The sequence below is a fragment of the Silene latifolia genome, chromosome 6, assembly GCF_048544455.1.
Source record: "Silene latifolia isolate original U9 population chromosome 6, ASM4854445v1, whole genome shotgun sequence".
Lineage (NCBI taxonomy): Eukaryota > Viridiplantae > Streptophyta > Magnoliopsida > Caryophyllales > Caryophyllaceae > Silene > Silene latifolia.
In genome coordinates, this window is record NC_133531.1 from 139,442,546 (window position 1) to 139,730,903 (window position 288,358).

Here is a 288,358-nt window from a genome sequence, read left to right on the forward strand (position 1 = left end):
GCAAATTTTGCATGCATTGGGCTTAAAATACTCCCCCCCTCCAACCGGTTTTAATGAGAGAGGCCAAGGGGTTTTTCCTCCATATTATTCACCTACATCATCTAATATTTTCTAGTGAAAGAAAATAATACTCTCTACTATTTGTGAAAATCCTAGAGAAATAAAAACTCATTAATCTCTCCTCTCTTGGCCGAAATATACAAGAGTACAAAATATTATTTTGTGTCAAATTTTAGTAAGACTTATATTATTACCAGATCATAATAATATTAGTTATTAAGAGTTTTCCTTGGGTATATGCTTTTGGGAGAGGTTCTAATTTGAACCTTGTTCATCCATTGTTGGAAAGCTCAAGAACTAACAAGAAGGAGATCTTGTTGGTGCCCAAATGGCCGAAAATAAGATGGTGAGAAATTGATTTTTCCATCTCCTTTTATTAAGTTTGCATGCATAAGATCTTGTTTTTATTTTATGACCAAATAAATTATTTCATATATGAATATGTAAATTAATGAGATTAATGAATCCAACAAGCGGTATCATGAGCATTAGGTTGTTTGCATGCAAATCGGTTTATAGTTTTTCCGAGTTATAAGATTTACATACAAAACTAATTAATTTGGATTTATGAAGATAAACCTATAAATAACTTTTCATGTTAAAAGTTTCTGGTCCTAAGTGATTTTTAGGACATTTTGGTTTATTTATGGATTTTATTGTTCATTTTATATATTATTGGCATTAAAATGTGATTTTTATGATAAAAATGTCATTTTTGGACGAAAAATAGCTAAACTTCGAATTTTTCTGTGGATTTTGGATATGTTTTCACATATATTATCTACTGATGGCCTGTAAATTTTCATGTTAAAATAAGTTGTTTTGCTCGAAATATGAATTTTATAAGTTAAAATCGTATTTAAATGGGTAAATAGGTTAATATGAGTTATATTTCGAATCTGGTCATGAAAATTTAGTATGTTGTCAAATGCAATTTTACAAGATGTTTGTAAAATATTTGGCTATAATGAAGTCTTTATGCATGATTTATGAATTTTTGATTAAAAATCACATAAATAGTGACTATAATTAGTAATAATGCTAAAACATACTTCATGACTAAAGGAAAAACGTCACATGTTGCATTTTATCATATATTTCAGATCTAAAAGTGATAAGTTGATGAAAATAATTTTTCTCATATTTTTATGGTCATATTTGTTAAAACCGATAAACCGCAACATTGTTTTTCTCGATAAATTTTCGAAATTTTTAACCTAAGTTTTGAACATTATGAGTGTCATGGTATTTTTTTTCCAGAATGTTCATGAGTTTAAATTTCAAATTTCGAAATTATTTGAAATTTTTTATAATTTAATTTGAAGTTTATAGCACAATTTTGTATTTTTGGGTCCATTTATGAACAATATTAAGAAATCAAGTTTAATTATTGTCAAAATGTTAGTGGAGTCTAATTTTTGAGTCCTAATATGGTTAGGGTAATTAACTTGTACATAAATATGAATTTATGTAATTATTGTGATTTTAATAAGTTAAATCATGCAAATCCGTAAAAACCGATTAATATACGATATTGGCTCTTTAAAGGCGATTTAGCATAAAATTGAGCATGTTCATACATATTATAATGCTGCATTTTATTTATGATTGTCATATTTTAATTTTATGTAATTTTGAATTATGTAATTTTACTTAGTATGGCCTTAGTTTTTTATTGGTATTACCCGAAATGTATGGGAATATCAATTTGGTTGTAATTATTTGATCTTGTATCACCGTTTTGTAATTTAATAGATTTCTTTTTAATTACAAATGTATAATAGGAAATTATGTAATTCATTTTGTAATTTAATTATTCCGGAGTTCCTTGAAGACGGTGTCATTCGAGAAGGCGGTCCATCAAAGAAAGTGTTGCCTTGAAGTGCGTGCCAAGACGGAAGTTCAAGGGACCAAAGGAGTTGGTTTCCGAATTTGTAATAGTTTATTAGATTTACTATTTTAGGAAGGCCATACTAGGATTTTATTTTTATGCTTTGCATTTTATCTATATGTTGCATGCATCGCTTAATCGCCATAACTAAACATGCATTTTAAATCGAGTTTATCGACCGTGTCAATTACAATTATCGTAGTTCACCGCTTTAGTTCACTTAAAACGTGATAGATAATAAATTGACATGACCTCTCGCTAAAATAAACAATTGAGACTTAGCCTTACCAAAAAGTAGAAACCATGAAAACCTATTTCATGAGGGAGTGCGCTACCATGGGGTACAAACCTTGTTACGTAGGGGAAGTGGGTGATAAATGTCTATCCACCGAATTCATGTTGATAAGGGATGAATCGGCCCTACCGTGCCCAAGTGATGTGGATTTGGATCATGGACACATTTATTCGAAATTTGGGTTGAACTCAACAAAAGTATTCTCGACCATAGCCGGATGTGTTTTGGGCTAAAGATAAATATTAATGTAATTTTATCGACCAAGAGTTCTAAAAGTAGAATCGATTAAAGAGTTAATCCACCGAGTTATGTTGATAGGGGATGAATCGGCCCTACCGTGCCCAAGTTAATATGAATTTGGATCTTGGAATCATTTATCATAGTTGGGTAGAGGTCACTATGTAAATGCTTTACTTGTTGAATTATTTACAAGTATTATTATAACGACAAATGTTCTGTTTTCATTATTCCGTTGTCATATTATTCTATTTCTTTACCTCAATTTATACTATATCATTTCGATTTTAGTTCAAATCTCCATTAAAATAATGTAACTAAAGACAAATTAGAATTTTCTTCTAAAAACCTCGAATTATCCATTGCAAGGATCTCTTGTGAAGAGTATAGATAAAAGTTATTCGTGATCAAAAGGGTTTTTGATTCTTGACTAACATATGTACTTACAATGAATTGTTTCTCATATGCTTAATTGAGTTAAGTACTTTGAAACGTTAAATCATTTTGGTAACTAGATTTGTTGGAAATCAAAATTGACCAAAATACCGCAACCACTTCATTGAAAGTTTTAAGACTAAACGACCGAATGAAGAGTAGTCTTCATAAAATTCAACTTTGCTTCTCTAAAGCAAAGATTCATTTAAATGAGTGGGAGCATTCTCTTAACCGTTAAGAAAAGGACGAGGTTCAAAAAAGTAAAATTACAATGGAATTGATACAAGGTAATGTTAAAAGTAAAGTTATTGAGAATAACGATACTAAACCTATCAATCCCGACCGATAAAGTTTCCATTGTCTTAATTGTTGGACCCTAGAAAGGAAACTACCCCAAATTATTGAAGGATCTTAGTTGTGGGACATCTAATAGGACCTTCTTCTTTAAATGATTATTTGATTGGCATAAATTTTGCTAATACTATTTCGTCAATATTGGAAACCGGTGGTGGTTTTCATCATTGTATTTGATACATAGGATGATTAGAATATGACGACTAGCAACAATGATGTTGAGAGATAGAGTCATTGTGTACTCAATCTAGTTTTGGGTTTATATTTATACCTTAATTATGACTATTAAGTGACTAAACTCTAGATAAGAATATAATTTTGTTAAGATACAAAAGAGGTTTCACTTTTGTGACCCTATACACCACGATTTGATGTATGGCTAGCCCATTATCAAGGTGATTATATTCTAAACCAAACTAGAATGATATATCATGTCGATGATGCAAGACTCAAATTGGTAACCCAAGATTAAACCTTAAATTCTGGAATGATGAACGCAAAGAGTTATCGAGTACTCTTGGAACCATTAGATTGTTAATCTTACGGTATATGCGTATCTTGTATTCAAAGCAAGATGTCTCGTGCTTTTTTGGTTGAAAAGGAGATCGAGGTTGTAAATCATTGATCCAGAATAGGTTGATCATTTTATTTTACCAACGATTTAAGTTGACACTAATGTGTTCACTTAATAAGGTAAATAGAGAAATCTTTGAAGAAGTTCAAAGAGTTCCATGAATTACGATCTAGTCATGATGGGATTATCAAAGTGAAGACTTTGATATAAGCCAAAGGAAATGTGATATAGTATCACAAGTTAATCTCTCTTAGCATACATTATGGGATAATGTGTGGTTGGATAAAGAATTCAAACGCTATTCGATATGGTTTGGACTTCAATCAAGTTACCTTGAGTTACTTGATCCTTTTGGGGAATTTATCATTTTGTCTAAATTATTTTTCCACTAAATCTAAAACGATTCATATGAGATATGAAATGGTAGGGTACCATGCTTGTAAGTTTTCACAAGAAACAAATGCTCATTTTTCCTTCCTATAATCACGAGTACAACGAGTTTGTGGCTCGTGAAGCTGTCTTTCTAGAATACAAATTTATCTCTAGAAGACAGAGTGGGAGAAAATTTTCAAGAGCCACAAATAATGTTATGTCGCAAGAAACTGGTCTTTCTTGGCTACATGAGACGTTTTGTGTAAGACGTTGTTTATTCAAAACCTAGGAGGTTAAAGTCATCACTTGTTGAAGATGATGAATTAGTGTTACTTTTAGAAAGTAAAGAGCTTGCAACTTACAAATAAATTGTTTGATTCAACTTAATTACTTTTGGAAAGTAATGAACATATGACTTACATGAGAGTGTTTAAGTCACAACTCAATACAAGGCTTAGAGCCATGAAAATCCGAAATAACTTCCAAGTGGAATTATTGGATATCAAAGAGAGATATCAAAGCTTGATTGGTTGCAAAGGATTTTGCACTTGTTGAAATGCTGAAGTCTATTTGGATCTTCTTAGGGATTTTGTTTCATTATGTGATATATAACGAGTGAATCTAAAACCCACTTCTTCAATTAGAAGGAATGTATTCAATACATGTCATGAGTTTTGTAGATTCTTGCAATCCTAAGATAATGTGAAACTTAAGAGAGGGTTTTAAGTAGGACATCAATGAGTTGGAATCAATGTTTTGATCATGTTATAAAACCTTTCTCGATAAGTCGAGAAGTTGGGTTTATACATGGAGTTTAGTGGGAGTTACGAAAATTTTAACTAGTCTAATATGTGGATGACATATTGATCATTGGGAATGATTTAAGACTTGGAGAAATTTAATACATCTATAATATCTAGATTTATGGAGATAAATCCACATGATATCAGCGCCAAATAAGAAGTCTTATGTTGATAAGATTCATGATTAGTTCAATCGAGTTGAACATATTTGATTGATTCCATTTGCTTCCGTTGCCGGATCAACTAAATGAGTAATGATGTATAACACTTCATATACTTTGAGTATGATGAATTGTTTTAAAATCGAATTTAAGTAATAGTTACCAAGTAGCCATATAGATTATTCTTAAGTACTTGAAGAAGCATTAAAGATGCAAAGTTCAGTGTTTTTGATACAATTCACAAAATTTGTGTAAGGGCTTACACTAATTACTGTTGAGATTGTATAAGGTTTCTGTCAAGAACCGTATTCAAAACACCTAAAGATGGTTAAAGAACCATTGTGGCTATGTTATTTAAGAAATGGATTTGTTAGAATCGTTCTAGGCAATAAAGAACAATGAGAGATGCTTACAACAGAAATTGAGTACACTTGCAATCATGAGATGTGCAAGAGGGATAGGTCCCGCACACTGTGAAAACAGTGGGAGCTATTCTATGACTAGAGAGCTTATGTCTGGATTGGATCTAGACACGTACTCATAAAGTTTTGTAATGCAAATGTATACATTACAAAGGAAAACGAGTATGTAGTAAGGTTGAGCAAGGTACAAGAAGTTGATAAAACATACTAACTGTTTTAGCAGGATTTTCCTGAACGGATCCGGCCTGATTAGAGAGTAATTTGGGTATCTAGTTCTATATATTTGGTAGAGATTAAGGAGTAAATAGTACCTCAGAAGGCTGCTGCTGAGCCTGAACCCACAGATGTCCAGGAGGAAGAGGTGATGGAAATTGATCCTCCTGCTCGTGCTGTGGCTTTTAAGTACCAGGATTCTGTTTTCACTGCCCTTCAATCTTTGGATCCTTACTTTCCTGAAGAGAACTTGTTGAAAACAAATTATGACAAGGTATTAAGGGAGAAGAAAATAATTCCTGAGTCGACTGAGGTATAGATTCCTGAGTCTTGTCCAGTCAGAGCTAACTGGGTGTCACCTGGTTGGTTCTGTATTTTTGAATGGGCGTTCAAAGCAGGCTGTAAGTTACCTTTTACTCCCTTAATGATTGACACCATTCGTGCCATGGAAGTATCACCTTTCCAGATTATGCCAATGGTTTGGAAACTCATTCATTCCATTGAAAACTTATGTACTAAACACAACCTTGTAATCACTATTAATGATATTAAGGCAATATATCACATGAAAAATCCTGTTGACGGTCATTTTAATTTGAGAATTAAGTCAAAGATGTCTCCATTAATTACTAACCTGGACTCTGTAGATGACAAGAGTTGGGCAAAGACTTTCCTGTTTATCCGGACTGAGACTCTGGGATCAGGCTTTGATTATCTGAGATATCCTCCCTTGGAGAGTGGTAGGTTTCATGTACTCTTAGTTTGCAGTTTATATTGAATGAAAGTAGGATATATAAGTCTTACCTATATATTTTGTTTTTATAATGTTTGTAGCTCCTGATTGGAACCATGATCCTCTTGACGAGGAGGCTATTGCAAGGATAGACGCTTTCCTCTCTATTCCCGAGGAAGAGAGGGCCTGGCCAGCTAGTTTGGGCAGGGAATTGTTGCCCCGGTATATGAAGACCAAACTGACTTGGGTCAAAGTACCCAAAGGCAAGCCTAGCTCTACTGCTCTTTCCTGTATGTCTTCTATATGTCTTTATGTTAATTGTTATCTTCCTATCGCTTCTCATCTGATACTTATGTATATTCTTTATGTATTCAGTATTCAGGTCTTCTGCTAGGTTGGCCAGGTTTTCTGCGAAAGATTTAAAAGCTGGGGTGGCTAGGATTGCTGAACAGTCCAAGAGCCAAGAGGCTAGTGGGAGTGACAAGACGCTTGATATTCTGGTTTCTGATGTCCAGCCTCCTCAAGATCCACCCAGGCTAGTGTCACCGGAGGTTGTCCAGGCTTCAAAAAGGAGGAGAGAAGACGCTATCCCTGAATAGGAGGAGAGAGAGGAAGAGCCTATTCAGGCTCAACCGATCAGGAGTATCAGGCAGGTGTCTGCTAGGGTTGATGATATGGATGCTACCCGGGCACGGATAAATGAATTTTCTGCTAAGATGGGTAGCCAACTTTTATCTGCTAATACCCTTGAATCTTCTACCAAGGTGGTTTCTATCCTTACTTCTCTTGTGACAAAGGCTGCCGAACTCGCTTCTCAAGCTAAGGAGGTTGGTTGTAAGGGGGTGTTTTTAATTGTTTATGTGCTTTTTGTTTTGCTTTGTATCTGGTTGATTGATTTCATTTTTTATAGGGATTGGATGTTGGGTTGGCTACTGCTTGCCAGCTCAAGGATGCCCAGGCCAGGGTTTCTAGCTTGGAAGAAAAATTGGATAAGGTTAACCGTGACCTGCACACATTCAGGAGTAATGAAGTGGTGCTGCAATCTCACCTGGGAACAGCTAGAGAGGCATCCGGGTGCTATAGTTTTTGTGAGGTGGTGCAAAGAATCTTTGAGAAGGTTGTCGAGGCAAGAGTTGGAGGCCGAGAAGCAGGCAATGCAGGATCAGTTGAGGAAAAATGAAGAGCTTGCTGCTGAAAAGGAATTAGTGGAGGTGCGGCTGGCTGATGCCGCTCAGTACTTCTTTGGGAAAGGCCGGGTTGATGCTATGAGGGATCCGGAATCTGACCGGGTCAATTGGGATCCGTATCAGGATGAGACAGCACTGGACGCTCAGTATCCTGACTTGGCCAATATGGGTCAAGAAGAAGAAGTGGATTCTCCTCCTTCCAAGGCAAAATCTGATGACCAGGAAATGGTGGATGGTTGTGAGTCGGTTACTGGCTCAAAAATAACTTAGATTTATGTTTTTCTTCTTGGTTTTGGCCTATCCAGGAGGGATATCCCTGGAATGAATGTTTAGGTATTTTTTTGGCACATCCAGGGGGGATGTCCCTGGAATGGATAATTATTAGGTGTGTGGTAAGGCCAATTATTTTGGATGAATAAATATTTGGTCTTTATCTATTTCTTTTTGTGTTTTGACAGGGTATTTTTGTAGTGTTGGATGTGTACTGGATCTGACCAGTTATTTGACTGGATCGGGCGTTTTTTATCTTGGATCGGCCGATTTTTATGTTATGAGTGGGGTTGTTGCCTGTCTGGAGGGCTTACGTCCCCTGCCTGTCTGGAGGGCTTATAACCCATCTATGTTATACAAGTCAGGAAGAAATTTTCCAGATTTGTATGTTAAGTGGAGCTCAATATTTTAAGGCATGTTTTGCAACTGAAATTTGGATATCAGTTGGATATTGGTGGGGGTGGCCCCCAATCTTTAAGATTTGTTTTAAATCAAATGCAGTATGTAAAACAAGTATTGAAGATTCTACTTGGTAAAAGTAAATATGAGAACATAGATAAGTACTTGGGCACATAATTTGAAGAAATCATATATGGCATTTATTCATATAATGGCAAGTATCATACATTTAGTTTCACATCAGGTCAGGTAAAAAATGTGAACATGAAAATTATACCTGGGCTGAGAGATATATTCTATATGTGAAATAATTTTAGGTGTGCAATATTCCAAGCTCTTGGGATCATTTCGCCGTCCAGGGTTTGTAATTTATAAGCTCCTTGGCCGACTATTGAGTCAATCAGGTAGGGACCTTCCCAGGTTGGGGCCAATTTTCCAGCATTCTTTTATTTTGTGTTTTGGAAGACTTTCCTGAGGACAAGGTCTCCTACCCTTAATACCCTGGCTTTGACAGATTTGTTGTAGCTTTTTGCAACTCTTTGCTGATATGCTGCCAATCTAATGCTGGTTGCATCTCTTAGCTCTTCTGTTAAGTCCAGGCTGTCCTCCATTAGGGGTATATTGCTTGTTATTGTGTTTAGGCTGCATCTGGCTGATGGGATGTCTACCTCAGCTGGGATTACTGCTTCACATCCATAGACCAAGGAGTAGGGGGTTTGGCCTGTGGATGTTTTAGGCGTGGTTCTGTCAGCCCAGAGGACCAGGGGGAGCTCTTCAGCCCATCTGCCTTTCCTTCTTTCCAGCTTCTTCTTTATGCAGCTGATTACTACTTTATTACTGGATTCTACCTGACCGTTAGCTTTTGGATATCCTGGTGTGGATGTTACCAGATTGATGTTCCATTGAGCACAGAAGGCTGCTGTTCTTTTTTCCACGAATTGCGTGCCATTGTCGCATACTATTTCAGAGGGGATGTCATATCTACATATGATGTTGTGTTTGATGAATGTTATGAAATCCTTTTCCTTGACTTGTCTGTATGAATCAGCTTCTATCCACTTGGAGAAGTAATCAGTCATTGCTAGCATGAAAACTTTTTGTCCGGGTGCTTGAGGTAGTTTCCCTACTATGTCCATGCCCCACTTCATGAATGGCCAGGGTGCGGATATGGAATGTAGTTCTTCAGATGGCTGATGTATATATGGTCCGTGAATCTGACAAGCTTTACATTTAGAGCTAAATTCCAGGCAATCGGCCCTCAAGGTGGGCCAATAATAACCTGTTCTGAGTACTTTGCTTGCCAGGCTTCTTCCACCTTTATGATTTCCACAGTATCCTTCATGGATTTCTGATAATGTCTGCTCAGCTTTTTGTTGCTCCAGGCATCTGAGGTATGGCCCAGCCTGCGATTTCTTAAAAAGCACGTTGTTAATAATAGTATATGAAGCAGCTTTTATTTTTAGTGCTCTGGCATCTTGCTTATTTAGGGAAGGATTCCCTGTTGTAGCCAGTCATAGTAAGGTTTTGTCTAAGAATTGGCAACATAGATTGGGAAACTTTCATCTTGCTTATTTATTGCAGGTTCTAATAAATGTACGATGGGTATTTTGTCGAAGTCAAGGGCACTAAAGTTGGATCCTAGGCCGGCTAAGGCATCGGCCTGGGTATTCAGGTCCCTGGGGATTTGGTCAATATTGAAATTGCGGAATTTTGATTTTAAAATCTGAACAACTTCCAAATAAAGCATCATTTTTGAGTCTTTTGCAGTATATATTCCGTTTACTTGGTTGGAAATAAGAAGGGAATCAGTACGTACCTTTAGGTTTTGCACACCAAGGTCAATACATACCTTTAATCCGGCTATTAGGGCTTCATATTCTTCTTCATTTTTGGTAGCCTCAAATGCACAGCTTATAGCCTGTACTATCTTATCCCCCTGTGGCGATTTTAGTACTACCCCCAGGCCTGTGCTCCTCATGTTGGCTACACCATCGACAAATAGGGTCCATTCTAGGTCTGTTTGGTCGCTGGTCAGTTTATTCACTTCTTTTATTAGGTCGGGTTCTAGGGTTGGACTAAAATCAGCCACAAAGTCTTCTAGTGCTTGTGACTTAATTGTTGTCCTTGGTTCAAATGTTATATTGTATGTGCTTAGCTGGACTGACCATTTGCACATTCGTCCGGACATTTCTGGCTTCCTTAGTACAGACTTGATAGGAAGATTGGTTCTGACTATTATAGGGTGGCTTTCAATGTATGGTCTTAATTTTGTGCAACTCATAATTAAAGCTAAAACATATTTTTCAAGCAGGCCATACCTGATCTCTGCATCTAGTAGACTCTTACTTACATAATAGATGGGTGTCTTTGTTGTCCGTCCGCTTCTTTGACCAAGAATGCACCGACAAAGAAGTTGTGGATCGACATGTTCTTGTCGGGGGTTCATCTTTGACTGGTTTTGCCAGCAAGGGAGGAGAGGATAGATATATTTTTAGGTCTTCAAAGGCGGCCTGATGATCAGGGGTCCATTGAAAGTCCTTGTTCTTCCTTAGCAGGTTATAGAATGATTTGCACCTCTCTGATGATCTTGAAATGAACCTGTTCAGGGCCGCTATTCTTCCAGTCGCTTTTGTATGTCTTTGACCGTCTTTGGTGGTTCTAGCTCCAGGATAGCTTTGATCTGTTCAGGGCCGGCTTCTATTCCTCTTTTTGTCACCATATAGCCCAGGAATTTGCCTGCTGAGACTCCGAAGTGGCATTTTTGTGGGTTGAGCTTCATATTGAATTTCTCCAGTCTTTGACGTGGTCTTCTGCCTTTTTTTACTTGACTACCATGTCATCTATGTAGACTTCCATGGTGTCTCCTATCTGGTCTTTGAACATCATGTTGACTAGCCTTTGGTAGGTTGCACCTGCATTCTTTAATCCAAAGGGCATAGCAGTATAACAATATATACCTCTTTCAGTAATGAAAGCTGTGCTTTCCTAATCTGCAGGGTGCATCTTTATCTGATTGAATCCGCTGGAGGCATACATGAATGTTAACATTTCGTGGCCTGCAGTGGCATCTACCATTGCATCGATGTGTGGCAGCGGAAATGGATCTTTTGGGCAGGCTTTGTTTAGGTCGGTGTAGTCTACACAGACTCTCCATTTGCCATTTTTCTTTTGGACGACTACTACGTTTGCAAGCCAGCCAGGGTACATTACTTCCCTGATCATTCCCATGTCCAGTAGCTTATCAACTTCTTGGTTGATGATTTCATGCCTCTCTGCAGCAAATTTTCTTCTCTTTTCTGTACAGGCTTAAAGGATTTGTCAATATTCAACTTATGAGTAACAACACCAGCATCTATACCAGTCATATCAAAATGTGACCAAGCAAAACAAGACATTTTAGTTTTGAGAAAGCTGACCAGATTGGGTCTGATTGAGTCTGGTACATCTAACCCTACAAGTACTTTCCTGTCAGGGAATTCTGGGTCCAATATGACCTCTCCTGTTTCCATCTGTGATTGTGCTACATATTCTTCCCTGACAGGTGACTTTAACTGCTATGCAAGGGACTTACCTGACTTTGAGGGTTTCAAAGCCCGAGTGTAACATTCTGAGCTGTCCTCTGTTCTCCCTCGATGGTGGTTATTCCCCATTCTGTTGGAATTTTCACACATTGATGGTATGTTGATGGGATTGCTTTGACATTGTGGATCCATGGTCTGCCCAGGATTACATTATATGAGGATAGGCAATCCATTACTCCAAATATTTCGTATGAAGCCACGCCTTCCACATAGGTTGGCAGGCTGATTTTTCCCAGGGTGTTCTTTGTTTCTCCGCTGAATCCAACCAGGACGCTGGATTTTTTGATGATCTTTCCTTCGTCTATCATCATAGCTTTGAGGACGTCAAGCATTACCAGATTGATTGAACTGCCTCCGTCTATCAGGATTCTTGATACCTTAGCTGTGCCAATTTGCATGGTGATTACCAAGCTGTCATGGTGTAGATCTGATATTCCCTGCAGGTCCGAGTCATCAAAATTAATAGCAGGCAATGACTTGGACCTGGAAGGAGGTTGAAGTCTGGATTCCCTGGATATTCTTTTGGCAGCTGAGCTAGTCAGACCACATATTTCTGATCCTCCATTTATGAACTTGACTTCATAGATGGGGGGAGGAGGAGGAGGATCTCTGCCGTTCCCTGAATCTCTCTTGTTTTGTCCTTCATCTTTGTTCTTTGGCTGCTGGATTAAGTCTTTCAAGTAGCCTTTCTTTAGAAGATATGCCACCTGTTTCCTGAGTTGGATGCATTCTTCTGTGGTGTGCCCGATGTCCTGATGGAAGTCACACCATCTCGTTGGATCTTTCCTGGGGTTGTCGGATTTCTTGGGCCATCTGACCGTATCTCCCAGGCTTTCCAGGCGTTTGATTAATCCTGCAGTATTAATAGAGAAGTTATATTCAGGAATAGTTGGAAGGCTAGAAAGGTTACCTTTATGTTCTTGTGCCATGTTGACTTGGATCGTTCGGGCCTGGAATAGGGTCCGATCCGAGGTTGCCTCCTTCTCGGTAGGAGCTTTTTTCGTTAGTGTGTCCATAGCCTTGCTTTCCTCCGGATGAGTTCGTCCTGAAGTTGAGATCTTCTTCCAATCTGACATGTTCTAAGGCGATGGATTGAACAGTGGCAAAGGTTGGGCAAGCTTTCTTGGTTAAGTCTGCATAGATGTCGCTGTCAAGCAGGACTCCTTGCCTGAAGGCTTCTACTGCTTTTTCTTCGTCACACCTGGGAATGGCCACCTTCTCTTTGACAAATCTGGCCAGAAATTCTTTGAGAGATTCTTCAGGAAGTTGCTTTATCCTGAACAGGTTACTGGGTCTCTTAGCCATATCTCTGCTGCTTGCGAATTGTTGATTGAAGGCATTGATTAATTCTGCAAAATTCTTGATACCTCCATTTGGGAGATTAATGAACCACTGTAATGTTGCTCCAGTCAGGGTTGTGCCAAAGCCCTTACACATGCAGACCTATCTGAGTTCACTGGGTATCGAGGCAGCCAACATTTTCTGTTTGAATATGGCAACGTGATTTTGTGAATCAGAGGTTCCATCATAAGTTCTCATGGATGGAACAGTAAATTTCTTGGGGAGATCAATCTTTGCGATTTCATCTGCAAAGGGTGAATCTGTAAAGCTGTCAACTTCTACTTCAGCCACAGGGTCTGGCACTCCAGGTATGTTTTCTATTTTGTTGTGGAGTTTTTGAATTTCCTGAAGCATGGCCATCATTATTGCTACTTCAGTCTTGTTTGTTTCGTCATTGGGAATGGTTGGGGTACCGGATAATGTATCCTTCTCCGGGGTTCCAAAATTGGAGAAGTCAATGTTTTTGATAATGGATGAGAATGCGGTTCCTGGTTCGAATCTGGTCTTGGAGCCCGAAGCCTGATTTTCCAATTTTTTCCTCAGGCTAGACTCAGATTCCTTCAGCCTATTGATTTCTGCTTCTGCTTGGGCTGCCTTCTCTTGGATTGTCTCCAATTCTTTGATCTTGGCCAGGGCAGCCGCTAATTGTTGTTCTGAGGTGAGTTCCACCATTTTAGTATGTGAATATTAAGTGGAAGATGGTAAAAGGAATTTTTTTTTTGATTAAAGAACTAGATGCCCCACGGTGGGCGCCAATTGTTTTAGCAGGATTTTCCTGAACGGATCCGGCCTGATTAGAGAGTAATTTGGGTATCTAGTTCTATATATTTGGCAGAGATTAAGGAGTAAATAATAATAAAAAGACTTAAGTATAGAGAATATTATTTATATTATATGGAGGAACTGAGTACAAATTAGTATATAAGATCGAATATTTTGGGAGTAATGAAAGATAGAAAAATATATAATAATTTAAGAGTAAGTGATCCCCGATTATCTATTTACAAAAGTTATTTATAGTTCTCTTCTATATTAACGTTACAATCATCAACGTTACAATGATCAACCTCCTTCCCAAATGTAGGAGCTGTTGCCGGATTAATAGGGCATGCTCCCTATTAATCCGCTTGACTTATTCTACTTTTAACGAATCCTCAGCTCTTTCTCTCCTTTCCGTCTTGATTCATAGATGATATGGTCTTATGGTTGGACTTGGTCTTCCTTGAGTATAGGACACGATTATTTATTCCCAACAACTGCATTTCTTGTTTATCTTTCTCAATCCAGCCTGTTTTAATGCTCTGCCAGGTTATTCTCTACTTACCATTAGGCTTCTCTTCCAGGATTTAGTAGCCTTCTTGCTATAATATTCTTCAATAGCTGAATAGTAGTTAGACTTGTCCGGTCTCTGGTTACCTTAATCAGACTAATAAGGTCAGGCCAGGTTAGAGTCAGACCAGGCTAAACTGTGCCTAACACTAACCAAAGCCTTCTCATAGGCCTAACATGATGAGTCATGTCATATGTTATTTCAATTGGATTGAGATGAACAACTACATATATGATGAAAATGGATTATAAAAACATGAAGTAGTAATCAGGTATTGACTATTCATATGTGATAATCACATTTGTCGTTCGAGTTTTTAAATCTAAAAAAAACTCCTTTTATACTTTGTTACATCCAAACGGGTTGTAGAGACAATATTGAACCCCGTTAAAGTGAACTCGGATTAACATGGTATTTGCCCATAGTCACTTGTATGAGGTGACGTCTCGAAGTGACTAGAGTGTTATGCGATTGATGGCAAGTTCAAGTGCCATAGAGTCATGTGAGATGACTAGTCGATCACATAGGCAGACTGTTAGGAACACTTTGTCGGGCCTTATGACCGCTTATAGAGTTCTGGCAAATTTATACAGCCTGGTCGTGGCGAGAGCTACTATAGTATTCTAATGAGTCGATTCTTTTGACTAAAGACTGTTCGCCTAAGGTGGCACAGTTTCAGATTAACTTTGATTTATGTTACTACGACCTTCGTAAATGGGGTCAAATGGGCATATTTTGGGTTATGATGGCTGTGGCTAGTCGAAGGGAATAGTGCGATAGGAATTGTCCACCCCCTTGTCAGGGTTAGAACAATATCTCAGGGCCACTCGAGGAGTAATGAACTGGAAATGCGTGGCCACGCTCGGAAGGTATCTATGGTAGATAATTCCGGTCAATCAGTTATTCTCCAGATCGAGGAAACCACTCTCGATATGATCACTTGCAAGTACGACCTGAAAGACACCTTGCATTGAGTGGGAGATAGTAATAGGACAAGAGAATTGGTGACGCACACTTGTCGAGGACAAGTGGGAGATTGTTGGAATAAGTGTCCTCCGACAATAATGCGATCACAACGGTTGATCATAATGATCACATGTTTAAATCTCATTTTAAGAATACATGTGGGATGTAATATTTTATCAACAATGGTCCACACATATCGGTAATGATTGGCTGACTAGAGTTTGACATTACTGTCGTACGACGGTGGTGATCAGTTGATCCCCTTAGGTCATACCTATAGGGAAATACTCTTAATTGATTATTTAGTTAATCGTATGCCGATACGAGTTAATTAAATTGCTTAAAATTGACGGATGATTTTGTGAGTAAAGTTAACGTGTCTTATTGTAATTCGATTAAATTAGATACGGTCTAAGTAATCGAATTGTTTTATTACTTGGATAAAATTATTGTTTACGAAACAATTGAAATTGAAATTGAAATTGTATGAATAATTTATTATAAATACAAGACGTTGTAATTTATAATTTGATAAACCGTTTTGGTACAAGTAATTACGAATTACTGGTCGATTTTGTATATGACATATTTTATGAGTATGTTGATTTTTAATATGTTAAAAATACATTACAATTTCACATGTCAAGTAACATGTCACATATGTCACAATTGACAAATGACAAAATAAAATAGACCTCTCATTTTATGTTATATTAATTTTGCATGCATGCATAAGATCTTGTTTTTATTTTATGACCAAATAAATTGTTTCATATATGAATATGTAAATTAATGAGATTAATGAATCCAACATCCACAAGAGTCATTCTAGACATAGAATGCTAAGGGTAACGAGTTCTTAGTGTCTATGTCATTACTTTGTGTCTTGACATGACGCGAAGTATTCGAACGGTTTCCAATTTTCCACAATAAATTGGTGGCGACTCCACAAATTCAAACGCTTGTTTTCCCAAGCGCCCCGGTGGGCCCCTCGTGTCCACAGTTTGGCGACTCCGCTGGGGAGTAATACACTTACGTGTTGCCAAGGGTGAAGCTTGAACAAGGTTAGGGAATAGTTTATATAAGACAGTTGTCGGTTTTCATGACTCGATCTTCTTAGATCGTTTTATTCGGCCTTCCTAGGCCCAACCCAACCCATTCGACCAATCGTCCCGTTTGGACAGTCCAAATTCTTATCTGGGCCTAAGAATGGATAGCGATTGACGTCAACCATACCATGATGCTTATCTCTGTTTGTATCAAGGGCTTTCACTACTCGAGGGAATGGACTAGGAACCGGCCTTACTCCTGTTTGGCGCGGACCTCTCCACATACCTGGGTTTGATTGCTCGGTATGGCAACCCACCCTTTAAACCAAAACCCTTTAAATGCACTCAGCATACCGTTATAATGCTTGTATGAATGCTTGTATCATATGTGATCACCATTTTCTAAACAAAAGCATGATGAATTTTGTAAAATCAAAAACCTTTTCAAAATGTAAATATTTTTGAAAAATGCCTAAACTAGCGCAAAATGAGTCGAAGCTCTGTCCAAATATCGAGTCAAAATTCAGGCTTTAAACCCATTTCGAAACCTCACTTCGAGTCAACACTCCTACAACTACACTACAGTTGACTAGGACAAACATTTCAAAACTTTGTCATTTTCAAACCTCACTTGACACAAGTGGCTCACTCCCACTTCAGGAGTCGAGTCTTTTCTTTGAGTAAGTGTGCTAGAATGGTCGATCGTGTTTTGATTCGTCGTCGATCTCTTGTCCAGTTTCCAAGATGCCTGAAACTAGTACCACAAGCAACAGTCAACCCCAAAATGGTAATGATCAAATCCTAGCTGTGCTCGCTCGTCTCCAAACAAGCCAAGACCAAGTGTATGATCGCCTCAACACAATCGAGGGCCGAATTGTTGCTGTAGAAACTAGGCTACCTCCTGCAGAAGAAGAAGTTCCTAGCGAATTTGTGAATGATAACCTTCTACCCTATGTTGGACAACAAGAAATCAACTCTCCAGTAGGTCTTACTGAAGCTGAGAAGCGACTCCAATACTTGGAGGAGCAATTAATGTACCTCAAAGGAGATGATATCTATAGGGAAAACAATCGCAAGTATGAGGCCGTGAGCGCCAAATTGCCAGCCAAATTCAACATGACTGATATCCCGAAGTTCAAGGGACATGAAAACCCTTTGAACCATATTCCTGCTTTTAAAGACTACATGTCTATCAAAGGCATCAAACCCGAGATGTTCTTATGAATCTTTCCTTCATCTCTCGACACCATTCCTAAACAATGGTTCTATTCCCTAGAGCACAAGAAAATCGCCACCTGGGATGACGCTGCGATCGAGTTCGCTAAACAGTACGCGGATAATGCTGAGATCCAAGTCAATATGCGCACTCTAGAGGTTCTTACCCAAAATGAGAAAGAAGGTTTCACCGACTTCCTAAGTAGGTGGAGGAAGACTAGTACCCAATTTGTCGAGCGTCCAGATGAAGCTAACCTCGTGGACAACTTAAGGCCCATTTATGCCAATCACTTGAGTTACCAAAACATTAAGACCTTCAAGGATCTAACTGTACTAGGGACAAGAAATAAAGATGACATCCGTAAAGGACTCTTGTCCAAAACGGTAGGTCGTGGATATCAAGGCTCGACAAGTCATTCTTACGGCTCTACTAGTAAGACTGATGAGGTTAACCTTCTCGAATCATCAAATAAGAATAACCCACAAAGGAAGTTCACAAACATTGGCGATACATACTCCAATGCTTTGAAGAGGCTGATGAAACAGGATAAGCTCCAACCCATAGGGCCTACACCTGATCCAGAAAAGAAGTCCAAATTCTGGGACGAAAATTCATACTGCGAATATCATAGAGGTAAGGGACACGACTCAGAGAAATGTTACAAGTTAAAGCATGTCCTTCAGGACATGATTGAAGACGGTCGCCTACCCATACCACCCGGAGGTAAGCCTAACAATACTCAGAATCCTCTTGAAGTTTTGATGATTACAATTGACGAATCTACCTTAGATTGTTCACACCTCAGTTCTCCAGTCGAAGATGAGATCCATGCATTAGAAGAGGAAGGGAGATATTCTACCATTTCCCCTACCATCACCAACTTTATTGCATGGGCGAGGAGTGTGAATAGACAAGTCTTAGAACTAGAAAACGTAGTGGCATCCCTCCGTAATCTAAGTACAACACCTAAGGAACGTGCGCCGCTGAATCTCTCTCGAAACTTTACAATGCAAGAAGTAGTGGCCGTGGTTGATGACCTAATCGACCAAATCATCCACTTGGAAGCTGAAATCATAAGGTTGAGAGAGCTTGCTACTGTCAATGGAGTATGGGCCGATGATGATGAAGATGAATACCTCACCGAGCACTACCTAGTCAAGATTAGTGAGGAAATAGTCAAAAATAGTGAAGACCAAGATATAGACCACCTTACTCGTTCAGGGCGTCCATATCAAAACACTTCTCAAAATGGTCCCATAGCTAATGGCCCAGTTACCAACACCAACGTCATCACACCAAATGATGGCGATGATACATTTACTGACCACTTACTAAAGCAACTAAGAAGACAAAGGCTGATCTTTCAGTCTGGCAACTAGTTTCAAGCTCATTCCCTCATCGCCAAGCTTTACTGCAAGCCTTGGCTAAGTTAAATGTGGCACATAACTCTACACCTGATGACGTAGTCAACTTGGTCTTCCAAGATTCAACTGAGCTAAGTAACCCTGTTAGTTTCTCAGATGAGGATTTGCCACCTTTTGGCGCTAGTCACAACCTGGCTCTATACATTACTGTCATTTGTTTAAAGAAGAATGTGCCAATGACTTTGGTGGATGATGGTTCTGCGGTCAACGTCATACCATTGAAGACATCATATAAGTTAGGCATGAAAGAGTCATATTGGACCCCTACCAATCAAGGTGTTCGCGCATATGATGGTACACGACGAAAAGTGGTAGGACTAGTCAACCTCGCCATAGCCACGGGGCTGATTGAGTGAAAGGTTAACTTTCAGATAGTGGACATCGAAGCATCCTTCAACATACTTCTAGGAAGGCCTTGGATTCACGCTTCCAAAGCGGTAACATCCACCCTCCACCAGAAAATCAAAATTCCACTAGATGGCAAAGTGGTGACAATCACCTCATCACCTATCAAGGCAGTGATAGAAAAGATGTAAAGCAACCAAGTAGTTACAGATCCAGTGTACAAGCTTGGGGGCTTCCATTGCATAAACCTTGTAGAAAGCAAACTAGCACCCTTGTACTTCAATCCCTACTCCAATTTAGTGGTCAACCACATACTCAAGTCTCAGGGATACTTCCCGGGAATGCCATTGAATCTTGTCCGAAGAAATACCTTTGCACCGTATAAAGAAGGAAACTCTCAAAGGATATAATTAGGATTGGGATACAAACCCACGAAAGAAGAGGCTCTAGAGATGCTCACACAGTTCCAAAACCGTAAGAACGTGGGAATCCAAATGCGGCCCTACCTCCCTACCCTAAATGAATACTTCGTTAGAGAAGGGAGTCAAGAATACTTTCATGGGTTCCCCGAACCTTGGCACTACAAAGGAAGGCAACTAGCTGGAATCGAGATCTTTCACGATTGCTACTTCATTCCTTCAGAAACGGTTCCTACCGTCAAAACTAGTCAAGCACCTTTCTTGGACGAACAGGCTGTTAGCTTACTGTTTGGAGAAGATCGATTTGTTAGAGCCGCGCAGGACGAGATCATTACTATGATACTTCAGGACGACCATTTCAACCATGTCGCGTTGATCACAGAAACCAGTTCGAATCAGCAGAAAGGATGGAGAAAATTGATAAAATGGACAAACAACAAGGGAAGACTCTTCAAGCTCACCACTGGAGAAGGAGAGATGTTCAAAGGAGAACCAAAAGACAACGAATTCGAGTCGGAGTCGGAGTCGGAATCAGAGTCGGAGTCTAGAGAAGTCCCTAGAAAGTCTCCTCATATCGTCACTCCCAATCCCCTTGTTTCTCCTAGCATAGTATCGAGTAGTAACAGTAGTTTGGGAAATGTCCCAACAACTGTCCCTTTGCTGCCACTGACTACTAACCATATGGCTTCTTTGTTTCAACTCTTTTCAAAATTTAATATGAATAAATCAGATTCTGCTTACTCTTTGTGTTATTCTGAATACAATTCTATTTACGATGATAATGAGGATGACCCAGGCCCAGACTCAATCGATTTAGCTTCCTACATAGCCAGAGAAATATTACAAGAGGGGGAAGGGGCACCAGTTATAGAGAACATTGAACCTATCAATGTAGGAACCGAACTAGAACCCCAAGAATTTAGGATAGGGACAACTTTGAGCCCCGCTGAAAGGGCCAGTTTTATAGACCTCCTACACGAGTTCAAAGATATTTTCGCTTGGTCTTGCAAAGACATGCCAGGGATCGACAGGGACATTGCAGAGCACATAATTCCAATCAAACCAGGTTTCAAGTCTATTAAACAGAAGCTTCGTCGGATGAGGACAGAATGGGCTCTTAAGATCAAAGAAGAAGTCGATAAACAATTCAAAGTCGGGTTCATCAAAGTTTCCGAGTATTCAGACTTGGTAGCCAACATAGTACTCGTACCCAAAAAGCATGGGAGAATCCGTGTTTGTGTTGATTTCAGAGACTTGAAAGAAGAAAGTCCCAAGGACGACTTCCCTATACCGCATATCGATATATTAGTAGACAATACAGCAGATCACGCGTTGTTATCCTTCATGGACCGGTACGCGGGGTATAATCAGATCAAGATGGCCATAGAAGACATGCATAAGACCGCCTTCGTCACTCAATGGGGCACCTATTGCTATACTGTTATGCCATTCGTATTAATCAATGCTGGAGCTACATATCAACGCACTACAACTACGCTACTACATAACATGATGCATAAAGAAGTATAGGTGTATGTAGACGATATGATTGTCAAGTCCAAGGATAGAGAGGGGCACATTAATAACCTTCGCAAATTCTTCCTCATGCTACGAAAGCACAACATGAGGCTCAATCCTCAGAAATGTGCATTTGGGGTCACATCAGGCAAGCTTTTGGGATACGTCGTTAGTCAACGAGGGATAGAAATCGACCCTTCCAAAATCAAAGCTCTAATTTAAATGCCACAACCTCAAACAGAGAAGGAAGTTCGAGGATTCTTAGGCAAGGTGCAATATATAAGTCGATTCATATCGAAACTTACCATGATCTGTGAACCCATCTTCAAAAAGCTAAAGAAAATAGATCACACCATATGGGATGACGACTGTCAAAAAGCATTCGACAAAATCAAGGAAATACTATCCAAACCACCAGTGCTCATGCCTCCCCAACGAGATTAACCTCTTGGTTTATATCTCACGGTGACCGAAACAGCTATGGGGGCTATGCTAGCCCAAACTGTCGGAAAAGAAGAGAGAGATATCTACTACCTTAGTAAGAAGTTCTTAGAGTATGAATGCAAGTACACACCACTTGAAAAGACATGCCTCGCTCTTGTGTGGGCAACGAAGAAGCTATGCCATTACATGCTTAGCTATTCCGTCAAGTTGTACTCTAAAATGGATCATGTCAAATACCTCTTCGAAAAACCCATTCTCAACGGACGCTTGGCAAGATGGACCTTGATGCTCTCAGAGTTCGATCTCAAATACGTACCTCTGAAAGTCATAAAAGGGCGTGTCGTCACCGAGTTCTTCGCAGAAATCCCATCAACGATACCCAAGCAATAGACACATGGTCATTTCCGGATGAGGATATACTACAAACCAATGTAGACTCCTGGGACCTTTATTTTGATGGAGCATCAAACCTAAGAGGGTTCGGAATAGGAGTATTGCTCATTTCTCCTGAAGGAGAGCATACACCACTCTCTATCAAACTCGACTTCGAGGTGACAAATAACGCAGCAGAATACGAAGCTTGCCTCATTGGACTACAAGCGGCAGTAGGCTTAGGCATCAAGAATCTTCGAGTGCATGGAGATTCATCCTTGATCATCAACCAAATTACGGGATCTTGGAAAATTCGAAGTGAAAGTCTAACACCCTATCAGGCCAGGATAGACCAAGTTGCCCAATTCTTCGATCAAGTGACTTATCTACACCTACCTCGAGAAGAAAATCAGTTTGCAGACGCTCTTACAAAACTTGCATCTCTGATTAACATGCCAGACGATATGGTAGAAATGCCTTTATGCATCGAATGACGGTCAGAACCAACTTATGTGCACCAAATCACAGATGAAGAAGAAAACAAAGAGGAGCCTTGGTTTTAGGCGATTCTAAACTTCAAACTCAGTAGCACCTATCTGCCGAATATGGACAAAAGAGGACAGCGTGCTATACGCCTACTCGCCTCTCAGTACATTCTTATGCAAGGAGAATTGTATAAAAGAACACCTCTTGGTGTAATCTTGCGTTGCCTTGATCATTCACAGACACAGAAAGTGATGGAAGAAGTCCATGATGGAGAATGTGGCCCCTACATGAGTGGACCAATGATGGCAAAGAAAATCACGCGTTTGGGATATTACTTGACCACAATGGAATCCGATTGTATGAAATATGTCAGACACTGTCACAACTGCCAAATCTTCGGGAATGTGCAACACGTCCCTCCTTCCCTACTCTACACCATGACATCTCCTTGGCCATTTTCTGCTTGGGAAAACGACATCATCAGGAAGATCACCCCAACCGGTACAGGAGGTCACTGTTTCATTTTGGTGGCTATCGAGTATTTCACCAAATGGGTCGAAGCAACATCTTACACTAGTCTTACAGCCAAGAACGTGGCAAACTTCATACAAAGCAATATCATCTGTCGATACGGTTGCCCACATGAGATCATCAATGACAATGGGTCACATTTCCAGGCTGAGACTGAACAATGACTAGCCAAGTACAAAATCAATCACCACCATTCCTCGCCACACAGACCACAAACTAATGGTGTGATAGAGCCAGCCAACAAAAATGTTGTCACCATCCTCAAGAAAATGATCGACAATTATCGAGATTGGCCAATTAAGATACCATTTCCCTTATGGGGATATTGCACATCCGTTAGGACGCCCACTAGGGCTACTCCTTTCTATTTGACTTACGACATGGAAGTTGTTCAACCAGTTGAACTAGAAATCCCGTCCTTACGTATTCTACTCGAAAGTCAAATTCCAGAAGCTGATTGGAAGAGAGATAGATATGAAGAACTCATCCTCTTGGATGAACGAAGATTGCGCGCGTTACATAACGTGCAAACATATCAGGCACGTACCAACCGAGCCTTCAACAAAAGGGTCAAGCCTAGAAACATCAAAAAAGGAGATTTGGTTCTCAAATCGGTCAGAGCCCTTCTACCTGTCGATCCACGAGGAAAGTTCAAACCCAACTGGGCCGGACCATTCCTGGTCAAGTCCATACTCCCGGGGGTGCGGTTAGAATCACAGACCTAGATGGGAACGAATTTGCCAACCCAACTGACCTCGACCAACTGAAACGATATTATGCCTAGAATAGCACAGAAACGCGCCACGCATAACACCCACGTGCCGCTCATGCGACACGATATAAAAACGGCCCCTGGCCCGCTGAAATAAAGCTCATGTCACTTTGCTCTTGCATTTTGACAGTTCGTCATCCTCATATCATCAAATAAATTGAATAGTGTCTTAGGAGTAAGTAAAGCTCATGCTCATTTTCTGGATCTCTACAAGCTCTTGCTCAGAACAAATATTCTTTTACATTTACTTGAACTACGCGCAAGGGTTTAATTTCATTTTTAAAATGAATACATAGGCAATCTTTCACAGGATACAACCCATTATTCTAAATGTAAATAGAAAGACATTTGCTTTCGCATTTGGAATTCGACAAGAATAATAAAAGAAAAGGAAATCACAATAGTTTCATAACTAATTAATCTTTTATTCATTTTCTTTCATAAATAATAATAGTACACCACATAATATAAAATGCTAAAATAAATAGGCTAGGATTCTAAAAACCCCACCAGTTATTACAAATAATAATAATAGTAAATAATACTACGACTTAGGCTATTCTTCCATCTTTCCCTTGCCTTTGTCATTTGTGTCATACTTCTTATCTCGACCACGAGCAGGCCGCTCCTGTGCTATCTCGGACCTAATCACCAACGGTCTCTCTCGCGGTCTAGCCTTACCATTTCGATCAACCACCATCTCTACGGCGGGAGAAGTTTTCGGTTTCTTTGACGGATGAACGACTCGGAATCCGGCTTCTTCCTCCCCCTCAGTCAAGTACTTATGGTTCTCCTTTGCTACCTCGCAAATCTTGTAATCAACGGGCTCGCGTTTCCTCAACTTCTCATGCCCCTCGGGAGTATTAGCCTTCCTCCACTGCAAATAGGAATCTGATACCCACAATGAACTGACAGAATAATGTAGGAACCACGTGTTTCTCTGAGCTCATTTGAGAGCACACTCTCTACGACTCTCGGCGGTATGTGCCACTGCAATCTGGGGAATAGTGTCAAGCTTAGGACTCTTCTGTTTAAGACCCACATGCTTCATCAGTCTCTCCGAGAAGATACATACCATGAATTCCAAACCAGGAATGCGCACCGATCGAGTAGGATCCAAAGACGACACTCCAGTAACTGACTTGAGATGCCACCACGGCACCTTGTTGGGGCTGGTGTCCTCTACAGTTAGTGCAATGACATATAAATCTCTAAAAGGATCAAAGGGTATACTTTTGTATTATTATCAGTTGGTCCACGTTTATCAATAACGGTTGGCTTGCTAGATAAGTTTGACGTTATTGTCATACAGATGGCGGTGATCAACTGGTCCCTAAAAGTCACACCTATAGGATACGTTTGAGAGATGTGACGGTATGAAAATACAGTCATGTTGATGCCTAATTTGACTAAACAGTTAGTCGGAGTTATTGACTAGTAATTAGTCAAACGCGATCTTGAGATATTTATTTAATACGGATTAAATAATAATGGCTAATGTGAATTAAGCAGTTAATTCACAAATTGAATATAAACGATTATATTTGATTAATGTATATTGAATTAATTATACAATATTGTCTTTGTCGGACATGTATTAATATGTCGACTAATCCATGTTTATAGTCGATATTTTAATAACCGATAACCGATGACGATTTGTAATAAAATCCCGTCATATACATTTTAGCATTACGAGTCCGATCACAAGTTAAATGAGGAGAAAGTGGAAAGCCCACTCCCTCCTCTTGAGACCCGCGGACCGAGGCAAACAAAAGGAGAGGCTCCCTCTCCTTTTGACCTAAGCATTCATTTTGCAAGAAAAATTAGGGTTTTGAGGAGTATTTTCTCTGAAAAACCTAGATCTCACATCTAGCAAAACTCACACAAAACTCTCTCAATATTGCAAGGCAATTAGAGAGTAATTTCTAGCACAAGGGGCATAGTCTCAGACGGTCTTGGGTGCAATGATTAGGAGGAAATCTACATTGATTTCTGTTCACTACGCCGAATTGCATAGGACCCGAGGTTGATTCTTTACCTTTATCGTTTCTATTGTATTTTTGTTTTATGACGATAATCACATGCTAAATCTACGTTATAGTCCTAAAATTAAAGGGAATTTTACGGATATTTCCCTACAAGTGGTATCAGAGCGAGGCCACGTAAATTTTTCATGTTGATTTTCATAAAACGATTTTGAAACGATTTTTATTGCCTTGAAAACCGTGCTGCCGTTTGCTATACACGGCTGCTTCAAATTTTTTTTAGCTTTGAATACCGTGTCTTGCATGCTCTCGGCTAATCAGTCTCAATCGACTGATTTTGTTTTCGTTTTGTTGATGCATATTGTTATTTTAAACGATAATCATAGCAATATGTTAAAGTTTTATCAATCGTAGATTTAATTGTTTATGAATTAGATCTATATTGCAATTGGTTTTGTTTAACCATATGTTTTCACGAGGGTTTTAATTTTCAGAAACTTTTGATCTCGATCGAGTGTATTTCTACTCGATCGAGTGCCTTTTCTGTGTGTTTTTTTTTCTCGATCGAGCACCAACCGTACTCGATCGACCGTTTTTAAAACCCTGACTGCTCGATCGAGTAGTTCTCTTACTCGATCGAACAGTTTTGCTATTTAAAGTCCTCGATCGACCTCGAGTTCAGTCGATCGAGCACTTTCTGAGGCAAAACCTCTCGATCGACTAGCAGTTTCAGTCGATCGAGCCTTTTATGTTTTGCCAGCGCTGAAAATTTATTATTTGTTGTTTAAATTTTCTTTTGGTCATAAAATGTACTTTATAAGGATTTAGTACACTCGCTTGATTGTGAAACGGTTCACACACGTACCATTTAGTTATTTTAAAGCGATTTAAAGTAACGGATTATCATGGATTAAAATTAAGTTGATTAAAGCGGTTTTATCACATAATTTTAATCATTAAAAGGTGGTTTGGATAAATTTAACATAATTACGGAATTATGTCACGAATAAATTTGTTATAGTTGATGCATTTCTTTTATCGTTATTTTGAATGCCTTGAATGTTTTTATTACGTATTTAATTTTTACAAACGGTTGTAACTTAGTGTGGCCTTAGTAGAACGTGTTACCGTAATGATGGAACACGCTCTTGGTTGTATTTTGAGATCTTGTATCTCCGTTTTGGTTTTTCCTTGTAATTACAGTTTTTTATTTAGAATGTAAATAGGTTTATATTTTGTAAATTTTAAATTGTAATTTTGAGAAGACCAAAGATGTAGAATCAGATGCTCACTCCCGCTACATGGATCAAGATGGAACATCAAGACAAGCTTCTCGGGTCCAACGGTGGATTCCAAAGTTGTATTATGTTCTTTTGCTAGGATAGGCCACACTAGGAATTTTATTTACGTATTGCATTCTTTTATTTATTTTATCGTAACGATAATTTGCATCATATTCCGCCTAAAGCCAAACCACCTAATATTTGCATGAAAACTGACTCATATAGAGGTCACGCGTTAGTTTTCTATGACATTCATATGTCACACGTTTTTAAGCCATCACCTAAATTAATTCATTCATGTAATGCTAGTTATTCGTTCACTTAAAATGAATTAAAACTAAGTTGATGGGATCTTCCTCGTATAAACAAAAATTGAGAATGGTCTTTATAGGTCAAACTCCAATGAATCCCTTCTTCGTCGGTAGGCATAATATGACCCCTTCTACGTCGGGTAAGTTGGAACGGATTGACATATTTTATCTCAACACTATGGTCACTCGTACGATCCTGTGATTATGGTGGACTATAGATAGGATTTACGGAAATCTATCGACCAAGAGTTCTAACGTTAGAACTAGCCAAACAGTGGGCTTATCAATTTACGGAAATTGAGTCTTGGGATCACTTGTATCATTCTTGAGGGAGATCAATTATGCAAGTGCAATGAGTCTACACGTTAAAATGAATTTTAAATAGACTTAAATCACCTCGATGAGTTGCTTATTTCGTTTTTGTTTTTCTTTCTTTTTCAGTGTAGAACACGATCATTTAAGCTGCTAATAACAAAATGGCTGGTCTTATTGACGACCCAATGCCAAGTGCCACATTGGACCGTGAGTCCTGGCTTCGGATCTTCATGAATCAGATGAATCAGTATACTCGACTGAAGAATGATGGATCAAACTTCGCGGACTGGGAGGCGGCATTACGGAATGCTGCCACTGCTGACGGGAAGCTCAAATATCTGACAGAGCCCATCCCGCCAGCCCCAGGCCCCACGGCTAGAGCTAACAAGATCGCCAAGTATAGCGATTTCGCAATGGAAGCGGGCGCGATAAAGAACGTACTCATTTTTGCAATGGAATCCAATTTGCAGAAACGCTTCATAGCCCAGGGTGCAAACAAGATTTTCACCACGCTCACTAAGGAATTCTCGAAAGCACCGAGAATCATGACCTATGAGCATACCACTCGCTTCTTTGATGCGAAACTCCAGAAGGGCCAACCGGTTAGCCCACACATTCTCAGCATGATTGAGAATGTCGAGAAACTGGAGACGCTTGATTGTAAAATCAGCGAGAACATCGGATTGACCGCATGCTTCATTCACTCCATGATGGTTTTGCGCTCTTTAGAGCCAATTACTATATGAATGATTTGAAGAAAACTCCTCATGAACTACACTCCCTTCTCGTACAGACCGAGAAGGACATGAAGTTCAGTGGGAGCATGAAACAGGATGTTCTCGTTGTGTCAAACAAGGGCAAGGGTAAGGGCAAAGCTCAAGCGGACACTGGCAAAGTAGGTGTCAAGTTTAAGAAGTCGGGATCAGGTAAGAGTGGGCCTGGTGAGTCGAGCACCTCATCAGGCGCGACAAAGAGCAAGAATGGTAACATGGAATGCCATCATTGCCATAAGACTGGGCATTGGAGGCGTACATGTCCTGTTTACCATGAGGACATAAAAGCAGGTCGCGTTACTCCTGTTGGTATGTCTTCCACTTCTTCTTTTATTCATATGATTGAGATTAACCACGCAAGTTACGGAACTTGGGTACTAGATACTGGTTGTGGTTCTCATCTGTGTAATCATGTGCAGGGGCTCCGAAACATCGAACCCCTCGTAAAGGGTGAGGTGGACCTGCGTGTCGGGAATGAAGCACGAGTGGCTGCCGTCTCGAGGGGAACATACGTGATCCAGCTTCCTAGCGGATTTGAGCTATTTTTATATAACTGCTATTATGTACCCAGTCTTTCGAAAAACATTATTCGGCTTTTTACTTGACAAACTTGGTTTTTCATTTGTAATAGAGAATAACAGTTGCATTTTCTCATTACACGATATGATTTATGGCAAGGCAGTCTCCATGAATGGAATTTATGTTTTAGATCAGACCAACGAAATATTGCACATAATGAATAAGAAGTTAAAGGTTGGTGACAAAGATCAAACGTATCTATGGCACTGCCGTATGGGACACATTAATGAGAAACGCGTTAAACAGCTCATACAGAATGGAGCTATCTCGGCCTTTGATTTTCAATCATTTGGCACGTGTGAATCATGTCTCATCGGTAAGATGACTCGTATTTCCTTCAAAGGTTTTGGAATGCGCGCTGCTGACCTATTAGGACTCATACATACGGATGTGTGTGGACCTATGTCAATCACCGCACGAGAAGGCTATAGGTATTTCATCACTTTCACGGGCTATTTAAGTAGATATGGCTATGTCTACTTAATGAAGCATAAAAGTGAGTCCTTTGAGAAATTCAAAGAATACCAGAATCGGGTACAGAACCAACTGGGTAGAAAGATTAAAACACTACGTTCAGATCGTGGTGACGAGTATCTTTCACACGAGTTTGATCAACACCTTAAGGACTGTGGGATTGCCTTACAGTTAACTCCACCTGGAACACCTCAGTTGAATGGTGTGTCCGAACGAAGAAATCGAACACTACTAGATATGGTTTGATCCATGATGAGTCACACTGTATTGCCTGACTCATTGTGGGGTTATGCTCTTCTATCAGCTGCTCTAATACTTAACCGAAGTCCGTCTAAAGCTGTTGACAAGACTCCATATGAACTATGGAAGGGAACGGTCCCTAACTTGTCCTTTATACGGATTTGGGGCTGCGAGGCTTATGTCAAGTGCAGACACGAGGATAAGCTCGGCCCGCGATCGGTCAAGACATACTTTATAGGTTACCCGAAAGGAACATTTGGCCATTACTTCTATTCGCCAACCGAACAACGTGTTTTTGTTGCGGCTAGTGCGACATTCTTAGAGAAGGAATTTCTTGAGAATGCAAAGAGTGATAGAACCTTCGAGCTGTCGGAGATTTCAGAACCAAATACCGAGCAACCATTGGAGGAACCAGTTCCTTCAATCCCGGCTGCGGTTAACATTCCTGAGGAACCTAGGAGGTCGGGAAGAGTCTCTATTCCTCCGGACAGATACATTGGTATGGTCGAGGAACATGACATAGATGACATTCTGCTCTTAACGAGTAGTGAGCCCGCAACCTATAAAGGTGCCATGACTAGTTCCGACTCAAAGCTATGGCTTGAGGCCATGCAATCCGAGATGGACTCCATGTATGAGAACAACGTATGGGATCTTGTTGACTTACCTGCTAAGGTTCGTCCCCTTCAATGCAAATGGCTTTACAAGATAAAGCATTCTGTGGAAGGTCAACAAGATATCTATAAAGCACGACTAGTTGCTAAAGGTTTCACCCAAGTGCCAGGTTTGCACTACGATGAAATTTTTGCACCCGTAGTCATGTTGCGTTCCATTCGGATTATCTTAGCGATTGCCGCTTTTCATGACTATGAAATTTGGCAGATGGATGTGAAAACGGCCTTCTTAAACGGTTATTTGGAGGAAGAGTTGTACATGGTACAACCCGAAGGTTTCATCGATCCAGAACATCCTAAGAAAGTGTGCAAGCTTAAGCGTTCCATTTATGGACTTAAGCAAGCTTCTCGGAGTTGGAATCATCGATTCGACCAGGTGATAAAAGAGAATGGATTTACTCGATCGGTCGAGGAACCATGTCTATATATCAAGTCGAGTGGGAGCAAGATTGTCTTCCTAATATTGTATGTTGATGACATACTCCTGATTGGGAATGACATACCTCTCTTAACTTCGGTAAAAGTATGGTTGAAAAACCATTTCCAGATGAAAGATCTGGGAGAGGCACAAAGAATTTTGGGCATCCGTATCTATCGAGATAGATCACGTCGGATGTTATCTCTCAGTCAGGAGTCTTACATAGACAAGATCCTAGAGAGATTCAGCATGACTAACTCCAAGAAGGGGTTTCTTCCTATGGCTCCAGGGGTGTATTTGAGCAAGTCTCAGGCACCAGAGACACCGGAAGAGAAAGAGCGCATGACACGGATTCCTTATGCCTCGGCTATAGGGTCAATCATTTATGCCATGATATGCACACGCCCGGACATGGCATATACATTGAGTATGACAAGTCGATTCCAACAGCATCCAGGTGAATCACATTGGATGGCTGTCAAGAACATTCTTAAGTACCTACGGAGGACTAAAGATTGGACATTGACTTATGGAGGCGAACAAAAGCTATGCGCAACCGGTTACGCAGATGCTAGCTTCCAAACGGATCGGGATGACTCGAAATCTCAGTCTGGATTCGTTTTTACTCTTAATGGCGTTGCAGTCAGCTTGAAGAGTTCCAAACAAAGTGTTACAGTAGATTCTACGACTGAGTCCGAGTACTATGCCGCGTCTGAAGCTGCAAAGGAAGCGATATGGATGCGTTAATTCTTACAAGGACTATCCGTAGTGCCTAGTTCGAATGACCCAATCACCATCTATTGCGACAATAGAGGTGCCATCTTCCAAGCTAAAGAGCCTAAGTCTAGCAACAAGTCTAGACATGTACAACGGAATGCTCATCTAATCCGAGATTACGTGGAGCAAAAGGAAGTAGTGATAGAAAAGATTGCTACAGATGATAATATAGCAGATCCTCTCACTAAACCATTACGACAAGATAAGCATGAAGGGCATGTTAATTCCATGGGAATTAAACGTGTTCCTGAGTTGTAGTACTCTTTTATGGATTAGATTCATTTTCTTGTGTACTCTATACGACATCATCGTTTTGATATATATATTTTTTGTTTTTCATGTGGAATTGTACGACAATTTTGAACACCACAAAGTGAACTGAACAAACTTTATATTTTTGGTCCTTAATTGCCCACATGAGCTGATAACTCTGGCAATTATTTTGTGACGTTGGTTGATGGTGGGTTCAACGAGCCATAAGTCAACCGGTTGACTGACCAATCACAGAGGCGAGTTATACGGATATCTCGTAGGACACAATTGTGACATCGACGTGGAGTCCTAAATGTTTTATAACATTCGGTGCCAGGTCGTGGATAGGACCTCCATGGTGATCCTAAGAGTCGATTCTTTTGACTATCGACTGTCTCTTGAGACTAAGGCAGATTTTGGGTGACTTTGGTTTCTTTCTCACGGTCATCCGTAACAGGGGGCCAAGTAGATTTTTTCTGGGTCATTTCATGCTGTGCTTACATCGGCAGGAGTCGAGTTGAAGGAAATATTCAGCCTTTATCAGGTACTCGATATTTCTCAGGGCCACTCGAGGAGTCAGGCGAAATGCATGGCCATGCTCGGATACGGATTCGTTTTATCAGTTAAGTTACTCTCTAGTCGGGGAAACCACTCTTGATACAGATCGATTGTAAAATACGACATTTGCGGATCCGGATCTGCAAATTGTTTTACATTGAGTGGGAGAATTTTTTAAATGGATATGAGAATCGGTTATCGCACATACACTTGTACGGACAAGTGGGAGTTTGTTGGAGCCAGTGTCCTCCAGTTAGTGCGGCTAACGTTATTGCACATACACTTGTACGGACAAGTGGGAGCTTGTTGGGGCTGGTGTCCTCTACAGTTAGTGCAATGACATATAAATCTCTAAAAGGATCAAAGGGTATACTTTTGTATTATTATCAGTTGGTCCACGTTTATCAATAACGGTTGGCTTGCTAGATAAGTTTGACATTATTGTCATACAGATGGCGGTGATCAACTGGTCCCTAAAAGTCACACCTATAGGATACGTTTGAGAGATGTGACGGTATGAAAATACAGTCATGTTGATGCCTAATTTGACTAAACAGTTAGTCGGAGTTATTGACTAGTAATTAGTCAAACGCGATGTTGAGATATTTATTTAATACGGATTAAATAATAATGGCTAATGTGAATTAAGCAGTTAATTCACAAATTGAATATAAACGATTATATTTGATTAATGTATATTGAATTAATTATACAATATTGTCTTTGTCGGACATGTATTAATATGTCGACTAATCCATGTTTATAGTCGATATTTTAATAACCGATAACCGATGACGATTTGTAATAAAATCCCGTCATATACATTTTAGCATTTCGAGTCAGATCACAAGTTAAATGAGGAGAAAGTGGAAAGCCCACTCCCTCCTCTTGAGACCCGCGGACCGAGGCAAACAAAAGGAGAGGCTCCCTCTCCTTTTGACCTAAGCATTCATTTTGCAAGAAATATTAGGGTTTTGAGGAGTATTTTCTCTGAAAAACCTAGATCTCACATCTAGCAAAACTCACACAAAACTCTCTCAATATTGCAAGGCAATTAGAGAGTACTTTCTAGCACAAGGGGCATAGTCTCAGACGGTCTTGGGTGCAACGATTAGGAGGAAATCTACATTGATTTCTGTTCACTACGCCGAATTGCATAGGACCCGAGGTTGATTCTTTACCTTTATCGTTTCTATTGTATTTTTGTTTTATGACGATAATCACATGCTAAATCTACGTTATAGTCCTAAATTAAAGGGAATTTTACGGATATTTCCCTACACAACCCATCTGATCAAGGGACCACCCTCATTCTAGAGCTTCTTCTCCCAATAATTGCAAACCCGAGTGAAGTCTACCATATAGAGTCTAGTCCTCATCGCAATCGACCGAGCAGGGTACATAGGTGCATTAGCTGGGGGCTCGATCAACTGCAGACGCTCCATGAGCCAAACCTACCAAGACAGGAAATAATGTCCAACCAAAAAAAACAAAACAAAAAAAAAAAAAAAAAAAAAACAAAAAAAAAAAAACGAAAACAAAAAAAAAGATGATGAAAAAAAAGAAAAAAAAAAGGTTGCATTCTTACCTGCAGAATGATAGGACTTCCTAAATAAGGAAGCTCGCGGTTGCCTTTCCTGTTATCCAATCCCAATATGATCTCTCCTAGACACAGACAAGTTGGGCTCCTGCGCAGCTCCATTTGCTCAATCAAGCTCAAGTAACGAGGATCACCTCTCATCTCCTTATCGACATGCCCTTGGAGGACATAGCCATGCAATAGGCAAAACCCGAATGCCCTACGCCTCGCAACATAGGAGATAGAAGGGTCTTCCCTGTTTATAAATCGATCAATGAAATCAAGCATACAGACTCCTTTTGAGGTCACAAGACGGTCAACCTTAACTTTAGTCAGTCCAAGCAGATCCCTAAAACTTGTTTTTATACCCTTGAGAGCTAGAAGGAATAGCAGGCATATGTTCTAGATCCCATCCACCAACTGCGGCAATCTCCTCAGGAAAAGGACAGATATCACCTCCAGGGAAGGCAAACACGTGGAAATTAGGGTCCCAATATTCGAGACAAGCATCCAAGAATGGTTTTACAACCTTCACCAGTTTCAAGCTCAAAATCGACCCCAAATTGAAAGCACCCATGTCATGCTTCTCGACATTTGTAAATTCGTTTGTCCATTCTTTGAGATGATTTTTCAAAGCACCCTTGATGTATAAATTTTCTATATAATTGGAGAGTTTTTATGTAATAGATGGAAGAAAGACGGAAGAATTGTGTGAATAAAAGCTCCCTCGACGTCTATATTTATACTAAAAGTTGTTTCCTAAAATCCGTCAGAACAGGCAAGCTGAGGAAATGGCGCAGCACTTGCTGCGCCTCTTTGAAAGATCGCAGCTCGTGCTGCGCCTCTTCCTCAGAGGACTTCTGTGATTTTTCCGCGTTGTATCTTTCCTAATTCTTTTGGGCATAATTTCCTATTCGTATAGGTTATTATTTTTTGGTAATTCCGTCGAATTACCATATTTTTGTGTTTCCTAATCTCACGGGCACGCTTTTCAAGGCGAAATCGACATTTTCGTCAAACGAGCACACTTACCCATCTCATTTTATTTTTCGTTTTTGGGGAATCATTTCACTCCCGTTTCACATTTTATTTCAAACTTACCCATTTCATTTTATTTTCTTTTTTTGGGGAATCATTTCACTCCCATTTCATTTCAAACTTATGCATTTCTTTTTTTGGTTTTTTTAGGGGGAGCCCTTCATACCGTCCGGTCATTTTCTGAAATTTTTTCGCTAATTTATGGGCAAATTTTTCGCATTTTTATGTCTTTTCTTTGTTTTGCGCTAATTTAAGCCATAGGTACAAATATGTGTTTTATGTGCAATTTCAATGTAAATTTCGGCAGCATGACGGCGTAAACCGTCATCTACCAAACATGTTCAAAGCTAACCTGCAGGAACAAACAAGACAACCCAGCAGCAAAGGCACTCGGGCCGTCATATATACAATCAAAAGGTTATATGTACATCAAACTGGGGACTCTTGCCCAAAACAAGTTCAAAGTCCAAAATGAAGTCCTAAAATGTACAAAATGTGTGCACTACAGCCAACGACAACAACAGAAGCAACAAAAAACAAAAAAAACTACTACTGGTCACCACCTCGCTCAGTAACTCTCGCCTCCAGAGCAGCGATCTCGGCGTCTCGGACCTCCAACTCCCTCAGCAGGCGAGCCGTCTCCTCCTGGGACTGCGCTAGCTCACGCTCCAGGTCGCGCTCCCTCTGCAAATGACAAAGAAATGCCTCATGTCAATCATTTCAAATGCAAAGAAAATTAGAAAGTTCAAAATGAAGTAAATGAAAGGTTCATACCTGACGTCCTCGACCGCTCGCAAGTGCCTTGATGGCAGTAGCCCGTAGCCGGTTGGCTACCCTCCACAACGCCACATGCCGAGACGGTGCCACCTGCATTTCAATAAACAAAGGTTCTCAATAAAATGAGCAAATGCATTCTTATACAACAGCAAAAGCTGACTGAGTCGGGACTTACCCTCCGAACCAAATGCTGCCACTTATCTAAGTCAGCATCTCTCACTGCCTCGGCAAAGTCGCGAAGCTCGGAGATCGTCGTCATTCTCGCCGCGTCGGTGTACTCGAGGGTCTTGGAGTACGCTGAGGGCTCGACGCCCGCCTCCTCAACCTCCAGCAAAATCCAAATGATTTTCTTTATTCGATGATCATTCATCATTTTTCATCAAGTTAACTCAAAAAGGGGAAAACGAAGCACTTACCACGACCGGCCAGTACGCTAGCCTCCGGTAAGTGAATGCAGAATAATCCTCGCCATGAAGAAGGAGAGCGTCGCCACCGACGTCTGCCAGGTCAGCCTCCCTCTTAGCATCGGAAGGCTCCCTAAACATCATCCGAGGAGGATCGATGGGAACCGTGAAAGCATCACGAGAGCACTGACGAGTCAAGCGCTCGCCCAGATACCACACTAGACCAATCGATATCCTCGGCAGCAACCGACTCGAGCTCCTAGGTCGAAGGACCTCAGCCACGAAAGGAGGGGCGTCAGCGTAGTCCACCCAAGGCCTGGGCACCCACTAAGATAAGCAAATAAGAGGTCACTCTTATGATCGTTTCTAAAGACTAGTGAAAAGGCAAATGAAAAGGAAAGTGATTTAAAAGGTACTTACGTCACTCAGCTTCAGGGAATTCACGCCCCGTTGACAGACATCGTAAGAAGAGCACTGGCTCTTCCTACGACACATCACTCAATCCCTCACAACGGGATAAGCTCGCGGCCCAGGCTCCGTCCTCTTGGGCGCAAAACCTGGAAAGTAGGAGTACACCCACGCCTGCAAAACAAGACAATCAATGACGATCTTTCATGATTCGATAAGGAGAAGAAATGATCTTTCATGGTATGAAATGAAGGTTCATACCTCCAACAGCAGTCCAGGGCCAACAGTAGCAGGAGAAGTCGCCTTCTTCAGCAGCTCGGGACGAACCATGTCCCTCATGTAGCGAGTGAGGACCGCAAAGCCAGGAGTGACCCAGTCCCAACGACCTAGGTCACTCATGTCAGAAAGGAAGGGAAAAAGCTTCGTCGATAGCCTCTTCCCCTTGTCTCTAAGGTAGAGTTAAGACAAGAACCACCAGAGCCACAGACGAGCTCTCTGCTCCGCAGTGCAAGGAGGAGGAGCCTCCTCCCTCCCATCTACCGTCACCACCGTCGGGATCTGGCCAGCAAAGTAATCCATAACGTAGGATCTCGGCACTAACCCGGGAACCGCAGCAGCCTTCACCGCTAGGTTCCAGCCGATCAGCCTCCTGGCCTCGGCCGAGTCCACCCTCATGACCGTCGACGGCCACACCACAGCCTCCTCTCCAAGCGGCAGACCAGAAATCATGTCGTAGTCCTCCAACGTGACCCCGACCTCGCCAAAAGGCATGTGAAAGGTCGAGGTCGTATCCCAGAACCGATCAAGAAAAGCTCGAATCAGGCAAAGGTTAGCCCGAACTTTCCTCTCCTTGATCTCCCTCCACGCTCGCACCAGGGCTTCGAAAGCTCCAAGCTCGATGATGGCCTTCTCCTCCTTCGACAGTGTCCCATCAGCCTCCATCATCTTCGTGTAGCCATAAAAGGACCTCATGTTCCCGGCCTCCTATATTGATTCGACGCACAGCTATCTTTAACTCGAAGTAAAAGAGAAATGAAATCACAAATGAATGATAAAAGAAAGATGATGAGAGAAGGATGAGTTTGAGATTTACCAAGCTCTTCACCATCCTATAAGACAAGTGACTCTCCGTTGCCCAGATGAGATGTCGGCTATCCCATCTCTCAGCCAACTCGGGTGTTCCTCTTAGCTGACGACCACCTCGTCCGACGTTGGCCCGCCTCGGGGCCTCCTCCTCAGCAACCTCCTCCTCGGCAACCATCGCAGCGAAAGCCTCCTCTAACACCTTCTCAAACGTGAGAGAAGGGTCGAAACCAGCATCCACGTCCATGGGAGCCCTCCCTGACGTAGAAGCCTCGTCACCTGCAAAATTAGAGTGAATTAGGCCGCGTCAAGTGACGGCGGACCTCAGTTAAGGCATTTTCAAGCTTTCAAGCTCCAAAAATAGCTCTTTTCTCGCCATCTTTGGCCATTTCTCTCAAAACCCGACCACTCATGTAGTGAGATGGGTCAAGTCAAGTCTAAGTAAGAGCCTAGTCATGGGTTTAAGTCAAAATTTCGACAGCATTTCGTTATAACGGCGCTTATGCCCTAGAAAAGTGTCCTGAAAAGCCGTCGCAAATACAAAATCCGAGATGGTAGGAAGTTTACCCATCACACAAGGATTCCAAATATCAAGTTTTGTCACAAATAAGCAATCCTAAGGCTATTTTCGAAGCAATTTATGACACAACTGTGAAACCGTCACAATTCTATTCAAATGCTCAATACTCGATGAAAATTCGAAAAGAACACATGGTTATGTTCTTTACACTACCAATTATCCATTCCTAAGGTCAATTTCACAAGGAAAATTCATTTGAGGGAAAAGCCCCAAATTTTCGACATATTAGGGTTGAAAACCCTAATTTTGTCGACTCAAATCAAGCAAAATATAGATGTTAATGCAAGAATAAGACACATACCTCGATTAGTCATGGCAAATGCAAGAATTTGATCAAATTTTGACGGAAAACGATTGGAATTTGAGAGAGTTTTGAAGAAATTTGTGTTTTATTATTATGAATAAACACGGATTTCTGTCGAGTTTTACTCAGACAGGGACGAACCCAGGAAAAGACGCAGCAGGTGTTGCGCCTCTTCTAAGAGTCGCAGCTCTTGCTGCGTCTCTTCCTCAGTTTCCTTCCACTTCGATTTTCAAAAAATTCGTTACGAGTTCGTTATTTGTGGGGCCATCTTCGGTGCGCCTCTTCTTCAAACACCATATGTCGTATATTTGGTCCGTATGATATTTACTCTCGTCCGGACCCGTATTTCCGAGTAGACTGTGAATTGTCGCAGTACTTTATCAAGACTTCGCTTGCAACAACGAGCGGATTCTCTCTGACGGTGTTTCGACACGTCTCAATTATTTCCCCAGCGAGAGTTCATGACAGCCGATTGTTCTTCTCGAGACATGGAGTTCGCTTGAGACCGACACAAGCATATTCAACCTCAAGTTCTGCCGAAGTTCGCTTGAGATCGACGCAAGCAGATTTCTCCCAGCAGTTTCTACCGACGTCCTGCTACCCTTCAATATTACGTTTTGTTTCCCCTCAAAGAAAGAAGACTAAGGTATGATCTCTTCTTATGGCTGGCGAGCCTCCTTACGTAGTCTAATGGACTTTACACAACCCTCCCCGATAGTCGACAGACTCTAAAATGTTCCCGACGATAGGTCCTTGGCTCAGACCCCTTGAGCCGCCTCACGTCGCCATAGTTGTCAGGTTGTAATCTTCGATAGACCTGACGGCTATACTTTGACTTTCGCCTTATCCAAGCCTCAGTCAAAGTGGGGGCTCTGTAGATACCTCATTTATGCACCTCTCGCAAACCACCCGGTGATGATTGGGCCGCATGTTTGGTACACGGATCGATTTATGACAATTCGTAAGTTTATCGTCAAGTGATAGCTCAAATACTTGTGTCTACCCCTTGGTCGTCATATACGCGCCGTTATGTTCGTTTTGACAGTAATTAGAGTTCATTTGGAGTCTGGGTCAAAAACCGTCTTCATTTTCTAATAACCGTTTAAAAATGTCGAGTCGGAATGTTCTGGAATGTTCCGGATATTTCTATCCCATATTTTAATCTTTTAATTTTTTGGCAAAATATATTCCGAAATTATATTTTAAATAATAAGGAAGTTGAGATCTACCGCAATTCCATAACAGAAATGCGGAAAATCTTTCTTCCGCAGGAGGAAACTCCTGGGGAAAGGACGCAGCACCTGCTGCGCCTCTTCCAAGAGCCGCAGTGGTTGTTTCACCTCTTCCCCGGCTCCTTTATGCGTATTTTAAGATCTTTCCGAGATTTATTTCCAAAGTTTTACCGAAACCCTAATTCCTCCGTGTGATTAGTATAAATAGGGACCTTCGTTCCTCATATTCTTCACGCGCGTGTCCGCCCTTCTCTTCTCCCTTTGCATTCTAAGACCGTGCTCTTTGCTTATTGGCGTCTACGTGCTTGAACTTTCGACCACGTAAGCTCGGATCCTACTGAGTACTAGCCTCGTTTTGCATGACCGATCAATTTGACCAACTCCACTCAATCAACTTAATGAACTTAGTTTATTTCCTCTTACGAGGGTTATTTTGTCGTACGTTCGAGTCGAGCAATCACTAATCGTTAACTTAGTCAATCTCGTTTCGTCAACCATGTAAGTCTGAGGGTGTAAATCCTATGTTTTATTATTGTATTTTCTTTTGGTATAAATTATTGTAAGATTTACGTCGAAAGCACGTTTAAAACCGCTTTATAAAACCTCTTATTAAACCCTTTTTCCGGATTAACAGATATCAGACGTCGAGAAGAAACGCAGCAACTGATGCGCCTCTTTGAAGAGTCGCGGCATCTGTTGTGCCTCTTCCTGAGGTTGCCGCTATTTCTGCTTTTCTTCTTCTTCCTTTGTTCTTCGTTGATTCGTCTCTTTTGTTCCATTTTCTTTTATTTTCTTCATCATTCATTCGTATAACAATTTTAACACATAATTCATATTTATTTATCATCTTTTAACTTTCGACTTAAATCCCAAGTAATTAATATATGCGAGTTTTCGTCACTAAAATCAAATCCAGGTTTTAGAGATTAGATTTGTTCATAACAAGTCTCTGGAATTCGCCTTTTGTATATTTTTCATCTGTTTATCGTCGTCGTCATCAATAGTTTGACATTAATGAACCTAATTAATTTGTGATAATAAACTTAATTTGTAATTAATTCGTAATTAGTCTTTAATTCGTTCTAATTAATTTAAGTCCTTTTTATCGCTTTTATAATCACTTTCATCCGTAAATAATCTGTTAAATCACTTCTACTTGAGTCGAATATCAATAATCGAGCATTAAATCACCAACGAATATTAACGGTATGCAGTTCCGGCTTCACAGCCAGAACTCACCTCAGGAACAGACGCAGTGACCACTGCGCCTCTTCCAAGGGACGCAGCTCTGCTGCGCCTGTTCCGAGTTGAGTTCTGCCTCTGAACTTCCGTTGTTGCTTTGACCTGGTTTATTAGTTTACATATTAATCGGCTATTACCCGTATTATCACTACTAATCTGTTCGTTTTTCTACCCTTAATTTATTTTTCCTTTTCTTTTCCCAAATTATCTGTTTTAAATGTATTTTCGACGTAAATCAATCAAACCAATGTAATTATTGTAATTTTAATTATTGTATTTTATTGTATTCTTTATTATCGTTTGTTTGTATGTTTTCACATGTAATCAACCTTAAATCTCTACTTCGACCTAATGAGTGCTAATTACGTGTTTCACCGACTTAGTTAATTCTCACATGCTAGGATTAAAACGTTGGATGTTGCATTGCATGCATATAATCGACAACACATCAAATATAGATGATTTTCCCAAATCATTAGTAGAGGCCGCTATCGAGGCGGGCGGGATTAGGTGTTCGATCAAAAGAGCTTCCTAATACGTACCGTCACCCCTTACTCCAGATCTCTGTGAACATTCGTGCTCATTGGCATCCACAAAAGTCATTCTAGACATAGAATGCTAAGGGTAACGAGTTCTTAGTGTCTATGTCATTACTTTGTGTCTTGACATGACGCGAAGTATTCGAACGGTTTCCACTTTCCACAATAAATTGGTGGCGACTCCACACATGCAAACGCTTGTTTTCCCAAGCACCCCCGTGGGCCCCCGTGTCCACACATAGCAATTCCTATTATACATTTGATATAATAAAAATAAACTATTAATAATTACAAATTGGCGATACGAGATCGCAATTAAATTACAAACGAACCTTTATTCCCTTTCATTACGGGTAATAACGATTAAAATAAACTAGCTCATACTAGGTACAAGTTGTATAAATAATTAAATAAATGACATTCATTCATTCAAAAATAAAATTATAAATAAAATGATGTAAAATTCATGCCAAAATCGCCCTTTAGCACAATCATAAGTATCTAGCTCGGTTTTGTAAAAGTTATCGATTTTTAACCATTAAAAAATCAATAATCAACACTTAAATCACATTTAAGCTCAAACTATGTGTCTAAACTGTTTTAGAACTCAAAACTTAGTTTCCACTATTTTTTTGATAATTAATTAGTTTGAATTGATATTATATGCTAATTATATCTATTTTATCATAACCTTTTATGAAATAATTAAACATAATTATAACTATTACAAAAAATTTGAAATAATTTGTTTTATATTCTGGAATATATACAAGGAATCAAAAAATAAAAAAATTTCCCCAAAAAATTTCGAATAAATTTAGAGAATAAAAACATCCATACTTATCGGTCTATGTCTTTATTAAAAACGATAAACATCAAAAAGAGGTGAAATCTATTTTCAAATTTCACTTTTAACTTCTAAAACACATTGAATAAACAAAAAATTTTCATACCCATAAAATTCTGTTCCATATTTTTGAACATAATAATCCCATTTTATCGACTTTTTAACCATTAAAAATCAATAAACATGCAAAACTCAATAAGAAATTACAAAATTTTACATACTCTATTTAAAACATTCATGTGGGATTATATAAAATTTTCATGTCTAGAATCGACATGAAACTATTTTTAGTTAACCTTTTAACCAAAATATGGCATTATTGACTCGGTTTTGTATAAAAAATTATAATAATTAGAAAAATAACTCACAAATCACCAAATTTGACCACAACCATTTTAAGGTCAGTGGGTATTCATGAAATAAAAATTTCATGCCACCCAAAACTTTTTCTAATTTAATTTATTAGTTATCACATATCTTGATAAAAATGCCCAAAATAGACATGCATAATACAAGCTAGCTCTAATACCAGATAAAAGTCCATAGACCTTAATTAAACTCTTCTAATTATATTATTTAAACTAATTAATTTAGTATTTTATGGATCTATATAACATGCATACAAATATAAAGGCAATAATTGAACCTGTTGGCGCCATTACTGAAGCAGGTGGAGGTAGTAATGATCCAACATTGGGAAATCCCCATGTTGGTAGCATTAGTGATTGGTTATTCCTAGATTTATGTGCAAGGGAATGAAGAAGCTTATATAAACATCATCAATATGAAACATTTTGGACAGTTAGAACTTAACAAAGACTGGATATCTTATCAAAGTCACCATTTTCGCAAATAAAGTAAGAAGCAAGGAGAGAAAGCAATCAAGAAGGCGTCACTGAAGCATTTTGTTTAGTCTGTATTCGGTTTTGATGTAGAACTTTGAAACTCTATTGAACTATTTAGTCTTTGGCACTAAGGATATTAACTTCAGACAATTAGCTTCACTAAACAAAACTCGTTAACATTGTTGTACAAACACAGCCTCAGCACTACAAAAGCTAGTGGCATTGTATTTGACCAACAACATTGATAAGCAATCAACTACCCTCAACATTAGAGATCATTGGGTAGATAAAAAAAGATGAAACATAAATAATATCACCACCAATCATATCATCACCAGTCCATAAAAAAAACAAAAAAAAAACAATGTAAAAAAATAAAGTAAAGGAACAAGAAATCAACCTCGTAACGATTCGTCTTCGTCTGTAAGACCAAAACCAGGCCAATACTTAGAAAGCTCCCCCATAAACCATCTTGTAATAACTGGATTTTTTCGTATGGCTACCGGATCTAATTCATCATCTGAATTATAAACAACATTAGAATTACATGAACCATCAACTCTTTTCCCCCTTGCACTCTCATCATTCCCATACTCCAATAAAACCCCAAACTCAGGCCATGATCTACATATAACTTCCATAAACCTTCTTCTATTCTCTAGATATTGACGCTTGGCTAACCATCTCTTAGTGTTTGGGCCAAAATTACACTATTTGGCCTGGGCTCCGTGACATGAGACGAGTGGGTAATTAATAAGCAAGTGGACCCATGACATACATGGGGGAGTCGGGCCCATGGACTGAAGGAAGAGGAATACGGGTAATTACGTGCATAGAGCTCGAAGATAGTTGGATTTGGAGAGCTGCCAAATCCTAGCTTGGAAAAGAAGACAATTGAGGCATAAATCCTATAAGGCAAAATACTATAAATGCAAGGAAGCGGGAAAGAGAAGGGATCCATTATTCATTCAAGAACAAACACTACAAAACTGGCGTTGTCATCAACTCATTTATGATGGAGGAAAAGGAAGTAGGCAAGAAGGAGCATCTTGGCACCATTATGACGTGCAATTGTCTTCCACCATCATCATGCAATCATTACTACATTAATTGCTTCACCATAGCTAATCTAATTTCCCTACTGCAAACCTACGTATAAACCCCCAAAACTACCACTGTTATTCATTCATGCACCTAGTTACGGTCCGGTATTAAAGGGAATCAGATCCGTAATATACTGGATCGTTGTATATTGTACCATAATTGTTGCATAGTGGACTATTGGCGGGATTCCGTCTCCCCCCGCGGTTATTTCCCACATCGTGTTTTCCGCGTCACCAAAATCTCTTTTGTCATTATTTCCTTATTTTGTCCCTTACTTTATTTACATCGTTACTCCGTCTTAATTATGTACATATTCCGTCACAAATCATATATAATTTAACCCCATGATACGAGGCTAAAAAGAGTCGGTCACTTTAACCCTAATTGGTAGAAATATACCAAAACAGTTTGGCGCCCATCGTGGGGCATGGTGATCGATCTCTATAGCTAAGTTATCATCAAGTCAATCTTCGGTGCCATGTCTGCTAGCGAGCAAGATCTCATCACTATTCATTAAACTAGGACCAGATCTGCTTTCCGGGATCCTCCAGAAGTCAGCAGTAGATCTGCTCCGCGGAAGTTACCCGAAAGCAAGTAGCAGGTCTGCTTCTTGGGATCCTCAGAAGTCAGCAGTAGATCTGCTCCCCGAAAGTTATCCGGAAGCTAGCAGCAGATCTGCTTCCAGAGTTCCTCCAGAAGTCCCGCATCAGATATGCTCTTTGAAGTCCCACCAGAGACATGCAGTAAATCTGGTCCTAGAGTTCCTTCAGAGTCCGGCAGCAGATCTAGTCCCCGAAATTCCTTCAGATACCTGCGTCTGACAGCAGATCTGGTCCCCAAAACTCTTTCAGATGCCTGCAGCAAACCTGCTCCCAATAATTCCTCCAGAATCCAGCAGTAGGTTTGCTCTCCGTAGCCATAGATCTGCTCCCCAAAGCCGAAGAACTGGTCCCTGGATTTCCCCTGAGTCCTACAGCAGATTTGGATGCCAGAGTCCCTCCAGCCTCTAGCTACCAGAGCATGAATGGTCGGTGCACCAGAAACCGCCAGCAGCGTACCGGCAAGATGAGTACCAGCAGGAGGCGAACCAGCAGATATGCTCAGTACAGGCACACAGATTCAGAGGTACCATGCTGGAGGCAGAAGTTGCAGAGAGACAATCTGGAGCCTGCAGTAAGCAGAGGACACCAAGCTATACCCTGGATGCCTAGCATCCTGCTGCTCTCCCATGTTGACCAGAATGGAGGCAACATCAGGTAACACCTTATCTTCTAGTTCTGCTGGAGCTAAATTCCTCTCTATTGCAGGAACTTTCAGCCGGCAGGAACCAGAATGACAAACTGAACCAGTGTCACTACAACTTCACTAGCCAGCGACCCTGGGGGCAGACCTCTACAGGAGTGTTGTTAGGTTGTAATATATTTGGTGCTATTTCGCCTGTCTTTAACCCTCTTGCAAGATCAGAAAGCCTGGTGGAGCGACAACTCCAACGGCTAAGAGACATAATCAGTGTCACCATGCGCCAGTCAATTGAATCCAGCTAGTTTATTCCCCAAAAACATGGTGACAACTTGGACCGCCTGTTATCACGTGGGGCAGCTCCAGTAAAATAAGCTCCACGAGTCAGGTTCTACCCTTTACACCCCTATTTGTTCTAGAGTAATTAATGTGACAACAGGTGGATCAAAACTCTACCGCCTAAAATACTCAAAGGTGAAAAAGGCATGCCACAGAAACAAAAGGAGATCGTCTAGACTCAGAAACACCACCACGATGCTCTTATCATAACATCGTACATAGAAACTAAAATGTAAGAAAAATCTTGGTGGACAAAATAAGTTCATTCAACATGGGTAAGATGGACCCAGAGCGAATAGTGAAAGAATGCTTAACCCTCTAATTAAACTCATTTAATTATAGATCTAAATTACTCATTGATTTAGATAAGGATCTAGTGCATGCATAACATAAAATAAAGAGAAGAGCAAGAACAATGTTCCTTACATTGTAGAGATCGGAATTAGGGCACAACTGAGGCCTCCTTCCTCCACTTATTCTTGAGCTACAAGGTTATGGATGATCTTCCAAAAATCCCAAAGTAGATATTCTCCTCTTGATTGCACCAAAACTATCCCGTAAATCTAATAATATATTGACTATATATGATTATTAGAAACCTTAAAATTAATCTAATATTATTTCTTATTACTGCTTTAGTAATCTAAATAAATATTATATCTTTGAACAAATGTATGTCTAAAACTAATTTTAGAGAGAAGATAGAATGTGAGAGGAGGTGTGTCTAAACAAAAGGTAAGAATGAATAATAAGAATAAGAACAATTCTTATTCTTATTTGGGGGTGGAGAAACCGGTGGGAGGGAGTAGGCAAAGGAGCCAATGCATGTCCTTCTACTTTTACAATTGTTCTTATCAAAATGAGTTAGGGTGTGGTCTAGGCTTAAATGGTAATCATTGTGTTTCTTAACAATTAAAAAACAATTAACAATTAAACCCTAAACACCCATAAAACCGGTGCCCCATGTAATATGGAATCCATTTTATTTTTGTCAATTGTCATTTTGTCATACAATGGGTAACATGTAGCATGTTATTAATCATATTAATGCATATTTAACAATTAAATATCATTATATATATATATATATATATATATATATATATATATATATATATATATATATATATATATATATATATATATATATATATATATATATATAGAGAGAGAGAGAGAGAGAGAAAGAGTCAAGATCCGGTGAGAACTCCTAAATATTTGAGGATTGAGGATTAGTGAATACAATATCACAGGTTCTTCAATAAAATATCACGAAAAATCAGACCTTTGTCCAAAAAAAAAATTTGAAAAATTTTTTTTTTGTTTTGCACAGGTGTTTTTTTGTGTGATATTTTATCGAATAGCCTGTGATATTGTATTGAAGAACCTCTGATATTGTAACGCAATCCTCAATCCTCAAAAAGATAGTGTATCCTCACATGATCTCATTCTATATATATATATATATATATATATATATATATATATATATATAGAGAGAGAGAGAGAGAGAGAGTCAAGATCCGGTGAGAACTCCTAAATATTTGAGGATTGAGGATTAGTGAATACAATATCACAGGTTCTTCAATAAAATATCACGAAAAATCAGACCTTTGTCAAAAAAAAAAAAATTTGAAATTTTTTTTTTTTTTTTGCACAGGTGTTTTTTTGTGTGATATTTTATCGAATAACCTGTGATATTGTATTGAATAACCTCTGATATTGTAACGCAATCCTCAATCCTCAAAAAGATAGTGTATCCTCACATGATCTCATTCATATATATATATATATATATATATATATATATATATATATATATATATATATATATATATATATATATGTATTTAATTACATATAACAATTGGCTAGTAATTCATAATCACAAGTGTATAAAATGGGTCATGTTAATATAATCCACAACATATTTTAATTATAATTAACCGAATTACAATAAGATATATATTCTTACTCACATATGTAAATTGTTCAATTTTAAGGAATTAATTAATCTGTCTCAATATACAATTAATTAATTTATCTATTAAGGGAATCGTCCTTTAGGTGTGACCTTAAGAGATCAACTGATCACCACCGTCACACGACAGTAATGTCAAACTCTAGTCAACCAATAATTACCGATTAATGTTGATCAGTTGACATATATAAATGAATCATCCATTTACGTATTCTTATCATGAGTTTCAATAATGTGATCGCACTATTGTTGAGGACAAATACTCCAACAAATAGTGCTGTCAGGTTCAGGTTCAGGGTATACAGGTAACCTTCGTCAACAATTGATTGAATTTCTTAAAACTAACATGGTTTGTTTGGCTTAGTCCCACGATTATACGACGGAAACCAGACAAAGTCTGGCAAACAGATCATGGAGAGTCTGCCAAGAAACATCTGAAATATAAGAACCGCTACACAACAATAACAATCAGCATACAGTCTGCCAGGCACCAGAATGTTGACTACAGCAAACTGTCACCCTCGTAGGGTTGGCAGCCCGTAGGGGAACCTCTATGACGGTTCTCCTAGCCAGGCTAGAACTCGGGAAACATCACGAAACAAAACAGAAAGGGACAAGCCCGGAAACTGACAAACAAAAGTCCGAACAAGCTAAGGAAGAGAACTATCTAACATGATCTTTTCCTCAGCAGCTGTAACACCAGCTCCACCATCCAGCTCTGCTTGATCTCTTCTTGCAGGAACTAGCGCTGGCTTAGGGACATTAGGAGCCTCACCAGCAGTATTTTCGAGTATCAGACCTGACCAGCAGTATTTTTGGGTAGCTGACCTGACCAGCAACATTTTCGGGGAGCTGGTCTCATGAGCACCCAGAACCAGGTCCCCAACACTCTGAGATCTAGTAGAATAAGAAAGTCTCGAACAGCTGTCTCCTCTTAACCTCCAGGTTCCGGAGGAAGCAGGAGGAACCATAAACGGAAATCCAAGAAGTAGGAAGCAGGAGGAAACAGAGTCGAAAATTGAGGAAGCGGAAAGTAGGAAGCAGGATGCAGGAGGAAGCAGAGTCGAAAATTGAGGAGGCAGAAAGCAGAAAACAGTCAAGAGACACCAGAACGACAAACAAGATTAGTGTCGCAGCAACCCTTTCGCCAGCAACCCAGGCAGTTAGAATGTAGCAGTAGACCAGATGGAAGGCAGCACCCAGATTGAACCAAACTTCTGCATAGCCAATTTGCAGGAGCCATCAGCCAAAGGGAGCAGAACCAGGGAACCCTAGTACTACCTCTGTTGTCTGAACCAGAACCAGGGGAACCCTGGAACCACCACTGTCGTCCCGCCCGGAACAAGAACCCTGGTTACTGTACCTAGTCCCAGTACTTGATCATGCACCTGGACCCCATACTTGATCCATGTATCTGGTCCCCGCGCTTGGTCCCAGCACCTGGTCCCCATACTTGTCGGTAACCAAGGCATCAGTTAGCATCATACTGATACCCAGAATATTATCTCAATAAGTCTCTGCATCCTACAGAGACTAGGTACACGTCACTTGAAAAATTGTTTCTAGTACTTGTTATAGTTTTCTGTAAATTGCTTTCTTATTTTTAGTCTCATCATATCCATGTGATAACTAACTACCCCTGAAAGCCTATATGAGAAAACTAGAGCTATTAGGAGAAATGGTCAATGACCAATTGAACCATACGTCTAAGTGCTCACAACCTAAAGTTCGAACCTCGAATGACCATTAAGTCACAAACCATGGTAGACTTTGCACCTGACTTTAGTCCAGCACCCCAGACCCAGGTGGATGAAAACATCAGGGACCTACAAAGAAAATAAGAAACAGAGTTATACATGGCACACTAGGGGAATTTTCAATAAGAGGGACGTACCCAGGTCCCCACGAAGGGACCAGGAGGGAACCTGATCGTCCAAGCTTGAAGCGACCCTGGGAGTCAGGCACCTGAAAATATCTGAAACCAGGTAGGTCCCCAGTTGGGGGCCAGAACCTGGAGGCAGACGTCTTCACAACCTGGGTGCGGCATTCAAGTTAGGTATCTTATCACTTGTGCTTATCATTCATGTGCTAAAACCATCGGTAAACAAAGAACAGAAAGATTCAAGGTAGTTCGTAACTTCGTAATCTTATTACCCTATTTATATTTTGAATAATTACTGCCTTGGGCGTCGGAGGGTCATTGGCTATGCCAAATGCTGGCCCTATCAGAATAACTTCTTGCAGGGCTATCATGAGATCTCCCTGCCAGCAGGAGTGGTTACTCAGGTTCTAGAACCTGTCACTCCTTCCCCGGATCAAATCGCTCCTCCTGCAGCATGTGATGCAGAATGCAGAACGTAGAACACAGAACGCAAAATGCAGAGAGCAGAACGCTCCCTGCAGCAAACTTTCGACCTGCGAAAACAGCCTTCCCGTTGCAAACCAGGCCACCGAGCAAGCAGGACAGGTAGCTCCGCCAGCAGCTTGCAGGACATGAATCAATGGCTTGGGGGAAATTTAATCAATGTACCGCTGAAAGCTCCTAGCACCCTGAATATATAGGAGACGGGCAGCAGCCAGAATGTTGCAGAACACATCCTTACATCAGCTTCCCAAAACGAAAAATCACAGCAACACATGCTGCCACCAACCTGGTTCCCTGGGGACCAGAACATAAAATAACAAATGACAAGCAGAAATGACATTACCCTCAGCAAAAAGTAAAAAGCAAGCATAGGTCCCATACTATTTTGCATGCCATCCACATCAAAGCCGTGAAAGTCATGTAGGGGGCAGAGACTACCTCCCCAACGTGGCAGCCAGAACCCAAGAGTCCATCGAGCAAGCTTGGTCAAACAACAAACCCATTGCTGAGAACTTGAAATGATAGCAAAAAGAAAGAGCCACAATAGATGAACTAAGAAAAAGTGCTTACATATGCATGACATCGTACAAGCAATCAGTAGCAAGGATATATGGTAAAAACGTCAAAATCAGGACCCTCACAGTAAGAGACCTAGCGCTACGAAGGGTATTTGGAAGTACCAAAAATCACAAGGCTGAAAAAGCGAGACTTAGAAGTGGAAAAGACAATGACAGGTCGAAAGCGCCAGGTAATAGGGTGTACAGATTGATGGCCATGCAAGGTCAAATCCTGTATAATCCCTGACAGTACTTTATGTGACATAGTGTTGAGACTTAGTACGCAGAGGACATTTCGACAGTCCATGAAGAAAAAAATGTTTTACTAATAGCTTTTGTTTTATCGAGTCCTTTTGGAGTTTCAAAATTTGTTTTTATGTTTTTTATTTATTCCTCTTTATTTAAAACAATGTATTTTCTAAAAACTCAAGTGGTACGCGTTGTGGCTTCCTGGATCCAGATGTTGCCCTGGAACACCATGAGATAGCACCAGGTTATTTGTACTATTTGGTTATTTTTTATGTTTCATGGAAGAAAAGCTTTGTGTTCTGATATTAGTGTCCATATTGAGGGTTCAATCCTTACCATGTGAGCTAGCCAGACGTTGCAAAGTCAGCCACATGAAAGGCGTACGGTCTGGAGGTGACAGGGCACAGCGATACTAAGACCACCTGCATCTCAATGTTAATCCCAGATAAAAGCGTAGCTACGTTGTGGGTACTAGAATCCCGGGGCCATATACATAGGTGCATGCACGCAATACAAATGCTGGAACCACAGGGGACGCAACAACCCCTGTTAGCCAGAAGAGGACAAACGAAACAATAGAGACAGAGCATGTAGTCATGGTTAACATTGCATTCACGACATATGATAGTCTACAGCATATCTAATCATCATGTGGTCTGCATCATAAATTAGAGGGTCCATGCATGCACATGTATTGCATTACTAACATTTTACAGGTATCATCTACATAACAAGTGCACAACAAACTTGTGCCGAATGCTCCAACCACCAGATTCACCCTTGGCGACCAGATAACAGAACGATAAGGACAGGTGGGAAGTGCTCTCAACGCCAGTAGTCTGATTCCCCAAAGTCAGTCGCCTGGTCCCCAGCATCAGCCGCCTGGTTCCCAACGCCAGTCGTCTGGTTCCCAGAGTCAGCCGCGTGGTTCACCAGAGTCAGCCGCCTGGTTCACCAGAGTCAGCCGTCTGGTTCCCAGAGTCAGCCGCCTGGTTTCTAGAGTCACCCGTCTGGTTCCCAACACCAGCCTTCAGGACCGCAACGTCAGCTATCGGGTTCCTAGCGTCCACCAGTTGTTCCAAGCATCCTCCAGCAGAAATCTGCCTGGAAGTCCGCTTATTGAAAAGTCTGCTAACAGGAATCCACATGCCTAAATCATTAAGACACCAGCTTACATCTACTTCCCGATCAGCAGAACCAAGGAGAGCTAGAAATCAGTCTGCAAGGACAACAGAGTATGATTTAGCAGAATCGAGCAGATCAGGGTACCAGAATTCTGGGTAAAAAGTAGGGATGCAGAATTATCTCAAATATATCTAGTAGTAGTCAAATCTAGCAAGCAGTCAACAGCTTGCTCCAACAAAGTTCCAGCAGTCTGCCCCATCAGAGCTTCGGCAGTCTGTTCCGGCAGAGTTTCAGCGGTCTGCCACAGTAGGTTGGCTGCAACTCCTTCCAGCAGAATAGCAGCATAATCAAGAAGGATAGCAATAGTTTACCGGTAGCAGAACAACGGCAATATGCAGAACTTAAAGAGTTAATTTCCCTCCCAGGCGAAGCTGAGAAGCGAAATTGGGGGCAAACTGTTTGGGCCAAAATTACACTATTTGGCCTGGGCTACGTGGCATGAAACGAGTGTGTAATTAATAAGCAAGTGGACCCATGACATACATGGGGGAATCGGGCCCATGGACCGAAGGAAGAGGAATACGGGTAATTACATGCATATAGCCCGAAGATAGTTGGATTCGGAGAGCTGCCAAACCCTAGCTTGGAAAAGAAGACAATTGGGGCATAAACCCTAGAAGGCAAAATACTATAAATACAAGGAAGAAGGGAAGAGAAGGGGTCCATTATTCATTCAAGAAAAAACACTACAAAACTAGCGCCGTCATCAACTCATGTATGATGGAGGAAAAGTTAGTAGGCAAGAAGGAGCATCTTGGCACCATTATGACGTGCAATTGTCTTCCACCATCATCATGCAATCATTACTACATTAATTGCTTCACCATAGCTAACCTAATTTCCCTACTGCAAACCTACGTATAAACCCCCAAAACTACCACTGTTATTCATTCATGCACCTAGTTACGGTCCGGTATTAAAGGGAATCGGATCCGTAATATACTGGATCGTTGTATATTATACCATAATTGTTTCATAGTGGACTATTTGCGGGATTCCGACTCCCCCCGCGGTTGTTTTCCACATCAGGTTTTCCGCGTCACCAAAATCTTTTGTGTCATTATTTCCTTATGTCGTCCCTTACTTTATTTACATCGTTACTCCGTCTTAATTACGTACATATTCCGTCACAAATCACATATAATTTAAGCCCCTAATACGAGGCTAAAAAGAGTCGGTCACTTTAACCCTAATTGGTAGAAATATACCAAAACACTTAGCCTTCCTCTCAGTATCTTTTTTCTTTGAATTAACCATCATTCTCCTCTCCCTATCCTCATCCACGATTGTTAGAGGAGCAATATTTGAGCAACATGCAACAACATCAGACGGTCCATCATCAACTTCATCATCTTTCATCTCCATCTCACCTTCACCACCCAGATCAAATCTTCATATCTCCTCCATAGCACGAAGATCAATATTAGAAGAAAAAGTAGAAGGTCTTGAGCTTATTAAAATAGGATGATCCTCCAATAACCAAACTTCCAAAGTAAAAAGAACTATATAAAAAGAACACATGATGATTACCTTGATAAATTAGGATTAAGGATTTTGTTGACGGTAAAAAACCGATGAAAGAAAACCGATGATGATGGAGGTGATAACCGCAGCCGCACGAGTCCTCTTCCTCTTCCTTCTCTATTCAGGTTTATATTCTTTACAAAGTGAGGGGATAGGGTTTATTAGATATAAAGGATTACGCATCGAATGTACCTCATACCCTTTTAGTTTTTGAGTTTATTTAAAAAAAATTGAGCATTTAAAATTTATAAGGTCTATAATAATTTTTTGATGGCAAACTCAACATTAATTTAATTTATAAGTATAGTTTTTGAGCAATGTTGTATTTTTTTCGCTTAATGTTTAAATGAATGAGGTCAAAAACTTTATACTAAAAACTCATTTTTTTTAAATAAAACTCAAAAAATTTATCATAAAACTCAACTAATTAACCTCGGCCGGTAATTAATCAATTAGATTGATAAACAAATAATAGGCGATAGTCGATCTAAGCAGCTAATAAATTAACCCCAATTAATATTCATCGATCCCCTTCAACCCTATATGGAGAATTAGCTACGAATAACAATGGAAAGAACGATAAATATAATTAAAGAAAGCATAAAAATAGAGATTAGAAATACCGAACAATGATTAATTGGAAGAATAAAGGTATGAACGATCTTGCAAACAATAATATAAAGGAGTTTTTAAGAGGAAACCTAAACTAAAATAGGATTTTAGAGTAGTGAAAAGCATAACCTAATTATTGGGTAGGAGTTTCTTATTTATACTATTACATAATAATTAATAATTAATTAAACCGATTTAAGGAAAGTTCCGTAAAAAGTATGTCAGACTAGGATACTCGATCGAGTATTGACACACTCGATCGTATCTTCAGCAACTTCAGCTTCGTGTCTTCTTCTCTTCTTGTTTTCGTCTTGCCGACTTCGCGATGCTCCATTTTACTCTTTTGCTCCACAAATGCATCCAATCTGCATTAAAACACCAAAAGGCGGACGTATCGACATTTCTAGCATAAACGGCATATAATTAACATATTATAACACAAAATCGTCTCAAAAGCAACTAAAGGGAGGCATAAATGTGTATATAATTATGACTCATCAAACTCCCCCAAACCATCTCTTTGCTTGTCCCCAAGCAAAACACTAACACGATACAAAAGACAAACATACAAATGGTGAATGAATAACTCATAGCTAATGTTGATGCACATACAAATCCCAAGCTATCCATATCTGTAAAAAAGTAGCGACCAAAATTGTGCTAATAAAACAAATTCAAAGGCACGGGTAATAGAAAAACGCAACTCGTCTCAAGATGTAACATGATACCGTAATTCAGCCAAATACCTCTCAATCTTGCAAGACAAATTAGTCGGATTCTCGCGGATTCACTCATGCACTCATAAAGGGTGAGTTATATGTAAGATAGAAAGAATTAAGACACTCACTCAACTTATGAAATATGCATGCATTCTAATGTGATAGAAATTTCTCCAACTAATACGCATCCAGAATAAAAACAAAAGTATATGTATCAAGGACAATAAGGTGGCAAATAGGGTAAATGGTATAGAACTGGTTTGTGCCAAAGCACGTATGGATATGTGAGGCTAAGACAGTAGTCCCAGCGCTAAAACCAAGACCAATTCTATGATAATAAGCATTTACTAACCCAACTAGAGATATTATCTCAACTTTGATAACACATGAGAGACTATGAATCACTCTCCAAAAATGCATTAGACTCTAGCACACCCCCTTATAATCTCTTAACAAACCAAATTAAGCAATTTTTTTTCTTTTCTTTTTTCTCGAAGTCTCTTTTTTTTTCTTTTTTTTTTCGGTCTCTTTTTTTTTCTTTACTTCTTTTGCTTCATAATTTTCTTTTTTTCCATCATAAGAGATTAACACAATTGCTACAAAAATTTAAGCTACATTGACAATAAAAGTCTGGATTGTAGCTATTAGATGGGATATAAAACGGCACGAAATTAATGGGTTTGGGTAGGCAAATTCTGGATTGTAGCTATTAGATGGGATATAAAACGGCTACAAGAGTTCAAACTAGAGCTGGCAAATAAAAGTCTCATTCTGATCCAAAGTAGCTAAAATAGACACGATACTCAAGCAAGTACGACTGTCCCGATAAGGTAGGCAAATTCTGGATTGTAGCTATTAGATGGGATATAAAACGGCTACAAGAGTTTAAACTAGAGCTGGCAAATAATGAAACCACACGAAAACACGACACGAACCCGACACGAAATTAATGGGTTTGGGTTGAGGCTTAATGACCCATTTATGTAAGTGGGTTGACACGAACACGACACGATATTTAATTGGGTTGGGTTTGGATTGAGCTCTCTAAACACGAACCCGCACGAATGACATGTTTACCAAATTAATCCTAATTTTTCTTGATCCTTCGTCACATAAATATACTTAAACTTTCTAAATATGGACATGACACGAAAACACGACACGAACCCGACACGAAATTAACGGGTTAGGGTTGAGACTTGATGACCCAATTATGTAAGTGGGTCGACACGAACACGACACGATATTTAATTGGGTCGGGTTTGGGTTCGAGGGTTTGTGACCCGTTTATATGTGACACGAATACAAACCCGATACGACCCGATCTGTTTGCCAGGTCTAGTTCAAACGGGCTAAACAAAATGTAATGTAAGGCTTATTTGAACGATAAGAACCGCCTTTCCTCATGTACTTAGTCATATGAATGCGCAAAAATTAAGAAACTAATGTCACACTTATGCGGTTTGATATTACATATTCCACAAGAAGAACCACACTTAAGCCTAATTGACAAATAAGACCTTTGTTCCTGGCCTAGAAAGCTCCATTGACCTCAGAAATTTAAGTGGTTTACCAACATAATTTTGTCAAATTTACTTAGCATAAGGCATATTATTACGGTCAAGACTTGAATTATGAGCTTTGTTTTCAAAAATAGCGGGTCAAACAATGTACATGGTTAACTGTATTGGGATTCAAATGCAAAAATAATGCAAATTAACATCATTGCAACTCAATTCACCAAGACTCGGCCTAAAATAAAGAAAACAAGTTTTTGTATTTTGAAATTTTAATTTTTTTTTTAAGATTTTTTTTTTAACACACAACAGAAATATACTCCCCCAAACCTAAATGTCACAGTGTCCTCATTGTGACGCCCACAGCATAACAATCACAGAAATCCAACAACAGCACCGTATAGGACCCTACTAATAACAAAAGGAAAGGGAAAATAAATAATTAACCTATGTTACTCGGACTCGCCACTTACCCCGGCATACCCGTGTCCATACGACCCGACACAGATACGAACACGAAATTCGTGTCCGGTCGACAACATGAAAAATGGACACTCAAGCACAAAAATCAAGGGAGATGAAGGTAGAAGATGAAGATTCATGTTCTGTTTTTTAGATAGTGCGAATGGAGAAACACCGGTTGGTGTACTTTTATGGGGAAGGAGAAAGGAGAATCATTTTTTATTTGAGGAAAATGAAATGGTTTTATGGGGAAGAGGGGGAAATTGTTTTTTATTTGGTGGGAAACCACAACTCACAAGGCATTTAATACTAGAGAGTCAAGTAGGTAGGTAGAAATTTTTTATTGTATACTTCTTATTATTTTAAGAAAGGAAAGACAACAGAATTTAAAGTGAGTGTTTGGGAGATTTTGATTAAAAGAGTCGTCCAAATATAAAATTGAATATATCATATATGTTGACCGTGTCCAAATATGAAAATCGAGTACATTGACCGTGTCCAAAAGTTGTCGTATCCGTTAATTAGCCGTGTCCTCGTATCCGTTATTTTAGGACTTTAAGTGTCCGACACAAGGATTCGTACCCGTATCCGTACGTCGTACCCGAGTCCAAGTACCATAGTAATTAACAAAGAGAATACAATAAAAGTAGATACAAAGAAGGATAGTACCGGTCCGTATATAATAGCTCCCCAAAACTAGCTGCAAAATAGGGGATGTAGTGGCCAACTGTCACCACTACTAGGTGTCACTACTGTGCAGCCGCAGCCACATCACCATCTCACCGGTCTCTCGGAAAGTATCAAATGAGCAACATAGTCCATAATAAACACGAGAAATGCAACAAGATCTCCGAATAGCGGTATTGTGAGAACGGGGTAACCATGCCCAATTGCCTAAATATCAAAGAGTAGGCATCCCGGTGAGCGTACTAATTGCAAATTCGAGACATGATCAAGCCACATTTACGTACACTAATTCAGCTCCATACATCAATAGCAGAGCCATAAAAACTTTCAAATGCACACAAATGTTATCAACGGCCCAGTAAAGTCCAACAAATTCAATTAAGATAAACTACATGAATGTCCAAGCAAGAGCAGCAAAATTGGACAAGCTGATCAATAATTGTTTGAAATGGCAGAAATCCAGGCATATGCAACAAAACACCAAAATTATCACATCAAATTGTCGAAGAACGACTCCATAAAATCGAAAACAGAGCCAAGCGAACCACAGTAACTCAGAAATTGAGATAGAACGAATGTACCCACTGTATACAAAAGCCAAATCCCAAGTACTAGTAATAGTCGCAGCAAATAAGAATCAACCTCGGGCCCTCAAATAAGCAGTGGAATAGAGTTCAAGCTCGCCCATAAATTTCCGCAAGAATGTGCATCTCAATTTGTAAAGTAAGTTAACCGGAAATGCGCACCTTAAATTAGCAGCTAATCCAGCCCAGGTAAGCCAGAAAGACACCTAAAACCCATCCCAAATCAGCATCATAATTGACTCGTAAAATGCCTAAAATTTTCGACTGCAATCTTCTTCAAATCACACCCTAACTTGATCTTATCAAAACCCAGAATCCCGACTTCACATCGTTATTGAGCTAGCTGGTCAATTGGCTTTGTAAACGGACTGTCCAAAAACAAATGACTACCCAATATGGTGAAAGATCTCAGAAGGAATGTCAGCTGCATATATGAGTCACGAAATAGCAGAAATATGGACTACCCAATAAGAACTCGAAATAGCAGAAATAGGAGTCACGCAAAAATTCGTCCCCGAATCTAGTAGCAGTACCTCATTGTTGCCCAGAAATTCCAACCCAATTCCAAGCTTGAGAAACTCAGAAAATTACATCTCCAATTTGCAGAAAAATTGGAAAAAAACGAACCCACAAATTAGCATCTACCTCATACCCATATGCACCCATGAATCGTTTCAATGTCAAGCAAAATAGCAAACCTTAATTGCAGCATCCATCACCCCAATAGCTTCACACAATAAATAACATTGATTTGGGGGTTAAGGTTTCAAAGGTACCTGAGAAAGACGCCGCAACAGTGAGCGAATAAGAAGCGCGATGGTGGATTGCGTCGCAGCAGAGGACGATTAGAGAGGAGAGGAGATGAGGTGGCCGACTGTTCACAGTGGTGAGCAAGGAGAGCCTGAAACGATGGTGCAGTCTTCAAAGGTCGCCGGTTCTGGGTCGTAATTGGGCGAGTATGGTGAATTGGAGTGATGGAATGATACCATAGATGATTAATGAGGTGAATGTGGGCGGATGAATAAGAGAGTGAGGAAGGAGAGTCGAGTTTGATTGAAGATCTGGCAATAAGGAGTCGAAGGAGTTGAAGAAGAGGGGGATACTTGTTGCTCAATGAGAGTCGAGTTTGATTGAAGATCTAGCAATAGACTCTTATATTAAAGCTCTTAGCGTAAACTGGGATACTTGTTGCTCTCGTAAGAAGGAAGGAGGCGCTAAACTTTGGAATACAGCGTTGTTAAGGTAAATATACTTGGTGGTTAGCTCTAAAAAAGATCATTTATGGGTCCGGTGGATCAATTATGTTTATATGAAAGATGGAGACTGGCAAAACTATAAAGCTCCCAATGATAGTAGCTGGTCATGGAAGAAGATTGTTCCGGTCAAGGACACCCTTAGGCAAGCTTATAATGGTGACCTATGGCTTAATGGTAACACTAACTGTTGATGATTTAAGAGTAATTACCGGTTCATTTAGCGTAATTAAGATTGGTTCGTTGATGGGTAATTTCTAAATAATATAATGTGAGTTCGGGAAGTACGGAGTGTACACTTGCATAATTATTTACAGAATTACGGTACAGTTTTCGGTTCGAATAACTATGACAGAGGTTGGAAGTAATTAAATTACTCGGGTTTTAATTAGTTGAAACCGGAATTTCTGAAGAGTTGTAACTTTTCATAAATGCATATCCCAATCCCCTGCTTTCTAGTTTCTTTGTCATTATAAATAGACAAAGGGAAAAGAAGAAAAAGTGAATAGAAAAACAAAAATCTTCTTTTGCATCATAAAGAACGAACGACATAACATCCTACAACAAAATACTTCTACATTACGTCTCTGTTTTTTGTGCCAAAAATCAGAGGGCACCGTCTTATCTCAGTAGAAAGTTTGATTATACCCAGACACTGTTAAGGGTCGAATTATTCTATTAGGAAAGCGGAGTCGATTCGGTGCGGTGTTATTATTGTCAATCATTATTCGTGCACATACAATTTTCTAACAATCTAATAGAATAATCGAAATCTTTCAAGATGACGAATGCTATGAAAATGACAATGAAGGTTAAAAAAAACGATGAAGTTTGAGGGTTTTGATTTCGGAAAATGGAATCACGTAGTTTGCATTGTAAATTGATTTTGAGAATTACAAGAATAGGCGTCAGATTCTGGTTTATGAGAACGAATATGGATCAAAGCGGTTGGTACCCGATTATTACGGCAATATGACTGGAATGCAAAGAAATTTGACGTCGTGGGTCAGAGAATTGGATTTTATTTTTGGAAAATGAAGTCCCTGACATGAAACGTATGCTTCTTATTGATGTTGACATATTGGGTTTTATGCCTTCAAAAGTTGATTTCTGAAATGACAATAAGATAAGTGAAATTCTTTTTAGTGTTCGATGGTTTAATAAAAATTCCCATGAATATGAATTGATGCACTTGTTTATGCAATAATTGGAATTGGTTAGAATTGTTGCATCCTTAATTTTGTTCTAATCGTGTGCTTAGTTTTTATTAATGTGACATGATGATTAATTCTATGCATGCCGTTAATATATAGGATTAATAAGACCAATAAGGCAATAATAATGACTTTGATACATGTATGATGGATTGATGGTCATGTTTCATGTTTAAGTGATTTGATTATTGTTTTTCGAGTTATTCATTTGCATTAAAACCGCTTATATGATCAATAGTATATATCATCAAAGACCTCTATTGGATGCATATATGTCTGCATGCAGAAATTTTATGTTGGTTAACTATGATTATCTATGAGCATGGAGTTTGCTTAGATGAAATTTATTTTGAAAATGAGAAATGCCATGTAATAATTGACCATGGAATAACCTTGTCCTGTTGTTGCTTAGGATGGAATTTTCGGTAGCCTATGGGTTATGACCAATATCTTAGTTTGGTTTTATATCATATGTTCTTAATGCACTTGGAAATCTTATACGGTGAAGATCAAGTGGCATGGGCTTGTTTATGGCCGATGATCCACAATAATTTGGTAATTAATTATTTGATTGAATTTACCAAGTGTATGAAATAAATCTATATCTTGATATTTGATGTTTTATTTCTAATGATTGGGGCATGCTTAACGATGGAGTAAAATCTTAATATGTGAGTTTTAAGTGATTGTACATATATAATGATGGGGTCTAGGGATAACCCGTTGATTGACTCTGCCATTATCTTTATACGCATCAATGGAATATTGCGGCATAAATTTTGTATGCATAATAACTCTGCTATGTCTTGTATGACATTATGGACCTTCATAAGGGCTTGAGTTCTATTCACTCACACGATGCTTATGATACACATATCGTGAGATGACAAGTACTTTGTATTAGCATGGAAGTTATCGATCATGCTGCTATACATGTACTTTGTGGGTTTGGATTTTAATATCCATATATTTTATGAAGTAGGTAAGTATATCATTAGTGACCCCTCCTTTATGATATACGAGAATGTGGGAATGAGCGGTTATCATACGAGTGTTTGTATGACTCAATAGCATAGTGTAATGATTTTGGATAGTGTCAAGTTCCGGTTCTATGTTGACTTGAGACACTCTTGTTTGGTTTAAGGTGGAGATCAAGACTCATCCATGTAAAGAAACATTATTTTATGTCTATTTTTGTTCTCATTGTTATTTGAATTTGTGTTATATTTGGGGCAAGTTAACATTGATAAAAAGTTGTTTGTTGATATTTTTCTAGTGTATTCCTTTTTTAATACGTTTGTTAACATATGTGTTAATTGATCAATTGTTTTAATGATGAATTATGCCTTTGTGATGCGGCTATTGTGCATTGTTTCATGACATGATTACATTTAGTATAATCACTAAAACTTAGGAGAGACGGTCTCTCACTAAGTTATTGAGAGACCAATCTTTCGTACCCTTTTATTTGTATTTCGTACCCTTTTTATTATTGATCGTGTCATGTAATTTCGTACCTATTTACATAGTAAATGTACCCATTTTATTATTAATCATGATTTGTACCTATTTTATTACCTTTAGTACCACTTTTTCTTAAAATTGTACAATGGTCTCTCAACAAAGCTTATTAAGAGACCGTCTCTCAGGAGACCTACTCTAGTATAATACTCTCTTGGATTTAATACACGGAATATGAGTAAGCAATTATATATGGATTCATATATATAGATTAAAACATGGTGTATTGAGGTAGGGCGGTACTAAGAGCCAATATATGGTATCTTGGGTAAATAGGCTAGTTTATTCAAGGAGGAATTTCAAAGTCACCCATGTATAGCTATAAATTTTCAAATTGTGTTATCTCTTACATTGAATATTATGTGAGATGAACATTGTCTAGAAGAATGTTTATGGAGATTAGTGTTTTGATCAATGGATATTTGATTGGTTATTTAATAATGTTTTTAGTGTGCTAACTGTTTTGTATGATTGTTTAACCTGTCAATGTCATATGTAAAGCATTTTGAGTTTGCTGATGTAATTGATTTTACCATATAATCTCGAGAATGATGGTTTGCTATAACCATGGTGAGATTATGGAGTTATGTGGTTTAACCATGTAAGAGGTACATCAGTAAATATTGAATGTACAGTTTTTGACGAGCCCGGTAATGGAGTAGTCATTTGTTGTAGGATTTTTGACAAGTTGATCTTTGGCATAGACCATAGCAAAGATGATTTACCTTGTAAAATGTGGTTCTATCATCGTTTTCTTCTATGAAGGACATGGGGGAGGTAATATGATCCTTGGATCAAGGGTGAGAGAGAATGATTATTATATACCAGTTAATACTCTCAAAGGGTGAGTATGACATTTTATTCAATAATAAAAGTGGAGTTATTACTCAGGTTTTTCACAAGCGCTTAATTATTGCGGCTTGACAAGTTGAATAAGTATACTAGTTTAGCTAGTACTCATATTTGACGAGCGATTAGACAAGTGTGAAAATGTATAAAGTAAACCATGTATTATTGTTTGTTCTATGTGGTTTTTCCTTCGGTTACAGAGGGAAAATGTTATGCCAATTGATTTACCAATGTAGATGGTCATTTCTACAAGTGGTAGAGTGTTTTTGCTTATGGGAGGCACCATTAGCTTATGGTTTCCAAGAAGCGGATTTGCCTTAAAAATTTGACATTGGAGTTGGTATGCATAGTGTTAGCATATAGCCGGTTAAAAGGCTAAGTAGCTGAAGAAAATAATCTACGATGCTCCTTAAAGTATTTGACCAATTTCATTCATATAATTTTTTGATAGTGAATAACGGTGCGCACCGGGGTGTTTGTTATAACACAGTTTATGGACTATCATAAATGGGAATTGATGTTGGTTGTTTTGTGAGATCTCAATTTTTAGTTGATCACTTTGCATAAAGTGATAAGTCGGTTGACGGGATGAGACTAAAACTCGTATAAGATCCTTGGCGATAGGATACCCAATTCCCCTCTAATACAATGTTAGAGGTTGAATTCAATGTGGAAGGTCTATTGTTAAGAAATTGAAGCACACAATAATTTATATCCCGAGGAGTGTGCTTAGACTTGCATGTTGTATGGTTGATCTTTTGAAAAAGTGTGTTTGCAAGGACACGATGAAAAGAATCAACCTATATGAACATGAAGTACAGCCGCTTCAAGGGAGTATGGGTTTGACTCCTGATATGTTCATGAATAGTATGGGACACTAGGCTTGTAATTAAGTGTCGGTTTAAGTAATTTTTAGAAGTAAATTAGTTTATGTGTGAGTTATCTTCAGGTATTCAAAATGGGTAGAAAGGGTTCAATGCTTAGTCACACCCCGATACTCGAATATTTGGAATGTGTAATTTCACTATGTGAAAATTCAATCTTCGTGACATTTTCATTTATGCATAAATTGGTATGTTTGTTAGGTTATTTAAATTCTTGAATTACGCTTAAATGGGGGAGGAATGTTGGTGATTTAAGAGTAATTACCGGTTCATTTAGCGTAATTAAGATTGGTTCGTTGATGGGTAATTTCTAAATAATATAATGTGAGTTCGGGAAGTACGGAGTGTACACTTGCATAATTATTTACGGAATTACGGTATAGTTTTCGGTTCGAATAACTATGACAGAGGTTGGAAGTAATTAAATTACTCGGGTTTTAATTAGTTGAAACCGGAATTTCTGAAGAGTTGTATTTCTTCATAAATGCATCTCCCAATCCCCTGCTTTCTAGTTTCTTTGTCATTATAAATAGACAAAGGGAAAAGAAGAAAAAGTGAATAGAAAAATCTTCTTTTGCATCATAAAGAACGAACGACATAACATCCTACAACAAAATACTTCTACATTACGTCTCTGTTTTTTGTGCCAAAAATCAGAGGGCACCGTCTTATCTCAGTAGAAAGTTCGATTATACCCAGACACTGTTATGGGTCGAATTATTCTATTAGGAAAGCGGAGTCGATTCGGTGCGGTGTTATTATTGTCAATCCTTATTCTGGGCTTGTGTTTAAGGGAAACTCCTTACTAGAGATAGGCTCCTCAGAATGGGGTTTGGACAAGGGGATGATTGTTACCTGTGTGGTGGTTGTGCTGAGTCACATGGCCATCTCTTTTATCAGTGCCCTTATAGTAATCAGTGCATGAGGATTTTGCAGCAACTGTTACATTGCTCTTTCCCAGTACAGAGGATGGTCCAATAGTACTCATCTGGCAGAGGGAGGAGCAAACTCCAACGCAAATGGATTGCAGCTTGTTTTGTGGCTTGACGTATGCTATATGGAGAGAAAGGAATCTAGCTTGGCAGCAGCAGCAGGTTAGAGTACCTAAGTTGGTTATGATACAGACTATGCAGGAAGTTAAAGCACGGTGGAAGAAACTGAATTCATCTACACTTAAGCAGAAAGATAGAGTTTGGATTGAGATCTTATTAGCTAATGTTAGTATATGCTGATCAGGTCTTGTTATACATGGTATACGGACACACTCTGATGTGATATTGAGTTTTTTTATTAATATAATACTTACCCTTCACCAAAAAAAAAAAAAGAGAGGGATAAAGGGGGTTTCGAGTTTGGAAATCTGGGCAGCAGGAAGTCGATTAGAGGAGAATTGATTAAATAGGAGAGAATGGTTGTAAGACGACGATCGAGCATCAAGTTACTTGATCGAGGAACCACATTCCGTCATACCCAACTCTCGACATTGTACGCTATAATTCATTTATTATGATACTTGATCGAGTGGTGCTATTACTCGATCAGGACCAAATTTATTGCTCGATCGAGTGGTGCTATTACTCGATCAGGACCAAATTTATTGCTCTTCGTCTTCCAACTCGTTAATGTATGCAATAAACTCGTGTTACCTGCATAAAATCTCACAAAAGTCGTCAAATTCACCCCCTCACAGCGCTCAAGACATGAACATGACCCTTATTTAAAACAAATTTAACTAAACTAACTAACTAATGACGTTATTAAATGCAATTAATTTAAAATTTATAAATTAAATACAATAAAAGTTCGGGTTGTCTCCCGGTACCGCTGGTTTCAGATAGGTCCCGCACAACCCCTTTTTAGCTTTATATATCAATTACCTGCAATTGGGCACACTCAAAACAGCTCAAAGCTTTTAATAGTCGATAATAAATCTGCGCATGTGCTACACAAAATCATAAGTAGCGCCAAGATATAACATGAGCACATAAAATCAATGTTAGAGATAGTCTCATCATAACAAATTTTTTATGACAATTATAATAAAACCGCATCAGCTTTTTCGTTCAACCAAGAGAGGGTGGAGCATCAAAACACAAAGTAGAAGTCATAAGAGGTGGTTTACTACCCGCCACACGAGTAATTCTCATGAAATTATCGTCAACAATTACCTCAGATTGGTCGGGAGGTCTACCACTCCTAATGTCAGAATATGTGGCAAAAGAATATATTACCTCTACCGTGCTAGAAGTATTCAGTGACTCATATACCTTCTCGTTTCCCTCCTTTATGGGTTCTGTCCCATATATTACAGCCTCTAAAGCATCCAGCTCGGCTTTCCAAATGGGAGATTCACCTGTATACGACTCAAAACATGTTAAATCCTCTGGAGGATCCTTAGTGAAAGACTCATCTGCAAAATATTCAACAATATCATTTGCAGCATCAGAAACGTCAATATACGTATCATGCACATTAGTCATTCAGTTATAAGTCACAATAGAATCAGTTTGAACAACTGGAGGGGGAATATCCAATGAAAGAGGTAGCACATCATAATCATCGTCTTCAAAAAGGTGTATATCCTCTCTAGTAGATGTAACAGAATCGCACTCGGGATCTGGGAGTGGGGAATAAACTTTAGGATTAAACTCGCGTGAAAAATATTCTACCGTTCGAGTTTGTATATCTAAAAGTTGTTGCATCATGGCCTTCATGTCATTAATGTCAGCTCTCATACGCTTCTACGACTCTGCACTATCTTGGGCTAAGTATTTAAGAAGATATCATAGCTCCTCATAAGGCAAGTCATTAAACTGTCATCCACAATTTTGCTCAATTCTAGCCAGTGTTACGCCATCAACACCATCGTATATGATATGACACATCTTGATACGAATTTAAAAGCGGGAGTAAAGAACAAAGGATATATTTGACAAGCTAGATGATACGTGCATTTTATATAGTCTTTTTAGCCTATTTTATGCACGTATTTCTATGCTTTTATCGTGGTTTACGCTACGAAATGCCCCGAATATGCTACTTTGGTGTATTTTGTCTTATTTGCAGGAATAAACCAGGAAGTAGCGAAATCAAGTCATTTACCGTCCATTTTGCATGCATTTGGAGGAAGAGATGATTTGGAGCGGGAAATATTGCTGTCTTGGGATGCGTGAAGGTGTTCCGGGAGCTAAAAGGACAAGTCAAAGTCAAATTAACGAGAATTGTAGCTGCTGAAGTCAAAACCCACCTGATCGAGTAGTTTTCCACTCGATCGAGTGGTTTTAGAAGAATGAATAGTCGATCGAATGGTTTCCCTAGTCGATCGACCAGTCCCTTATGTGTAATCAGTCGATCGAGTGGTTAGTTTACTCGATCGACCAGTTCTTTTTATGCATTTGCTCGATCGAGGACACTATTAGTCGATCGAGTGATTCATGTGGTCGATCGAGTGGACTATGCCACGGGTTGGGCTTTTTAGTCTAAATTCCGTCATTAGGTTTAACCTTTACTCCTAATTTCTTATAAATAGGAGTAAGGGTTGTCTTTTGTAATCATCCAAAAATCCGGGAAGGATCACGATACTCCTTTTCCTTTCTATATACAATGTTACTTTTCTTCATTTTAGGATCCCTTAATCTAGTAATTTCTTCTTCCTTTATTCGCTTTTAATGTTTATTTCCTCCTTTATTATTGTTCTTGCTTATTTTATTATGAGTAGCTAATTTCCCCTGGTATGTTAGGATTAGGGAAGCCGTGGTAGCAATGCTTTAATTGTATTAAATAGATTAGACCTGCGATAAGAATTGTATTAGGCAATTTAATTGTTATCCGGTCGAATGAATGCATGCAGAGAGACCATAATTCTAGTTAACCCCGACCTAGATCGAAAGATTGGAAGGGAAGGCTTGCTTAATTACAATAGGGTATTGCGGTGAGGGCGAAAGTTAAGTTGTTTTTACACTCTAGGGGCGGTTTAAGGACCAAAAGGTGACGACAATAGCTCTTCTTATCAATAGTCTAATCGCCTTAATATTCCCGATATAATAGATCGATAGCCGCCACGGTGGACCGACTCTTAGCATACTTCTTTCTCTTCTTGTTAATTCTTTTCCTTGCCTTAATCTCTAGTTTAGTTAAATCGATCAAACCCCTAGCATTGTGACATTAAACAGATAGATAGACAAATAGATAGTACACCGCCTCCCTGTGGAGATCGACCCTACTTGCCGCCGACTTACATTAGCGTAATCTAGGTATTTTATTTTTGGTGTAGAAACGACCGCATCAAATTTTGGCGCCGTTGCTGGGGAGGCAATCTATTTATTTATTTGTTTAATTTTATCTGTTTTTAGCCTCGGGGAATTTTTCCCTTGAGGCCATTTTAATCTTTTTCCTTGAGTCTTTGTTTTGATAGGCCTTACAGGTACTACCTAGACAGTTCTAGGTGAAAGACGATCAAAGGAAGGCTTGAGTACCTTTGACCCATCACCGATGTCCCATTATATGGAACACGGTGATCGCTACGGGAGATGTGGTTCTGCTGGGCACAATGCAGCTGTAGTTGTGCCGCCACATCCACCCTATCAATGGCCGCCGCAACAAGATCCTCCTGATATACAAGAAGAAGAGATTGCGGAGCTGAAATCTTTATTGCAGACACTTGCATCTCAATTGCAAGATCGTGACCGAGAGAGGCAAGATCATGATAGACGCACTTCTTCGCGACTTGAAAAGCTCGAAACTGACATTGCTCAGTTAGCGGTGAGATACAAGAAGAAGAGGTTCTTTGAACTGAGGTCTTTAATGGAGATACTTGCATCTCAAGTGCAGAATTATGATCGAGTGAGGCAAGAGAGTGATAGACGTGCGGATGCTCAAATCCTTGAGCTCGAGTCTGTAGTTGCTCAATTAGCAGCTGAGATGCAAGAAGAAGAGGTATACCCTGTTGAGAGCGGTTTCTTCCCTGAGAAAACCGTGTTACCCAATGTTGAGGATGACTTCTATGACTCGGACGACGAGTTCCTTTCACATTTCACTGCCCCACACGAGGATTTCAGCGCTGTACAGGAGGAATCACTCGATCGAGTGACAATTACTAGTCGATCGAGTGATTTTCCAGGAGAAACAGCTCGATCGAGTGAACTTGCTGTTCGATCGAGTGGAATTCAGGAGGAAGTTGGTCGATCGAGTGATTATTCTGCTCGATCGACTGAGTTGGCCATTGGGAGTTTTGGTTCGTCATTTTGGTTTGATTTGGATGACGAGTCTGACGATGATGAAGGTTACGGTGAACCTCCCTATTTCACGGTAAGTCGGATACACTTGAAGCTGCGATCTACGGGATGGATTCCACTGAGGAGGTTGATGAAGAAGCAGCTGAGTCAGAATTTGCTCCTAGCACAGATGAGGTATTACATTCCTTTGTCAGTGATTCCTTCGCTGAGAGCAACCAACCCGAGGTAGTAAACGGTAATTTTATTATTGTTTGTATATTACCTCGTCTGATTCATGCATGTCCTTTTAATGCTTTACCCCCTCCCATGTGGACATATAATTTAACTGATCTTCACCATACAAGTCATCTCAAAATCGCTAATTTGAATTTAAACCATAATGTATTGACGATCGCTCCCGCGCTCCTTTATTTTGTGGATAAGTTTAGGAGCGCTCATAGGAAATTTGTTAGACTCAAACGGTTGTTTAGTTTCTTTTCCTATTTCCGCATTCCACTTTGGTGCTACTTATGCTGTTGTGTAGCACATGCGCAGCTATTTGACAGGTTGCTGCGCGCTTTGAGCTGTTTTGATTGTGTTTAATTTGAGTGGCTCGAAGAAAAGAAGGTCGAGCTGGGACCTGACTGAAGCTAGCGCTACCCGGGAGGCAACCCGGCGATTTATTTCTGCATTTATATTTACTTTCAGTTGTAATAAATGGTTTTTATACCATAGACTATCTCAGTAAGCTTGCTTTTGTTAGTTTGCGGGCTGTTTTAATTTCATTTTGCAGGAATTCATCGTGGACCACTCGATCGAGTAAAAATCTGCTCGATCGAGTACCTTTGCTGACGAATCCACTCGATCGAGTGAAGATGCTACTCGATCGACCACCTGCAGAACTGGAACCACTCGATCGACCTAGTTACCTTTCGATCGAGCAGTTTTGAGCGCCCATGCTACTCGATCAGTTACTGTTCGACTGCTATCGAGTGTATTTGACTTGGATTAGCTTTCTGAGACGATTTTCTGGGCCTTAGCAACCTCCCATTTCATGGTCGGTTTGGGGAGGCCTCTTTATTCGCGCATCTTGTGAGTTTTTTCGCATTTACTCCCTTTCTCCTTCAGTTTGCATTTCCTTTCCATGTTTTGGTACAATGAGGGCATTGTACGGTTTGGTTTGGGGAGGTTATGCATCCATATCTGTGTCTGCATTTTGTTTTTATTGCATTTCTGTAATCACGTTTAATTTAAGCTTGCATTGTTGTTTATTTTCGTTAAAATTCAAAAAATTCAATAAAAAATTTGAAAAATTGTTAAAAATTCAAAAAATTTCACGTTTAATTTAGCATATAGGTTGAGTCGGAACGGTAGATCTCTATGATGAAATTGCACTGCAACTGTCTTTTTGCCTAAGCCTTGCATTGAACTGTTATCTTTTAGCATTGTCTTATTGCATAATCTACGAGTTAATGTTTAATTTAGCTGAACGAATAGACTTGACCTGAAATTTTGGCAACCTACTTATAATTTCTAAGATTTAGAGCCTTATAAACTGGTGTCATTTATGACCAGTTTCATGTAGGATTGTGAGTAGTTACTCCTTGCATAACATGTTCATCAATTTGCACATATATGAAATTCAATTGCTCTTTGCCTTCATACATTCGGGTTAGTGGTTGGTGTCACATGCAAGGAGGTGCTTACATTTCCCTTTTCTTTCATTTTTACCCATAAACTCCACATTAGCCAAATTTGCCTGTTGACCCTTAGCTACATCCAAATTCAGCCTGCCTTGTCAAGCTAGTTTATTGTTGTTTTGCGGTATATATTTTATTGTGCCAAGTTTGGTTCGTATTCTGTTGATTCGGAGTTGGTAATGTAAGAAGAAAAGGAGGATGATGAAAAAAGAATTGATGATGAAAAAATGACGTGAAAAATGAAAAAAAAAAAAAAAATGTGAAGAAAAAAACAAGAAACCGAGAAAAAGAAATAGAAAGAAAAAAAAAGAAGAAAAATTCGAAAAAATGGTTGACGGTTTCTGCTCCTATGCTTTATCATTATCATTTGAGGAGTATGTTTGGTTCGGTTTGGTGAGTTTTATGCCAAATGAAGGGCATTGTGCTTATTTCATAATTGAGTTGGAAATGGATGTTGTCATATGGTTTTGTTTAGGTACTAGCTTGATCACCTATACCTCCACATTCCCATAAATGTTTTGCCTTTTCTTACCCATTGCCTCACTTTACCATATTTTTGTAAGCCCTCGGCTGTGACAGGATCTCGTTTGGTTGGAATGTATGTATGGTAGTTAGAATTGTCTATCATATTAGTTGCATGCATGTTTATGTGGGTCGTAGTCTAGGTGAGCGACTATTCCTCTTCCTCCCTTTTACATATATATGTTCACCCTTTGCTTCATGAGAGAAGAGTGGCCCGTGAGAGTCCATTGTTAAAGGTCTTGCAAGGTCGACGGTTCAGCTACTTTTATAAGCATCTTATAACTCGTTTGCATTTGACTGTTTAGCTATAAGTGTTAGTTTGTCTGCATTAAATTGGCTTAAGTGGGCATTTGTAGCTAGCTCTGAGTTATTTTTCCGTTCCATTAGCATATAGTTTTGAGTTTACTCGGGGACGAGTAAAGGTTTGGTTTGGGGAGATTTGATACGTGCATTTTATATAGTCTTTTTAGCCTATTTTATGCACGTATTTCTATGCTTTTATCGTGGTTTACGCTACGAAATGCCCCGAATATGCTACTTTGGTGTATTTTGTCTTATTTGCAGGAATAAACCAGGAAGTAGCGAAATCAAGTCATTTACCGTCCATTTTGCATGCATTTGGAGGAAGAGATGATTTGGAGCGGGAAATATTGCTGTCTTGGGATGCGTGAAGGTGTTCCGGGAGCTAAAAGGACAAGTCAAAGTCAAATTAACGAGAATTGTAGCTGCTGAAGTCAAAACCCACTTGATCGAGTAGTTTTCCACTCGATCGAGTGGTTTTAGGAGAATGAATAGTCGATCGAATGGTTTCCCTAGTCGATCGACCAGTCCCTTATGTGTAATCAGTCGATCGAGTGGTTAGTTTACTCGATCGACCAGTTCTTTTTATGCATTTGCTCGATCGAGGACACTATTAGTCGATCGAGTGATTCATGTGGTCGATCGAGTGGACTATGCCACGGGTTGGGCTTTTTAGTCTAAATTCCGTCATTAGGTTTAACCTTTACTCCTAATTTCTTATAAATAGGAGTAAGGGTTGTCTTTTGTAATCATCCAAAAATCCGGGAAGGATCACGTTACTCCTTTTCCCTTTCTATATACACTGTTACTTTTCTTCATTTCCGGATCCCTTAATCTAGTAATTTCTTCTTCCTTTATTCGCTTTTAATGTTTATTTCCTCCTTTATTATTGTTCTTGCTTATTTTATTATGAGTAGCTAATTTCCCCTGGTATGTTAGGATTAGGGAAGCCGTGGTAGCAATGCTTTAATTGTATTAAATAGATTAGACCTGCGATAAGAATTGTATTAGGCAATTTAATTGTTATCCGGTCGAATGAATGCATGCAGGAGACCATAATTCTAGTTAACCCCGACCTAGATCGAAAGATTGGAAGGGAAGGCTTGCTTAATTACAATAGGGTATTGCAGTGAGGGCGAAAGTTAAGTCTGTTTTACACTCTAGGCGGTTTAAGGACCGAAAGGTGACGACCATAGCTCTTCTTATCAATAGTCTAATCGCCTTAATATTCCTGATATAATAGATCTGATAGCTGCCACGGTGGACCGACTCTTAGCATACTTCTTTCTCTTACTGTTAATTCTTTTCCCTTGCCTTAATCTCTAGTTTAGTTAAATCGATCAAACCCCTAGCATTGTGACATTAAACAGATAGATAGACAAATAGATAGTACACCGCCTCCCTGTGGAGATCGACCCTACTTGCCGCTGACTTCTGTTAGCAGTAATCTAGGTATTTTATTTTTGGTGTAGAAACGACCGCATCACTAGACCTCTAGCTCGACAAATTACGAGCACAAGTCAAGATCTATTGACTCGAACTCAAGTAACTATGCTAAAAGCGCGTCTAGACAATAGTTCAAACTCGGAATTGTGCTCGACAATTGCAAAGTAATTTGATATTTTTGTGAAAACAACTTGATGATTTTATTCCAACAAACTGGCTTAAATAGCCTAAAAGAGACAAATGAAAGGTCTCTTATAATCCTAAAATTAACTAGCTAATTTAAGTACATTAACTAGCCAATTAGTCTACTAATTACAACCATTAAGGAGTAACATAAATAAAGTTATTAACCTTTTTTTTTTTAGGAAAACACCCCGTGGGGTATTAAGCTATTAACCTTATTACCTAAAATGCAGAGGAAATAAACATAAAGCAAATGACACATTGACGTTGTCATGCGGACTCGATCAATGCTACCATACAAACACAACTAGCCATCGAACCCGAATGAGCGTCTCCTCTAATATTCATGCTAGGCGATGGGCTAACGTCATCGATGACCGCATCATCTCCTCCCCCTTTAAAAGAGAATTGCCCCTAATTCTCGTAACTTTGAACCACCAGGATCAAAAACGGAGATGAGCAAGCATGCGACTTGTACAACGAACACCCATAACAAACGCGAAGATAGAAATGAACCATCTTGGACGCCAGGCTGCAACACATTCGTCCATCTTAACTTCGAGAGCCCCTTATGCCATGGCTGCTTGTGCTTACCTCCCCTCCACCCTCCGTGCACAAACATAGACAACTTACCACGAGTTTCTTTATTAAAAAAACGATGAAAACACGACAATTCCTCCAAAGTTGCAGCATCTGTTTGTACCTGAAAATCAATCAAATAAACACCGGAGTGCAACTGGACTCTACAAGGTCTGGGTGCAATCTCGGTGGTCTTAGCAAATACTCCGAACTCATGGACAGAATCGAATGAATAACACGGTCCCTTGGCACTTGCTTCACACGATTCATCATCTTCATATTTGTCAAAAATAGGTGGGCGATCGAAATCAGTTGCGGAATCCATGTTGTTGTACTCTAATTCCTCCTTCTCCAATTCAGATTCAAACCCCTCATCCTTAACTATCATTGCGAGACTCGACCTCTTTTTATGACCAGAATGCATAGTTCGGACAGCTTGTGAAGACATGGGTTTTAGCACAATCTTCTTCCCCTTATCTCGAAATTCATACTCGTTACTCCGCCCCCGATGTACCACGTCCCTATCGAACTGCCAAGGATGACCCAAAAGAACGTGGCAAGCGTCCATTGGAATTACATCACACAATACCTCGTCACGATAGGAACCCATAGCCAACCCGACAAGCACCTGTTTTGACACCTTCAATTTATTACCGTCATCGAGCCAGTGTAATGAATAAGGTTTGGGATGAGCTGTGGTGGTTAACCCGAGCTTGGACACCATTTCGCTTGACGCCACATTAGTGCAACTACCGCCGACGATTATTACACTGCACCATTTATCCCCAACTCGGCATTTAGTGTGAAAAAATTGGTCTCGTTGTTCCGTAATTTTCGGGACTGGTTGAGTTTGTATAGTACGTAGTACCAAGGCCGTGTCATAATTCGGAGCAACGTAATCCTCTACTTCCCCTTCCTCACTGCCTCTGTCATCAAAATTAAATATGTGCCCCAACCTATCCCTTTCTTCCTCGTCTAACAACTCGTCGCGGATGGCCACAGCTTCTCTCAAGGTCACTACTCGCTTGTTGGGACACGAATTTTGGTAGTGTCCGAAACCTTGGCATTTAAAACACCTTAATCGCGACAAACTAGTTTCCTTATGGGAATCATAAGGCTTAAAAGAAGCCTTGGGTGTACTGTATGAAATAGGGGAATGTCCTGTTTTGGGGTCTGATAGGGTACTGCTACTTGATGGGTTTTGTTTTGATGATGAATCGTTTTCATGGCCACTACCCGACTTATTATAATCCCCACCCGAGTTCCCGTACTTCGACCTTCCGTGGGATTCGAGTTTTAAGCACAGCCCACACAATGTATCAAAGTCCGAATAGAGGTAGAGTTATACGACATTAGCAATATTATAATTTAAACTAAACGGATGTGCACATTAATGGACTTGGGTTTATCATCGATGGAGATGAGCGGGGCTTAGGTGTGAACGGCTGCGGTCCCCCACTGGCGGTGTGGAGTACCTGTTGCGATGGGTACTCTGGCAGGACTACACACTTTAGTGTGTAGTCAGTTATGAGGAGATTGATTTTGGAGTTGGGGGTTTGATGTGATGGTTGAGCTGTTTGGTGTTTGTCTTATTGTGATTTATGTTGTGTAGTTAGTACTGACCCCGTTGTTTGTTTTGTAAAACTGTGGTGATCCATTCGGGGATGGTGAGCAGTTGTTGAGCAGGTTTGATATGAGGCAATTGGGCTGGCTGGGATGAGTCACCACGAGCAGTTTAGAGTCTTCCGCTGTCGTACTTTAGTTATTTGATACATTTGGTTTTGAGAACTTGTAACGCATTTTTATCAGTTTCTGGTTTTGGATATGCAATCACTTTAAACCTTATTGCTATTTAAATTGTGTTTCTTTATTGTCATTTGATTATCATTGCCTCAAGAAACCGAGATGGTGACGTTCCTATACCTGAGTGGTCCTGGTAAGGCACTTGGAGTATGGGGGTGTCACAACCACTTAGGCATGGGAATGCTACCATCTCGGTTACCTGAGGCAATGATAATCAAATCGACAATAACGAAACGTACTTTAATAATAATAATAAAGTTTAAAGCGATACAACCAAAACCGAAACTAATAAAAGAAAATACAAAGGTTCTCAAAACTATCAAATACTAAACAAATAAAAGTGTTCGACACAGCGGAAGACTTCTAAAATAGCAACGTGGTGACTCTTCCCAGCTATCCCATGCGCATCGTCTCGTACCTGCTCAATAACTGTTAACTACCCCCGAATGGATCACCACAGTTTTTAAAACATTTGAACGGGGTCAGTACTAATTACATAAAAACAACAGCTGCAATAAAACCATATTATAAACAACTCAAACAGCACATCTCAATCTCCACAACTCCACTCTATCTCCACATATCTGACTACAAACCGAAATGTGTAGCCCTGCCAGAGTACCCATCGCAACAGATACTCCTCGCCGCCAGTGGGGGACCGCAGCCGTTCCCACCTAAGCCCCGCTCATCTCCATCGAGCGATAAACCCGTGTTCATTAATGTGTGCATCCCTTCTGTGGCGGGTTCCACAAAAGGCGAATCAAGGGCATGAAGCCGGCCACCCCGCAAGTGACTCCACTCAGCCAAGGACGCACCCCAAAGATCAGAGACAGTTATTCAACGATAATCACATTACACTACCAACAATCACCAAATCAGAATCTAATGCCAATACGATATACAACAACAACAACAACAACAACAACAACAACAACAATTACCAACAACACTTATGTAACCAATACTAAGTAGGGAAACCCTACCTAGAATAAGCCATCACAAGACCGTCACAAGTAGCTAATCAAAATGCTCTTCTACGAAATCTCCTCTTATAATCACATATACAATCATGCAATTACTACTAAGTCAATCAAACACCCAAAACCCCCAAATCTACCCAATTAGGGTTTAACAAAAATTGACGAAACAACATACAAACTATACAAGGATCTTACCCTCGACACGACGAACTCAACGGCGTAAAGCACACGACGATCCGACCACCTTAGCCTTTGGGATTTGTTAATAACGTGACGAATGCGAACTACGTAATTCTTTTCTCTTCTCTTGAAAGGTTTTAAGAAATAAAATGATTAAGAATAATGACGGAAGCTTTTTATATTAATCTCGCGTTATTAACAAAATCCGGCTAAAACAACCCGTAATACGCACTTACTCGATCAAGTAAGTCACTTACTTGATCGAGTGACCCTTACTCGATCGAGTGCCACACTTACTCGATCGGGTACCCATCAGACAGAACACTATTTTGTAAACAACTTACTTACTCGACAGAGTAAGCCCCACTCGATAGAGTACCCAAAGACATAGAAAACCGTAGTATTACAAAAAGAACCTACCTTAGGAGGTGGGAGAAGGGGCGAGGGGAAAAGGAACACCTCGTAGGTAAGGTTCCAAACCAAGACACTCGATAAACGATAGCGAAAGCGATGGCGAGGAGAGCCCGTCGACAAGGAGACGATTTGAAACCAACACATGCGGGAGCATCTCGCAAAAGAATGGGATGAAGAAGGGAATCCGGAGAAAACCACAATGAAAGGAATGCAAAGGAAACCATTTTGAGATCTCAACCCGGAAGGCAAAGGGACATAAGTTGGAAGAAACAAGGCGTTCATCGAGTATAGCATGAAGATTCGTCGGAGATGGGCCTAAGCACAGCCACATCTCCAGCGACCGGGAGTGAAGTAAGGGGAGTGAAATGGGTGGTAGTAGGGGTGAAACCAGAGAGTAGCAAGGGGTGTTGGCTGCTACCCCAAACCCGGAAAAAACCAGAAAAATAAGGGGAGAAGATGAAGTTTTGCAACCCCTGTCTTTATACAGTTATAAGAATAATATGGACTGTGATACTACCATCATCATGTAGTTGCTCTAGTGGTTAAGTTGACTTGTGATTTTATGGGCTTCCTCTTAAACTACTTGTAGTCAATCCCCAATAGGAGCATTTTCTCCTCTCTTTTTTCCACATCTTACTTAGAGACGTTTGCATTCTGTAATGTTGCAATTGCTTTCTTATTTTCCTAATTTTATATTGTTTTAATACCAACTTGTTCAATAATTTACATTATGAAAAAAAAAAAGGTAACTACTAAGTACTTAGTTCTATCTATTATATACAAATATATTATTTCACAAATTATTACTTGATACTCCATTCGTTTCAATCATTTATTTACGTATTTATTCTTGTGAATGATATTTTAGTCACTCACAAACAATTGGGACAAATGATATATAATTTTTTTGTTATTACAAGTTGTGTCACATTTTGTTATTATGAATTGTTCACCGTTCACATATATAAACGGTCACTAGTCACGCTAAACTCCTTGAACCTTACGGCCCAGGCGCAATAAAAAAAAACTGAGAGTAATAAGGGTGAAAACAATTCGTCTTCTCAGATTGAAAAATGTGAATATTATAAGAAGAAAATGTACATTCATTGTGTATATTCTAAGAGATCGAAGAAATGTTACAAAAATTTCGCTACCCCATATATTAAATTCCGTGTTCGCTCCTCTGTGAGAGGCAGATACGATGGTACACAGAAAAGAGTTTTTTAGATTTGGGGACTTTTTTGTTTTAGAGAGTTTTCTCTCTCCAATTTTTAGAGAGAGAAGTTTTTTATTTGCTAAGCCAATTCTTTGTAGCTAAAATAATTAATCGGTGCTAAATGAAAATTCGCAAGTATGAACCATGTCAATAGTGAGATTCTATTTACTTTGTGAAACTTTGATATTATGATACGGAAACGCTAGCGGAAACTGACGCCCCTGCTAGCCCCCTCGCTCCATCATTGATTGAGGGCACAAATTGCAATTGTACCTATATTTAGAGGTGATAAACGGGTCAATCAGAACAGTTTCGGTTCGGGTTCTTTCGGTTCGGGTTATTTCGGTTTATCTTTTTTTTCGATTTCAGTTCGGTTCAATTCAGGTTGGATTCAGTTTTCACTTTTAATCGGTTGTAGATATTTCGGGTTGGTTCAGGTTCGAGTTGGGTCAATATCGGTGCAAATAAGGTTCGAGTCAGGTCATAATCGGATCGGGTGTCAAGAGATTAGGTCTTTATTCAAAAGATTGGATATAATACGAATAATTTTTTTCAAAAAAGTAATAAATAATGTTTTTTTGCATAACTACGATATAATATTAATTCATTGACGTCAAAAGGGTGACAATCATGTACAAACAGACACCCTAAATGTGGCGCTTAGGTACATTCGGGTCATTACGGGTTTCAATGTTGAGTTTCTGTCATAGTACGGGTTGAAATCGGTTCAGGTATATATCGGTTCGGATTAAAACAATTCAGGTTGAAACAGTTCAGGTTCATTCGATCTTGGGTCTATTTCGGATATTACAAATTCGGTTCGATTTCGAATCAATTCAGGTCGATTCAGGTTTCGGGATGAAGTTCAGTTATACCTTTCGGGTGTACGGTCAGGTGTCAATTCGGGTATTTTCGATCGGTTTTTCGGGTTCGGTATAATTTTGCCAGGTCTACCTATATTCACATTTACCATTTTATGCGTTTTGCAATTTCAATAATTACGTACATTTATTTGCCTACCTATGCTTATAAGACCTCTCCCAAATAAGTCATAATAAGCTCTTGGACAATTGGAGTGTCATTAACTATTGAACAAGTCTCTAGGAGACGCTCTTACAATACCTTACTATGAGACGTATTACAAATTATAAAGGGGAAAAATGGTACCAGAAGTAATCATATAGGTGAGTCATGGTTAAAATAAAATGCTTACTTTTTTGTAAATAGACATTAAAGGCTTGGGCCATGATTAACAATATAGTGTGATTTTCGTAAATAGGCATCAAAGGCTTTACCCGGATGTGTTAGATAATGTAGTTTCATCCAACTTTATGTGAAGTTCACATAACGAATAACTAATAAACCATATTTTCTTAAAAGGTTAAAACCCAATAAAATGGTCGCAAAAACCCCATAAAAGGTACGAAAGTTATTCATCAATAACTTGATGAAAGAGATCATCTTTACCAGGTTTGTCTGAACTGTTTACTAAAATGGATGCAACTATCTTATGGCACATAATGTCCACATAATATGTCCACATTTTGGACTAAAGAAAGTAACGCTCATTCTTCTAGACAACAATTATCCAATGTTTAAGCGTGCATGGCTCTAATTTGAATCATCTTCATTTATTTCTCTATTTTCTCTCTAATACAAACATATTTTAATATACACTCTCTGCATTAAAACTTTATATTTATAAAACGATTAAATAGATTGAATCATCACATGATTTGATCCAGAACGATAATAGGAAATAGAGATCCATTTCTCTTGAGGAAATGGAGAGTTCAAACCGCAGGGCTCCTGAGGAGAACACACTTCACATCCTCCGGAATTGTCTAGTAGCTAAGAGGATTTGGATTGAGATCCATAGTGCTTACCTAAACAACCTCTCGATCTTTCCACTACCTCTGCATAAATGGATTATCTCTAACCTACGTTTGCATCCACCATTTGGCAGATTAGGAGATGGAGCAACAACCGCGAGTTCTAGTCAGATCAGGAGAGCTCGGTTATTGATTACCCACTTCTTATTCAACGATTTCAAAACAATCAATTTCAAAACAGCAAGCTGTGTACAGGGGTGAGTGCCTTTTTGGTCTCAAGGCTAAAAAAAAAAAAAAATTGTATGCCTAAACAAAAGATCTGTGTCGGATTTGGATTCCCAAATGGGCCATAAAAGATAAATCAAATCCATATTGGAATGTGTAGGAGAAAAATAGAAAATGGACAAAAATAAGCAAGGAAAGAAATAAAAAGGAGCCCAAGGGGGTGTTCTAGAGCTATTGGAATGGATTCAATACATTCTAGTGTTTGGTTGGAGGGTTTTGGAATGGAGTTAGATACCAAATGAATTCTAACTCCATTCCAACCCCTTGGAATCCCATGCCCGTGTATACACCCAAGTTCTAAATCCATTCCACCCTATTACTGTATACTCGATCCATTCCAAGATCGAAGCAAACACTTCTGAGCAAGTATGGGGTTCTAACTTCATACCTCTATGGTATCACGATCCATTCCAATCCATTCCGATACTTTGAACCAAACGACTCCTAAATACTTGCACGATTTAAGAGAAAGAAAGTCGGATAATCTAGGAACAAGTACGGAGTAGATTACTCAACAGCTTGTAGTCTCATAACTCCCAATCCCATCACACAACACACAATATACACAGAAATCCAGAGTTACTAGTTAGAGGATATCAACTACAAAGTCTTAGAAAGGTGATTGAAAAAGTCCGATCACTACATAAGATAAGACAAGCATAGTACATCTTTCCTCCTTCAGCTATTGCATGAACTGCAAGTAAAAAAAAAAATTAGTTAGAAACAGAAGCACAAATCTATGAAACAAAAACAAAAGGGTTACTCAACCAGATTATATCTTGCCCAAGTATACTGTCAGCTAAGCTAAAATTAAATCTTGTCTCCTCTGTTTCTTTGCTAATGTAGTTTTCCAGGTACTAGACTACTAGGTTGAGGAGAACTTCACAACTAGCACACAATAGCTATTAATGCTCTTGTTGTGGCTAGCCACTTTCCTAGAAATGAAGACCTCGCACAATACACTTGTAGTGGGCTAGTGGCTACATAACAGTTGCAACACAACATGACGCAACACAAACACAACATGACGCAACATATTACATCCAAGAAATGAAGTTAACTTCAAAGATACATAATTACATATATCAATCAATTATGTTACTATGTTATAGTAGCATGTTCCCTACTCTTCGAATGGAACCAATGACTCGCTATCACATGTTCACATGGTTCAAAATTATGATTGTACCCATTATTACGTGATTACGTCCACAAAAACAAAAAAACATTAAAATAACGAAAAAATGACTAAAATAACACAAATATTTCTTCATATCATAGGAAATGTGATGGGACTTATGAGACTCGCGTGTAGGCAACAAATATTTGTGTTAGGAAGTTTTAGACCCATTTGAAAAATATGAAACAGATCTTGAACTTGTAGCCTAATAAAACTACTACTATTTTAATGATGGATTCATGTTAAAGTGTAAGCATATACGGAGTACCATTCATCTTAAAAAAAATGATAATTTGTACAACTAGGTGTACTAGTTCAACTATAGGTGATAAATATTTTGGATAAACAGTCACCCTTTCATGTGTCTAGTTAAACTCTTTGGTTAAAGAGTCACCTACAATTTCAATGGTTAGATTTATCAACATTACTGCGCAATGTTTTGACCCATGATGAAAATAGTGTTAAAAACTAAATCTCCTAAATGCTGCATACATCATAATATCATATGAAGCACGAACAATTGAGCAAGTAATTCTAATTTATTCACCAAATTATGAGGTCAGACAAATTGGATCTGGAAGTAGATGGATTTATCATTGGGCTTAAATATCACCCACAAAAAACAAACAATTTAAGATTGACAAAATAATTTTGAAGATAAAAGTATGGCTCGTCTTTTCAGCAAGAAAAATTTTGAATAACAGAAACAAAGTCTGAATCCCGAATGATTTGGGGTCGACTAACACGAATCAACCTAATAAATCATCTTGGGAAGACCAATGAATAGAGTAAAATTCAGTTTTGAGCCCTCAAAAATTTGAGCCTCGATTCCTGTTATACGGGCCTAAACATAAGTTGTCGATACCTCCATGAAGGGTCATCTTTTCCACATTAACACAAGCATAACCGAAAAAGAACAAAATTGGATTTGCAGTGATGTTCCATTTGCATTACTGATACAAAAGGCACTCATCATCTGTTTAAGTGTCTTTACAATACAAGAAAGTAGTTGAATAAAACACAGAACACACCTGAGACTTCATTCAGAGATGTCCGACAGGTAATCCTCTACATCCTGTGAAAACATGCATGTCCAGTAACCGAAAAACACAGGTAATTTAAAAGAAAGAAAAGAGTTCAGGAAAGGTAACCTCAAATTTTAAGCTCCTAGAATTACTGTATATCGCTTTTTCCTGTAAGGGGAATCTCGTTCAGCAGTCGTTACAAGGAACCAATAATTCAACATAAAATATAGTATTCCAAAATAAACCAACTTCATAGTTCCTTGTTGTGTGTGTGTGTGTGCGCGCGCACGGTGGTGATTGGGGGTGGGGATAGAGGGTAATGACAGCATAAATTTTCCTCAACTACAGAAAAGGTTCCTGCACATAATCTGCATTCAGCAAACAAAAAAAAGACCAAGTACCCTTCTACCATGGTACTCCCTCTTTTCATTGAGGTTCACTACAAACGGATAAGGGGATGGGAATTTACTTCACAGAGCCTTTTTGTACACCTCATCACCTCAGGCTCAAATGGCACTACGGTGTGTTCCTAGTTGCTAGGCATGCCTTTTGAAATTAAGGAGGGCAATTTCGAATAACTTAGTAAACCTCAACGAGGGAGTGATATATATTTATTGCCCTTCTGATTTCAAGTCATTGAATGATATCAACAGACATGTACCATATACTAATATACGCGGATAATGCCGCTTACGAAAGCAATGATCGTAACCTTAGTTTAAAAAAGCGCGCCTAGGTGCAAGGCGCAGTGAGGCGCCAGCCAGATCGCATCACATCAGACACTGTGAGGCGCATGGGATACAAAAGGCGCATGAGGCATGCCCAAGGCGCAACTAGTGAGGCGCACCAAGGCGCATTAGTGTGCAATTCCGTATTTTTTTTCCAAATTCTTTTATTTTACCCTTGTTTTCTTCCCCTTATCCTTCATTTTCACTTTTAAAGTACATGTTAGCCCTCTTTAAAACAAAAAAGGGATTATTTTCACACAAAATTTGATTGTAAAATATGGATGTTCTTCTGAAAAATCAGTGTGCCTTATGTGCAAAAGGCGCTCGCCTTCGCCTCGCGCCTTGAGCCTCAGCCCCTTGGGACCCCATCGCCTCAGTGTGCTTTGCGCCTTCTCAAACTAAGATCGCAACTTCTAGAATCTTAACCAAACAGCATAAATTTTCATCAACTATAGAAGTTCCAAATAGAGTACAAAATAAGTAAAGAGGTTCATGACTACAGTGTACACATAATCTGTGCATTCAGCAAACAAATAAAATTTGGATAGAAAGGCAAACAAAAAAATACAAGACCACACAATTTGCATAAAATTTAAAACACTACATCTCCTTCCACCATGGTACTCCCTCTATTCATTGAGGTTCACTACATACAGATTAGGGGAAGGGAACTTACTTCACCGAGCCTTTGTATACCTCATTACGGTGTATTCTTAGTTGTTAGGCGCCCTTTTAAAACTATAGAGGGGAACTTTGAATAATCTAGTAAAGCTTAACAAGGGGTTATTATATATTGATTTCCCTTTTGATTTCAAGTCATTGAATGATATCTTCAGGGATGTACCATATACGTGGATGATACCGCTTAAGAAAGCGATGATTGTAACTTCTAGAATTTTAACAATATAGTCTAAGATAAGGGGGTACAACCCACTCATTTACCATATCGCCATTTCGGTTCCAAAATTGGAACAGATCACATGATATCACATGGAAAAAATTCCGCCAACACAACTCATTATATGAGCATCACATGAAGTCATCTCAAACGCACAATTAAAAAAAGTACTCCGTAACATATTTATAGAAACTACTACAGATGTGTTACTGCGTCTAAATAAAATCAATTCTATCAATGTGATACTCATTATCAAATTACTTTATATTTATAATTGGGACTATAGATTCATTCTAAAAGGAATCGAATTTACTTTTGCTAAAAAGCAATTGATTTAGTTTCATGCAAATATGAGAGAAATTTGAATGATAAAAAAGGCACTTAAGCGTGATGTTATTAGCAAGAAGTTTGGAAAAAGTTGACTGGTCAAGCTCATGATCAAATAATATAGATCCTTTTGAAAATGATACAGGAAACTAAAACAGTTTTGGAGAATTAGATTGATTGGTAGACAACTATGTCATGTTATGTTGTGCCATGGGCATCTAAAAAACTTTATCATGCATAACTTATCATGCATAACAAGTTGGTAGGTAGAAATATATTCTCAACCGAATCAAAGAGATAACAAAACCTTGTCCATATAACAAGCCCTTAGGGTTAAGGGAAGAAGGCTTACTTGAGCTGTCATGGCCCTCCATGATTTTAAAGCAACGTTGGAAACCTGATACACATTAATAGCTCAGTGTACAAGACCACAAATAAGTAAATTTAATCGGAATGAGAACTTAAAATGCTACTGACATCGCGATATCTCATATTGGCCAACTCTGGAAGCTTCCTTATGTCCTTCCTGTAAGGTTTAACACCAATAAAATTGTTTAAAGTATAGCTGTCATAAAAAAAAATTAAAAAGCCAAAAAATGGATTGAGAAAACGTACATGAATCGAATGAAAGCGCCCTTTCGGATGGAAAGCGGTTTAGCCACCTTTTCTTCAGCATTCTGAATCATTGAGCTTGACCCTACACATTAAATGACATGGTAAGGGAAAACAAACATGTTCAGGAAACACTAAGATAGGGAAAAAGAAAGGTAGGCAAGGATATAAGGAGAGCATGTGGAAAGGTATACATTCACCACATGCACACGTCTTCACAATCTTAACAGTTTTAAGCCAATTCGTAGAGTGAGAAAGAGACAACATTAGAGCTTTAATCCCAAAATGATTTAGGGTCGCCGGATATAAAATATCCTTAAGAACCGCCACGGAGTGATCGCAAATAGCAAAATGCAAAAGAAAAAAAAAAGTAAAAAGCGAATGGGAAGGGAAAAATAATATAAAACTCAACCTAAACCTGTAGATATAAAAACAAACTCAGTTCTCTTTTATAAAAACATAGATATAAATACAAATTAGTAACAATAATTTTTGAAAAAAGAAGTAAAAAGTAATGTGGAAAATCTTAAAAAGTAAACAAAGAATGATATAATGAGCTTTAAGCAAAATGTTTGACAAATATCAAAAGTAACCAAATAATATTTCAAAAGAACAAAGTAGTTTAACAAACGGGAAATACTAAAAAGGAAAAAAAAAAATCAATCATCTGCACATATAATTTCCCTACACAGTACTTTCTCCGTCACCATACGCTCCTCCATCCAAGGAATCTCGTCTCACTTTCAATCACCTCAGTTTTTGAGCCTCATAACTGATGCATTAATAGGTTATACAAAACTCAGTTACTAAATCCATATGAAGGAGTAATTGACCATGATCAAGTTGATGAACGTGTATAAGTTAAAACAAAGGATAGGAAACACAAACTAATTCTCAAGAGTAACAATGCTTAAAGTCTGTATAAAATACAATCAATGATTTCACTAGCAGCACATTCAGTTTCAGTTCAATCCAGCAATAAAAACATACCAGGTGATTGACAACGCTTAGGGCGCTCTCGGAAGATTAGGACTTCGAACTTGTGGCCAACCATTCTCCAGACCTTAGCCTGATAGAACTTAGGGCGTTTATGGGTTTGACTATGAGCCCTAAGAGTGATGTAGTACATAAAACCACCAACCATCTGACCATTTGCTTTGACGATAGCATCAAACACTAGATCCGTTTCCTGGTGAAGGACGTAAAGCCGCGGCAGTGTCAGTGTCAGAACTCAGAACGTACTAAGTGCAATTAATTAAATTAAGGGAAGAAAATAGACCTCAGTTTTATTATTATAGTCAACAGCATACTTAGCAGCCTCAATGGCTTCTTCATAGACTAGTGTTTCACTTTTGTGCATCTCTACTATCCCTCCACACAGAGCCCCTCGCACAGGTGTCACATCAAATCCCTTTATATCATTCATTCATCATAATAAATTATAAATTAATCACAAATTTTACGGAATTAAGAAGAAAAGTAAGAAAGTTGAAGCGGTAAAAGAAATAATACATCGCTCTCCCTAGCCACTTTCATGTAACGCTCGTACGCAGTATACCCATCATTTGGGGGTTTGTATGAGCTGCGGCGGCCACGGAATAGTCTCACCATTGGATCCTGTAACAAATCAACACAAATATAACAATATAATCACTCAAAAATCAAATAATTCAACAATCAGGAGATGCAATAGAGTAATTAATCAAACGGATTACTCTCGACTTTTTCCCGATTGCTAATGAATTACTTAGGGTTAGGGTTCTTGCTTATCTACTCTTTCTTTTTCCCTCTTTTTTCTTCTCTCTTTCTATATATATATACCCCCAAATACATTGTTTCATCCGTACTAATTGCGGATTCTCCAGATGTCGAAACTACGTTGGATGAATATGCGAGGGACGATCCACAAATTATTAGGAAGGACGGTCTTACGATCTTACCATATAAGACCAGACCAGACCAGACCAGACCAGACCAACCATTGTTCACAAGCCCAATTCTTAATACTTCTCCTGGTTAAAAAATCATCATCATTATTATATTATATATATAAAAGAATCTTGTAAAACTGCTGAGGTGGCACATTCTCCTTTGAGAATTAAGGTAATGCAGCCCTCACATTCAACCTCACAAAATCAGTTTTGTTTAAGCCAATCACGTTTTTACAATATGGCAACATCAGCAAAAAAAAAAAAAATCAAAGTCCAATTAAATCAAGTAAATCTAACGTTGAATTACCCTAACCCTTCGTCATTCTCTATACTACTTGAGAATGACAATGAACAATTACCTATAAACAAATTCAATTTCCAAAACAAACTCTCACCTACCAACACAGTAACCCATGCTTCCTTCATCTCCTCAAAACAATAACCCTATATTCTACCCTCTTACTCTGATTCATAATACATATCTCATCATCAATATCAACATTTCTACGCCTCCCTGTGAAGCAATTATAATATTATTACAATTTACAATGTTATTCTCCCGTCACCGTTATTCTTAACCCTAAAATTGTGCTTCCAATTTCTCCACTATCAAATCGAGCAGTCTCACCAAGTCACTATGCATTCAAACACAGTATGACGATCCTAATCTCAAGGTAAATTTCTCTCTCCCTTTCTATACTCAGATTTTTATCATCCAAACTTATTTGGATGATCATTTCAATTTTAGGGTTCTTTTTTTTGTTATTTAATGCTTTATAATTGAATTTATGCAATAGGTTGTTTAATTACATTTTTCGTGTTAGATTGTTGGAACTATGATACGACTTTAATCAAGCCATGATTTGTTCTTATTTTTTATTTCACACATACTATTTTTATTGGCTTAATCAAGCCAGAGGAGCAATGGTTGGAACATATGGAAGCCGCTAAAGCAAGCCGTCCCTATTTGTTTGGTAATTTCATGACGCCCTTCTCTACACTCTAATTATGATTTTGGTTATTCAGTGTTCCTAAATAATGCTTTGTGTTTTACATCATGTGTTAAAGCTATGTGGTGATACATTAAGATAGACGTGTAATTATGACCCTCTAATGAAATCGATTTTGTATCGAGTAAAATCGTATATGCGAAAATCAGCACCCTAAATATATATTTATATTCATGATTTAGTTTGATGGGTCTAAATTTGGATCTAAAATTGTTGGGGATAAGTTTTTCAGAATGTGATCCAACTAAGATTTGTCTAAATCATACCGAGATTTAAATTGATTTCATGGAGTTTCCACTCCTTTATCGTCTTGGATATTCCAACTTTTTTCTTTGTGCACTGTTGTGTTTTGTGTTTTGGGTCTTTCTTTATAAAGACTGTTAATTTTGTTTTTCTTTTTTAGCATAATGTCGCTCACATGCCAATTCCAGTAGTTTGAACATTTAGCTTCACTTATTAAAATACGGAATACGAAAAGTTGCTCATTGTTACAATTTCAAAGTTTTATTGAGTCATTGAGTGCTTGGTTAATTTGACAGCAGTTGTGGCCTTTTTAGTTTAATTTTTCTAATCAAAATTTACAATGTATTGATATAGTTATAATCATATCACTTATATTCACAATTTGATTTTAGAACTAAAACATGAATGAAAACGGATGTGGATCGGAGACATAGTATGTTTAACCTCCAGGTTTCATGACCATTCAAGTTTATAATTTATGGCATGGATGAATTGTTTTTGTTGCAGCTAATGTTAGGACTCATGAGTACTAGTGGGATGAATGCAGAGTCAAAAATAATGCTTAAAATGTGGCTCAGGTAAAAAATTAGGACCATTTGTTATCACCTCCTTTTAATGTTAAAATCACGCGGAAAAATATTTTCATAAAATATACATTTCACCGTATTTACACGTATATTTTGAGAGATATTGAAAAGAGAAGACAAAATATGAGAATGACTTAATTTTGAAATGGTGGGAGGACAAGCTCTTAAGTAAAGGCATTATGTAGCTGACTTTAGATGGATGCTACATTGCTTAATAATTCACATCCTTCTATTATTTGCCGTCCTGAGGTACCTGTTGTACTACACAATTACATGACTTAATGTTGAAATACATGGTAGCTGGCTGCTTGCCCTCTTTATTCTGTAGGTATAGGTCACTTTTAAGGTTGTTAGTATCTATACTTGCCATGATATTGAATGTCGATTTAATTTGTGGTTAGTGAATTTGTCATTGTGGCCTCATGTTAGTCATTACATTTATGTGGCGCTGATACCACCTCAAAATACGACCATTACGTTTTTTAAATCCTCTACGAAGAGGTCGTAATGCAGTGTCACGGCCCAAATTTAGTAACATGTTTAGAGCTAACAGATCATAGATTAGCTGACCCTTTGCTTTATTTTTGATCTTTAATGCTTTAGTGGATTCCATTGTTTAGTGTCAAAGCTATGCGTTGTATGAGATTAAAAAATTAGAGAGCTTGATTGCTGATATTGGCCGCGTTCTGCATGTCATTAATAATGGAGTAAGAAGAATATAGTTTCTTATTGTCAGAATAACTAAAATACAAGAAATTGCCTTTTTAGAATGAACTTTTCATTATCATTGTTACTAACTAACACGGCGGATTTTCTGACATTTATTGTCAGAGACGGTGCTCATGGGATTAATAATTATGTGTGGAATAAGATAAATGTGTAGGAATCACGAATCGGAAATTGAACTGTTGAGGAATGTTACATTTCTGTTATTGACATTATTTGTATTGGAAACATGGACTAAAGTTAAAGAGATTAATACTTTGCATGCATGAACTTCTGGTTTAGATGATTCTGGATAAAAACAGTTTTGTTTATGTAAGATGGTTACATTCCGATTTTCAGTGAAGTGAAAGACTTTTTGTTTCGACTCAAACTTATGATAAAATACAAACAATATGACTTACTAAACTTGATGCGCTTCTTTTTATTGTGAAATAGAGGCCATTTAATTTAAATTCCCGAATCCTGATGCATAGTTCAATATTTTGGTTGATTGAGTTATGTTCAGTAAGCTTCCATTTCAGAATGTCCTCCCACCCAAAAGAAAAATCAACAATGCACTATGAAAACTTGAATTAATCGCAGGTTTGATCGAATCTTTTTCCTCTGTAATTTTTATCTTGATCCCTCAGATTTCATATTAGTTTATGTGCTAATATTTGGACTTCTTCTTACATTGAAGTTAAAAGGAGCTTGAGTTGTTGTCTTTGAAAGGACGAAAACGAGGTTCGGACTTTGGAGATCAGCCTAAGCAATCTCGAAGTTGCAAAAAGTTTCAAATGGTCATCGAGGATGTGAGGGAGAGAATACTTGTGAGTGATTGGCTGCTTGCTCCCTCTTATTCATTTAGACATAAACTCATATGAGGTCGATGTATACATACAATTGACATTATTTCACGTCATTTACCTCTTTTAATAAATGAGCTAATGACTTGATTGTACGCATACAACACTATGTCAAAGAAAGCAACCATTGCTTAATGTTCATAACAAAATCATTACATTCTATCTCCTATAGGAGTGAAGTGTGATTAAGAAGCCTATGAATAGGATCTTGCCTATTACACAATCAGTAGAGGATCCGCTAAAACATCCGTTTTTTATTTGCGTATTTTCCAATTTGGTGCTGAATTTTTTTAAACTAGTATAATTCTTATGTAATAAGGATTTGCAAATTTTCAAAAAGATGAGATAAACTACTTTTTACGGGTCTCTCACCACTTAGAATGTCATTTCTTTGGATTTAAATGTTTGAATTATTATGGTATGATTGATTTCTGTATGGATCAGATATTTGAAGATCAATATGATACTGCAGGGTGGGAGTCAAGGCTGTGAAGGCGTTGCTGAAATTGAAGCATCATATGTAAGAACACAACTTCCAGTATCTCTCTTTATTTCAGTTTTTAGTGGGTTAATGGGTATATAGTTGTCCTTTAACTAACGTGCTGGGGTCATTCAATATTTGATATGAGAGTCTCCTGCTCATTTTTGTAGTTCACAGTGACTGATCAAGCTGAAGTACTCAATCAATGTGCAAGTTTTTGATCTTTGTCGAAACTCAAGAGCTTTGGCTGATCTTTTCCGTAGAGGCAGGGTGCCACCTCAACCCGACAGCCTTCAACTTAAGTTGAGAGCGCGTAAGCAATCCCCTGAAGACTGACATTCTTCATAGATTGTAGGAAAAACCAGGCAAAGCCCTCTGGAGGAAGCTATAGGGCATTGTATAGACTGTTCATGTAAAGAAAAATCAAAATCCAAGTACATAAATATATATAGTCACATACTCACATGACATTATATATTACTCCGTAAATGAATATTCTTCTTCCCCCCGTCAACAAAATGATAACATACTCTTCTTGGTCATCAATTATTTGTGTGAATACGGGTGCCTTTCCGAAATCACAAATTCTATAGAAAGAACATCTTTTGACTCTAGACTATTTCATTGAGATTGAAGATAGCTTGCAACTGTTATGCACCATGTGTTTTACTAATAGAGCTCTTTCGATAACCTTCAGACTTTACATTAGACTTTACATTAATGGTTGCAAAATTGTTCAAAATGAGATTTTCGTAATAATCTAAGTAATTTAAAATTTATATTCGTCAGATTTTATTCCGCATGTGATTTATGAGAAGAATGAATGGAATTTGGGTTATTTTGGTAAATTTGCCTAATAAAACAATTAAATAAGTTTGACATTCGGCAACAACATTATCCCAATGCCTCAACGTCTCCCGCAAATTATCGTCCAACATTTATTTTACAAGTTTATTAGAGAGCTTTTATTTAAATTTTTTAAAATAATCCCGTGAATTTTCACGGGTGTTACACTAGTTAGTTTTTGTAATACCTAAATCAATTTCTGTAAAATTTTAAAAAATCTCCAATTGAAAACCACTCTTTAATGTGACGTAATAAGTTGAGGTAACTGCCATCTCCCCTAAAAGAAAGCAACGACTACCCAGTTACCCTACTCATTCAACTACTAATCTCCCAAATATCCAAATCGTCTTCTTCTCAGGCAGTAATCATCAGTTTCAATTATTTTTTTGTGGTTTTTTCATGTTTGCGATTTCATTGTCTCTCTATCTATCACAACAATGGCGACAAAGGAGAAATTCATCAATCAAGGTTAGTTTTATATACATTTTTTCTTCTATTTTCAATATGCATGAGCTTCATTTGGTGCGATTTGTTTGTTATGCTTGATATTTACCCCCAATTACACTTCAATTTTAATTTTTTACAATAATTTCAGTTTATTCCCAATTATACTAGGACGTATTCTCATTTTGTTGCTCTACTATTAATTGCTTATGTCGTAATGACTAGCAAAACAACACCGGCAGTGCAAACTATTAATAATATGTCTACAAATTTCCTTTTTTTTTTTCGTTTCTAAACGATCAGTTACCAGATTGGTTTTGGGATGAAATTGTAGGAATATGTGATTTTCTTATTTTAAGGAAACGGGTTATGTCTGATGTTTCATTGTTGTAGTGTATTGATTCATCCATAAGTGATCTTTGTAACTTATTTATTTTGATTTCTTAGGTGTACAAAATATTGCAAAGTCAAATTCAGTTATTAACACACCCACTGACGAAAAACTTGAAGAATGCTCGACAAAGGATGTCAATGAAACGATCAATTGTAAAGGTTCTACCCATGTAATTCGCAATAGGATAAAGCAACAATATTGTCTTATACCGTCATCAACATCAACAGATGTAGTGTAAGTTCCTTCATTCACTAAACTCATTTATTTAGGTTTTTTTTTTTTTCTGTATATGACCATTTACGTAAGTGTGCGTGGTAAAATCTCTAGTTTTCAAAGTAAATGAGCTGATAGGCTATCGCATACCTATGCAAAGATAATATTTATACCCTAGCAAAACAAATGAATGTAGTACGTAGGGGTCGAACCACAGAGAGACGGGAGTTGTTAATTAGTTGTTATGGAGTGAATTTTACCTTGAGGTCGGTTATCGTTTGTTGATTGGTTGGTTGGATTATGGAAGAAAACAATAATGATAAAGAAATAATCTAGGGAGGTCGGGTCACACATGCAAATTATGTAAATGCTCAAATTAAACATAGGAGTTGATAAATCGTTAATTGTTTAGGCTTAGAGACACTCACCTTACGATATTAGTGCCAACCATAGACCGGGTCCTAGAGAAACTCTCGTCCATGACTAGATCGTCCTACTACACATGCTTAGTCTAATTCAATTCCGTGCCTCTCGACTTTAGAACGAATGAACAAACTTAATCAATGAATAAGGCCTTTAAACAAAGATTAAACATTAAGGTGCAAACATGTGATAGAAACAATTAGACAATATTATATCAACCTAATTTAACATTTTACAAATACTTTTTATGCATGGCTCCTTCATTCCCTAGACAAAAGAAACTACTCTAACATGGTGAAAATGTAAATTAAACTAATGATAAATGAAAACATAATGAAAATATGAATAAGAAATTACCTTGCAATTGGAAATGGAAATGAAAATGAAAGAACAATCTATATCTATATATCTATATAAAAGAGAGTTTTTTCGAGCGATTCTAGAGCGTCACATCATCAAAAATTAGTTTATGAAAGTTTCATAGATAATATTTTACATATAAAAAATAAAGTGGAGAATCTTTTAATTATTACTATAATAAATATTTCTTATTTTATATTCAAGTGATGTTTCTAATTTTTATACAAGAACTTTTACATTTCATTTGGCAAAAAATGTCGTTACAAAAATTATGAAAATAATATAATTAGATTCGTGCTAAAAAATGCTATCATTAGAGTATAAATTTCATATAATTTGCACATATTAAAGATGATGTATTTCTTAGTATGTTATATGTTCCACATTGAAAAATAATATAGGTGTGTTGAATATACTACATATAAATAATAGAATTATCCCACATCGAAAGATTAACATAAGATGGGTGATCCTATGATTATAAATAAGAGGCATCGCTGGAACTTAGGTATCAACCCAAAATCTTTGGAGTCTCTAAGTATTGTCTTAGAGAGCTCTTAAGAGCTTATATCATACTGTATGATATAAAAAATAAAATGGAATTTTTTTTAATTATTATTATAATATATATTTCCTATATTATATTTAAGTTATGTTTATAATTTTATATAAAACCTTTTACATTTTATTTGACAAAAAAGTATCATACAAAAATTATGAAATTATATAACTAGATTCGTGGTAAAATAAATGATATCATTAAAGTATAGATTTCATATCATTTGCACATATTTTAATTATGATACAAAATAAAAACGTACTAATATCAAATAATTACTATGTCCCTCACTATAATAATAATAATAATAATAATATGCCATAATCTACTCATCAAGCAAACTTTAACGACGAGTTATAGGAATAGAATTTTTAATAGAATTTTTGCAACTTTTAAGACTACTAGTTGGTTGCCCCGCGCGCGTTGCGCGCGGTACCCCAAGATATTAACATCGTGTTTGTTTTACGTTGCTTAATGTAATATTGTAATTATTTTTGATATGATGTAATTAAGTTTTGACCTGTTTACACTATTGAAATGTTTAAGTTAGTTTCGTTGAGTTTAATTGTTCAACATTGGTCGTTGGCTAAGGTTGTACTTGAAAGCGCGAGTTACATTAAAATGTAGCGATTACATTTGGTTATAATATTATTGATTCAGATTTCCCTAAACTCCGACAACTTGTTGTGGCTGCTTGTAGAATTGATTTTGTAGTGCCCCTCCGATTTCAGAGGTACATTTGAACAAACGCTCCGACAATGTTGGCATATGCACTGATTTCTTCGCCATTAGCTTCCAAATTCTGGTCGTAATATTTTTTTGTTGTTGTTCGAATCGATTGCAAACAAGATTACATCCGTAAATATTTCGTATCTAACTTTGTTGGGAACCTGAATATACGATCTGGTTCGATTGTCTGTATACGCTGAGTGTTGATCGCAATGAAACTCTTGTTATATTATTTTGAAGGTTGAATCAATTGCAAACAAAATTATAATCATTCGTAAATAATTTGTATTTAACTTTCTATTATATTGTACTTTGAGAAGTAACGTAAACATCATATCTCCTCCTCCCCATACTAATCGCTCTTTTCCACTTAGCCCTCCTTAATCATCCTCTTCCTTCTCCTTTTCCTCATCCTTCCTAACCCAGTACTTCGTCATACTCTTTATCTCCCTCTTTTCTCTTCAACGCAGTCACATCCTAAACCACCATTTCTTCTTCAACCTCGTAGTCCTCTTTCCCTTTTCCATTTCTCCTTCCATATGTCCTTCTTCCTATATCTACTATGTTCTTTTATCCTTCTCTTATATATCCTCCATTTTCCCTCCTCTTCCTCCTGCTTCTCTCGTATTACTCCTCTCCTTTTTACTCCTCCACGCACATCTTTCCCTTTCTCCTCCCCCTTTCTGTCTCTTTCCCTCTCCTTTTACCATTCACATCCTTCGATTTCCGTCTCTCTACCCCATATTCTTTCCCCTTACTCTTTATGGACACCATCTCTTTCCCTTTCCCCTCATCCGCATTATCCTCCTTCCTCCTACTATTTGTCCTCCTACCCTGTCCTCCCTCTTTTATTATTGTGGCTCCATGCCTTCTCTTGTGTCTCCTCCGTCAATTTTCCTATGCTTCTTCCAAGAAAATGACATTTTGATTAAGATTGTCTCAACTAACTGATACATTAGTGAAAAGAAAACTTGATAGGTTTAATACATTTTTTATATATATTTTAATATCTTCATTTTAATCATTTATCTTCGTATTACTACTCCTACTCCTCTTCATCTTTCCCCTCATTCTACTCGCTCTTCCCTCCCTACCCCTCTCTCTCTCTCTCTCTCTCTCTCTCTCTCTCTCTCTCTCTCTCTCTCTCTCTCTCTCTCTCTCTCTCTCTCTCTCTCTCTCTCTCTCTCTCTCTCTCTCAGTTTATCCTTTTTTTCTTCAACGTTTTTTAGCCTTCAAATACCTTATCTCCTCCTAACGTTTCTACTTATACTATTCGGCATTCTCCTCTTACCCTTCCTATTTCTCCTTCGCCTCTTTCCCCGCGTTCATCTCCCTCGCCATCCTCCTCATCCTTCTATTTCTCTCTCCCTTTTCTCTCCAACATCGTTGCATACTCGCATCCTTAAAGCTCCACCTTTTCATCCTCGGAGTCCTTATCCGTAACTTCCTCCTTCCTTCTCCCATATACCTTCCATGTCCTCATATCTTCTTATATATCCTCCATTTACCCTCTTCACCCACTTGTTCTCATATTGTTATCCCTCCCATTTTTCCTCATACCACACCTCCATATATTCTTGTTTCTCCTCCCTTCCTCTTTTTCTTTCATTTTATTGTTCAAATCCCTCTGTTTCCCTCTCTTTACCTCCTATTTTCCCCTTTTTTTCTCTTTCTTAACCTGCATCCCTTTCCCCATCAGTATTCTCCTCCTTTATCTTATTCTTATACTATTTTTCCTACCCTCCTTAACCTTTCCCCTTTCTCTTTCCCCCATTCCCCACCCAATTCCCCCTATTCTCTTCTTTCCCCCTTTATTTTCCCTTTAACGTTATCGCCTCCTTATCCTATCCTCTTCCCTTTTCTCATCCTCCCTGACTAATGAACACGAAATTCGAAACGCTTGATAAATTTAATTTTTTAAAATAGAGTCCTGTTATAATTTAAAAATTTCTCATTATAATCACTTCTCTTTGTAATACTATTACTCCACCTCTTTTCTCCTCTTACTACAGGCCATTTGCCTCTTAACCCCTCTTCTACCCTTCTTTATCTACCTTTCATTATCCCTCTTTCCTGTCCTCCTCTTTCTCTTTCCATTTTGTCTATGACGTCCTTGCGAGCTTAACCAACTCCTTCTCCCCCTCTCCCTCCTTCATTTTCTCTCATAACACCCCTCCACTTTGTCCTCGAAATATTCATGCTTATCTTTCCCTCCACATCCCTCTTTTCCTTTCCTCTTATAGTTCACATCTGTTGGTTAGCTTAAAATAATGTATGTCTATATAGGCTTTATTATAAAGGGTTACAACACTTAGATCCTCTAATAGCATCAAATTTATTATAAAGGGTTACAATACTTAGATCCTCTAATAGCATCAAATTTATATATTGTGTAACATACACATCATCATTCAACGCTTGAAAGTGTGAATATTGGATCATTTTTTGGTGGTTGGCCTGAAATTGAACAAGAGAAAGTTACAGAAACATACTGGAGAACTGTACAACTCATTTCCAATTTTAGTACCGAAATCAGTGCCATAAGAACAATCATTCAATTGCTTAACTATGAGTCGTATAAACTCACTGAGCTAGACATACAACACCTTTTTAAAGAACCATATGCACCGTATGCAATGCTGTATCGTTCTACACACCTCACAATTTCGCGATAATTAAGCTAAACTTATGATGTTGTAGTTCGCATACATTCACAAAAAGGTATTAGGAAAAAAGAAATCACAATCGAGAGTTAGTAGTAAGTCAGTATGTCACCATATTGTTCATGTACTTCGACTGTTTGCTGTAAAATTGAAAAGGATCAACTCTTCTACCTCAAAGGCCAAGACATCCTATCTGAACAAGAACATGGACAAACCCGCCAGTATTAATACATACACAACATATGACAACATTGGCATATTCTCTCGTGAATTTAGATTCGCTACGATCTTGCTAAAAATGTTTCTTACCTTGCTTTTTTGCTTCTTTACGATCTTGATTGAAAAGAAAGGAAGCACTTTCACATAAATTTTTTACCAAGTATTTTTTTCATCAACGAAAGTAAATAATTCATAGCTGTATCATTCATAGTTGCAATCTCGTGAAATTGCAGTACCAAGATATATAATAACTTTCACCTCTAGCTAAAAAAATTAAACCTACAATCATACAATTATAAAGTATTGACATTACTTATTATCCACCTTCAAGCTCATTAGTCCCCTTACAAATGGTTAAAACATTTAAGACGACTAATTTTATCTACACATCCCATTAATAGCATCAAGCTACACTTATATTCCCTACATGTCGTCTTCTTTCATCATGTCATGCACCTCCTTCCTGTTCCCTAAACCCACTGTCTGAGCTCCCCTCACACCCTCTTTTCCTCTTCCTCGATCCTTCATTCACCTTCTTCTTTGATTAATATGACATCCTCTATTTCCTCCGTTCACTTGTCATTCATTGAGCTCTCCCTTCTAACCATCCCTATTCTCCCCTTCTCCCTCCTCATTTCCTCATCTCATTGGTAGCCCACTGGTTATACACTAACCTCCCCTCACACCTTTCCATCCTCTCCCTCCCTTTTCTTTTGTCAAATGTCATCCTCTCTTTCTTGAGCTCACCTGTTATTCATTGAGCTAGCTTCTCCTTGTAACTCCTCTCCCTTCTCACTTCATCTCCCTCTCCCTTCCTTCTCACTCTCCATCCTCCTTCAACAACATGACATGTCCACCTTCGTCTTCCCTTAGCCCAGTGGTAACGGTTATACACACACTTAGCTAAGTCTTTTTGTTCTCACGCCAAACTCCTCCTTCTCTTTCCCGTCTTTCCCATTTTCGTACTTCACATGTCCCTCTCGCTCCCTCGTCCTCCTCCTCATCCTCTGGCCCCCCCTATATCTCCTTCCCTCCCTACCTCCCCTTATCCCTCCTCCTTCAACAACGTGTCATGCCCCCTCCCCCCTTTAATGAACGCTCGATTAAACGTAAGCTTCTATTATACGGAAGTATTTTACAGGAAATAAAATTGCATTGTCAAAGTAGCAGGTTGTCTCTACATCTCTATATCACTATCTATATATTAGTGCAAGCATGAGGTAAGTTTGGTCCATCACCACCCTGAATAAAGTTAATGAGTAAGTACCTACAAAAATAGCTTAACAATTAATAGTAAACTAAGGGCCAATTTAGACTATAAGAGGATACAACCCAAATAACTAATTAATCGTTCAGATATTCTTGGTACTACTTCAATAGCCCGATGAAATCTCGGAACAACACTACCATGATAAAGCGATAAGCGTAAACTGAAATGATATTGATTAGAAGTAAGTCGAGTAACATTGAGATTCTTAAGTGCCTTCACAATATACCAACTTTTCTTAAGAACATATCAAAAAGATTTTAAAAGTCAATTTATACGAACCATTAAGTTCTACTATTCCATACTGCACGTCAGGGGTATTTTGATTATTATTGACGACCAAGTATAAGGGATGTAGGAAATGCAAACTAAACCTATTGTACCATTGGATCACAAATGAATTTCCGCTACCTATGATAAACGTATTCAGGGATTAAAAAGTTTCACCAATGTAACCATGTTGGTATTTGGTCTTACAGTAACACATAATTTTATGCTTCTGAATTCTGACATTGTCAAAATAAGCATAAAGCCTGAATTCTGACATTGTCAAAATAAGCATAAAGCCATTTAGACAGTTACGATGATGAATAAACATGGCTCTTTACACTTTTTGGGGGGTAAAGCGGCCCTACTAAAGCATAACAATTTGTATGAAAGTGATTCAGATTTTTGCCTGAACATTACACAGTTTTGTCTACAATGAACTCTCGTTATTTGATGAAACAAATCAATTTGCAAGCCCACTTCATCACCATCTCAGATATCGATATGATTGTTTTTTGCAAATCCTGTGCTTCTTTCCTCTTATCATTGCTTCACAAACTCCATACCCAAAACCTCCAATAAAACCGACAAAAACTACCTCTGCAAATGGCTTCCTTCAACTAAGGTTCATTTACTTCTCACTTCTTCAACTGGTCTAAAAACCCCTCACACCCCATTTTACTCCCAAACCTCCTATTCCTAACCTGGTCTATCTCCCAAACCCCTATTTTTCGTTCCTCTATTCTCCTCAACTCTCTAGAAACAACCAATCCACATACGACGCAAGTGTATTTTAGAAAGTAGCCTAAAATAAATATTTACCCTATAGCACAATCTATAAATGAAAAATGAAGAAAATAAATGCAGAGACAAAACTATAAAGTAACAACCTCTAATTTCCTCAAGATCATATTGCATAATCATTTTATTAGCTCCAATCATCTTATAAACTTCTTTGCCAAAATCATAAACCTAATAAAAAAAGTCCCACTATACATCAATGTATCCAATGTTCTCAATAATTCCCTTGGCTTACACCACATTTTTCGGATCCCTTGACAACTTCACCTCCTCCACTTCCTACCATTTCTTCTACACTATCACCAACACTATGATTTTCCTTTCACTACTTTCCTAACAATCTTCTGGAGTTCACTTCCCTTATCTCTCCTTCCTCTTCCAATTCTGCTATCCCTACCCAGTGGTGAAACCCGTCACCGCTATGTTCCATAAGTAAGTAGGTTTTATACTAACCTGGAAATTAAATTTCTCAACTAAATTCAGTAATTGATAAGATGGCCAGTCAATTCAATCACCTAAAAACACATTTCCTCAATCTCCTCATCAGCCTTTTCAAAAAATAACAAAATGCGTGAAACACATGAAAGTTGAGCAGCAAAATATTATCATACCTGAAATATCTGAACCTGAAATTAGAATTACTTAGAAATTGTTGTTAAAAGGCAGTAGGGTTTACAGCAGTACCATCTGGATCAACTCTTAGGTCATCAATTTGTGACGAACTGCAACAACAACAACCCCGCATTTCAATAAATAATAAACTCCTTGCATACCAATATTACAATAAATAAGCGATAAATTCCTACAATAATCTTTATATCCAGGGCCTTTCGTGAGACCCCCGTAAAACTGATCAGGTTCACAAGCTGGACCTCCCTCAATTCAGCCTGTAGTGTCAAACTTCGTTGGGTTTCCACGGTTTGTGGAGCCCAGACAGCATCAAGATTAATGACAAAGGGGAAGTAGATCAAAAAGAGAGAATGGGAACCCAAAACCTAACCTCATAACCAATTTTGACATAATCACGAACTTAATTTTCAAACCAAATATAAGAAATGAAATTCTTTACCACATTGTATTGTAAAACTGTAAATAATACCCAAGTTACATAAACAATTTTAAATGTTAATTTTTTCTTCAGGTTTTAATTTAATTTCGTTCATTTTGGTGTGATTATATAAATTGTAACCAAGTCCCGAGTCACCATTTTCTTTCTCTTCTCAAGGTTTCTCTTTAAGGGTGTCTTCCATCTGAATCTCTCTTTTCCGTTTGATCCGAGATACCTCAGTGTTAATCCGCCATGGATGAAGAGTATTACTAAATAAATTTGACAAAGGGACATGTGGTAAGGCAGTAAAGAGAGTTCCTGGAAGTGACACACATATTGTAACACCCGCAAATTTCCCATTTTGACATTTAAAATTTATTAAACCATTTGAATTACTTTATTAAATATTTTTGAATTATTCAATTTAATTAATTTTATGTCAAACACGATTTTTATAAAAGTAATATATAAAAGCTCATTTATATAAAAATACGTATTATTAAATTATATTTTTGAGGCATAATTTATATAATAATATTTGTATACGTATTTTTGGTCGGATAATAATAGTGACAGCAATAATAATAATCTTCGTCTTAATTTCCGTCTAACATTAGACTGTCACATTTCATTTTGTGCCTACCTTAATCCGGACCAACCAAAAACCAACAACACATTCACCTACCTACACTCTACCTTTAAATATATTTATATATTATTATTATTATTATTATTATTATTATTATTATTATTATTATTATTATTTTTATTATTATTTATATATATTATTGTTAGTAGATATTTGGTGGATGTTGTTGTCTTTACCCGAAAGTCCTCAACCCCACACCCTGCTTCTTCTTTTCGCCTACTTCTTCTTTATTTCATAACAAGCAGCAACCTCAAAGAATAGAAGAACACCATACTTAAACCCATTTCCGTCTACTTAAAATCCGAATCTCTCCTCCGTTTCTCAACCAAACCCCATGATTTTTATACCATTAGCTTCCCCTCCTCATTCTCCTTCTTTCTATGTAAAAAAGAGCCAAACTTTCGTCTGTTTCATTTCGTCCGTCTTTCAAGGGATGCGGTTTTTGAGCATTTCTGTGCCATTTTTGGGTTTGAGATCATCCTAGGGCGATTCCTTGGACTTTAAGAGATCAAAAACAGGTAACGGTGATAGGTTACTCGACAAATGTCGAAATCTCTTGTTTTATGTCGTTTTGTATGCTAAGCTCGTATGTTTAAACTTCAGTTACGGTAAAGTCTCATGCTTTTCGAGGTTTAGCTTCTTTTGTCTGAAAATGGCGTCTTAGCCGGGTAATAGTTCAACTCATTTGTATTATGTCTGTCGTCTTAAAACAACTCGTCTTTGGGACTGCTTTAGACGTGAAAAAATAGAGGGATTGGGTGACTGTTTGAACTGGAATTTTGGCGGGGTGTGAATAGTGGTTGCGGGTGGTCTGTTATGGTCTGGGTTGAGTCCATTGTAATGGTTTTAGCTGCGTATTTCTGTCTCAAATGGCGGGTTAGACGGCGGGTTTTCCTGTATTTTCGAGCAACCTTTGTTAGAACGGGTATGGTGAGGTGATTCATGTTTAGTCGTGCTTATTCTCGTTTCAACTTTGTTTTAATCCCGTCTTATGGTCTACCTATCTCGTGGTTTGGGCAAGTGTCGGTGCGGATGGTTGGACTGTTTCATAGGTGTTGGGCTCGGTGGTGGACTGGTCGTGGACTGGTGGTTTGTGGGGGTGGTCACGGGTCAGTGGATTTAGCTACACCCTTTGGTTCCCTCCTCCCTTTGTGTATGTTTAGTGTGTTTTGGTTGTTGGGCCTGCACACATATCTTGGGTCAATTGGGCCACAATTATATTATGGGAACTTTTGGGTGCCAACTTTGCTTCGTTTGAATAATTAAATAACCGTCTCGTATTTCATATAACGTAAATCATTAATATTGCTCCTTCACATATTCTTTTGTTGGATCCCTTATAATTCAATTATGGGTTTGCTATGTTCTATTTGTTGGGTTTAATATGCCTTGTATGATGGACTAATTTATTGGGCTTCTTATAGGTTATTTGTCGGACCCATAAACGAGTCACTTGATTTGGTCACATTCTATAACGTAAATTATTCATTATCGCTTATTATATTTTATTTAACCGGCATGTTAAATTATAAAATGGAATATTCATTAATATAATACGAGTATGAGATATTTATTATAAGTACTTGTAAGAGTCACATTCTTGATAATGCCTTGTATTGTTCTGTTGTGAGAGCCTTGGTCCTATCGGATACTAGGGGTGAGCTATAAGCCCTCTAGTTGCGATATGATCGTCGGGATTGATGTTCCCATCCGTACTCATGGTGAGATGCAAGCCATGAGTATGAATGTGACATTAAAGATCCCGTGTCATATGATGTTTGCATGATCATTCTTACTCTTATTGTGACTCAAGTGTGACGTTTACATTGTGTGACGACTTGACTTTCCTTTTTACCCCTTTCAGACCTTTGGTTACGAGTGTGTGCCATGTTTCCGGATTGGGTTATCTTTCCTCTTTCGGACCTTTGGTTACGAGTGTGTGCCATGTTTCCGGATTAGGATATCCTTCCGCCTTTCTTTGGACCTTTGGTTACGAGTGTGTGCCATGTTTCCGATTAGAGGTTACTCGACCTTTGGTTACGAGTGTGTGCCATGTTTCGAGTCTTGGATACGATTGGTATATCGTATGTCGAATCGGGTGACGTCCATCCCGAGAGTGCGGATCCGGTTTAGACTAGGACCGTATTATGATCGTCGTCCTACCAGGAGGTTGGAGTCTAGGATGTAGTCTTGTGTGTGGTATCTCGGACATGCTTTAAAGGTAGCCTCTGAGTCGGATACTCCGTCTACACTTTGTGTCGGTCTTACACTTGTTGAGTCGGTCAATATGAGTTGGTTGACTTGGTTGCTCCATGCCCTTGATTGCATATTTATTCTAATATCTCATGCCTATTTCATTAAGAAAGTATTATGCCTATCTCATCATGATTATCAATTGTATCCCTTGTTCTTTATTGTTCACACACATTGCATGATCAATATGTTTAATTAAGTGCATGTTTACTTGCATTTCGACATATTGTGGCTGGGAGAACCTTGAGTTACTCCCCACTGACTGTGGCGTTCATGTTTACATGAATGACAGGTTGTGAAGATGCTTACGTGGGGGAAGACGTGTGGGCTAGCGAGAACTAAACCCTTGGACCTTAGTTGCTAGTTTAGAAACCCTTCTTTTCTTTATTCGTGGGATATCTTTTCCCCGCTTTCTAGACTTGGGTTGTAATAACCTATTTTGGTCTATTTTAGCATTTGTTTCATTTAGTTTTTGGCACCCGCGTATTAATCCTTAACTTATAACAAAAAGTTTTTAAAAATCTCACAATTTCCGCTTTAATTTATTAGTTATATTTTCCGTTTTATCGCGGGGTGTCACAGTTGGTATCAGAGCCTATGTTGCTCCCGACGCACACACGTGTACCCCAAATTTAAACTTAAATTTGACCTCGAATAATGAATGAGAGATGGGTAGACTTAAGGACCTAAGGTGGTAGTCTGTAGTGTGTTTGCTCTTTATTAGGTTCTAACATGTTTGTTGATTGTCATCTAATAATTGTTGTGCCCTTGGATCAATGACCATGAGCTTTCCCGTGTTGCGATCAAGACTTGGTGCCTAGAGTCGAAAATTGAAGATTTGTTCAACCTTGAAGAATGCTTATACTTCCTCGAGATGTGTCTCATTCTTTGTGTACCTTGCCTTATTCTTTATCTCTTGGTGCTTATTCTTCTTCTAAACTATCTTTTCTCTTTCCTTGAAAGTTACTCTTGTACGCTTCTAACTTGTCCTTTGTTCCTTACTTATCCTCCCTTAACGCCTTTTGATAGTACTCTTTCTTTTGAGAAATGTTTACCTTGGTTGGAAAGTTTGACTTTTGTGGAGTTTGTTTGTGGTTGACCCTTAAACCTGGTTTTGAGAGGATTTGATGTTGGAAAGACTTAGGTAGTGTGATGAGACATACTCGATGGTTCATATACCTAGATCCTTGATAAAGTGAGTATATTTGATTGGTGGATGAAACTGAATAGTGGATTTAAGGATGTAGGATTCACTAAGTAAGTCGAGTTTGTGATTGACTTTTGTAGTTACTTTGGATATGAGGGTTTAATGTATATGTCACCATGTGATAAATGCTAATTGCGGGATTGTAAGTTAGTCCAAGTGTGTGATCTTGATTACTATTTGAGGTACGTTATGAGAGTGAGACTAAACTACATTGTTGGAAAGTCCTAGCGCTTGTTTTAGCAACTAGAAAGGATAATGGTATGGTTGACACTAGTTGGATATGAGTATAGCTTTGTTGGGAACTTTGACTTGAATCTTGTGGAAGTTGTTTGTGGATATTTGAGGATTTAGAGTGATGAGATTACACTTATAGTGGAGTACTTTGTCTTGAGGGAATAGATTAGGATGAAGTAACGTAAGCGTTTTGAGGAAATCCTTGGGATGTTTTGGTCATAAGTTTTGTTGTTGGGAAGTTTTCGGAACCGTTTAGGCTGATGTTGTTATTTGGGATTCGAGTACTTGGCGTTTCCTTCTTGTCTAAACCCCTTCTTCCTTGACCATAAGCGTTACCGTTCATACCTCTCTTCCTCGCTTCATCTTGCTCCTCCTTTAATTTTGATGTTGGTAACCTATAAAACCCTATCTTTTACATCCTTGTAAATGTAACTACAATTCTTACTCTATGAAATTCATCGTAGCTCTTTGATTAGTTAAGTTTGAGTCCTTTTAGCATACTTGTATCTATGATATCTAAGTTACTTTTCTTTTGTTCAATTTCTAAACTTTCAAGCTACCAGTTTCGATTCGTTGTTAAAAGTTTATGTTACTTTTGAAAAACCTTACCTATTTTAATGATTTGAAAATGAAAATTTGATTTAATTCCATATTTGTTGCTTGAGTATGGACTTATTTATCAGAATTTTAATTGCTAAACCCGATATTTCTTTAAGTTTTAGCCGATTCCTGTTAACTTTGATCTATTTACGATTTCTTTGTTAAAGTTTAATATTACCTTTCAGAAATCTGACTCCCTTTTGGGTTTAAAAGTGAAACCTTTATTTCTATTTGGACTTTTGCAAAAGAAATTTGAGTAGATTATCTTTTTCTTTTGATTTAAACGTTGATCGGATGTTAGAACTCGTTATTGAAGACGTTTGATAACCTGTTCTACGCTTGTCGGCGAATGATTTTTGTTTTGAATCTGTCTTTGACTTGGAAAGTTAGCGTTCTTGTGTGCACGACAAGAGCAATTTCGTTCCATGAATGAAACTTACACTTTTGGAAACTCTCCGTTAATGTTTTTGAAAGTGTTTTGATTTTGATTTATACAAATGATTTGCCTTTCGACTTGGTTCTGTCGGAAAATTTTTGTCGAAACTTTTGAAAGAATTTTATTTCTTACGATGAGTAACATTTTAAATGTTTTGGTTACCGATTCCAAATTCCAGTTTTTTTTTTTTATATAACCTTTCATTTCTACTTTCAAGTTTCGAGGACGAAACTTTTTAAAAGATGGGGTGATTGTAACACCCGCAAATTTCCCATTTTGACATTTAAAATTTATTAAACCATTTGAATTACTTTATTAAATATTTTTGAATTATTCAATTTAATTAATTTTATGTCAAACACGATTTTTATAAAAGTAATATATAAAAGCTCATTTATATAAAAATACGTATCATTAAATTATATTTTTGAGGCATAATTTATATAATAATATTTGTATACGTATTTTTGGTCGGATAATAATAGTGACAGCAATAATAATAATCTTCGTCTTAATTTCCGTCTAACATTAGACTGTCACATTTCATTTTGTGCCTACCTTAATCCGGACCAACCAAAAACCAACAACACATTCACCTACCTACACTCTACCTTTAAATATATTTATATATTATTATTATTATTATTATTATTATTATTATTATTATTATTATTATTATTATTATTATTATTATTATTATTATTATTATTATTATTATTATTATTATTATTATTATTATTATTATTATTATTATTATTATTATTATTATATATTATTGTTAGTAGATATTTGGTGGATGTTGTTGTCTTTACCCGAAAGTCCCCAACCCCACACCCTGCTTCTTCTTTTCGCCTACTTCTTCTTTATTTCATAACAAGCAGCAACCTCAAAGAATAGAAGAACACCATACTCAAACCCATTTCCGTCAACTTAAAATCCGAATCTCTCCTCCGTTTCTCAACCAAACCCCATGATTTTTATACCATTAGCTTCCCCTCCTCATTCTCCTTCTTTCTATGTAAAAAAGAGCCAAACTTTCGTCTGTTTCATTTCGTCCGTCTTTCAAGGGATGCGGTTTTTGAGCATTTCTGTGCCATTTTTGGGTTTGAGATCATCCTAGGGCGATTCCTTGGACTTTAAGAGATCAAAAACAGGTAACGGTGATAGGTTACTCGACAAATGTCGAAATCTCTTGTTTTATGTCGTTTTGTATGCTAAGCTCGTATGTTTAAACTTCAGTTACGGTAAAGTCTCATGCTTTTCGAGGTTTAGCTTCTTTTGTCTGAAAATGGCGTCTTAGCCGGGTAATAGTTCAACTCATTTGTATTATGTCTGTCGTCTTAAAACAACTCGTCTTTGGGACTGCTTTAGACGTGAAAAAATAGAGGGACTGGGTGACTGTTTGAACTGGAATTTTGGCGGGGTGTGAATAGTGGTTGCGGGTGGTATGTTATGGTCTGGGTTGAGTCCATTGTAATGGTTTTAGCTGCGTATTTCTGTCTCAAATGGCGGGTTAGACGGCGGGTTTTCCTGTATTTTCGAGCACTGTTAGAACGGGTATGGTGAGGTGATTCATGTTTAGTCGTGCTTATTCTCGTTTCAACTTTGTTTTAATCCCGTCTTATGGTCTACCTATACTGTGGTTTGGGCAAGTGTCAGCTGCGGATGGTTGGACCTGTTTCATAGGTGTTGGGCTCGGTGGTGGACTGGTCGTGGACTGGTGGTTTGTGGGGGTGGTCACGGGTCAGGGGATTTAGCTACACCCTTTAGTTCCCTCCTCCCTTTTGTGTATGTTTAGTGTGTTTTGGTTGTTGGGCCTGCACACATATCTTGGGTCAATTGGGCCACAATTATATTATGGGAACTTTTGGGTGCCAACTTTGCTTCGTTTGAATAATTAAATAACCGTCTCGTATTTCATATAACGTAAATCATTAATATTGCTCCTTCACATATTCTTTTGTTGGATCCCTTATAATTCAATTATGGGCTTGCTATGTTCTATTTGTTGGGTTTAATATGCCTTGTATGATGGACTAATTTATTGGGCTTCTTATAGGTTATTTGTCGGACCCATAAACGAGTCACTTGATTTGGTCACATTCTATAACGTAAATTATTCATTATCGCTTATTATATTTTATTTAACCGGCATGTTAAATTATAAAATGGAATATTCATTAATATAATACGAGTATGAGATATTTATTATAAGTACTTGTAAGAGTCACATTCTTGATAATGCCTTGTATTGTTCTGTTGTGAGAGTCTTGGTCCTATCGGATACTAGGGGTGAGCTATAAGCCCTATAGTTGCGATATGATCGTCGGGATTGATGTTCCCATCCGTACTCATGGTGAGATGCAAGCTATGAGTATGAATGTGACATTAAAGATCCCGTGTCATATGATGTTTGCATGATCATTCTTACTCTTATTGTGACTCAAGTGTGACGTTTACATTGTGTGACGACTTGACTTTCCTTTTTACCCCTTTCGGACCTTTGGTTACGAGTGTGTGCCATGTTTCCGGATTGGGTTATCTTTCCTCTTTCGGACCTTTGGTTACGAGTGTGTGCCATGTTTCCGGATTAGGATATCCTTCCGCCTTTCTTCGGACCTTTGGTTACGAGTGTGTGCCATGTTTCCGATTAGAGGTTACTCGACCTTTGGTTACGAGTGTGTGCCATGTTTCGAGTCTTGGATACGATTGGTATATCGTATGTTGAATCGGGTGACGTCCATCCCAAGAGTCTGGATCCAGGTTTAGACTAGGACCGTATTATGATCGTCGTCCTACCAGGAGGTTGGAGTCTAGGATGTAGTCTTGTGTGTGGTATCTCGGACATGCTTTAAAGGTAGCCTTTGAGTCGGATACTCCGTCTACACTTTGTGTCGGTCTTACACTTGTTGAGTCGGTCAATATGAGTTGGTTGACTTGGTTGCTCCATGCCCTTGATTGCATATTTATTCTAATATCTCATGCCTATTTCATTAAGAAAGTATTATGCCTATCTCATCATGATTATCAATTGTATCCCTTGTTCTTTATTGTTCACACACATTGCATGATCAATATGTTTAATTAAGTGCATGTTTACTTGCATTTCGACATATTGTGACTGGGAGAACCTTGAGTTACTCCCCACTGACTGTGGCGTTCATGTTTACATGAATGACAGGTTGTGAAGATGCTTACGTGGGGGAAGACGTGTGGGCTAGCGAGAACTAAACCCTTGGACCTTAGTTGCTAGTTTAGAAACCCTTCTTTTCTTTATTCGTGGGATATCTTTTCCCCGCTTTCTAGACTTGGGTTGTAATAACCTATTTTGGTCTATTTTAGCATTTGTTTCATTTAGTTTTTGGCACCCGCGTATTAATCCTTAACTTATAACAAAAAGTTTTTAAAAATCTCACAATTTCCGCTTTAATTTATTAGTTATATTTTCCGCTTTATCGCGGGGTGTCACACATATAGAAACATATCTTCTGAATAAATATGGATCTTTTAGAGCTCAACATGTTACTGATCGATAAATTTATTTTGATTCACAAGGTAATTGCTGGATAACTTAAAACTAACTTACTGAAAATCAAATCATTGTACTTGAATCAACTTTGACTCTACCGCCATTGTTGTGGTTTGAATATAACACGGGGGATCATGTGTAATCACGACAGAACACGATCACGCCAAGTATCAAAACAGCTGAGGGTTTCCTTGTCTCTTTCAATATAATCCCTGCTGATCAAATCTTCATTCTCTTCTTTATTGCCTTGAAGTTGATCAGGCTGCCAATGACAAACAAAGAGAGTATTATTGCGATGTTACCAAAACAAGAAAAAAACCTATGTTAACTAAGGTGCTTCCAAGTTCTAACACCATCAAAGATCATTATTATATCAGGTGTAACTCCAAAAGTATCAAACTCATCACTTATACCCTTTGGATCAACTCTCAGGTCCTCATTTTGTGACGAACTGCAACAACCACATTACAATCAATAATAAACTCTTTACATACCACATTACAGAAAAATAAGAGATAAATTCCTACAATAATCTCTATATCCAGGGCAATAATCACCTAGAGAGCGGGGCAGAACTCGAAACCATCATTATCAAATAGCCATCAACAGCGCCTAAAGAACTAAGCTTCTCATGATTCCTCATCTCCTTCCAATTATACAACAATTGTTGCTGCTACCTGTAAAGAGCGGAAGAAATAAAACAACATTATTGCACTACTACAAATCCAGGCAACCACAACGCCCGTTTAACAACGCTTATTCATGAAAATCACAATAGACGTTGTAGAATGTAGGCGCGAATTTTACTAAAACTAATTACAACGGGTATGGTTATAAAAACCGTTGTTATTAGTTTTAACAACGGGTAACACATTCATAACCGTTGTTAATAATATGGCGCAAAAATGACGCAGACTTAGTGAAAAGTAATCACAACGGTTGCTTTTGGAACCCGTTGTTAAAACTTATTTGACAACGGTTGTTCTTTAATAACCGTTGTTAATACCTTCCATACTATAAACCACACAAACACAAGTCTCCTACAGCCACAAAACACAAACCTTAATACACAAACCCAGCAGACAAACACAAACACAAACACAAAACACACTTTATCATCGTCTCTTTCTCTCTTTCTCATCGTCTCTTTATCTTCTCGCCGTCACTGTTGATTTCATCGTCTCTTACGTTCGGTAATTATCAGGTAAATCTCGCCGTTATTATTTTCTTTTTCTAATTATTTCATTTGCATGTATGTGTTTTTATCGACCATTATGTTATTTCTTTAAGTATATATTGTTCGCATAATAAAGAAGAAGCAAGATGAAGAAGCAAGATGAAGAAGCAAGATAAACATAATTAATATATATATAATATATTTATAAATACATAAATTAAAAAAAAAAAATTACATTAATAAAAATGCAATTCTTATATTTTCATAGAGGATCTTATTCTCCTCTATCATATCCGTCCTCTCCTCCTTGGCTATTTGGAGGTTCCGTTCAGCATCTGCTATATCGTCATATAGCCGCAATCGCTCTTTGCTCCGTCAAGCCATCTTCTTTGGCGTCCTTCAGTACGGATCGAGCATCCGCAAGATAGCTCCTGAAACTTTCCTCAATATGGAGCAACCGGCGGATGAAACTGTTGTTGTTCTCGATCATAGTACGAGTCTTAAGGATGATATCATTCATTTTGTTAGAGTTTGTAGTTTGTTTTGAAAGATTAAGTAGGGTTAATTTATTTGGAGTTTATTTGTTTTAGCAGTTAGGGTTTGGAGGATGTTTATATTGAGATAATTGAAATGTTAGTTGAGATAATGCAATGTATATATACTTAGCAATGTGTGGGTTGAGTTGTTTTTTAATTAATATATATGTTAGGAAGTTGTGCCATAATCATCATCATTTCTCTCAATAATGCTGCTTCAAATCTTATTACTAACCATTCTCATTCCATATTGTCCGTTTTCATATATATGCACAGTAATGCCAGTAATAATGCATGCATCGGAATTATAACGGGCCGTAATTATGCATGCATCTAGTAATATTTAATTTAATTTTTTTTATTGTTTAAGAACAAACAACAACGGTTATTTATTAAAAAACCGTTGTCTTTAGTTATAACAACGGTTTTGTATATTACAACCGTTGTTATAACTTTCCCTCCAAAATTGAGTCACACTTTCCACAACGGGTTTTTATACGTAAAACCGTTGTTAATAGTTTTAACAACGGGTTCCTTAAGAAAACCAACCGTTGTTAAAACCTTTTACAACGACCGCTTTAACAACGTCCGCTTTTTTATATAACAACGGTTTTTAACCGTTGTTATAGCCTGTATCTGTAGTAGTGTTGGTTTAATTTGATATAAGCAGTGCGCTCTCAAACTCAGCTAGCATTACACACTTGTCTGGCCACGACCCAAATTCCACTCGAAAAAACCCGACCTGAAACCTGAATTGACCCATTATGAAGACTACCTATCCTGTAATTTGTTGCACACAGTACTTAAAAAAAATGTATATCAAACAAGAATCATCTACGGATATACCATATATGCGAATGTAATCCGAACAAAACCAAACACAAACTATCTCATTCCCTCTCCCACTCCCACTCTCTCCCTCACCTTAACCTCCCCTCCTCTCAATCTCAACAAAAAGAACCAGAATAAGTCTCCCTCCCTCTATCCTTCCCCTATCTCTTTGAAAGTCTCACTTAGCAAAACCAAGTAGAACCTATCTGTCCTTCCCTCACTCTCCCCTTTCCTTTGTGATTCTATGACATGGATGAAGATAGCCCTATATAAAAAAGAATCCTCGAGTAAGATGAAAACTCAAAACATCAAAGTATTAATACGACGTGGTGCAGTAGCGATACCAACTTCACCCAAATTTAAAACACAAACACCACAACAGTTCTACAACCTTCAAACAGATGCAATTGGCAAGTGATAGAATACATTTAACCCACCAAATATGGAACATGACACAATCGATAGCCAAATTGAACGCTAGTGACAGCCAATAGTTTGTACACTCAAACAACAACTTACTACTGTAAACATACTGCCAAAAAAAGGAGATTTCCTCTACTTTTGGACACTTGAGAAAAGTGTGACTCAGATTCATAGCTGTACAAACACAACCAAAACGTACAAACAATGAAAATCACGACAAATAATGGAAAACCAAAGAAAAGGTGAGACCTTGATTCAAGAGACGGCTGCATATGGGAAGAAGTTGCAGAAACAGCCCCAATTTCTGATGTTCAGCTAACAACTCCGTCAAGTACTAACTGTCATCAACACATACACAAAAAAAACATACACCCATGTAAGTCCATATTTTATCATCATTATACTCAACATTACTTAGTGCCTCGAGGTCTCCCATAAATCATGTGCTAAATTGTCGGGTGTACACAGCCTTACACTACCGTTATCAACTGAGACAAGTGGTCTATAATGAGTCATTTTCCTTTATCGCAATAGTAATACTACACTAACAACATTACCCAACAATTAGAATAAAAAATGACAACATCTAAACGGGCAAATAGTTTAGGCACCTCGTCCACTATGCGGTCAATTAAGCGTTCCTATTCGTCTTGGCCAGACACGGCACACCTAAGATATCCCCTTAAATAGTGAATGTATGAAGATAAACTCAAACTACCGAGATGACTTACCAAAATCCACGATCATTAGACATTGCCAGGATAGCGCCAAAAGTTGAATCTTGCGCCACTTCCTCCATATTTATGAGAGTCGGAACGCGACCTGAAATTACAAAGATTTATTCAATGTATATTTATACAAGATTAAAAGAGGAAGTCTAGTTCTATCGTTTACATCTAATGTCAGACGATCATCAGATATATCAAATCCCAAATCAGCAGAGTGGGTATAAAAAAATATTGAATGCTCGATAACAGATCAGTGCAAATCGTCTCCACAAACAAACTAATGTCTTTCCTAACTTGAAAACCAATAAAACCAGAGGGATTATAAAAACTGACCACAAAGACAACCCAAAAAATATCCGCTTACCATAATCATCCTCTTCGTTGACGATGCCCATCAAACAAGACAAATAAAACCAAAAGATCAAACAACAGACCCATAAATCACACTTTCGATTGGATTGACATCTTTCTTTGACGGAGGGGAGAAGTTGAGAAGGCAGAAGTGAGACGGCGAGAAAAAGGAGCATGAAACAGAAAAAGGTGGAAGTGAGATGGAGATGAAAATGAATGGAGGAAAATGATCAGACTCGCTGTAAGAAGATGTGGGTAAGAATAAAAGAGGAATGGAGGGCATGGATTGCATTAGGGGAGAATTAACGGTTGAGATGGGAGGAAGAGGAGCTGCATTGTTCATTAGGAGTTGAACTGTTCATTAGTGAACAGTAACATGTGGGATAGACATTTAGTATAAGGTGAAAGATACTTAGCACCAAAAATTAGGAATATCGTATGTTTTTTATAAGTGATCTATCATGCACACACCGGACTATTATATACATGAATCATGATGCCTGATAAGCTAGATATATAGCATATAGGACGAAACTCCAACTATGAAAAATCGATAGTAAGGAAAAATTAGGATGATATTTAAACAAAGAGATCTAATTAGAAATTAGATAGTTAGATTAACAAGTACAATGGCAACATTAATAAAGAACAAAAACAAATAATTAGCGTGGGTGTTTATTTACAAATGCAATATTCCCAATAAATAAATTACGTGGGTGTATATACAAATGCAATATTGCCAATAAATACGGTATATGGTGTTTGTGTTCTTATTTAGATGTTGTATGTCTTAGTATCTTATTTATTCCACATTGAAAAATAATATAGGTGTGGTGAATATACTAAGTACTCAGTATAAATAGCAGAATTGTCCCGCATCATAAAATTACCATAAGGTAAGATGATCCTATGATTATAAATAAGAGACATTCTTGAAACTTAGGTATCAATTCAAAATCTTTTGAGAGTCTCAAGTATTGTCTTAAAGAACTCTTATAATAAGAGTTTGTATTAACGGCACACCTCAGTTACAATAAAACTAACATACAAAAATTAATTACGTAAATATTTATAAATGCGATTACATATTAGTGATATTATAATATTTTTTCTTCAGGATAATCGATAGTATAATAACTTTATTAAACAAAATAACAATTTAAAATAAAATGGTGCTACCTAAATTGGTTATTAATCTATCATAGATAATTAGAATCTTTACAGTAAAATAGAAAATAGAAAATTTATAAATTATAATAAAATCAGGTGTTATATAAAAAAATAACATACGAAATCGTAATTTTAACCGTTAATCAAAATCGCACCCGGAAAAAAAACGCGTTACATTTATTTATACATTTTATTGCTACCTCCATTTCATATTAAAAGTCGTGTTAAGAAAATAAAATAAAAATATGTAATTTAAACAGTTAGATTGGTGAAAATACTTATTTTATATTTTCATAGATCAATAATTGCATATACCTGATAAGACTAACATTTTTTTTAATTTATGTGCAACATCCTAAAACGATTAATAAAATGAGACGGAGAGATATAAATTTAATTTAATTTTTTCTATAAAACGATAAATAGTTATAAGCTCAAACAAATTATGCTTTTGAATTTGGTGGTTTTACATAAAAGAATTGCTTGGTTATCAATTTAACCAAAAAGTATAATGCAAAACATTTCGAAAGTTAAATATTATGTTTCGTAACGAAAAATGCTTTCATTTGAGTATAAATTTTGTATTATTTACTATTTCCTCTATTCCAATGAATTGTTTACATTCATTTTTTGCACAAATACTAAGAAAGTGGGGTATCTCTACTTTTCATATGTTTATTTACACAACTACTCTAATGTAAGCCCCTCAAATTTTGGCACTCACCCACCAAAAGATATAAAGTAGACAAGGGTATGTGAGTCATTTAATTGAATAAAAATATCCATATATATAAAAACGTAGACAATCAAGCAGAACAGACTAAGATAGAAAATGTAAACAATTCAATGGTATGAAGAATGTATTATTATTTACTCATATTTTAATAATTAAAAAAGATGGTGTACTTCTTAATATGTTATTTGTCCCACATTGAAAAATTATGTAGGTGTGGTAAATATATTATGTATAAATAGTATAATTGTCCCACATCGGAAGATTACCATTAAGTGGGTGATCCGATGATCAAGATAAAATCTTTTGAGCCTCTTAGGCATTGTTTTATAGAGTTCACAAGAGTTTGTATTAATAAAAATTATTTTAGGAAAGTATTCTAAATAATTTTTTTGATATAAAAAATATAGTGGATAATCTTTTAATTATTATTATTACTATAATATAATAAATATTTCCTATATTATATTCAAGTGCTATTTGTAATTTTATATAAGAACTTTTACATTTCATTTGACAAATATTTTAATCATATCTAAACAAATTATTAGCCATATGATGTAACATTAAACCCTTATAACTTTTTTTAAAATATAATTATAACTAAGTTAATTAACCCGTTGCAACGCACGGGCTATCAAACTATATTTGTAATATAAATAACTTGAAATGAAACTTGGAATATAACTTGAATGGAAATTGTATTGAAATGTTTATAACATAAAGTAAATCTAAACTAAGCTAAGCTAATAACTAAACTAATCTAACTACTAAACTTAGAGAGAATTATGAGAAATTGTGTATGTGAATGGTGTGTAAAGGTGTGTAATTAGCACCCCTTATATAGGAAATAAGAGAGAAAAAATTGTAGAGGAATCCAAAATGGCATCCTAAGCACACTCTTAATTTTCTCTTCAATTCTTGGTTTAATGCTCAAGGAATCATAAGTAAAGCCTTAATACTCCTTTAATCACCCGGTTGAATGCAATGTTTGACATCTTAGAAAGGATCTCTATGTGACTTTAGCATCCTAGGCATTTGTTGACTTGTGAATTATGGGCTTGACTTTGCATTTGTAATTTTTCAAATTAATCCATCATTTTATCCATGCAAGTCCATGAACATCTTCCATGTTAGTCCATCATCTCTTCTCTAGCTTAACCCATGCTTCTAGTATTTGTACTTGAGTAGAATTGGGCTCATTTTAGCTCATTTTCCTACAAAACATGAGAAAACATATAAATGGAACTAGAAAGCAAATATTAGCTCAATATCACTAAGGTTAGTGCATAATGACATGTAAATTGGAGCTAAAATATGGGGATAAAATGTATATAAATTGGACTTATCAAACTCCCCCAAGCTAAGCCCTTGCTTGTCCTCAAGCAAGAAACCATATCCCATCAAATGCAATACCCTAAAACAAGCTAAGCATAATGATTGAAAACCCGAGACAACATGGGCATAAGGAATAATGCAAAAACATGGATGAGATTTACATGACGGCGTAGCACGAAAGACTTTGAATGAACCTTTAAGCTCTTGCATGATCTTTTGACTAATGGACTCTCACGATGCACTCAAACTCATTTGTATGTGAAAGGACATTTTTGTGTGAAAGCACTCACTTATCCTCGACTCATGAGAATGTGCCCGCAATCTAATATGGTAATAATTTCAAAACTACAAGCCAAAATATTCAAATGCAAGCATGATAAAGAAGCCAAATGGGTAAGAAAAAGGATAAAAGACATGGGTAGAAAGGGGAACAAATGAATTATGGAAATGTGGAGCTTAAGTTAAGCTATCAACTATCCAAAATGTAAGGATGCTCAATCCCGAAACTAACCCAATATTGTAATGCGAACCATAAGAAAATTCTCCAAAAGATGATAATAAAATATGAGAATTTCTTACATCAACTTCTTCTTCTTTTTTCCAATTCAAATCGTACTTCTTTTTTTCATCTTGATACGTGCCTAATGTATAGTCTTTTTAGCCTATTTCAGCACGTATTTCCATGCATTTTTATACTGTTTTTATAGTATTTTGCCCCGAATTGGCTACTTTGGTGTATTTTGTCCTTTTTGTAGGAATGATCGCGGAAGTAGCGGAACCATGCTCTTTTCTGTCCTTTTTGCATGCATTTAGAGGAGACGGGATTATTCCAGAGTGAGGTGTTGCACTTAGAAGTGTCGTTGCACGCTCTACGAGGCATTTTGATGAAGACGTAAGCTGAATTGAAGATCCAAGTGGTCTATCGAGCTGTTTGGAGGACGATCGAAGGGTTCCAAGGCTCCTTAAGGCTCGATCGAGAGGCTCATTCCTCGATCGAGTAGTCTGCACCTGACCAAGACCTCGATCGAGTGACCAGTTGTTCGATCGAGGAGGTTCTGCTGGGCTGATAGTCGATCGAGTAGTCTAATCTACTCGATCGAGAGGCTTTTTGACGCTGTGGGCTTTAATTAGCCGTGTTTGGTTTATTTTGCAATAACACTTAGACTTTTCCTATTTAACCAAGTATTACTAGGTTAATTAGGCATCACTTTTTACTCTGAGACTATCTCTTTTTACTATCATTCATATTAGAAAACCTACTGTTACTTTTACGTTGCTTTTCACCTTGGGATTACTGTACTCGGATTTCGTCGTTCTTTACGCCGGATTGCTCAGATTGTAATCTCCTCTTCTCTTAATAATAATTAACCTTCTTGTTGCCTTAAATTCTTGTTTATGTTATTGTTATTTCTTGCCCTAGTTCTGTTATTGCGCTTTATAATTATTATTTCGTTATGTCTTCTGCTGGAATTTTATGTGCTGTTAGATTAGATATGAATATGAGTAGCTAAACCTCTTCATGTTGGGATTAGGGGATCTGCGGTAGAATAATGACGACGTAGTAAATGAATTAGACGAACCGATTTAAGAGACTCTGTCACTATAGCAATATAACTGTAATCACCGACCTAGTTGAGTGCACGCTTCTATGTCACCTATTAAACTGGCTACAATTAACCCTGGATCGAAAGATTGGATTAAATAGGCCTGCTATAAACAGTAGACTACCCTAATGAGGACGAAAGTTAAGTTAGCGGTATTTTAGGGTGGGAAGTGGACCGAAAGGACCTTCTAATATCCGTCTCACAATTAGTTCGTCTGAGTCATTTACTGCTAAGTTGTTAAACTACCGTAGTGAACCGAGTTTCCGACATGTCTCCCTCTTATTGATAGTTAATTCATTTTCCGCTTATCCGCTCTTCCTTATTTCTCTTCTTTTTACTCCGTAGTTAGAAACCAAAAATTAATCAAACCCAATTGTTACCCTAGGATTAGAAATAGATAGCTGTAGTTGCATTCCTCCCTGTGGATTCGATACTGATTGCCCTGCTACATAATTAGTTGAGACCGTTAGGTTTTATTTTTTGACAGTACGCGACGGACGTGTCAAATTTTGCGCGTTGTTCGGGGAGGCAATTGTTCCAATTACTATTTGTTTTATTTTTAATTCTCCTTTTTTAGTTTAAGGAACTTCGTTCCTTAGACTATTCTCATATCTTGTCTGTAGTTTCGTCTTTATGCGCAGTCGCAAGGTGGTCCACTTTGCTACCTTTTGATCCCGAGATTGAGAGATCTGTCGTGCAAAGAGGAGACTATTTCGAGAGCAACAGGAAGAGCCCAGTTCTCGCGGCAATTTTTACGAGAACGAGCTTTTCGAAGACAACCCACCGTCTTCTCCAGTTTCCGACTGTTCACTTGAGTCTAACACTTTCCCAGAATTTCCCGAAATGGCTGAGGAAGCATCCATCGCTAGTCACTCCGAGCCCACTGCTGACAACCTTTATAAGGGGTTCGAACCGTTGCTGGAGATGCCAGGAAGTTCGAACCTAAGCCGTCTTACATCAGCATGGTAGAGAAAAATCAGTTCGGGGGAGCCGCTAAGGAAGATGCGGCTCAAAGATATGGAGACCTTCATCGACTCTGCCGCTCCATACCTCCTCCCACTCGGGCGTGGCGTGACGGTGACCGAGATCAAAGAAACGATGTTCATTTTCTCACTCCGCGATCTTTGCGGGGAGTGGTACAGGATTTGGACAAAGTCATTTCACGGCATAACAGATTGGAATTCGCTAGCACTCGGCATTTTATAAGAAGTATTTCTCGCTTCGAGAACCATAGCCATCGAGCTCGGATAACCGATTTCAAGCAAGGGCCCGACGAGAATTTCCATGAGGCGTGGCTTCGTTTTAAGAAACTAGTGCGGACCATACCGCATCACGGTTTCGAAAAGTGGAGCCTTTGTAACCATTTTTACAATGGTTTATATGATGATCAGAGAGCTATATTAGATGCAAACGACCAACGGTCGGTTTCGACAACTTGGGGCCGACGAAAGGATGGAAAATCATAGATGATTTAGCCACTCACCGGGCTGAATACGGGAATTCAAGGGGCAACCAAAGGAGAGCCGCCGAGTCCTCTTGATGGCTGCGTTAGAGGCCCTTCTTTGCTAGGTTCGACAAGTACGAACTAGGGGAGCTTTCAAGCCGGGGATGTACCAGGTTAATGCTATGATGAGACGGTCCCTTCGTGCATGCGAGGTGCGGGGTAGATGGACATGTCTCGATTTTTGTCCCAGTCCTTATGAGCAATGTCTTTGCCTTCCAACATTACAGGCAAAACAACGCTCAATACGAGCCGAATATCCACCCCAATTTGAGGTGGAGTAATCAGAACAATGTGCTTAACCCCACCGCTCCTCCGAACCAAACAGCATGACCTTATATTCCGCCACATCGAAGCAACAAGGCTATCGAAGCCTCCGTCCTTCAACCCACCTAGCCACGGCTCATCTTCAAGTGGAGTGAGTGAAATGGGCGAGTTGAAATCTATGATGCAAGCTATTACAAAGCGACTTCATGCGAGTGATCAACAAAGAAGCACAAGTGATCAACAGCGAGACGCGACCATAAAGGCACTTGAGACTCAAGTTGCCCAACTCGCCGCGAACCAATCCTCGAGAAAGCCAGGTCATTTACCGACTCAAAATGAGAAGAACCCAAACGAGACGGTACATTTGATAGAGTTGAGAAGCGGACTCTCTTATGAGGGACCAGAATTGAAGAAATCAGACCTGGGAGTAGCGGCAACTGATGATGAACAGTGTTCTGGTAAGAAAAAGGGACTCACGACACAAGAGTTACTCGATCGACTGAAGTCTGGTGCTGAAACAGTTCGATCGAGTGGAATTGGTGAGGAAAGCCCTCGATCGAGTAGTCACTCGCCGATCGATCGAGTGATATGGAAGCTGAAGAAGGTCGATCGAGGGGACTGTTGCTCGATCGATCGGAGTTCTTGAAGAAACACTCGATCGAGTGAACACTTCGCTCGATCGAGTGATATGAATGACGGGAAGCTTATTCGAGAGCCTGCTAGTGCTCGTTTAGCGATGAATTACGGAAAGGCCTCGTTCGAGAGGTAAGAAGCGCCCAAAGGACACCGAACTTGCGCCGGAGGACACTTTGGAGGCGAGAAACAAGGGACTCGAGATTCCAATTACGGTTCCCTTCCCGAGGCGGTTGCAGAATACCAAGATTAATCAACAGTTCAGCAAATTTGTTGAGCTCTTGAAGAGTTTGGAAGTTTCCGTGCCGTTCACTGAATTGCTTATGAAGGTACCCTCTTATTTACGATTTATGAAAGATATTTTAGCACGTAAGAGGACCATTAGTGATAATGAGACTGTCGCTTTGACTGAGATGGGGTCAGCCCTGTCTCAAAATAAGCTACCTCTAAAGCAATCAGACCCGGGTAGTTTCTCAATCCCCTGTCACATAGGTATGAGTTTGATTGATAATGCGCTATGCGATTTAGGCGCTAGCGTAAGTGTACTACCTTTGTCTCTAGCTAAGAGACTTGGTGTGACAAAGCTGAGTTGCACCAATATGACTGTCCAGATGGCCGACCGTAGTCTATCACGGCCACTAGGTGTAGCGGAAGACGTACCTGTTAGGATCGGGAAGTTCTTTATTCCCGTTGACTTTGTCGTCCTAGATATCCCCGAAGATGTGCATACCCCTATCATTTTAGGGAGACCATTTTTGTCCACTGCCCGTGCAGTGATAGATGTCGGGGGGAAGACTTTGACCTTCCAGGTAGGGGATGAGGAGTTGACTTTTCGTCAGTCCCAATTCCGGAGGGCTCCCATGCAAGCTCAGCCTTGCAATGCCCTCTCTTCTGTTGACCCTATTATTGACTCTCCAGATGAAAGTCTGGAGAATATTGCTATTATTGTTGACCCTCCGCCTCAAACTGAGAGCAACAAGGAGGAAAATTCGTCTGTTGTCCTTACTGCAGGTACAGATGAAGGCAAGAAAGGAGCAGTCAAAGGACAGGGTGGAACCATTGTCATTCAAACTGGAGCCAAGGAAGCCAAGGAAGCTGACAGAGCGACGAGAACAAAGACAGTTCGAACCTACATAGATTCGAACTATGTTCCTCCTCCTCTTAGAAATTCAAGTTCATGGAAGTAAAAAAGGACAGTCAGTATCGCAGAAGTGACGTCCTCGATCAAGCCCACGAAGGGGCTCGACGGTGATGGGAATTAAACGGGGAAATGCCCCGTGTAACAAAGTGTAATAGACAAGTTTTGAATTTCCTTTGAATTGGTTTATTTACGTTTTTAATTAGGACAATTAGCTTAGACATTCTTTTTAGCGTAAAATAAGACTATAGACTTTTTGCTGCGTATTTGGTATTTGGGATATGTTTGGATTTGTTTTACGCAGGTTTGGGGAAATGCACGCATTTCAAGGGAGTAAAGACGGAAACTCAAAGAAATATACACGAGGAAGTCCTCGATCGAGTACTTTTGTACTCGATCGAATGGAAATTGGGTCGATCGAGCTTGCTGGCTACTCGATCGAGGAAGACCAAAAGGAACCGGGTTGATCGAGGGGTCCTTTACTCGATCGAGCAATGGGAACAGCAAAGACCTCGATCGAGTGACTTAAAATCACTCGATCGAGTGAATTGAACAGGGACACGGGAGTTTTCTTTACTTAACTCCTTATTTCCATTTCATTTTCTAATTTGCCCCTAATTTCTCCTAACACTCCCCTAATTGCGATTCCTTTTTCCCCCAATCCCCAATTTCTTGCCCAAATTTATCAAATCAAACACCTACATTCTCTTGCTAGCTAATTAATCTTCCATAACCCCTTAATTTCCCCCTCTTTTGTGCTCGTTTTTACGGTTTTCAAAGGGGATTAGGGTTTGCGGTTTTCCAATTGAAAATCCGCCATTGTTGCGTGTTTTTTGGAGTTTAATTGCTAATTTGTAGGTCAATCATCATCCAGTAAGTATTCATTCAACCTCTTTGCATTTTTTCTTCAATTATTTCGAATTTTTATGAGGTGATTTAAGTTAGGGCTCGAAAATTCCATGTATAGTCGACTTGTTTCGATTTTATTGTGTTTATTTGCCCTTGATTAGCTTAATTGATGATGTTTTAGCAATTCCCCACTGTTTTCGCATGTTAATTTCGAATCTTGCGCGATTTTTGCGATTAGGGTTCCTGTGAGTCGGAAATTTCGACTGTCAGACGGTTGCTTTGCTTTGTAATTGCGGTTATCGCCTTCGTGTTATTCTTGATATTAACCGCGTTAATCGCCTTCCGTCCCCTATCGCCATTACATGCTATGAATTATTAGGAAATCTCTGTTGTGAGCGATTATTCTCACGCCCATAGTCATACATGCCCCATTTCGGTTTTCATCTTTGTTTTAGCTCTTTTGCGATCATTTGCCTTATCATTTTATCATCGCTCACATCTTTGTTTTTCGAAAATTATTGAGGAATTGTTGGTTTTGTATCTTTGGAAGTCGGTTTTCCCGACTAATAGGGCTTTTCTTTTCTTTGTCACATTTGGTTAACGCTTCATTTAACCACGGTTAGCAGCTACCTCACCTTATTCATGCCCTTTGATAATATGCAGGATGGACGCGAGCTCTCCTTCTTCTACTAGTACGTCCTCCGGCTCTTCGCGAGCGAGCAAGTGGCCCTCTGCCGCCACTAGCTCTCGCCTTGGTTACCACCGCAAAGATCTGTTTTGCTTGTCTCGCAGTGCGGGGACAGTTTCTGGCGCACCCAGCTCACTGGGAGCTCGGCTCGAGCCTCACCGGCCATCACCACTACAGGCCTTTCTCTTTATCGGACCGTGGACGGACGCCCGTTTCCAGCTGACCCGGTATATCGCCACCGAGACTTCACGGCGAGGCTAGTCGGCTAGCCCTCACTTCCGCCCGTCGAGGCCGTTGTTACGGGAGAGGGCGCTATCGCACTTTTTGCATCGAAGATGCCCACGGTACGTTTCACTTCAGAGGCTCACCGGACACGGTTAGTTTCTTTACTTCGTTGCCCCCTCTCCTCTACCCGTTTCCTTGCGCGAACTGACCTAGAGACCTTAGGCATTTACGAGGAGGTCTGTAGTTTGTTGAACGGGACGGGTATGTCGGGTTTGATTACCATGCAGGAGGCTACCATTCGTACCCTTACGTACGAGTTCTTTAGCTCCTATTCCTTTGACACCGACTCTTACGCCGCTGACCACTCCAGCTCCTGCATTCACTTTCGACTCCGCAATGAGTCGCACAGCTGGTCTTTGGCCAAGTTTGGCCAGGTTTTAGGCCTAGTCAGTGACGGTCTCACTGCCCCACCTCGAGACCTCCTTCAGCCACTTTGGGCTGCGCTTACTCACACTCCCTTCCACTCACGGAAGGTAGCTCACATTCACTTACCTGCGCCCGTTACTACTTCTCGTTAGGAGAGACCATCTTTGGGCGCCCTGAGTCCAACAACGTAACCAACACTGAGCTAGCGATTCTCGCGGGGTACCTCAACATTGACTATGGTACCCCGTTTGTTCTAAACATTGCCTATCTGGTAGCTCAGCATTGGAACGGGATTGGGACTCGGGTCAAGACCGCTATTGTCTGCGGCGGGCTGGTGACTAGGATCGCCCGCGACCTTTACCCCACTGACTCTTCACTCACTGCACCTGCTGAGGTGGATCAGCTTGACCTGGAGGCCATGGGTGTCTTGACCTGGTTCCCGAGGGCGAAGGGGAGTGCGAGGACGTGGAAGATCTGTGGTTCCACGTCTGTTACCTTGCCGTGCTCTACCCTTCCGCCACTCTCACCGCTCCCTACCGCCGCCGAGGGAGCGAGGCCACCTCCACCTACCTACCACCCGACCTTCACCCTCCCTCTTCTTCCTCTAAGAAGAGGAAGCGGGAGGCCGGAGCGTCTTCTAGCTCCCGTGCCCCGACTCGTGCCCAGCCGGGACCGACATCCACTCCTCCCTACACCTTCACTCACTCCACCCCACTTGACCCTCCTTCCTCGGTTCGGCTTTTAGGCCAATTTTGTCCGCCCCTCCCGCTTTAGAGGCGCCCGAGGATATGTGCGGTACCTTTATCGAGATGAGGCGGGATATGGCTTTAGCTGTATTCCCGCTTTACGAGTTCCATATCCGAGCCCGGCGACCGATTCCAGAAGGGTGGCCGCATCCTTCCTTCTACCGATACCCAGCGGACGGGTACCCTCCGTTTTCTTCTGACTCAGAGGAGGAGCCGGAGGAGACAGCGGTAGCACGAGCGGTGCGGCTACGGGCTGAGCAGGCGGCACAGAGAGATGCCAGAGAGGAGGCGGCTGACCCTCCGTTCGTACCTGGTCCGAATGACCAGCCTGGTGACGACGACTGAGTCTCCCCCTTGTTTGTTGCTGGTTTGGGGAGACTGTTTTGTTGAGTCGGAGTACCTGAGAGACGGCGGTGCCGACGACGAGTAGCTACTGGTCTACTCACTTCCCGATTTTAAATTTGGTTTGGGGAAGTTCGTGTTTTGTATGTTTTCTTACTCTTTTATTTTCGTCTCCTTTATTTTTATTTTATCGGTTGTATACCCCCATTCCCCTTTTTTCTGCTGGTGTATGCTGGAGGACAACGAGGGCGTTGTCCGTTTTGGTTTGGGGAGGGTATTGCATCCTTTCGAGTCTGCATCTGCATTTGTTTTGCATTCACGTTTCATTTTTCAGTTTGCATTTGTTATTTATTATCAAAAATCCAAAAAATTAGAAAATTTCAAAAATTCAAAAAATTTCATGTTTATTTTTGCATCTAGGTTGAGTCGGAACGGTAGATTCCCGTGATGAAATTGCACTTAACTTGTCAATTCACTTGAGCCTTGCACTTTATTGATGGTTTTTAGCTTTGTCATACGCATAGTCTACGAATTTCTGTTCAAATAATAGCTGACTGTTTAGACTTGACCTGATAAACTGGCAAACTACTAAAAAATTCTGAGTTTTAGAGCCCATAACTGGTGACATTCATGACCAGTTCATTAGGAATCTTGAGAGTAGTACTCCTTGCATAGCATGTTTGTCTCATTTGCACATTTATGACATTCAATTTCTCGTCAAATGCACATATTCGGGTTTGTGGTTGGTGTCACATGCAGGGAGGGTCTTGCAATTCCCCTTCTTTATATATCTTCACCCATTTAGCTCCACTTTAGCCAAAACTTGCCTTTTTGACCCATTAGCTACACTCCAAACTGAGCCTGCCTAGTCAAGCTAGTTAGTTTGTCCTTTTGTGGTACGTTGTTCCATTGCAGTTTGGCCTGTCTCTCTCGTTGGAGTTGGTGTTGTATTAAGGAAGGAGGAAAAGAAGAAAAAAAAAAAAAGTATTGAAAAAAAAAAAAGAGAGAAAAAACGTGAAGTAAGGAAAAAAAAGAAAAAAAAAGAAAAGACATTGAAAAAATTGAGATTCACGTGAACAAAAGAAAGAAACAGAGATTGTGAAAAAATGATTGTCCCCTCTTGTCAGAGTTGAGAAGATGTTTGAAGATGTACATTCGACAAGAGGGTTGGTTGTTTCAGTTAGTTGTTTCAGACGATATGTTTAAAAAAGGGAACTTTGTGACCGTCTGACTCCTCTATTCTTATTTTATCATTTTTTTGAGGAGATTGTGTTTGAGTCTAGTGAGTTTTGTGCCATGAAGGGCACCTGTGTTAGTCTTTCAGTCAGTTTGAGATCCGGATGGTTTATTATGGTCCTGTTAGGAACTAGCTTGACGCTTTTACCTCCACATTTCCATAACTTGTATTGCCTTTTCTCACCTGAACCTCACTATTCCCATATTATTTGCAAACCCTCTATTTGTGACGGACATTGTTGGTTGGAATTTGTGCATTAGTACTTGAATTGTCTTTCATTTTTGTTGCATGCATGCTATGTAGGTCGCGATTGATTAGGTGAGTGACTGTCTTTCTTCTCTCTTTTACATATAACATTTGCCCTTTGCTTCATGAGAGAAGAGTGACCACGTGAGAGTCCGGTTTTGTTGGTCTTGCAAGGTCGATAGGTCAGCTTTATTTCTGAACAGCTTATAATTCGTTTGCGTATTGACTGCCTAGCTTTAACTGTTGATTTCTGTTGCATTAAATTGGTTCAAGTAGACAAGTTAAGCTAGCTCTGAGTTATCATTTCCGTTCCATTAGTTAGTTTTGAGTTTACTCGAGGGCGAGTAAAGGTTTGGTTTGGGGAGATTTGATACGTGCCTAATGTATAGTCTTTTTAGCCTATTTCAGCACGTATTTCCATGCATTTTTATACTGTTTTTATAGTATTTTGCCCCGAATTGGCTACTTTGGTGTATTTTGTCCTTTTTGTAGGAATGATCGCGGAAGTAGCGGAACCATGCTCTTTTCTGTCCTTTTTGCATGCATTTAGAGGAGACGGGATTATTCCAGAGTGAGGTGTTGCACTTAGAAGTGTCGTTGCACGCTCTACGAGGCATTTTGATGAAGACGTAAGCTGAATTGAAGATCCAAGTGGTCTATCGAGCTGTTTGGAGGACGATCGAAGGGTTCCAAGGCTCCTTAAGGCTCGATCGAGAGGCTCATTCCTCGATCGAGTAGTCTGCACCTGACCAAGACCTCGATCGAGTGACCAGTTGTTCGATCGAGGAGGTTCTGCTGGGCTGATAGTCGATCGAGTAGTCTAATCTACTCGATCGAGAGGCTTTTTGACGCTGTGGGCTTTAATTAGCCGTGTTTGGTTTATTTTGCAATAACACTTAGACTTTTCCTATTTAACCAAGTATTACTAGGTTAATTAGGCATCACTTTTTACTCTGAGACTATCTCTTTTTACTATCATTCATATTAGAAAACCTACTGTTACTTTTACGTTGCTTTTCACCTTGGGATTACTGTACTCGGATTTCGTCGTTCTTTACGCCGGATTGCTCAGATTGTAATCTCCTCTTCTCTTAATAATAATTAACCTTCTTGTTGCCTTAAATTCTTGTTTATGTTATTGTTATTTCTTGCCCTAGTTCTGTTATTGCGCTTTATAATTATTATTTCGTTATGTCTTCTCATTTGGAATTTTATGTCTTTGTTAGATTAGATATGAATATGAGTAGCTAAACCTCTTCATGTTGGGATTAGGGGATCTGCGGTAGAATAATGACGACGTAGTAAATGAATTAGACGAACCGATTTAAGAGACTCTGTCACTATAGCAATATAACTGTAATCACCGACCTAGTTGAGTGCACGCTTCTATGTCACCTATTAAACTGGCTACAATTAACCCTGGATCGAAAGATTGGATTAAATAGGCCTGCTATAAACAGTAGACTACCCTAATGAGGACGAAAGTTAAGTTAGCGGTATTTTAGGGTGGGAAGTGGACCGAAAGGACCTTCTAATATCCGTCTCACAATTAGTTCGTCTGAGTCATTTACTGCTAAGTTGTTAAACTACCGTAGTGAACCGAGTTTCCGACATGTCTCCCTCTTATTGATAGTTAATTCATTTTCCTGCTTATCTGCTCTTCCCTTATTTCTCTTCTTTTTACTCCGTAGTTAGAAACCAAAAATTAATCAAACCCAATTGTTACCCTAGGATTAGAAATAGATAGCTGTAGTTGCATTCCTCCCTGTGGATTCGATACTCGACTGCCTCTGCTACATAATTAGTTGAGACCGTTAGGTTTTATTTTTGACAGGTACGCGACAGACGTGTCACATCTCATGCTTTTTTTTTTCATTTTCCTTTTTTCTCATCATTTTTCTCATTTCTTTCTTTTCATCATTTTTTATTCTTTTCCATTTTTTTTCTTTTATTTTTTCCTCCTTTTCTCATTTCTTCTTCAAGAGCATTAAGACCAGGCTCACAATTGTTGGAATAAGTGTCCTCCGACAATAATGCGATCACAACTGTCGATCATAATGATCACATGTTTAAATCTCATTTTCAAGAATACATGTGGGAAGTAATATTTTACAGTCAACTGGTCCACACATATCGGTAATGATTGGCTGACTAGAGTTTGACATTACTGTCGTGCGACGGATCCCCTTAGGTCATACCTATAGAGAAATACTCTTAATTGATCATTTAATTAATCATATGCCGATACGAGTTAATTAAATTGCTTAAAATTGATGGATGATTTTGTGAGTAAAGTTAACGTGTCTCATTGTAATTCGATTAAATTAGATACGGTCTAAGTAATCGAATTGTTTTATTACTTAGATTAAATTATTGTTTACGAAACAATTGAAACAGAATGAATAATTTATTATAAATACAAGTTGTTGTAAATTTATAATTTGATAAACCATTTTGGTACAAGTAATCAAGAATTACTAGTTAATTTTGTATGTGACATATTTTATTAATATGTTAAAAATACATTGCATTGTGACATGTCATGTAACATGTAATATGTGACAAAATTGACAAATGACAAAATAAAATGGACTACCCATTTTATTTAAGTGTGCCGAAAATGGAGGGAGTATAAGGTTTATATTGTGTTTTTATTTTAATTGAAAACATATTGATTAAAGCCTACCATATAGCCATGCATGCCTAGTCTCATCTTGAGAAGAACAAGACCATGCATTGGCTCCCCAATATAGACCCCCCACCGGTTTTCCATGATGAGAACAATATGAATTCCTCCAATATTCGTTCACTACTTCATCATATTATTTTCTAGTGTAAGAAAATAATTTACTCTCTACCTTTTGTGAAAAATCTTAGAGAAATAAAACCTCACAAAATCCTCTTCTCTTGACCGAAATACAAGAGAACAAAATTAAATTATTTTGTGTCAAATTTTAAGTAAGATTAGTATTATTACTAGCTCATAATAATATTAGTCATTAAGGGCGTTCCTTGGGTATAAGCTTTTGGGAGAGGTTCTAATTTGAACCTAGTTCATCCATTGTTAAAAAGCTCAAGAACTAACAAGTAGGAGATCTTGTTGGTGCCCAAAATCCGAAACATCAATGTAAGAAGTGACGGTTTCTTCTCTATTTTGTTTTATGTTTGCATGCATAAGATCTTGTATTTATATTATGACTAAATAAATTAATACATATATGAATATGTATACTAATGATATTAATGAATTATAACAAGCGGTATCAAGAGTCTTAGGTTGTTTGCATGCAAATCGGTTTATGGTTTTCCGAGTTATAAGATTAACATACAAAACTAATTAATTTGGATTTATGAAGATAAACCTAAAAATAACTTTGCATGTTAAAAGTTTCTGGTCCTAAGTGATTTTTAGGACATTTTGGTTTATTTATGGATTTTATTGTTCATTTTATATATTATTGGCATTAAAATGTGATTTTTATGAGAAAAATGTCATATTTGGACGAAAAATAGCTAAACTTCGAATTTTTCAGTGGTTTTTGGATATGTTTTCACATATATTATCTACTGATGGCATGTTAAATCTCGTGTTAAAATAAGTTGTTTTGCTCGAAATATGAATTTTATAAGTTAAAATCGTATTTAAATGGGTAAATAGGTTAATATGAGTTATATTTCGAATCTGGTCATGGAAATTTAGTATGTTGTCACATGCAATTTTACAATATGTGTGTAAAATATTTGGCTATAGTGAAGTCTTTTTGCATGATTTATGATTTTTTGATGAAAAATCACATAAATAGTGACTTTAATTAGTAATAATGCTAAAACATACTTCATGACTAAAGAAAAACGTCACATGTTGCATTTTATCATATTTTTCAGATCTAAAATGAAAAGTTGATGAAAATAATTTTTCTCATATTTTAATGGTCATATTTGTTAAAACCGATAAACCGCAACATTGTTTTTCTCGATAATTTTTCGAATTTTTAACCTAAATTTTGAATATTATGAGTGTCATGGTATTTTTCCAGAATGTTCATTAGTTTAAATTTCAAATTTTGAAATTATTTGAAATTTTTATATTTTAATTTGAAGTTTATGTTATAAAATTGTAATTATAAGTCCATAATGAACAATGTTGTCAAATCAAGTTGAATTATTGTCAAAGTGTTAGTGAAGACTAAATTTTGAGTCCTAAGTGAGTTAGGATAATTAACTTGTACATAAATATGAATTTATGTAATTATTGTGATTTTAACAAGTTATAATCACGCAAATCCATAAAAACCGATAAATATACGATATTGGCTCTTAAAAGGCGATTTAGCTTAAAATTAAGCATGTTCATACATATTATAATGCTGCATTTTATTTATGATTGTCATATTTTAATTTTATGTAATTTTTGAATTATGTAATTTTACTTAGTATGACCTTAGTTTTTAATTGGTATTACCCGATATGTATGGGAATATCGATTCGGTTGTAATTATTGTGATCTCGTATCACCGTTTTGTAATTTAATAGATTTATTTTTATTACAAATGTATAATAGGAAATTATGTAATTTTATTTATTATTTGTAATTTCCCGGAGTTTCCATGAAGACGGTGTTACCTCGAGATGCGTGCCAAGACCGAAGTTCAAGGGACCAAAGGAGTTGGTTTCCGAATTTATAATAGTTTATTAGATTTACTATTTTAGAAAGGCCATACTAGGATTTTATTTTTATGCTTTGCATTTTATTTATATGTTGCATGCATCGCTAAATCGCCATAACTAAACATGCATCTTAAATCGAGTTTATCGACCGTGTCAATTACAATTATCGTAGTTCACCGCTTTAGTTCACTTAAAACGTGATAGATAATAAATTGACATGACCTCTCGCTAAAATAAACAATTGAGACTTAGCCTTACCAAAAAGTAGAAACCATGAAAACCTATTTCGTGAGGGAGTGCGCTCGGCCACACCGGGGTACAAACCTTGTTACGTAGGGGAAGTTGGTGATAAATGTCTATCCACCGAATTTATATTGATGAGGGTTGTATCGCCAAAGCGTGCCCAAGTTAATGTGAATTTGGATCATGGACACATTTATTCGAAATTTGGGTTGAACTCAACAAAAGTATTCTCGACCATAGCCGGATGTGTTTTGGGCTAAAGATAAATATTAATGTAATTTTATCGACCAAGAGTTCTAAAAGTAGAATCGATTAAAGAGTTAATCCACCGAGTTATATTGATAAGGGATGAATTGGCTACACCGTGCCCAAGTTAATATGAATTTGGATCTTGTAATCATTTATCATAGTTGGGTAGAGGTCACTATGTAAATGCTTTACTTGTTAAATTATTTACAAGTATTATTATAACGATAAATGTTCTGTTTTCATTATTCCGTTGTCATATTGTTCTATTTATTTACCTCAAATTATACGATATCATTTCGTTTTTAATTCAAATCTCCATTAAAACATCGTAACGAAAAACAAAATTTGAATTTTCTTCTAAAAAACCTCGTATTATCCATTGAAAGGATCTCTTGTGAAGGGTATAGATAAAAGTTATTCGTGATCAAAAGGGTTTTTGATTCTTGACTAACATATCCACTTACAATAAATTATTTCTCATATGCTTAATTGAGTTAAGTACTTTGAAACGTTGAATCTTTTTGGTAACTAGATTTGTTGGAAATCAAAATTGACCAAAATATCGCAACCACTTCAATAAAAGTTTTAAGACTAAACGAATAAATTGAAGAGTAGTCTTCATGAATTTCAATTTTGCTTCTCTTAGCAAAGACTCATTGAAATGAGTGGGAGCATTCTCTTAAACCGTTAAGAAAAGGACGAGGTTCTAAGAAGTAAAATTAGAATGGAATTGATACAAGATAATGTTAAAAGTAAAGTTATTGAGAATAACAATACTAAACCTATCAATCCCAACCGATAAAGTTTCCATTTTGGAAGTGTTGGACGCTAGAAAGGCAACTACCCCAAATTATTGAAGAATCAGCAAGTTAGTTGTGGGACATCTAATGAGACTTTCTTCTATAAATGTTTATTTGATTGACACAAATTTTGCTAGTACTACTTCGTCAATATTAGAAACCGGTGGTGTTTTTCATCATTGTATTCGATACATAAAGATGATTATGATATGACGACTAGCATCAAATTATGTCGAGAGATAGAGTCATTGTGTACTCAATCTAGTTTTGGGTTTATAGTTGTACCTTAATTATGACTATTAAGTGCATAAACTCTAAATAAGAATATAAACTTGTTAAGATACAAAAGAGGTTTCACTTTTGTGACCCTATACACCATGATTTGATGTATGGCTAGCCCATTATCAAGGTGATTATATTCTAAACCAAACTAGAATGATATATCATGTAGATGATACAAGACTCAAATTGGTAACCCAAGATTAAACCTTAAATTCTGGAATGATGAACGCAAAGAGTTATCGAGTACTCTTGGAACCATTAGATTGTTAATCTTATGGTATATGCGTATCTTGTATTCAAAGCATGATGTCTCGTGCCTTTTGGTTGAAAAGGAGATCGAGGATGTAAACCATTGATCCAGAATAGGTTGATCATTTTTTTTACCAACAATTTAAGTTGACACTAATGTGTTCACTTCATAAGGTAAAAAGAGAAATCTTTGAAGAAGTTCAAAGAATGGGATTATCAAAGTGAAGACTTTGATATAAGCCAAAGGAAATATGATATAGTATCACAAATTAATCTCTCTTAGCACGCATTATGGGATAATGTGTGGTTGGATAAAGAAATCAAACGCTATTCGATATGGTTTGGACTTCAATCAAGTTACTTTGAGTTACTTGATCCGTTTGGGGATTTTATCATTTTGTCTAAATTATTTTTCCACTAAATCTAAATCGATTCATATGAGATATATATGAAAAAGTAAGGTACCATGTATGTAAGTTTACACAAGAAACAAATGCTCATTTTTCCTTACAATAACCACAAGTACAACAGGATTGTGGCTCGTAAAGCTGTCATTCTAGAATACAAGTTAATTTCTAGAAGACAGAGTGGGAGAAAATATTCAAGAGTCACAAAAGAATTGTATGTCTCAAGAAACTGGTCTTTCTTGGCTACATGAGACGTTCTGTGTAAAACATTGTTTCTTCGAAATCTAGGAGGTTAAATTCATCACTTGTTGAAAATGATGAATTCGTGTTACTTTTAAGAAAGTAAAGAGCTTACAACTTACAAAGAATTGTTTGATTCAAGTTACTTCTGGAAAGTAATGAATATATAACTTACATGAGAGTGTTTAAGTCACAACTCAATACAAGGCTTAGAGCTATGAAAATCCGAAATAAATTCCAAGTGAATTGTTAGATATCAAAGCTTTATTGGTGGAAAAGGGTTTTGCACTAGTTGAAATGCTTAAGTCTATTTGGATCTTCTTAGGGATTGTGTTTCATTATGAGATATATAGCGAGTGAATCTAAAACCCACTTCTTCAATTAGAAGGAATGTATTCAATACATGTCTTGAGTTTTGTAGATTCTTACAATCTTAAGATAATGTGAAACTTAAGAGAGGGTCTTAAGTAGGACATCAATGAGTTGGAATCAATGTTTTTGATCATGTTATAAAACTTTTCTCGATATGTCGAGAAGTTGTGTTTATACATGGAGTTTAGTGGGAGTTACGGAAATTTTAATTAGTTTAATATGTGGATGACATATTGATCATTGGAATGATTTAAGACTTGGAGAAATATAATACATCTATAATATCTGGATTTATGGAGATAAATCTATATGATGTTAGCATCATATAAGAGTTCTTATGTTGATAAGATTCAATACTAGTTCAATCGAGTTGAACATATTAGATTGATTCCATTTGCTTCCGCTGCCGGATCAATTAAATAAGTAATGATGTATAACACTTCATATGCTTTGAGTATGATGAATTGTTTCAAACTCGAATTCAAGTAATAGTTACCAAATAGCCATATTGATTATTCTTAAGTGCTTGAAGAAGCATTAAAGATGCAAAGTTAAGTGTTTTTGATACAATTCACAAATTTGTGTAAGGGCTTACACTAGTGACTGTTGAGATTGCATAAGGTTTCGGACAAAAACCGTATTCGAAACACCTAAAGATGGTTAAGGAACCATTGTCACTATGTTATTTAAGAAATGGATTTGTTAGAATCGTTCTAGGCAATAAAGAACAATGAGAGATGCTTACAACGGAAATTGAGTACACTTGCAATCATGAGATGTGCGAGAGGGATGGATCCCGCACATTGTGAAAACAGTGGGAGCTATTCTATGACTGGAGAGCTTATGTCTAGATTGGATCTAGACACGTACTCAGAAAGTTTTGTAATGCAAATGTATACATTACAAAGGAAAACGAGTATGTAGTAAGGTTGAGTAAGGTACAAGAAGTTGATAAAACCTACTAACCAAAGCCTTCTCATAGGCTTAACATGATGAGTCATGTCATATGTCATTTCAATTGCATTGAGATGAACAACTACATATAAGATGAAAATGGATTATAAAAAATATGAAGTAGTAATTGTAGATACCTCATTTCTGCACCTCCCGCAAAACACCCGGTGATGATTGGGCCGCATGTTTGGTACGCGAAATGATTTGTGACAGTTCGTAAGTTTATCGTCAAGTGATTGCTCAAACACTAATGTCTACCTCTTAGTTGTCATCTACGTGCCGATACGGTCGTTTTGACAGTAATTAGAGTACATTTGGAGTCCGGGCCTAAAACCGTATTCATTTTCTGATAACCGTTAAATCCCGAGTCAGAATGTTCTGGAATGTTCCGGATATTTCTATTCCATATTTTACAAATATTTCACAATCTTTATTCTTTGGTAAACAATTTCCCGTAATATTCATACAAAATATTAAGGAAAACCGAATTATCCCTTTATTCCATAATTTAAACACGGAAATCTTTCTTCCGCAGGAGGAAACCACTTGGGAACAGGACGCAAAGCAGTGTCTTGCGCCTCTTCCAAGAGACGCATGGATCTTTGCGCCTCTTCCCAGTCCTTTCTCGCGTATTTTTTTCGTATCTTTTTCATATCTTTCCGAGATTCACTTCCAAAGACTCTCCGAAACCCTATTCCTTCACATGATTAGTATAAATAGGAGCCTTCGCTCCTCATATTTCTCACGCGAGTGTCCGCCCTTCTCTTCTCCATTTGCATTCTAGACCTTTGTTCTTACTTTTTGGCGTCTACGTTCTTGAACATTCGACCACGTAAGCTCGGATCCTTCTGAGTACCAGCCTCGTTTGCATGACCGGCCCATTTCACCAACTCCACATCAATCAACTTAATTAATCTAATCGTTTTCCTCTTACGAGGGCACTTTCATATTTGCATTATAGTTCGAGTCGAGCATCGCTAATCGATAACTTAGTCCTTCTCGTTTTGTCAAACATGTAAGTCTGAGGGTGTATAATCTCTATTTTATTATTGTTCTTTACTTATTGTATCATTAATGTAAGGTTTATGTCGAAAATATCATTAAAATCGATTTCTAAAACCATGCTTTAAAACCCTTTTTACGGATTAACAGAAGGTGACCGTCGAGAAAGGACGCAGCAACTGCTGCGCCTCTTCGAAGGAGCGCAGCAACTGCTACGCCTCTTCGAAGGAGCGTAGTACCTGCTGCGCCTCTTCGTGAGGCTGCCGCAGTTCCCGCTTCCTTTCTTCTTCCTTCGTCCTCTGTAATTCGTTCTCTTTTTTATTTGCTATTCGTTTGTTTGTTAATTCCTCGACGTAATCGCATAGTATAATTTCACATGTATATATTTATCATCATTAACACGTTTAATTCGTCATTAAATTCCGACTTAAATCCCAAGTAATTCATATTTGCGGGTTTTTGTCATTAAATTCAATCCGGGTTGTAGAGATTCAATTCATCCATATTGAGTCTCTGAAATTCATCATTGATATATTTGCATCTGTTTATTCATCGTCACCATCATATATTCGTCATTAATAACCTATTTAATTTAATTAGTTTGTTAATTTGTTAATAACCTTTAATCATGTAAATAATTCGTTTGCATCCGTCTCATTCATGTTTTATTGCTTTCATGACCATCAATCACATGTAAATAACCTGATAATCACTTTCATCCGAGTAAATATCATAATCAATCCTTAAATTAACCAATTAATATTAACGATTTGCAGTTCCGGCTTCACAGCCAGAACTCACCCTTGGAACAGACGCAGCAACTGCTGCGACTCTTCCAAAGGGCGCAGTCCTGCTGCGCCTGTTCCAGGTTGAGTTGTGTCTCTGAACTCCGTTGTTGCTTGACCTAGTTTAATTAGTTTACGTATAATTAACTATTAATCGTATTATCACCTTAATTTCTGTTCATTTATTCTTCCTTTATTCGTTTTCTCAAATTATCCATTTTAAAGGTATTTTCGACATAAATCGCCAAATCCAATGTAATTATTGTAATTTTCATTATTGCAATTTTAATTAAACTTATGAGTCATACGATGAAGTTATGGGAGCGGGTAATCGAGCAAAGGCTTAGGAGATGTGTAGACATCCCGGAAAACCAATTTGGATTTATGCCCGGGAGATCGACTATGGATGCGATTTTTATCATGAGACAGTTGATGGAATACCATCGGGACAAGAAGAAGGACTTACATATGGTTTTTATTGACTTGGAAAAGGCATATGATAGGGTACCAAGAGAAGTACTTTGGTGGGCTTTGGCGAGAAAGGGTGTGTCGCGAAAATATATTGACCTCATAAAGGACATGTATGGGGGGGCTAGTGCAAGTGTTCGCACTAATGTTGGGAGAACGGAAGAATTTCCTATTACCATCGGCGTGCATCAAGGTTCCGCACTTAGTCCTTTTCTCTTTGCTATAGTTATGGATGATTTGACAAGGGATATTCAGGACGACATCCCTTGGTGTATGATGTTTGCTGATGATATTGTGTTGATTGATGAGACAAAAGAGGGGGTGGAGAGAAAGTTGGAATTGTGGAGGCAGACTTTGGAGACTCGTGGGTTCAGGCTGAGCAGGAGTAAGACTGAGTATTTGAGGTGTCAGTTCAATAAGGTGGTGGGGTTGAGATCGACAGAGTCGGAGAGTATTATTTTCGATGGGAATGTTGTTGAGGGTTCGGATTTCTTCAGATATCTAGGATCTATTATTCAAAAAGATGGGGAGTTAGACGGAGATGTGGCTCACAGAATTAAAGCGGGATGGTTGAAATGGAAGAGTGCTTCAGGGTTTCTATGCGATAAAGATATGCCCCAAAGATTAAAGGGAAAATTTTATCGCACGACAATTAGGCCTGCCCTACTTTACGGCTCCGAGTGTTGGGCCGTGAAGCATTGTCACATTCAAAAGATGAGTGTGGTGGAGATGCGCATGTTGAGGTGGATGTGCGGACATACAAGGAAAGATCGGTTAAGGAATGAGGTGATTAGGGAAAAGGTAAAAGTGGCGCCAATAGAGGACAAGATGATGGAAAACCGATTAAGATGGTTTGGCCATGTGAGAAGGAGACCTATGGACGCACCAGTTAGAAGGCTGGAGACTTGGAGAACAGAAAAGGTCCCTAGAGGCAGAGGAAGACCGAGACAGACATGGTTGAGAGTGATAGAGCACGATATGAGAGTTCTGGGGCTTGAGGAGAGTATGGTGACGGTGAGGGCACAATGGAGGGAAAGGATACATGTGGACTTTTAGTATTTGATGTTTTTTGACAGATTTAGTGTTTTTTTTATTTAATTTAAAGAAATTAATTTATTTATTTTTCTCTCCTTTATTACACTTTTTCACCAACCACTTTCTTATAGATTTTACCTGGTTCATTCCGGATCCTTAACTCTATTTCGGTTTTTAAAAATCGTTTTAATCTTTTCTCTCGATTTAAATTTTAAGATTTTATAAAAGAAAGACGGAATTCGATTTTAAAACCCCTAAGTTCACCTTGACTTTTCATTACATTTTCGTTCTTCCTTTTTGTTTTTCATCTTCCTTTTTATTCGCATTTTGAGGCGTGCGTTCACCCATGAACGGTTCGAAAAGATGATTCATGTCAGCCGACCCCAAATCATTTTGGGATTAAGGCTCTGATGTTGTTGTTGTTTCATTATTGCAATTTTATTTATTGTATTTATCATATTTCTTGTATCATTTGTATGTCTTCACATGTAATTGAGCATTAAATCCTACTTTGACCCAATTGTATGCTAAATTGCGTGTTCACCGACTTAGTCTAATTCACCACATGTTAGGATCAAAACTTGGATGTTGCATTGCATGCATATAATCGACGATATATCGAGTATGAATAACTTCCCTAATCATTAGTAGAGGCCGCTATCGAGGTGGGCGGGATTAGGTGTTCGATCAAAAGAGCTTCCTAATACGTACCCTCACCCCTTACTCCAGATCTCTGTGAACACCCGTGTTCATTGGCATCCACGAGAGTCATTCTAGACATAGAATGCTAAGGGTAACGATTGCTTAGTGTTCATGTCACTACTTTATGTCTTGACATGACATGAGGTATTCGAACGGTTCCAATTTCCCATAAAAATTGGTGGCGACTCCAACAAAAATGCAAACGCTTGTTCTCTTCCTCCGAAGCGCCCCCGTGGGCCCCCGCTGTCCATAGTTTGGTGACTCCGCTGGGGATAATACACTTACGTGTAGCCAAGGGTGAAAGTTGAACAAGGTTAGGGAATAGTTTGTACAAGACAATTATCGGTTTTCATAACTCGGCCTTCCTAGACCGTTTCATTCGGCCTTCCTAGGCCCAACCCAACCCATTCGACCAATCGTCCCGTCTAAACGGTCCTAATTCTTATTTGGGCCTAAGGATGGATAGCGATTGACGTCATCCATACCATGATGCTTACTCTTGTTCGTATCAAGGGCCTTAACTACTTGAGGAAATGGACTAGAAATCGGCCTTACTCTTGTTTGGTACGAGCCTCTCCACAGACTTCGGGTTTGATGGTTCGGTATGGCAACCCACCCTTTAAACCAAAACCCTTTTAAATGCACTCAGCATCCCGTTATAATGCTTGTATAAATGTTTGTACCTTACGTGATCACCATTTCTAAACAAAACCATAACGATTTTTCAAAAATCAAAACCCCTTTTTTTAATCAAAATTTCGAAAAAGGCTATTTGATTAGCGCAAAACCCAGTCGAAACTCTGTCCATTTGTCGAGTCAAAATTCGGGTCCAAGCCCATTTCAAAACCTCACTTTGAGTCCACTCCTACAACTACACTATAGTTGACTAGGATACACATTATCAAAACCTTGTCCTTTCTTCAAAGCTCACTCAACACAAGTGGCACACACCCACTTCACGAGTCAAAACATTTCTTCTTTTAGCAAGTGTGTTAGAATGGTCGATCGTGTTTTGATTCGTCATCGATCTCTTATCCAGTTTTCAAGATGCCTGGACCAGCGAAACAAACCTCCACCAACTTCAAGATGGTAATGATCGAATCCTAGACGCGCTAGCCCAAATCCAAGTTACCCAGGACCAAGTCCATGATCGCCTTGAGACCATCGAAGGTCGGATCTATGCCGTAGAGGGGAGATTGCCTCCTCACGAAAGTGAGTTAGTGGGTGACTTCGCGAGTGAATTAGGGACGAAAATCCTCCCATGGGACTAACAGTAGCCGAGAAAAGACTCCAATACTTAGAGGAGCAATTGATGTATCTTAAGGGGGATGACATTTATAGGGAGAATAATCGCAAGTATGAGGCCGTCAATTCCAAATTGCCAACCAACTTCAATATGACGGATATCCCTAAGTTCAAGGGGCACGAAAACTCTTTGAACCACATCCGTGCCTTCAAGGATTACATGTCTATCAAAGGCATCAAACCCGAGATGTTCTTAAGGATCTTTCCTTCATCTCTTGACACCATCCTAAAGCAATGGTTCTACTCCTTAGAACACAAGAAGATCACTACTTGGGAAGACGCCGCGATCGAGTTTGCTAAGCAATATGCGGATAATGCCGAGATCCAAGTTAACATGCGCACTCTAGAGGTTCTTACCCAAAATGACAAAGAAGGATTCACCGACTTCCTAAGTAGGTGGAGGAAGACTAGTACCCAACTAGTTGAACGCCCGGATGAGGCTACCCATGTGGAGAAGTTCGTGGATAATCTCAAACCCATTTATGCCAACCATTTGAGATACCATAACATCAAGACTTTCAAGGACTTAACCGTACTAGGGACAAGGATTGAAGATGACATCCGTAAAGGGCTCTTGTCCAAAATGGTAGGTCAAGGATACCAAGGCTCAACAAGTCGTTCATACGGCTCCACTAGCAAGACCGATGAGGTTAACCTTCTCGAGCCATCCAAGAAAAGTACCCCACCAAGGAAATTCACAAATCTTGGGGACACTTACTCCAACGCTCTAAAAAGGTTAATGAAACAAGGCAAACTTCAACCCATTGGACCTACTCCCGAACCCGAAAGGAAATCCAAATTCTGGGACGAGAACTCGTACTGTGAATACCATAGGGGCAAGGGGCATGGGGCATGACACATAAAAATGCTACAAATTGAAAAATGTGCTTCAAGACATGATTGAATATGGTAGACTACCAATACCGCCGGGAGGTAAACCCAACAACACTCAGAATCCTCTTGGAGTTCTAGTGATTACAAGTGACGAATCTACCTTAGATTGTTCAGACCTCATTTCTCCAATTGAAGATGAGATCCATGCAATCGAGAGTGAGGGGTTCTACTCTACTATCTCCCCTACCATTTCCGACTTCATCATATGGGCAAGGAGTGTGGATAGACAAGTATGGGAATTAGAAAATGTGGTGACAACTTTACATGATCCCAATGCAACACCCAAGGAGCATGTGCCACTAACCTTCTCTCAAAACGCTACTATGCAAGAAATAGTCGTCGTGGTCGATAAATTAGTTGACCAAATCATACGACTAGAAGATGAAATCATGAGAATTAGGGAACTAACTACAATCAATGGAGTATGGGCCGATGACGATGAGGACGAGTACCTCATTGAAAACTCCCTAGTCAAGGAAATAGTCCAAAATGGTGAAGACCAAGATGTGGACCACCTAACTCGTTCGGGACGTCCATATCAAAGCACTACCCAAAATGGTCCAACCAACGTTGTCACACCAAATGATAACGAAGATGATTCCACTGACCATTTGCTCAAGCAATTACAGAAGACAAAGGCTGATCTTTCAGTCTGGCAATTAGTAGCAAGCTCATTCCCACATCGCCAAGCTTTACTGCAAGCTTTGGCCAAGCTAAACATAGCACATAACTCGACACCCGAAGATGTAGTCAACTTGGTCTTCCAAGAATCACCGAAGCTAAGTAATCCTATTACTTTCTCAGACGAAGATTTGCCACCTTTTGGCGCTAGTCACAAATTAGCTCTTTACATCACTGCCATTTGTCTAAAGAAGAATGTGCCAATGACCTTGGTATATGATGGCTCCGCGGTCAACGTCATACCCCTCAAAACGGCACACAAATTAGGCATGAAAGAGTCGGATTGGACCCCTACCAATCAAGGTGGTCGCGCATATGATGGTACACGACGAAAGGTAGTAGGACTTGTTAACCTAACCATAGCCACATGGCTAATTGAACGAAAGGTTAACTTCCAAATAGTGGACATTGAAGCTTCATTCAACATACTTCTAGGAAGACCTTGGATCCACGCTTCCAAAGCGGTGACATCCACCCTTCATCAAAAGATCAAGATCCCACTAAATGGCAAAGTGGTGACGATCACTTCGTCACCCATCAAAGCAATAATCGAAAAGAAGTTGAGCAATCAAGTCCTTACAGACCCAGTATATGAACTTGGGGGCTTCCAAAGCATAAATGTCATAGAAAGCGAATTGGCACCCTTATACTATGATCCCTACTCCAACTTGGTGGTCAACCACATACTCAAATCCCAGGGATACTTCCCTGGAATGCCTTTGAACCCTATTCGAAGAAACACCTTCGCACCATACAAGGAAGGCAACTCAAAGAGGATACCCCTTGGACTAGGGTACAAACCCACTAAAGAGGAGGTTCTCAAGATGCTTGCTCAAGTTCAAAACCGTAAGTACGTAGGAGTCCTAATGCAACCCTATCTCCCTACCCTAAATGGGTACTTTGTTAAACAAGGAAGTCTAGAACTCTTTCACGGATTTCCCGAGCCTTCGCATTATCTCGAGAGAAAGCTAGCCGGAATCGAGATCTTTCACGATTGCTACTTCATCCCTCCAGAAACGGTTCCTACCGTCAAAACCCGTCAAGCACCTTGCTTAGACGAACAAGCTGTTAGCCTATTGTTCGGAGAGGATCGATTTGTTAGAGCCGCGCAGGATGAGATCATTACTATGATACTTCAAGACGATCGCTTCAACCCTACCGCGTTAATCACGTAAACTAACGCGAGCCAGCAGAAAGGATGGAGAAAATCAATCAAGTGGACCAAAAATCAAGGAAGACTCTTCAAGCTCACCACTGGAGAAAGAGAGATGTTCCAAGGAGAACCAGAAGACGATGATTTCGAGTCGGAGTCGGAGTCAGAGTCGGAGTCTAGAGAAGTCGCTAGGGAGTCTCCTCCTATCGTCATCCCCATTCCCTTTGTTTCTCCTAGCTTAGCCTCGAGTAGTTACAGTAGTTCGGGAAATGTCCCAACCACTGTCCCTTTGCCGCCACTGACCACAGATCAGATAGCTTCTTTGTTTCAACTTTTCTCAAACTTTAATATGAATAGATCAGGTTCTGCTTACTCTTTGTGTTATCTTGAGTGCAATTCTGTTTACGATGATACTGAGGATGACCAAGACCCAGACTCAATTGAAATACCTCCCTACGTAGCCAAAGAAATACTACAGGAAGGGGAAGGGGGACCAGTAATAGAGAATACCGAACCCATCAATGTAGGAACCGAACTAGAACCCCAAGAACGTAGGATATGGACTACCTTGAGCTCATCCGAAAGGGCCGATTTCATAGACCTCCTAAACGAGTTCAAAGACGTTTTCTCTTGGTCCTACAAAGACATGCTAGGAATCGACAGAGATATCGCCGAACATAGAATCCCGATTAAGCCGGGTTTCAAGCCTGTAAAACAGAAGCTTCGTCGAATGAGAACGGAATGGGCTCTCAAGATTAAGGAAGAAGTTGATAAGCAATTCAAAGCCGGGTTCATCAAAGTTTCCGAGTATTCTGACTGGGTAGCCAACATAGTACCTGTACCCAAAAAGGATGGGAGAATCCGTGTTTGTGTTGATTTTAGGGACTTAAACAAAGCAAGTCCTAAAGACGACTTCCCTCTACCACACAATGACATATTGGTGGACAATACTGCAGACCACGCATTACTATCCTTCATGGATGGATACGCGGGTTATAACCAAATCAAGATGGCCATAGAGGACATGCATAAGACCGCCTTTGTCACTCAATGGGGAACCTATTGCTATACGGTCATGCCGTTTGGATTGATCAACGCTGGAGCTACATATCAACGCACCGCAACTACGCTCTTACATGACATGATGCACAAAGAAGTTGAGGTATACGTAGACGACATGATTGTCAAGTCCAAAGATAGAGAGGGGCATATTGCGAACCTTCGCAAATTTTTCGCAAGGCTACGAAAGCACAACATGAGGCTCAATCCTCAGAAGTGCGCATTCGGAGTAACGTCTGGCAAACTCCTGGGATACGTCGTTAGCCAACGAGGTATAGAAATAGACCCTTCCAAGATCAAGGCTTTGATCGAAATGCCCCAACCTCAAACAGAAAAAGAAGTCAGAGGATTCCTGGGAAAAGTGCAATATATAAGTCGATTCATATCGAAACTCACCATGATTTTTAAGAGAATAAAAATCATGGTCGTCTGTCGCTAAACCTAAACAGGGAATGAGCTTGTTCTATTGTGATAAAAGTGCGGAATCTCAGGAGGTTGAGATTGATGAAGAGGATGTTGAGGAGGAAATAAAATTTTGGAAGAACACTCTCATGGGTAATTTCCTGGGATCTAAACCAAAGATACAACAAGTAGATGAATTTGTTCAGAAAAACTGGAACAATGTTACACGTCCAGTTGTCCAGTACTATAGGAAGGGGTGGTACAGTTTCAGGTTTTTTTGTGAGGATGACATGAATGAGATATTAAAGGGAGGGCCATGGACAATGGGTTCTGGTACCCTTATTCTGAAGCAGTGGTCACCCACTTTTTCTAAGGAAATGGATAATGTATCCATTGTCCCTGCTTGGGTTTTATTCCCGGATTTGGATCCTTTTATGTGGTCAGAAAAGGTGCTCAGTAAGCTGGCAAGTGTGGTAGGCAAACCTCTCTTTGCTGATTTACCTACTACTTTTAAATCAAAGCTCTCTTTTGCAAGGGTCTTGGTTGAGGTTGATGTGGCTGGGTCATTGCCTACTTCAGTCACACTTTCATCTCCATATCATGGGAAAGTAGAGCAAAGGGTTATCTATGAATGGCTACCCTATTATTGTCATTGCTGCAGGAAATTGGGTCATGTTCAAGAGAAATGAAAGTTCCATAAGATTAACCAAAAACTTGCTGAAAACAAGAAGAAGGTGACACAAGAGTATAGGCCTATTCAGGTTAATACTCCTCACAACACAGGTAGTCAGGACTCAGGAAGCCATATGCTAGGCCATATTCCTTCTAAGTCAGGGGAGGTACTCACTACTAACAACTCAGGGGTGAGCTCAGAATGTCATGGACTAGGCTCCTCTCCTGTTGTTGTGGTAGTTAGTTCTCCACCTGATGATAAAGAGGAGGTCAAGAATGCAATGTGCTAGGTCAACAAGACACTGTTGTTGTTGAGGTTATTAATTTGTCTAATGCAGGGACTGATAATTCTGACAGTGAAGAGACTGGGGTTCCTGTGAGCAACCGTTTCTCTGTTCTGCACACATGCAACAATATTGGTGATAATACTTTGGTGGTCCCTCAGGCAGAGGACCCACCAGACCCGGGGAAATGATTATATCCTCTTGGAATATAAGAGGTCTTAATGACCCAATAAAGCAGATGGAGGTTAGGAGCTATCTGACTAAGAATAAAGTGGAAGTGTTAGGACTATTGGAAACTAGAGTTAAATCCAATAATTTTGCTGCTATATCTAGGACTTTTCCTTTATATTCTATTATGAATAACTATTCTCATCATTACAATGGGAGAATATGGGTTTTCTGGGATCATAGGAAGTTTACTGTTCTCTCTTCTCAAATTCATGACCAATTGATTCATCTTGAGCTATTACACCACATTTCTCAAGCTAAGATTTATGTTACCTTCATTTATGCTAGTAATGATGCTAACCAAAGAGAAAGGTTATGGGATGAACTCAGAGGTATAGCTGGTTCTGTTACTCAGTGGATTATTATGGGAGATTTTAACATTGTTAGAGAAATGGGTGAAAGAATTGGACCTAATCCACCCTCAGTTTCTGAAATTCTTGCCTTCAACAAATGTTTATTGGATTGTACCTTGGATGATCTTAATAGTTTTGGATGTGAGCATACCTGGACTAACAAAAGAGAGTCTCATGATAGAGTTTGGTCTAGATTGGACAAGGTATTAACTAATCCTTCCTGGTTAGTTTACTATCCTTCTACCCATGTTCAGATTCTCCCTGCTGGGATATCTGATCACTCACCCATATTGGTTGATATTCTTGATGGGCATGTTATCAAAAGGAAATTTAGCTACCTCAATTGTTGGGAAGAGCACAACAATTATAAATCCATTGTTCAACAGGCTTGGGATTTCCCTGTTAAGGGGAACCAAATGTTCAGGCTCTTTGCCAAGTTAAAGAATGTCAGGAAACATCTTATTGCTCTGCATAAGACAAGCTATTCTGGGTTATCTAAGAGGGTTTTGGATGCTAAGCAGTGTCTTGAGGATTGTCAATTGGAACTTCAGAAGTACCCCCTTGATTCTGATCTTATTGGGCAAGAGAAGATCTTACTGCATAATTATCTCACTATTAGGAAAACTGAACGAAGCTCCTTGCAACAACGTGCAAAAATTCAAGATGTTAAGTTCAATGATGCTCCTAACAGTTATTTCTTTTCTCGAATTGCTGCTAGGAAACATCAGAGCCTTATTGGTAGAATTCAGGACATTCATGGTGCTCATAGGGAAGGACTGCCTGAGGTTAATGCTGCATTTGTTGAGTATTACCAGTGGCTTCTTGGTCAGAAAAAAGATATTGCTGATTTTGATTCTGTCAGTCTTGAGGGACATACTCTCCAGGCTCAGGATTGGGATCCTTTGTGTAGGGAAGTTACTGAGGGGGATATCAGGAAAGCTCTTTTTTCTATGGGGTCCCATAAGAGTCCTGGTCAGGATGGTTTCTCTGCCCAATTCTTTAAGACTAATTGGGACATCATCAAGTCTGATTTCTGTTTAGCTATACAGGAATTTTTTCAGAAAGGGACAATGCCTAAACAAGCCAACACTACTCTACTTGCTTTAATTCCAAAAAAGCCTGTGGTTAACACTGTCATGGATTATAGACCCATTGCTTGTTGTACTGTTCTCTACAAAACAATAAGTAAAATTTTATGTGATAGGTTAAAAGTAGTGTTGCCTGAGATCATTGGAAAGGAGCAAGGGGCTTTTGTAGCTGGCAGAAGCATATTTGAAAACATTATGCTCACTCAATCTTTGGTTAAAGGTTATGGGCAACAAGGGGTTTCACCAAGATGTTTGATCAAAGTTGATATAAGGAAGGCTTTTGATTCCTTGCAATGGAATTTTATCCAACAGATGCTGAAACACTTCAACTTTCCCCCCAATTCAAGAAGTGGATAATGGACTGTATCACTTCCACTTGGTTCAGTTTAAAAATCAATGGGGACACGGTTGGTTTCTTTAAAGGAGAATGTGGGTTGAGACAAGGAGATCCTTTATCTCCTTTCTTATTTGTTATGAGCATGGAGATTTTGTCCAGGTTACTCAGATGTATGCATTCTAAGCCACAGGTATCCTATCATCCTAAGTGTGGAAAACTGGGATTAAATCATCTTATCTTTGCAGATGACTTAATGCTCTTTGTTCGTGGAGATGTTCCTTCAGTCAAGGCTGCTACTCAAACTTTGAAGGAGTTTGCACAGTTATCTGGGTTGTATGCAAATCCTAATAAAACTAACATTTATATTGGGAGGAGTTTCTGCAGGAGTTCAGGAAGCTATTCTTGAGGAGACTAAATTTGTGCAAGGTGATTTTCCATTCAGATACTTGGGTGTGCCCCTAAATGAAGGAAGACTTAATAAAGAGATGTTTGCAGATCTGTTGAATAAAATTCAAAAAGCCCTTCATCATTGGGCCAATTATAGGTTATCATATGCTGGCAAACTCAGTTTGATTAATGCTGTGATCTTTGGTCTGGAACAATTCTGGTGCTCCACTTTACTGATCCCTAAGGGTGTAATCAAACTGGTTACTAAATTTTGCAGACAATTTCTATGGGGTACAGTTGAGGGTCAACGCAAACTTATAATGAAAAGTTGGAGTTCTTGTTGCAAACCTCATGTGGAAGGTGGGTTTAATATTAAGGAAGTGTTGGCTTGGAATAAATGTTTAATGTGTAAGTGGATTTGGGCAATTGAGACTCATGCTGATAGCTCTTGGGTCCTCTGGAATCACTCCTACAATATTAAGAATGGCAACTTTTGGACATTGCAACCAAAAAACTTTCATTCTGAGAGTTGGAAAAGCATTCTGAAGGTCAGGGATATTTTATTAGCAAAGGCAGGTGGTGTTGATAATGCTCGTGCCTTGCTGAATAGTTGTGTTGCAGGTGGGAAGTTGCAACTCAGCCTAGTATAGAACATGACCATAGAATCAGTTGGGAAAAAACTGTTTGGAACAAGGTTGCTCTTACTAAGCATAGTGTCCTGGTTGTCTTGGCTATGCAACAAAAGTTAGCTACCGTGGACAACTTGAATTATAGGGGATTGCAGATAATTAATCGCTGCATTCTGTGCAAAGCTGCTAATGAGTCTCATCAACACTTGTTTTTTCGTTGTCAGTTTGTTGCACCAATTTGGCACAAGTTATTGCAATGGCTGCAGCTAAGGGGGCGGACTGATTGCTTGAAAAAGGAATTGCATTGGTTAGCTGGTCGAAGGAATAGGAGCCATTGGAAAGCTCAGCGGATATCAAGTTGTCTTACTGCATTAACATATAGCATCTGGGAAGAACGGAATTCCCGTATTTTCCGAGGTGTTGAACATACTGAGGACTATATTGTAAGACGTGTCCAATACTTAGTTAGTATACGATTATTATATGCATTTCATTCTTCGTATGAGGATGAAATTCTAGAGTCCTTTAGATAGAAATATATTTGGTAGTATTGTCGGTTATCTTTGTAAGATTGGCCTCTTTTATTCCCTTAATGGATGAATAATATAGGCTTGCTTCTCTTGCAAAAAGAAAAAAAAAACTCACCATGATTTGCGAGCCTATCTTCAAGAAGCTCAAGAAGACAGACCACATCATGTGGGATGATGATTGTCAAAAGGCATTTGAACGAATCAAAGAGATACTGGCTAAACCACCAGTGCTCATGCCACCTCAACGAGATCATCCTCTTGGTTTATATCTCACAAGAATCAAACTTGACCATGGGTGCCATGCTAGCTCAAACTGTAGGAAGTGAAGAAAAGGCTATCTACTACCTTAGTAAGAAGTTCTTGGAGTACGAGTGCAAATACTCACAACTCGAAAAGACATGCCTCGCTCTTGTGTGGGCAACGAAGAAGCTACGCCATTACATGCTTATCTACTCCGTCAAAATATACTCCAAAATGGATCCAGTCAAATACCTCTTCGAGAAACCCGTCCTCAACGTACGCCTAGCAAGATGGACCTTGATGCTCTCAGAATTCGACCTCAAATACGTGCCTCTGACAGTTATAAAAGGTAGCGCCGTCGCCGAATTCTTCGCGGAAAATTCCATCAATGACGCACAAACAATAGATACTTGGTCATTTCCGGACGAGGATATACTCCAAACTGATGTAGACTCCTGGAACCTTTACTTTGATGGGGCATCAAACTTAAGAGGATTTGGAATAGGAGTGTTGCTCATTTCTCCTGAAGGCGAGCATACACCAATCTCTGTCAAAATCGACTTCGAGGTGACAAATAACGCTGCAGAATACGAATCCTGTCTAATTGGACTACAAGCGGCAGTGAGCTTAGGCATTAAAAACCTCCGAGTACATGGGGATTCATCCCTGATCATCAATCAAGTTACGGGATCTTGGAAAATTTGAAGCGAAAGCCTAGCACCTTATCAAGCCAGAATAGACCAGGTTGCGCAATTCTTTGACCACGTGACATACCTACACCTACCTCGGGAAGAAAATCAATTTGCAGATGCTCTTGTAAAACTCGCATCTTTGATCAATATGCCAGATGACATGGTGGAAATGCCTTTATGCATCGAACGACGGTCAGAGCCAGCTTATGTCCACCAAATAACCGACGAAGAGGAAATCGCGTAGGAACCCTGGTTCCAAGCAATCCTAAATTTCAAGCTCAATGGTACCTATCCACCAGATATGGACAAAAGGGGACAACGAGCTATACGCCTACTAGCTTCCCAATACGTTGCCTTGATCATTCACAGGCACGGAAAGTGATGAAAGAAGTCCACGATGGAGAATGCGGTCCTCACATGAGTGGGCCCATGATGGCAAAGAAAATCACACGTTTGGGGTATTATTGGACCACAATGGAATCTGATTGCATCAAATATGTAAGACATTGCCACAATTGCCAAATATTCGGGAATGTACAACATGTCCCTCCTTCATTGCTCTATACGATGACATCTCCTTGGCCATTTTCTGCCTGGGGAATTGACATAATCGGGAAGATAACCCCAGCCGGAATAGGAGGTCACTGTTTCATCCTAGTGGCAATTGACTATTTCACCAAATGGGTAGAAGCGGCTTCCTACACTAGTCTCACAGCTAAAAACGTGGCAAAGTTCATACAAAACAACATCATCTGTCGATATGGTTGCCCACATGAGATCATTAGTGATAATGGATCACATTTCCAAGCTGAGACTGAGCAATTGCTAGCCAAGTACAAAATTAGGCATCACCACTCTTCGCCCTATAGACCACAGACTAATGGCGCGGTAGAGGCGGCAAACAAGAACGTTGTCACAATTCTCAAGAAGATGATTGACAACTATTGAGATTGGCCAAGCAAGATACCCTTTGCTTTGTGGGGATATCGTACATCTGTTAGGACGCCCACTGGGGCTACTCCTTTCTATCTAACCTACGGCATGGAAGCTGTACAACCAGTCGATCTAGAAATACCCTCCTTGCGTATTTTACTCGAAAGTCAAGAGGGATAGATATGAAGAACTCATCCTCCTGGATGAACGTAGGCTACGCGCCTTGCACAATGTCCAAACATATCAAGCACGTATCAAACGAGATTTCAACAAAAGGGTTAAGCCAAGAAACATCAAGGAAGGAGATTTAGTACTCAAATCGGTTAGAGCTCTTTTAACTGTTGACCCGCGGGGAAAATTCAAACCTAATTGGGCCGGACCATTTCTAGTCAAATCCATACTTCCAGGGGGTGCGGTTAGAATCACAGACCTAGATGGGAATGAGTTTTCCAACCAAACAAATCTTGACCAACTAAAACGGTACTATGCCTAGAATAGGAACAAAAACGCGCCTCGCGTAACCTCACGTGTCGCTCTTGTGGCACTGAACAAACGGCCCCTGGCCAAGCTAAAGTAAGCTAGTGTCACTTTGCTCTTGCATTTTGACAAATTTGTCATCTTCATATCATCGAATAAACTAAACTGCACCTTCAGAGTAAGCAAAAAGCTCATGCTTATTTTCTAAGTTCATTACAAGCTCTTGCTAGAACAATTATTCTTTTACATTTATTCGAACTACGCGCAAGGGTTTGATTTCATTTTCTAAATGAATACGTAGGCAATCCTTCACAGGATACAACCCATTATTTTAAAATGTAAATAGAAGGACATTTGCATTGCATTTGGAATTCTACAAGAATAATAAATAGAAAATCACAACGGTTTCATAACCATTTAACCTTTTTATTTCATTCATTTTCTAATAATAGTACGCTACATAATAAAAAATAAAAATAGGCTAGGATTCTAAAAACCCCACCTTTTTATTACAACAACAATAATAATAATAAATAATAGCAAAGACTTGGGCTATTCCTCCATCTTCCCTTTGCCCTTGTCATTCTTATCATATTTCTTGTCACGACCTCGAGCCGGACGCTCTTGCGCCACTTCGGACCTAATCACCAACGGTCTTTCTCGAGGCCTCGACTTCCCATTCTTGTCAATCACCTTGTCCACGACAGGAGAGGTCTTCGGTTTCTTCGAAGGATGAACAACTCGAAACCCGACTTCTTCCTCTCCCTCAGTCAAATGCTTCTCTTTCCCCTTTTCCACCTCGCGCACCTTGTAGTCAACAGGCTCGCGCTTCCTCAATCTCTCGCGCTCTTCCGGAGTAGTAGCTTTCCTCCATCGCAGATAACAATCCGACACCCATAAGGCATTAGCAGAAGAGTTCAAGAACAATACGTTTATTTGGGCCCATTTAATGGCCCACTCCCTTCGGCTCTCTGTAGTGAGCGCCACAGCGGTCTGCGGGACAGTATCAAGCTTCGGGATCGTCTGCTTTAGTCAAACCTGTCTCATCAGCCTTTCCGGGAAGATGCACACCATGAATTCCAAGCCAGGAATGCGCACAGATCGAGTAGGATCCAAAGAAGACACTCCAGTGACAGATTTGAGGTGCCACCACGGTACAATCCACCTAATCAAAGGGCCATCATCGCTCTTCAGTTTGTTCTCCCAATAATTGCAGACTCGGGTGAAGTCCACCATGTAAAGCCTGGTCCTCATTGCAATCGAACGAGCATGATAAGAAGGAACGTGAACTGGGGGCTCGATCAATCGAAGCCGTTCCATAAGCCAAACCTACCAAAAGCGGGTATTAGACATCAAAAAAAAAAAAAAAAAAAAAAAACAAAAAACAAAAAAACGAACGAAAAAAAAAGCAAAAAAACAAAAAAAAAAAAAGAGAAGAAAAGAAAAAGAGAAGAAAATGTTCTTTTACCTGCAGAATGACGGGACTTCCCAAATACGGTAGGTCACGGTTGGCTTTTCTATTATCCAAGCCCAACAGGATCTCTCCTAAGCATAAACAAGTGGGCTCTCGCGACTCCATTTGCTCAACAAGGCCCAGAAGACGGGGATCACCTCTCAAGTCTTCATCAACATGCCCTTGGAAGACATATACATGCAAAAAGCAAAACCCAAATGCCCTTCGCCTAGCAACATAAGAAACGGTGGGGTCGGCCCTATTAATAAATCGGTCAATGAAGTCAAACATTCGCACTCCCTTCGAGGTCACTAAACGATCAACCTCAAGCCGAGTCAACCCAAGCAAGTCTCTAAATTTGCTCTTATACCCTTGCGAAGTAGAAGGAATGGCATGCAAGTGTTCAGGGTCCCATCCACCAATCGCAGCAATTTCTTCAGGAAATGGGCAAATGTCGCCCCCAGGGAACGCAAAAACATGTTAATTCGGGTCCCAATAATCAAGACAAGCATCCAAGAATGGTTTGACAACCTTGATAAGCTTCAAACTCAACAAAGATCCAAGATTATAGGCGCCCATATCATATTTCTCCGTGTTGGAAAACTCCTTGGTCCATTCTTTCAAGCGAATCTCCAAAGTATTCATGATGAGAGATTATTTTGAGAATTTTATGTAATTAGACGAAGAAGAGACGAAAGAATTGTGTGAATAAAAGCTCCATCGACGTCTCTATTTATACTAATTTCTATTTCCAAAAAATGCGCGAAGCAGAACCACTGGGAACAAAGCGCAGACCTCTTTGCCGCCTCTTCAAAGGGACGCAGCTCATGCTGTGCCTATTCCTTAGCTAGGTTTCTGTGATTTTCCGCGTTGGATCTTTCCTAATTCCGTGACGAATAATTTTCTATTCCTACGGGTTATTATTTTGGTAAATACGTGGAAATTACCATATTTCATGTTTCCTATTTCCGCGGATACGCATCTCGGGGCGACATCGACATTTTCGCCATTTTACCACACTTGCACATTTTCAGTTTAGGAAATAATTTTCATTTTAATATCATTTTCGTTTTAGGAAATAATTTTCATTTTGATGTAATTCATTTTAGGAAATAACTTTCATTTTGATTTAATTCATTTCAAAATTTATTTATTTCATTTATATTTCGTTTATTCCTTTTTCATTTCATTCCTAACTTATAGGTTTCTATTTTTTTTGTTTTTTAGGGGTAACCCTCCCTACCGTCCGGTCATTGCCGGCAAAATTTTTGCATTTTTGCGTGCTTTTGAGTCATTCGTTTTGCGCTAATTCAGGCCATGTGTATATACAAATGTATGATTTGCGTGATTTCTATGTAAATTTCGGCAGCATGACGGCGTAAACCGTCATCTACCAAACCTGTTCAAAGCTAACCTGCAGATACAAGCAAAGACAACCTGAAAGCAAAGGCACTCAGGCCATCTTATATACAACAAAAAAGGGAAATGTACAACAAACTGGGGGCTCTCGCCCCAAACAAAGTCCGAAATGTTCAAAATGAAGGTCCAAAATGTACAGATGTGCAAAATACAAACAACAAAACAAAACTACTGCCGGTCGCCCTCCAGCTCCGCAACTCTTGCCGCAAGAGCAGCAACCTCGGCGTCGCGAACCTCGAGCTCCCTCAACAAGCGAGCTGTGTCCTCCAGAGACTGAGTCAACTCTCGCTCCAGCTCACGGTCCCCCTGTAAACAACAAAATTGGCTCATGTCAATCATCTCAAGCAATTACAAGAAAAGTTGGAAAATCAAAAATTCAAAAAATGAAATAGGCAGAAGGTTCATACCTGACGGCCTCGACCGCCGACAAGTGCCTCAACGGCAGTAGCTCGCAGCCGGTTGGCCACCCTTCATAACGCCACAAACCGAGACGGCGCAACCTGCATTTTCAAAAAAGAAGTTCTCAATAATTGAATAAGTTCAACCAAATGTGTTCTTACACAAAAGTTAAGCAAATTAGAGGCTCACCATCCGAATCAGATGCTGCCAATCATCCAGGCCAACATCCCTCACAGCCACGTCAAAGTCACGTAGCTCGGAGATCGTCGTCCTCCCGGTCACGTCAGTGTACTCGAGGGTCTCGGGGTACTCTGGGGGCTCGATGCCCGCCGCCTCAACCTCCTGCAAAGTCAAATATTTCTCTTTAATCGATGATCTTTCATCGTAGTTCTCAAAATCTAGGAATAAAGAAGAGTAAAGATGCTCACCACGACCGGCCAGTACGCCAACCTCCCGTAGAGGAACGCCGAGTAGTCCTCGCCAGGAAGAAGGAGGGCGTCACCACTAGCGCCAGCCAAGTCGGCCTCCCTCTCTGCCTCAGAAGGCTCACTGAACATCGTCCTAGGAGGGTCGATGGGAACCGTCAACACATCCCGAGAGCACTGACGAGCCAAGCGCTCGCCCAAGTACCACACAGGACCCATCGACGTCCTCAACAGCAGCCGGCTCGAGCTCCTAGGTCGAAGGACCTCAACCACGAAAGGAGGCGCTCCAGCGTACTCCGCACAAGGCCTGGGTACCCACTGGGACAAGATGAATAAGGAATCATTCTCATGATCAATTTAAAAGCAATGAAGAAGCAAATAAATATAAGTGAGATGCTCACGCTGTCTAGCTGAAGAGCGTTCACGTCCCGCCGGTAGACACCGTGAGAAGAACGCTTGCTCTTCGTCCTGCACATCACCCAATCCCTCACCACAGGATAGGCCTTCACCAACAGCTCCATCCTCTTGGGTGCGAGGCCCGGAAAGTAGGAGTACACCCACGCCTGTAAAGCGAGATAGTCAATAACGATCTTTCGTGATGCGATAAAGAAAGGAATTGATTTTGGTCTAAATGAAGGTTCATACCTCCAACAGTAGTCCAGGTCCGACAGCGCCAGGAGAAGTCCCCTTCTCCATTAACTCCGGGCGAACCATGGCCCTCATGAAGCGGATGAGGACGCAAAACCAGCAGTGACCCAGTCCCAACGCCCTAAGGAACTCAGGTCAGAAATGAAGGGAAGAAGCTTCGTCGACAGCCTCTCTCCCTTGTCTCCGAGGTAAATCGAAGACAGAAACCACCAAAGCCACAAACGAGCCCTGCTCGGCGAAGAAGGGAGGAGGAGGAGCCGCCTCCCTCCCGTCAATCGTCACCAAAGACCGGGATCATTCCCGCAAAGTAGTCTCGAACGTAGGAGCTGGGCACCAAACCCCGGACCTTTGTGAGCCCTCGGCGACAAGTTCCGGCCGATCAACCTCCTAGCCTCGGCCGAGTCCACCCTCATGGCGGTCTCCGACCACTCCGGACCTCGGACCCACACGTCAGACCAGAAATCATGCCGTAGTCCTCCAGAGTGACTCCCACCTCACCAAAAGGCATGTGAAAAGTGGAAGTCGTATCCCAGAATCGGTCCAAGAAAGCGCGGACCAGGATAAGTTTAGCCCGCAGCTTCCTCTTCGCGATATCCACCCAGGCCTGCCCCAAGGCACCAAACGCTCCACGATCGATCATGGCGCGCTCCTCCGCCGACAGCCGCTCGTAGCACTCCATCGATGTCGTGTAACCCGAGAACGACCTGATGTTCCCGGCCTCCTATTGTGATTTGAAACAAAAAGTTATCTTTAGTTTTGAATGAGAGTTGGATAAGATATGAGCAAATGAAATGAACGATAGAAGAAGGTGATGAGTAATGAATTCCTATTTACCAAGATCTTCACCGTCCTGTAGGACATGTGACCCTCTGCAGCCCAAAGCAGGTGCCTGCTCTCCCAGGTCTCAGCCCACTCGGGTGCTCCCCTCAGCTGACGACCTCCTCGTCCAACGTTGGCCCGTTTCGGGGCCTCCTCCTCCTCAACAACCTCCTCCTCGTGGACCTCGTCCCCATCAGCCATCACCGCGGCGGTGAAAGCCTGCTCCAAAGCCTCCTCGACCACGGCAGCGTCTATCTCCATGGGAGCTCTCCCAGAAGTAGAAGCCTCATCACCTGCAACGTTAAAGCAAATTTAGGCCGCGTCACGTGACGACGAGCCTTGGTTAAGGGATTTTCGAGCCTTCGGAAGCCCTGAAATTGCTCCTTTCTCGCCATCTTTGGCCATATTCTCACAAACCCGATCACTCATATGGTAATTAGAGTCAAGTCAAGCTTAATTTGAAGCCTAGTTCCGGTTTCGAGCCGAAATTTCGGCAGCATTTCGTTATAACGGCGATTATGCCCTAGAAAAGTGTCCTGAAAAAGCCGTCACAAACCAAAATTCGGAGATGATAGAAAGTTTACCCGTCATCCAAGGATCCCGAATATCAAGTTTCATCGCAAATGGGCAATCCTAAGGCTATTTTCGAAGCAATTTATGGTTTAGCTGTGAAACCGTCTCAAATTCACTCAAATGCTCAAAACTCAACGAAAATTCGAAACAAATACATGGTTGTGTTCCTTATATTACCAATTATCCGTTTCTAATACCAATTAAACAAGGCAAATCCATTTGGGGGAAAAGCCCCAAATTTTCGATTTAATTGGGTTGAAAACCCTAATTTTTTCGATCCAAATTGAGCAAATATAGAAGATTAATGCAAGAATGAAACACATACCTCGATTAGTCATGATTAATGCAAGCTTTCAGATCAAACCTTGGCGGAAATGGTTAAAATTTGAGAGAGAATTGTGTGATTTATATTTCGAAACAAATGAAACAATCCCTCTGTTTATTGCGTTTTTACGCAGAAAATACACCCTTGGGAACAGACGCAGCAGGCGCTGCACCTCTTCCAAGAGACGCAGCTCTTGTTGCGCCTCTTCCTGGTGTTCCCTCCTTACGAGTTTTCAAAAATTCGTTATGAGTTCGTTATTTGTGGGCCCATCTTTGGTGCGCCTCTTCCCCGATGCTACTTTATCTTTTTGGTCCGTTTGACGATTATCTTTCGTTCCGGCCCGCATTTCTAAGCCAACAGCAGACTATTACACGTTATTTATCGCTTCCAAGACCTTTCTTGTCACAACGAGCAGATATTCCTTCACAGGTGTTTCGACACGCCTTCATTATATTTCCCCAACGAGAGTAAGCGGATAGACTTTCCCTCTCGAGACATGGAGATTAGTTCCCGATTATGTTCCCCAACGAGAGTAAGCGGATAGACTTTCCCTCTCGAGATATGGAGATCAACATCAGCCCCTATTTTCTTCCGAAGTTTGTTTGAAGCTGAACACAAGCAGACTTCTCCCAGCAGTTCCCGACTGTGTCCTGCTCTCTTTCCTTATCGTTTCCTTATAATTCTTCAGACACCAAGTTATCTTCAGGCTAGAGAGTTTTGCCGAAGCGTCTTCAGTCCCGTTTCGTCCAGAAGTCTCAGGTATGGTCATTTCTTATGGCTGGCGAGCTTCCTTACGTAGTCTAATGGACTTTAAACGACCCTCCCCGATAGTCGACAGACTCTAAAATGTTCCCGACGACAGGTCCTTGGCTCAGACCCCTTGAGCCGCCTCGCGTCGCCATAGTCGTCGAGTTGTAATGATTGATTGACTGATGGCTATACTTTGACTTTCGCGTTGTCCAAGCCTCAGTCAAAGTGGGGGCTCTGTAGATACCTCATTTCTGCACCTCCCGCAAACCACCCGGTGATGATTAGGCCGCATGTTTGGTAAGCGGAACGATTTGTGACAGTTCGTAAGTTTATCGTCAAGTGATTGCTCAAACACTAATGTCTACCTCTTAGTTGTCATCTACGTGCCGATACGGTCGTTTTGACAGTAATTAGAGTACATTTGGAGTCCGGGCCTAAAACCGTCTTCATTTTCTGATAACCGTTAAATCCCGAGTCAGAATGTTCTGGAATGTTCCGGATATTTCTATTCCATATTTTATAAATATTTCACAATCTTTATTCTTTGGTAAACAATTTCCCATAATATTCATACAAAATATTAAGGAAAACCGAATTATCCCTTTATTCCATAATTTAAACACGGAAATCTTTCTTCCGCAGGAGGAAACCACTTGGGAACAGACGCAGCTGGTACTGCGCCTCTTCCAAGAGACGCAGTGGCTGCTGCGCCTCTTCCCAGGTCCTTTTCTGCGTATTGTTTTCATATCTTTCCGAGATTCACTTCCAAAGACTCTCTGAAACCCTAATTCCTTCACGTGATTAGTATAAATAGGAGCCTTCGCTCCTCATATTTCTCACGCGAGTGTACGCCCTTCTCTTATCCCTTTGCATTCTAGACCTTTGTTCTTACTTTTTGGCGTCTACGTGCTTGAACATTCGACCACGTAAGCTCAGATCCTTCTGAGTACCAGCCTCATTTGCATGACCGAGCAATTTGACCAACTCCACATCAATCAACTTAATTAATCTAATCGTTTTCCTCTTACGAGGGCACTTTCATATTTGCATTATAGTTCGAGTCGAGCATCGCTAATCGATAACTTAGTCCTTCTCGTTTCGTCAAACATGTAAGTCTGAGGGTGTATAATCTCTATTTTATTATTGTTCTTTACTTATTGTATCATTAATGTAAGGTTTATGTCGAAAATATCATTAAAATCGATTTCTAAAACCATGCTTTAAAACCCTTTTTACGGATTAACAGAAGGTGACCGTCGAGAAAGGACGCAGCAACTGCTGCGCCTCTTCGTGAGGCTGCCGCAGTTCCTGCTTCCTTTCTTCTTCCTTCGTCCTCTGTAATTCGTTCTCTTTTTTATTTGCTATTCGTTTGTTTGTTAATTCCTCGACGAAATCGCATAGTATAATTTCACATGTATATATTTATCATCATTAACACGTTTAATTCGTCATTAAATTCCGACTTAAATCCCAAGTAATTCATATTTGCGGGTTTTTGTCATTAAATTCAATCCGGGTTGTAGAGATTCAATTCATCCATATTGAGTCTCTGAAATTCATCATTGATATATTTGCATCTGTTTATTCATCGTCACCATCATATATTCGTCATTAATAACCTATTTAATTTAATTAGTTTGTTAATTTGTTAATAACCTTTAATCATGTAAATAATTCGTTTGCATCCGTCGCATTCATGTTTTATTGCTTTCATGACCATCAATCACATGTAAATAACCTGATAATCACTTTCATCTGAGTAAATATCATAATCAATCCTTAAATTAACCAATTAATATTAACGATTTGCGATTAAAACCACGGCCAGAACTCACCCTTGAATGCGAGCGCAAAGAATCTGCGCGCCTCTTCCAAAGGGCGATCCTCTCGCTGTTCAGGTTGAGTTCTGTCTCTGAACTCCGTTGTTGCTTGACCTAGTTTAATTAGTTTATGTATATTTAACTATTAATCGTATTATCACCTTAATTTCTGTTCATTTATTCTTCCTTTATTCGTTTTCTCAAATTATCCATTTTAAAGGTATTTTCGACATAAACCGCCAAATCCAATGTAATTATTGTAATTTTCATTATTGCAATTTTATTTATTGTATTTATCATATTTCTTGTATCATTTGTATGTCTTCACATGTAATTGAGAATTAAATCCTACTTTGACCCAATTGTATGCTAAATTGCGTGTTCACCGACTTAGTCTAATTCTCCACATGTTAGGATCAAAACTTGGATGTTGCATTGCATGCATATAATCGACGATATATCGAGTATGAATAACTTCCCTAATCATTAGTAGAGGCCGCTATCGAGGCGGGCAGGATTAGGTGTTCGATCAAAAGAGCTTCCTAATACGTACCCTCACCCCTTACTCCAGATCTCTGTGAACACCCGTGTTCATTGGCATCCACGAGAGTCATTCTAGACATAGAATGCTAAGGGTAACGATTGCTTAGTGTTCATGTTACTACTTTATGTCTTGACATGACATGAGGTATTCGAACGGTTCCAATTTCCCATAAAAATTGGTGGCGACTCCAACAAAAATGCAAACGCTTGTTCTCTTCCTCCCAAGTGCCCCCGTGGGCCCCCGCTGTCTACAGTAATCAGGTATTGACTATTCATATGTGATAATCACATTTGTCGTTTGAGTTTTTAAAACTAAAAACTCCTTTTATACTTTGTTACATCCAAACGGGTTGTAAAGACAATATTGAACCCCGTTAAAGTGAACTCGGATTAACATGGTATTTGCCCATTGTCACTTGTATGAGGTGACGTCTCGAAGTGACTAGAGTGTGATGCGATTGATGGCAAGTTCAAGTGCCATAGAGTCATATGAGATGACTAGTCGATCACATAGGCAGACTGTTAGGAACACTTTGTCGGGCCTAATGACCTCTTATAGAGTTCAGGCAAATTTATAAAGCCTGGTCGTTGCGAGAGCTACTATAGTATTCTAATGAGTCGATTCTTTTGACTAAAGACTGTTCGCCTAAGGTGGCACAGTTTCCAATTAACTTTGATTTATGTTACTACGACCTTCGTAAATGGGGTCAAATTGGCATATTTTGGGTTATGATGGCTGTGGCTAGTCGAAGGGAATAGTGCGATAAGAATTGTCCATCCCCTTGTCAGGGTTAAAACAATAAATCAGGGCCACTCGAGGAGTAATGAACTGGAAATGCGTGGCCACGCTCGGAAGGTATCTGTGGTAGATAATTCCGGTCAAATCAGTTATTCTCCAGATCGAGGAAACCACTCTCGATATGATCACTTGCAAGTACGACCTGAAAGACACCTTGCATTGAGTGGGAGATAGTAATAGGACAAGAGAATTGGTGACGCACACTTGTCGAGGACAAGTGGGAGATTGTTGGAATAAGTGTCCTCCGACAATAATGCGATCACAATTGTCGATCATACTGATCACATGTTTAAATCTCATTTTCAAGAATACATGTAGGAAGTAATATTTTACAGTCAACTGGTCCACACATATCGGTAATGATTGGCTGACTAGAGTTTGACATTACTGTCGTGCAACGGTGGTGATCAGTTGATCCCCTTAGGTCATACCTATAGGGAAATACTCTTAATTGATCATTTAATTAATCATATGCCGATACGAGTTAATTAAATTGTTTAAAATTGACGGATGATTTTGTGAGTAAAGTTAACGTGTCTCATTGTAATTCGATTAAATTAGATACGGTCTAAGTAATCGGATTGTTTTATTACTTAGATTAAATTATTGTTTACGAAACAATTGAAACAGAATGAATAATTTATTATAAATACAAGTTGTTGTAAATTTATAATTTGATAAACCATTTTGGTACGAGTAATCAAGAATTACTAGTTAATTTTGTATGTGACATATTTTATTAATATGTTGATTTTTAATATGTTAAAAATACATTGCATTGTGACATGTCATGTAACATGTGACAAAATTGACAAATGACAAAATAAAATGGACTACCCATTTTATTTAAGTGTGCTGAAAATGGAGGGAGTATAAGGTTTATATTGTGTTTTTATTTTAATTGAAAACATAATGATTAAAGCCTACCATATAGCCATGCATGCCTAGTCTCATCTTGAGAAGAACAAGACCATGCATTGGCTCCCCAATATAGACCCCCCCCCCCCCAGAGGTTTTCCATGATGAGAACAATATGAATTCCTCCATTATTCATTCACAACTTCATCATATTATTTTCTAGTGTAAGAAAATAATTTACTCTCTACCTTTTGTGAAAAATCTTAGAGAAATAAAACCTCACAAAATCCTCTTCTCTTGACCGAAATACAAGAGAACAAAATCAAATTATTTTGTGTCAAATTTTAAGTAAGATTAGTATTATTACTAGCTCATAATAATATTAGTCATTAAGGGCGTTCCTTGGGTATAAGCTTTTGGGAGAGGTTCTAATTTGAACCTTGTTCATGCATTGTTGGAAAACTCAAGAACTAACAAGTAGGAGATCTTGTTGGTGCCCAAAATCCGAAACATCAATGTAAGAAGTGACGATTTCTTCTCTATTTTGTTTTATGTTTGCATGCATAAGATCTTGTATTTATTTTATGACTAAATAAATCAATACATATATGAATATGTATACTAATGAGATTAATGAATTATAACAACAATGATGTTTCAAAATAAAACAAATCCCAAATGAGCACCCAAACACAACTAATCAAAGCTACTAGCTCAACAAGGTAGGCAATTTTATATGTAGCTAGGGATCAATTTTGTGAAGGGTTCAAAAAGTCAAATTTAATCATGTGAATGGCTCCAAAATGCTAACAACATATGAATGCATGCTTATAAAGAGATGAAATGAAGACCATACTTGTGCGTTTTGATGAAACACACATCATAAGGAGACCTACACTCACCTAAGAGAGACCAGATATGGATGCGTCGGTCTAAAGAGGTTCTACCTTACCAATTTTGTAGCTTGCCAATAGTCAAGATCAAGCCTATTCGGTTCATTTTCCATCTCCCACCTACTATGTCAAGACATCCCCATGTAGCAATTATCCCATCGTAAAAGAATAAATCATTAGCTTCAGCAATCATTAGGATATGGAAGAGGGCATAAGTAGGACAAGCAAAGAATTAGAAGCAAAAATTCACACAAATTTTTCAAAAATTCTCACTAAATCTATACTAACTAAATGAAAACTAACTAATATGCGAATGCAATCTCCCCCCAAGTTAAACATAACATTGTCCTCAATGTGCCAATAATTAAATTACCCAATTAAACCATAAAAATGGCGCAAAGCACATAAACAAGAAGGACAAGAGGTCATATTTAATGGGTTGCGAGAAATAAACTAAAATGCAAAACAAAGAAAACTTACTAGATTTGCTAGCCTCCCCCCCAAGCTAGCATGTATACGGGGGACTCTTCCATGCATCAACAATTTAAGAAAATGGTCAAAAATTGAAAGTTTGATGAAGGAATGATGTTTGCAAGTGATTAGGCAAATTTTTTTAAAATAAATTTTTTTTTTCCGGAAAAAGTTGCGTCCCCGATCGGGGCCACCAACCCCAATCGGGGTTGACCACATCTAGCCAAATTTTGACTTTTTCCGCATTTCTTTCAGCTCCTCCGTTTGTTGAAAGTTACGACCCCGAGCGGGGTTGCATGCATGGGGAAGCGTGAATTTTCTCCTTTTAGCCTCATTTTCTTCATTATTCACCTATGAATCACAAAACAAACATCGTCAAGTCTAGTATTTTATTCCTAATTCTAATAAAACATGAAATTGCGTAAAAATTGAAATAAAACAAAAACAAACTAGTTTTTTTTCTAATGGATCCTCCATCGTCCTCTAAAAAGCACGTCAATGCCCTTAGAAGTAAATCATATACCTGTGCATGGGCAATACAAAAGCATATATACGCAATTGATAAGATATTAGCTTGAAAGATCAAAGATAAAGTAGGATAAATCTTATCAAAATGCGCATCCGAGATTTCAAAGAGAAGCACTGTATCACTCCACTCGTCAGTAAGAGATGGAGCATCATGCTTAAGACCATGAAACAAATTGTTAGTGCATAACATATCATCATAAACGGTCTTAAATTGGTGACATGAAAAACCAAGGGGGTGGGTCTCTTTGGAAATGATTGGTTCTTCCCACTTATTCTTGATGGGCTCATCACGAAGTCCCCCATCAACCACAATTGGGTCAACTATATCCTCCGTGAAAGGATTCTCAAGGGTTTCCAAAGGTTTGGGTGTAACCTCATCTGTGTCATTAAAATTCGGCCCAACAATATCCATGTCATGGGTGTCATCTACTACAAGGTCAATGTCATGAGTCTCTAAGTGGTCAATTGGAGTGATGTTAAGGGGAATTTCAAAAGAAAAATCATGACCATCATCATCCTCTTCCAATAATTCTAAGTTATTAGGGGCAAAAGACTCACATTGGGAAGGTGGAAGAGTAGAAGTTTTGATACATCGCTCATTTTCTTCTCGCATTTCTGTGAGCATGTGAACTCTTCTACGACACGCCTTAAATTTTCTTGGCGAGCTACTTCCCGACATTGGTCGACCATGAACCTTGGAAATACCCAAAGCTCGTCCGCACTCTTGTAGTAGAGACTCTCACAACTCATGTAAAGAGCCAAATCACGGGACTCGGAATCCATTCCTTCAAGTACAACCTGACCTTATTCATATTCATTGTAAATGAATCCAAGAGAAGCAATATGATTAACGCATTCGTCAAATTGGGACAAATAATCATGAAAAGGTTGGTTTTGTTGTTGTAGGAAAGGAAATACACCCATTGCACGAATATGAGGATCCCCTTGAGATAGTTTTACCACCTGAAAAAGGCACTAAAACTACAAGAAAACCGTGAGAAAGATCCCAAGGAACAAGTGTTCCTCGAGAAAAAATAAAATAAGATAAAATTCAACAACTAATTACCAAACAAAACCGTCTCCCCGGCAACGGCGCCAAAATTTGATAGGCTATCGCACACCTATGCAAAGATAATATTTATACCCTAGCAAAACAAATGAATGTAGTACGTAGGGGTCGAACCACAGAGAGACGGGAGTTGTTAATTAGTTGTTATGGAGTGAATTTTACCTTGAGGTCGGTTATCGTTTGTTGATTGGTTGGTTGGATTATGGAAGAAAACAATAATGATAAAGAAATAATCTAGGGAGGTCGGGTCACACATGCAAATTATGTAAATGCTCAAATTAAACATAGGAGTTGATAAATCGTTAATTGTTTAGGCTTAGAGACGCCCACCTTACGATATTAGTGTCAACCATAGACCGGGTCCTAGAGAAACTCTCGTCCATGACTAGATCGTCCTACTACACATGCTTAGTCTAATTCAATTCCGTGTCTCTCGACTTTAGAATGAATGAACAAACTTAATCAATGAATAAGGCCTTTAAACAAAGATTAAACATTAAGGTGCAAACATGTGATAGAAACAATTAGACAACATTATATCAACCTAATTTAACATTTTAGAAATACTTTTTATGCATGGCTCGCTTCATTCCCTAGACAAAAAAAACTACTCTAACATGGTGGAAATGTAAATTAAACTAATGATAAATGAAAATATAATGAAAATATGAATAAGAAATTACCTTGCAATTGGAAATGGAAATGGGAATGGAAGAACAATATTTGTAATATAAATAACTTGAAATGAAACTTGGAATATAACTTGAATGGAAATTGTATTGAAATGTTTATAACATAAAGTAAATTTAAACTAAGCTAAGCTAATAACTAAACTAATCTAACTACTAAACTTAGAGAGAATTATGAGAAATTGTGTATGTGAATGGTGTGTAAAAGTGTGTAATTAGCACCCCTTATATAGGAGATAAGAGAGTAAAATTTGTAGAGGAATCCAAAATGGCATCCTAAGCACACTTTTAATTTTATCTAAATTCTTGGTTTAATGCTCAAGGAATCCTAAGTAAAGCCTTAATGCTCCTTTAATCACCCGGTTCAATGCAATGTTTGGCATCTTAGAAAGGATCTCTATGTGACTTTAGCATCCTAGGCATTTGTTGTGTGTCACCCCTCGATGAGGCATCAAAAGAACTATTAAATCTAAGCGGAAAATACGGGATTTTTAAAACCTTTAGAGTTTAAAGTGTGAAATCCACCATAAGTGATCAAATGAAAATGAAAAGTAAGATGAATAAGTTTTACAATTAAAAACAAAGTGCGTTGGGGAAAAGATATCCCACGAATAGGCACAAGTCTAAAGATAGGTGAGTCTAAGAAAACGATAACTAAAGTCCAAGGGTCAACGTTCTCGCTAGCTCACACGTCTTCCCCATAATCTGCATAACAAACCTGTCATTCATGTAAACATGAACGCCACAGTCAGTGGGGAGTAACTCAGGGTTCTCCCAGCCACAATATGTCAAAATACATGTAAGCAAGAACTTATTTAATCATATTGATCATACATCATACCTGAATAATAATGAACAAGGGGATATAAACGATAATCATAATAAGATAGGCATAGTACATTCATAATGAGTTAGGCATGGTACATTATATTAAACATGCATTCAAGGTAACAAAACATGGATATGAGATTAGGCATCGAATCATATGAAGAAGGTAAACAACGGATCAATGAAATAGAAAATACATGGATGGAAACCAATAGCCATTACTTGAAAACCTCTTAACAACCAAAGCACGGGACGTGGCTACTAATGTCACATTCATACTTATGGCTTGCATCTCACCATAAGAACGGATGGGAACATCGATCCCAGCGATCATATCGCAACTAGGGGCTTGCATCTCACCACTAGTATCCGATAGGACCAAGACTCTCACAAAGAAGCATAGAAGACGTGAATTCTCGTATATAAGGACACGCCAATGACCATAATCAAGTAAGACATTTACAAAGCTTTGACTCAAAACAAGACAAACTCATAGGCTCCAACCTCCTGAAAGGACGACGATAATAATACGGTCCTAGTCTAAACCTGGATCCAGACTCTCGGGATGGGCGACACCCGATTCGACATGCGGTGACCTATTCGCATCCAAGACTCGATACATGGCACACAGTACGCTACCAAAGACCGAGTAACCCCAAATCGAAAACATGGCACACAGTCCGTAACCAAAGGCCCGAAGAGGTGGTAGGATAATCCAATCCGGAAACATGGCACACAGTCCGTAACCAAAGGTTCGAAGAGGTAAATAAGGAATGTCGAGTAGTCACACAATGTAAAACGTCACACTTGGGTCACAAACGAGAGTAACAATAGTTGCATGGTCATAATGTCAATAAGCCTTAAATTAACCAATTACCAATAAGGAAGAAGATACATGCATAAACCATTGATTATTAGAAGTCGTAAGTGAAAGGAAACATACAGGGGGCTCCCAGCCGGGAGGGGTACCGGCGGCCGGCCGACCGGCTCGGAACACAGGCCAAAGTCCAAAAATCAACAAAGTGTACAGAGAACTCCCAGCCGGTTGGCGGACCGGCTGCCGGCCCACCGGCTGGGAATACAGGTTTACTAAAAATGCGTCAAAACTTACAGGGAGCTCCCAGCCGGGTGAAGCACCGGCGGCCGGTCGACCGGCTGGGACATCACAGTGCACGAATTCATCTAAAATAACTCCCAAACACTTTGAAACCAACCAAAATCGTTTCACCACAAATGTTTACGTATCCTAGCATGATTCTAACTCGGAAAAACAACATATTTGAGAAGGAAATCCAACAATTACGGATTTAAAGCAATAAAGAATGAAACTTTCAATCAAACATGTGAGAAAGTCATATGAGGATACAATCCAACCAAAATTCAAGTAGAACACAACAAAAATCAGATTTCAACATTTGAAAGGTTAAATTAACAAACAAAGCACACAAATTTAAACATAAAAGTCGAGTAACCCATCACCGTTACCTTTTTGCACTTAAATCCAAGACTCGTCTACCTTTCAAGGATCCACTTCCGGGTCAACTAAACCTTCTCCTAAACATAAGAAAACACAAATTAAGACTAAGAATCGAAACTAGAAAAGGGTACCGTGTGTAATATGGGTCGACATGTAACACCCCCATACTCCAAGTGCCTTACCAGGACCACTTAAGGCATGGAAGTACTACCATCTCGGTTACCCGAGGCAATGATAACCAAATGACAATAACGAAACATAATTTAAATAACAATATAGCTTAAAGTGATTACATGATCAAAACCAAGACTGTTAAAACTGAAATACAAGATTCTCATACGGTCTACTGCTAAAACTATCAAAGCTATAAAAAACATAAATAAAACAATGGAAGACTTTTAAGCGCCACGTGATCACTCATCCGGCTATCCCTATCCCATACGCGTCATATCATACCGCTTTCAATAATCGCTCACCACCCCCGAATGGATCACCACAGTTTTTAAAACAATAAACGGGGTCAGTACTAATCACACAATTTACATAACTCAACAAACAACACACAGCACAGTTCAATCGTCACAGATATACTCCGAACTCCATCACCAACTCCACAATACTGACTACACACTAAAGTGTATAGCCCTGCCAGAGTGCTCATCACAACAGGTCACTCCACGCCGCCAGTGGGGGACCGCAGCCATTCCCACCTAATCCCCGCTCATCTCCGTCGAGCGATAGACCCAAATCCATTAATGTGCACATCCCTTCTGTGGCGGGTTCCACAGAAGGCAAATAATGGGCGTGAATCCACTCCCGCAAGTGACTCCACTCAGCCAGGGACGCGCCCCGAAGAACACAGATAGATACAAACAATCACAACTACTAAACAACAATCAAAACCAACAACCGTCACAATACTCGTATGATAACAATCAACAATCACAAATCACCACCAACACATTATGGGACTAATACTGAGTAGGGAAACCCTACCTGGAATGCAATACAATCAGACGGTCTCAACAGCTGTTATCAAAACTCCTCTTCTACGAATCCTCCTCCTAACATATGATCATACAATCACTACCACATCAACATAAACATAGAAAACCCCCAATCCCAAAATTAGGGTATAAACAACCTTAACCAAATGCTATAAAAATGGTACGTAGGACTTACCCTTGACGCAAGGATCACAATGATACAAAGAACGATGAAATCCGACCTCTCAAGCTCTGGGATTTGTCAATAACGCGAAAGATGCGAAGTACGTAGGTTGAAATCTCTTTTGAAGTAATTAGGTTTGATAAAAGTGTTTAGTGTTGATGACGGAAAGCTTTATATACCTATTCGCATTATTAACAAAACCCGACAAAACATTACCCGTAAACCGAGCTACTCGATCGAGTAACTGACGTACTCGATCGAGTGACGCCTACTCGATCGAGTACCAAGGCTACTCGATCGAGTACCCTACAGGTCAGAAACTATTTTAAAACGCAAAACACCCTTACTCGACAGAGTAAGGCCTACTCGATAGAGTACCCATAGACATAGAAAACCGTAGTATTACAGTCTTCCCTCCTTAAAAGGAACTTCATCCCCGAAGTTCAACCCATACTCAAAAACAAACAAACATACTAACTCGATCAAGACACAACAACGCAACTAAGAACTCAAAACAAAACTCGAACCTACCAAACCTGAACTCGTAACACCAACTCCACCAACTATTCCTACCTCTACAACATGGCTCACGATATCGTGTCAACTCCATTATATCTCTCTCGACACTAACTCCATACACTACCAACTACCGTCCACAAACGCTGCTAGCTCCGTACTATATCATCCACTAGAAAATTCAATATCAAGACACTCATAGACATCAAACGGAATGTTACATTCTACCACCCTTAAAAGGAACTTCGTCCTCAAAGTTTACTCACACTCATATCCTCATCCTCCAACTGTCAAGACTATAGAACTTATATACATCACCATCCAACTGTCAGCACTATAGAAAATATTCTCACACTCCGAAGTATCACACTACTACAAGCACGACCATGACCTCTAATGAAATCAACCACAACACGAATCAATCTTTTATTCGACATCAAGACTCAAACTTCCAAATATATTACCATATGCACACCCATCAAAATCTCTTTTATCGCATCCTACTCCTCTTAAGATAAATGTTACGTCCTCGTAACTCACTAATACTAAATCCTAGCTATATCTTCTCATTATCCTCATCACCACCGCATGTCAAAGATAACCACCTAAAATCTACACACTCGCCATGCATATATCTAAGGCTCTCTTACTTAACCAACTCTCATACTTCACTTCACTCGTCACACCACCTAACCTATACCACAAAATCCTTAGCTTAACCAAAACTTCACTTGTTCCCTATTACCGCCAAAACGACATAATCCTCTATACGTGCACCATTTCCATACTCATAACTCACGATCCACAATTATTACATACACTCACACTAGATTCTCAAGTTCTTTTCTTTCATTACCGCAAAACTCATACAAAACTTAACATGACACTAATTTCCAACACCCTACACTCACTGTCCCAAGGAAAGATTATGAACCACCTGCAGCTATCAGATCATTACCACACATGTTCTACGAATCACTTGCCATGACTATGTGCCCTTATGCCCCATCTACAACAAGGTCAAATGTACTGTAACAACTTCTGACGACTGTATCACATCAACAGAATATCACTATACCATGACAACAACGAAAATATACAACTCCCTTTCATATCATACTCTACCCTAACTCCCTAAACTGAAACTGGTGAGAAACATTAACAAACAAACAACAGTCTACATGTTCAAACTGAAACTCACAGGAAACAACAACAACAACAAAACAACAATCTATGTATAACGGGTATATACTTTCGAAACTCGAATCATAATCATCCCGCCTACTCTAAAACAACCAGTGACGGCATTGCAACACCGCCAACAACAGCCACACCGCAGTGCGAAAATACCCGCATCACAACACTAAGTACCATGCCCGGATCACCACCCGAGGCACCACTACCACACCGATAGACATCGCAACATACACAATCCCATAAACACTGACTCAGAAATAACTTCTCGGACAAGAAAACTTACTCAAATCCACTTCACTAAATCACAACGTGTAGACACCTCGTTTCTGCACCTCCCGCAAACCACCCGGTGATGATTGGGCCGCATGTTTGGTACGCGGAACGATTTGTGACAGTTCGTAAGTTTATCGTCAAGTGATTGCTCAAACATTAATGTCTACCTCTTAGTTGTCATCTACGCGCCGATACGGTCGTTTTGACAGTAATTAGAGTACATTTGGAGTCCGGGTAAAAAACCGTCTTCATTTCCTAAAACCGTCAAATCCCGAGTCAAAGCAATGTGCTTGTCTACCTAAGGTTAGGATGTCATAAAATGTCGAGATTATATCTCATTTTGAGTCCCATGTCACTTCATTAGGCTAAACTAAAAGTTTACATTACAAAATGTGCATTTCATTTAGCTAAAATGATAACCCGACCTTTAGGCCCGCTTTACGAGGTGATAACGACTTTTTTGTGTCAGGCCTATTTCACAGAAAGTTCTAGATCTCTTTCTTAGCTTTCCAACGCCACCAAAATTACCTTATTCCGAGTCTTGTAGAGAAAGTTATGTCTAAAATACGACAGGTTGTCAAACGCGTTTTCTACGCGCAGAGGAACCTACCCGGGAAAGGACGCAGCAAGTGTTGCGCCTCTTCCAAGGGACGCAGCTCTGCTGCGCCTATTCCCAGGGCTTTCTTTTTGTCCAAGTTTCCGCGTTTAACCTAAGTCGGTTATTTTCGGATCTTTCTCTCCTTTCCATATTTCCCCCGCGTGATTAGTATAAATAGGAGCCTTCGCTCCTCATATTTCTCACGGGAGTGTCCGCCCTTCTCTTCTCCCTTTGCATTCTAGACTTTGTTCTTACTTTTTGGCGTCTACGTGCTTGAACATTCGACCACGTAAGCTCGGATCCTTCTGAGTACCAGCCTTTCCGTTGCATGACCGACCAACTTGACCAACTCCACAATTAATTAATCAACTTAATCAATCAACTTAATCGTTTTCCTCTTACGAGGGCACTTTCATTGCATTCGCGCCGAGCATCACTAATCGATATCTTAGTCCTTCTCGTTTCGTCAAACATGTAAGTCTGAGGGTGTATATTTCTCTTTATTTATTGTATTTTATTATTGTATCATCAATTGTAAGGTTTGTGTCGAAAATATCATTAAAACCGATTTCTAAAACATGCCTTAAAAAACCCTTTTTACGGATTTCCAGTAGACAGACCGTAGAGAAAGGACGCAGCAACTGCTGCGCCTCTTCGAAAGAGCGCAGCACCTGCTGCGCCTCTTCGTGAGGCTGCCGCAGTTCCTGCTTCCTTTCTTCTTCCTTCGTCCTCTGTAATTCGTCAAAGTTTGTTTTGTTTGTTAATTCTTCGTCATAATAGCTCATTAATTCACATGTATATTATTTAATATTCATTCACATGTTTAGTTCATTAAAATCCGACTTAAATCCCAAGTAATCCAATATTTGCGGGTTTTCGTCAATAAATTCAATCCGGGTTATAGAAGTTCAATTCGTTCATATTGAATTTCTGGAATTCATCGTTGATATATTTTCATCTGTTTATTCATATGTTCGTCATTAATTCATTAATTCATCATGTTTAGTCTAATTAATTTGTTTAGTTAGTTTAATTCATTAATCCTCTTATTGATTTTGTAATAATTTATTCGCCTAGTTCCGTCTCATCCATGCTTTGTTGACTCATTCATATGTTAAATAACCTGCTAATCACTTTCATCCGAGTCAAATAATTTAATCAATCAATAAAATCACCAATTAACATTAACGGCTTGCAATTACGGCTTCACAGCCAGAACTGAGCCGTCTATATCCTCATTCTTTACTTCAATTTTGCAGGTGAGTTTGTTTTTTGTTAGGGTGCAAACTCATGTCCCACATCGGTAGAATAAAGATGGAAAATCATCTTTATAAGTGTCTACAAAATATAATAGTACGAGGCCTTTTGGGAAGGAGTCCAAGAGTAAATCCGTGAGGGCTTGGCCCAAAGCGGACAATATCGTACTATTATGGGTTGTGGACACCAGTGCAGCAGAGACCCAACACGAAATATTCACCTTACTACGAATTCAAATTATGTAATGTACTAATTAGAGTGCCATTGGAGCTTTTGTACCCATTATTAATGGGTATAATCAATCAAAATTATTCCAGAGCTCACACAAAAAAATATATTATGGGTCGTAGTTTTGAATAGAGCAGAGTTGGGATTTGGAACTTATTATAGTAATTTACAAGTATAACGTAGTACTTACCTGTTACCTGCGGTTCATAAACAAAATATTACTAGCGACTGCTGCGCCTGTTCCTGGCTGAATTCTGTCTCTGAACTCCGTTTCTGCCTTGACATAGTTTAATTAGCTTACGTAAATTAACTATTAACCGTATTATCACCTTCTAATTTGTTCGTTAATTTATTCTTTTAATTCTTTTATTTCTTTTTCTCAAATTATCCGTTTTAAAGGTATTTCCGACATAAATCGCCTATCCCGTTGTAATTATTGTAATTTTCATTATTGTAATTCATAATTATTGTATTATTTATCGCGCTTGTATGATTTATTTACGTGCCTTCACATGTAATTGAACATAAATCCCAACTTCGACATTAATTGCATGTTAACTAATTGTTAACCGACTTAGCTAATTCTTCACATATTAGGATTAATTTATGGATGTTGCATTGCATGCATACAATCGACGATATATCGAGTATAAATAACTTCCCTAATCATTAGTAGAGGCCGCTATCGAGGCGGGCGGGATTAGGTGTTCGATCAAAAGAGCTTCCTAATACGTACCCTCACCCCTTACTCCAGATATCTGTGAACACCCGTGTTCATTGGCATCCACGAGAGTCATTCTAGACATAGAATGCTAAGGGTAACGATTGCTTAGTTTTCATGTCTCTACTTTGTGTCTTGACATGACGCGAGGTATTCGAACGGTTCCAATTTCCCATAAAAATTGGTGGCGACTCCATACAAAGTGCAAACGCTTGTTTCTCTTTCTCATCCCAAGCGCCCCCGTGGGCCCTCGCTGTCCACAGTTTGGCGACTCCGCTGGGGATAATACACTTACGTGTAGCCAAGGGTGAAACTTGAACAAGGTTAGGGAATAGTTTGTACAAGACAATTGTCGGTTTTCATAACTCGGTCTTCCTAGATCGTTTTATTCGGCCTTCCTAGGCCCAACCCAACCCATTCGACCAATCGTCCCGTCTAAACGGTCCTAATTCTTATTTGGGCCTAAGGATGGATAGCGATTGACGTCATCCATACCATGATGCTTACTCCTGTTTGTATCAAGGGCCTTCACTACTTGAGGAAATGGACTAGGAATCGGCCTTACTCTTGTTTGGTACCAGCCTCTCCACAGACTTCGGGTTTGATGGTTCGGTATGGCAACCCACCCTTTAAACCAAAACCCTTTTAAATGCACTCAGCATCCCGTTATAATGCTTGTATGAATGTTTGTACCTTACGTGATCACCATTTCTAAACAAAACCATGACGATTTTGCAAAAATCAAAACCCTCTTTTAAATCGAAATTTCGAAAAAAGGCCTAGATTAGCGCGAAGCCCAGTCAAAACTCTGTCCATATCGAGTCAAACTTCGGGCCTCAAACCCATTTCAAATCCGTGTAAAAAAAAAAAAATTCCAACCAAAAAAAAAAGGGTCCGAAAAAAAAACCGAAAAATAAAAAGTCCAAAAAATAAAAGACCAAAAAGCATTTTAAATCAAAAGATTTTTCCAAATCGTGTAAATGTAACTATGTAAATTCAATTGGGCTAAGTTAGAGTCAAAGTTCAAACCGACTATGTCCTAGTCGGAACTCCGTCGAGTCATAAACCCGTCTTCCTTTACATTTTGGGTCTTTTCAAATTCTAGTCAAGTCCTAAGGCGTCACGCCGTCATTTTGGACCCCCTACACCAATTCAGTTAGGATCTAAACACTTAGTCACACGTTCCGAAGCTCAATACACGAGTCTCAATGGGCCTCAACAGTCTTCTTAACACCTATAAGTAAACCTCGAGTCTATAATCAACATGTGTCATCAATCCCGTCAATCAAGTCAACCACATAAGGGTCACTCTGTCAAAGTCAACAGTCGAGTCTAAAGGTCAAGGTCAAACACCGTGAATTCAAACACGAGAAGTTGCTCACGACGTTTCACGAATTCACAAGTCAAGTCTAGATGTGTCATCTTATCCCTTCCTTTGTTGGTTGCCTTAGTATGCGTGATCCCATGTCGAATCGAGTGTAATGCGCGTCATTTCTGTCGAGTAGGAATCCAGCAAGTTCTGTCAGTCAGCAAAGTCACGAGGCAGATCAAGCCACAATCAGCGTGTCTCTCCAAGATGTTTATGCCATGGTCCTAGGAGTTCAAGCTACAGTGGAAAATTTGAGCATTCGCGTCCTCACCCTTGAAAATGGGATGGTGGAAAAGAACATGCCAACTAGGGAAACCTCTAGTCTAGGTCATCCAAAGCTTACCTCTTGCAATAACCATCGTCCTAGAAAGCCGAAAACAGCTGAAAGGAAACCTGGGAGGCATCAAAGGGTGCTTACCAATTTAGGCATGTCTTATGCCGATGCTTTGAAGAGACTTTCTGCCCAAGGTAAGCTACATCCAATAGGACCGACTCCGGATCCACCATTAGAGAAACAGGTGAACCTCTGGAAGGGCAACAAATACTGCTTATATCACCAAGGTAGAGGTCATGATATTGAAGAGTGTTTTCTCTTGAAACACACCATCCAAGATATGATCGAAGAGGGCAAGCTTCCAGAGCCACCTTCTGTCAAGAAATCCAGGAAAATCGACCCTCTTGGGTCTAATATCATTAAACATGATGAAGAATCATCTCTAGACTGTTCTCATCTCCTCGATCCTTATGACAACGGAGATGTCAACATGCTTGAAGACGACGATATCCAAAATGGAATGCTCATGCTTTCCATTGCCTTCAACAATAGATTTGCCAAAATGGAGGGGGCTATTGATAGCCTAAACTCTCGACTTTCCAAGATGGAGAACCAGTTTGTTAAAATGGGTAAGAAGCTTGATGCCCAACCTCTCAAAATGAAAAGTGTCCAGACAAACCCTCAACCTGACAGTCCTAAAGCAACAAACGAGACACTTATCTCTAGTTCTTCCAATCCAAGAATCAAAATCAATAAAGGCATCCTCATGGATCCTTCGTCAAAGAAACCTAACAACCCTCCAAGGTCATTTACAAAGGCTTCCGAAAATAAGGGCACACCTCCTAGGAAATTTACCAACATTGGTATTAGATACGCCGATGCCTTTCAGAGACTCATGGAACAACGAATGTTGAAGCCTATCGGTCCTACACCTGACCCAGAGAGGAAATCCAAATTCTGGGATGAGAATGCCTACTGCAAATACCATAGAGGCAAAGGGCATGATACAGAGAAATGTTACAAATTAAAAAACGTCATTCAGGATATGATTGAAAGCGGGGAGTTGTCCCTCTCAACCTTTAACTCACACGACAAGTTAGGCAATCCTCATGGATATACCACTTATCAAGAAACTCTTCTTGATTGTTATCCTTCCAATATTCCCAATAATGAGGATGGGGTGCTCAAATGGGTGAATGCTCAAAGTCAGATGCCGAAGCCAGTTGCTGGAAGAGTAAATGTTCAAGCATGGGTCGATGACTACGAGTCTAGGTCTAAGATCGCGTCAAAGTCCGGGTCCGAGTCCGAGTCTTAGGCTTTCTTTCCCCAAGTGTTCTAGTGTCTTTCTTTGTGTCCATTCCTATTTCTAGTGACAACCTGGGGGCTGTCCCATGAGTCACGCGTCTTTTCGAGTCTATGTTAAAAATATTCATTATCCATTTCAATAAAAATACAATTTTCAATCCACATATTATATCATGTCTCTTCCTTTATCCATTTCCTGGGACAACAAGAATTGATTTGAGACATTTTAAAATGAAAACAACAACGCATGACAAGTCGATGTGAGTGCACTTATATGATGTTCCGTTCAAAGTTGTAGAAGACCTGAAACTCCGTGTTCTTTTCTTACCTATTCCATGTCTGGCAATAGAAACCACAATATAACCCTAGTTTAGGACGAGCCTATCTCAAGAGATTCTAGGACAAATCCAGACCATCTCCTTATTAGTGATCCATGACGGAAGGCAAGCCCATTCCCCACAACAAACAACCTGTTTACTAAAGACCAACCCGTTTCACACCAAAGGTGCTAGTCTGACCCAAATCCATGGTAACAATCAAATTCAAGACGATATGAGCCATGATCAAAGACAAAGGCTCAATCAAGAGAAATGACCAAGATCAATATCCAAGACAAATGAGTCAAAAGAACGAGGCTCAATCAAGCAAGTCAATGTCAGTATCCAAAATCCAAAGTCATCCTCAAAAAAACCGAATCAAGAATCTGAGCAAAAATCCGAGATATATTCTAGACCAAGAATCTGAGTCTGAATCAAGAACAAGTCTGAAATCAAATACTAAACGGAATACTCCCAAAGTCTATATAGAATCAAGTTACAGTATAGAATCAAGACACCAATCAAGAAGGTCATCTAGCACCCTCACTTAGCCTTTCACACATACACACCCTAAGTCCTTCTCGAGACCGTTACAAGGAGAAAGTTAGGAATTTTGAGAATCCTCTCAAGCTTGTCAAATATACTCATCCTTTAGGGCCAAGACATGGAAATTTGAACCCACGTCATTTCAACCTACCTTTATGTGCTCAGGCTACATCAAGCCAAGAGACTCCATTTCCAAGCCACATTACAAGCCATAACCCCGTAAAGCTTTTAACTCCACAAAATCAAGCTCCAGAGATTTGTTCATCAAAGCCTCTTATGTCCGAGCTCCACATTCCAAATATCCAATCCAGTTTATCCTTGACCCAAACACGGAGTCTTCAAATACTTTGCTACCCAGAACGGGACATACCCATATCATCCTTAGGGTCCACTTCTAGTGTGCTCACATGACAAGGAAATTTTTACAAACTTAATTATACCTCTTTGGTCTATGATCATAGGGAGTTATCTCAAATCGATTCTTCGAGTCACCAAAGGAATATTACCCTTGTGACCCATGCACTTTAAGGCCCTAACAACATATCTTAGGCACACACTTGAACTACGAGCATGGTTTGATTTCACCTTTTCAGGTGGATACGTAGGCAGTCCTTTCTTACACAAGAAGGATACAACCACAACACCCAAACAAAATTAACCAAACCTCAGAACTACGATCTGGTTTGATTTCACTTCACGTGAATACGTAGGCAGTCCTCAAGGACACAACCATCCCCACTTTTAATCTTCCAACCTCAATTATTATGAACCACCTCAACCATCAACTTTCAACCTCTATTTCAACCTTTAAACCTCAATTAACATCCCTTCCACAACCAACACCTCTTTACTGGGGGCTCCTTATTATCGCCCAGCCTCTTTTTTACGAAAGTCCAGAGTCATCTTCCCATCCTGGGGGCTTCTCTTCCAAGATGCCACCCTTTATTTATTCCTCTAAGTCTAGCTAGTACTCGGTCCGGACAATAACAAAGTCTTAGATCGATTCTCTAAGTTATCGTGCCTCAAGAGGGGTCTCTTTTACAGCAAACGGTGGTGAAAGAAGTCCTAATAGACAGATGATCCATGGATCATGCCTTGCCTTTATATGCGTTCATCATTCTTGCAATTCTTAAACCTTTGGAACCGATACGCATTGTCACCCACACTTGGCTAGGGGTTGCGCATACTTAAGCAAAGTCTGTCAAAGTCATCCCTGTGTCGCGTCAAATCTAAGCTGGTGTCGCGTCAGTCAAACCTAAGTCTACATTTCGCGTCAAGTCTATATGAGGTCTATGTCATGATAAGCCGTATGTCTAAAGCCCATTGAATATGCATAACGCATTACAAACGACAAATTTCTTTGAACAAGTTTTAAACAACTTTTATAAAGAAACGACTTTTACAAGCCTATGTGTTCCCTCATTCGAGGTCCATATAATAATTTCTTATGTGCATATATTAGATCGCATTCTTGTGTGGATACTAACCATGCAGGTAATTACCGAAAGCAGTACTTTACCAAGACCTTGCTTGTCACAACGAGCAAGTATTTCCCGACAGGAGTTTCGACACGCCTTCATTATGTTCCCCAACGAGAGTAAGCGGATAGACTTTCCCTCTCAAGACATGGAGATTGACATCTACCCAAGCAGTTTTATCCTCAGCAGTTCCCGCCTGTGTCCTGCTACTCACAATATTTCTTGAAGACTATCCAAGCAGTTTTCTCCTCAGCAGTTCCTGCCTACGTCCTGCTACCCTTGACATTTTTGTTTCCTCATAGAGTTCGGCAGAGGTGTCGTTCTCCAAAAGTTCCCAAACCAGAGTCTCTTTCCTTAGGTTCGTAAACCCAAAGTTAGGATTCATACCCCTAGATTCTTAGATCCCAAAATGGCTTCCTTTAGGTTCATAAACCTTTAAGCTCCCACACCATCATCCTTAGGTTCATAAACCCATAAGTCCTTTAGGAGTTCTCATACCTCACGCGTTTGAAACAAGAATTAGTAACCCAGTAGTTCATAAACTTAACCCTAGGATCCCCATTCCTCTTAGGTTCATAAGCCTTTAAGTTCGCATACCAGCCGTCTTTTGAAGTTCATATACCCATGTTCATACACCTAGCTTCTTTTAAGTTCCCAAACTCCCTAGAGTTCATGTACTTTTCCCCTTAGGATCACATTCCTTTAGGATCACCTTTTCCTTTTAGGATCATAATCCTTTAGGATCATATTTCCTTAGAGTTCTTACACCCAAACCTTGGTTACCCCTTAGGTTGATATTACATTTGGCCTCTTTCCCGTCAATGCTTTCCCTTAGGGCCCCCACGCCCTAGAACAAATCCTTACATAACTTTTAGGTCTTACCCTTAGCTCCTAAGCTTAACCTTAGCTCCTACGCTTACCCTTAGCTCCCACGCAACTCCGGAAGCATCTCGAGAAAGAAGTCTCAGGTATGGTCTCTTCTTATGGCTGGCGAGCTTCCTTACGTAGTCTAATGGACTTTAAACGACCCTCCCCGATAGTCGACAGACTCTAAAATGTTCCCGACGACAGGTCCTTGGTTCAGACCCCTTGAGCCGCCTCGCGTCGCCATAGTCGTCAGGTTGTAATCTTCGATTGACCTGATGGCTGTACTTTGACTTTCGCCTTGTCCAAGCCTCAGTCAAAGTGGGGGCTCTGTAGACACCTCGTTTCTGCACCTCCCGCAAACCACCCGGTGATGATTGGGCCGCATGTTTGGTACGCGGAACGATTTGTGACAGTTCGTAAGTTTATCGTCAAGTGATTGCTCAAACATTAATGTCTACTTCTTAGTTGTCATCTACGCGCCGATACGGTCGTTTTGACAGTAATTAGAGTACATTTGGAGTCCGGGTCAAAAACCGTCTTCATTTCCTAAAACCGTCAAATCCCGAGTCAAAGCAATGTGCTTGTCTACCTAAGGTTAGGATGTCATAAAATGTCGAGATTATATCTCATTTTGAGTCTCATGTCACTTCATTAGGCTAAACTAAAAGTTTACATTACAAAATGTGCATTTCATTTAGCTAAAATGATAACCCGACTTTTAGGCCCGCTTTACGAGGTGATAACGACTTTTTTGTGTCAGGCCTATTTCACATAAAGTTCTAGATCTCTTTCTTAGCTTTCCAACGCCACCGAAATTACCTTATTCCGAGTCTTGTAGAGAAAGTTATGTCTAAAATACGACAGGCTGTCAAACGCGTTTTCTACGCGCAGAGGAACCTACCCGGGAAAGGACGTGTGCAAGTCTTTGCGCCTCTTCAAGGGACGCATTTCTTTGCGCCTATTCCCGGGGCTTTCATTTTGTCCAAGTTTCCGCGTTTAACCTAAGTCGGGTATTTTCGGATCTTTCTCTCCTTTCCATATTTCCCCCGCGTGATTAGTATAAATAGGAGCCTTCGCTCCTCATATTTCTCACGCGAGTGTCCGCCCTTCTCTTCTCCCTTTGCATTCTAGACTTTGTTCTTACTTTTTGGCGTCTACGTGCTTGAACATTCGACCACGTAAGCTCGGATCCTTCTGAGTACCAGCCTTTCCGTTGCATGACCGACCAACTTGACCAACTCCACAATTAATTAATCAACTTAATCAATCAACTTAATCGTTTTCCTCTTACGAGGGCACTTTCATTGCTGTAGATACCCGTATCCGTCGATATTGGAATTTATAGAGAACCCGACAAACACCCGATGATGATAGGACACATGTATTCTTCAGTTGTCATTTGTCGTTATTTGGGTTCGTTTTACGATGTAGAATGAGCGTTGTCGACGAAGCATTTTATTAATTTAAATGATATTTAAATTAAAGCTTTTTAAGGTAAATTCATTTTATTGCTTTATTTTGAATTTATTTTCTCAAATTTATTTTATTGAAAATAAAATAAATAATTGATTTGAAAAATCATTTTATGAGTATATTTGATTTGAAAAATCATTTATTTTAATGTATTAATTTGATTTGAAAAATCGAATTTGAAAATCGAAAACTCGTTTCAACCACGCGTTTTGGAGCTCGATTACAGCTCGGTTTTTTGAGCCCGTTTTCTTTACGAGTTGGCACGAATCTCGAGTACAATAACCAACCTAGGCCTCTACCCATCCAACCCCAGTTCGAACCCCCATATCCACGTTCCAAATCTCGTCCCAAACATACACAAAACAGCCCAACTCTTTCCCATACCCGTGTTTGCGTAGCCCATCGAAAGCCTTTCTAAACCGACTCAAACTTGGTCCAAACCCGCAACCCATCACCACCAACCCGTGCTCCACATTACCCACAACAACCCAGCACCTAGAACACCATAAAACCTATCCAATTCCCGTCCCAAATATTCCACAAACAGCCCGCAACACAAAACAGCCCCCCCTGTTTTGCAGCTCAATCCCGAGCCCAAAACCCGCTCCAAACAGCTACCAAACCCGTGCCCATTAACCCTAACCCATACCCTAGTATCCTACCCATATTACCTTAGCTTAACCACCAAGAAAACCCCTCTCAAACCCTCATAAAAGCTGCTGGACAGCAGCTATGCGGGAATGAGCCCGTCTGCCTCTCCTCCCTTTTAACCTACTTTAACTCCCTATAAATACCACCCCTTTGCCATACATTCATTCCTCTAAGTTCTACATACATACTACCTTCACTTACAAGCTTTAAACTCCAGAAACAAACCCTAATTGCCTCTCAAAAACCCCCCACAAAACCGACTTACAAACTGAAACAGTTTGTGTGTCCTCTTAGAAACAATTCGTTCCTCCATCAAACCTCCATCAAAATTCGAGTTTCTTGTTCCTAATTAATCATACAACATCCATCCACACATTAGACAAAGATTTACGAGCCAAATTGCCCTTGAGAGTACACAAAATCTCTCGAAAAACAGAGTGTTATACACTCTGTTTTCGCGGTTTGTTCCTGTCTGTCCAGTTCTGTTTGTGCTCGTTTTTCGTGCCCAATAACTCAAAACGAGCGTGGTTTGTTTTAAGATCTCTGTTCTTCTCTCTTTCTAGTTTTCAAAACATCTTTTAAATCGAATTTTCACCGTGAAACGAGAGAGAAATCGCTGTTTGAAAGTTGCTGTCCAGATTTGATAAAAACGTGTTGTTTGCTTTGTTTCTTCGTCGATGACGGCCTCTCGAGATAAGATCTACCATCGATTACGACCCAAGACGGTGTCAACGATACATGTAGGTTGAGGGTGCAACAAATCCTCCTCTTTCTCCCTTTTATTTCGTTTTTTATGTTTGTTTTTTTTATAGTTTGTTTTTATTCGTTTATCGTTTTGTTTAATCGATTGTTTAATTAACTATGAAACTAGTTTAGTCCGAGTATGAGTTAAAGTACCACCATGAACACCCGCGTTGACTTGAGATGGGAAGATAAATCCGCTGCATCAGTCGGTCGTACACCCCCATCTCATTTACATATCCTCGTGTTCAAGGTAGGGCATAAATAAAACGAACTTCTAACTTCGCTCCTCGATTCTGACCCTTTGCTTGTTTCGGCCAATTCGACATACCCTAGGGTCCGTTGTATGCTAGTTTAACCTCTGATTGTTAACATATGATTTTTTTAGACTATCTTAGATCGATTAAATAACCTAATTAGACATATTAGGTGGCATCGACATAGCCTTAAAAAAATCGATTAACAATTCTGTAACCTAATTGAATACATCTCTCTTTTCACTTGATTTCTCGCTAGCATAGGAGTGCGTGATTAGCACCTTCCTATTAACACTCGACGAGTAAGCTTTAATCTTATGATATCGTGACCTAATTGGACCCTTTAGGCCGTGTAGAATACACACCCGCGCGTTTCTTCTCGATCGATCAACCTGTTTCATAACTTGTTTTCTAATTCGTTTTCTAATTCGTTTCGATCTAACTAATGAACTTAACCTAGGAACTAGGTTGGCCTTGTCTTGGCCGTGAGGGTGGTTGTGGTTTGGGCCGTGAGGTGGCCGTTTTCTTTACCTTTCTCGTTTCGATTTTATACCGTTTGCTTTTCGTTGTTTCATTGCTTGTAATTTATCGTTTGTTCATCGAGTTGTAATTTTCAAGTTAGTTTCCTTTTATCGAGTCAAAACCTCTTTCAAAAACCTTAGTTTTGTTTGGTTAGATGGTTGTGTCCCAATGCATGTAAGAGCGTAGTAAATCGCATGTTGTTTAAAGCAACATGGCCCGATTTATGCTAATGCATGCTTTGGTGCGTAGCCCTATGTCTAATTCGATAAGATTAAGCGAAAGCACGCATTACGAGGAGTGACCCAAGGCCGTGAGTCATGTAAGCCGTGGGCCACCCCTTTGTGCACGGTTTTCTAGGCCGGATGGCCGTGTAATGTATCGTGTATGGTGTCGTATATAACAATTGTATTTAGATCGAGTTGTATCTTTAATTTATTGTTGTGTCGGCATGAAATGCCTTGTTTGTAATAGGTAGATCCCACGGCTCCCTCATTCCCCCTTAAGCCTTGTTTGCTTTCGTTTTATATGTTGTTGGATCAATCAACCCACATGCTAAATTACAACTTTGACAAAGTTAGTTTAGTTGCATCTAAATCGACATAGGAACTTCACATGTTAGGGTTTTCGAAAACAATGTTTGCAAATCATACATCGTAGTAGCTATGACCTTGTTTGAAATCCATACTTGACTTAGTAGAGGCCGTTATTGACGGGCGGGGTTAGGTGTCCTAATGGGCTTCCTAACACGTACCCTCACCCCTTACTCAAGATCTATGGTTTGTAAATCCGTCTAAATACCATTGGATTACGAGAGTCATTCAAACCGAGTGATATAGGGTACAAGTCTTTATCTTTAATCACTCGTAGTCGATTGGCTTTATGCTTTTCGATGAAAGGTGTAAAGTTGACTTGAACGGTTCCAAGTTCCCAAAAAACTTGGTGGCGACTCTAATTTGTCTTAATTCGATTCGAAAGAACCTCGAGTCGATTATGCCTAGTGTGGATCCCGCGGACGCAGTTCCCGAGGGCCTTGTCCACAGTTTGGCGACTCCGCTGGACAAAAGAGGACTAGTTACACTTTGTTTCTAGGGTCTTTTCCTCCGAGGTGAAACTTGAAAAGAAAGTGTTGGAAAGTAAAACATTACTCATAGTGCTACGATTCATGCATAAACCCTTAAGGACTTGCCCGGGCCGTCCCAGCGTTTCTTCCTGATGCGTGGGGGGCGACGTCCCACTATGCTAGGAAGCTGCACATTGCTCGCTTCCACTTCACCTCGCGTGGTTCTTGATGGTGGGGACGATCTTCTAGGTACTCTACCTTAAGACACCTTGCTCTATAAGACCGCAAAAGGATGGAGGGCATAGACCTTCTTGTAGAAGACTTGCCGAGACTTAGAGATGTCTAGGAGCATACATCCTTATAACATGAGAATGACAATGTGCAAATTGTTTTCCCGAGTCTTTTCGAAATTTTCCATGTCCTTTTCAAAACCGAACTTTTTTTGAACAACTTACTTTCAAAATAGCATGGTTTTAAAAACGCGGAATGCTGCCCAAATAGGACTAGAATTTTCGGCCCAAAATGAGCTTTTATAGCCGGCATGCTGCCCATTTCAAATCTCATTTTCGAATCAATCTTTCGTTTTTTCAAAATCAATCCAAAATGCCTCTCGAACCTCAACCAAGCATGAAATGCGTCAGGTAGTGTCCGGGTCTTGGCCGTGTTAGGCCGGGTGTGGTTCGTTCTAGGAGTCTAGAACACGACCTTGTTGGGTCACCCAAGCTCACCTCTTGGGCCTTGAGTCATGTTGATCGACCATTTAGTCTAGGATAGTCCACAGAAACGTCCAAGCTAGGCCCTTTAGGACGTTTCACTTGAACCTAAGGACTATGTTGGTCCAATCACGGGTTTAGTCACACTGAGTCCGGTTTAGAATCGTGCTATGACAATTTGAGTCATGTCGTTTTGCCGAGTCTAAAATGAATCAAGGTCTAAATCCAACCGTGAGTCGAACCTTTGGTTAGTCAGTCTCAAGTCGAGTCTTTGTTTGAGTCAAGTTGGGGTCGTGTCCTTAAGTGTGCAGGGGCTCTTACTTTAAATATTGACTCGGTACGGGGTTTTCTTGTAGAAAGGCCGCCAAAAACCCGACGTCAAGCAATGGAAGATGCTGTTAACAAGCTTACTGAAGCCGTGAACCTCATGATGACCCGAATGGATGCAATCGAATCTAAGCCGGGTGAAGATTCCCCTCCATCTACCCCACTCGATGATCCTGGAGAAACGGTTCAAGTTCATCGAAGACCGTCGAAACTCTCCTGTGGGAAGAACATCCACTATGAAAATGCTAGGGCCTATGCCCCGATTCAGATAAGTTGCCCACAAACATGGTACTCACCGATATCCCAAAGTTTAAGGGCACGAGAAGATCCATCCACCATGTTAAGGCCTATAAGGGGTACTTAGCTTGAAGGGAGTACTGCCGACATGCTCTCTCGAAATCTTTGCTCAATCTCTAGATGAACACCCGAAGGCGTGGTTCTATAATCTTGACCTTAAGAACTTCCCCACTTTCGAAGATATTACGGTGGAGTTCTGCAAGCACTATGCTGATAATGTCGAGATCCAAACCAACATAAGAACGTTGGAGGTGATGACGCAGAAAGAAAAAGAAGGCTTTACTGAATTCCTTGCAAGATGGCGCGCTGAAAGCGTGAAATTAGCCAAGAAGCCTGATGAAGTTGAAATGGTAGATAAGTTCGTGAAGAATTTACGACCTGTTTACCGTAATGCTCTGAAATACCAGAATTTTGGTTCTTTCAAAGAATTGATAAGAATCGGGATAAAGGTAGAGGACGATGTCCGAATGGCTGAAGCTGAGAAGCCAAAAGGATACCAAGGGGCCTCGTCGTCTAAAGCCAAGGCCCCAGCAACGGTCCATATTGATGAAGCCATCAATCTCTTAGAAGGGCAACCGAAGAAGTCGCAGCGCCAAACACTTAGGGCATTCACCGATATTGGATGCACTTATACATACGCTCTCCAAAGGCTTATAGCCCAAGGAAAGCTAAAGCCTATTGGTCCAACTCCGGACCCTCCCGCTGAGCAACAAGGTAAATGGTATAAACCAAATGCCTATTGTGCCTTTCATCAAGGGAAAGGCTATGATACTGAAAGGTGCTTTAGACTAAAGCACGAAATTCAAGACATGATTGAGAACGGAACGCTCCCAATCCCAGCCATAAAGCCCAACAACATCACCAATCCCTTTGGTGACCACACTAACTTTGTCTCTACCGAAGATAGTGTCGACTATTCCCATCTTATCCACCCATGTCACTGGAAAGGAGTGTTTATCGGGAAAATATTTGTGGATTGCTCTGAATTCTTGCCGAACCCGAAGAATGAAATTCAAGTCAGGAGTCTTGCTCTAGAATGTACTCCTCTCGTTAACGAAGTTAATAAAAGACAATTCGATTCACCAACCTTCATCACTGGCGTAGATCCTCAGAGGACTACCTCAGGATGGAGGAATACCATCAAAGGGATCAAGGACCAGAATCGAGCATCTAAGCTGACAGCTGAACAAGAGAAAGCTCAAGACCAGATTTGAAAATTATGAGTCGGGATCTGTTTTCTTATTTTAGTTGAGTCGAGTCTAGGACTTTATTTTCTTGAATTTGAGTCATTTGTTCCGCGATGACCTAGGTGTGTCCTAGGAGTCGTTCCTTCGAGTCTGTTAAGCATTTATCATTCCAATAAAAAGTTTCAGTTTCGTTTCCAAATTTGTCTTGTTTTCAATCCTCAATCATTCCGAAAGCATGATTAAATGCACAACACATTCAAAGGCATCCCTGGGGTAGAAATATGTCATGTTTCAAAATGTAAGGTACAATAGGATCCCGTGTTTGATTCCTTTACCTATTCCATGTCTGGTGGTAGAAAACCTCCATCTGAACCAATGTTTGTGGCAAGCTTTTAGATGATTCTATGACGAACCCGGACTAGCTCCTTGTTTCCCCTATCGATGATGGAAGACAAGCCTATTCCCCAACAAAATCATCCCATCTCGAAGAGAGAAGAGAAAATCATTTTCAGGAATTTTTAACAAGGAATTGTTAGTTCTAACCCAATTTAGTTGGCGAAGCCCAGTTTTCAGTGTGAATTCAATGGTAGCAAGCAGTATGGGTGGAAAATCATTTTCAGGAAGAAAAAGAAAAGAAAAAAAAAGAAAAAAGAGACGAAAAAAAAGGAGAAAAAGAAAAGTGATGAAAGAAAAAGAAAAAAAGAAAAAAAATGTTGAAGTTATTGCAGAATGCTTTTGGTTGGATGTCGAAGTTACGGGAGCCAGAAGTCAAGTCAAGTACCCATAGTTGAAGTTCAATGGGCGAAGCCCAAAAGCTTAAGTAGTAACCTCTTTACCCTCTAAGTCCTTCCTGAGACAGTTACAAAGGGATAATCGGGAATTTTGAGAATTATTCCGCTTGTGTTGTTACACCCAGCCTTTAGGGTCCAGACATGGAAATTTGAACCCACATCATTTTCCAACCCATTTGCACTCGGGTTTCATCAAACCCGAGACACCCATTCCAACCACATCAGAAGCCATAGCCCTTAGCCTTAGCACCACAAAACGAACCTCTGAAGGTTTACCTTTCAAACCTTTTTTTTTACCAAGCTCCACATCCCAAAGCACCACAACCTTTTGTACCAACCCTAGACACGGGATTTAACAGTACCTTATAGGCTAGAATGGGATACGAGATGATACCTTAGGTGAAACCTTCGAGTGTGTACACACAATCAAAATGCCATGTTTATGCACCATGATCGAACTACGTCGGATTTGATTTCGCTCCACACGAATACGTAGGCAGTCCTTCAGAATAAGGGATTCAATCCACTCATCAACCAAGTTGTCGTCTTGTCGGTTTATTACGGGTCTTAACTAAGTCTAAATGAAGCCACCTTTGTTTGAGTCGGTCTTAGCACTCGATGTAGGCTAGGATAAGGATATAGGTTCAGATGAGTAGTTTCAAGTCTCGGAATAAGCTTTATCTAACGGTGTAGGCAAAGATGCTCAGTCATATAGATGTGGGTTTGTGTTGGGAACAGAAAATATGAAAACCCGCTGAAAAGAATGAAGGCGTGGAAGAAAAATAGTAAAAGCCCGCTGAAAAGAAAGAAGGCGGTGGCAAGAAATGATAAAAACTCGCTGAAAAGAAAGGAGGCGAGGAGAAGAGTGACAGAATGTTCCCAACAAGAGTGATGTGTGATGTCTAAGTGTTCTCATAAAATCAGTCTGTGTTTAGTGTCTGGGCGAAGCCAACGTTGTTGCTCCGTGAGTTAAACCCACCTTGTCAATGCCAAGTGATCTTGATTCCCATGTGCCCTCGGGAGCACGCCCACGCCATATGATATCTCCGTCCCAAGTCCGACGACCTTGTGATTCCCATTTGTCGTCGTTTGGCGCCAGAATGGCCAATTTACATTTCTACCCCCAACAAGTCAATAATTGAATTAAAACCCGTGCACACTTGCGGTTTTATTTTCCTTTTTTGTTTTACGGTAGCGGGCTACGTCCACGTGGTTTACGAGTCATACAGAGTGTCTGAGTCGTATTTCATGCTCACCCATCAAGGTTCGATTTCAAAAAATTTCAGAAATTTCAAAATTCCAAAAACTTTTTGCGAATTATGGATAGATGATCCAAGTAGTGGAATCTTTTCGGGTCGATGACCCCAATCTTTCGAAATTCAAAATTTCAAATTCAATTTTTGAAGGGTCGATGGCCCAACATACCAAGTGATGTCAAATTTAAACTTCGGGTCGATGGCCCAATTATTCAAAATTTTCAAATTCAATGTTCGGGTCGATGACCCAATCTTTCAAATAATCCAATTTTAAGATCGATGATCCAAATGTGCTTATGTGATGATTATTGCTAGTACGTTTTTTGTGTTTCAAATATAGCAGGACATGCTTCAACTGGGGGCTCTAAAGTCTTCGACTTTAGAGCCATCACAAACTGGGGGCTCTGAAGCCGTTGGCTTCAGAGACCATTATCAATATGTAAAGGATGATATCCACCAAGAATTCAAGTCAATACAAGAGTATGAAATGGAAGAATTCCGTAGCTGAAAGCAAATGATGAAAGCGGCGGCAACCTCCATGGAAAGTCCCGTCCCATTCGGACAAGTGCCAGCAGATGATAAACTTTGGGCATGTGTCAGCAGTTGCCGAACTACGACGCGGGTTTGATTCCGTCAGAAACGGATACGTAGGCGCCTAAGGATAAGGCTCAATCCACCATGTATGCAATTTATGGGTCGACGACCAACGATGATAATTCGACGCAACAGAAGCAACAGTTAATCCCGACGAAGTTTGGTATGATCTCTTCTTATGGTCGAGCTTACATACGCAAGTCTCTAATGGACTATAAACGACCCTTGAGAATCCTCGGTCGAGAGGGACTGGGGTATACTTTGACTTTCGCCTTGTCCAAGCCTCAGTCAAAGTGGGGGCTCTGTAGATACCCGTATCCGTCGATATTGGAATTTATAGAGAACCCGACAAACACCTGATGATGATAGGACACATGTATTCTTCAGTTGTCATTTGTCGTTATTTGGGTTCGTTTTACGATGTAGAATGAGCGTTGTCGAAGGAGCATTTTATTAATTTAAATGATATTTAAATTAAAGCTTTTTAAGGTAAATTCATTTTATTGCTTTATTTTGAATTTATTTTCTCAAATTTATTTTATTGAAAATAAAATAATTAATTGATTTGAAAAATCATTTTATGAGTATATTTGATTTGAAAAATCATTTATTTTAATGTGTTAATTTGATTTGAAAAATCGAATTTGAAAATCGAAAACTCGTTTCAACCACGCGTTTTGGAGCTCGATTACAGCTCGGTTTTTTGAGCCCGTTTTCTTTACGAGTTGGCACGAATCTCGAGTACACTAACCAACCTAGGCCTTTACCCATCCAACCCCAGTTCGAACCCCCATATCCACGTTCCAAATCTCGTCCCAAACATACACAAAACAGCCCAACTCTTTCCCTTACCCGTGTTTGCGTAGCCCATCGAAAGCCTTTCTAAACCGACTCAAACTTGGTCCAAACCCGCAACCCATCACCACCAACCCGTGCTCCACATTACCCACAACAACCCAGCACCTAGAACACCATAAAACCTATCCAATTCCCGTCCCAAATATTCCACAAACAGCCCGCAACACAAAACAGCCCCCCTGTTTTGCAGCTCAATCCCGAGCCCAAAACCCGCTCCAAACAGATACCAAACCCGTGCCCATTAACCCTAACCCATACCCTAGTATCCTACCCATATTACCTTAGCTTAACCACCAAGAAAACCCCTCTCAAACCCTCACAAAAGCTGCTGGACAGCAGCTATGCGGGAATGAGCCCGTCTGCCTCTCCTCCCTTTTAACCTACTTTAATTCCCTATAAATACCACCCCTTTGCCATACATTCATTCCTCTAAGTTCTACATACATACTACATTCACTTACAAGCTTTAAACTCCAGAAACAAACCCTAATTGCCTCTCAAAAACCCTCCACAAAACCGACTTACAAACTGAAACAGTTTGTGTGTCCTCTTAGAAACAATTCGTTCCTCCATCAAACCTCCATCAAAATTCGAGTTTCTTGTTCCTAATTAATCATACAACATCCATCCACATATTAGACAAAGATTTACGAGCCAAATTGCCCTTGAGAGTACACAAAATCCCTCGAAAAACAGAGTGTTATACACTCTGTTTTCGCGGTTTGTTCCTGTCTGTCCAGTTCTGTTTGTGCTCGTTTTTCGTGCCCAATAACTCAAAACGAGCGTGGTTTGTTTTAAGATCTCTGTTCTTCTCTCTTTCTAGTTTTCAAAACATCTTTTAAATCGAATTTTCACCGTGAAACGAGAGAGAAATCGCTGTTTGAAAGTTGCTGTCCAGATTTGATAAAAACGTGTTGTTTGCTTTGTTTCTTCGTCGACGACGGCCTCTCGAGATAAGATCTACCATCGATTACGACCCAAGACGGTGTCAACGATACATGTAGGTTGAGGGTGCAACAAATCCTCCTCTTTCTCCCTTTTATTTCGTTTTTTATGTTTGTTTTTTTTATAGTTTGTTTTTATTCGTTTATCGTTTTGTTTAATCGATTGTTTAATTAACTATGAAACTAGTTTAGTCCGAGTATGAGTTAAAGTACCACCATGAACACCCGCGTTGACTTGAGATGGGAAAATAAATCCGCTACATCAGTCGGTCGTACACCCCCATCTCATTTACATATCCTCGTGTTCAAGGTAGGGCATAAATAAAACGAACTTCTAACTTCGCTCCTCGATTCTGACCCTTTGCTTGTTTCGGCCAATTCGACATACCCTAGGGTCCATTGTATGCTAGTTTAACCTCTGATTGTTAACATATGATTTGTTTAGACTATCTTAGATCGATTAAATAACCTAATTAGACATATTAGGTGGCATCGACATAGCCTTAAAAAAATCGATTTAACAATTCTGTAACCTAATTGAATACATCTCTCTTTTCACTTGATTTCTCGCTAGCATAGGAGTGCGTGATTAGCACCTTCCTATTAACACTCGACGAGTAAGCTTTAATCTTATGATATCGTGACCTAATTGGACCCTTTAGGCCGTGTAGAATACACACCCGCGCGTTTCTTCTCGATCGATCAACCTGTTTCATAACTTGTTTTCTAATTCGTTTTCTAATTCGTTTCGATCTAACTAATGAACTTAACCTAGGAACTAGGTTGGCCTTGTCTTGGCCGTGAGGGTGGTTGTGGTTTGGGCCGTGAGGTGGCCGTTTTCTTTACCTTTCTCGTTTCGATTTTATACCGTTTGCTTTTCGTTGTTTCATTGCTTGTAATTTATCGTTTGTTCATCGAGTTGTAATTTTCAAGTTAGTTTCCTTTTATCGAGTCAAAACCTCTTTCAAAAACCTTAGTTTTGTTTGGTTAGATGGTTGTGTCCCAATGCATGTAAGAGCGTAGTAAATCGCATGTTGTTTAAAGCAACATGGCCCGATTTATGCTAATGCATGCTTTGGTGCGTAGCCCTATGTCTAATTCGATAAGATTAAGCGAAAGCACGCATTACGAGGAGTGACCCAAGGCCGTGAGTCATGTAAGCCGTGGGCCACCCCTTTGTGCACGGTTTTCTAGGCCGGATGGCCGTGTAATGTATCGTGTATGGTGTCGTATATAACAATTGTATTTAGATCGAGTTGTATCTTTAATTTATTGTTGTGTCGGCATGAAATGCCTGGTTTGTAATAGGTAGATCCCACGGCTCCCTCATTCCCCCTTAAGCCTTGTTTGCTTTCGTTTTATATGTTGTTGGATCAATCAACCCACATGCTAAATTACAACTTTGACAAAGTTAGTTTAGTTGCATCTAAATCGACATAGGAACTTCACATGTTAGGGTTTTCGAAAACAATGTTTGCAAATCATACATCGTAGTAGCTATGACCTTGTTTGAAATCCATACTTGACTTAGTAGAGGCCGTTATTGACGGGCGGGGTTAGGTGTCCTAATGGGCTTCCTAACACGTACCCTCACCCCTTACTCAAGATCTATGGTTTGTAGATCCGTCTAAATACCATTGGATTACGAGAGTCATTCAAACCGAGTGATATAGGGTACAAGTCTTTATCTTTAATCACTCGTAGTCGATTGGCTTTATGCTTTTCGATGAAAGGTGTAAAGTTGACTTGAACGGTTCCAAGTTCCCAAAAAACTTGGTGGCGACTCTAATTTGTCTTAATTCGATTCGAAAGAACCTCGAGTCGATTATGCCTAGTGTGGATCCCGCGGACGCAGTTCCCGAGGGCCTTGTCCACAATTGCATTCGCGTCGAGCATCACTAATCGATATCTTAGTCCTTCTCGTTTCGTCAAACATGTAAGTCTGAGGGTGTATATTTCTCTTTATTTATTATATTTTATTATTGTATCATCAATTGTAAGGTTTGTGTCGAAAATATCATTAAAACCGATTTCTAAAACATGCCTTACCCTTTTTACGGATTTCCAGTAGACAGACCGTAGAGAAAGGACGCAGCAACTGCTGCGCCTCTTCGTGAGGCTGCCGCAGTTCCTGCTTCCTTTCTTCTTCCTTCGTCCTCTGTAATTCGTCAAAGTTTGTTTTGTTTGTTAATTCTTCGTCATAATAGCTCATTAATTCACATGTATATTATTTAATATTCATTCACATGTTTAGTTCATTAAAATCCGACTTAAATCCCAAGTAATCCAATATTTGCGGGTTTTCGTCAATAAATTCAATCCGGGTTATAGAAGTTCAATTCGTTCATATTGAATTTCTGGAATTCATCGTTGATATATTTTCATCTGTTTATTCATATGTTCGTCATTAATTCATTAATTCATCATGTTTAGTCTAATTAATTTGTTTAGTTAGTTTAATTCATTAATCCTCTTATTGATTTTGTAATAATTAATTCGCCTAGTTCCGTCTCATCCATGCTTTGTTGACTCATTCATATGTTAAATAACCTGCTAATCACTTTCATCCGAGTCAAATAATTTAATCAATCAATAAAATCACCAATTAACATTAACGGCTTGCAATTACGGCTTCCGCCTTAGACCGAGGCCAAGGGAACAGACGCTTAATGATTGTTGCATTGTTCTGTTGAATTATCTCTCGAACTCCGTTTCTGCCTTGACATAGTTTAATTAGCTTACGTAAATTAACTATTAACCGTATTATCACCTTCTAATCTGTTCGTTAATTTATTCTTTTAATTCTTTTATTTCTTTTTCTCAAATTATCCGTTTTAAAGGTATTTCCGACATAAATCGCCTATCCCGTTGTAATTATTGTAATTTTCATTATTGTAATTCATAATTATTGTATTATTTATCGCGCTTGTATGATTTATTTACGTGCCTTCACATGTAATTGAACATAAATCCCAACTTCGACATTAATTGCATGTTAACTAATTGTTAACCGACTTAGCTAATTCTTCACATATTAGGATTAATTTATGGATGTTGCATTGCATGCATACAATCGACGATATATCGAGTATAAATAACTTCCCTAATCATTAGTAGAGGCCGCTATCGAGGCGGGCGGGATTAGGTGTTCGATCAAAAGAGCTTCATAATACGTACCCTCACCCCTTACTCCAGATATCTGTGAACACCCGTGTTCATTGGCATCCACGAGAGTCATTCTAGACATAGAATGCTAAGGGTAACGATTGCTTAGTGTTCATGTCTCTACTTTGTGTCTTGACATGACGCGAGGTATTCGAACGGTTCCAATTTCCCATAAAAATTGGTGGCGACTCCATATAAAATGCAAACGCTTGTTTCTCCTCTCATCCCAAGCGCCCCCGTGGGCCCCCGCTGTCCACACAACGCAACATATTATATGAATAAAACAGATAAGAATCTCATGAATATCATCCCCCACACCATATCACGGAATAAAATATATCATGAATACATACAAGCATAACTAGCCATGCCAAAGCAGTCAAATCATTACCTTTTTAAGCATCATTCCATTACGTTATCGTATCCAACATGTATTACAGAACATTCAGATAACAACTTTATAATTATCATACCATACCACTTCTTGTGAGGTCAGAACCTCACACGAACATTTATATATAACATAGACCCATAATCACATCCAACTAGTCAATCCTGATCACGTAAGTTACCACCTGATAAAAGTTACCTCTAACCCGAGCTTTACTCGTATACCCCTCATAATATGTTCTCCCATTCGCATATTCATCACCCCCTGCCAAATGTAACCATACCATTAATACTCAACTACTAACAACCGCCTCATATAACCACATCGTATACTCTCCCACAACCATACATATCAATCTGGTCTCTACAAAATCAACCTCTTTATAATTGCTACCTTTCTAACATACCATCACCCTTAACCACTAGTCACAAACCATAACACTACCACTGTCCGGACATCAAACCTCTTACACTCATCTCGAAACATCACGATTTCTTTCCTATCTTTGGTTAACATCCCAAATAACGAACATCAAATCCATCAACAAAATTACCTCAACATTCCTCCCAATACTATCCTTAATTGTATCATCATCTAACTCTCCACCAAAATCTCATATCATGCAGATATTCTACCAACTTCTTACTTTCCTTAATTCCTCCAAACTCAAGACTAATCATGTTGTCCCGAAACTCCTATATAACCATTAACTAACATTCTCATGATTGGTATCACACATCTCGACGACTCCTTACCTCTATATCACATAACTCCGGTCAATATTTTCCTAGTTTTACTCCCCTCATTCTTTTCTCTTACACTTGACAAAATCAATTAACCATAAAACTCCTTAGTACTTCTTCCTAACTCTTTAGTGCTCCGATTACCTTCTCATTGCTCCAAAACTCAAATCCCATCATTTCTTATCGATATTATCTCACTCTTCCTTACCATAGATCTTCTCTTATCATGCTATCACTCTCACTTATCACCAATTAATCTACTCAGTCAGTCAACTCCATCTCGTTTTTTTTTTTTTTTTCAATCCCAAAACTCGTTTCATACTGCTAACTGCCCAAGGAAATCACACACCAGTTCCACCTCTTGATAACCAAATTCCCACACTAAATCTCAATCCACAAACCCACATCGCTGCATAACTCAATCTAAGCTCTTAAAACACCATTACTTTCCATTTACCTATAACGACTTTTCCATTACATATATTCTTAACCAATCGAGTAATAACTACCTCCCTTCATAATCCTTAAACATCCAAATTTACCACCATATGCGTCTCTCATTTCATTCTTTCATTCTCACGTTCCATAAACTCACATCGCCCTTTGCCCACATTCACTTACTTTTACATTACTCAACACACAATCATATCACTCATCTCGTCTCACAAAACATACTTTATGCCTCAATTAAACCTTGCCAATCTTCCTTTTCTTTTTCCACTATCCATCACAACCATACATAACTCATGTCCTCACCGAATTCAAACTCCCCACGGGTGCCACTCCTTACATCATAAGATTGGGTAACTTACGCATCAGGACCAACATACATGTAAAACAATGCATAAAGAAGCAAAATAACACCTTTGAATTAAACATAATATGTAACGAAGTCAAAAGATAAGCATATGACCCAAAATAGGGGTCACTAGATCGAGTACAGGCCACTCGATCGAGTAACTCGATCGAGTAGGTGAAAGTCAGAGACACGTATAACAAATTACCAAGGCTACTCGATCGAGTAAGTGGTACTCGATCGAGTAAGGGGTACTCGATCGAGTACCAAGGTGCACTCGATCGAGTAAGGGCCACTCGATCGAGTACCCTACGCATTTCTCAACACTGTCCAGTTTTCGTAAAACGGTCATAACTCACTCGTTTCTTGGTCGTTTTGGGCGTGTGACCTATCGTTAGAATCGTAAAAGAACAAGTTATCACCTCCAATTAGAATTACATTAAAATCATTTATGCATCTCAAGTTATAACAGTTTAAAGACAACTTCTCTATAATCGAAAACACAACTACTTGATTTTACTTCCAAACGACTTAAACAACAACAAGGTAGACAAAGACAGCTCAATACTCATAAAACCGGTATTGCTAATCACATGTTACTACCTTCAAAAGTCAAGCAACAACATCCATCATGCACATATATTATTTAACTTATTAATCATGTACTAACCGCATGCTTTAATTTTATAACTTTTCGTAACGCAAAACATACTCATACACTACAAATCCTATTTCCATGTTACTAACGCAACAATATTACAAATCCACTTCGTCATATAACCATATTCATATTCACAAAATTCATATTCTCATGCAATTGACACTCCATCTTTTCCAATCAATTCATCCATTTCAACCACATTCTTCATCTAACAAGTGCATATGATATAACAGTAGGCAAGTATATGAAATTAATATATAACTTTACGCAAACATACTATGCATAATCTTATCACACCTCCTAATAACATGTTAGTATTATAGACACATTATAAACCATTCATCCTGCGGCATCATTACCCATCACATATTATCAGATTATCTACTTCCCTTTTTCCACCACATCATTCATTTTCTCATGTACTTTTCCAACAATTCAAAACAACATTGTAAACCAACTATCATGCAATTCATGTATTCAATCAACGACAAATACAATCATATCATCATCATCCTTCACTACACATCTCATATCCTCCACATGCATGCATCCATCGATTCATACAACACCTTACTATATAGATACATAACACACAAGGTAAACACATAGCGATCCCGACTCATATCCCATGTGACCGGTTCAAAATTGTAGGGCGAGTTCGCGACTTTAGGACGTCTCCCAAGTCTTTTCATTATCTCCTACAACTTTTACCCCGGGTTCATTTTAATTTGACTCCCTTTATTCATTAGGTTCATTGGTTACAGGTTTCAGGATCGTCGCTCTGATACCATTTTGTAACACCCCCATACTCCAAGTGCCTTACCAGGACCACTTAAGGCATGGAAGTACTACCATCTCGGTTACCCGAGGCAATGATAACCAAATGACAATAATGAAACATAATTTAAATAACAATATAGCTTAAAGTGATTACATGATCAAAACCAAGACTGTTAAAACTGAAATACAAGATTCTCATACGGTCTACTGCTAAAACTATCAAAGCTATAAAAACATCGTCTGACACAGCGGAAGACTTCTAACTGCCACGTGATGACTCATCCCAGCTATCCCATATGCGTCATATCATACCTGCTCAATAACTGCTCACCACCCCCGAATGGATCACCACTGTTTTTAAAACAATAAATGGGGTCAGTATTAATCACACAATTTACATAACTCAACAAACAACACACATCACAGTTCAATCGTCACAGATATACTCCGAACTCCATCACCAACTCCACAATACTGACTACACACTAAAGTGTACAGCCCTGCCAGAGTGCTCATCACAACAGGTCACTCCATGCCGCCAGTGGGGGGACCGCAGCCGTTCCCACCTAATCCCCGCTCATCTCCGTCGAGCGATAAACCCAAATCTATTAATGTGCACATCCCTTCTGTGGCGGGTTCCACAGAAGGCGAATAATGGGCGTGAAGCCAGTCCCGCAAGTGACTCCACTCAGCCACGGACGCGCTCCGAAGAACACAGACAGATACAAACAATCACAACTACTAAACAACAATCAAAACCAACAACCGTCACAATACTCGTATGATAACAATCAACAATCACAAATCACCACCAACACATTATGGGACTAATACTGAGTAGGGAAACCCTACCTGGAATCCAATACAATCAGACGTTCTCAACCGCTGTTATCAAAACTCCTCTTCTACGAATCCTCCTCCTAACATATGATCATACAATCACTACCACATCAACATAAACATAGAAAACCCCCAATCCCAAAATTAGGGTTTAAACAACCTTAACCAAATGCTATAAAAAATGGTACGTAGGACTTACCCTTGACGCAAGGATCACAATGATACAAAGAACGATGAAATCCGACCTCTCAAGCTCCGGGATTTGTCAATAACGCGAAAGATGCGAAGTACGTAGGTTGAAATCTCTTTTGAAGTAATTAGGTTTGATAAAAGTGTTTAGTGTTGATGACGGAAAGCTTTATATACCTATTCGCATTATTAACAAAACCCGACAAAACATTACCCGTAAATCGAGCTACTCGATCGAGTAACTGACGTACTCGATCGAGTGCCGCCTACTCGATCGAGTACCAAGGCTACTCGATCGAGTACCCTACAGGTCATAAACTATTTTAAAACGCAAAACACCCTTACTCGACAGAGTAAGGCCCACTCGATAGAGTACCCATAGACATAGAAAACCGTAGTATTACACGAAAGCCCCATGAATGGATGAAATTCGGTTCCTTTCTTACCTAGAAAGATGGAGGGCGATGAGAGGGAGAGATAGACGCGAAAATCACTTGATTCGGACAAGAATTGAGCAAGTTATGGTGTTTTGAAGATTTCTAAGAGGAAAGTGTAAAAATGGTGTTTGTTGTTGAGGATGAATGCTGAAAAATTGAGGAGGGAGGTGTAGTTAGGGTTTCCCTCATTATTTTTATGAGGAGGAAGGAGTAGTAGGTGAGTCCATTGGTCATACTAGGCCCAACAAGCAAAATTGAGTCGATATACACTAGAATTTACGTCTCGAGCCCACTACAACTCCAGACGGAAAATATTATTATTATTATTATTATCACTAGTATAGATCCCGCGCATGCATGCGCGGTATATATAGAGTTGTTACTTTTTAATATATTATTTATAGCTTTCTAATTGAGACGTCAATAATTTTTCATATTTCACCCATTTTGTTATAATATTAGAAAAAAAATATTGAACCTGATGGAATACTAAAAAAGAGAACTAACTGAAGTCATAAAATGTGTATTTAAATGAAAATATAATTTGTAATACAAAACTAACGATTTAAATTTATAAATTTTCTTAAATGATTTTGATGAATTTTTTTGTCATGAAACTAATAATATCACTTTATAATTTTTTATACGGATTAAGTACGTGTTAAGCATTCTCTATATATAATAATAGCACTAATGAAAGATTTACGAATTTATAATTTTTATATTTATACCATTTTGTTTTATTTTAATTTAGAGTGTATAAAAGATTATTTAATGAAAAGGTGATAATAATTTAATAAAAGAAATATTTGTTTCCTTATTTTAGAGGAGGTTGCATTTGTGTAAAAAAATAAGAAAATAGTTATTTATGGTATAGAATAATTAGCATGTAAATATTGTGAAATAAAGTAGCTGGTATATTGGTTTATATTATATATATAGCAAGTAAATTTATTATTTTAGTATGTGAAATACTTGGGCGGGAAAACTGAGCGGGAATATTTGGAAGAGTGTTATTCTTTTAGTATATAGGGGATTATTATCCGACCAAAATATTTATTTTGTATAACTTAAGCTTTAAAAATATAATATTTATAAAAATCATGTTTAATAATGAAATTAATTAAATTAAATAATTTAAAATATAAATGAGACAATAGAACGGTTAATTAAATTATAATTGCCAAAATGGAAAATTCGCGGGTGTTACATGTTGACTTGTGAATTATGGGCTTGACTTTGCATTTGTAATTCTTCAAATTAATCAATCATTTTATCCATGCAAGTCCATGAACATCTTCCATGTTAGTTCATCATCTCTTCTTTAGCTTAGCTCATGCTTCTAGTATTTGTACTTGAGTAGAATTAGGCTCATTTTAGCTCATTTTCCTACAAAACATGAGAAAACATATAAATGGAACTAGAAAGCAAATATTAGCTCAATATCACTAAGGTTAGTGCATAATGACATGTAAATTGGAGCTAAAATATGGGGATAAAATGTATATAAATTGGACTTATCATGAGCCGTTACTCTAGTTTTCACAGTAAATGGCATTCATTTTACAGGATCTATAGATAATACTTTCTCTTTATAAAATATCAATTAATGTCAACTAATCATTTGTTAGATGCACAAGCCACATCTTCTGCCCATATATTGATAGTTCATTTTTTAACTTCTGTTTATTGTACAACAGACAACATGTCGATGCCACCGATGTATTATATTTCTGAAACTGACCCGAAAGGAATTCAGCAAAACGTGACTTAGAACTGAACATATAGCATCTAAATGAGCTTTATTTAAGTATTAGGAAGTAGTTATTGAGGGTGTTCTAACTAGTTAACAAAGATTAATTGGGTACCGCTATAATGAATCGTTTCAAACTTTAAAGGTTATGTTTATACCGTTAAACCATCAGTTTTCATAGTAATTGTGTAGCTAGTAAAACTTTATTACCAATACTTTTTAGATGATAACTTTTTTGTTCTTTTCAGTGTTCAGAAAAACTATGCCACCAAGTGCAACCCAAATTATTTCCACATGGGAGTGAAGGATCTTACTAGTCGTCAAATTGAGGATGTAAAAGATTCGGGTTTTGGTGGGTTACTGATGACTAAACTGAAGACCCTTCCTTTAGGCATCGTTCCTTGGTTAGTCCAGAATTTTAACCCGCATAACATAATTCAAAGTTTGGGAAATGGTAACATGTATTATATTACGCCCGACGATGTTCATGACATTTTGGGAATTCCAATATATCCTGGCAAAAAAATTGAGGCTGTGACACATCATGGAAAAGGGCAAACTAAAGATCCTTCTTTAGTTAAAAAATGGATGGATGTACTTAAGGCGTCAAAGGAGGAAGACCTGACTTTGGATAAGGTTGTTAATGCCTTCAGTGAACACGGGAATGGTGGTGATGTCTTTAAGTGTTTGTTCATTTTATTTTCTGTTTCAAGTTTCTTATCACCAAACTCCGAACGAAAAGTTGACAAGTCACTTTTTAAAGTATTAGAAGACGTTTCGCAGCTCGATTGGATTGGTGCTCCTTTGTTTTGGATAGACTATGTACATCAGTGAGGAGGTATTTCGAGAATGCTTCTCAAACAGTTGTCAATGGTTGTGTGTTGGTGTTGTTACTAGCCTATCTTCACCGAATTCCCTATGAGGGTATACTAGCACCACTGAAGATGAAGGAAAAGTAGATTCATATACATACTAACATATTCATATATGTTTATAAATTAATTTGTCATAAAATTAAATATGGATTTTATGCATGCAAACATATGATAAAATAGAGGAGAAATCATATTCTTACATTGGATTTCGATTTAATGGGCACAAGAGAGATCACCTTTCTCTCTTGTTCTTGAGCTTTCCAAATGGAAGAACAAGGATTCAAGTGTAGAATCCCTCCCAAAAGCATATACCCAAGGAATACATCTTAATAAACCAATACTATTTAGATCTAGTAATAATAATGGTTTTTACAATAAAATTGATACAAATAAATTGTATTTTACTCTTGAGAATTTCGGTCAAGAGATGGTAATATTTGTGAGTTTTATTTCTCTAGAATTATCATAAATTGTAGAGAGTATTGATGAATTTTCTTACACTAGAAAATTTGATGGGAAGAATGAATAATAATCAAAGAGAAAAGCTCTTCTCTCTTTTCATTTGGAGTGGCCGAAAAAATGGCTTGGGTAGGATGCCCAATACCTTTTCATTTTGCTCTTCTCAAAAGCTTAGGTTTTGCATGCCTACTAGTTAGCTTTTATCATTGTGTCTACCACTAAACAATTAACACAATTTTATGTGTACTAACTCCTTCATTATTTCGGTACATACAAAATAAAATGGATGGTCCATTTTATTTTGTCATTTGTCAATTTTAACATATGTGACATGTTACTTGACATATGAAATTGTAATGTATTTTTAACATATTAAAAATCAACATATACTCATAAAATATGTCATATACAAAATCGACTAGTAATTCGTAATTACTTGTACCAAAAATGGTTTCCAAATTATAAACTACAACATTCTGTATTTATAATATTTTATTCATTCCGTTTCAATTGTTTCTTTAAACAATAATTTCATCCAAGTAATAAAATAATTCGATTACTTAGACCGTGTCTTATTTAATCATATTTACAATAAGATACGTAAATCATACTCACAAAATTATCCGTCAATTTTAAGCAATTTAATTAACTCATATCAGTATATGATTAATTAAATAATCAATTAAGAGTATTTCCCTATAGGTATGACCTAAGGGGATCAACTGATCACCACCGTCGCACGACAGTAATGTCAAACTCTAGTCAGCCAATCATTACCGATATGTGTGGACCAGTTGACTGTAAAATATTACATCCCACATGTATTCTTAAAATGAGATTTTAATAATGATATTTAAATCATGTGATCGCACTATTGTTGAGGACACATTTCCCAACAATCTCCCACTTGTCCTCGACAAGTGTGCGTCACCAATTCTCTTGTCCTATTACTATCTCCCACTCAATGCAAGGTGTCTTTCAGGTCGTACTTGCAAGTGATCATATCGAGAGTGGTTTCCTCGATCCGGAGAATAAGCTGTTTGGCCGGATTTATCCACTCGGATACCTTCCGAGCGTGGCCACGCATTTCCGATTCATTACTCCTCGAGTGGCCCTGAGATATTGTTTTAACCCTGACAAGGGGATGGACAATTCCTATCGCACTCATTTCCTTCGACTAGCCACAGCCATCATAACCCAAAATATGCCCATTTGACCCCATTTACGAAGGTCGTAGTAACACAAATCAAAGTTAATCTGAAACTGAGCCATCTTAGGTGAATAGTCTTTAGTCAAAAGAATCGACTCATTTGAATACTATAGTAGCTCTCGCCACGACCAGGCTATATAAATTTGCCAGAACTCTATAAGCGGTCATAAGGCCCGACAAAATGTTCCTAACAGTCTGCCTATGTGATCGACTAGTCATCTCGCATGACTCTATGGTACTTGAACTTGCCATCAATCGCATCACACTCTAGTCACTTCGAGACGTCACCTCATACAAGTGACTATGGGCGAATACCATGCTAATCCGTGTTCACTTTAACGGGGTTCAATTGTCTCTACAACCCGTTTGGATGCAACCAGGTATAATAAAAGAGTTTTAAAGTAAAACTCGAACGACAAATGCGATTATCACATATGAATAGTCAATGCTTGATTACTATTTCATGTTCTATAATCTAATTTGATCTTGTATGTAGTTGTTCATTTCAATTCAATTGAAATGACATGACTCATCATGTTTAGCCTATGAGAAGGCTTTGGTTAGTAGGTTTTATCAACTTCTTGTACCTTACTCAACCTTACTACATATTCGTTTTCCTTTGTAATGTATACATTTGCATCACAAAACTTTCTGAGTACGTGTCGAGATCCAATCAAGACATAGGCCCTCTTAGCCTAAGAATAGCTCCCACTGTTTTCACAGTGTGCGGGACTCATCTTTCTTGCACATCTCATGATCGCAAGTGTACTCAATTTTCGTTATAAATATCTTTCATTGTTCTTTATTGCCTAGAACGATTCTATAAAATCTACTTCTTAATTAACATTGCCACAATGGTATCTTAACCATCCTAGTGTGTTTTGATTATGGTTTTGTCGGAAACCATGCGCAATCTCAATTGTCAATTGTCACTTGTGTAACACCCTTACACAATATTGCATCATAAACACTTTGCTTTACTTCCTTAATGCTTCTGCAAGCACTTAAGGGTAATCTTTATAGCTTACTTGGTAAAGATTACTTAAATTCGATTTTTGAAAACAATTCATCATACTCAAAGCATATGAAGTGTTATACATAATTTCTTTTTAATTGATTCGGCAGCGGAAGCAAATGAAATCAATCAAATATGTTCAATTTAATTGAACTAGTCATGAATCTTATCAACATAAGACTTCTTACTGACCCTAATATCATGTGGATTTATCTTCATAAATCCGGATATTCAAGATGTATTATAATACTCCAAAAGTCTTAAATCATTCGCAATGATCAATATGTCATCCACATATCGGACTAATTAAAATTTCCGTAACTCCCACTAAACTCCATGTATAAATACAACTTCTCGACTTATCGAGAAATGTTTTATCACATGATCAAAATGTTGATTCTAACTCATTGATGTCCTACTTAAGACCCTCTCTCAAGTTTCACATTATCTTAGGGTTGCAAGAATCTATAAAACTTATGACATGTATTGAATACATTGCTTCTATTGAAGAAGTGGGTTTTAGATTCACTTGTCATGTGTATTTCATAACCTTATAATGAAACACAATCCCTAAGAAGATCCAAATAGACTTAAGCATTTCAATTAGTGCAAAACCCTTTGCAACTAATCTTGCTATGAAATATCTCTTTATTAGTGCAAAACCCTTTGTCACTAATCAAGCCTTTTATTTCGGATTTTCATGGCTCTAAACCTTGTATTGAGTTGTGACTTAAACACTCTTATGTAAGTCCTTTGTCGATTACTTTCCAGAAGTAATCAACTTGAATCAAACAATTTCTTTTGTAAGTTATAAGCTCTTTACTTTCTTAAAAGTAGCATGAATTCATCATTTTTAACAAGTGACGAATTTAACCTCCTAGGTTTTGAAGAAACAACGTCTTACACAAAACGTCTCATGTAGCCAAGAAAGACCAGTTTCTTGCGACATAACATTTTTTTTTTTGTGGCATTATTTGTGGCTCTTGAATAATTTCTCCCACTCTGTCTTCTAAAAATAAACTTGTATTTTAGAAAGACAGCTTCACGAGCCACAAACCCGGTGTACTCGTGATAATTGAAAAAGGGAAAAATTGAGCATTTGTTTCTTGTGAAAACTTACAAACATGGTACCCTTACCATTTCATATCTCATATGATTCGATTTAGTGGAAAAATAATTTAGACAAAAATGATAAAATCCCCAAAAGGATCAAGTAACTCAAAGTAACTTGATTGAAGTCCAAACCATATCGAATAGCGTTTGATTTCTTATCCAATCACACATTATTTCATAATGCGTGCTAAGAGAGATTAACTTGTGATACTATATCACATTTCCTTTGGCTTATATCAAAGTCTTCACTTTGATAATCCCATCACGACTAAATCGTGATTCCTTGAACTCTTTGAAATTCTTCAAAGATTTCTCCTTTTACCTTATTAAGTGAACATATTTAGCGTCAACTTATATCGTTGGTAAAAGAGAATGATCAACCTATTTTGGATCGATGATATACAACCTCGATCTCCTTTTCAACCAAAAGGCACGAGACATCTTGCTTTGAATACAAGATACGCATATACCATTAACAATCTAATGGTTTCAAGAGTACTCGATAACTCTTTACGTTCATCTTTCCAAAATTTAAGGTTTAATCTTGGGTTACCAATTTGAGTCTTACATCATCTACATGATATATATTATACTAGTTTGGTTTAGAATATAATCACCTTGATAATGGGCTAGCCATACATCAAATCGTGGTGTATAGGGTCACAAAAGTGAAAACCTCTTTTGTATCTTAACAAGTTTATATTCTTATTTAGAGTTTATGCACTTAATAGTCATAATTAAGTACAACTTTAAATCCAAAAACTAGATTGAGTACACAATTACTCTATCTCTCGACATTATTGTTGCTTGTCGTCATATTCTAATCATCCTATGTATCAAGTACAATGATGAAAACCTCCATTGGTTTCTAATATTGACGAAGTAGTACTAGCAAAATTTTATGTTTAATCAAATAAACATTTTAAAGAAGAAGGTCCCATTAGATGTCCCACAACTAACTTGATAATTCTTCAATAATTTGGGGTTGTTTCCTTTCTCGTGTCCAACATTTAAGACAATGGAAACTTTATCGGTCGGGATTGATAGGTTTAGTATCGTCATTCTCAACAACTTTACCTTTAACATAACCTTGTTTCAATTCCATACTAATTTTACTTCTTTAACCTCGTCCTCATCTTAACGGTTTAAGAGAATGCTCCCACTCATTTCAATGAGTCTTTACTTAGAGAAGCAAAGGTAAATCTTATAAAGATTACTCTTCAATTCAATCGTTTTAGTCTTAAAACTTTCATTGAAGTGGTTGCGTTATTTTGGTCAATTACGAATTCTGACAAAACTAATTACCAAAACAATTTATCGCTTTAAGGTACTTAATTCAATTAAGTATATGAAACATAATCCATTGTAAGTAGAAGTGTTAGTCAAGAATCAAAAACCTGTTTGATAATGAATAACTTTAATCTATACTCTTTACAAGAGATCCATAGCAATGGTTCATTCGAGGTCTTTAGAAGAAAATTCAAATTTTGTCTTTAGATACGATGTTTTAATGGAGTTTTGAATCGAAATGATATCGTATATGAATTGTGGTAAAGAAATAGAACAATATAACAACGGAATAGTGGAAAAACTTAACATTTATCGTTTTATTAATACTTGAAAAACAAGTATAGCATTTACATAGTGACCTCTACCCAACTATGATAAATGATTCCAAGATCCAAATTCATATTAACTTGGGGCACGGTATGCCGAAATACCCTTTATTAATATAACTCGGTGGATTAACTCTTTAATCGATTCTACTTTTAGAACTCTTGGTCGATAAAATTACATTAATATTTTATCTCTAGCCCGAAACACATCCGGAAATACGTCGTGAATACTTTCGTTGAGTTCAACCCAAATTTCGAATAAATGTGTCCGTGATCCAAACCCATGTCAACTTAGGGCACGGTGTGCCGAAATACCCCTTATTAACATGAACTCGGTGGATTAACATTCATCACCCACTTCCCCTACGTAACAAGGTTTGTACCCCGGGGTAGCCGAGTGCACTCCCTCGCGAAATAGGTTTTCATGGTTTCTACTATTTGGTAAGGCTATGTCTCAATTAATTGTTTTAGCGAGAGGTCATGTCAATTTATTATCTATCACGTTTTAAGTGAACTAAAGCGGTGAACTACGATAATTCGAATTGACACGGTCGATAAACTCGATAAAGTAAGGATGCATGTTAAGTTATGGCGATTTAGCGATGCATGTGACATAAAATAAAATGCAAGCATAAAATAAATAAATCCTAGTATGGCCTTTCCTAAAATAGAAAAACTATTTAACTATTACATATTCGGAAACCAACTCCATTGGTCCCTTGAACTTGGTTGTGACACGCATCTCGAGGTAACACCGTCTTTATGTATCGCCATTCTTGAAGAAATCCGTCTTTGGGAACTCCGGAATGAATAAAATTACATAATAAATTACATAATTTCCTATTATACATTTGTAACTAGAATAAAATAAATCTATTAAATTACAAAACGGTGATACGAGATCACAATAAAAATTACAACCGAATCGGTATTCCCATACATTTCGGGAAATACCAATTAAAATCTAAGGCCATACTAAGTAAAATTACATAATTCAAAAATTACATAAATTAAAATTATGACAATCATAAATAAAATGCAGCATTATAATATGTATGAACATGCTCAATTTTATGCTAAATCGCCTTTTAATTAGCCAATATCGTATATTACTCGGTTTTTACGGATTTGCGTGATTTCAACATTTTATAATCACAAAAATACATCAACTCATATTTATGTATAAGTTAATTACCCTAACCTCTTAGGACTCAAAATATAGTCTTCACTAATAATTTGACCATAATTAACCTTTATTTACAAATTTGTTCATAAATGGACCAAAATTACAAAAATAAGCTATTAAACTTCAAATAAATCACAAAATTTCAAATAAATTCAAAATTTGAAATTTAAACTCATGAACATTCTGGAAAAATTCCATGACACTCATAATGTTCAAAAACCTTAGGTTAAAAATTTCGAAAATTTACCGGAAAAACAATGTTGCGGTTTATCGATTTTTAATAAAATAATCATAAAAACATGGAAAAATTATTTTCATTAACTTTTCAATTTTAGATCTGAAAAAGATAATAAAATGCAACATTAGACGTTTTTCCTAGGTCATAGATTATGTTTTATTAATTTTCCACTAATAATGTCACTATTTATGCTATTTTTCTTCAAAAATCCATAAATCATGCAAAAAGACTTCTTTATAGCCAATTATTTTACACACATCTTGTAAAATTGCATGTGACAACATATTAATTTTCTATGACCAGATTCGAAATTTAACTCATATTAACCTATTTTTCACCTAAATCCGAATTTAATAATGAAAAATTCATTTTTCGAGCATAACAAGTCCAAAAATTACGAAAATTTACAGGTTATATCAAAATAATATATGTAACAACATATCCAAAAACCAACTTAAAATTCGAAGTATAGCTAATTTTAGACCAAAAATGACATTTTTACTCATAAAATCATATTTAAATGCCATTATTGTAAAATATGAACAATAAAATCCGTAAAATTAACCAAAATATCCTAAAACATTTTAGGACCATAAATATTAACATGCATGGATTAATTTCGTGATATATCATAATAACACAAATTTTACAAGTTTTATTTGTTATTCTTATAACTCGGAAAAACTTTTAACCGATTTGCATGCAAACAACCGTGGCTCATGATACCGATTGAAGGAAAAGTAGATTCATATACATACTAACATATTCATATATGTTTATAAATTAATTTGTCATAAAATTAAATATGGATTTTATGCATGCAAACATATGATAAAATAGAGGAGAAATCATATTCTTACATTGGATTTCGATTTAATGGGCACAAGAGAGATCACCTTTCTCTCTTGTTCTTGAGCTTTCCAAATGGAAGAACAAGGATTCAAGTGTAGAATCCCTCCCAAAAGCATATACCCAAGGAATACATCTTAATAAACCAATACTATTTAGATCTAGTAATAATAATGGTTTTTACAATAAAATTGATACAAATAAATTGTATTTTACTCTTGAGAATTTCGGTCAAGAGATGGTAATATTTGTGAGTTTTATTTCTCTAGAATTATCATAAATTGTAGAGAGTATTGATGAATTTTCTTACACTAGAAAATTTGATGGGAAGAATGAATAATAATCAAAGAGAAAAGCTCTTCTCTCTTTTCATTTGGAGTGGCCGAAAAAATGGCTTGGGTAGGATGCCCAATACCTTTTCATTTTGCTCTTCTCAAAAGCTTAGGTTTTGCATGCCTACTAGTTAGCTTTTATCATTGTGTCTACCACTAAACAATTAACACAATTTTATGTGTACTAACTCCTTCATTATTTCGGTACATACAAAATAAAATGGATGGTCCATTTTATTTTGTCATTTGTCAATTTTAACATATGTGACATGTTACTTGACATATGAAATTGTAATGTATTTTTAACATATTAAAAATCAACATATACTCATAAAATATGTCATATACAAAATCGACTAGTAATTCGTAATTACTTGTACCAAAAATGGTTTCCAAATTATAAACTACAACATTCTGTATTTATAATATTTTATTCATTCCGTTTCAATTGTTTCTTTAAACAATAATTTCATCCAAGTAATAAAATAATTCGATTACTTAGACCGTGTCTTATTTAATCATATTTACAATAAGATACGTAAATCATACTCACAAAATTATCCGTCAATTTTAAGCAATTTAATTAACTCATATCAGTATATGATTAATTAAATAATCAATTAAGAGTATTTCCCTATAGGTATGACCTAAGGGGATCAACTGATCACCACCGCCGCACGACAAGTAATGTCAAACTCTAGTCACCAATCATTACCGATATGTGTGGACCAGTTGACTGAAATATTACATCCCACATGTATTCTTAAAATGAGATTTTAATAATGATATTTAAATCATGTGATCGCACTATTGTTGAGGACACATTTCCCAACAGAAGATTCCTCTTGTTCAGAATTGGGTTGATGACGAGGTAAAGAAAAGAATTAAAACTGAGTTCCAAGTGGGTTATGGTCAGGGCATCATAGACACAACAACATTTCCCATTTGTAAAGTGTATAAGCAATGGGCAAGTTCCCCTCAAACCTTGGATGAAGTCGACACTGCTGACCGAGTAATGGAGGGTGTACAACAAGATGTCTCTCCAAAAGTTAATGTCAACAATCCATGTATTGAAGTAGGCGATACGTCATCAAGGTTTATATACTATAGTATACCTGACAATTTACCGTCTAATCTAGAAATCACGTCACGATCTAAAAATGTGAGTACATAATTTTACATGTCATTAGTTTTGATAAATTTTTATTTTTTGTTCAGTTTGGATATTGAATATTACTGATGACAATAATTTTTTTGTAATTTGATTAAGTAACCTTTAAGACAGCACATTACATTATCCGTTTGAGCATAACGGGTTAATTACAATCACTTGTATACATAAAAATGCAAACGGTCAAACACTATATTTACCTTATATACACAACTAATATGGTATTTGATCCGTCTTTGTGTCCGTTTTAGACAAGAATTTGTGAATTTTAAACTCAAAGAATGTCTTATAGTTAGTCAAAGGGTTGAAGTAGCATTCTTAACTACAAGCATTACTTTTTAACTTAAAAGTAAAGGGTAATACTATAGTTACGAGTTTTCGACTTAAAAAGTTCGGTTGTCTTAAAAAATCTATTAGTAATGTATGTATAAGCATACATTATACACTTCTACAGATTATGGGTCATGTGTCTTTAAACGGTCAGAAGTCAAGTTCCCATTTTCCACAACTAACATACATTGCATACAATTGTCGTATATTACTCGAATTTTACATTATCCGAATCCGAAGTACAACAAATCTGAGACACTAAGAATGAAGATAAAACTACTACTGAATTGGAAAAAAACTATTACTAAAATGCTATTTTGCTCGGCATTAAAGCATTCCAAACTCCATTTTTGTTGACTGCGAACATGATGTTCTCTTTGTCTGGTTAAACTAACATTTGAGATCACCTTCCCTTTATTGATCACCTTTTCCAAACCGCGACTTTTCTTCACTTTCCTAAGTTGTGCTCAGTGTGCCGCTAAAAAATCACATGCTTCGCTTGAGGAAATACCTAAATAGAAACACGATAACAAGTACTAGTATATAAGTAGGAGATTACATGTAACAATTGCTACCAACTTATTTACCATGATATTATGCCCAAATGACGTACTTGTCGTATTGCATTGGCAATTGCATAGTCATGCTCTGAAAAAATAATGGTCGGGCATATATTACTCATCGCCTTCTTAAATGTGTCCAACAGCCACACAAATGAATCTGTTTTTTCATCGGCAATGAATGAACACCCAAACATGACGTTTTTGCAAGGCTTAATCACCCCAACAAAAGGTGCGCAGATTAAGTTGTATCTATTATTGCTATATGACGTGCCAAATACAATGACATCCCCATAGATTTTGTACTCGTCCCTCATCCTAGATCGCACCAAAAAAGACCAACCACCATATTACTCTCATCTCTTCTTACTTTAAAGAACAAATCTGGATTAGCTGCCGCATCTCCATACAATTTTGAAATAATTGCTTCTACACCCCCCCCCCCCTTTTTTCAAGTAGCTTCAATCATAACCTGGTTACGATAGAGGCCAACTGAACAAACAACATAATGTTCTCTTATGAGTAAATAATTTCCAATGCTGCTCAAAATTCAATTTACCAAATTGGGTCTATGAGCATATTCAATCTAATTATCCAAACAGTCATAATATAAGTGATGACATACTGATTACCTATTCACCAAGTTTATATGATCCTCCAATGTTTCAGTTCTAAGTCCGTCAGGAGATCCACCGGCGTCCGCAATTGCTACTTCGTGTAAACGCATAATAGAATCTGTAATTTTCATTAGCATTATACAACGTTAGGTCATAGTTCTCATAATTTAGAGAAAGGAAAAAAAATGCATATGTTCTCAACTTTAATTAACCAGTATTCACAATAAAATTAAGAGTGACATAACATGTAAATTGTCTTGGTCATTATAACATGACGTTAAGTTTTTAAAATGAAGTTCAAAAGATCTGTTTTGTACATAAAAAATCTGGCGCATACTTAACTATTATGAGGCAATCAATAAATGAATAATTACAACATCAACTTTCGCAAGTACAAGTTTAAGTTTTTTCACTAAATTTGTTTCTCCAACCCTTAAATTGACTTAGGCCCTGTTCTTTTGGACTGAAATTGTCTGAACTGAACTGAACTTAATGGAGTTGAATGAATCAATCGAACTTAACTTAATAGAATCGAATCGAATCGAATCGAATCGAATCGAATCGAATCGAATCGAATCGAAATAAAAATAAAAGATTATAATAATAATAAAATTAATACCAATAATAATAATAATAAATATTATAACAATATTATAACAATATTATTCATTATTATTATTATTATTATTAATATAAAATAATAATAATATAATAATATATATATAAAAAATAGTAATATAATAATAAATATAGTAATAATAATAATAATAATATATTAGTAATATAAATTATAACATTATTAATAATAATATAATATTAAATAATACAATATATTAATTATAATAACTAAAAAATAAATACGATAAGTATAATATAATATAATATAAATATTATAAATAATTTTAACAATTAATATAAATAATAATAATAATAATAATAATAATAATAATAACAATAATAATAATAACAATAATAATAATAATAATAATAATAATAATAATAATAATAATAATAATAATAATAATAATAATAATAATAATAATAATAATAATAATAATAACAGTAAGAATATAAAATAAGAATAGTATTACTAATGTTGATCTGAACTGAACTGATCTGAACTGAACTGAACTGAACTGAATGGAGCTGAACTGAACTGAACTTAATAGAGTTGAACTGAACTGAACTGAACTTATAAGAACTGAAATTAAGTCCAAAAGAACAGGGCCTTACCATATAACGTTGGGTTTTATACCTAAGATGCTCCTTTTTTCACATAAAACTAGGAAATACAAAATTTACGTACAGTACCATGTTTTCAACATTAACAGCTAGGTTTGAAGCTCTCACAATTTAAAACTAGGCAACAAAATTTGCGCTTATTCTCATCTTTAATTGTACTGTATTCATCATATAATTATGATTATCATAGCATGTCACTTGAGTAAGACATCAGAACTTAAAAAGATCAGTTTTGCAAATAAACTAACTAATAAATTCTTAGTTGTGCTTGGATTCAATTACTAAATGAAGTAGATAACTACAACATCAAGTTTCGAAAGTAAAATTTTAAGTTTTTACACTGAAATTGTATCTCTAACTGTTACATTCAATTACCACGTGCACAAAACGTTGAGTTTTGTACCTAAAATGTTCAATTATCAAATAAAACTAGAAAATACAAAATTATCGTACATTGCCATGTTTTCGACATAAACCGCTAGGTTTCTAGCTACCACAACTTACAACTAAGCATCAAAAAATGTGCTTGTTCTCAACTTTAGTTATTCTGTATTCACCCTATAATTAAGAGTATTATAACATGTCAATTGGCTAAGACAGTACATTAGAACTTAAAAATACCAGTTTCGAAAGTAAAAGTTTAAGTTTTTACAGTAAAATTGTTTCTCGTACCATTACATTAGCTTATAATATAACATTGAGTTTTGTACCTAAAATGTTCATTTATCACATAATACTAGAAAATACAAATTTATCGTACATCACCATGTTTTCAACATAAAACACAAGGTTCTAGCTACCACAACTTAGAACTAAACATAAAAAATGACTATGTTCTCAACTTTAATTGTTCTGTATTCACCATATAATTAAGAGTATCATAACATGTCAATTGGGTAAGACATTAGAGCTTAAAAAGTTCAGTTTTGCACATAAAAAAAATTCTTAGTTGTGTTTGGAATCAATTACTAAATGCAGAAGATAATTAGAACATTAAGTTTCGAAAGTAAAAGTTCAAGTTTTTACACTAAAATTGTTTCTCTAACTGGTACATTGAATTACCATATAACGTCGAGTTTTGTACCTAAAATGTTTCTTTATCACATCAAACTAGAAAATACAAAATTCATTTGCATTCACCATATAATTAAAATATGGGAATGTTCTCAACTATAACCGATCCGCATCACCATATAATTAAAGAGTATCATACCATGTACATTATCATAGACAATCGTAAAAAGCCCAGTTATGTACATAAAAGTTCAAGTTTTTACAGATAAAACATTAACTTCACACCTCAAACTACAAATTACATGAGTAAGTTTTCAACCTAAACAACTAAGTTTCAATATCTCAAGGTAAAAATAAAAAATTAACAAGTTCTCAACTTTAATTGTTCTGTATTCAGCCTACAAATTGGAAAGTTAGGTTAAATGTTTTGTTTCCAAAATAAACAAGGCTGTTTTCATTCAATATTATCAATCAATAACTAATAAAACAACAACGATAAAAAAATTGATTGTAAACTTACTTGTTGTTTGAGAGCCGCCTGCATCAACTTCAATTTCGCTTTCAACATCTTCACGGCCATTGATTACTCCAAAACAAAAAAAAATGTTGTTCCACAATCGCACAAATCTTCTCATCCATCCCGATAGTTTATATACACATATGTATATTCTTCCGTTAAGAGATTTATGATTTATAAATTTGCTTGTTAAATTATTTATTTGTTGATTTTTTTTTTGAAGAAAACAATTTCTTCATCCATCTCCCACGATTGTTGCTCAAAAAATGGGGCTGATAACTGTTTTACTTTTACTCATAGTATCCTCCGCCAGATTTTTTTTTCTTTTTTTTTTAAGGAAATAAGCCAGATATCCCAAAAACCTATCTATTGGACTCATACCTCCTATTTGGGCCCGTCCTATGCTATAGGACGGTCCTATAGGAGAGTAGCTGTTTGAGAAATAAAATGAAAGGAACGCAAAACTCTCCCAGCCCAAACATCCTCTATATAATAAAAGATTAACACATTTTCAAATTCTCCCGCTTAAATTTCCCGCCTAAGTGATTTTCTACTAGACAATATTTGTTTCCTAAGTCGACTACTATCTATGTCATCTATGCTATGACTCGACTCCGAGTCTATGGCGCGGCCCAAATCCCGATCACATCAACAAGTAAAACATGTACTTAACCTACTCCTCATATGATCGGAAATATCATATGGATCGACACAGGCCACCCCGAAAATAGGTGACAATTACACAAACACACAAACGTCAATTTCAATAAATAAAGTGTGACACGACACAAGTGTGTGAATATGCAATATGAATATGACATGAATGAAACGCTATCAAACAACCACCACGCCGGTACCGGGACATGCTCAAACGTACCCACAACCATCAGTGACAGGGACACGTCCACGACACCACAACTCACAAACAGGTATCGGGACACGCCCAGACGTACCGGGAGCAAGAACAAGATTTAGGAAGTGAATCTTCAAAGGAATGAACTAGATCTTGTGGGTAATGTGTAGTGTATATTTTATGAGTTTTAGAGAGATAGAGGGATAAAGTGAGGAGTGAAAAATGGGGAGGAATCCTGAAAAGAGAAGGTTAAAGAGATAAGGTTTACACGCGTTTCTAGTGACAACGACAAGGCACTCGATCGAGTGCTTGGTTCACTCGGTCGAGTGAACCATCCACTCGGTCGAGTGACACACAACATGAGCTCTTCCCAGAGGGCACTCGGTCGAGTGGTCGAGTGCTGGTGGCACTCGGTCGAGTGATGCTGGCACTCGGTCGAGTGCCACCTCCACTTGGTCGAGTGCCACCTTCACTTGGTCGAATGTCACTGCACTTGGTCTAGTGTACGGTCATCATTTACTTCCAAGTACACGTGGGTCCCCTCGCGTATCCCGAGGTCTTTTGGGGGTCCCAAAATATCCGGATATTACATTTATGTGGGCGGTATCCATGATCCATCTCAAGCAATTAGCATCAACTTGGCTAATATGCCCCACCTATGACCGACGACCTCCACCTCAACACCAAACCATAATCGTAGTCTGGTTCCCATATAAAATTATGAGTTTTAAAGGTAAAACACTACTTTTTTAATTTAATAGTTCAACATCACAATATAGAAATACTAGGCTGAAATCTTATGCGTTCCACGGGTTAATGACCTCAATTATTTAAAATAATGTTAGTAAGTATATTTTTTAAGATATTTATTCTAAAATACCCTTTTTAGAATAAATAAGACAAATTATAAGTAAAGTCATGATTTCATGCAACTGTTTTTTGAATATATCAAAGAATTCATAACCTTGTGTTCAAAATGTATTTATTATAGACATAAAGTCGATGTCATATATGTGATCAATACTAAACTATTTTCTAGTAGCTCATTTAGTGTGGACCAACGCCAACCGCACGTTGTAATTCAGACTTCAAACGCGGTTACAAAAAAACCGGGCGGGCTTGGTCATAGAAAAATATTAATATAACGGGTAACGGACAATAAAAATAGGCCCGCTAAAATTAAAGGGCGGGTATGGATGAAAAAAAAATGTCCATGGGCCGGCCCGCTAAAAACATATTTTCCTACTTTTATCTTCTACATGACAACTATAATGACGTCAAAAAAAATGTATATAACTATAAACTAATTATTATTTTTATGTAAAGTTAAGCGAAACAAAGTCGAGCCCAAAAAAAAAGTTCATAAACCTACTTTGATCTTGGTGGTAGATAATTTTGTTTAAGTTAACAACCGAATTTTTGTTTTAATTTTGAGCCTGTGGGCAGGCCCGCCTATTTAAATTGGCAGGCTTGGAGAATCAAACTTGGCCCGCTATAATGGACACGGGGCAACAAAATTAGTCCCGCCGGACAATTTTTTCCAAGTGTAGGCCCGCCCATGTCCGGCTGAAGCCCGCTAATGATCACCTCTAATACACACTGCATCTAAATATCACTCACGAGGAAAAAAAAACTAAAATCTACAGAAAAAAAATCAGTTGCAAATATAAGACGAGTTTGAAGCTCTTGTTGCCATGGTAATATGTTTATTTTTCTAAAGTTGCCATTGAGAAAAAATAATTTCTATAATTGCCACTGATATGGTTATTTTCAGTCGTTGGCCTATCAAAATAAATTTTATTCTCAACTAACTAGTAGTTAACAGTAAGAAAGGGTCGAATCCACAGGGAGGCGAGTTAATTAATCTAGTTTGTTTATATTTAAGTTCGTCTTAAAGGTAACAGTTTTATGGGGTTGATTGTTTGATTTCTAATAACTAATTGCGATGTAAATAAACACAAATTCAAATAATATTAAAAGGTCTAGGGATCGAGTTCACTAGGTAGTCATCCAAGGGTAAGATTCAATTCATTGATTGAGCAATTTATATTGTTGAAAGTCATATGATCGGTCGATTCTAATCGATCATTAAATTCACCAATGAATATTAACATTATGCAGTTCCGGCTTCACAACCAGAACTCACCTCAGGAACAGACGCAGTGTAACGCCCCGTAATTTCGGACCGTTAATATATTTCGAAAATAATTTATTAATCAAATAAAATTTGATATTTAAATATTTAAAGTAAAAATAATTCAAAGAAATATAATTTTATTATATTTTGAAGAAAAGTATTTATTTTGATAGTTTCGAAATGTTTAAAAATAGTTTAAACCGTGTAAAACTTTTTATTTCGAAATAAGGGCGTATCGGGGGGAAAATGACAATTCTTTTGAACATTGGGTAAACGAATTTGGAAATGGGTCATATGAATACTCAATTTTCTTGTAATCTCGTGTTTAAAAACTTTGGTCTTGACGGAATTTGCGTTTGACCTACGGTTTTAATTATTATCGAAACGAGTCAAACCCGACTCGTAAAATCCCGACTAAAAACCCGACTCCCTCCTTCCTTTCCTCTCCCTTACCGCGGCATCCCCTCCCCTTTTCTTTCTTTTTTTCTGATTTTTGTTCTTATGTTCATCTTCAATCCTCTAAAACCCAAAACCAAACACATTTCAACAAAAATCAAGCCAAAATCGACATAATTTCTTCATTTCTTATCGGATTTTCGCTAAATTTACATTTCCGGAATCCCCTCGTCGAGATCTACAACCTGGTATAATTTAATTTCAGTTTTCTTGAAGTTGTTTTAAGACGAATTTTCGGAAATTTCGGTGTTCATGCTTATTTATTGTGTTTTTATTGTTTATTTAGGTGAAGAATTGGAAGACGAGTTTGGGGACTCGTATATTGTCGAGGATAGCGGCTAGTTGTTGTTAGGGTTTGGTTTTTAAGGTGCTAATTGCTCTTTTTCTAGCTTAAGGTAACATATTTCGAGTTACTCGACGAAAGATCGTCACATGCTTTGTTGTTTTTGGATGTTTTGTGATTTTTGGTTTGAGTAGAAATTTTCACATGTTAAAAATTGATGCATGCATGCTTAATTTATGCCTTTTGTTAGTTAAGTTAACAAAGTTGAATTGGGAACGATTAATTAGTGTTCAGACGATGTTATAATGAACAAAAATGGAAAAAAAGAGAGGTGTAGGGGGGCGGCCGAGCCGTGCGAGTAGCCCGGCAGGCCCACGGCTGGCCCATGGCATGGCTGGCGGTCGGTCCGTTGCTTATTTTCGTGTTTTTCGTACAATATTGGTCATTTCGGGTTAATTAATGTTAGAGTTGTATAAGTCACATATGAGTACACTTTTAAATTGAATCATACTAGTAGTAGAAATTATTCTTATATTGATAGTTATCACATGTTAGGATAGTTTATAAGATGAAATTGTAATGATTAGGCTCAAGGTAAATTTTATAGCAATAATTGCCATGTTTTGATGATTGTCCGGCGAGCCTTAGTCCCTTTGGTGATGCGATGTCGATTAATTGAGTGATTGGTCGGTAGTAATTTAACCCGTACTGTCGCAGGGCTGGGGTTGCGGGTAAAAATTCGGTTGAATGAATTAGATAATCGGCCTTTTTCTTGCTTTAGGCCATTTATTATATCTCTATTTCACATGTGTAGTTAGTTGAATTTAAGTAGTTTCTTATATTGTAAAAACGGCCCTAGTTTCCCCGAAGCCTTTAATATGGTTAATATTGTTAGAATTGGAAATTGGTATTGAGGATTCTGTTGGTTTATCTGCTGAATAGACATTTATATAGCCTTTCATATGATAGAATGTTAGCATTTAGGTTGGTAAGTTGGACTTTTTGTCCTCTTATGGTTAAGTGAGTGTCTTACTTGTCTTGTGTGGTGTGGGCTAAAGTATTCGAGCTGGGACTAGCTGGGACTAGGTCCTAGGTGAGTATTTCGGCCTTCATCATAGATAGGTCTTTATAGTCTCTGACGAGTATATGTTCACTGCTTAATAGCCTTTGTGTTCCTGACTAGTGGATTTATATCCAAGTTAGGGGCATGACCTCGTTACTTATTTTGATAGTAAGTGGTCAGCTTAAGTACTAGCCAACCCTTTGGTGGACTCCTTAGGGTACTCACTTCATTATTTTAAAAAAAGTTGTGGGTCTTGGGTGCGGTGGTGTGTATCCGCATGTCTAGGTCTGCGCAGATTTTAGGCTAGGGTTGTGTTGTGTCTTGACCATGTTTTATTAGTATTAACCGCTGAGCCAAGATACCGGTTCGATTACCTTCCCTACCTCGTGGTATAGACTCGAGTTACAAAGTGACTATTGACGGTGCTAAGAACTTATGCCTGTCTTTGATATATTGCCCTTTCTTGTATGGTGACTTTATGAACTGTAATAGGTGAGATGTAAGCCGCGATTCTGATTGATAAAGTTTGGATTACTATTTGTTATATGATTCACATGATAGTTTAGTTTGGTCAGTTTAGGGGTCATAGGTTAGATTACATGATAATTACATTGTTTATCATATTGTTTACATGTTTTTCTACTTGTTACATTAAATATGACGTTTCGTGGCTGGGAGGACTCGAAGTTAATCCCCACTGAATTGTGGCTTTCGTGTTTGTATAAAATGCGATTGACAGGTTGAAGAGTTAGTTGGGGTCACAGACGAGCTAGTGAGCATAAGGAACCTTGGACCTAGTTTTGGCTATTCTTATAGTAAACCTTTTAACTTTCGGTTTTGTATATAATTTGAAGGGACATATGTCTCCCTTTTCTATATTGGGTTTGTATCATTACATTTTCTTATCGTTAGCTATGGCATGTAAATTAGTTCATTAGCATTGCAGGTTTTGGCACCCGCCTCTTGGGAATGTTGGAAATGTTGTGATTGGTTTAGAAATTTTTTTGAAATTACAGGTTTTGTCTAGTTGAACCAATTACAAACATATCCTGTCAGTTTTTCCGTAGAATTTACTTAATTAATTAAGGCTTAATTTAAGGGTGTCACAGTTGGTATCAGAGCTTATTTGCTCCCGACGCACGTTTGTGCACCCCACCTAAAATCACTTGACCTTTAAATAATAAACTTGAGAGATGGGTAGGATGGGTAGATTTAGGATTTTATGTGGTAGTCTGTTTGTGATTGCTATTTGTTAGGTTCTAACCAATGTTCTGTTTTGCAAGATGGCTCTCCAAGAAACGTAGATAATGCAATTAGTTATTAATTTTCGTGCCGTTGAAGCTATGACCGTGATCTTACTCGTTGGTGGCCAAGACTGAGTGGCCGTTGCCGAATGTTGAAGATTGGTTATGCCAAATGAAGAATGCTTCCACTTTCTTGATACTTCTTTTCGTATTCAGGGTATCTTACCTTAATCTTCCAATCTCGTTGTTTATTCGTCTTTTTAATTCCTCTCTCTCGCCTTGGTAACTACTCTTCTATTCTTTCTCCCGTTTCATCCATGGTTCGTTTTCTTCTTATAATAAGAGTCCTTGCGGACACCTTCCTTTTATTCCGCAGGATAGTCCCCTTGTTCAAGAGAACCCGGTTATGAGAGAATGTATTATTGGAGGGCGTGAAGGAGTTGAGAAATTGATCGTTTAAGGTTTGAGTTGTATAGGAGAATATAACTTGGGATCCTTTGGTTAGTCTTGTTAGTTGTACTTAATATGAGAGCCTAGTGAGTTGAGAAACACCCTGGGATTTAGTTCTATTGAGAGCTTGTTTGTTATAGATGTTTGAGCATGGTTACTACCTTAGCACATAAGATGGAATGAACCTAAGCTACTTCATTTGAGAGTCTCGATATTTCTTGTGGAGAATTAAAGGAATGATAGTTAGCCCTAATCCTTGTAGGCCTTGAAAGGAATACAATAGGACATTGATGTTGCTTAATGGATTGGTATTGTACTTTGGAATTAGTTAGTTTGTTAAACCTTTTAAGTTGACCAAATCTAGTATAGAGTAGCCCTTGTTGACCTTTCGAAATTTGAGGACACGTGGTTGACCTTATCAATCATATCTGGATTTGGGAATTTTGGTGGAATGTTGTTCAATGTAGTTCGTGAGTTCAAGGATGTGATTCCAATTTATGGTATCGGAGATTAGAAGTATTAAGTGGTGAGATGATGGAGTAGACAAGCTATGGTACTTGGGGATGACATAGTAAGTGAAGTTCAATGACGAGAATTGTAAAGGAGATATTTTGGGACATGGGTGGTAATAAATGAATTTGTGTGGTGAATTGATTTTGGCTCTTAGAACCAATTGAGTTGAGGAATATCTACCATTGTGGAGTCCTTGTTAGTCTTATAATTTGGTAGACTTTTGGGGCTTTGTTGAGCACCTTAGTGATGTAACCTTATCATATCGATCATAAGCTTTGATGAGTGTTTGGTAAGCGATAACCCTTCCATTATGTCGTCGTTTCTCCTTTCCTTCTCTTTAACGGTCTTTGAACCCTGTTTTTATGCTAAATTTTACGTAACTTCTTCTTTCCCGAGATATCTTCTTAACTCGAATACCTCTTATCTATGTCAACCGTTATCTTTACGGACCGACTCCTTAGTTTCCTAACTTGTCAGGCTCATGCACCCTTCAAAAAAAATGTTTTACCGTTACTCTATTCCTTTATCACTCCTTATCTCCTTAGTATAGTTGGTACTTTGTTGACCATGTTTACAGAATTAGTGAGATGTGACTTGAGGATATAGGATTGACTAAGTAGTCGAGTTTGTGATTGGCTTCCATAATCACTTTGGAGATGAGGGTTTGATAATGTATATGTTATCGTGTGGGAAATGTTAAATGTGGGATTATTTGTTGGTTTTAGTGAGTGATATTGATTACTACTTGAAGTATGTTATGAGAGTGAGAGTAAGCTACATTGTTGGGAAGTCTTAGCACTTGTTTTGGTAACTAGAAAGGGTAATGGTTTGGTTGACACCAATTGTTAGGTTAAAGAACATAGTTTCACTTATGGTTTTAGGAACTTTGAGGTGATAAAGTGTTGTTACAATTAAAACCTTGTTCCTTGGGAATTTGATGGTAAGTAAGTTTTAGGATGTCAAATTTGAAAGAATATTCCTTGAGATGTTGATAACCATAATGGTTTTGTGATGTGATTTGGTATTTTAGTTGACTCTTGAGAGTTCTTGAGTTGAGAGAGACTTAGTGTTGAGAAGAATTTGTTAACCCTATAGATTTATAGACCTTGAGGTCACATTGAGTACTTGAGATGATGGGATGATGTTGTAGCTGAGTGTAGATCCGCTTTTGGCAATCCTTAATAAGCAAAAGGATAGAAAACTTGAGATTCTATTGATTTTTCAGAGTTTGGGGTGGTATGTTACTACCTTGTTTTGAAATGAGAATCTTGTGGAATATTTGAGGAACTTTCTCTTGGAGTTTATAGCTTGGTATTGGGATTCTTGATTGAAAGTTTACTTTTTGAGGAAACCATAGTTGACACTAGTTAGATACGAATATAGCTTTGTTGGAAGCTTTGATCTTAGGCTTGTGGAAGTTGTTTCTGGATGTTTGAGGATTTGGAACGATGAGATCACGTTTATAGTGGAATACCTTGTTTCAGGGAATAGATTAGGATGAGGTAACATAAGCAATTGAGGAAACCCTTGGGAGTGATGTGGTTATAAGTTTTGTTGTTAGGAAGTTTTTGGAACCGTTTTGGGTGTTGTTGTAGTTTGTGATAAAAGTGTCTGGCATTTCCTTGTTGTTTGTTTTTCCTTCTTCCTTGATCATGAGCGTTACTGCTCATACCTCTTTCCCTTACTTCATCATACTCCTCTCATAAGTTTGATGTTGGTAACCTATGAAACTCCATCTTTGACACCCATTTAGGTTCGACTTCAATTCTTACCTCATGAAATTCATACAGCTCTTTTGATTATTATTCTTATTATAGAACTTTAAACTAAAATTTTGAAAATGCTTTTATGATTTTTAATGGTTTTAACATTAATGAGTGTTAAATCTCGTTGTTGGAGACGTCCCAATAATGGGTTTTCTCATTTATTGGTGTAGAAATATTTTTATGTTTTGATATGAATGTGGATGTTCTTGTCTGATCAACAAGAGTATCACCGTTTCATTGAAAAGATACCTATAATTTTCTAATAACTATAATTTCTCCTTCTAAGTTTCGAGGACGAAACTTTTTAAAAGGAGGGGTGATTGTAACGCCCCATAATTTCGGACCGTTAATATATTTCGAAAATAATTTATTAATCAAATAAAATTTGATATTTAAATATTTAAAGTAAAAATAATTCAAAGAAATATAATTTTATTATATTTTGAAGAAAAGTATTTATTTTGATAGTTTCGAAATGTTTAAAAATAGTTTAAACCGTGTAAAACTTTTTATTTCGAAATAAGGGCGTATCGGGGGGAAAATGACAATTCTTTTGAACATTGGGTAAACGAATTTGGAAATGGGTCATATGAATACTCAATTTTCTTGTAATCTCGTGTTTAAAAACTTTGGTCTTGACGGAATTTGCGTTTGACCTACGGTTTTAATTATTATCGAAACGAGTCAAACCCGACTCGTAAAATCCCGACTAAAAACCCGACTCCCTCCTTCCTTTCCTCTCCCTTACCGCGGCATCCCCTCCCCTTTTCTTTCTTTTTTTCTGATTTTTGTTCTTATGTTCATCTTCAATCCTCTAAAACCCAAAACCAAACACATTTCAACAAAAATCAAGCCAAAATCGACATAATTTCTTCATTTCTTATCGGATTTTCGCTAAATTTACATTTCCGGAATCCCCTCGTCGAGATCTACAACCTGGTATAATTTAATTTCAGTTTTCTTGAAGTTGTTTTAAGACGAATTTTCGGAAATTTCGGTGTTCATGCTTATTTATTGTGTTTTTATTGTTTATTTAGGTGAAGAATTGGAAGACGAGTTTGAGGACTCGTATATTGTCGAGGATAGCGGCTAGTTGTTGTTAGGGTTTGGTTTTTAAGGTGCTAATTGCTCTTTTTCTAGCTTAAGGTAACATATTTCGAGTTACTCGACGAAAGATCGTCACATGCTTTGTTGTTTTTGGATGTTTTGTGATTTTTGGTTTGAGTAGAAATTTTCACATGTTAAAAATTGATGCATGCATGCTTAATTTATGCCTTTTGTTAGTTAAGTTAACAAAGTTGAATTGGGAACGATTAATTAGTGTTCAGACGATGTTATAATGAACAAAAATGGAAAAAAGAGAGGTGTAGGGGGGGGCGGCGAGAGTTCTAAGTGACAGCCCGGCAGGCCCACGGCTGGCCCATGGCTGGCCCGGGTCGGTCCGTTGCTTATTTCGCGGTTTTCGTACAATATTGGTCATTTCGGGTTAATTAATGTTAGAGTTGTATAAGTCACATATGAGTACACTTTTAAATTGAATCATACTAGTAGTAGAAATTATTCTTATATTGATAGTTATCACATGTTAGGATAGTTTATAAGATGAAATTGTAATGATTAGGCTCAAGGTAAATTTTATAGCAATAATTGCCATGTTTTGATGATCCGAAAATCGAGCCTTAGTCCCTTTGATCGATGCGATGTCGATTAATTGAGTGATTGGTCGCCGCAATTTAACCCGCACTGCCGCAGGGCTGGGGTTGCGGGTAAAAATTCGGTTGAATGAATTAGATAATCGGCCTTTTTCTTGCTTTAGGCCATTTATTATATCTCTATTTCACATGTGTAGTTAGTTTAATTTAAGTAGTTTCTTATATTGTAAAAACGGCCCTAGTTTCCCCGAAGCCTTTAATATGGTTAATATTGTTAGAATTGGAAATTGGTATTGAGGATTCTGTTGGTTTATCTGCTGAATAGACATTTATATAGCCTTTCACATGATAGAATGTTAGCATTTAGGTTGGTAAGTTGGACTTTTTGTCCTCTTATGGTTAAGTGAGTGTCTTACTTGTCTTGTGTGGTGTGGGCTAAAGTATTCAAGCTGGGACTAGCTGGGACTAGGTCCTAGGTGAGTATTTCGGCCTTCATCATAGATAGGTCTTTATAGTCTCTGACGGGTATATGTTCACTGCTTAATAGCCTTTGTGTTCCTGACTAGTGGATTTATATCCAAGTTAGGGGCATGACCTCGTTACTTATTTTGATAGTAAGTGGTCAGCTTAAGTACTAGCCAACCCTTTGGTGGACTCCTTAGGGTACTCACTTCATTGTTTTAAAAAAAGTTGTGGGTCTTGGGTGCGGTGGTGTGTATCCGCATGTCTAGGTCTGCGCAGATTTTAGGCTAGGGTTGTGTTGTGTCTTGGCCATGTTTTATTAATATTAACCGTTGAGCCAAGATACCGGTTCGATTACCTTCCCTACCTCGTGGTATAGATGTAATACTCCGTATTTATGAGTCTTGGGGTACTCTATCGAGTAGGCCTTACTCTGTCGAGTAAGGGAGTTTTGTGAAATAAATTAGTTTCTGACCTGTTGGGTACTCGATCGAGTAACTAGGGTACTCGATCGAGTAAGGGGGTACTCGATCGAGTAGCCTTGGGTACTCGATCGAGTAGCCGGTTTACGGGGATGTTTTGTCGGGTTTTGTTAAATGATGCGAGATAAGTATAAAAGGTTGTCCGTCACTTTTCTTAGTTTCTTTTATATGTTCTAAAACCAAAGTGAGGAGAAAAGGAGTTACGTAGTTTGTCTGTCATCGCATCGTTAGCAAATCCCGGAGCTAGAGGTGTCGGATTTCATTGTTCTTTGCATCATAGTGTTCCTTGCGTCAAGGGTAAGTCCTACATACCAATTTTATAGCGTTTGGTTGACTTTGTTTAAACCCTAATTTTGGGATTGGGGGTTTTTATGATTTGTTAAGGTTAGATTGTGATTATGTGATTATGTGATAGGAGAAGGATTTGTAAAGGAGAGGTTTTGAGACAGCTGCTAGATCGTCTGATGATTGTGTTGCTTTCCAGGTAGGATTTCCTACTCAGTATTAGTCCCATAATGGGATGATTGTTGATGTGTTGAGATTGATTGTTTAATATCGTAATTGTGTTGTGACGGTGGTTGATTGTGATTATTTATTAATATCGTAATTGTGTTGTGACGGTTGTGATTGTGATTGTTGTCTCTGGTTCTCGAGATGCGTTCTCGGCTGAGTGGAGTCACTTGCGGGAGTGGCTTCACGCCCTAGTTTCGCCCTTCGTGGAACCCGCCACGGAAGGGGATGTGCACATTAATGGACAGGGTTATCGCTCGGTATGATGAGCGGGGCTTAGGTGGGAACGGCTGCGGTCCCCATCTGGCGTGGGCTGGTCCAGTGGACGATCGGTGATTGAGATTGTTGGGATTGGTGTGGTTGTGTGTGTGTGTGTGTGACGGTTAAGGCATGTCTGTTTATTGGATTGTTGATATATATGTAAATTGTGTGATTAGTACGACCCGTTTAAATGTTTTAAAATGTGGTGATCCATTCGGGGTGGTGGTTGATTTGCAGCGGTATATCTCGGATACGCGTGGGATCTAGTGGGGATGGAGTCATCACATATCGAGTCTTTAGTCTTCTTTGTGTTTATTAGAACAGTTCCTTTCGGTTGGTTCATAGTTTGAGAACAATTGTATTTTGCTTACTGATTGGTTTTGTTATGTAATCACTTAACTTGTTTAGTAAAGTATGTTTCTTCATTGTCTTATGATTATCATGCCTCGGGTAACCGAGATGGTGACATCCTTATACCTGAGTGGTCCTGGTAAGGCACTTGGAGTATGGGGGTGTTACAAATGGTATCAGAGCGACGATCCTGAAACCTGTAACCAATGAACCTAATGAACATAGGGAGTCAATTAAAATGAACCCGGGGTAAAAGTTGTAGGAGCTAATGCAAAGACTTGGGAGACGTCCTAAAGTCGCGAACTCGCCCTACAATTTTGAACCGGTCACCATGGGATATGTGTCGGGATCGTTATGTGCTTATTGTGTGCTGTGTGTATCTATGTAGTAGTATGTTGTATGAATTGATGAATGAAAGATGATAATGACGTGAATTATATGTTGGTTGATTGTAAAGCGTGAAAGTATAATTATTGATACATGTAAGTTGGCATGTTATAATTATGTAAGGAAAAGTGTTTTGTCTATATATATATATAAAGCGATGTGTAAGTATACATGTTGTTATTGTCGTGTTGAGTAAAAGTACAGAAGGTTGTGAGTGTGTATTGAACATGTGCTGGGTGAATGTGTTGAACGAATATGGTGGATAAATATGTGGTATGATGGATGAATTAGTGGAAAAAGATGAATCATCGTGGTATGGTAACATGGTTCCGATTAAGCATGTTATATAACGAAAGTTATTTTATAATGTTGTTATGCTAGTAACATGTGAATAGGGGATTTGATGTCATGTATTTGTGATTTTGTTTACGAAAGGTAATAGAATAAAAACATGTGGGTAAGTCATAATTGGCAAGTTAGATAAATTATGTGCATGATGAATGTTGTTGCTTGGCTTTTGAAAATAGTAACATATGATTATGAATACTGGTTTTATGAGTTTTGGACTGGTTTTGTTTGCTTGGTTGTTGTTTAAGCTGTTTGGAAGTAAAAATCAAATAGTTATGTCGTCGATTCTGACAAAGTTGTCTTTAAACTGTTATAACTTTAGATGCATAAATGATTTTGATGTGATTCCAATTGGAGGTGATAGTTTGTACTTTTACGATTCTAACGATAGGTCACACGCCCCAAACGACCAAGAAATGAGTGAGTTATGGTCTGTTTTTAAAAAAAACAAAGTCTTTGAGAAATAGGTACTCGATCGAGTAGCCTTGGTACTCGATCGAGTAGGGGGTACTCGATCGATCACGTCGTGTACTCGATCGAGTGTCCCTGGTAATTTGTTTTACGTGCTTTTGATCTTCACCTACTCGATCGAGTAAGTCCCTTACTCGATCGAGTGGCCTATACTCGATCTAGTGACCCCTGTTTTGGGTCATATGCTTATCTTTTGACATTCGTTGCATATTATGTTTAATTCAAAGGTAATATTTTGCTTCTTTATGCACAGTTTTATATGTATATTGATCCTGATGCGTAAGTTACCCAATCTTATGGTGTAGTGAGTGGCTTTTTGTGGTGAGTAGGAGTTCGGTGGGAGGACATGAGTTCTATGTGTTGTGATAGACAGTGGAAAAAGAAAAGGGAGATTGGTATGGCTTAATTGAGGCATAGAACATGTTTTGTGAGACGGGATGAGTGATATGATTGTGTGTTGAGTAATGTAAGAATAAGTGAATGTGGGCAAAGAGTGATGCAAGTTTAAGGAACGTGAGAATGAAAAGATTGAAAGAAAGGATGTGGATAGTAGCAACCTGAGATGTATGACGAATTATGGAGGGAGATGGTTAGAAATAGAGTTGAGTAAGAATATATGTAATGAAAGGTCGTTTTAGAGGAATTGAGAAGAGTGGTATATAGCGAACTTAATGGAGGCATGTCGCGACGTAGATTTGCAGATAGTGAGTGAGTTTGGGAGATTTGGTTCATTAAGAAACGAAACTAATATGTGACTTCCTTGAGCAAGTAAGTCATGAGAGATCAGGGTGAGTAATAGTATGAGGTGGTCCGGGTGATTTATGTTAAGTGTGAGTAAGAGCAGGATAAGAAAAGATTGATGGTAAGAAAGAGTGAGATGGTATTAATATGAAATGAGGGAAATTGAGTTTTGGAGCAACAAAAAAAAGGGGGGGGGGGGGGTAACTGGTTTACTAAAGAGTTAGGTAGAAGGAATAAGGAGTTGAACTATTAATTGGTATTATCGAGTGTAAAGAGAAAAAAAATGATAAAAGTAAGTTGAGGAAAATGTTCACCGGAGTTATGTGATATAAAGGTAAGGAATCATCGAAATGTGTGATAGTATCACGAGGATGTTAGCTAAAGGTTATATAGGAGTTTCAGGACAACATGATTGATAATGAGTTTCGAGGAATTAAGGGAGTAAGAAGTTGGTGGAGTATTGGCACGATACGAGATATTTGGTGGAGAGTTGGATGACAATACAAATAAGATAGTATTGGGAATAACGTTGAGGTAATTTTGTTGATGGGTTTGATGTTCGTTATTTGGGATGTTAACCAAAGATAGGAGAAAAACCGTGTTATTTTGATATGAGTGTAAGAGGTTTGATATACGAGCAGTGGTGGTATTGTGGTGTTGTCACTAGTGGTTAAGGGTGATGATAGATAAGAAAGACAACGATCTAGAGAGGTTGATTTTGTAAAGGCGGATTGATATGAATGTTTGTAAGGAAGTATAAGATGTGATTATAGAAGGCGAGCGCTAGTGGTTGAGTATTAATGGTATGGTTATACTTGGCATGAGGTGATGGTTATGCGAACGGGAAAATGTATTATGAGGGGCATAAGAGTTAAGCTCGGGCGACAGGTAACCTGTATCGAGTGGTAACTTACGTGGTCAGGATTGACTAGTTGGTTGTGATTACGGTTCTATGTTATATATAAATGTTTGTGTGAGGTCCTGACCTCACAAGAAGTGGTATGATGTGATAATTATAAAGTTGTTTTATGAATGTTTTGTAATATATATGTTGGACACGGTAATTTAATTGAATGATATTCAAAAGGATAATAATTTGATGGATCGGCATATTTGGTTATACTTGTATGTATTCATGATATATGTTGATTCCGTGATGCGGTAAGGGGATGATATTCATGAGGTTATTATCTGTTTAATTCATATAATATGTTGCTTTGTGATTTAGCAAAGTGGATTTGAGTAAGTTTTTCTTGTTCAAGAAGTTATGTTGAGTCAGTACTTATGGGATTGTGTATGTTGCGATGTCTATCGATGCGGTTGTGGTGCCTCGGGTGGTGGTCCGGGCACGATATTTAGTGTTGTGATGCGGGTATTTTCGCACTGCGGTGTGGCTGTTGGTGGCGGTGTTGTGATGCCGTCACCGGTTGTGATGGAGTAGGCGGGATGATTATGATTCGAGTTTCGAAAGTACATACCAGTTATACATAGATTGTTGTTTCGTTTGTTGTTGTTTCCTGTGAGTTTCAGTTTGGACAGATAGACAGTCGTCGTGATCATTGGTGTTTTCTTTATCAGGTTAAGTTTGAGAATGAGGCTAGAATATGATATGGAATAGAGTTGTATATGTCTTCGTTGTTGTCATGGTATACTGATATTCTGTTAATGGGACACGGTTGTGAGAGGTTGTTACAATAATTGTGATCTTGTTCTAGATAAGGCTTCAGTAGACATGGTAATGGCAAGTGAGTCGTAGAACATGTGTGGTAATGACCCGAAAGATGCAGGTGGTTCATAATCCTTTGTTGAAGACAGTGAGTGTAGGGTGTTGGGGAATTAGTGCCATGTTGAGTTATGTATGAGTTTTTCGGTAATGGAAGAAATAACTTGAGGATCTAGTGTGAGTATACGTAACGAGTGTGGATCGTGAGTTATGCTTTTGGGAGATAGGTGCTTTACATAGAGAGGTATGTTGTTTTGCAAAAATAATGGAGAGTTAGTATGGTGATTTTGCTACGAGCCTTATGGTATAGGTTAGGGGTGTGCCGAATGAGTTGAGTTATGAGAAATGTTTAAGTAAGAGAGCCTTGGATATATGCATGGCAGTGTTTAGATTATAGGTGGTTATCTTTGACATGCGGTGGTGATGAGGATAATGAGCCGATATAGCTAGGATTTAGTATTAGTGAGTTACGAGGACGTAACATTTGTCTTAAGAGGAGTAGGATGCGATAAAAGAGAGTTTCATGGTGGTGCATGTTGTAATATAATTGGAAGTAGAGTGTTAGCATAGCGTAAAGGAGGGATTTGTTTTGTGGATGATACTTATAAAAGGCCATGGCCGTGCTTGTAGTAGTGTGATGCTTCAGAGTGTGAGAATATTTTATATAGTGTTGACAGTTGGAGGATGATGTTATGAGTCTGAGTAAACTTCGAGGACGAAGTTCCTTTTAAGGGTGGTAGAATGTAACATTCCGTTTGATGTTATGAGTATTTTGGTAGGGTATGGAGTTAGTGTTGAGAGAGACATAATGGAGTTGATACGATATCGTGAGCCATGTTGTGGAGGTAGGAATAGTTAGTGGAGTTGGTGTTACGAGTTCATGTTTGGGTTGGAGTTTTGTTTTGAGTTCTTAGTCACGTTGTTGTGTCTTGATCGAGTTAGTATGTTTGTTTTTTATGTATGGGTTGAACTTCGGGGACGAAGTTCTTTTTAAGGAGGGAAGACCGTAATACTCCGTATTTATGAGTCTTTGGGTACTCTATCGAGTAGGCCTTACTCGGTCGAGTAAGGGAGTTTTGTGAAATAAATTAGTTTTCGACTGTTGGGTACTCGATCGAGTAACTAGGGTACTCGATCGAGTAAGGGGTACTCGATCGAGTAGCCTTGGGTACTCGATCGAGTAGCGGTTTGAGGATGTTTTGTCGGGTTTTGTTAAATGATGCGAGATAAGTATAAAAGGTTGTCCGTCACTTTTCTTAGTTTCTTTTATATGTTCTAAAACCTAAGTGAGGAGAAAAGAAGTTACGTAGTTTGTCTGTCATCGCATCGTTAGCAAATCCTTTGAGCTAGAGGTGTCGGATTTCATTGTTCTTTGCATCATAGTGTTCCTTGCGTCAAGGGTAAGTCCTACATACCAATTTTATAGCGTTTGGTTGACTTTGTTTAAACCCTAATTTTGGGATTGGGGATTTTTATGATTTGTTAAGGTTAGATTGTGATTATGTGATTATGTGATAGGAGAAGGATTTGTAAAGGAGAGGTTTTGAGACATTTGCTAGATCGTCGATGATTGTGTTGCTTTCCGGGTAGGATTTCCTACTCGGTATTAGTCCCATAATGGGATGATTGTTGATGTGTTGAGATTGATTGTTTAATATCGTAATTGTGTTGTGACGGTGGTTGATTGTGATTATTTATTAATATCGTAATTGTGTTGTGACGGTTGTGATTGTGATTGTTGTCTCTGGTTCTCGAGATGCGTTCTCGGCTGAGTGGAGTCACTTGCGGGAGTGGCTTCACGCCCTAGTTTCGCCCTTCGTGGAACCCGCCACGGAAGGGGATGTGCACATTAATGGACAGGGTTATCGCTCGGTATGATGAGCGGGGCTTAGGTGGGAACGGCTGCGGTCCCCACGCGTGGTAGTCCGGTGGACAGTCGGTGATTGAGATTGTTGGGATTGGTGTGGTTGTGTGTGTGTGTGTGTGACGGTTAAGCTGTCTGTTTATTGGATTGTTGATATATATGTAAATTGTGTGATTAGTACTGACCCCGTTTAAATGTTTTAAAAACTGTGGTGATCCATTCGGGGGTGGTGAGCAGTTGCTTGGCATGTATATCTCGGATACGCGTGGGATCTAGCTGGGGATGGAGTCATCACATATCAGAGTCTTTAGTCTTCCGCTGTGTTTATTAGAACAGTTCCTTTCAGTTGGTTCATAGTTTGAGAACAATTGTATTTTGCTTACAGTTGGTTTTGTTATGTAATCACTTAACTTGTTTAGTAAAGTATGTTTCTTCATTGTCTTATGATTATCATGCCTCGGGTAACCGAGATGGTGACATCCTTATACCTGAGTGGTCCTGGTAAGGCACTTGGAGTATGGGGGTGTTACAATAGACTCGAGTTACAAAGTGACTATTGACGGTGCTAAGAACTTATGCCTGTCTTTGATATATTCCCCTTTCTTGTATGGTGACTTTATGAACTGTAATAGGTGAGATGTAAGCCGGTTACAGTTGATAAAGTTTGGATTACTATTTGTTATATGATTCACATGATAGTTTAGTTTGGTCAGTTTAGGGGTCATAGGTTAGATTACATGATAATTACATTGTTTATCATATTGTTTACATGTTTTTCTACATGTTACATTAAATATGACGTTTCGTGGCTGGGAGGACTCGAAGTTACTCCCCACTGAATTGTGGCTTTCGTGTTTGTATAAAATGCGATTGACAGGTTGAAGAGTTAGTTGGGGTCACAGACGAGCTAGTGAGCATAAGGAACCTTGGACCTAGTTTTGGCTATTCTTATAGTAAACCTTTTAACTTTCGGTTTTGTATATAATTTGAAGGGACATATGTCTCCCTTTTCTATTTTGGGTTTGTATCATTACATTTTCTTATCGTTAGCTATGGCATGTAAATTAGTTCATTAGCATTGCAGATTTTGGCACCCGCCTCTTGGGAATGTTGGAAATGTTGTGATTGGTTTAGAAAATTTTTTGAAATTACAGGTTTTGTCTAGTTGAACCAATTACAAACATATCCTGTCAGTTTTTCCGTAGAATTTACGTAATTAATTAAGGCTTAATTTAAGGGTGTCACACGTAGTGACCACATCGCCTCTTCCAAGGGACGTAGCACTGTTGCGCCTGTTCCGGGGTGATTTCTATCTCTGAACTTCCGTTCTTGCTTTGACCTATTTTATTAGTTTTACGTATTAATCGACTATTAATCGTAATATCACCACTAATCTGTCCGCTTTCTAACCCTAATTATTTTCCTTTTCTTTTCTCAAATTATCCGTTTTAAATGTATTTTCGACGTAAATCATTGAACCATTGTAATTATTGTATTTTATTTATTGTATCTTTATTATCATTCGTTTGCTTTCACATGTAATCAACCCTAAATCCCTACTTGACCTAATTGTATGCTAAATTACATGTTAATCGACTTAGTTAATTCTCACATGCTAGGGCTAATTTATTGGATGTTGCATTGCATGCATATAATCGACAACATATCAAGTATAGATGACTTCCCTAGTCATTAGTAGAGGCCGCTATCGAGGCGGGCGAGATTAGGTGTTCGATCAAAAGAGCTTCCTAATACGTACCCTCACCTCTTACTCCAGATATCTGTGAACATCCGTGTTCATTGGCATCCACGAGAGTCATTCTAGACATAGAATGCTAAGAGTAACGAGTTCTTGGTGTCTATGTCATTACTTTGTGTCTTGACATGGCGCAAAGTATTCGAGCGGTTTCCAATTTTCCACAATAAATTGGTGGCGACTCCACAAATGCAAACATTTGTTTTCCCAAGCGCCCCCGTGAGCCCCCCGTGTCCACACTCTCTAGATTTTATGCAACCTCCTTAATTAAAGCCTTAATCTTTCCTTAATTAAAACATTAATCCTTTAGCAAATTAGTATAAGACTAGGTTTGTGACCCGTGAAATTCACGGATTTATTTGTTTTAGTTTTGATATTTTTATTGTATTGTTAATATTTGTTCGAGCAATTAGTTGTTGATCCATTTAAAAATAGGGTTATTTAACGTAAATACTCCAAACTATAGACGGTCTTCTCATAATACTACAAACTACATTTTAACTCAAAATAAACCTAACTTTACATACCTTCTTCTTAAAATAGACTTGGATGACCGTCTACTTGTTTAGCAAGGCATTACCATTTTAATGTTTGTTTCTACGAATAATACCACCCTGCTCATTCATCAATCACATCTCCTTCAACCTACATCATATCTAATTCCCTCCGGGGACTAACTTCTCAATTCAAGCCATCCATGGCTGTTCGGAATCAACCAATACCGTTTCTCACCTCCTTTCCCCACCACATTCGTCCTCCATTTACCACCATAAAGCCCGCCTCTACTGCACCTTATCACCATATGCTCGCTCTCCTTGACCACCTCCGAGAAGCACGCCACAAGCCGTATCTTGATTCATCAGTATACTTGCAAAATCGGAACTTTAGAAAGTATAAATTCAAGATCCTTATCAGAAATCAAAGAAAACAAATCATCACCTCTAAGAAATTAAATCGTCGGTAATTTGGGGGTGAGTGTGGAGTTCGGCGGGAGTGTCCAATAGGTAGCAAAGATTCAATCTTTTTTGCAAATTGATGACAAAGATTCAATTTTTTTGCAATTTTTTAGCAAAGATTCAATCTTTTATGTTGCAGCTCTCTTTCATTCTTTCCTGTTAGATTAGATTGAGAAGTTGGGGGTGTATGTTATTTTACAGCTTTGTAGGTTATCCAATTTACTCTATTTTTTGACCCATTTGCTGAGCATGTCTTTTATTATGTCGGAGGAGATGAATAATTCAAAAGGCAGGGAAATTATGTTACCATATTTCATCTTTTTATGTTAAATTATTTAAAGTTGCAGGTTACCATTGAAAGGGAAGAGGTAGAAGATGAAGATATTATAAAAGGTGGGACCCACGCACTATTCTACCTACTGTTACAGGTTACGAAATTGCCAATTCTATTAAAAGGGAAGGGGTATAATAGTTTGGTATATTGATAGTTAAATTAAAGTTCAGAGTATGTTGAGAAGGACCCCAATAGTTTGGAGTATTCTCATTAAATAACCCTTAAAAATATACGGTCTTGAAATACATAGAAATTAGTTAGTTAATACCTTATTTCTTTGACAACTTTGGTTTATTTTTGTAAATCGAATCCGGCAAGTGACAATGTGGTAGCTACTAATTTTGAGAAACTTGACAACGGAGCAATGACAAAGACGACTCATTATATATACGTGTGTTTTACTCCGCAATATAATAAAGTGAGTTTTTTAAATATTAAAAGTTGAAACCATCCGTATATAATAAATTCCGTATGGAAAAATTTTCAATAGCGCCTTATAAGGTTGTAAACTCAATACCTCAGTATAGTCATCTCCAAATTATTTTCAGACCTCTTCATCAACCCTTCCATAGAAATATCTTTAAAATCTTATCACCACGTGCATGCTTCAAATATTATTTACATCCAAAAAACATTTATTTTATCGATAGAAAAATATTAGATACGATTCAATGGTATGGTCGGTATCTACTCCATGTATTACGAATTAAATTTTCATTTCAATAGCTCAATAATCTAAAAAACTATATTCCCTAAATTCGAATTCCAAAAGGTTCATAAAATTTTTTAAGTTCCTTATTACTATTTCAAGAATTTGATCCATCTCTTGTTATACTTATGTCCATGATCCTATATAAAAATAAAAAAAGTATTAAAGACTATACAATAATCTATTCCGGTTTTGAAAAAAAAACACATAAACTTAAAAATATACGGATTAGAATTTAGAAACCATACTATTTAATATTTATCTGAAGGTTCACTTTCGCTTCCTTTTAGTACGCTTTCTTTTAGTACATGCCTTGATAATAGTTCATATGAAATAAAAAAGAAAAATATATGTTAGAGATGATTATACTCATGAATAGAAAAATACAAATTCAAATAGGTTGATCGGGAAAGCATAATAGTAAAATTACACAGCAATATACGCTTAATAACAAATTTAAAGAAATATTATAAGATCTCCATTTTGAGATCAACGATCATCTTATAATGGTTAAAAAAGCATAACCCACTTAAAAAAGTAAAGTAAATTTTATAGAAAAACAATCAAAAGGTCGGAGTTGGAGAAAACTTAAATTGGAAGAGGAAATGACATAATTAAAATGATTAATTAGTCATGATGGTTCAAAAAGTAAATTGTGAAATTTTAAAGATTTTTCATTCATTTTTTTGTACTTATTTATTTACCATTAATTATGAGAGTCGGTTTTTTTTCTAGTAAATTATGAAAGTAAGTTTTATGTATTATTCATGTTTTAACAAAAAAAAAACACATAAACTTAAAAACATACGAAGTAGAATTTAGAAATCATACTATTTAATATTTACCCGAAGGTTCACTTTCGTTTCCTTTTATTACATACCTTGATAATAGTTCATATAAAATGAAAAAGAAAAATATATGTTAGAGATGATTATACTCATGAATACAAAAATACAAATTCAAATAGGTTAATCGGAAGTGTATAATAGTAAAATTACACCATAATATACGTTTAATAACAAATTAAAAAAAATATTATAAGACTTCTATTTTGAGATCAACAATCATCCATTACTTATCAGTTTCTACCTTACGTTTTTTTTACCTTTAATTTTACCTCAGTTTTGTGCCTTGTGTATTTCTTCCCTCTTCAGATAGCCACGTGATGGTTTGACTTATCTGCATTCGCATATGTTTCATGGTGCTTTAAAGTTATATAAAAAATATATTGACCAAAAGATAAAACATAAACTGGCAAAAACTTGACAAACGAATCAAAACATTGTCACATGTAAGTCACTTAAATTAATGCAACTGGAAAACATGAATTGAAATATAAAAGCAAACGATTCATAAAACCAACAACATAACAAATTAAAATATACTTTATTGGACATAGCAACAGCAGCAGCAACAACAACAGCAGCAACAACAACAATAACAACAACAACAACAACAACAACAACAACAACAACAACAACAACAACAACAACACCACCACCACCACAACAACAACAACAACAACAACAACAACAACAACAACAACAACAACAACAACAACAACAACAACAACAACAACAACAACAACAACAACAACAACAACAACAACAACAACAACAACAACAACAACAACAACAACAACAACAACAACAACAACAACAACAACAACAACAACAACAACAACAACAACAACAACAACAACAACAACAACAACAACAACAACAACAACAACAACAACAACAACAACAACAACAACAACAACAACAACAACAACAACAACAACAACAACAACAACAACAACAACAACAACAACAACAACAATAATACTCGACAATAATACTCAATATACTCAATATAATCAATATAATCAAATAAATAAATTAAACCATAAAATACAATTCACAACTGTAACGCCCCGTAAATTTCGGACCGTTAATATATTTCGGAAATAATTTATTAATCAAATAAAATTTGATATTTAAGGTAATTAGAGTAAAAATAATTCAAAGAAATATAATTTTATTATATTTTGAAGAAAAGTATTTATTTTGATAGTTTTGAAATGTTTAAAAATAGTTTAAACCGTGTAAAATCTTTTATTTCGAAATAAGGGCGTATCGGGGGGAAAATGACAATTCGTTTGAACGTTGGGTAAACGAAATTGGAAATGGGTCGTATGAATACTCAATTTTATTGTAATCTCGTGTTTAAAAACTTTGGACTTGACGGAATTTGCATTTGACTTACTTGATTTAATTATTATTGAAACAAGTCAAACCCGACTCGTAAAAATCCCGACTAAAAATCCCGCACTTCCTTTTTCTCCTTTCCTTCTCCCTTACACGGCTTCCCCCTCCCTTTTCTTTCTTTTTTTCTGGTTTTCCTCTACATTCATCTTCTACTTGTTAAAAAAACACCATTTTTGGTAAAATCAAGCTCAAATTCACCATATCTTACTCGTTTCTAGTCCGTTTTTCGCATAATTTACCTTTCCGGAATCCTCTCGTCGCGATCTACAACTTGGTACAATTTAATTTCAATTTTCTTGAAGTTGATTTAAGACCAAATTTCGGTATTTTCGGTTTTATATGCTTATTATTGTGTTTTAATTGTTTATTTAGGTGAAGGATTGGAAGACGAGTTCGGGGACTCGTATATTGTAGAGGATAGCGGCTAGTTGTGGTTAGGGTTTCGGTTTTGAGGGGCTAATTGCTCATTTTCTAGCTTAAGGTAACATATTTCGAGTTACTCGACGAAAGATCGTCACATGTGTGTTGTTTTTGTATGTTTTATGATTTTTTGTTTATGTAGTAATTTTCACATGTTTAAAATGGTTGCATGCATGTCAATTGTTAGATTAAATTATCATAATAGTATGGAAATGATATGGGAACGATTAGATAATGCTTAAAACGGGTTAAAATGAAGAAAAACGGTAAAAAAAAAAAGAGGATGTTAGGGTGGCGGCGGCCGGCGAGCCCGTCGCAAGGTGCCCACGGCTAGCCCACGATTGGCCCGGGTCGGTCTGTTGCTTGTTTCGCGGTTTTCCATGCTTTGTCCGTCATTTTAGGTTCATCAAGGATATAATTAGAATGAGTATACATGGTTAAACTTGTTAAGGGAATCATAAAAGTAGCTAAAAGTTATGCTAATGGTAGAAAAATTATGTTATATCGACAATTATCACATGTTAGGATAATTTACAAAATGAAATGGTAATTAATAGGCTCAAAATGAATTTTATAGTGATAATTGTAATGTTTTGTTGATTGTGCCGAAAACTTAGCCTTAGTCCCTTTGACTGATGCGATGTCAGTTAATTGAGTGATTGGTCGCCCGCATTTGACCCGCACTGTCGCAGGTGGGGTTGCGGGTAAAAAATTCGGTTGAATGATTTAGATAATCGACCTTTTTCTTGTTTTAGGCCATTTATTATATCTCTATTTCACATGTGTAGTTAGTTGAATTTAAATAGCTTCTTATTTAGTTAGTTGAATTTAAATAGCTTCTTATTTTGTAGCAATGACCCTAGTTTCCCCTAAAGCCTTAAATATTGTTAGAATTGCTAGGATTGGAAATTAGTATTGAGTACTTATTGAGGAACTGTTGGATTGTATGCTGTATATAGCCTTTCACATGATAGAATATTAGATTTTATGTTGGTAAGTAGGACTTTTTGCCCTCTTATGGTTAAGTGGGTGTCTTAAATGACTTGTGTGGTGAGTCTTGTGTGGTGTGGGCTAAAGTATTCAAGTGGGACTAGTGGGACTAGGTCCTAGGTGAGTATTCCGGCCTTCATCATAGATAGGTCTTTATAGTCTCTGACGAGTATATGTTCACTGCTTGATAGCCTTTGTGTTCCTGACTAGTGGATTTATATCCAAGTTGGGGCATGACCTCAGGTACTTATTTTGATAGTATGAGGTCAGCTTAAGTACTAGCCAACCCTTCGGTGGTGTCCTTAGGGTACTCACTTCACTTTGTTTTAAAAAAAAGTTGTGGGTCTTGGGTGCGGTGGTGTGTATCCGCATGTCTAGGTCTGCGCAGATTTTAGGCTAGGGTTGTGTTGTCTCTTGGCCATGTTTTCTTAATAGTAACCGCTGAGCCAAGATACCGGTTCGATTACCTTCCCTACCTCGTGGTATAGACTCGAGTTACAAAGTGACTATTGACGGTGCTAAGAACTTATGCCTGTCTTTGATATATTGCCCTTTCTTGTTTGATGATTCTATGAATCATAGAAGGTGAGATGCAAGCCGGCTATGGTTGATAGAGTTTGGATTACAATTTGTTAAATGTTTCACATGTTAGTTTAGTTTGGTCAGTTTAGGGGTCATTTGTTAGAATACATGATAAGTAAATGGTTTATCAAATTGTTTACATGTTACATTACATGTTACATTAATTTTGACGATTCGTGGCTGGGAGGACTCGAAGTTACTCCCCACTGAATTGTGGCTTTCGTGTTTGTATAAAATGCGATTGACAGGTTGTTGATGCTTTGTTGGGGGTCACAGACGAGCTAGTGAGCAAGGAACCTTGGACCTAGTTTGGCTTTCTTTTGTAGAAACCTTTTATCTTTTGGTTATGTATATAACCTTTTAACTTTTGGTTTTGTATATAATTTGAAGGGACATATGTCTCCCTTTTCCATTTTGGGTTTGTATCACTATATTTCCGCGTCTTAAGTTATGTATGTAAATTAGTTTATCAGTTGTTGCAGGGTTTTTGACACTCTTCTTGAGTTGGATTAGTTGTGAATGGTTTAGGAAGAAAATTTTTTGAAATTGCAGGTTTTTGGACTAGTTGAACCATTTACAAACATATCCTACCAGTTTTTCCGTAGAATTTACGTATTTATTTAAGGCTGGAATTAAGGGTGTCACAACAACTTAGAAACTCATGACAAATGGGCATATTTTAAATAAATAAAGTGAATAGAAACTATTATAGGTATTATAGGTTTTATAGTCATTACACAACCATAAATTCTCATATTTTAATTTATTTTGTGGTATTAATAAATTGGATAATTGATTGCCGAGCACCTCAAGAGATGAATTAAATAGGACAAAATGTTAATAAAAATTATGGGTGTTGAGTAATATAAAGAGTTTTAATAAATTTATTAACATATTATATTACAAAAATTAATTAAATAGGAAAAACTTTTAATTAATTTGGTGTGTGTTAAGTATTATGAAGAATTTTAATCAATTTATTACAATGTTTAATTAAAAAAATAAATTAAATAGGAAAATGTTAATAATGGTGGGTGTTCAGTAATATTAAGAGGTTTAATTAATTTATTAACATGTTTTATTACAAAAATTTTAAAAACAATGAATTAAATTGGAAAATGTTAATAATGGTGAGTGTTTAGTAATATGAAGAGGTTTAATTAATTACTTAATATGTTTATTACAAAAATTTCAATTTTAATTTTAAATTATGAAATTTATTAACATGTTTTATTACAAAAATTTCAATTAAAATGTCAATATTAATTATCAATTATGAAATTTGATGTAAATTTGTAAGGGTTATATAAATTTTGGAAGACAATATATTTAATATACAAAATAAATTTAAGAATAATGATAATATCCTTTAATATTATAGACATAAGTGAATTAAATTAATTTATAGATAAATGATTTAAATTAATGTCATGTAATAATAAATTGATAATCCATGTCACATTAATTCGATTCCCATATTTTAATTTATTTTGTGGTATTATTAATTTAGATAATTGATTGCCGAGCACCTCAAGAGATGAATTATATAGGACAAAATGTTAATAAAAATTATGGGTGTTGAGTAATATAAGGAGTTTTAATAAAATTATTAACATATTATATTACAAAAATTAATTAAATAGGAAAATGTTTTAATTAATTCGGTGTGTGTTAAGTATTATGAAGAGTTTTAATCAATTTATTACCATTTTTAATTAAAAAAAATAAATTAAATAGGAAAATGTTAATAATGGTGGGTGTTCAGTAATATGAAGAGATTTAATTAATTTATTAACAGGTTTTATTACAAAAATTTTAAAAACAATGAATTAAATGGGAAAATATTAATAATGGTGAATGTTTAGTAATATGAAAAGGTTTAATTAATTCCTTAATATGTTTATTACAAAAATTTCAATTAAAATTTCAATTTTAATTTTAAATTATGAAATTTGATGTAAATTTGTAAGGGTTATATAAATTTTGGAAGACAATATATTTAATATACAAAATTAGTTTAAGAATAATGATAATATCCTTTAATATTATAGACATAAGTGAATTAAATTAATTTATAGATAAATGATTTAAATTAATTTCATGTAATAATAAATTGATAATCCATGTCACATTAATTCGATTCCCATATTTTAATTTATTTTGTGGTATTATTAAATTAGATAATTGATTGCCGAGCACCTCAAAAGATGAATTAAATAGAACAAAATGTTAATGAAAATTATGGGTGTTGAGTAATATAAGGAGTTTTAATAAAATTATTAACATATTATATTACAAAAATTAATTAAATAGGAAAATGTTTTAATTATTCGGTGTGTGTTAAGTATTATGAAGAGTTTTAATCAATTTATTACCATGTTTAATTAATAAAAAAAATTAAATAGGAAAATGTTAATAATGGTGGGTGTTCAATAATATGAAGAGGTTTAATTAATTTATTAACAGGTTTTATTACAAAAATTTTAAAAACAATGAATTAAATTGGAAAATATTAATAATGGTGAGTGTTTAGTAATATGAAGAGGTTTAATTAATTCCTTAATATGTTTATTACAAAAATTTCAATTTTAATTTTAAATTATGAAATTTATTAACATGTTTTATTACAAAAATTTCAATTAAAATGTCAATATTAATTATCAATTATGAAATTTGATGTAAATTTGTAAGGGTTATATAAATTTTGGAAGACAATATATTTAATATACAAAATAAATTTAAGAATAATGATAATATCCTTTAATATTATAGACATAAGTGAATTAAATTAATTTATAGATAAATGATTTAAATTAATGTCATGTAATAATAAATTGATAATCCATGTCACATTAATTCGATTCCCATATTTTAATTTATTTTGTGGTATTATTAATTTAGATAATTGATTGCCGAGCACCTCAAGAGATGAATTAAATAGGACAAAATGTTAATAAAAATTATGGGTGTTGAGTAATATAAGGAGTTTTAATAAAATTATTAACATATTATATTACAAAAATTAATTAAATAGGAAAATGTTTTAATTAATTCGGTCTGTGTTAAGTATTATGAAGAGTTTTAATCAATTTATTACCATTTTTAATTAAAAAAAATAAATTAAATAGGAAAATGTTAATAATGGTGGGTGTTCAGTAATATGAAGAGATTTAATTAATTTATTAACAGGTTTTATTACAAAAATTTTAAAAACAATGAATTAAATGGGAAAATATTAATAATGGTGAATGTTTAGTAATATGAAAAGGTTTAATTAATTCCTTAATATGTTTATTACAAAAATTTCAATTAAAATTTCAATTTTAATTTTAAATTATGAAATTTGATGTAAATTTGTAAGGGTTATATAAATTTTGGAAGACAATATATTTAATATACAAAATTAATTTAAGAATAATGATAATATCCTTTAATATTATAGACATAAGTGAATTAAATTAATTTATAGATAAATGATTTAAATTAATTTCATGTAATAATAAATTGATAATCCATGTCACATTAATTCGATTCCCATATTTTAATTTATTTTGTGGTATTATTAAATTAGATAATTGATTGCCGAGCACCTCAAGAGATGAATTAAATAGAACAAAATGTTAATGAAAATTATGGGTGTTGAGTAATATAAGGAGTTTTAATAAAATTATTAACATATTATATTACAAAAATTAATTAAATAGGAAAATGTTTTAATTATTCGGTGTGTGTTAAGTATTATGAAGAGTTTTAATCAATTTATTACCATGTTTAATTAATAAAAAAAATTAAATAGGAAAATGTTAATAATGGTGGGTGTTCAATAATATGAAGAGGTTTAATTAATTTATTAACAGGTTTTATTACAAAAATTTTAAAAACAATGAATTAAATTGGAAAATATTAATAATGGTGAGTGTTTAGTAATATGAAGAGGTTTAATTAATTCCTTAATATGTTTATTACAAAAAATTCAATTAAAATTTCAATTTTAATTTTAAATTGTGAAATTTATTAACATGTTTTATTACAAAAATTTCAATTAAAATGTCAATATTAATTATCAATTATGAAATTTGATGTAAATTTGTAAGGGTTATATAAATTTTGGAAGACAATATATTTAATATACAAAATTAATTTAAGAATAATGATAATATCCTTTAATATTATAGACATAGGTGAATTAAATTAATTTATAGATAAATGATTTAAATTAATGTCATGTAATAATAAATTGATAATCCATGTCACATTAATTCGATTCCCATATTTTAATTTATTTTGTGGTATTATTAAATTAGATAATTGATTGCCGAGCACCTCAAGAGATGAATTAAATAAGACAAAATGTTAATGAAAATTATGGGTGTTGAGTAATATAAGGAGTTTAAATAAAATTATTAACATATTATATTACAAAAATTAATTAAATAGGAAAATGTTTTAATTAATTCGGTCTGTGTTAAGTATTATGAAGAGTTTTAATCAATTTATTACCATTTTTAATTAAAAAAAATAAATTAAATAGGAAAATGTTAATAATGGTGGGTGTTCAGTAATATGAAGAGATTTAATTAATTTATTAACAGGTTTTATTACAAAAATTTTAAAAACAATGAATTAAATGGGAAAATATTAATAATGGTGAATGTTTAGTAATATGAAAAGGTTTAATTAATTCCTTAATATGTTTATTACAAAAATTTCAATTAAAATTTCAATTTTAATTTTAAATTATGAAATTTGATGTAAATTTGTAAGGGTTATATAAATTTTGGAAGACAATATATTTAATATACAAAATTAATTTAAGAATAATGATAATATCCTTTAATATTATAGACATAAGTGAATTAAATTAATTTATAGATAAATGATTTAAATTAATTTCATGTAATAATAAATTGATAATCCATGTCACATTAATTCGATTCCCATATTTTAATTTATTTTGTGGTATTATTAAATTAGATAATTGATTGCCGAGCACCTCAAGAGATGAATTAAATAGAACAAAATGTTAATGAAAATTATGGGTGTTGAGTAATATAAGGAGTTTTAATAAAATTATTAACATATTATATTACAAAAATTAATTAAATAGGAAAATGTTTTAATTATTCGGTGTGTGTTAAGTATTATGAAGAGTTTTAATCAATTTATTACCATGTTTAATTAATAAAAAAAATTAAATAGGAAAATGTTAATAATGGTGGGTGTTCAATAATATGAAGAGGTTTAATTAATTTATTAACAGGTTTTATTACAAAAATTTTAAAAACAATGAATTAAATTGGAAAATATTAATAATGGTGAGTGTTTAGTAATATGAAGAGGTTTAATTAATTCCTTAATATGTTTATTACAAAAAATTCAATTAAAATTTCAATTTTAATTTTAAATTGTGAAATTTATTAACATGTTTTATTACAAAAATTTCAATTAAAATGTCAATATTAATTATCAATTATGAAATTTGATGTAAATTTGTAAGGGTTATATAAATTTTGGAAGACAATATATTTAATATACAAAATTAATTTAAGAATAATGATAATATCCTTTAATATTATAGACATAGGTGAATTAAATTAATTTATAGATAAATGATTTAAATTAATGTCATGTAATAATAAATTGATAATCCATGTCACATTAATTCGATTCCCATATTTTAATTTATTTTGTGGTATTATTAAATTAGATAATTGATTGCCGAGCACCTCAAGAGATGAATTAAATAAGACAAAATGTTAATGAAAATTATGGGTGTTGAGTAATATAAGGAGTTTTAATAAAATTATTTACATATTATATTACAAAAATTAATTAAATAGGAAAAACTTTTAATTAATTCGTTGTGTGTTAAGTATTATGAAGTGTTTTAATCAATTTATTACCATGTGATGGGGCATATTCTGCACCCGCTGACCGAGTCAACATCTTGACCAAGGTCAAAGCTAAAAGACAACAAGTCAAACAATGAGATGACCCTAGCCAAGCGAAGAAGCACACACTGTCACTCTCCTCCTCGGCCTCGGAACGATCGGTGAGAGGCAACTCAAAGATACTCATATCCGGCCCCCTCGGTGAGAGCCCAACCAGCCGCACCACCCACGGTCCCCGGCCGAGGGCAAGACAGTCTTTCCACCTGCTAGCCACTTGGCCACTTGGCCACTACGTGACAAAAGGTGAAAGTCTATAAATACTCCACTGCTCTCAACGAGAAAAGGATCCACAATTAACCTAATATCACACATAAGCTGGTATTATCTTCCTTATCTCTCTACAATACATTGCTCTAAGTAACATACGACTTAATCCCTTTAAGTTTACTGACTTGAGCGTCAGAGTGAGTACGCTCGGTGCAAAGCCGAGCCCTCAGTTCGTTCATTGTTTCAGGAGAGGCCGAAAGGAAGAGACAAGCTAAAGACGTCATTCTACAAGCCACGAGTGGTAATAAATATCTGCTCTGGAATACACCCCGGAACACCATGTTTAATTAAAAAAAATAAATTAAATAGGAAAATGTTAATAATGGTGGGTGTTCAGTAATATGAAGAGGTTTAATTAATTTATTAACAGGTTTTATTACAAAAATTTTAAAAACAATGAATTAAATTGGAAAATATTAATAATGGTGAGTGTTTAGTAATATGAAGAGGTTTAATTAATTCCTTAATATGTTTATTACAAAAATTTCAATTGAAATTTCAATTTTAATTTTAAATTATGAAATTTATTAACATGTTTTATTACAAAAATTTCAATTAAAATGTCAATATTAATTATCAATTATGAAATTTGATGTAAATTTGTAAGGGTTATATAAATTTTGGAAGACAATATATTTAATATACAAAATTAATTTAAGAATAATGATAATATCCTTTAATATTATAGACATAAGTGAATTAAATTAATTTATAGATAAATAATTTAAATTAATATAATGTAATAAAAAATTGATAATCCATGTCACATTAATTCGATTCCCATATTTTAATTTATTTTGTGGTATTATTAAATTAGTTAATTGATTGCCGAGCACCTCAAGAGATGAATTAAATAGGACAAAATGTTAATGAAAATTATGGGTGTTGAGTAATATAAGGAGTTTAAATAAAATTATTAACATATTATATTACAAAAATTAATTAAATAGGAAAAACTTTTAATTAATTCGGTGTGTGTTAAGTATTATGAAGAGTTTTAATCAATTTATTACCATGTTTAATTAAAAAAAAAAAAATAGAAAAATGTTAATAATGGTGGGTGTACAGTAATATGAAGAGGTTTAATTAATTTATTAATAGGTTTTATTACAAAAATTTTAAAAACAATGAATTAAATTGGAAAATATTAATAATGGTGAGTGTTTAGTAATATGAAGAGGTTTAATTAATTACTTAATATGTTTATTACAAAAATTTCAATTTCAATTTTAAATTATGAAATTTATTAACATGTTTTATTACAAAAATTTCAATTAAAATGTCAATATTAATTATAAATTATGAAATTTGATGTAAATTTGTAAGGGTTATATAAATTTTGGAAGACAATATATTTAATATAAAAAATTAATTTAAGAATAATGATAATATCCTTTAATATTATAGACATAAGTGAATTAAATTAATTTATAGATAAATGATTTAAATTAATGTCATGTAATAATAAATTGATAATCCATGTCACATTAATTCGATTCCCATATTTTAATTTATTTTGTGGTATTATTAAATTAGATAATTGATTGCCGAGCACCTCAAGAGATCAATTAAATAGGACAAAATGTTAATGAAAATTATGGGTGTTGAGTAATATAAGGAGTTTTAATAAAATTATTAACATATTATATTACAAAAATTAATTAAATAGGAAAAACTTTTAATTAATTCGGTGTGTGTTAAGTATTATGAAGAGTTTTAATCAATTTATTACCATGTTTAATTAAAAAAAAAATTAAATAGGAAAATGTTAATAATGGTGGGTGTTCAGTAATATGAAGAGGTTTAATTAATTTATTAACATGTTTTATTACAAAAATTTTAAAAACAATGAATTAAATTGGAAAATGTTAATAATGGTGAGTGTTTAGTAATATGAAGAGGTTTAATTAATTCCTTAATATGTTTATTACAAAAATTTCAATTAAAATTTCAATTTTAATTTTAAATTATGAAATTTATTAACATATTTTATTACAAAAATTTCAATTAAAATGTCAATATTAATTATAAATTATGAAATTTGATGTAAATTTGTAAGGGTTATATAAATTTTGGAAGACAATATATTTAATATAAAAAATTAATTTAAGAATAATGATAATATCCTTTAATATTATAGACATAAGTGAATTAAATTAATTTATAGATAAATGATTTAAATTAATGTCATGTAATAATAAATTGATAATCCATGTCACATTAATTCGATTCCCATATTTTAATTTATTTTGTGGTATTATTAAATTAGATAATTGATTGCCGAGCACCTCAAGAGATGAATTAAATAAGACAAAATGTTAATTAAAATTATGGGTGTTGAGTAATATAAGGAGTTTTAATAAAATTATCTATACAATAATATAAAAAGCCTAGATTGAGTAGCTAATAGAAAGACACGTGACGTAATACAGGTTATACAATAACATAAAAATGCTAGATTGAGTAGTTACAAGTATATGCTAGATCAAAAATTAATGAAAAAATAAATTAAAAACAAAATACAAAAAGACAAAGTAGTAATCAATATATTATAATCATTTATCCTACGTAAACTTTCATCTTCCAAACATTACTCTATTTCATAATTACAATTTATTACTCTTTAATACCAAACTTTTCATATTCCATAATTATGAAACCATCAACAAATTTTACCTATAAAATAAGATTAGTAGATGAGAATCTAGCTTACCTATTTGTTTTCATTTGATTGAACTTTTAAAAAAAAACTATCTTTCTTTTGTGGTGAAATGAACGAGAAATGAAGAGATAAGAGAAAAATAGAAGAAAAGAGAATGTATAATTAACAAGCATTTATATCGTATTGTTCATTTTTGGTGTTGTCGAATTGATGATGACACTTGAGATTATTGATGATCGATAATCGAATATATATCACCGTCCATTGTGGCGAAAGAATGTCCAACTTTGGTGAATGAAACTCTAGCTTGACCAAATTGTACCCTTAACTTTTTTGTCTCACACATTCTTAAGAACAATGTAATGTTTTGGAATTTTTTTTTTAATGTATTCATTAATTAATAATGTGTAGTTAATTTGTTGGGATTAACAACATATTACATATGTATTGAATAAAATTTATATTTTTCTCGTACTTTGACTATCAAATTGTAATATTTTTTTATTTTTGAAGTGAGAATATTGCAGTAATATCGATGTTTTTTATCTCGATCTATTATATCCATCTCATTTTTTTTTATTTGATTAAATGTTACAACGGTTAAGTGAAAATGAGTGAAGAATAGTTTAATTTTTCAATATAATTATTATTTTCAAACATAAAATATAACCATGGTTGATGTTACTTACTATTTTTATGATATCATCATTTTAATAAAGTTATAAACTAGAAAAAATATCATTTAAATGTCGAGTAAATACAATATCATTTGGCTATAGATAACAAATAAGAATAATATAAACATGATACAATAAAAAATAAACAATAAAGAATGATGTAAGTATCAAGACACTATAAGAAAATAAAAAAAAAATAACATGAGCAAATAATTATTAATGACGAGCTAGAAAAGTCACGTGATTTTCACGGAAAATCTATACAATATTTTAAAAAGATAAAACTAAGCATTTCACTAAGTAATGTCTCATATCAAAAGTCATCTTGAATTGTGATGTGTCACAATTTATGTTGTACAAAAGAATGTAAATGTCAATAAACTTTTTAGTTTCCTCGTCTTTATAGCTATTAATAATTAATAATTAATTTACTCTACTAATTTGACATCTAAATCCTTTCTTAGTTGATTTTTTGGCTTCCCCCTCCTCATTTATACTACCTATACACATTGTCATATTTTTGTCTACAATTATCATCACTTGCATTACCACAAGGTTTCGACTTCTCTACCTTAAACACTTTTGAGATTTTGTTTTGAAGATTTTTCATCTTTAAGGTTCCACACTCAATTCAAAATTATTTGGTTCACATAAAATCCTAATTGAATTAATCATTTCAACTTGACTTTATAACAACTTTACGTAGCTACAATATATTTTATATTCTTATTTCATTGTATCTCATTCTACAGAATTAAATTAATTGTTTCAGTTACATTTCATTATTATAGTTTGATTGACTTTTTATTTTTTGACAGGTACTCCGTTATACTATGTAGTATGTATAATTACATATAGTAGTATAAATCTCAATGAAGCCACATAAGACATTACATCCGCCAATTCTTGGAAGATTTTTTGTCAAAAGTTTGTGAATTCTAACCAGTTTATCTTTGTTGCACGTAGTACCTTTTTTTCCTTAATTTTTTTGTTAAGACTTCAATTAGTCACAAATCAAATAACTCAAAGTGTGTAAAAGATTATACGAGTAAGTCAGTAAGCTTAGACATTTTTGCCAATATAGTTTAAGGAGATATTTTTAAGTTGTAGCTAATTATTTTTACAAGGTATAAGAATGTTTATTTATTTATATTTTTGGTTGAACAAAGTGGAAGCGCCTATGTGACATATTGTATAGACTAAATATTTGTTATGTGTGTCATTCATAAGATGCATAACTAATTTTGCTCATTTTTACCAATAATTGTTCGAAATTCTAAAGTTATACTCTTTTACTTCACTCTCTTACTATTTTCCATAAATCTATTGTACGTGAAAAATAATTTGTGACACAAATTTTTTACTTATTTGGTGTTACAGGGCATTCTACATATTTTTAAAATATGACAGAAATTTTTTAAAAGTATAAAATCCATTGAAATTGAAGGAATAGAAAATTGTTGTAATATACAAGTATATCCATTATTAGGTACTGAAAATTTAGTTCGTACTTGCAACACATACACAATAATTTTAAAATGTTACCTTAAGCAACTTTTTTTTTATCAAATATGCAATTATTTTCACCATCCATGATCCATCTATAATTACAGGTGTAAAAACTCTAATTCATTTAATCAATAAAGTGAAACTAAACTAACGCTTAAATATTTGTTGGTTAAGAAAAACATTTGTATTGCATAATCTTTAAGCCGATTAAAACAATAAATTATTAACGATCCCGTGATTTTCACGGGCTCCAAAACTAGTTAACATATTATATTACAAAAATTAATTAAATAGGAAAAACTTTTAATTAATTCGGTGTGTGTTAAGTATTATGAAGAGTTTTAATCAATTTATTACCATGATTAATTAAAAAAAATAAATTAAATAGGAAAATGTTAATAATGGTGGGTGTTCAGTAATATGAAGAGGTTTAATTAATTTATTAACAGGTTTTATTACAAAAATTTTAAAAACAATGAATTAAATTGGAAAATGTTAATAATGGTGAGTGTTTAGTAATATGAAGAGGTTTAATTAATTCCTTAATATGTTTATTACAAAAATTTCAATTAAAATTTCAATTTTAATTTTAAATTATGAAATTTATTAACATGTTTTATTACAAAAATTTCAATTAAAATGTCAATATTAATTATAAATTATGAAATTTGATGTAAATTTGTAAGGGTTATATAAATTTTGGAAGACTATATATTCAATATACAAAATTAATTTAAGAATAATGATAATATCCTTTAATATTATAGACATAAGTGAATTAAATTAATTTATAGATAAATGATTTAAATTAATGTCATGTAATAATAAATTGATAATCCATGTCACATTAATTCGATTCCCATATTTTAATTTATTTTGTGGTATTATTAAATTAGATAATTGATTGCCGAGCACCTCAAGAGATGAATTAAATAGGACAAAATGTTAATGAAAATTATGGGTGTTGAGTAATATAAGGAGTTGTAATAAAATTATTAACATATTATATTACAAAAATTAATTAAATAGGAAAAACTTTTAATTAATTCGGTGTGTGTTAAGTATTATGAAGAGTTTTAATCAATTTATTACCATGTTTAATTAAAAAAAAATTAAATAGGAAAATGTTAATAATGGTGGGTGTCCAGTAATATGAAAAGGTTTAATTAATTTATTAACAGGTTTTATTACAAAAATTTTAAAAACAATGAATTAAATAGGAAAATGTTAATAATGGTGAGTGTTTAGTAATATGAAGAGGTTTAATTAATTCCTTAATATGTTTATTACAAAAATTTCAATTAAAATTTCAATTTTTATTATAAATTATGAAATTTATTAACATATTTTATTACAATAATTTCAATTAAAATGTCAATATTAATTATAAATTATGAAATTTGATGTAAATTTGTAAGGGTTATACAAATTTTGGAATAAAATATATTTAATATACAAAATTAATTTAAGAATAATGATAATATCCTTTAATATTATAGATATAAGTGAATTAAATTAATTTATGGATAAATGATTTAATTTAATGTCATGTAATAATAAATTGATAATTCATGTCACATTAATTCGCCACGTCACATTAAAATATGTTACGTCACATTAAATTTTAATCTAGGTGGCTTTTTGGATCCTATGTGGCTTTGTTTAGGTGGCGTTTATTTGTCATTTTAGGGTAGCCTTTTAATTATATTTTATAGATTAATGTCATTCAATAGTTTACATTTGGGTATTGAATTGTAATAGAAGATTTTGAAGAATTTATTCTTTTAATTAATCCAAGACTCAACCTTTAATTGTTGTTGGTATAATTTCTCCTCCTTTTTAGTTTTAATTCCAATTGTTTACATTTCTAGTTCCCTTCTTATTATTGTCATAGTTTATATTATGTCTTCCATTATGTTTGTTTGTCTTTCATCAATTGTTGGCATTTGTTTAACCATAATGAGTGAGTAGTGATCTCCTAGGTTTAGAGGGAACCTTGGGTAGAATTGTTAGTCTTCTTAATCATGCATATATGGTATTTGTGGAATTGTGTGAGTGAAATTCCACATCTTTCTTCATTCTTTGCTTGAATTCTTTATGGATGAAAGTTTGTAGGGTCTTTTGATAGCATGTTTAAGATGGGATTAGATGCTTAATGATGATTTTGTGTCCATCTTTAGAGAGACCAAGAGATTGAGTCTCTTACCTAGGCTAATTACTACCCATGCCCCATTCCATACTCTCGTTTATCTCGTCCCACTTAGGAGAACTTGAAGACCCTAACTTAGATATCATTTGTTTACATCTCATTGCTGAATTTTCGCTTAATTACTCTAAATAGTTCTTGAGATTACAAACCTCTAATTTGTTTGACTAAACTAGATTTGAACAATCTAAGTGTAAACCGACTCCATCCTTGTATTCGACATTCGATAAATACTAATTTTGTCGGAATTTACAAATAGTTTTGATAGGGGGAAATGACGTCAAATCCTACCAATCAGCTATAAATAAGGAGTCATTGTAATCGTTTAAAAGAAGACTGAGTTATTGAATAAAAAATGTGAGTTTTTCGTTTACAGTTGTAAACATCGGTTCGACGAGTTTGTTCCAAAATTGTTATTGTTTGACGCGTTTCAAACATTAACCCGAGTTATAATCAATAGGTCTTGATTATAGTTCACCATTGTTCGAGTTATAGGTCTAACCCGAGCGATTATCCCATTTTTTCGATTTTAAGACAGATTTCGAAGCAAATATCTCTTTTTCATTATTGTTCGTTATTCTTTGAAACCGCTTCCGCACAATTTTCGTATCATTTGACATATAAGAGTAATGATTACTGAGTAAATGTTTTACTCCCATAATCATTACCTAGGGGGAGGTGTGTAATATATTACCCCTTCATGAGGGTAATAAATTCGGGAGGTGAATAATTACTCTCGACTATTCATTTCCCCTGTTATACTCAATCGAAGCAAGCCCTAAAAAGTAAAAGTCATTTTAAAAAGTAAGGTCAAACACCGCCTAAGTTTAAGATGAGTAATAAAATTGAAATGATCTGAAATTAATGGAAGTTAATTAAAGTGGATGAAGTTGAACTGAATCAAATTAAACGGAACTGAATAGTAAGTTAAGAACAAAAATTATGTCAAGCACTGAGTGACACGCGGCCCAAAAAAATTACCTTCATTTGAAGATTTCTACATCGACATCCCTGAAATAGTGAAACAAGAAATTGATTAATTGATTACCCTAACAATAAAAGGGTTGATTGGACTGTTTATTACTCGACTGCTCTCCCTCTCTCTCTCTGTGGTCGATTTACTTTTTTCATCCGTATGAAATGAATTCATCTCCTCAAAACAAAATCCCAACAGTCACCATAACCAACCATCAACAACCTCCAATACTCTCCTCTACATCATCATCCCCAACTTTCGCCACTGTTAGGAATATATTGTATATATTCGGTTATTTTGCATCATATCAAAGAACCGAAGGGTAAGGCTCCTAAACCTGCCACTGACGACGAACAAGAGTTATGGGAGACGGTTGATGCTACGGTAGGATCTATGCAACTCTCTTTCTAATGATTTGTTGGAAACGGTGGTGTAAGAAAACTCCGCTACTGTCTACTGCTATGGAGAGTTGGAATCGCAATCGCGATATTTTTTATGACAATCAACATTCAAGAGAACAGGAATTTTCTCACACATGGCATCATCGCATGTCATCGGTAACTGATCTTTCTCTCCATTTGTTCATTCATGCATGATATGCAGTCGTCTATCGTCTATTGAGATGTTGTTTTTGGTCAAATGTCATTCATTTCATATTGAGTGAGATGCAGTCGTCTATTCCTCGAGTTCAACCTTGTTTTTGGTTAAATGTCATTCATATCATATCGATATTATCGACAGGAACCTTGACACAAACACCACCTTGACCGGATGCATTGGTGTGCTGTTCAGTTGGGAGGCGTTTCTCTCTTCTTTATTGCTTTCTTTTCTCAACTTCCAACCAACCCTACTTAAATGGCGATGACAGGCAGGTAATGAATGCTTTTATTATTTTCTTTCTTTCTTTTTTTTTTTTTTTTCCCAATCATGCAATTAGATCATTGATCTTTGTTGTAAACAAAGTCTTTCATTAATTTTTCAAAAATAAATTAAAATTATCCGTACATAAATACTAATAAATACGAGTTAAAAAGCAAATGATTTCTTATCATTCTTAAAAAAGTATTTAAACGTCGTCAAAGTTTTGTTTCGAAGTCGGTAGGAAGCAATCCGTAAAAGAACAATAGAAGTGGGGGTGGGTGGGTGGGTGGGGAGGGGGGGCTGTTTTTTTGTGGTGATTTGATACTAATTAGGATTAGGATGTTCCTTCTGATGGTATTTTTTTTTATAAAAAAAAAAAAAATAGAAACCAAAATACAAGGCTTTGTTTAGATAGCAAAACGAATAGACAAAGGGAGGGATAGGGAACAAGGGAAGTGTAAGGGACGGGAGGGAAGACGAGAGAATGAAGTAGAGTGGTTGGATATAATTTTTGTCCAAATCTCTTTTCCAACGGAAGGATTTTTGATTTTAAGGAGAGAAGATAGATGCGTTTAAATCCCATTCTTCTTTGCTAACAAACTAAACAAGAGATTTATATCCCTAAGCCACACTACATTTCCTCAAATTCCCGATCCAAACAAGCCCTAAAACACATAAAATTTAACAGATAGCAAGCATGAAGTGGAGTGGTTGTATTTAGTTTATTTTGATAGAAAACATTGGTAGAAGTTAACGAGTTATTACCAAATGAAATGTAGATATTGCCGATGGGATAGTGGATCTTTTAGTGTGACTTAGGAAGAAACTTTCTCAAACTAAGAGGTTACATGGTATAATTTTGTACAAGTAGTACCTTCTTTGTTATATTTATGTTTATTATGTGAATTATGATTTTAAAACATGGAGTAATACACTAGATGCTTAGGGCCTTCCAAATGCTTCGGAGTATTTCTCTAAGTAAGTCTTTCAACCAAAATTTCACAAAGTTAAGACTTAATTAGATACCCTACTTGTGAACTTATGCTAATATTTAATTAGATTGGTAAAGATTAACGCTAGGTGATTACAATATTTCAGCTATCAATACTTTGTCATATGAGTGTAGTTTGTATTAATGTACAAATGTTATCATCTTTATAATCGATGTGGTAGATAATCGTGATTATAGTATGGAAAACAAATATGTGAAAGAATAAATATAGTTCGTTGGACAGTGAATTCAGTAATGTGGGGGCATGTGGTTCTTTGTATAAATGTCGAAGCTTATGTTTTTTTTGTAAAAGATTGCTGATCTGAGTGCATAACCACCTTAGATGTGAGCTTTATAGCATGATTTGTGAGGGAATAGGTTTCATATGCGTGAAATAGTCTAAGCAAATGTCATATCCGACCGCAAATTGAAGATGATACAATTCACTATTTGCTAGTAGTATTTTGTTAGTAGTCAATTGTCACATTGAGGATGTCCAAAGCCATTGTCGTGTTGAGAGTCTGAGACATATATAGGTGCCTGAAGATTGGCAATGACTCTCGACTCCTAATATCTAATACTCCGTACTATCTTGAATACAACTTAATTTACATATTATAATGGATTTCAAATTTCAGAACATCTCCAATTCCAATGCTAATTGCTATAACCATTTAAGGGATAGAAAATAGAGTATTATGCTTACTAGAGAGGGAGGATCAATTTTAAATCAATGTGATGCCGTTCAAGTTTTATAAATGAGAGTTTGGCAGACAAAATTAAGATATATTTTTTTTTTGTTATTGTCTGAAGATGTTACGAAAGAAAAAGGTGCAAAAGAAGAGAATCTTTGATGAAAGTAAAGAACTTGCCCTCACAAGTGACACCAGGTACACAAAGTAAATAGGGCTTGGGGAAAGTGGGACCTTTTTTTTTGGGATAATCGGCATGTCATGAGGGCGCCTCTTTTGGAGCCTTATGGGAGTTGTCCCCACGAGAGGCACGAGGGTCCAGCATCTCAAATTATTTCTGGACCTTTTCTTTTAGTCACATGCTCATCAACATCATCCTTTTGTTTCTTATATCTGTGCTCATCAGATCAACACCATTGTTTTAGACAGATCTATTGTTAGCTTGATGTATCTTGGATTACCATTACCATTACCAAGCTTGTCCAATTTTGGCTTAGCATTTTTGTAAGAATTAAGTTTAGCCTCTTTATTTCTCCTCCAAGGGACAAAGAATGAGTATTAAAAGACCGACCTCTTCAAAATGAAAGAACCAAGAACCTACAATATAATCATGTAGGAATACAACTTCATTATATAAATCTATGTAGGAATACAACTTCACTATGTAAATCCATGTAGATCCCACAAGTAAAAATTGAATGTGACAGATTTCTCTCAATAGGGCACATTACATTCTGGTATACCTGTGCATTTCGTTCTTTCTTTATAACCCACGTTAGATTATGGCTACAAGAGCAATTTTTCAAATTTGTGTACAAGGCTGCTTCTTATGCCCAACTCCACTAGCCTGCCTAATCTACCTCTTATGTCCCAAAATCAGCCCTTTGCCAGCCAAGGCAACGAAGAATATGAGTCTAATGTTCGCTGACTCGCTCATATAAGCACACTCAAGTAATACATCTGAAGGAGTTCCTGCTTGCTTACAGATAGTTGAGAATATTTCTAGTAATAGAAGCAAACACGAACTTCATAATTTTACCATGCCCTTTTAAATTATTGCAAGTCCCTTCTTATCATTTTTTTATTGCTAGAATTAAATCAGCATCACAAGAGGGTATTACTTGCATAGACCATGAGTGAAAGTATAACTAAGCTTTTCGGTTTAAGTAAGAAGGGTGCCATAGTAAGAAGTAAGGATGGTGACCATAGTAAGAAACTAAGAAGTAATAACGAGTAAGTAAGAACTAAGAAGCATGGAGGATGACCAACTGACCACATAGTGCTGTTGTTACCATTACTGTTGAGTGTTAGATGGGTCATCTAGTTAAGGCTATTAGAGTCTAAAGATGATGTCCAATTATTCATGGTACACTGTTTATTCCTCCACGTGTGCCTCTTATCATTTACGATTAGTGGAGAAGTAAAGTCAACCTACATGGGTACAATCCGATAAGTGAAGAGTTTTGGTGAACAAATTACTCGCAGGTTTTATTTTTTTTTAAAAAAAATTTCTCTGTTTTAAGATTATGAGAGAATATAAAAGAAAAATTAGAAAAAATAAGTTATTTGAAGAAGTATCCCTAAAGTAAATGGGGTTTCTGGAAGGAGGGACCAAGTTCTCGATAATTGGTATGTCATGGTCCATGGGGCCGCCATTTTTGGGAGCAATCGTCACGTCACCATGACAGTCACATGCTTGTAATACCCGTGTGATTTTCTTCTTTGTCCTCTTATTCACAAAGGACATAGTATAGTGCATTTTAACTCTAGAAATTAGTAATCCCTCGGTCAATAATTTACAATTGTTTTATACATGTTTATGAGGTAAGGGGAGAGGAATGAGAGTATAATTATTAAAAAATCCTTCTACTAAAAGACGCTAACATGACAAACAAAATTCTGTGATATGTTCTAATAGGAAATTTGACTACTCCGGAGCTCCGGAGTTACATGCATATTTTCGTAATGGATGGAATAATGGAAAATGGAGGGAATATAGCCACTTGCACAGTTTGTGCCGTGGAATCATAAGGGTTTTGAATTTTACACATGCCACCCTAAATAGTTTAAAAATTTAAGAATATACCTAATCTTGATGGATTAATGTGGATTGTGGAGTATGTTTTTTCTAAAGTTATTGCTGAAATCATCAACAACGAATAAGAACAAAAAAATATGAAAATTAAAGGATACTACTTGTGACATATTGTTTTTCCATTCCATTCACACGTATTTTAAATGAAAGCTCATTCTAGGATCATTTCATATTTCATCATCATTGTGCTTAAACGAGCTTTTCGTTCCAAGCATTAGGGAGCGCTGGGACTACTTTGATGTTAAGCTTAGTAGGGGTTCAACTTAGTTTCACCAAGCTCGGGCAAAGCTATGACCAAAGTGATTTTGAGCAACTTAGAAATGAGGTGATCAGAGAGAAGTTAGAGAGTGGCGACAATAGAGTTGAAATGATTTGGCCATGTGAGACGATTAATTCTCCAGTTATGAGGCGCAAAAACTGGGGAACAAAGTAGATTGGGAGGAATAGAATAAGACCTATGAAAATTTGGATGAAGGTGGCTAGTCCTAAATGTCACGTAAACTACCAATCTATCTATAAAAAAGCTCTACTAAGATAACTAAATGAATAGTAAATGGAAGTAGAGGCCCAACCCAATTAATAACTAACCACTGAAGTCAAGGCAAACAATAAAATGAAAGGGTTTTTAATGAATTCAACACCAAGAGTATGACAAAGCAAAGCGTGTTCAACCTGCAACGAAATAAAAGTGATTGAAGTTAATTAGTGGAAAATCGGGGCCTAATCCGTCCGTACACATTGGCATTAAATCGATTGACTTTGATATATGATGGTAGCAAGAATAAGCGTTTTTTTTGTCTAATAATATATTCAATATTGCAACAATACAGGATTGATCAGGTGTTAAACGAACGTGACAAAGTACTGCTAACCTTACTTCGTATTTTGTGTACAATTCTAACTTTCTAGAATTCAAATATTTTTTCTAAATATCATGGTCAAGATGTGAAAACTCAGGGATGCCATGAGATAGATACGTAGTTTCAACGTTTCAATATTTACCTTCGGGCTAAGATCTTATTTTTCCTGTTAGCCTAAACAAACTAGAAATCTTCCTAGCATCCCATTCTTTTCTCGTTAACTTGTAGGTCAGTATGGATTTTCCAGTCCAAATATTCATAGTCGGCCTGACATTTTGGCTCTATTCTCGATTTCTTGGCATTTGTCCTGTCTCAAGACCATCCATCTATTATCCCAGATACTGATACTCATACAGTCGTACTCGACGGACTTCCAACTTTCCAAGCCAATTCCTTCTCAAGAAGCCTTAGGCCTTAATGGATACCAATTACCAACCCAGCCCATGAAGCATTTGAAGAAGATGGTACATACTACATTCCTGTAGTTGGCTGTAATGCACTTGTATTTAGTAGCGAAGAATTGGCCAGAGTAAGTCATGCTCCGTAAGAATCTTACATGCTTGTATAGCCAGCAACGCCTGACTGACACGTCTTGGCATTGGAGGTTGAGTTACGGAAGACGTCCAACATCTTTGCATTTATTTTTTGCCCCAAGGCCTTGCAAAATCTGGCCAAATTAGATTTGAGAATGTGAGGCCCCTCTCTCGGGCCTTGAAGAAAAAAGACTCAGTTTTCCGCGAAAAGAAGACGTAATGTTTCTGTTCCACCTCTAGCAGCACCAACTCCTTTCAACTGGTTCCCCTCCTGGGCAGCAAGGAAGTTATGAATAAAACCTTTGTGCACACAAATAGGAAGCGGGATAACAGGTCTCATTGTCTCAGTTCATTGAGGAGTTACGGTGTCCATTGGAGGTTGAGTTACAGAAGATGTTGGAAGTGGACTTCTTTGGATACTGTGGTCACACAATTCGTGATATTGCGTACAATACTACGAATGAGCTCACGAGCAAGTAAAATGTTTCCGTGAAATGGCATACTTTCCAGCGTAAGCCACTGGAAATTCGCCTAACCCTGTCATAATGGTGCAGATGTCAACATAGTTTTATGTAAATTCGTCCAGTTAGGAAAGAAGTCAGCACTCTCAAGTCTACTCACCCAAGAACTGAACTTATAAGTTACAACAGCTGAATTCCACTTGGTTAAAATCACAAAAAAGGAGGAATGGTTTGTCAAAGAAGGCTGTCCTAACACCAAAAGACTCTCCATGCACATTCCATGAAAGCCCTTTACGGGAGGTTTGGAGGTTGTGGTAGGCCAAACTCTGCAACACCTTCGAATTCACAGCTTCATGAACATTAGGTAGACAGCAAACAGCCATCCTAATCCCAATATTGCTGCTCCCTCGCTCATTTTTCTCAACACACCTCTTCTTGCCCAAACTCTAAGTACTCCTTTGCCTTAGCATCAGAAGTTAAGGAACTCCTTATTGTATGACACATAATTTAGTATCAGTACCTCTCTTTCATTTTCTCAAAGAGGATCAAATGTCCTATCTTTGTGAAGAATTCTGCAAGTTCTGTTTAGTATCGAAACTAATCCTTAAACTAGGAGCAGCTAAAGCACTGAAGCACTGACATACATATATTTGTCCACGCTTCACTTAACTTCCCTTGAAACTGTAGCTGTTCCATTTTGGGAGTATATCTATTGATCATAATGAAATAACAGCTATGTTTAACTACAGACTTGTAGGCTTCTCCATGCGCATCTTCTCCCACCGCTTACATTATCTTTATTAAATGAGACTTGTACATTGCAATAATGTCATAACATTGTATATTTGTATGTAACGCTACCAATTGGAGGACTAAGTGATATGGATTTATCGCTTGTCATACATAGTTTTTTATACTTGATTCATTTCATGCATATTGTCCCCATTTAACACATAACTGAACGAGAATTTCTTGGAATAGTGACTAATTTTGAAAATGAAGATTCAAAAATGCTCGTAGTTATAACTCCAAGAGTACTTATATTTATAATTTTGTAGATATTGATGTTACCATACCTATATTTGTAGAATTGATAATTGGCATTGGTGGTCAACAAAGTCAAATGGTTAACAATAATTTTGTCAAGTGTGTATCTTTTCCTTCTCTTCCCTTGTACTCTACTTACTTGGTTTGTTGTTACCCATTGTGTACCATTATGTGTTTGTGGTGTGATTTATATTTTAAATTTGTTTTTTTGTTGGATAGGCGCAATTGCTTAGTAATGGTTGCCATTTTGGTTGCTTTGCATAAAGTGGGAACCACAATGATTAATGACTTGGACCATTGGAGAGTAGTTGATCGCTGTTGGAGTGTCTCACACACACATTTATACACTCAGAGGAGTCCACGGTAAATAAAATTTTATTACTCTTTTATTTGTATTTTTAATTATCGTCCGCATTATCAATTTATCATGGAACACTAGACGTGTAGACATGGTGAAAATAATTCAAACTTGTAAAATTAATCGAAGACCCGATACGAGCGAGCAAGTTGTTCAATGAAGCATACTTGAAAGAAAAACGAAATTAATCTGAACCCATGTTTCCTAAAGTGATTGTTCCCAATCAGGGAGGCTTATTCTCCCATAAAGACACTCTCAATTTATGAGTTTTCTAAACATTAGTTCATTGCATAGTAATGATATTCTGTAATATTATATTCATCCCACTTTTATTGTCATACTTTTCATTTTGGGAAAATTTAAGGAATAGAGGTAAGATTACTACTCACTCCTTAAATTAGGAAGAATAGGGACAATGTCATTTTGATAGATCGAGTGGTAAAAAGATTAGGAGTAATCATAGTTGTCCACCCATTTTTAGCAATACCAAATTTTGACAATTAATTTGGATTGGAGAAAAGAGGACAATAACGGAAGGAGTAGGAAATAAAATGAACGCTAGAACGCTAGTTCTATTTGTTCACACCCAACTTGATAAAATTATGTGACTCTGACTGTATTTTGGCCAACTCAAACGATTTGCTAGGTCTAAGTACATGTGATGCTAAATGTTTTTGAAAATCAAAACTCTTTGAATAAGGTTCATATTCAGTGTAACTCATTTCTAAAAGATAGGATGCGTGGTTTCTTGCAAGTACTTCTTCCCTCCATTTATAGATGTCTAGGGTAGTTGTGCACTTGTGCACAAAGAGTCAAAGATATAATGACCATAAATAACGTTTGGAAGCAATGTTTACGGCCAATTTCTTTAACTCTATTTCTTAAATATTTGCACATCTGTCTCTCCTCTACCCTTTTTTAGTTGGGGGCCAAACCCCTAGACTATGTTATAACTTATAACTTTGACTCTTCACTCATAGGACCAACCCGTGTCCTCATTTTAGGGAGGGGCCCCGTTTCTCAAAATTTTAGTTATGCCCAATTCGTCACTTTTATAAATCCGAGTCCTCATTTTTGGGCTGGATCCCTGTTTCTCAAAACTTTAGTTATGGCAAATCCGAAACTTGGATATTAGACCATGTCCGACTCATACCCAAGTCATACCCTAGTCAGAGTGTCATAGGTGAGAGCACTACTTACTGTGAGAGTGAGTGCTCAAGTAAGAGAGAGAGAGAGAGAGAGAGAGAGAGAGAGAGAGAGAGAGAGAGTGCTAGGGTTTGATTGAGAGACCAGTGAAACAGAAACCAACACTATGGATTATGTCCTTCGAGAGGAGGATGGTACAAAGTTGCTGAATTTTCTTAGAGACTATTTCTACAAAGAAGGTAAATTGAAAACTCTTATCTTAATGTGTGATTAAATATTGTTACCTCACAGTAGAAGGCGAAGGAGTTTTGCTAGACTATTTATTTAATTGCAGATGCAATACATGGGATTCCAGAAGCAATACGGGAGATCAAGGATTTCCTTGAGGAACATTCAAGCAAGTGTCGAGTGGTTTGTATTCGCTTATATCTACATTCATTTCTGTATGAAGTTCATGTTTTGATTTTATGTGAAGCATTTGGGTCTTCTTTATTTCACATCTGTCAGACCCAAATGCATTGGTCTTGCTTGCCTCGTCATCCATAATGATTCATAAATCGATTTCTTAAATTTAATTGTTACTAGGAATTGGAGATAAAGGGTGATGTAGTGTAGGTGATGTAATGGTGGCGGGGAAAGGAAGTTGAGATGAAAGGAGGCGTAGTTTTGGTGATGGTGGCTGGCATTGGAGCGGCATCTTGAAGTGTCACTGTTTTCTAGGAGCAATAGTGGTGTTATGGATGTAGTGTGCGCTTCGGTTAAGGCGGTCGATGGCGGTTGCTGTTTGTTGGGGGTGGTGGGAGGGAGGTGAAGTAGTGGCTAATGGTGGGTGATGATGTGGGTAAGGTTAGTTTGAGGGAGGTTTAGGGAAATAAAAGAGGGGTAATTCGGGCACTGAACATAAACTTTACTCATCAGTTAGTAATTTGATTAGGATAAATTTTAAGAATTTCAAAACGGTTGAAATTCCATACTATAAAAAATCCAGTTAGTAGGATTTAGTTTAAGAATATGATTTTAAATCACTTATAAGTTATGACGCGAATAATTTTTAAATTCAACTTAATATCAATTTCAGAATTAGTAGCTTTTATGTATTAATATAATTTTTACGATTGGTCAATACTATTTAGATTGTAAGTTCATAATAATAATGGTAAGATTTGGATAAAATTTTTGTTAACAATGAACCGTGAGTTATTAGAAAGTAATAATTTCACTAAAATATGGAGACTTTAGACCCTTATCTTGGTTGACTTATTGTAACAAACCCTTCAATTATAATAATCTCGCAACTTACATAAAAGAGAAAACACTCTTTTCAATAGATTGCAACTTTTATATGTCAATCAGTATTCGTAATTCTATGCTTACCCTTAAAAATTAAAGTTATAACAAATTTTAAATTAATTCCTGAATTTGAAGTTATAGTTGATAATTGAGATAGAACGAAATCAACCAAAAAATCATCTAATTTCATCATTGTACACTTGTGTTATCTAATAACATTACCTTCACATGGTCCCCTCCCCTTTCCTTAATCTTTGTGCAAAAACAAATAACCGAAACGGAGGGGCGTATTTTAAGAAAATACAATTATAATATCCTCCTAAATCCTAATTCAATACACGTCTAGCTTTATCTCTAACTTTATCTCTTCTTAAGTTTTTATACTCATCTTCAATATGATCAATTTCTATCTTATATTGTTAGTAGAAGTTCATTACTTGTAACCTCGATTAAATTTATGGACTCTTACACTCAATATTATGATGCTCTTGTAGAAAAATTATTTATTTAGGTAGCACACAAATACAACGCAGGAAATTCCAGTTCTTCTATTTTTTCTTTTAGAGTAAAAGATCAATGCATTGATAATTATATGCCCCATTACAATATTTGCAAACGACATCAAAATTAAATGAATACAAATTTATGAAAATCACCCTCCGTTAAATAAAGACCACTATTAGATAAAATAATCATAAATAGAAATTAAACATATTAAACAATGTATATTCATGTTGGATAAAATAAAATTGAGTAGCAAATTGCACTGAAGCATCGTACTTGGCGATATGGCAAACACCAATTCAACTCTTGCTTTGATTCCCATGCATCTTTGTAATACGTAGATTACTTCGAGAACAGATGAGTAATGAGTAGTATTTGACCATGCAGGGAAACATGCTATTGTTATTGGCTGCTAATACACAAAGATTATTCATACTCCGTATACAATAGGAATTAACATGAAATTAATAAAGCTAAGATTGAGGCAGAATAGGAAATAACATGAAATTAATAAGCTAAGATTGAGGCCGAGTAAAAGGCTAAAATTGGTACTGACCTTATATTTGTATATACAATATGCATACATAACTAATGGGTTAAAGGGAATCAGTTGAATGCCTTCGGTACTTATAATCATAGAGAATGAAGGTACAGAACTTTTAGTAAGATGCTAGTTAAATGAATTAATTCCTTATTACAAACATGATGCAAACACGTACAATATAAACTTCTCTAACATATATATATATATATATATATATATATATATATATATATATATATATATATATATATATATATATATAATAAATAGCCTTAAATTAACATTACCCTCACATAGTCCCTTCCCCTTTCCTTAATCTTTGTGCAAAAAATAAAGATAAACAAATAACCGAAACAGAGGGGTATATTTTAAGAAAGGGATATTCTCTCGTGTACCCCTGAACTTTTTCGTTTTCTATGGTGTACCCCTCGTTTTTCACAAAAAACTTTGACCGATAATAATTCTCTGTTACGAGTTCAGGATGTGGTAATTTTTTTTTCAAACCAATTATCTCGTCAAGGCCTTCAATTTGGAAAAAAAATTCACCGCTTTTTGAACTCGTGCCGGTAGTTATGGCTGGTCAAACATTTTTTAACGAATAAAGTTTGACCGACCATAATTCCCGACTACGAGTTGAAACGTCGGTGAATTTTTTTTCACACGGAAGACCTCTTAAAGACGGTCAATTTGAAAAAAAAGTTATCGTATTCTGAACTTGTAGCCAAGAGTTATTGACGGTCAAAGTTTTTTTGCATGAAGAGGGGTATATCATAGAAAATGAAAAAGTTGAGGGGTACACGAAAGAATATCCCTTTAAGAAAATACAATTATAATATCCTCCTAAATCCTAATACAATACACGTCTAACCTTATCTCTTCTTAAGTTCTTATACCCATCTTTAATATGATCAATTTCTATCTTATATCGTTATTAGTAGCTTGCCTGAACTAATGATATTTTTGTAGGAAAAATATCATCCAAATTCCATTTGTTCTGTTATACGTTTGCTGAAAAGCCTGGATCAGGAGGTATTGGGCAACTTCCTACCGGTACTTTCATATCTACCTACAAGTCATCAGGAGGTTGCGGTTTCTTGCATCGGAGCATATGCATCTCTACCGACACAACTGCTGCGGAGACTATGCACATTCTGCACGCGTATGTCTCTTAGCATTAGGACTTTTTTTGAATTTTATGACAATTGATGTTTAGGTTTTTTGCGGTTTTGTGAAAGGAAAAGCAGGAATAACAATGACATTAATATGTTTGTGTAATTTGTGACAGAAAACTCAATAATAACTAGAGTTTTAGGAAAGTTATTTAGTTTAGATTCAAAAGGTATACTATATTATACACAGGTTACTATGACATTTAAAGAATGACATTTAAAGAAAAACTGTTGAACTTAAAGGATTAACCTCTGATACAATACACCCTAGAAATTGGCATAATTGATCAGCATTTGAGCTTTAGCAATGATAGTATGACTATTGAGATGTTGAAGATAAGCTGGCGACATTAAATGTGAATTAGAAAAATTTGGGAGTGAGTTAAGGAGAATTTTGAATTCTGATTTGATAAATTACAAATTTGTACGCCAATGTTTGCAAATACAAGTGTGAAGGAATATGTGTAACTAATAGCTTCTCTTACAATAACTTTGTACGACAAACTTCTAGTACAGAAGCCACACTCCAGCTGGTAAATGCTGATGTATAATGCTTTAATCTGCCCTGTTGCTTCGTTAGTCCATTGGCTCTGTTGCTAGTAATCAGCTGTTCCAACAGCCTGGATTTCCAGTTCAATCAACCATCTTATCCTTATCTTGCATGGGTGAGAGGAAAATTAGGTAATGTGGTGTATTACGGCGCTTGAAGTGAATCACAAATAGTGACTTTGTAGATTTAGGTTAAGTGTCCTTCAGGTTTTAACTGCTAGCTTTAGTTTTGTGCTGATTGAATATTGATTCATTTTCTCTTTCTGATCCGATATGATACAGAAGATGGAGTAAAATCACAGGTTGTTTCCCCTGCAATAGAACACGTTATCCTATCCTATACAAGACATGGGGTCTGGGATTGTGACTTGGCGGAGTTCCTTACGCACCTTCTGATTGACTTCTCTTTGCCACCTTCTGTTGCTTCAGGTTTTATTACTCCTTTGCCCTTGTGTAGTTATTTTATTTATATTTAGTGTGACACCCGTGAAAACTGAAAATTCACGGGGTTGTTTTTAATTTTTAGAAATTAAATTTATTTATTAAATTTTGAAAATGAACAGTAAACAGTATATTTTAATTTATAAATAGGGTTTTTTGTCAAAAACTACCTTTTATTTAGGGTCATTTGTGAACAACTACCTTTCATTTTATTTTTGGCTTTCAACTACCTTTCATTTCTTCATTTTGCGAAACACTACCAAAAATCCACTTCCGGCAAAAAAAAGTAAACTTTGAGGCATTGACTTACCATTTCATGTTGAATCTAACTCTTTACTTCATAACCCTAATAATCGATGATAAAGATTGATTAACCCAATATTAATCACCTCAATTTGTCTACGGAGTATCTCTTACCAGAAGCAAAGTCCTAATCGCTGAAACAAAATCATCATTGATATTAATCTTAACATGGTAAATAATTCTTCAACAATAATGATCTATTATGACCTTGTTGGCAAAATTAACTCCTAGTGTTAACTATTCGAAAAAAAAGCATGGATTCATTCTTAGGATCACTTGTGTGCTACTATCTCATTAGTTTTCTTATACCCATCATCTTACCATAAAGAGAGAAAGAAGGTACTTTAATATATGACTTAGATGGACAGTAGATTGATGAATCATGAGTAGTCTATAAGGTTGTTGAAATGTAAGGATGAAGGTGAAAGTGGTAGTAAAGGTGACGACGGAGATGGAGATTGAGATGGTTGATGCGTTGGTATTGCTTTGAACAAACTTTTGATAAGGTGTTGAGCATGGAGAGGAGCTTTTTCGGATTTTGTTTGGTGAACAAAGGGAGAAATATAGGTTATATGTGTGAAAAAAAGGAGAAAAGAGCAAGTCAACGCCAGAAAGTTGACTTTTTTTCGCCGGAAGTGGATTTTTGGTAGTCTTTCGCAAAATGAAGAAATGAAAGGTAGTTGAAAGCCAAAAATAAAATGAAAGGTAGTTGTTCACAAATGACCCTAAATATATACTCTCATACAGTTTTGGTGCTCGACCTCACTAAACATACCATTTACGATAATATTTTGAACTATTATAAAATTCATCAAACTGATAATGACTCATGACACACAATTACAATTACTGATCACGTCGTTACTATGTTATTTTGACTAGTTCAATTAATATTGTTATTACTTTCACTATACGTATATACATGATGATGCTACTGTTATTGTTACTCATTATGCTACTATTAATATTAATTTCACTACCCGCACTTAGGGGTGTGCATAACACAGTCCGGATCGGAAAGTTGGACCGGGATCGATCGAACCAGAACCGGAATTAAAAATTCCGGTCCGGTCCCTAGTCCTAACTTTTTAAGGATTCCAGGTTTCGGTCCGGATTCTTTTTTCCGGACCGAATTGGATTGGAAAGACCGAAATTTATGTTTTAACTTTTCGTCTTAGGTTAGTTCACATAAAATTCTATATAATGTTGTTCAAATATGCTTAGTTGTCGTTATTCTACGATAATAACATATTTCTTTATTTCTATACGTATAAAATTGATAAATCATTTATAAAGTCTGATTTTGGACCGAAATTTTCCGGTCCGGTTCAGCTCAAGAATTTTTAATTTTTATCCGGTCTCCGATCCAAAAATTTTTGGTATTACAATTTCGGACCGATGCACAGTCCTACCCTAATTGCTAGATTATTGGTAGAATTTTCCTAAATGAAATGTGTTAGATTCAGATAGTAGATATTCAATTTGATATTTCATACACTAAGATAACCTTATTTACATTTGATAGATTTTTTTCTTTTATTAATTGTTTACTGACTAAAAGTGACTCTACATAATTAATAATCATGTTAATATGTAAAAATCTAATATTTGTTGTTGAAAAGGCCGCCATATCTGACCTCATCGGTGATGACGATGACTCCAAAAACCCATATGAGCTCCAATAGTCTTTCGACCTCTTCGTCAATGCTGCACAACACAAACCAATCTAATAAACAAAAAACCCATTGGTTATGCCATTGTTGTTGAAATCGATCATTTCATATATATATATATATATCCCTATGATGTACATGAGATTTTTAGAGGTTGTTTGTTTGTTGCTCATTTGACTGTTGTTCGAGGAGATAATATGCTTTGGTGAGGTAAGAATGTTGTAGTGTCTTGGTAATAGTATGGACTATGGAACTAAATGTTCAGCATGCCAATTTTTTGGGAAACGGTAAAGGTGTAAAGCTAATGGAAAATATCCTGACTGATTTGCCCCTCAATTTTGTACTGAAAAATAAAGTGTATAGTTTCTTGGAAAAATTTGCCCAATTTATGTGAAGCAAGGAAACTTGTTTTCCTAAACCCTCATGCTGCCACATCAGCAGTATGAGGGTGTTCTTTAATAGATATAATGATAATAATGATCAGTGTTAGAAATGAGCAATGTTGACAAGGGTTGTGACTCGTGAGTCGTGACTCTATTTAGATATGAATGTAACTTGTTAGGTGACTCTGTTAGATGACTACCCTTACCATCAAAAACTTCAAATACACATAGTAAGCATAGTAAGCAGATGTCAGAAGTTGTAGCTTCTAAATTCTGTTCTCGAGCCAAAGATACGAGGTTCGATAACATGATATAGATAAAGATTATTAGTATATGTGAGTCACGTACCACTAAGGTATATTAATATGAATTTATTTTTATATGAAGTTAAATCAAGAATCGAGCATGATTGTTTTTGACTATTTCTTGTTGTTTTTCATGTGCTGTCATTTTATGAAGATGAAGAAATTGACGTTTGGCTGAATAGGTATAAGAGGGAGAGTATGTTGATTAACTTTAGTGATCAGGTTGGTAGTGTAATTTCAGTGATCATATCGTGGTAATTAATTCAGAAGAATTTTTTTTGATATGTTTATTGATTAATATATTCGTCTACTTGTATTTTCAGATTGGGAGTGGTGTTGTTAATATGCCATTTCATGCTGAAGGGTTGAACTCTCTCTTGTGTATTCGATTGGTGACAGCATTTCAGGTATACTTGATTAAATACTCCTTATATTATAACGAGTATACTAGATTTCATGGCCGGTGCCCGGGTTATATCATAACAATGGCTCAAAGCATTCATCATATATATTAGGTAGACCTTAAGAAAGGCTTTTATTTTAACAACAATAATATCTGAGGTTGACATCTAAAAAATGATTCCAACATAATAAATGAAAATTGTTCTGAAATGCTAAGACTTTAGAGGATCACAACTTTCAAATTGATACAAAATTGACCCAAGATTTTAACTGACCCATCCTAAAACTTGACATTTTGAAATTTATCCTCTTTAAGATTACCTGTACTTGTAATGACCAATAATTTTAATATTACCTTTTCTAAGATAAATGAGCAATTATCAAACCATTCATTATAGACTTTAATAATAGATCCTCAAAAACGTTGTTTGAAAATTTACCTTAACTTGCCAAGTTATTATCAATACAATTTTGGCTAGGCGGAAGGATCGCAGTGACAGCTTTGGTCTTCGAAGAAATTTACAGTATCTGTTCTAGTTTTGAAGCTATTACTTTACTTTTGTTCGTAGACATTTAAATAGTGTAGCGCATAATTTAGCACATTTTATTCCTTGGAGTCCGGGTGGTCGCTTTTGGTCTACCGACGTTCCGCTTGACATTGTTTGTTTGGTTGAAGTTGATGATTTACGTAATACAAATTAATCCATTGGAACCCTTCATCGATCTCATTCGAACCCATTGGCCTTTTCCCATTCCGGTCGAAGCCCCTCGTTCCGCTATTTCTCTGTCCCTGCATAAAGAAAACAAAAGACAACAAAGAAAAGACTAATCTTACGATCGAAATCGTAAGAGAAAACCCCGAGAAAGAGAGGAGAGAATCAAAGAATTTTTGACAGAAACCCTAGACAACTTGTCAAATATAATACATGTATTGGATATAAAAGTTATATGGGGTTATAATTGTGTCCCTGTGCTATCAATTGTTGAACCAAAATAAGACGATCTTCTGAAATTAATGTTATGTTTGCAGAATAAAAAGTTGGACTTGCATAAAAAAGCTGCAGTATTACGTGTTTTAGCCAGAGGAACTCAAGAGAAGAAATTTTTTACTACTACATTGCTTGATGCAACGTTGCTTGATGATTCTCATGACTCTACATGGGTTGATGTCACTGATAGCCCTACATGGGCTTCATGGCCTGATAACCCTTGTGCTGCTCCATGGCCTGTTGAAGCTACATCGCATGATGCTACATTACTTGACGACCCTGGATTGCTTAATGACTTTAGTCATTCACTTATCGCTTACTTCCTAGTTATTGTTCCCCTAGTAAGTATCCTATTTAAACTTTAATATATGTCATTTCAATATGTCAAGGAATTATTTTTACTTGGGCTTTATGTTTTCGGAAATTTCCCATGGTACCCCTTAATTTTGTCAAATTTTTCCATGGTACCCCTGTTTTTTAAGAATCTGCCATTGTGCCTATGATATACCCTTTAATATAACGTCGGTCAACCGAACATTAAAACTTGATGACGTGACAATAATTTGAAAATTAAAGTTTGAACATTTCCCATGGTAGCCTTGTATTTTATTCATTTTTCCAAGATATTTCTAAGATGAAACAATTTTCCCATGGAACCCTTCAGTTAATACAGTTTTCCCACTATTCTCATGATCGAAGCAATGCAATAGGTTGATAAGGGGTTCATTGTGCTCTTGCATTTTATGTGTCATGTGACTCATCTCGATTTATTCTTACTCAACATCAATATATACAATCAATAAATTTCAAATATACGAGTTTGGACAAAATTTTCATGTTTGCTTTCATGTCATCAACTCATCATTAACTTTATTCCTCAAATCTTTGTTATAACTAACATAGCCATGTTGGACATTTGCCGATCTTCTTCTACTCCATGATTTAATTCCTACATAAACTCTTCTTAAATCCATACCCTTTTAATTCTTTTGGTGATGAATAGTAATGGGAGAATATGGTACTTCTTTTGTTGTAACTTAGGTATATATGGGGGAAAATGCATAAAATACAGAGGTACCATCGAAAATGTTCAAACTTTTTTTTTTTTATTTCATATTTATTAATATTTTTTAGGGTTTTTCTACATAGTATCCCTAAGTTTTTTCAATTTCTATATGGTACCCCTTCCCTTTTTAAAACATCTATGATACCTCTAATCTTTCTTATAAACAACTACCGTGACCCTAACACTATTTTCCCTCATTTTGCTCCGTTAGTTGCTGACAAGGATGCGTAAATAGCTTCGTTTGTAAGTTTTTAACTCAAGTGTTGGTGAGTGTGCGATAATGTGGATTTCATGAATTGTGTTTACCTACTAACCTCATTTTATCCTTAATCAAAATTTTCACCGTTAACAATTAATTAACCACACCCACCTCCACTCACCGAGTCACCGCCACACTACGAACAACGCCACCTCTGAGCCAGAATAGTCACCTAACAGTTACTCAACCACGCCACCCTCCAACGACCGCCTACACCTTTTCCTCATCAAACCCCCAAACAACTAATAACACCACTGATTTCTTCCTCACCCCATCGCGCCACCTATAAGCATCACTGTCGATGTTTTCGATGTTTGCCGACCCGTGTTCAACAACCAATCTCGTTGTACAACCTTCATCCTCCCAGATCTTGAAATTCGCTTGTAGTTGGGAGGTAGGTAGGTGGGGTTAGGGTGGCTGATACGATGGGAAATAATGGAGTGTTGGTGGTGTTAGGATGGCTTATGGAATGGAGGAGTGTATGTGGTGTGGCAGATGGTAGGGTGGAGTGTAGGTGGGATTAGGGTTTCAATTGTGGAAAATAAGGAATTTGATGGAAAATAACGGGTTATGTTAGAGGTTAATTATCAAATCCATATCATCATCCATGTAAGCTAATGTTGCCAAATATGCAGCCATGTCAACAACTAACGGGCTAACTAGACGGAATTTGATGGAATAGAAACTTGGGGTCATGCTTTGTTGTTTTTTAGAAAAGTTAGGGGTACCACGGATGTTTAGAAAACTAAAGGGATACCATGTAGAAACCGAAAAAACAAAGGGTAATGTAGAAAAACCCTATTTTTCAAAATTTAACATTTCGTTGGCGGACGATACATTAAGGCTACCATGGGCACAAAAATGAAACATTAAGGGTACCATGGGGAGATTCTTAAAAGAAAGGGCATCATGGAAAATATGACAAAATTAAGGATTACTATATGAAATTTCCGTTATATTTTTTATGTTATATAATGAGTTGAATTTAATAGATTTATTAATAACAGGTCGAAGGGAAAGACGTGAAAGATAATGTGGTGCAAAATCTTCTATATCCATTATTTGTCATATTGGTTTATAGTAAAAAACTTTTGTCAGAAGTGGAGAAAGATGCCCCGAGTAACCCCTTCTTAGATCGACTTTGCACATGCTGTGCCAATTTTGCTAAAACTCCAGATGTTAACAGGAAACCCAAAGAATTTCACGTCGGCGTTCACTATGCAAAGGAAGTAAATATATTCATCAAGGAAATAAGGAAATTGACAGGAAAAAACAAGCGGAAAAGACCAACCTAATTTGTCGTGAAGTAAATTTTCTTAAAACTAATTTTGTATGGCTTGGTATGTGTTGTGGTGAAACCAAGGCCGTTAGCATTTTTGACTTGGCTTATATGCCTTAGTATGTGTTGTGAATTTGTGATGAAAATTATTTCGTACTTCATCCTCTATTTTGGTTAAATTTGTGTTCCTTTTTTTTGTTAACCGAAATTGCAATAGCATTGTCATTGGATTTAATCAAACAAACAAATCAAGACAGAGGTAGAAGCTGTAAGATCTTCTTTACTTGACTTGGAATTTTAAAAACATGTGACTGGTTTCCAAACATGCTCACTTTGGTACTCTTATCTAACTAATTCATTCTTACGCGAAGTAATTTAAGATGAGGAAAACCTGTTTGATGGGGTATAATAGACGATTGAATTCCTACCCTAATAGCAAAACTGAATACCCTGACCGGATTTATATTCAGTTTGGGTACCTTCTTTGTTTTTTGACTAAAGTGTGATATTTTTATATATAGACTTCAAATATCCGAGTGCATACAAACCTGTGGTAAGTGGATTATATATCCGATGTAATATCACCAATTGTGTAGTTTATGAGCATTGTAATAAAGTTTTTGCGTTTTGTTTTAAAAATTGAGTTTTATTATAAAGTTTTTAAGTTCATTCCTTAAACATTAAGCTCAAAAAATTACAATGAAACTCAAAAAAAATACAAATAACCTTAGTTGAATTTAAGTTTTGATGGAAAAAAAATTTAAAATTTAACTTATTAACTTTAATAAGTTCAAAAAAGTATACATGCTCTAAAACAAATAAAATTTGTGGTATAAGCTCAAAAAAAAAATACATATGCTCAAAAACAAATAAAATATGAGGTAGTATATCTGATGTATGTTCTTTTTTCTATACAAACCTGTTATAAAACAAACTGGAGGGACAAGAGAGACCCCTAAACTAGTACTTCCTCCATTCAACTCCACTACCACTTTACCTTATTACGTTTGCCAACGCGTATTTTACGCGGTAAATATCGTTAGCGACGTATTTGCAAAAATTATAAAAATTATATATTTTTAATGTACTCGTAAAGACAGATTAAACAAGATTTCATATCAATATATTTTCACTTATGTATTAAGAGAAAATTGAAATTGAATGTTTATTTGTGAATAGTGTAGAAAATTGAAAGTGGTAGAGTGGAGTTGAACGGAGGAAGTAGATAAGTAACTAGCACAAGTAAAAGTACAAAAAGACTCAGTCACACATAGTCGACGCTTCTTAAGCGGATAATGGTAAAGGTTGTCGAAGTGAATTGAACTTTCATGTTTCCATTTATAGCTCACAATCATTTCTAGTGTCTTCTTTTCCAGCTTCTTGGGTTTAAACCTGCAAAAAACAAAACCTTTAACCAACATTAGCGATTTATTCTTTAACTGGGCTCGATCCCGACCCATGCGATGGCTGGCACTAGGATGATTCACTGATCATCTAGGGCTGCTGCATCGGCTACCTGCCTCATGCATTGGAAAATGCCGGGAAAATAAAAGGAGTCTGATTCTGCAAGGGAGAAGAATCGTTCATCACAGAGGGCTCCATAACAGTGCTATCAAGCGATGCCACTTCAGAAACCGAGTTATTAAAACTTGGACTCTCCTTTTGGGACAAACGTGGTCTCTTAACATTAAGATTACTAACTTCCTCATCAACAAAAATATCAAAATTTTTAGACGGCCTAAAGCCCGTTGACGGACAAAGATTCAAAGGCATTGGAGAAGCGGAGGGAACTACTACTTCCCAATATAGCTTATCCTGGGGAGTTCCCGTCAAGATAGAAGGTTTAGAAGAAAGGGGGCAAAATTTCATTTAAGCCCCCGACTTTGGATGATAAATTTGCAGATTCTTTCCTGACATCAAGTTGTCATAGTCTTTTGAAAATAGACATAATTTTTTGTGGGCATGGTTTTTGTTGGAGAAGCTAAATTTGGTAGATATGGTAGCGGAAGGTTGACTAGCACATTGCCCTAACGAGGGAGGGCAACTCTTAGCAATGGAGTCGGACTCCATAACCTCATCTGAGATCCTACTACTTTTATTATTATTATCACAATCCATGTCATTGTTCAATAATAGCCCCTACTACAAGAGGCTTCATCCGCTTCAACAAGGGGCTGTAACTTAGTATCCGCATCAACCTTAGTATCCGTTTCAACCTGAAGAAGAGGTTTCTTACCCTTTTTGTCATTGCTCGTTTCAAAGCAAGACAATCAAACACATAATGAAGCTAACGAGCCACGTCCTTATTATTCGGGTCAAGTTTCAAGGAATGCTCAGAATCATCTAGGGCCTCCACAAGGAAATGCAAATTCTGAAAAGCTAAACCTCTAAGATAAAAGGCTTTCACATTACAGGGATCAAAGTTCAAGATAATATTACAATAACACCACGCCTGATTGTAATGAGAGAGTTTCAACTCACATGCCGCTAAATTGGGAACAAGGGTTAGGGCAAGGGAAGTGGCAGCCTACTGGTCATGTGTACAAGGAATTCCGAGGAAACAGAAGAACTGGAGAGCTTGTTTATAGATGCTAACAACTAAAGAAAGATTTCCCTCTTTGAAAAGGGAATTACCCCTATCTTTCATCATATGAATGTTATAAATCAATGGCTCCCTCATATTCATAATCCAGTTAATAAAAACAACATCATCCATATCAGCATCATCCATAACAAACAGTTCACAAAGCTTCAGAAGTAAAGCTTGATAATCCATTAGTAAAAGCGAGGATTAAACTAGCAAATAAACAGGAGCACAACTAAAATCAACAACTAGCTAATCAAACTCTATCCCGCAACGGAACTATCAGCAAAATAGACGACGACAAACACTATTAATTAGGACAACTAATCTAAAAGAGAGAAAGGAAACCCCAAAAAACAAAAAGTCGCATACCAGGAAGAAAGGGGGAGAAAGAAAAGGTTTTAGAGTAGATGAAGCCAACCTCTCTACCGTCGAGAAAACAAGTGATAGATAGAAACACTCGTCGACGACTTGTAAAATTTGATGATGAGGTCGCCGGTGAGAGAGCTGCTTCAAATTGGCTGCGGAGACAGGCGATGGGATTGGGGATTTTTTGGGGGTTTCTAGAGAGGATTTTTTAAGCGGTGATGTTTGTCCCCTCGTAAAGTTTAAGTACCTGCTTTTTGGAACTGACATTTTGAAAACTGGAACGAACCCAAAATGAACTCGTGTTTTGTGACATTTTGAAAACTGATAGTATAAAGTATTTTTATTAAATAACCCTTTAATTTTAAGTAACTTCTTTTAAAATCCAAAGTAAAACACAACACTTTAATCCTAAGATAAGAACATAACTTTGAAAACATCGTATTATCTAGCCACTTTATCCTTATCCCCTACCATTCCTAATGAATAGTTGAAATTGGTGCCCACTCATTGGCTCCCTTTCTTAACCACCTTACTTGGGCTATCGGTGAGCTGGCCTTCATTTTGCTGCCTTGTATTTCCTTTCTTTTGTTGGGTTGCTAGATAGCACTAACACTTTCCTTAATCAGTCCCGTGTCGGACACCGACACTTGTCGGACGCACACGTTTAAACGTGTCGGACACCTATAAAGTTGTGTCTAACTTTCTACTTTTATTTGGGCACGTGTCTGGCGCGTGTCCTTAGTATTTGGACATCATTTGACTATTTGAGGTGATTGATCACTAGTAGAAAAATATTTATTTGCGGCTCTCTATTTGAGGCATATAGAAAAGTATTTGAGGCGTTTTTTAGAATTAACGCCTCAAATAAGCTATTTGCTGCGTATGGCCCAATAAACGCCTCAAATAAGTTTACTTAAAATTAAAATTTCGCATGCCTGATAGACTGATACGGTGATACCCACCGTCATTCCCTCTCACATACTACCGTTTCCTCAATCCTCACTCCCCTCCTCCCTTGAGACACTTTCACAGACCACTCATCACCCACCTCCCGCCACCGTCAATCCAAGCCATGGCGAGGTAGATCCCGACATCACCTTGATTCTCTATCACGATCCAGAGTCCACGATATCTTCGTTTCAAACGGCGCACCACCACTCCCACTCATACTACTCTTTTCTCTCGCACGGCCTCCACCAGATCTAGTGTTCTCCCACCGCCGATGGTCGCAGCTGCCACACAACAACTCGATGTTTATGTTAGGTATACATTCTTACTGAATAATTTCATTTAACTTAGTTAGGGTTTATGATTAATGAATTGGGGGATTTTTATTCAGTAAATTATCATAGATTATAGTTATATGTCGAGCAGTTTTAGACAATCTTCAGGTCTACTGGACTGAATAAGACCATTTACGGCTATGAATTTTTGTTTCACTCTTGTATTTCTGGGTTCATGTCCTTTTTCAACAATTATTTGTTTTTGAATTTTGTTTTCTAATTGAATTAGAGATTAGGGATTTTGTTTAGAATTTTCCTGTTTTGTTACTATAAGGCTTCATGTTGCTTGAATAGTTGGGTAGCTTTACAAACAAATTGTAACCACTACTACTGCGCCCTGGAAGAACGTCATGGTTGTGCTTCCCCTCATAGTCAAATTACTTGCTTTTGATAATCATTTATATTTCAAAATGAATCATCGTCATGTAATTCAGATTATACCTAATTTTTATGCTAATTATAGTTGAGTAATTTTCAGCCACGAAATTCGATTAAAATACATGTGTTTATGAATTAGGGTTTCCAATTGAATCAGGGATTTTGTATAGAATCAAAGTTCTCGTATAATTAGGGTTTTAGCCTTGTTTTTTTTTATCCAGTTAACCCTATAGCAAGTGTTTTTAGCTCAAAAACAATTGTCGTTGATGAATGGATTTTTAAAATATTCATTTGGGTTTTTAGATTATTAAAACATTCAATTGGTATCTTTCACCAAGTTAATCAGCCTTGCTAAGTAGATTGATTAGTACTGTATTTTAGCCATTTTGTTCTTACTAAGTTATTCTTCTAACTTATGCACATAACTGGCAGGTTACTTGTACACTGTAAATGCTTCAACATTGAACAAGCAATGGAAACTGGTGAGCTATCTTTACTCAGCATCACAGACCATTACATTTGATCCCGACTCCTTATGTCACTGGAATTAAGAAGGAAATAAAACTTTTATCTTCGAAATAAATGCATGTGTCATGACATGAAAGAAAAGCAGGCTAGGTTGGATACGGACATATATAATTTATCCTCTTAATTGATTACTAAGCAATACTTTTATTTTGTTAATTAACAGGTTTACGCTTTGCCATGGCTTGTTATATAGTTGCAGTGGTGATCATTCTAAAGGTAGAATTTTGATGCATCAATGCTTATGGGTACTATTTATATAGCTTTTATTTGATTTTTTTTGTGACAATTTATGAAATATAGGAAACCCATTGATTTGAACATAATATGAGCAAATTGGCGACTAGTGTTACCTGGACAAAGTTAAAGTCTTTGTTCTTTATTGCTGGTTATGTAGCTTGTGCTAATAATTCCTTTTATGGATAAAGCAGTAGTGGACAGTAGTGGACATCCAGCTGATGATTCAAATTTCGAATGATTTAACTAGCCGTGCAATTGAGAGGTTGACATGCAATGATACAAAGATGACGATTGACATGTAATGGTGCTAAATCATACTACCAGCTATGCCAACTTGTACTGATAGGCTCTAGTTGGATAATTTTGATATCAATGTATCATTACTTCTGAAGTTTGTTCATGACCCAACATGTGTTTTGTTAGCCTTTCGGTTGATGTATGCTGAGTATAAGACTACTTATTATAGTCATAGATAGTCTTTCATTTTAATCTGTTCAAGTATGCTGTTCCAAATGCTTTCCTCAATGGCTGACTTCAATATATATCCTTCTCATGGATACATGAAGTGTTAATTATTTTAGACAAATGATTATTTTGTATCTTTTTGTTGCGTTTTTCCTTTTGTAATGACAGGAACCATGAGGAGATCCCATGGGGCCAGACTGTAGCCGATTTTGTTGGTGAGTCCACTGGTATTTTTACTGACAAGGCTGCTGCTCACATGAAGGTACTTAATTTGATACCATCAGTATTGTTAGTAAGGTCATTTAATTGCTTTTGATTTATTTTTATTGCTTCAATTTTTCATTCAGTTGCTGAAATTGGTCTAATTATTTCACTACAACATATATAAGAATAAGTAACACTTAACTTAGAATGGGTCGTTGAGAAAAACATTTTTTGGCAGTATAAATAATGCTCATCAGTTCTATATTACTCTGTGTCTGTCATTCTTGGATAAGATGCAAGTTGCCTTTGGTAATTGTACTCGTCAAAATTTGATCGTTATCACTAATGGAATTTGTTTGATTGTGGAAATTTGACTTCCCTTCTGTACTCGTCAAGATGTAAGTAATTGTTTCCCTAGTTTAACTTATGACATAGTTTTCCCTTCTGCCAAGATGTACAAGGATTAGGGAATCCTGAATTAATGAAGCTTGCAACAGGCCTGCAAGCATCATTCACCTGGCCAGTTCTAGGACGAACAAAATATGCTACAAATCAACACGCATCTAGCCTGCATCAGTTTCTTGAGCTGGGTATACAAGGCTTCGATGCCAGTTGGTGGAGTGGTGGCGGTTAAAGTCTTAGCTTCCAATTCTAGGCAGGGTAAGAAAGAGTTCCAAACTGAGGTTTGTTTTACTCTGTCAATCTCCTACTTATATATATATCTTTGCATAAACTAACAGGCTCTGAATATCTGTTACTTTGAACTTTTGATTGCCATCTTGCCTCTTGAGCTCATGTTGTACACTTGTACTTGCCTGACTTCAAACAGATTTAGGCACCTGATTTGAACCTTAAACAGGAAGATACACCCATGTCATTTGTTGGCAGATGACACTCTTTAACTGTATGTTCAGTTGATTTGTTTTGTATAGGGAAGACGACAAATTCCCTTGTTTGGTTAGTATCATGAAATCCATTTTAGCTGGGTAGGCCTTCAACAATAAACCTGTAGCCATAATGCCTCGACTACAAGAACTGTTAAGAGTTCACGCAGTTTGTGGAGGGGATAAGCAGAGATTATATTTTAGAACTGCAATGTTTTTTATTGTTATTTTCTGATTTCAATGCAATTACGTGGTTTTCTTCAGTTCCTGCTACGAGTTAAGCAAAGTTCCTGATTCTTTCTTCATTCTTCATCAAATTTTCGAACACCACGCAAACAAGAACTATTGGCTGTAAGTAATTGAAGTTTCCCCTTTTGTTATTTTCATTTCCTAGTAATTTCTCATCAATCATCTTTGTAATTGATGGCATTTCGTGTCCAGAAGCTTGCACTACAGGAAAATCATTTTGAGCGGTGAACATTTGGAGAGTTGACATAAGAGTTGGTTTGTTGAACGTAGGAGTCCTATAGCCGTAGTATACTATGGGTCGAAGCTTGAGATTAGAATCAAACTTGAGTTACTTTTTAATTTTGTATTTTAGTGCCATTGTAATTAGTTTGGGAGTATTGTGTATTTGTACGTGTTTTATTCTATTTGATGTATGAATAAAAATAATGTAAGATTGCCATTCTATTTGAGAGTTATTATATTTAAATCATTTGTTTGGTTACTTTTTTTTGTAAAAAAAAAATAAAAAAAATAAAAAAATTTATTATACCTATTTGCGGCGTTTTTTTTAAAAAAACGCCTCAAATAGCCTGTTTATTTGCTGCGTTTTTTTTGAAAAAACGCCGCAAATAGCCATTTATTTGCGGCGTTAACGCCGCAAATAACTTTGCTATTTGCGGCCCCTCCATTTGCTGCTACATCAAAAACGCCGCAAAAGAGCCCTTTTTTGGAGCCGCAAATAAATATTTTTCCACTAGTGGATGTTCTTTAGATGAAAAATGAGCTGTCAAAAGAGATTCATTAGAATATGGGTTTGGCTGGGAAATAAAAATGAGCTGTCGAAAAATCAAGGCTAAATTTTACCCAATTAGTCTTCCTTAAGACCAACACTATCCGTCTTAAGGGTAAGACGGGTCGGTTTAACACCATATTATATGAATATGGTAGAAACCTACCCACATGGTTGATATAACGTTCATTTACACCAACTTCCCTCCCTATTTTCATGCATTCCGACTCAATTCGAGTCGGTTTTATATGTCTTGCATTGCATTTTGTACCCTGATTCCCAAGTCTATGATATTATGTCCGTCTTGCAGGTTTTGGGGCGGAAATGGAGGAATCAGAGCAAGCAAGACGATTTGGTAGACTTAGCATGAAGGAAGGAGGAGGAGAAAGCTGAGAAGAGCTCCCAGCCGGTAGGCCGCCTGGGACCCTCCCAACACTCAGCAACAATACTTCAGGAAGGAAGTTACAGAGAACTCCCAGCCGTCAGGCCACCGGCAGCCGGCTGCCAGCCGGCTGAGAGCACAAGAAGAGTGAAGAAAATGAAGGAAGTTCCAGAGAACTCCCAACCGGGCAAGGCACCGGCAGCCGGCCGACCGGCTGGGAGTACAAGCTGAAGAACAAAAGTCAACAAGGAGAAGGAGAAATCAAATGAGCTCCCAGCCGGTGGACCACCGACAGCCGGTCCACTGGCCAGAAGCACCTTATGACTTTCCCCAAGCTCATTTCTTACAGGGAACTCCCAGCCGGTCAGACCACCGGCAGCCGGTCCACCGACTGGGAGCCCTTTTTCCGCATTATACCCCTCTTTGTAATTTCCACCCTAATTGGTGTGTAACCTATAAATACCCCCTTCCTTAATTATTTGGACACACAACCCTAGATCTGAAATTATTTCCTTAATCTTATGCAAACCCTTAATCAAAACTTTAATCTTTCCTTAATCAAATATTAATTACTTCATATATTAGCTTAGAATTAGTTGTTATCAATTGTTTACATTTAGTATTGGGTTGTTAATTGAAGATTGGTGAAGATTATGCTTCTATTTAATTAAAGATTGCAATTTTGTCTTCAATATTGGTATAATCTCTTCTCTATTATTGTTCATCTTTCAATTGTTTACATATTTGAATTGTTTAGTTAGTAATATTTGCAAACATGTTTTCTCTTGCTTGTTATATGCAAAAGTCTCCATCCTTTACCTTTGTTATCATGAATATGTGTGAATAGTGCCTTACTAGGATGGAGGGGGAACTCTTGTAGGATTATAAGGGGAGGATTAAGACATAGGAAGAATGAAACTATTGAGTTTATGCTTGTTGATTTTATCATGCACACAAGGTGTTTGTGAGACTGCTTAGGTGAGAATTTGAGCATTTAATTTATCTTTGTACTTGTTGGGTGAGAGCTTGACTAGTAATTAGGAAGCACATGTTAAAATCAAGGTTGGGTTAATTAGGTGAGAGCTTAATCAATCTTATTTTAGGGGTTAGTCTCACATCTAGAGATCGAGTCTTCCTCTTATGCATGCTCTTGGTTTTACCTTTCTGCGTTCTTGTCCCCCCTTCCCTTCATGAGTGAACCCGATATCCTAGTTCTCTTAACCATCATCTTTTATCATCTTAAACATTTAGTTGTTCTTTCTCTTGTCTAGTCTAGTTTCTTAGCTAGTTTAAATCACCCCACTTTCTTTAATCGAGCTAAACTAGTAGTCTAAACAAACAATCTTAGAACCATAATTCCGTCCCTAGGGTTCGACCTTTGCAAGCTACAACGTTCATTCGTACACTTGTGAAGCTAATACAAATAAAAAGCATAACAATGGTAAAAAATAGCTAGGCGGCAAAAAGAGGGTAGCGGACTGTTGAACTGACAAATGTAAATATGACTTGACATTACACAATTAAAAAATCCACTCTATCTCTTTATCACGTTAACCCCTATACTATCAAAAATATTCATTATTTTAAATTTTCAAAAAAATATTCACTTTCTCTCTCATTACTATCCCAGATCTCAAAACTCATTCATCTTCTTCTTCAAGATATTCCTTCTTCTACATCTTCAAAATAGTCATTAATCTACATTCTCATCTACAAGCAAAATCATAAATTTTTTACAAAAATATTCATTTACAACAATGGCGAAGATAATCTAATTGTGGTAATATATGTAAGTATATTGGACACTTTTTGTTGCTGGATTTGTATAATATGTTACCAGTTAATATATTATGTATTGTTTGTGAAAAAAATAGTGTTTGCATGTTTTATTGGTCATGATTTATGGAGTATTTGATGTCCAGATGGAGGAATATGTTATCCGTTTAATTTGG

The 288,358-nt window shown here is 37.2% G+C and overlaps 4 protein-coding genes and 2 long non-coding RNA genes across 13 annotated transcripts; 4 read left to right on the plus strand and 2 right to left on the minus strand.

Annotated features, from left to right (window-relative positions):
• Positions 1-48,838: 48,838 nt before the first annotated feature.
• On the minus strand, positions 48,839-115,372 carry LOC141587410 (uncharacterized). 2 transcript variants are annotated; one of them, XM_074408896.1, is made up of 9 exons: positions 115,012-115,372; positions 114,651-114,741; positions 114,169-114,257; positions 111,510-111,629; positions 111,304-111,403; positions 111,010-111,214; positions 101,608-101,718; positions 101,335-101,449; positions 48,839-48,863 (listed from the first exon to the last, which is right to left on the minus strand). In XM_074408896.1, exons 4-6 carry the CDS (start codon positions 111,593-111,595, stop codon positions 111,095-111,097), a joined length of 306 nt encoding a protein of 101 aa, XP_074264997.1. In that variant the 5' UTR covers positions 111,596-111,629; positions 114,169-114,257; positions 114,651-114,741; positions 115,012-115,372; the 3' UTR covers positions 48,839-48,863; positions 101,335-101,449; positions 101,608-101,718; positions 111,010-111,094. The 2 variants fall into 2 exon arrangements, with proteins under 2 accessions (XP_074264997.1, XP_074264996.1); XM_074408895.1 differs by having other exon boundaries at positions 101,335-101,511; positions 115,012-115,219.
• Positions 81,646-87,827, minus strand: LOC141585813 (uncharacterized). Its single transcript, XM_074406852.1, has 10 exons — positions 87,704-87,827; positions 87,501-87,605; positions 87,268-87,399; positions 86,979-87,177; positions 85,992-86,073; positions 85,854-85,902; positions 85,729-85,773; positions 83,550-83,591; positions 83,430-83,473; positions 81,646-81,912 (listed from the first exon to the last, which is right to left on the minus strand). Exons 2-9 carry the CDS (start codon positions 87,597-87,599, stop codon positions 83,438-83,440), a joined length of 684 nt encoding a protein of 227 aa, XP_074262953.1. The 5' UTR covers positions 87,600-87,605; positions 87,704-87,827; the 3' UTR covers positions 81,646-81,912; positions 83,430-83,437.
• On the plus strand, positions 89,949-92,495 carry LOC141585814 (uncharacterized). The gene is made up of 4 exons (XR_012519432.1): positions 89,949-91,067; positions 91,165-91,294; positions 91,775-91,850; positions 91,989-92,495. It is a non-coding gene; the product is annotated as an uncharacterized LOC141585814 (long non-coding RNA).
• LOC141588812 (uncharacterized) lies at positions 93,025-204,103 on the plus strand. The gene is made up of 3 exons (XM_074410236.1): positions 93,025-93,125; positions 93,549-93,729; positions 203,518-204,103. Exons 1-3 carry the CDS (start codon positions 93,095-93,097, stop codon positions 204,101-204,103), a joined length of 798 nt encoding a protein of 265 aa, XP_074266337.1. The 5' UTR covers positions 93,025-93,094.
• Positions 204,104-257,932: 53,829 nt separating this feature from the next.
• On the plus strand, positions 257,933-278,253 carry LOC141585815 (uncharacterized). Of its 2 annotated transcripts, none has more exons than XM_074406853.1 (10): positions 257,933-258,431; positions 258,616-258,746; positions 265,634-267,157; positions 267,253-267,329; positions 270,223-270,415; positions 271,257-271,403; positions 274,234-274,301; positions 274,403-274,486; positions 275,512-275,811; positions 277,803-278,253. In XM_074406853.1, exons 3-10 carry the CDS (start codon positions 267,085-267,087, stop codon positions 278,088-278,090), a joined length of 1,230 nt encoding a protein of 409 aa, XP_074262954.1. In that variant the 5' UTR covers positions 257,933-258,431; positions 258,616-258,746; positions 265,634-267,084; the 3' UTR covers positions 278,091-278,253. The 2 variants fall into 2 exon arrangements, with proteins under 2 accessions (XP_074262954.1, XP_074262955.1); XM_074406854.1 differs by having other exon boundaries at positions 257,989-258,431; positions 258,616-258,742.
• A 3,646-nt stretch (positions 278,254-281,899) lies between these two features.
• Positions 281,900-285,724, plus strand: LOC141587411 (uncharacterized). 6 transcript variants are annotated; one of them, XR_012519765.1, is made up of 6 exons: positions 281,900-282,290; positions 283,121-283,170; positions 283,380-284,180; positions 284,575-284,805; positions 285,271-285,357; positions 285,448-285,724. It is a non-coding gene; the product is annotated as an uncharacterized LOC141587411 (long non-coding RNA). The 6 variants fall into 6 exon arrangements; XR_012519767.1 differs by having other exon boundaries at positions 285,451-285,724; XR_012519769.1 differs by having other exon boundaries at positions 283,380-283,432; positions 284,087-284,180; positions 284,575-285,357.
• The last annotated feature ends 2,634 nt before the right edge of the window (positions 285,725-288,358 follow it).

Excerpts from the sequence above, each read along its gene's own strand:
- LOC141585813 (XM_074406852.1), bottom strand. The coding sequence starts at position 87,599 with ATGGTGAGACTATTCCGTGGCCGCCGCAGCTCATACAAACCCCCAAAT. Across the intron at positions 87,400-87,500 it reads AAGTGGCTAGGGAGAGCGAT|GGATTTGATGTGACACCTGT; the intron begins GTATTATTTCTT and ends AATGATATAAAG. Across the intron at positions 85,903-85,991 it reads GGCGCTTTCATTCGATTCAT|GAAGGACATAAGGAAGCTTC; the intron begins GTACGTTTTCTC and ends TAAACCTTACAG.
- LOC141585815 (XM_074406853.1), top strand. The coding sequence starts at position 267,085 with ATGGATTATGTCCTTCGAGAGGAGGATGGTACAAAGTTGCTGAATTTT. Across the intron at positions 267,158-267,252 it reads AGACTATTTCTACAAAGAAG|ATGCAATACATGGGATTCCA; the intron begins GTAAATTGAAAA and ends ATTTAATTGCAG. Across the intron at positions 274,487-275,511 it reads GATTGGTGACAGCATTTCAG|AATAAAAAGTTGGACTTGCA; the intron begins GTATACTTGATT and ends TTATGTTTGCAG.
- LOC141588812 (XM_074410236.1), top strand. The coding sequence starts at position 93,095 with ATGGCGACAAAGGAGAAATTCATCAATCAAG. Across the intron at positions 93,126-93,548 it reads GGAGAAATTCATCAATCAAG|GTGTACAAAATATTGCAAAG; the intron begins GTTAGTTTTATA and ends TTGATTTCTTAG. Across the intron at positions 93,730-203,517 it reads TCAACATCAACAGATGTAGT|TGTTCAGAAAAACTATGCCA; the intron begins GTAAGTTCCTTC and ends TGTTCTTTTCAG.
- LOC141587410 (XM_074408896.1), bottom strand. The coding sequence starts at position 111,595 with ATGAGGAATCATGAGAAGCTTAGTTCTTTAGGCGCTGTTGATGGCTAT. Across the intron at positions 111,404-111,509 it reads AGTTCTGCCCCGCTCTCTAG|TTCGTCACAAAATGAGGACC; the intron begins GTGATTATTGCC and ends TGGTTGTTGCAG. Across the intron at positions 111,215-111,303 it reads TAATAATGATCTTTGATGGT|CCTGATCAACTTCAAGGCAA; the intron begins GTTAGAACTTGG and ends TGTCATTGGCAG.